Here is a 288,358-nt window from a genome sequence, read left to right as displayed (position 1 = left end):
CATTATACACTTTAAAGAGAAAAACTCTGGATGCATCTTTTAACAATGATAGAAATTTGTATATATAAGTATGCTATGGTTCAATCTAAGCAACTGGTATTTAATTAAATCAAGATTTCAATCACCCAGATCTATCTAAGAGGCATATTGATGAGCAAAATGTGTTGCTGTGATTGTCATGACAAAACCCATGCATGCAAACAAAGTCTGTGTGTGTGTTTGTGTATATAAACTATTAGGTAAAGCTTAATGCAATTGAAAACACGTAAAAAACAAAAGATATACAAATCAACTTGACACTAATGAATTACCATTAAGAGATAATATTACATAATTTCTTTAAAAACAGAAAAGAAAGTGTTTTTAACATATCAATTCCAAATGGGGGCATTATTATCCAAATTTTTTTTTTTTTTTATAAAAATCAACGAAATAAAAAGAGAGAGTTAATATAAATTTAGGTCGGGAAAAGAAGAATATATTGTAGTTATAACAGACAAGGCCCCATCCATTGTAATCAATATAATTCTGTTTTGGTCCATATAAACAGTTTGGCATGCATAATACATGTTTACAACACATAATGGTCATGTATAGACGGAATTTAAATAAACGTTAAAAAAAAATCAATTGCGTGAGATTCCTTGGTAAATATACAGGTACAAAATTACAAAAAAGCCAGGCTATACTCTCAATATTACGGATATTTGTCAGTGTTTTTACAGCAGGAAAGCTAAATAGACAGTGCCCCAAATTTTAACTGAAGATTTCTTTCTGGAGTGTTGTCACAATAAAGAACTTCATTCAATGAAATATTGATCAATTCAATATGTGTAGTTGCGGTCATCATAAAATGTGTACAGAGTGCATAAACTTTAAACTTTTTATAGAATAAAAACTTTTGAACTGCAAAACATATATAAATTACAGCACTCAGGCAATACCCTTGAAGGCATTTGTAGCCTTTAATAAACAAACAGCACAATGCAGATTCTACATTTTCATGTTCTGGTGGGAAAAGATGCTCTAAAAACTTCAAATGCTTTTTTGGTTTTTTTCAATCTGCATTTCATTTATATTCCTAATACATTGTACAGGTTTGTGTAACATACAGTACCTTTATCAGAAAAAGAGAAAACATCAATTTAAAAATCTCTAAGTGAAAAAATTGCACCATTCAAACATGAACTAAATTCGTAATCCTGATGGAAAGTTTCCTAATCACTCCAGTATAATTTCTAACACAAAATCACAATATAGTACACACTTTTGATTCTTTCTTCAACGTGGGTGGAGATTTAGCTCTGTCATAATTGGATACCAGATCAGGCCCTCGTAATTCAGTTTCCGAATCGCACAAACCTGATTTCTTTTTCTGCACACGGTGAAGAACAATCCTATATGTCCCTGTAATGCTGCTTCGCGAGTCCCTATGACCCGATTGGATGTGTTCATTTGTGATCCCCAAATCTTTTAAGATTCGACGTGCATCCTGTTCCTCCTCTGACAGACTAGAAGTATCCTGAGATGGATTGACATTGTATGGTTCTAACTCCGCTGGAAATTCCTGGCCCTCTAGCCACTCACTCTTTTGAATTTCAGTCAGCGTGAATCTATCTTGAGGCACAGGTCTAAGAATATTACGAATAAGAAATTGACCACTGTCCGATACATACGACGGAATTGTGTACTGGCCTTCCAGAATACATTTCTTCAGCCTTGCAACTGTGTCTGCTCTGAAAGGCATAACTCCAGTAACCATGAAATATAACATAATCCCTAATGCCCATATGTCAACATATGTCCCAAAATAGCTTTCATCTTTGAAGAGTTCAGGTGCCGCGTAGGGGGGAGAGCCACAGAAAGTGTTCAATGTCTGGTCGGGGCGACAGTGCGTGCTGAAACCGAAATCACCAATCTTGACCATACGAGAACCAGCGTAGAACACATTCTCTGCCTTGAGATCACGATGAATGATGTGGTGTTTATGCTGGAAAAAAAAATAATACACAGAAATTAGATATGGGTACATCAAGGTTCACTGTGGTATCAATGAGGTTGTTGGGATTATCATTGAGGTTCATTGGATTATATGAAGATTTTATTCATTGTATTCAAAAGCGTTTTTTTTTTTTTTAAATTCTTTTATTTGAGCTTGATAAATATTTTGGCCTCAGATCTTCCACCCATCTCATCTAGCTCTTATCTCTTTTTTTTTTTTTAATTAAGCTCAATATTTATATTCTAGCATTAGGTCTTTAACCCATCTTTTCTAACACTCTTCCCTCCTCCTTCTTTTTTAAAATAAACTACCAAGTTATTAATAAAACGACCCAAAGAACTGATCAGGATAGAAGAGATGGACTGACAGCATAGAGAGCAGAATCAACTTTGATCTTTATGGGACAAAAATTTGTCATGGATTATTCACCTACATCAGCAACCTTAAAAATTAATGACAAATTAATCATGAGCCTTAGATCATAATATCTGTAGACTAATCTTCTTCGAAAATTTCAATCAACAAGTTTATGTATCTTAAAAGTAGATGAATATCAAATCGGCTCTACACCAACCAAGGTTTACAAAACAAACAATAAAATCTGTTGAAATTTTGATCTAGATAGTGAAATGGCATTGGAACCGACAAAAATGCAAGCAATAAATGGTTGGATCTGTAAGAACTTCAGGCGATTAGCTTCCACTGATATGTATACCTGTAGGTAGCCTGAAGGTTCAAAACCAAGTTTATTACCAACTTTCATGTGGGTTAGTGTGTCAAAATTTTCGTGATGTCATTCAAAATTCAATGCCTTTCCATGGATCCAGTTACTTTGATACATTGTTATAAGCAATTAAAAAACATTATCAAATGTTTAGTTATTATATATTCATAAACATTCTCATCATGCATGACTCCCATAAAGTCACAAATATAATGGTACATGTATATTACATAATGTATTAAGTTCTGTTGTAGCTAGGCCCCTTGATCTAAACAATCAACAATGCATGGAAATGGACCAACTGATCAAATAATTCAAATGAGAATAATTAATTTGTACCCATACATATTTTTTTTTAAGTAAATTGTCAAAACTAACAGATGATAAACTTTTGAGTTCTGGATGACCTTTCAGTCAATAAATGGTACACTTTTCGATCCTATCAAGGCATGGTCATTTATATACATAAATGGAATTTATATTTGAATCCACAAAAAAAGAATTTCCATTTACTTAACAATTTGTGCAGTCAACAGTTTTTACAATAGTGGTAGATTGAAAGGCATAACAAATATTAATTTAGAGAAAGACCAGACCGCCGATGTGTGGATATCTCAACTCAAATTCTAATTTAAACATTGGCCATTATTTGAGAACACTTCTGATATTGATAAGGACTAAGGGTCAAACAATTGCTTTATTTGTTTAGTGATATTTGTGTATTCATGAAATTTGAAGGAGTGAAAATACTTTAAATTTTGTTCTATGACTGATCGATGTTGTTATATGTGAAACAATTCAGCGAGAATGCAGTCACTAGGGGGAAGCCAAAGCAAAAATATTGATTAATTTATCTTATTACAAAACAAGACGTTTAAAAACGTTACTGTTCTTTAAAGTAGATCAGATCTAAAGGGGAATCAAGGTGGAGGGGGGGGGGGTAGCATAAGACCTGCATTTATTTAGAATATTAGTTTCAATTGAAAACCTGAACATTTTGGACAGTTCATCTATCTAGAGCAGATATTTGACCTTGACCTGACCTGTTTAACTAAGTTTTTTGACCCCCCCCCCCCCAATTCCTTTAAAAATAATCTCTCTTACTTATTTAATTTGCTAACAACTCCCATCAATAGGATAAAACTGAAATCCTTAAATTGGTTCTGCTGAGAACAAAACATGTATTCTCAATTTGCTGAACTGTTGAGATTGGTCTTAGCATGCATAATTGGTAACGTTACCTTTTTTTGAAAAACCTATCTACATTCTGTCATATTTTACCTTTAACTCGATCATTCAGTAATTCAAAGAATATCACTGCTACAATAACTTCAATAATCCACATAATGGATTTGTAACCAGAGAATTCTAGTGCTCTAAATGTTAATACATGTATTATTATGCACGAAATACTCATGACCAATTGAAATATTGCATGTAACTTGTACTGGCTAATTTTGAATATAGATGAAATGCAAATAGAACGAGATGAGCACCACCAAGCAATTTAAGCTACCATACCCCACCCCCCCTCCTTTGCAACACGAAATGTTTTTCAAATGTGATGAGAACATAGTCAGCTCATTTCTTTATGGTCTTCTATTGTTAACTGGAGCATAAAATGTGAGCTATATATACTATATGATATCCAGTTTCTGAAGAATACTTTAAAATCTATAGGATTGGACTTATTTCTGTGCTTAAGAAGTACCCTTCTAATTGCTAATATTTTCTTTCAATCTTGCCCATAGGCTTTTGAGCACCAACACACTAACACCAAAAAAATTTCTAACAGACTCACAGACCCACAGTTTAAGATGCGCTACCCCTCCATTGAGAAGATTAGCACGATGATAATAAATGAACTAATGGGTAACCACTTTCTAACATGTTGGGAGTTCAACAAAGTTGGGGTGAGGGAATAAAGAATGAACTAATGGGTAACTACTCAGCAACATGTTGGATGAGGGGATAATAAATAGATTGATGGGTAACATCTCCACATCATGATGAATGCAACAAGTTGAGTGAAGGGATAATGAAGGAAATAATGGGTAAACCTATCTTCAACAAGATGAGTGCAACAAGTGGATTCATTGAATAAGATATGGAACCAATGGGTAAACCTACCATATGCTGAACACCTGCTACAGATTGAGCAAATATGTGTTTGGCCTCCGACTCTGGGAATTTACCCTCGTTAGAGATTTTTGTGAAGAGTTCTCCGCCCCCGGCGTATTCCATCACAATGTGGAGTTTGGCTAGCGTTTCCACCACCTCGTACAAACGGATGATGTTCGGATGGTGGAGTCTCTCCATGCTGGAGATCTCTCTCGACAGAAGTCGCTGGGTTTTCTGATCCAGCTTTGTTTTATCCAGAATCTTTATTGCTACTTTTTCTGCAATTTGGAATTAAAACATCACATCAATAATCATTATGCTATAACCCAACATACAATTCGTTCACAAGGTACAGTAACAAAATCTCAACAACATAATCACTAGGCACAATTAATTACACGAATGTAACATAAAACTGACTTTGGACAGCCTAAGTTTCTTGTATCATATTAAGTAAGCTCAATATCAATTCTATAACATCTAATTTGAATTGTCATTTCTGCTTGTTCATGGCTCAAATTATCAAGTATTCTGAGTCTTAATCTTTACTTCCTGCAGTCCCTTATCCAGTACCATTACCAAGTAAATGTAACATCAGAGGTGATAACAAGTACATGATTACATGATTACAAAACAGAGGGGGAGGAACCCGCTTGGCAATGGCCATGTAGGAGGATTGAGACACATCAATTAATCAATAAGAGCCTCTAATTCTCCCCATGAGGTACTTGAATCTGTATACATCATCTCTGCTGTCTAATCCCCATACGTATAACAATGATTACATAAGTGATTAGTACAGGTAATCATACTTGTGGGAGTGAGATGTGACATAAAACAGGCAATAGTTAAATTCATTTTAAAACAAACTGCACACCAACTTTTATTTGCGAGATAGAAAATTTCAAGAGGTTCATGAGAGCCTCATATCGCAAATATTTATAGATGCAAACCAGATGTCTCATCAAACGTCTCTTGTATTTTATTTGCCAGATAATCTACCTCTTGATCGCAAAATTAGTCACTTGATCCAGTTTAGTTCTCAAGTACGGTAAATCGCAAAATAAAGTTGTCTTGAATAAAAGATGGTTTACAGTATATTGTCATTCATTAACATTCATCTTTCCAAAGGCATATTCCTGCTTGAATTCCAATGGATTCATTCAATAAATGAGCTTCCCTTAATATGATACTAGCTGTCATTTTTAGTTATAATGCTACCTGTTTATGACAATGCCACTCTACATACATTACCTGTAACAAATTTAACTATGATGTTATGAATCGAACTCTGATCACCAACATGTTCATGCAATGTAGCTGTGTGGTCAAAGCAATATCAATTCGCCCAAGACATGTAGAACATTAACATTCATAAACAGGTTACGAGAAAAATTACAAGTCATTTCCCTATATCATTAGCACATCTCTCCCAGGAGGTCATTAGAACCTTATTATCTGTGCAGTTGTTCAAAAAGAAACATTTTATTGGTTAACCCTAAAGGATTCCCAAAGTATGAATTGGAAAAAATCATGGTGATACCTACATGGTCCAGTAATATGGTTAATATCTTTACCGTATCTTCACAAAAAATATGTAGCCATCACATTTATGAGAAAAAGAAAACACTTTCTCCTATTCAATTGTATTTTTTTTTCCATCAAAAGTAAAGAAAAATAGTTTTTATCAAAGAAGTTATCAGTAAATCTAAATAAAGGAATTAACTAGATGCAGTTATTATGACAGATTGCAATGCCAACAAATTTTCCACTGACAGAATGTCACTGCTTAATGGGCTTGCAATTTTGAATTGAGGTGAAAAAACATAATTCAACAGATATGAAGGGCTCTCATATCTGTTGATGTTCCAGGGTACTGAATATTTTTCTGCAACTCGATCTTCGTGTTTGCCTACGTCTCAAAATGATGAGTGGTCCATTCCCGTTAACACATACATTTCACAGCCTATTTCAGTAAAATTTATACCCTAGTGACATAAATGCTATAAGCAAGACTTTAGTGGTCATGCTCATTTGGTCATTAGCCAAAAGGATGCAGGTTCAAATACTGTTGTCAAACCCATATTCGTTGAAATCCAATTTTGTGGATTTTATTTGGAGTCCATACATGAAATCAAAGTGCTCATCAAAGCAGAATCTTATGACAACAGATGATATTTTTGGGACCATTGTCAACAAATTTTCATCTCTTCAAAAAATGTGGATTAAACTATAAGTTCAGAAAAATTGATGCCCACAAATATAAATGAAACCATAGTTCTTCTGAAGGTGCTTGATTCTTTAGTTCGCATTCTTGGGCAATCAAGCCTTCCATTTCCATGTACCTGAACCACCCAGGAAATGTCAAGCCCTTATGAGACTGGGTCAGATATACATCAGAGTATAACAAGCCCCCACAAACCTGTGAAAGGAATTAAGCTATGTCTGAGTAGCATAATCAACTTGAAATCAAATGTGGCTAAAGCCATAATTACCTAGAATCTGAACAGACTATAAGTGAATTAAATGCTATTTAATTCAATTATATCATGTATAATATACAAACATTCCTGATGTTAGAAAGGTTTATCTATAATACATGAACAGCTGTTTCTTTTTTCTTCTTCGACTTATTTGAATTTTTATGATTTTTAGGGCTGAAAGAAAATTAGGCCGGGGGCTTTATTCAGAGTGCTTGAAAGTTTAGCAAAAGTCTATATGATTTTTGCTCTCTGACACTATACATCTGAATGATGAATTAATAAGCACCATTGTGTGCCAAAATTAGTACATGTAGTAGACTGAAAAGACTACAGATCAGTTGAATATCACAGACAGGTATTAAAACTCGTTAATCAAAATAGTGTCCATTCATTATTAACAACTTTGTGGAAGGTCAGAATCATGATTAGAGCCCAGATGAGATTAAAACCATGGTAAATTTTACAAACTTTACAGTACCTGGCAATTTAAAATAATCACTGGCACTTTAACCTTACATTAATTTTAGAATAACGAAAACCTTACTCTTATATCTAAATCCGTTACATAAACTAAAGCCCCTTTCACAATTGGCCCACAATCAGAAGCGACAAAATATTCGTGCGACTAAAAATTAGATATGAATCGTAAAACGGTTGCCGTAATAATGTATTTAAAAAATGTTTGTAGGAAATTCGCACGATCTAAGCGAGTGTTGTGCGATGTAAACGCATTAAATCTTGTGATATATCTTGCGTCTATATGCGACTGTTGTACAATGAAAGCGACTGTTGAAAGATAATGTGATAGGATCGCGAGAGAGACCAGGTGATCGAACGATTGAACGTGCGCCAATGTGATTGGATGTGCGATCATGCGTTCCATGTTACGAATGCTCGTGCGAGTCAAAGGGGGTATATACTGCCCATTTAATATTATACCTCAATATGATTATTCTATTATATCTGATTGGTGTAGAAAGTCACGTGACAGGGCGATTTCATAGGAATGAAAAAACCGATATGAGCATACAATGTAGACAAACATTGATTTCATTAAATAAAAAATATTTACGGTAGTCATTATGATCCTCTTTATGTCATAAAACCAACTTAACAATCTATGATTCGAAATTATGAAAGAAAAGTGAGACAGTAACATAGGAAATTGATCAATCACGATTATTGCTATTGAAAAGTCAGACAATTTTTAGAAATCAATGTATTTTGTTTTATCATATGTTGTTCGATAAAATAAAACGTTTATTGCATTAATGTTCATATGGCGAAGCCCTCGGTAAATACAATTTTTCTTGGAGTAATAAATCTTCATATTTCCCTCACCATCATGCAATAAATGTATATTGTCAATTGTGGTCTTAAACAGAGATGCTTATACAGGGTATACATACTAGTGGCATATTGAGGCTGATAAGTCATGCAATGATAGTAAAACGTTGCAAGATTACATGAGACATGTTGAGCAACAGCCTCATGGTCGCAAAACACACGCATATACAGCACCAATGATTTGGATCGTATTCGGTCATGTCTGAATAGTGTGCATGTCCACTATTTTGAGGAGACTTGATGTGAGCACTGAAATGCATGCAACGTATGCGAGACCTCGTGCAACGTATGAGAGAGCACATGCAAATCTGAACAATTCCAATTGCAGAGTGTTGTAAAGTGCTCGTGTACCAATTGTGAAATTAAGGGGCTTAAGGTAGTTGAATTATCTCATCATGGATGCAGGAAAAGAAACACAGATTTCTTTACGATGCAGTGATATGCTCTGTGAATTGTCAATGTAGACAAAGGCCATCCTTAAATTTAAAAATGTTTGTTTGGAATTGCCGCCTGCTTGGGGGGTCCAGACCCAAGAGGGAGGGAGGGAATTTTTGAAAATTTTCAATCTGGAAGTTCATCTAATTAAAAATTGGTAAAAAATAAAAATGTGAATGAACTTGGAACTATGCAAACATTGTACGACAAAAAAAAAAATAAAAATAAAAGAATTTTTGATTGCAAAATTTCATCAGCAGGTGGGAGGAAATTCCAAACAAACAAATACAATTCTATTTTAGCCTTAGTACACATGTTCTTGGTTGACACAAGGAGCATGCACATATAGTCATAATGTGATATATTATACAATCAATAATAATACCAATACATTATATATCTTTTTAGAATCAGGACTACCGGAAAAGGTATGAAAAATATCCTGGTTTCTTTTTGTCAAAGCATAGTCAACCCAAGTATTAATAAATACTCCATAACATCACTCTAGTTATTAAGTTTCCTTTAATGCTGAGATCATCTGACAATGGACTTTAGATTACATTCAAACCCCATACAGTCGCACAATCCCAATATTCCTTTGACAAATTCTCCGAGGATAAGGAATCAATCATGTAAATTACGACACCCATATTTGTTATGCTAAGACAACTTTTGTAATCAATATTCCGTGCTTTTTCACTTGTAAATTTTTTTTCTTGATCATCTAGAAAATACCTTAAGTAATTTGTAAATACAGTATACCTGTATAAAAGATTGACATGCACTCATGTAGAAGCAATAGATACCTTTTGTCAATGCATGGATACCCATTTTGACTTGCGAGAAATTCCCACTTCCGAGTTCTCCTCGAATTCGATAAAACCCTATCCTCTTTCCCAGAGTTATTTCCTTCAGACATTTTTGATCGTTGCTTAAATCGTTCGACAATCGTTCGAAGGGAGTTAATCTTCGTTCCTTGGTTCGATTCTCGTCCTCCCGCCCTTCATAACCATATCCTCCGTCACCATTCAGCATCTCACTTTTATCTTTCATATTACCCTTACACTCTGAACACAGAACTGTCGATTAATGTTACATGCTCGACAGACATATTTCATATGATGATCAGTTGACGATTTCTCGTTATGTTTGGTACTTCACGTGGTAAAAAAAGACCCCAATCATCCACTCCAATCCAAAGCGTAGTGTTGAAAAATTAGCACTTCTTCTGCAGAGCCTACAAGAGATAAATATCCACCAATCAATAACTCTCGTAGCAGCATTCACTTAAAGGCCTGATGCTTTATCTTATTGATACATGTATACATACATAATTTCATTCATTGGTATTTTCTGTTTTCTGACCATTAGATTAGTCTGATAAAAAAAGGTTGACAATAGGAAACTAAACTGAAAATTATATATATTCATTTCTTTGTCACCACACCACTTAGTAAAATGATTCTGTAATGGTTGGGTACTGTTTTGTTTCAATCAATTCAAAATATGAATACATATATACATACACTGTAAAAACGTCCAGTTAATAAGTACACCATTAAATTAGATAACATAAAAATTTGAAAACTCATATGACAAAGATTTTACAATACATGTATTATTTGCATGATGACATAGGTTCCAATATCAATATTTTCTGTTCATACACCAACACTCGACATTAATTGGGAATAAAAAACAAAACGTATCTTATTCATGGATAATAAAAAATATAGCTATAATGACTCATTTAATCAAGGACAATCGGGTATTAATAACAAAAATTAATTGCCAAGTAGTCAAACTTCAAATGGGAAAGACATGCACAACAAGGTATTTGGGAAGATGAAATAAGGCTTCAAAGAAACAGACTTGCTTCTTAGGTTGAAATATAATGAGACATCAGCTAAGACATCAAAGAGAAGGATAGTGTCAATCAAAAGCATCTTAATAATTAAAATAAGGTAACATTACATATTACATCCCAACTACTAGAAGTGATAACAAATCAAAGGCGATATTTACATCACTCACAATCCGGCAGATACTGGTTCCGAATAGTTTGTATGAAAAGAACCCAAGCAAATCTGTGGTCCAGTTTAGAAAAATGATAATAAATGAGATCTATACACGAACACCTATAATAATTAAGCCCATGTTTTTCTTCTTGAGATGTGATGAGTGAAGAAAAAGCTCCGTTAATAGTTACTTGCATGATTATATATATCTACAGAATGAGCGATTACCAATAAAAAGAAGGACAGCTTCCATATAAAATAAAGGTTACCCAAACAATGGGGACACTAAGGTATCTATCTCCTGAGATATGAAAAACTCACTTTTGCAATTTGAGTAGAATCATTCAAACTTTGAGATTGTATATCTATATAGCCATTACTTCGATCATCTAAAATGGCATATAGTCTCAACTTAAGAATTGAAAATTCAAGTCAGATTAGAGAAAAGTTTAACCTACAAAAAAAAATTGAGATCAACTATCAAATCATACATGTACGTGATTACTATACCCAGTATATAAATATATATATCTGAATGAATCATAAAATTTTACCAAGATGCAGACTAGCAGGTAGAATCAACCATGATTCCAATGACTGCATGCAATGATTCAGTAAAATACATGTATAACCTGCAGTAACTTCAACATTCCATAAATAAAAAATGAACTCTGAACAAAACTAAAATAAGTATTGATAAGATGACTGCTACATCAGCTTACAAATGAATTCAATGTTTATCAAACTCCTTTAATTTGCATGCTGAGACTTGAGTTATTATAACACAACAAGGTACTAGTACATACCAGTTTACAGAATTGTAGACCCCTACTAACCTGCTCGAGATTGTATAGATTAACTAGCTCCCCCAGTTCACACGAGTTCTAGATTGTACCCTTCACTAACACAACTGCACTAGGAAACAGCCAAACAACTTCTAACGGAAACATGAATTTGTCTTTAAAGCAGTTATACGTACATTTAAATGACCACGCATTGTTGAAAATTTTTATCACTATTGATCACGACCCAAATCATCGAACAGTGCAGTGCTGTGTTAAAAAAAAATGGTCTTTTTATTGTACTCATGGAATATCATATTTCAACTTCACTGCAAGTGTCCAATAGACAAAAATTCCCAAAGGTTTATCTTATAAAAAAGGATAAGAAACCAAATTCTCTCCTTTTTTTGTCAAATAATTCAATCAGCCATTTAAATGCACTCTTAAATGTTATAACTTTAATCCATGAAAAGGTCGTTTACTGATTAAACACAGGGCATATACACATATCGTAATTAGCTACAAGCAACTTTTCCCAAATTTGTCTTATCCCCGACTGTGAAATTGAATAAGCACTTTTGGTTATTGTTGGAGTAGGATCGACTACACTCAATCTCTTAATCGAGATTAAGGTCTTATTTTCTCCATTTTACAATGCAAGATACAGACAACTGAGCCTTGGTTTGGACTCCTTTTAGTCCTTTTTAAAAAATTATTTTTGGAGAAAGGGAGGGGTAGTCCAAATTTTTGAAAAAATTTAAAGTTGGAACGAAATTATTTATTGCAAGCCTTAAATTTTATAAAAAATAATGAATGGATTTTCTCTAAACTTACATCAACAATAAAAAAAATAAGTGTAAAAATCATTGGAATAAGGAATTTTGGAAAACAAATTAATCTTATGGTAATTTCATTCTAAATTTCAATAACAAAACTTCAATGTGGCCTGTTGTGTTCATTAAAAGCCTATTTATGTTCACTAATTAATATTGACATTCACTTATATGTTGCCCCCTCCTTAACAACGTAATTAGTTATGAACTAATATGCACAGTCATGCATCTTTTCACTAAAGAAATAATGAACCTTCTGGCCCAGACAAAAATATTGACATCACTATGTGCAGTATGTAAAAATTAATATATCACAAATTCCAATTTACCGGTACTAGCTATTAGTGAAGGGCAACTGCAATAAAAATATATTTTTTTATATATCTGCTTCATTTGATTTACAAAATAGGATTAAAAGGGCCTTTCTGAGCTTCATAACTCCATATTTTGTGCATACACAGATCAATTTTCATGCATAATTTATTTTCTTACGGTTTTGTGCTGATCTTTGAAATATATACTGTTAAAAATCTCCTCTAAATTAATTTTTTATTGTGGTTACATTTAAAACATCAACTCAATCAGAAAAATCAAATCCAGGCTGAAACAAAATTTCATATATTTGATATACCGCATTAATAAACAAAATAAGGGATAACTTTTTCTTCCAGGCCATTACAGGTAGAAATATGTTTTCACAACCAGATTACTAACCATGTAAAACTTACCCAACAAGTCAATATAGGCCACAATATGAGATCAAAGCTAGAATCAAACCTTTTAAACTGTATCAAAAACTTCAATACAAGCCTTTTGCAGTAGTAAATTGTACCTGAATTCTCTATTCAAAAAAGGGCTGAGCCTTTAAATAAAATGTAAAGAAATTTGTTCAGAAAGAAAGAGATTTATTTATAGGGATGTTCATGACTTTGTAGATATAGCTATACCAGTTTCATGTCCATCAATATCTTAGTTACTAGTAACTTGACTATGCAGGGATACTGAAATTTAATTTGAACTTCTCCTTGCAAAAAAAAATACTACAACGTAGTAGGAAGTTATGACATAACAAATAGCCTACATTTACATGATTAAATATACCAATTAAAAGATCATACTTGTGAAGAAAACAATGTAATATGATGCATGTTCAATAATTATATTCCCACCCCAAGGAAATCAAGCAATAGATGGATATAATCGCAAATATTATATTAACTTCACCCATGTTGAATGACTAGAGTCTAATGTACAAGTACCTGCTATTATTATAAGGGGGCAGTTCAATGAACTTTATATTGAAATATGGTAGATAGGGACTTAATAGCTTAACCAGCTTGCATGTACAATCAGTTGCATGAAAAAATCGATTGCTTTCAAGGTTCTTAATTGCTAAGAATTGCTAAGAATGACATATCCCTGATTCCTTGGGTTTTAACAAGATGGACAAATTGCTTCGATCAGGAAACCAGTCACTCGGTAACACCTGAAAATACAGGTCAAGCTTCGTTGATGGACACAATGGTAAATGATCGAGAAAAACTGCAAAGATGTTTCTATGGCAATAAACCCATTGTAGTAGACATATTACCTAGAGGAAGCAAATGTCTTGTTTTACTTCTTCTCAAATTTAATTTTTACACATTTACTGAGTTATATCTGTTAGTAGTTCTTTATGAACATGAACTAGTTTGCTGATGGATATATATATGTGTGGCTCATTGCTAACAATGCAGGTGTTACATATTGTTATAGAGAAATAGGAGTTTCAGTAACTGTTATACTAGCTATTCGGCACCTAAAGGAAAGGAGGTACAATTTGCCCATTTAAACTAAAGCTATCAATTTCTAAAGGAAATATGACATTAATAAAACACCATGCATTTTGGTCTGCCTTACAACTATAAAAAAGGAACCCTTTTAAAGATATTTGCACCAAAGAATGTATCGGCTGTGTCAATTGAATTTGGCATGGCAATGAAAACCAAGACATATAAATCTGTGAAAGGTAAATTAGTCATCTTGAAAAGCAATTGATGGATGTATGTTGATCAGAAAAGCTCAACATGCAAGTGATCTGCCCGCCAAGGAACACAGATAAGGAAAATAATCTTAATGACTTCCTGGTACAAAGAAATTTAAATATTGGAATTCAGCCTAAGCAATAGATACAGGTATACTAGCTGTGGAAGAATATTGGGCTTGCTGAAAAACCATAACAGACACTTTAATATTTTGTAGATCAAGTCCTATTTTTGTTCATGTACAGTTGCTACCTAAATTTCTATTTCTGCAATAAAGTCACCCTGACATTATTCAAACAGTCAAAGACATCGAAGAGAAGTTCAGTTCCAGCTCTTGATTTATTGTTTCCTTGGAAAGCTGCTTGATGTTTTTAATGAACTCAGCTATACATTACAAGCAATTAAGTTCTGTTGACTTTTCAAGGTTAAAACAGACATCTAGAGACCATTTCAAACTCTGGATTGAATGATAATACAAATTACAAATATATTTTAAATGTTGACAAGAACTTTTAAAACTTACAAAAATCAATTAACAATTGAAATGAAATTTGTCAAATGTGAATCATGAAGTTGACTCTGTAAACTCAAGTAGTTTTTAATCAAACTTTGCAGACACATTGGAATTGACAGAAGCCAATATTAACCAATTGATTTCCCTCATTTCAAACTTTGTCTCTACCTTTTCTTATCGTATTGCTAAGAAACAATGCCCTGACAAGCTGACATAACGCGACCGGGAGAATCATACTAGCTACGCTGGCAGTGACCTATAGCCAATTCCTAGCTACTTATCAGCTGCCACCTGCATATTCCACCCTGCTTTTGTTTAGCTAGCAACAGAGGAAAACAGTATTGATTCACGTCATTAATGAAAGGAGACAGGCGATCAGCACCCAGCCGGTACCCCGTCTATTGAACGCAATACACAGAAATGTGTTTTGGATCTCAGAAACTTTCAAGGTTATGGGCTGTATATTTAAAAGCCTGGTACCGATACATGCAGCATCAATATCTTTTGTAACATTCAAGTCTATATATGTGTGTTACAATACATGTATAGAAGCATATACCGGTACTTGCTCCAAGTAAATATTGGTATGTAATAATTAAATATCATAAGATGCAAGAAGATTCTTGAAAACTTATTGATGCTCCCAAGATTTGACTTATCAAAAATTTAATGCAATTAAGTTTTTGATTGAAAATGTAATAAAATCAGTGTTCCATAAACTAATATTTACATTTACTTTCTTTCCCCCTATCAAATTGCATTGATTACGGTAATTTGAGTGATATTTATGCATAACACAGAAGTCCCAATCATCAAATCTGGTGCATATATGAATACATGACTGACTCTCCTCGCGACTTCAAGCCAGATCAAGACCTGATTTGTTTGCACACACCTTGCAGTTATGAGACCACATCCTTAAAAAAATAATGATTCAATGCTTAAATATCAACACACTTGACATGTCTGCTGCAATATGTGACATCTAGCTTTTAAACAATTAAATTATTCTTGAACTGCATGAACTTTACTAATTTTACAATGATTTATTAACAATCCTTTGTTGGTGCTGATGTGAGTGTGAGGGGGTCATTGATATAGGATGAAGCTGGAGTACCTGAAGAAAATCCATAAGTCCAAGCGGGTGACCTCCATACCCTTTTTCATAAAACCACATTTACCTCAGGTCGCATCAGTGAGAAGCAAATGTTTAAATTGTCCACTGCACTAATTTTAAAAATCCTTGTCTATTGTGACTTAAGGATCGATGATTCTCAACAACCCATGACTTCACAACATATGTCACAACATGCATAATTATGGTGATTTTAACGCATTGTGAAACAGTTTACAGTATATTGCCAAAACTTTTCTCAGGTGTGTGGACCCTTAAACAAGCAAAAACACAAACAATGCCATCTTACATTACTGCATCCTCCCACATTAAATAACTGGTAACCTAACAGTGGAACATGGAATAATTTTACAATGCAATAAATCCAGAGGCCCTGTCACAGATGACTTTAAAAATTAATCCTTTGATCTCAACTAATTAGTTTTCCTGCACGGTAAATCTTTAATTATTTATGTTCATCGTTACAACTGTTTCCTTTGATTTGATTTGACAAATTACCCTTTAAACCAGAGAGAAAGAGAGAGAGAGAGAGAGATTCTTGCCAAGTATGAATTTAAGACAAAATTCAACAGTAAAAGTGCATAAACTCAATATTTCCATTTATTACGTTTGGACTTGTTTTGTTACATGTAATAATAATTACAAATCAAAATGTTGTTATAAACAACTGAAAATATATCTAATTATTTCTAATCATTTCTTAACTCCTTTGCGATGTATGGTTATACAAACTCACACTGCTATCTGTTTCAGATCGAGGTGATCTTTACTTGTTTTTGATATTTCTCAGACGGATCTACAGTGAAATGTTCATCCCTTGTGTATACAACCCTGTCTTTGAGGGGGTCTTATTTTGATTTTGATAAATATAAATCTGCTTATCATGAAAAAAATAGCAATTAAGATGCAATATTAAAATCTATTAAAGGTATATTAAATATACTCCTGAACTATCATATGATTCATAAGCTGGATTATGCAATAGATTCTATTAATTGAATGATTTCAGTTAAAATATTATACTTATGACATGTAATACTTGATGCTTGAAAATCGCAAGCTATAATCTTAGTTCAACTTCCAACGGACAACTTTATGGCTATAATAAAAGTACAAGTAATTTTTATTGAAAATATGTGTTAATATAATTAACAATGATCAATCAGGGCCAGGATGAGAAAGTTTATGGGGCTGGTATACATACAGGCGGGCTCTGTCATGGACCCAAGGGTTTAACCATGTCTATAAACTGATACAGCTAGGTCATGTCTATAAACTGATACAGGTATTCACAGAAATTCCTAAACAGTTTACCAGTAGTCTAGCCTAGACACATACCAAACTAAGTTCTGGATAATGAATTGAATCATATATCTTAAAAATTTCAAATTGTATATAGAATTGTTGTGAAATATTAGATGTAGCTATTCCTGTCTGATAGTAGGGTTTATAAAATCAGTGGGGTTTATAAATTAGTTTTATACTTACAACATAAAAGTTCAGATTTGTAAATTTCTAATCCAAAAAATAAAAATTTGATATTCTGATTTTGATTTTATCAGGTGATGAACTACTGTATGATGCAAATAAGTCATTGTATCAAAAATTAATAAATATGGTTATAAATTCACTCAAATATCAAATATAATTAAGTCCAATGATTTTTTTAAAAAAATCAATAACTGCAAAATTAGTAGGATTTACTTTTATAATGTATATTTTTTTTTATATTAATGATATTATAAACTGAATTTAATCAACACATCTCTCTTTTACCTTAATATCTAACTTGCTGAGTCACAATTAATACACAGGCATGAGAAAAATAATCAGAGCCAAAGTTGGGTTATATACCGGGTAAAAGAAAAGAGAGTTTTATTTATTGAAACATCATATTTTGATGTCAAATCAATACCTACTGTAATTAAGTTTCACAATAATTAATTCTTTAGTTTTATCGATACTTTGTATCTGCATTATTCAGTGTGCACTAAATTTCAGCTCCCATTGGTTACGGTTACTAAAATATGCATATTAGAACGTACCTGGTAATTAAAATGTAATTTTGGAAACTCTTAGATTTCTTGGATGATTAATTATTACAAGCTGATGATAGAATACTGTGAGATTTGCAAGGACACAGTCTCGTAAAAGCATCTCTCAAAGGCCTAATGGCTTACAAAACTGCATAGATGCATGATCAAGGCATATAACCATAATCCTAAAATCTATATTGGCTGAAGCATGCAGTTCTGTTGTAAATATATATGACAGCAAATGCCTTTAAGTGTTATTAACTTTGGTAAGGGAAAAAATTTAAACAAATGCATACAGTCACATAAAAAAGATATCAAATAGATTAAATGAGACGATAAACTTCTCCATGCAGAGAATGATATCCACTGGTCATTCTCCAGTAAAGATAACATTAATATTATAACAAATGAAGTTTCATATATCTTAACCTGAATGATAGAAAATCTAAAGTTTAATCTGTATTTTTGATCATTATACATGAAATAATTATAATTAATATATATAAATAATATAAAGTCTTAAATGTGTTTACCTAAACCTTGAGTTTTCAGATCCCTCAGTTACCAAACTGAGTTTGAGATTTCAATGAGAGAACTTACAATTATAATTACAAACAAAAATATCAAAATTAAAAATAATATTTTCCCATGAATATGTACCAAATCGATGAGGTTAAATAATTATTTCTTACTGGTACATGTATAAAATTAAAAAAAAAACTATACTAAAAAAATAAGTATCCTTATTTTAGTACTCAAGTAATGAGCATTGGGAACTATGAGCAGTAAACTAATGTGTATTATTATGCCTTCTGTCAGTTTGTCACTATATATTCAATACTCATCTATTTTCGCATAGTATTAAAGGATTTATATAGCGTAAGCATACTATGCCGAAATAGAGCACGTACGGCAAATGTTTTTCAACGAAAATCTTTCAAGCGCCGACAGCGGGATTCGAACTCACGACGGTAAAATTTTTGAAGCTTGAAACCCAACGCGTTACCGCTACGCTAAATAAGCCGTTATTAATACTAATAGTATTTATATATATAAAACGTAGATATATACGACTGACATCAAGCAATTATATTATTCATTTTTCCAAAAACACTTCATTATTGACGGTAATTTTAAAGTTAAAGTTTCTTATAAACTTTTGAACAAATTGATTGAACATTTTTCAAAGAAATTCTACATGAGAATCACAAAAACGCTTTTTTAAATGAAGCTTGATAAAGAATGTACAAGAAAAAAATTCAATGAGATTTCGTCTGCTAAACATTTCGAGTTTTCTCGGTAAGGCCAAACGTCTCTCATTTCTTGAAAAGAACATAAACCTTTGTTGAATTTTTATTGTACAACAACTTGTTGATTAAATAGATAATCAAATCAATTGATTTATTTGAAAAAAACCCAAAAGCTTGCTTTTCCAGTGATAATTTATAGGGACTCGAACGTCACAGCTAACGTTACTTAAATATAGGAAAGCGCGTCAGTATATTCAACAGTCAGCATAATAATAACAATAGTGTTGTGTTGTGCATGTACTATGCCTAAATAGTAGTCAGGGTTTGATACATAGTGCACTCGCCTCCGGCTCGTGCACTATGTATCAAACCCTGACTACTATTTAGGCATAGTACATGCACAACACAACACTATTATATAATAAAAACATTAACTAAACTAGTGAGTTCTAAGTCACTCAGTCTTTTCTACTAGCTTCTAGAGGCATGCAAGTAAAGTACCAATATCAGTAGTAAATTCACTTAAGAATTTAATGGTACTAATTTTTTCCATAGTATTTGTGTGAAAATAAGGTTAATCAGTCCAAAACTAGCGCAATTTTTTGTGAAACATAAATTGCAGATTTTACTATGGGAGGCACTGTTGCTCCCAGGTCGTCCATCCAAATTTTTTCAGACCAGGGGCTACAGACCTGCAGCTAAGTCTCTTCTAAATGACTACTACATATAAGGGTACTATATGTTCAGCACACCCAGAAAAAGTAAGGATTCTTTCATGTTCAATTATGGGAATCAACCACTAACCTTATAAGTCCTACGGGTCCTTAAGTTAGAAGTAATACTAATTTTGCAAGGATGTCTAAGAAAAACATCCCCAACTAGACACGGAAAATTCAAACAATAAAATCTACTGTATTTACATTACAGATGTCTATTGTAAACCTTCCAAAAATAAATTCATAAACTGTAAAGTTCACCCAATTAATGTTTTAGAGTTCATCCTCATTCAATATACTTTCAGCAGGTCAATAATATTGGTACATGTATTATGTAATACATCAGAGACATAAATAACAGAGATGTTATTTATGTCTCTGAATACATGTAGTGCACGCAATACATTTTTTTAAATATTAGTTTTTAAAAATTAATATTTCATTTACTATAAATCACTACACAAATATCAAATTAAACTGACAGTTTCGCCTGTGTTATAACTGTAACCTCAGCTAGAAATTTTGAACCAACTTACTCTCTACGCTGAAATTATGGTAACCCTTTTTATCAAAACCAGCATGTGTTCTTTAGTTAAGAATGTAGGTTCATATTATGGTATTAACAAACATTTCATAAAATAGCTTTTACATTATTATATACATTGGTATATTGATTACACGTGTACAAATAACAACATGCTGGTTTGCACTCGTTTCTTAATACATATTGCGCTGGTCAGTACTGCGCTGAATAAATAGTCTTAAAATTTCATTTGCATCAAATGCTTCCTGGTGTAACAGTTTAATAACTCACAATCATGTGAAATTTATGCATCATTTGGCACATTTATCGCCATACAGCATGCGATTAAATGTCTATAATGGTGATGTATTGTTATCGTGGTTATGGTTGATACTTCGTTGTACACTATCAATTTAATCAAATAATTACGATTACACAATTTATTGATTTATAACAGAGTTGTCATTAAGTAAAAATTGAAGTGGAGAACATTAAAGTATATGTTAAAATAAAGTACTTACCAACAAACTGTTAATATAGAACACCTTCACTTCTATTTCCATAAGATCCATCCAGTGTGCAGGTAAGAAAATTCGGGACTGAGCTCGCGACGGATTATTGACGTCACCATTAGCAACTTCGCTCCGGAGCGGTGTAAAAGTAGTAAATAATCATATGGAAAATTATTTTTACCGGATTTACAATAGCAAATAAAACCACAAAAATATATGCAGCATGTCCTAAAGACATTACAAAGTAGGTATATTTAATGACTTTTATTTAAAATTTTATTTTCAGAGTTTATTAAAACTAATAAAAGGAATAAATTATCGTTTTTACCGAATTAAGCAAAATAATATTGCTTAAAAATTTTAGCGGCGTGCACATTTTGTTCATACTGATAGTATATAAGTCGTAAAAAATTTCACAGTCAAATAAAATAATTGTCCCCGAAACATTGTCTACATATTGTTTAAAATAATAAATTGTTACCGGTTTGGTCAGTTGTTTATGAAAAATCGCAAAATTGGACAAAATTCTTCTCCGACTGATCTCTTATATATAATATTTTCATTCATTTCTAAAGGCCTAATGAATTATTCAATTGGTTTAATTTATTATTATAATTTCTTTAATTATTCACACTCTACTTTCAAATAAAACTTTCTTTAATTTGTGCAATTCTTTACTTTGATGTAAAATTTGAATCAGCAATATACATAATTATATTTTCAGAGAGTGGACAAAGTACATTGTATATGTGTTACACTTAAAGTTTAAAAGTTATGTGGTTCACGAAGACAAAAATATGAAAATACGTTGGCGGGGATGTAAATACGTGGTTAGGGTGATCCACGAAATTCACGAACACAGGTCTTCCACGAATATTTATGATTCCACACTACTGTAAAGTTTTTTAATTAAAGATAACCGCATTAAATTCTTTTTCACCCCCCCCCCCCCCAGCAAAAACCACGAAGAAAACAGTAGTTCCATATATTTTAATATCTATCATTGTTATTTTTGTAATTTTACTGATTAAAGAAGTGATGTATTTATAAGTGTTTATGACTTTTCGAACTAAATTTAATATATACCACATATAACGGCAACTTAAAAATCTAACTATAGAAGCATACGCACAAAACGTGAATGCTTGTTGTATTGCATGTAATTTGAAGTTTTTAAAGAAAAGTGAAGAAGTAATTTGTAAAGTAAGGTGAAAATCCGACGAATTTTGTTTAATTTGTATACAATGTATTTTTCAATTCAGAAACGTTTGTGGATATCATATTAACTTTTATTAAAGTATTAAATATAATATCTGCCATGATAATAGTAGTGCAAATATAATGATCAGCTATAAAATGTACATAAATTATCACAGTGAAGTCGTAGTTATGCAACATAAATATATTGCAATCAAAACAAAATATGTTTGTACTCCGAGGTTTTTGCTACAAAGCTGACCTCATCGTCTGTCAAATCGTTTCTCAACTTAATTTAGTTTGCAAGGCAGGGGAGTTAAGACTTTGATTAAAATAAAAAGCCTGTTTCAAATTGACATTTACATCTATAGTAGCTAGGCCAATCAATGTAAATATCAAATGATACTCCAGATTGACATCAATTTTAAAATATGTCAATTTACGTCAAAGACGCAAGTTTTATATAATGGTTACCTACCGCGTTGTCTCGTATATTTATACTTTCCAATATATAGTCATTGAGTATGTGTAACTTCAATGTTGATACCGGTATTTTGAATGCTTATAAGATCTATATATCATGAATAGATCCACATGTATAAAATGCATTCTTTACCCCCCCCCCCCCCCCCAAAAAATCCTATTACATGCGAATGATACACAGAATATGGACGGGAGAAGGTGAAAACAGGCATGTTCTAAATACAGAAAGATGAATTTTGAACAAACTGTCCCCCCCCCTCCCACTTTTTTTGGTAGAGTTAATAAAAATATTGGGAAAAACATATGGAATAACTTTGAAACTTCCAAGACAGCCCCCCTCACTCCAACAATAAGGATTTAAAAATTGGTGTGTGTGCGTTTTCCTTTTCCTTCAACCCTACTCTTTTTTTTTCGGGGGGTGGGGGGGGGGGGGGTGGGGGGGGGTTGTTTAGTTTTTGTCTTCTTTTGCTTATTTAGATATTTGGGTGTCCTTCTTTCAAAACAAATTTTACATGACCGATACATATTGCATTCTCACTATACATTCCTTAAAACCCCGATTTATTGTTTATAGCTCCATAATTGCTATAGATATTGTTTACATCAATATTTTCAGAAAAATTAAAAGAAAATACAAACCAACTTTTTGCAAAGATTATAGGCATTATGAACTGCAAATACACAATGGCATATTTACAATGATGTCAACTTCTTAAATGAGTGCACGTGTAACCATTACAGATTATTATCTTTGTCTCTTATCTATTCATGACAAAATAACAACACAAAAACTGATAAAATCTTTCATAAAGATTTACTCCAAAATTTACAACCAAATACATTTAACAACATAGATATCGCCATTTTGACAGTTAGTGGAATTCAAATGGAAATTCCAAACTACAGTACTTGATTACATACAAAAAAATTACAATTACATTTATATGTACTCATATGAACAAATGGAAAGTTGTGTTCAGCCTAAACTAGTTCATTTATACAATAAACAATACCACTTTTTTTTTTACAAAATTCTCTTCCCCCGTCAAAAATCTAATGGTACTTGTTGGTAGTGCAAGTCAAGGAAACAATCACATATCCAAGTTGTTAAATCAAAGTATTTGCATTCATATTTTACAGCTCCGTTTTATTTTTAAAGTTGATTACTTCCCATGATGATAAGAAATGTTTTGCTACTTAAGGTCTGGTGGGATGGGACATCTGTCGATTTTAATGTGCATTAAAGTACACTACATTATAATTAAAATACTTTCACCAATTGAGAATTTTTAAATTTTACACATTTTTTTTTCATCAAAAAATTATGTTTTAAAAATTTTTGGAAAGGTAAAATTTAGGTAAATTTAAAAAAAAACCCCAGCGATATTCAAACTCACCACTTACAAATTCGTAGTGAAACCTCTAACCCCCTGCACTATGCTGCTAGGTGACAATTAAGGGAAAGAAGCAATTTATAAAATTAATCTTGATTTTATTGTTTATTTCGATAAATTGTATGTCAAAAAATGGAGGTGTCCCATACCACCTTAAATTGTACTAAAATCTAAAACTCCTTCAAAAGTCAGATTGAGTATTAGTTTTCATGAGGTAAGAAGAGCTATGTACACCTGATCTTCACTAAGAGAGGGTGACAATCTAATCATGTTTACATTTCATTGACTCCAAGAAAAGAATAAAGGTGTGGATCATCTAACTCCTTTGAAGATGATCAAATTGATAACATGAAGAAAAAAATTGTTCTTTATACCTAAGCACATTTGTTTAGCATTAGATGCCATATAATAAAATCACTCAATGCTTTGCATGTATGAAATTGAATGTTTTATCACATGCATATCAATAATACGCTGACTACATACCTGCATACATTAACACTCTTCATTGATAATAGACAGAAATTTATCAAAAATACAATTAACTTGACATAAATGTTAAAGATTCATAAAAACTAAAACAAGGTGTACATCCTCTATCTCTGAAAATTTCAGTCTGATTAAAATCAAACCTTCCACTAGCTCCTTTATTTTGATGGTCGACCATCAAAATAAAGGAGCTAGTGGAAGGTTTGATTTTAATCAGACTGTGAAAATTTTAGATTTACTAACATTTAACAACCAATAATTTTTTCAAGGAAATCAAAATTCTAGAGGATTACATATATTAAGCCATTATAAGTTTTTACTACAGTTTACCACTATTTTAGTGTTTGTCTTTTTTTCAATAAGATAAGAAAATGTTGGCATGAGATTCATCTATAAAAATAATTCTAGTGGTAATAATGAATTATTTTTTATATTTGATTCTAGCATATAGCCCTTTACTACCAATGCATGTTTTTTAAACATGTAACATGTTTGCACCACTTTTGAAATAATTCAGCACTTTTCTACAAAAACTTTTGACTATAAGCACATTTAATTCAATACACTGTAATGTAAAATTTCATAAACATATGAAAAAAACTAAAACTATAAAATTACTTCACACAAGTTACACTAGATGGCTTATCAGGTGAAACTCAGTATCAACTGATTTAAAATGCCATTTCCTTCTTACCGGGTAATTTTCTGACCATTAAATAGTGTTGAAGACAAAAAGGAATTTTCTGTAAACTGCAGCAGTAATGTAACAGGTTACTACATGAATCATGGTATAAAATATGTATTAAGGATGAATGTGAAAAACTACAATGTTTCACAACCTTCTAAAAATTAAGGTGAAATGATCCTCTTAAAAGAGTGATAACTCCTAATTGGAAAATAACTATCTATTTTACAAAGATTTCAAGATAAAAAAAATTATTTCTTTCAAATTAAACTTTGCATTTTAAATGCAATTTTATATTCCTTAAGAAAAAAGATGAACATTGTGGAATTATGGAGGATAATTGCACCTTAAGTTTTGAATTTTCACAAGTATGGAATTGACATGAGGTAAAAAAAACCCATAAGGTTTCAGGCTTTCTCTACACCAACAGGAAATGTTGCGGAGGTTTCAGGAGGTTCATTTACAACATCTGCAATGTCTTCTTCATCCAAATCCTCGTCTTCATCTGACTCAACTGGAATTGAAGGAAACAGACTTTTGTCTGATAAGTTTATACCCGGATGCAGCGTTTTCAAATGCCGCTTCAGACTGGAGCTTTGGTTGAAAGTTTTACCACAAATCATGCACTTGAATGGGAGATCTCCAGTGTGGATTCTCATATGTTGCCACATTCTAGTTTCCTCTGAAAAAGACTTGTCACAGGACTCACACTTGAATTTCAACTTGCTTGAATGAGTTTTCTGGTGGCTTTTGTAGTTTTTGGGGTCTGTAAAGGTTTTATCACAGATGTCACACCTGAATGGCCTTTCACCTGTGTGATGTCGTAGATGAATTTTCAAACTCTCATTGTGATTAAATGCCTTGTCACACAAGGAACATTTATATGGTTTCTCTCCAGTGTGAATCCGGATATGTCTTTTCAAACTTGACCTTTCATTGAAAGTCTTTTCACAAATGTCACACTTGTACGGCCGTATATCTGTGTGGATGCGGACATGAATTTTTAAGTGGTGTAGCTCTTTGAATGCTTTTTCACAAACTTCACACTTGTATGGTCTCTCATCTGTATGAATACGCATGTGATTTTTCAGAGTCTGCTGACGAATGAATGCTTTTTTACACACTCCACATGTGTAAGGTTTAACATCGGAATGAATTCTGAGATGGGTCCTTAGATTATGAGGTTCATTGAAAGTTTTTCCACAAACATCACAAATATAAATATAGGGCCTTTCTTTTGCATGGATTCGGGTATGTCTTTTAAGACTGGAACTTTCATTGAAGGCTCGGCCACAGACATCACATTTGTAAGGTCTGACATTGGTGTGGATTCTAGCATGAGTTTTCAGATGATGAGGTAGATTAAAAGTCTTTCCACAGACATCACACTTGTGAGGTCTTTCACCAGTATGTACACTGATGTGTCTCTTAAGTAACAAAGTACTACTGAAAGCTTTGTCACAATAGTCACATTGAAGTGGGTTTTCACTTTCACTTTTGACCATTTCTGATCCATCTTCCATGGCCGACTGATTTGAATAATCATCATTGTCTTGATTTACTGGAATGTTTTGATAAAATTCATCAGGTCCATCTTCATGAACAGATGATTTTTCCTTCATTTTGCTGTAGAAATAAGATTCTATAAAGCTCTGTTGGTCTGGAGTGGTCTCAAATGTCTTTCCATTGAAAATGTAATTATAACCCTCCTCATCCTTATGCAGCATATAGTGCTCTGCCAAGTCAATGTGTCTGCTAAATGATGCAAAACAAACCTCACAATTGAAATTATCATCCTTGTCAAAGAGTGAATCCTCTGCTATGTCTTGACTATCTTCACTATATGCTAGGTTGACAGGGTTCCTGGCCTTTCTTCTCTTCTTTGGTTGAGTCTCCCTCCTGGTATCTTCACTCCCTGATCCATCTTTGCTGTGTACGTCATCAGACTTTTCCTTGTCCACTGTTTCCTTACTTTTCAGGATGTCACTCACAATCATATTTATGGTCCTCTTTTTGCTACTTGTCTCTATTGCTGGCTCTCTGTCATTGTTTATAGTTTTTTGAAACTGAGTAGCAGAGGTATTTTCTGCTTCATCTTGACACTCTTTATCTTTTTCACTTCCCCACATATTGCTTTGGCGATCATCAATAGCATTGACTCGACTAACAGGAGTCTGCTGTTTTCCATGTTTTTCACTGTCATTTTCCTGTTCATTTGAGGTAGTGGTGTTGTCTGTAGGGGTTTGTCTGATTTCAAAAGCTGAGGAATCTCCAAACTCAACTTGCATAAAATGCTCAGACCGTTTCTTATTGTAAGAAGATTTTTCTCCCTTTTTTTGTCCAATGGAAAGATTAACATCTTGTCTGTCTTTGTGACCATATTTACTATCTAAACTACTGTTATTACAAACATGATCAAGTGTTAGGTTGCCATCTTTCCCCAAATCTTCTTTTGGTTCCTCTGTATTTTCCATGTCTCTTTTATGGCACAACTCTTTTCCCTCTTCCCTTTCAAATGACTATATTTTCAGCTGTTTGCCATCCTTTTCAAATCTACAACACAAAACACAATTGAAATTTTGCACAAGTATATTCTACTTTTGTTTTGTTTCACTTTTATACATTATAGTAAAATAAAATCATATAAAATATGACACAGCTGTTTTTGCTTAAATAATGCCATCCTTAAAAAAATTGTTTGTTTGGAATTGCCAACTTGGGGTTTTCAGACCCAGGAGGGAGGGAAATTCTTTTTTTTCAAATTAAAAGTTTGCTTCATTGCTTTGTTTTCATTTGAAACAAAACTTTGCAAAATCTTATTGAACTATAAAATTTTCCTCGCTAATGGTGGGGCCTATAATTCCAGACAAAAGCTGAACAAATTTATGTCAACCTACTCAACTAAGCACCATTTTTAGGACCCACAAGAATATTAGCGAGCGCAGCCAGCTCTACCAGCAAGGCATGTGTGAATAGAAAATTCGGACTGAATACACAATCATTCAATGGATTTTTTGGGCGTCAGTTACTTGGACCAGTAATGCCCTGTTTTTATCGGACCAGCAGTTCCCTGTAAATATGGTTTTCCATTTCATGCTCTTACGAGAACAAGCAAGATAAAAATAAATAAAGACTATGTATATGCATTATGACTACACTACTGACACAATGTAAAATTAACAGAGTTATCGCCATTTAACCTCTGTATTCCAACAGAATTGAGTGTCGTCACAATGGTTTTCTTGCACATTGATCAGTCTGATTTTTTTGGCGTCAGTAAATTTCGACCAATAATGCAATTCATGCATTGCAAATGGCGCTCTCACGTTGTCATGAGATTCAAAGTAAAACTTTTGAGAAGCATATACATTGTGTAATTTCAAGAACGTCATGCTTTTTAGGTAAATAAAACAGCATATAACGCGTATATTTAATTATCAGTGGCATTTTTAAAGGACTATACAACACTAAACAAACGTGAACTCTGACGTCACAATCACGAAAATAAGGGGAAATAACTCTAAATGTATTTACTGTAAATTGAATAACTGAAATATGAAATCTTCTCAAAATCTTGCAAAAGCTAAGGAATAAGGGCATTTCTTCAGAAATATGAAACTGTTTAACTTGCACTCATTAGAATGCTCACATTTAATAGATTTTAAGAAGGATCCGGTGATTTTCGCAAATTTCGGGTATTCTTGACCCTTGATTCTCGGGGATGGGGGGTTTTTGACATACAACACTTTAAAAACTAAAATGCCAAAGTGAACAGAAGGAAAAAAGTCTGCACATTACATGTACATTTAAATCTTAATTATTCAACGAAATTGTATCCTAGATTAATATTATAGATAATATAATACTGTGACGGTCAGACCGGTTCGAATACCGGCGCCAGATAGCTCAGTTGGTAGAGCACCTGACTAGAGATTCAGGGGGCCCGGGTTCTAAACCCGGTCTGGTCCGTCATTATTTCTCCCATCCCGTTACATTTGGTGCCGTGACCAACCCCTGGAACTGACAGGTGAACTCCTGCCAGGGGAAGAGACTGGGGTGATCTTCAGGGAAGAAGATCATTCAAGGGGGAGGAATGTGACGGTCAGACCGGTTTGAATACCGGCGCCAGATAGCTCAGTTGGTAGAGCACCTGACTAGAGATTCAGGGGGCCCGGGTTCGAAATCCGGTCTAGTCCGTCATTATTTCTCCCATCCCGTTACAATACATATTGTTATACTTTCATGTTAAATACTGAAATCTGATTGGTTAAGACGCAGTTCATAATCCTTTCTATTACCCTCAGCGTTAGCAACGCACTTAGCAACGGTTAACATTAAAAAATGTTACATGCGCGAAAATTATGCGCGTACGGTTCGCTGTAGAATTCACGTTATTCCTATATAAAAGCAGTAAAATTTTCTTAAAAATAAAGACATTCAGTATAACAAAATAAATAGTGCCTGTTTGGGAGGATAACAGTTGAAATTGACACCCCTCGAAAACCATTGTCAACCTCCGCTTCGCGTCGGTTGACAATGGTTTTCTCGGGGTGTCAATTTCAACTGTTACCCTCCCAAACAGGCACTATTTATATAATATCATACATAAATAAAAACTGGAAGTATTGCTTAGATATGCTGTAGCGTAAAAATCATGAATAATGAAAATTAGGAAAATATATTGTATTCAGATTCATTTACTTTTTTGGCATCATTTAGTAAAACCATACTAAAAAATAATTTATTGTTATGATACCTATACACATATTAAATCATAAGCTGCGCTCGCCCCAACAGTCGCACCGTAAAACATATTATATTGAATTCCCAGAAAACATTGCTTAGCCAGTGTTTTACTTTGGAAACGCTGAGCGGTCATTGTAGTCTTTTGTATAGCCATATGTTACAGTGTTCATCTCTCAGGGAATTTCAAACAAACACCTAAATATATGAACATTGGACCGATTTGACTAAAACTGTTAGAATGCATCGTGAACATAAACATTAAAGTATACCTATATACCCATGTCGAGCCGAGAGTAGATGCTTTTTGTCAGTTTCTCGCGTATGATTGATGTGCTTTGTCCACAGCAGCTCAAGTAGGAAATTACATAGAGCATGTAAAGTATGGAACGAAAACGACGGCGATCGTGTTTCCGAATTACCTGATTTGCAAAAAATGCTCTTTAGCATATAAGAATGGAATGATTCTACACATATCGTCCTTTGTGTGCACATATTGTCATTAGACTTAATAAAATTATTGTTCGCTGCTCCATTGAAGTTACTATAATAACCATGATAGCATATTACATAACTTAACATTACACTTTCTGATCAAAAGCACGAACTTTCGATCGGGTTTTTTTCTTCAAAAATTAATATTATATAACATGAAACATAAAATTTGCGGTAAATATTGTAAGTAAAAAGGTCAATAATTCAGAAGTTTTCAAAATTTAAGATTCTATCTTTTATCCGGACCCAAATAATATGGACGCTATTTTAGTGTGAACCAATTTTTTAAGATGACGTGAAATATTCTATCATTTGTGATTCATCAGTAATTCAGAATTACCTGAAAAATGGAGCATCGCTATATTTATTAGCTAATGCGTACAATCCACTTCATGCTTTCTGATATTTGTCAAACCTTAAAAACAAATAAAACCAAATATCTACACAATCTTGTTCAATTCTTTTGGATGGGGTGGGTGGGGGGTGGTTGGTTAACATGAAGCTGAAAAAAAAATATAGTTCAATACTTCATTGATTATTTTTTATTTGGATAATTTGTCAAAGGTGATATTGTTCAACGGCTCCTCTTCATTCACATTTAATTATTGACTTTACTTTCCCCTTTTTGCGACCAGATATTAATTAATACCCTTTAATTAACAATCGCGATGCTGTCATTGATTTCACACATCAACAAAAAAGTAAAATCGATGTAACGAATGATATATTAGTAAACGAATGTATCAGTTTATTGATTTTAATCAGATCACATAATTATCAGATTATCAATTTCAATACTACGCCACAAATCCCAGAACCAATTTACAGTGTCAAATACCCATAAATCCATGTGCACTACTAGACCCGGCCATTAGCACTATCAAGTTATTGCAATCGTGCTTTTATACATTTATATATTATTTGTGATTTAAATGCCATCCCTTTAGACCATTGGTGAATATATTCTGCGTTGTTGTATACGTATAGCGGCGTATGCGTGGTAAATTTTTTTTTATACCAGGTATGTAAACAATTCATCTATACAAGATCAATAAAATATCATCGTTCGGCGCAGATCAGTGATTAGATTGGTTTCATAAAGTGGAAAACAGGACCGAGTCAAGCAAGGAAAAAAGATGGGGAAACAGAACAGCAAATTACAACCAGGAACCATCGAAGAGCTAAGCAAGCAAACGGAGTTCTCCGAGGAAGAGATTCGGCAATGGTACAAGGACTTTGTTCATGATTTCCCGAAAGGCTACGTGAAGCTGGATGAATTTGAGCGGATGTACGAGGGATTTTTTCCCAATGGAGACGCTTCCAAGTTCGCCAGACACGTCTTCCATGCGTTTGATGTGGACGGGGACGGCCACATTGATTTTCGGGAGTTTGTTTGCGGTCTGAACGCAACCTTACGGGGAAGCATAGAGCAGAAGCTGCAGTGGGCATTCAGGGTGTACGATATTCACGAGGACGGCTATATTTCCAAGGAAGAAATGAAGGACATTATTTCTGTAAGTTCATTGCCCCATACCACAACAATAGCCACTTTTGTAAGGAACGTTTTGAGTATTTAAAGACCCGTGTTGAACCGTTGCTTGCATACACAGTAATCCTCTTATGTCTTAATTGTGTTTGTTAATTATTAGTTTTTTAATTTATGTTTTCAATGTTTTGAAATGAGAACAAAACTTTCTTTGTTTAATGAGCAAATCAATAATATGCTATAAATGATATATTTGCACCAGAACGTTCTTAGGTGAACAAATTTTGATGGTATCCATCTCGCGAGCAGAATACTGCAGACGAGATTTCTAATTTTTAAATTCTATTTAAGTTATTAAAACATCAAATGAAAATTGGTTTAGCTTCCGATTCAATATAAATAAAATAAGATAACTTATAATTATCAAGAAATGTTTACATTTCAGGCTATTCATAAAGTCACGGGCAGCAAGAGGGACACCGGAAGCGAGATGACACTACGGCAGGAAATCGAGGAAGTGTTTCAGAGAATGGACAAGAATGCCGACCAAAGAATCTCTCTCAGAGAATTCTTAGAGAGTGCAGCAAAAGACCCAGGCTTGGTCAAGCTGCTGGAACTTCACCAAACAACAGACACATGCCAGTCCACACAGTAGATATATGGGCAAAAGTCCATGTTTGCTGGCCTCATTAGCATCTACAACCCAGTACCATTACAAAACGATAGATGTTTGAGTAAAACCCGGAGGTGGAAAGCGGATTGGTACTATTTATTTGCTAACGAAGATCGAGGAATTTCAAACGGACATTACATGGTTCTAGTATACAATTTGTAATTTTGTGAAATACAAGACTTGATAGTGTCAGGGTGTCTTCAAATCCAGGCCATTAAAGACCCGCTATCCAGATTTCTATTTTTAAAAAAGTTGTTCTAGTCGCTTACTTTATTTGAAAAATCCAAAAGACACATCGTCATCAAATATGTGTTTTTTCTTGTCCTTTCAGAAATATACTTAATTAACAGATGTGTTCTCGTGGTTGTTGCAGACAGAATTATAAAAGCCGAGGCGTCTAATTGTAAAAGTTTAGTGTTCATCAAATCATCTATCGTATATTGTTCTTTGTACATGTCTTGGTAATTGTAGTCATTTACCGGTGTAATTTAAAACTGAAATGTATTGCATTTAATCAAGGTGTCAAATAAGTATCAATTCATAAAAAGACTGCGACTAATTTATGACCATTTATGAAAGTGGGCATATCAAAAGAAAGCCACACTGTACGCGCTAAAAACTCTACTTTCGCAAACTACACATTTAAATTGAAATTGATATATTTCTATTTTGAAAACACCTCTTTATGACAGAGGAGAGTTGATCCAAATGGGACAGCAACGTGAAACTGGGATGGATAGTCTTTTCCGAGGAAGGTGCGTACAACGTTAACACAATTCTCCTGTCTTATTACATGTATATGTATACCAGTCCAATATTTCGCTGACAATATGATTATTCAACAAACCTTCCTGTATTGAAACCTCACGTATTTATCTTTAATACAGTATATCAACTGATCTTATTTTCCAAATTCCTGTCATGTACAAACATACCAAACACCGATCTAAACTATGAAGAGAATATCCCCCCCAATAGTTGTTCAATCTCGATGTACAAATAAAATGTTTTAAGAACAGAAACACATGAAAACTAATTATTGTAGACAAATTATGACATCTATTTTATATCAAATTAACTTTCTGATGAACACCAATGAATTTATTGACCCTTGAAGTAATGTCCTAAATCAACTACAGCGTATGCTGATATTTTTTTCATCATCACATCTATACATAACTAAATCTACTATTAGTGGGTTTTTGTCATAAAAATATATGTGCTAGTCACAAACACTCTACAAAACTTGGTAAATACAACATTTTTCATTAAAGTCTATGACCAGAACTTTCTCCCCCGTAGGATGGAGGACGACATTGTACGCATCTCTAATACCGTCCAACTCTATGTCCCTGCTTTCGTTTCCTCCACATCTGATTTGTTTAAGCTTATTTGTTCTACAGCACATAAATACGTTATCATGCAAATCGAATGTCAGCCCGCGAAGACTGCCTTGAAATTCCTCACTATGGAAAATCTCTTTGTAATTTCGATCTACAACAACAACTCGCCCACCTCTAGTAAACGCATGAAAATCAGACTTCGATGACGAGGAAATAAACGGGACATCAGCACCTTTTTTCTCAAACAATGCACTGTGTTCTATAATAAAATCATGTGAACACACAAATGCGTTATCCCCATTTGCTGCGAATATAGTGGTCAGTCCACATGAAATTGCCTGCATGGGTTGTTTCAAAGAAATTGTTTGTAATTTTGTAAATGTAACCTTATCTCTAATATCAATCCAATAAAGGACGACAAAGTTTTTGAAAGACACGTAGACCTCATTCAAGCTCTCGTTTATCCTGGAGTGACACAGACCGTACGGTACGCTCGGACATTCTTCAGTGTGAATACATTTTCCGACAGGTTCGCTAATATCGAAAATTTTAAGTGAAGAGTTTTTTTGAAAGCTTAAAATGATGTTTGTGTCATGAACGAATAAACCATAATAAAACCTCTCTGGCGAACTGGTTATTTGGGATACTTGTTTGAAGGTAACTTTCATCCATTCCTTGTTGGACATTTCATGTTTCCTTCTCATCAAATCGCTGTAAGAGGCTTTTGAGACATAATGTTGAAGAGTCTCAACTGTTCCAGATGGGATTTTTGACAACTTTACGTCTTCAAACTTAATGTCGTTCAAAAGTACCTTAAGAAATCTAGTATCTATCTGTGTATACCCTTCAGAAAAATTCCATATATCTTGAGATTTTAAATAATTAATATGGTCCTCGATCCGTGCGAGCTGATTTTGTTTGGTGATAAACAGTTGTTTGAAAGAGCCATTCTTTAACACTGATTGCAAAAGAATTTTGGTTTCATGAACTGTGGTAAAAAACCGTTTCAATTCATCAGTTGCGACTTCTAAGTTTCCTACAGAATCTACATGGATCTGTTCAAATCGTTTGATCCATGCCGCGAATCCATCGTCAATCATTTTCTTTATCTCTTGAACTGCCTTTTCTGTGGTTGAACACATTTCTTGTTTCATTGAATTGAGGTCAGCAATTTTTGACTGATTTTTCAACTGCATGTTCTCATTACATTTCTGCAAGTCAGAGAATGATGAAATAATTTTGTGAACATCGTTTTGTTCTTTTTCCATTCTCATGTCCGCTATAACTTCTACTCCTTCACACAAAATATGGTGTTTAGCAAGACAAATACAACAACATAGCTTCTGGTGCAGATGACAAAACGCATCGATTGCCTTCCCTTTGTGTTCTGGACAGAGCTCTTCCACTTCGTACTCATTGTCAAAATCCTCATTATTCGCAATGTGTACAATTTTATGGTTTTGAAGAATAGGGACAAATTTATGCAAAGCCTTGCATTCGTCGCAGATGGTTGCCATGCATGGTTTACACCAATATTTGGCAGGAACGCTTTTTTCTTTTCCTTCGCAGAACTTGCACAATTGCTTGTCGGCATTCTTTGTATTCAGCCATATGCTTACAATGAGTTTGTTTTCTGGTAGGGAAGTTGCCCATTCTTCATCCGAAATGTCCTTCCTGGGAGCATCAATGCGTTTTCGACACACCGGACAGTTAATTGTCTTTGTATTCAATGTGTCATTACATGTTGCCGTACTCGATATATATGTTTGAATACACGATTCACAGAAAGTATGAAGACACGACAGGTACTTTGGATTCCTGACCTCTTCCAGACATATTGGACAGCGGAAGGTGTCACCTGCCGAACTGGTGGTAAGAGGAAGATTTCCAGTGGTAGCCATTTTAACTCAAATGTTATGTCATTCTACTTACTGCACTCGACTCGTGACCTGGTGATATCTAAAAGTATAGAATGCCATACCCGATATATTTGTGGGGCATAATGTGAGGCGCTGTTTTAGTATATTGTTGCCACCAGTTGCCCTTCCTGTTTTATCTCTTTAGTTTGTAAATACAGTATAAATTTACTCTTTAAAGAAAGGGGGAAATGATCAAAATAAGACACAGGTTTGGTCAAACCGCTCGCCATGAACACATATAGTAAATATTGTATAGGCTAGTGAAAATAAATTGCTAGTGAAAATACTACATAACCATCTGATACTACGTACCATTGCGAAACGAGAATTGTTTTGATACTTTTTTTAAGCTTGGAGCAATAAAACGGATTGTTACCATCTATTTTGCTTATAAATATCGAAAAATTCGAAATGGACATTACTTAGTTAGAACTAGTATTCAGTATACATATATCATTTAATATTTATTCGTTTGATGAGCTATTGGCGCTTCTGATTGGTCGAAAACCTGCATCAATAAAATTTTGCCGGATCTAACGTTACTTTTCTACACTGTTCTGATCTAACACTATTTATAGAACCGGAATTTCCAAAATAAACACCTGTCAACAAAATGTAAAGTTATGTCTGTTTTATTGTCAGCAGACAAAATACAATTTTATAAACATAAAAACTTGAAAGTTTAACCTTCAAAAATAAACAAAACACATTAGTTGATTCACGAAATAGAAAATTAAGCGTCTTCTCACGATTTCGTCTGCTTGAGATCAATCAACATTACTGCGAGGCTGGCTGTTCCTTTTCCAGAATAATTATATTGAACATATAGGCCTATACACTTTCACGTTTTTCACTGCTGTTCAAATTTGGTAACGATGATTTTTAAATTTACACACGTATATGATCGGTCATCAGAATAAGCATCGTAAAGCAAATCTATGAGCAATGCATCAACTTCTTGGAATGCGCCGGAGGGGTTGATGCATTACTCTTTTGACTGGCTAGCTAGTTACCAAAACGTTTACAAAAGTCGCTTATACATACTATTCTTTGTCGACATATCAACTATTTTCGACCACGATCGCCTCTCCTTGGATGGTTATATCCAGTTGCATATTCCAGCGATCACCCATGAAAACTAGTTTTATTACGAATTTTTCAGCAAAGTGAATAATATCACAAGCTATCGCATGTATTTTTCTTCTGTTTTCAGTTCAGCCGGTTCAGATTTGAACTCACTATTTGTGTTTAATCCATTAATTCAGCGCAGTGGCTCTGCATCAGCTGAAGGTGCATCCATTTTGAAGTTGCTGTTGTTGTTTTGTATTCATACACGCCGCTTCATTTACATTATTTACATTTATTATCAATTGTCATGTTGTAAATTTTGAATTTACCGGGTGGCAGTAAATACAAAATTTACAACATAGTTGTCATGTTGTAAATTTTGCATTTACTGCCACCCGGTAAATTCAAAATTTACAACATGACACAATGACACTTACATTTTTTGATTTGAAAATGTTTTATTAAATGATAAGAAATGAAGATAATAATTTTTCTATTGATCGACGTATCAAAGAAAAAATTGACCGGAAAACATTTTTATCAATGCGCATTGATGAAGTTTTCCTGTCAATTTTTTCTTTGATACGTCGATCAATAGAAAAATTATTATTTTCATTTCTTAATTTATCAATGCGCTTCGCGCATTGATCAAGTTTTCCGGTCAATTTTTTCTTTGATATGTCGATCAATAGAAAAATTATTATTTTCATTTCCTAAATACTAGAATTCAAAAGGGACATTACTCGGTTCGACTATTTAGTATTCTAGTAACACAAGACGTGATAGTGTCAGTGTTTTCAAATCCAGGCCAGTAAAAATACACTGCCCTCATTTCTATAAAAAAAAAATCCATTGCACGTATTGTTATCAACTATTCTTTTGTTGTCATTTTAAGAATAGGCCTATATTGATTTATAAAGTACGTGTTTTCTTTGGTATTGAAGGAAAATTTTCCAAGTCGAGAAAGTTTTGAAATGGAAAAGCTAAGCTTTGGCATGTTATGCAAGATTTTAAAGAAGATTGTGTTGTGTCATTAAACATTTTATATGTTTATTTTAACAAAACAATCTGATTGCTTTATTTTTTGTCTAAAAAAAAACCCAAGTACACTGTACCTACAAAACGAACTCGTTCATATGCACGCTTTTAATACTGTAGAAGTTCAATGACGATAGAATTTAATATATACATGTATATTCATATCTAAATTCAAGCTAATGCTTTCTTGCATTTGCTTAGTTTTGATTTCCTTTTGATTTTCTCGAGTTTTACCACTCATACGTATACATAATAGAATATGAATTTAACCACAGTAATAATACGATATATATATATATATATATATGGTTCCACATTGACAATGAAATTTTTCAGATTACACTCCTGGGTCAATGCACAATTGTATTTCGGTATTTCTTGTATCCAGCGGTTACAATTATGTTATTTTGGGGTATAAGGAAAATGCCCATTTTTTTGTCTGAAATGTCCTTCCTAGGAGCATCGATGCACCTTCGACAAACATGTACCGCACAATCACTCGTTTTAAGACCTCCACTCTCATGGCACTTTGCAGTACTCGAAATATTTTTGAATACACGATTCACAGTAAAATATGAAGACACGATAGATTTTCAAAATCCTGATTTCTTCTAGACATATTGATCAGCGGAAGATGTCATCTGACGACCTGGTGATAAGAGGTTTGTTCCAACAAGATAATGATAAAACCATTTTAGATAAAGACCGTGAAAAATCTTCTCTTACTTTTGTGTTGAAAATATGGAGCATCATACTAGTATAAGTATAAGAGAGGCATACATATTATATGACATGGAGAGATTAGAAAAAGTTCATCATTATTCCTCCTGTAACACAAAATGTTTCAATATATCACACAAGAAATAGCGGAAATTATATTGTTCCAATCAGCAGATTGGGACTTTATAAAAATCGTTTGTACCTGACACTATTTGGAAATGGAATTATCTCAAATTAGAAATTAAGGAAGCAACGCCTCTTAACACATTCAAGAAAAATATTACTGAAAGTATTCCTCAACCTCCGAAACATTTTTCCTTTGGTAAACACACTATTAATATTTTGCATACCAAATTGAGACACAGCTGTATTTTGAATTATGACTGTACAGAAGAAACATTATTGAATCACCTAATTGTATTTGTGATCAAAAGGAGGACGGCTATCACTTTTTCTTTGTATGCAAGAATTATGTAAATGCTAAAAACCATCTATTTGAATTACTTTTCAATTGGCTTGAAGAAACTTTTTTTAAATTAATATACAAACTGCTTTATTTTTTCAGCAGATCAAAACATTTTTAAAGAGTCTGGAAGATTTGATAGTTAATTTTTCTCTTGTTTTTGTTATTTTCATACGGTACATCAACACTATTTTATATATATTTTTTCCAAATACTTTGTATATGAATATTTATGAATATTACTATAATAAAGTCAAAAACTATAAGTAACATGTAATATCACTATGACAATTGTGTATATTATATGTAGTATCATTATGAGAGAAATATGTAAGTTGTAAGAACTTGTTACCAATCCTCTTGATTTATATTTAGTTTACATAATAAAATACGTTCAAATCAAATCAAGGCGATGTTTTAATGTTATGATCGGCTGTGACGGCATGTCTTTGTTCCTGTGGTCATAAACCATAACATTGACTGTCCAATATGAGTAATCATTGATCAGCACGATATTAACACATTAAAGCAGACTGTTTCAGCACTGATATCCTAAAAAAAATTATTATATAGAGTTTTAATATGATGTCCCTATTTAATATTTATGAAGCATGTTCTGAATTATTCGAATTCTTGATATAAACAAAAGGCCGTGGGCCATGTCGATATCGCTCATCTGAACAAAATTTTTTGAATCTCTTTTGAGTTTTATGAAGATCTCTTGCATTGACTGCAAAAGAATTTTGGTTTCAAGTACAGTGGTCGAAAACTGTTTTAATTCATCAGTTGCAATTTCTTATTATAACTTTCCGACAGAATCTGCATAAGTCTGTTCAAACCAGGTTTTGATAAATGCCAAAAATTCATCGTCAATCAATTTCTTTATCTCTTGAATTGCCTTTATCGTTGCTCACATAAATTTCTTGTTTCTTTAAATTAAAGTCGACAAGTGTTTCTCCGAATTTTAACGAGGCAGAGTCTAATTATTTCTACCTTAGATGAGATATCTTGATGAAATTTCTTGCACGTAGTTTTACTATTATATCAAAAATTAAAAAATAATTTATTTACTACCCCAATTTTCTAGGGGGTCGTCATAAGAACTGACCTCGATCTATTGCTGTTGCATAACATTAGCCAGGAAGACGGCTTGATTTGTAAACAAGGTTACGTTATAATGCGACCTCAATAGCAAGTTATGTTTTCAGTCGCATTAGGCTAAATTATTTTAATACATTTTTTTTTTGTATACGTGTTAATGCTCTTTGAAGAACCCTACTCAGTATTCTGAAGAAGAAGAAGAAGAAGAAGAAGAAGATACATTAACATTTAATAATTACGTTAAAAATATAAAACTAGACAAGGAGTTTACGAACGCCTTTCCCCAAATTTATTTCAAAATTAAATTTGTTGACGGTTTATAATGATCATTCTTTCTTTATTTCCTCCCTTAATTTTCAGTCTCCGGGCTGTGCACTTCCTGTCCTTTGTGATTGGTAGAAAATACATGATGTGAAAATTTACATTTACATAATTGGTTGAAATGCTGTTCGGCGCAAGGGAGATAATTTTCTGATGATCTTTTTCACGTACGACTTAACAAATTTTGTAGATTTCAAATCTTAAAAAGCGAGAAAACGAAAAAGCAATACAAATGTGATAGTGGGTTGTCCCAAAGAAACAAACAAGTCCACTTTAAGGGTTCTTCATTTTATTCGGATACATGGATAGGATTAAAGGATTTAAACCCTGTAATATAATTCATAGATATCAGCATAAAAAGGATCAATATTTTCAATAAGTTTCAGCATAAAAATATACAATCATATTCAAATACATATTCATGAAATACATTAATGCTCAGAGTTCACTAATCAAACTATTTGTAAAGAAGGATAACTCTGATTAAAATGCATCATAAATTCAGTGTCAAGAAGAGTTACTGCCCTTGAACACAATTTACAAAAATATAGAAATATAACTTTGCAACGATCACCTGTTTATGGAACAAGGTTTCATGCACAATCCTGCAGATTACTCTGACAATGGTAGCTAGTCTCTAACTACAAGTATTAAATATCATAATGGTAACAATAACTAACCTTTCACATATATTAGAAATGAGATACTATAGTTTAGATATCAAAACTATGAATTACTGGGATAATTTATAAAATACATTCTTTCATAAATAAGGTATTATAACCTCAAAAAGTAGAATTAGCCAAATGTACCAATTAACAGAAAATATCATTATTATCTATTAAATTATTTATTAAAGTTCAAGAATACCAAAAAATAGAACACTTACTATAACTGACTGCTTCAAATGTGTTGATGAAATAAATAAATAAGGTAAATCGTCTCTTAAAGAAATCAGGTCTTACTCATAAGAATACTAGCCTTGGTCTGTCACAAAGGCTACTCAGTTAGAGCGGGAAAAATCATAAAAACATACTATTGGCTAAGTAAACCACCTGATCCTGTCCACATGTATGTAAGTGACCATACAGGTGAAATGACTTAGGGCTATAAAATATCAGAAGCCACTAGAATATGTAATTAAGTAATGATTACTTGATAGATGCATAAAAGACAGGGAGTTATAGGGATATTAGTCTGTTTCTAAATATGTACATGTAAAATATGGAATATAGGATGATGATGATGAAATATGAATAATATGCATGAATGTAATTATCATAAAATGCACCCTATTACACTCTCCCCCCTGCTTGAAAATGATGTCCCATCATTTTGCTGGTTTAAAAGAATATAAAAGTCTATTTCACAATAACTTTTAAAAGTCCATCCAATAGTTTATCACGATGGTCTTTCAAAGCTGGTTCTTTAGTTACTTTCAGAAGGAATTCAGCTTTGTCTCTCCAACTTGTCTCTGTTACGTGTTGATTTACGAGAAATTGGCCTGTGTTCATCCATGTTGGTTTTCTTCTAACTCTTGATGATCTACGGACTTGAGGTTCTGGTGAATCTTCAAGTTCCTGGGATTCTGCATCTTCCTCCTCATCATTAGTATCCAAATGCTGGATAGCGTTTCGATCAGCCGGCTGTTGTTCTTCATCTTCTTCAGCATCTGCATCTGCATCTGCATCATGTAAGAAGTCCTCTTCTGCGATATGTGGTTCATGGACAGGTTCCAAAATATCACCTGCATCCATGTCACCAACATCTTCTCCCAAGATCTTCTCAGCAGCAGTGTGAGGAACATGTATGACGTCATGTGGGAAGTCCATGTCTTCATCACTGTCTGTGTCTGATTTAACAGGCTCAGTTGGAGTTGGCTCTTCTGATTTGTTTTTCAATTTCCTCTTTCTTGGTACTGGCTTTGGTAATATGTTGATTCTTTCTGGTGGTATGAAATTCAAAGGAAGTAATAAATTCCTATGCAAAGTTCGTACTTTTCCTGATTTGTCTTCTCGCTGGACTCTATAAACAGGAATATCAGGATTTGGTTGTGAAAGTACTAGGTACGGTTCACTCTCCCATTTGTCGGCAATTTTGTGTTTTCCAGTGAAAGACACTATCTTGACGAGAATTCTATCTCCTGCTTTGAGTGTTGCCCCTCTTACTTTTCTATCATAAAAATCTTTCTGTTTTTCCTGAGATTGTTTTACATTCTGTTGTGCCAAATTGTAGGATGTTTCAAGTCTTTCTTTAAGTTTCTCTATGTAATGAGTCATTGTCTGTTTATCTTCATATGGATTTGTTTTAAAAGCTAAGTCAATAGGTAGTCGGGGTTCTCTGCCGAACATAAGATAGAATGGGGTCTGTCCTGTTGAAGATTGTTTCATACAGTTATAACAGTGAACTATCGGACCAATATGTTTCTTCCAGTCTTTCTTCTGTTCTGGGTGTAGAGTTCCTAACATCTTGATTAAAGTACGATTGAATCTTTCACAGAGTCCATTTCCCATTGGGTGATAAGGTGTAGTTCTTGATTTCATCACACCAGTAATTTCACATAGTTCTTTGATAAGGTTACTTTCAAAATTTGCTCCTTGGTCGGTGTGGATTTTCTTTGGTATTCCATAGTGGATGATAAAGTTATTAAATAAAACATCAGCTGTTGTTTTTGCGGTTTGATTTCTTGTTGGAATGGCTTGTGCATATCTGGTAAAATGGTCGGTGATGACAAGTACATTTTCGTAACCTCCTTTTGATGTTTCTATGGTAAGAAAATCTAAGCACAAAAGTTCCAAAGGTTGACAAGTTTCGATGTTTACAAGAGGTGCTCTGTGGTTTTCAGGTGATTTTCTCAATATACATCTTTGACATTTTTTAATGTATTCCTCTATGTCAACTGTCATTCTATGCCAGAAGAATCGGTCTTGTATCAATGATGTTGTTTTATCTCTCCCAGGGTGACCCATATCATCATGTAGTGATTTCAGAATTGTTGGTATGTACGATGATGGTAATAGTAGCTGATACTTCTTCTTTTTCTGGACAAGAGATTCTCTGTATATGATTTCATTGATGATTTTCAGCTTCTCAAAATTTCTGTATATTGTCATATGTTCTGGAGATGTTGGCATCTCTTTTCTGAATGGTTTGACTTTACTCCTAATGTATGGAAACCAAAATTTCAAAACTGGATCATTGTATTGGGCGGTAGTGATGTCTATTTCTTCATCAATTTCTGGCTGAATCAAATCTTCTTTTATAGATTCACAATCTATGGCAAGACATTCTGCGTAAGGTGACACATTAATGGCATTGCAAATGGATTGGATTGCTTCTCTTGAGATGTTGCAAGTTTTTTCATGGTTTTGGTTTGTCAGTCCAGGTAAACGGCTTAAGCTATCTGCATCATTGTTAGATTTTCCTGGTCGATAAATAATATCAAAGTTAAATGATGCTAAATTTGCTATCCATCGTTGACTTGTTGCATCAAGATGTGCTGTTGATAGAACATAAGTTAGAGGATTATTGTCTGTATAAACTTTAAAGGTTTGTCCGTAGAGATAGTCTTTGAATTTTTCACAAATGCTCCATTTTAAGGCTAGAAATTCCAGTTTATGTACAGGGTAGCGTTTTTCAGATTTGCTTAAACCTCGACTTGCATAAGCTATTACTCTCTTTGTGTTGTCTTGTAGCTGATAGAGAACTGCGCCAAGTCCTAACAAAGAGGCGTCTGTATGAAGTTCAAATGGTTCATTGTAATTTGGAAATCCTAATATTGGTGGTGATGATAAATGTCTCTTGAGTTGTTGAAATGATTTCTCTTGATCTTCTCCCCATTCCCAAGATGGCGGTGCTTTGGAATTCTTTCGGCTCTTCTGTGAAGTGGGTGGCATCAACTGATTTAATGGTTTCGCAATCTTTGTGAAGTCTTTGATGAAACGTCGATAATAACCAACGAATCCAACAAACTGTCTTACTTCATCTGGTTTGGTTGGTCTAGGCCAGTTCACAACTTTTTCAATCTTGTCTGGATCTGGTTCAATTCCATTTTTAGAAACTACGTGACCTACATATTTCACTTTATCCATGAAAAATTGACATTTTTTAGGTGAAAGTTTTAAATTGTTCTCTCTGATACATTGGAATATGCTTTGCAGTCTTTTAACGTGTTCTTCAAAAGTTTTTGAAAATACTATAAGATCATCAAGGTAGATGAAACAAATGTTCAGATTTAGATCTCCTAGACAGTTTTCCATGAGTCGTTGATACGTTGCGGGGGCGTTAGCTAAACCAAATGGCATGCGATTATACTCGAAAAATCCCAAAGGTCCTACTGTGAATGCTGTTCTCTGTTTATGATCTTCAAACAATTCAACTTGATGATATCCGCTCTTCATATCGAGGACAGAAAAGTATGAGTTTCCACCAAGAGAGTCTAATATTTCTTCTATTCTAGGAAGTGCATATGCATCTTTAATTGTTCTTGCATTTAACTGTCTATAATCGACACACATGCGCAGATCACCGTTTTTTTTTCTACACAGTACAACGTTACTAGTCCATGGTGATTCTGATCTTCTTATGATTCCTGCTGTTAATAATTGCTGTAGATGGTCTCGAACTTCTTGGAACATTGATGGCGGAATTCTCCTGTGTCTTTGCTTGAAAGGAACTTCATCGCTTATGTTTATCTTGTGTTGTACTCTGTTACTGTGACCAATGTCTGTATCACTAGTCGAGAAAATGTCTTTGTTTTGTTCCAATATTCTGTATCCATATTGCTGTTGATTTTGTGTCAGATTGGTTGATGAAATTTTCACTAAATTCATTACATCTTGATTTTCTGAATCTGTAGAGGTAGTTTGTGGTTGAACATCTTCAATAAGTACAGGATGTAGCTCACACAACAACGCTTTAGGCGGTATCTTGACAGTTCTTGTAGTGATGTTGCTGATGTTGACTTCTACTTCATAGTTGTCTTTGTATTTGTACGACACTAAAGATGGAGAAATGTCAAGGTCATCTGGTATAACAGATCCACTAGTTTTCTGAAGTACTGCACAAACAGGTTGGTATGGTATCTGTCTATCTATGAATCCAGATATTGTCACTTCCTTGTTTGGTGGTATGATTATACTACAAGTCTCTGCTGATTTAACAATGCCTAGAATGTTTCTATTACGGTTAAGTTCTTTCTCTCGTAGAGCGACACATCTAAATGCTAAGTACCATGGTGTTTTCATTTGGGTATTTTGCAGAAATCTTTCGCCATTTTGTTGTTTCACACAGTTCATGATATTCTTAATAAAGTTTGTACCAATTATAGCTGGAACTTTCTTACTGTAATCAGTTGTCGGTACAACTAACATAAGACAGTCATTCGTATTTGGTGAACTAATATCTTCAGTGCTGACAGTTACTTTGATGTATCCTAAGTATGGCATGTTCTCTCCGTCTGCACATTTGATTTTAATAATATCGTCCAACGAATGGATTGGAACATCTTGTAGGTAAGAATTGTAAAAGTCAGTGTTGATGGTACACACTGTAGCTCCAGTGTCAAGTAAAGCTGCGGTATCTACACCATTGATGTTAACGTGTATAATATTCTGTTCTCCCATCAGTCCTGGTATTTGTTGTTGTAATTCAGTGAGGCTCTGTATTGGTTGACCGTGGCCTAGCGTCTGCCTCTCGATGCTAGTCCTCTGTAGTTTAACGGTCTGCTGACATGGTCTGTTCTCACTCGACATCCATACTGAACGTGTCCTTCCTGTCCACATCTATAACATATGGGTAGTCCATTAGGTCCCATTGAACTTCGTCCAGGTCTTTGGTGTCTTGCTTGGAAGTAATTTCCTTGTTGACCTCCGAATGAACTTTGTTGTTGTTGTCCAAACTGTTGTTGTTGTATGGGTACTTGTGGACGAGGTGCAACTGGATGCTGAAAGCGTGCTCCATTGTTTCTAGGGAAGATGTTTCTATTATATGGAGGCTGAGGTTGCTGTAGGCGATCATCTTTCAGTTGTTGCACATCAGCTGTTAATTTGAGTAGCATCCCTTTGATGTCATCCATACCGGAAGCTTCATCTTCTTCGTGAGTTACACTCATAACGGTTGGTCCAGTTTTCTTTCCTTTGTTTACTTTTCTTCTCTCATGGTCCTGTTCAATTGCTCTTAGTTCTGATCTAAGTTCATCAAATGACAGAATTTTATCATGGATGTATCCAGATATATCCTTCAAGTCAGATCGAAGTCCATCCCAGAATGCATGACGTAACATATTGTCAACTTGAGAATGTCGAACTTCACCATGCATCACAGCTTTATTTATGATCTGTTCAAGTCTACATCCCCAGTCAGAAACACTTTCATTTTCCTCTTGTTGTGCACTATAGAATTGTCCAAGTATTCTTTGACAACTGTCAATAGTATCGTAGATGGAGTTCATTTTCTGAATGATGCTATCTATTGTTGCTCCTGGTCCGAGTCTCATGAGGATGTTTGCTGCTTCTCCTTTCACTGATCTCCGGATGGCTTGTAGAATCTGATCATGTCTGTATACTTTCTCGTTGAGTAAACATTGGATTTCGTAGCGCCATAGTTCGTAACTTGTTTCTCCTCTCGGCGATCCAGAAAATGTTGAAATCCTAGGAAAGTTCATATACTGTTTGGTTGTCTCATCTGTTTGTTCAGTTTTTATTTTCGCTGTTGCTCCAAGTTGCGACTTCTCCTCCAGCCATTTCTTGAGATCGTCTGGTGTATCGCATTTTGGTTTTAATTTCAAAGCTTCAAATGCTTCAATGATTTTCTTTCCTTCCTCCTCAGAAATTTTGTCTCCCATGCTGAATTTTCAGTTGGTACACAATTCACAATATTTAAATGCAAATCACAAATATCTGCTTTTTCACTAAATTTCACAGTTATATCACTTGAATTTCAGCGTCTCCTTGAAAATCACAGCATAGTGTTCACAGTTCACTCAAATGAATGATTCAAGTAAATGTTAATAGTCATATAGTATTCATTTGAAGATTATCTGCCCTTGATGCATGTGCTTTACATGCATAACATGAGTGGATGAAAGGGAGAATGAATGGGTGAGTGTGTAAATGAAAAATGTTGACCTAATGATCAAAATGTTTGAAAAAATAATTAATCAGGTTTAAACCAAAGAAAAAAAATGATGTAGGACTCAAATGCAAAATGTATATCTAAATTCAAAATGCAACTGTCAAAAATGAATGCAGTCAGAGGCAGAAAAAAAAATTTTAAATGTCAAAAATAAATTGTCAATGCAAAAAAAATGGAAAAATTTATCAAATTAATGAAAAATGTCTTACTTTTAGATTGCTACATTAAGGCTAATTCAAAAAATTTAATCACAAATTGATTTCAAAAAAATTTTCAAAAATGAATAATGAATTGCTCTGTATAAAGGGCAATAACTCTACATAACAAAATAAATTGCAAGTATTTATAGCAATGAAAAATGAATGATGATTTTAAAACTGATGATGATTGGCAGAATTCAAATATTGAAAATAAATACTATCTACATAGAAACATGAAATACCAAAAGTCTATATTTGATAATAATCAAATAGATCTAGTCTAAGAGATCAATCAATGCTCAATGCAATGTCAATAAAGTTACTACAGACACCCAGACAGACAGTTAAACAGTCATCAAAGAATGAATCACTTTCTTAATGTTCTAGTCACTCACATGATCAGGAGGCTGCAATGTCTGCTGTCTGTTATCTCAAGGTGTTGAATGGCTCGATCCGGAGTCTGGAATCTGGAACAGGTCAGGATTCAAGAGTCACAAAACATGAGTCCAGTGTTCAATCTGTATAGACCTCGGCTTTCCACCATAAGAATCTGTAGACATCAGTCAGCTTCATGTGTGGTCCCCATCTCCTTGGTATCCGAATGCAACGTGGGCGCCAAATGTGATAGTGGGTTGTCCCAAAGAAACAAACAAGTCCACTTTAAGGGTTCTTCATTTTATTCGGATACATGGATAGGATTAAAGGATTTAAACCCTGTAATATAATTCATAGATATCAGCATAAAAAGGATCAATATTTTCAATAAGTTTCAGCATAAAAATATACAATCATATTCAAATACATATTCATGAAATACATTAATGCTCAGAGTTCACTAATCAAACTATTTGTAAAGAAGGATAACTCTGATTAAAATGCATCATAAATTCAGTGTCAAGAAGAGTTACTGCCCTTGAACACAATTTACAAAAATATAGAAATATAACTTTGCAACGATCACCTGTTTATGGAACAAGGTTTCATGCACAATCCTGCAGATTACTCTGACAATGGTAGCTAGTCTCTAACTACAAGTATTAAATATCATAATGGTAACAATAACTAACCTTTCACATATATTAGAAATGAGATACTATAGTTTAGATATCAAAACTATGAATTACTGGGATAATTTATAAAATACATTCTTTCATAAATAAGGTATTATAACCTCAAAAAGTAGAATTAGCCAAATGTACCAATTAACAGAAAATATCATTATTATCTATTAAATTATTTATTAAAGTTCAAGAATACCAAAAAATAGAACACTTACTATAACTGACTGCTTCAAATGTGTTGATGAAATAAATAAATAAGGTAAATCGTCTCTTAAAGAAATCAGGTCTTACTCATAAGAATACTAGCCTTGGTCTGTCACAAAGGCTACTCAGTTAGAGCGGGAAAAATCATAAAAACATACTATTGGCTAAGTAAACCACCTGATCCTGTCCACATGTATGTAAGTGACCATACAGGTGAAATGACTTAGGGCTATAAAATATCAGAAGCCACTAGAATATGTAATTAAGTAATGATTACTTGATAGATGCATAAAAGACAGGGAGTTATAGGGATATTAGTCTGTTTCTAAATATGTACATGTAAAATATGGAATATAGGATGATGATGATGAAATATGAATAATATGCATGAATGTAATTATCATAAAATGCACCCTATTACACAAATTGATATGAATGAAATTCAGTCTTTGATTTTCAGGTCTAGTTAAAAGTAATATTCTATAAAATCTATTGAAATCATTTTGTTTTTTTAGCATTGTTTGTTCATATATTCTTACAATAATAGACTAAAACCACAACTTTCTCCCCTCCCTTTCACTAATACCGGCCAACTCTACGTCTTTGATTTCATTTCCTCCCCATCTGATCTGCTTAAGCTTATTTGTTCTACAACATACTAATACGTTGTCATGCAAATCAAATGTCAATCCGCGAAGCTCGCCTTGAAATTCGTTACTTTGGAAAATCTGTTGGTAGTTTCTATCTACAACCACAACGCGTCCACCTTTAGTAAACGTATAGAAATCGAACTTTGACAACGAAGGAAGAAACGGAACATCAGCACCCTTTTTCTCAAATAATGTATTGTGTTCTATACCAAAATTTATGTGAAGAAACAAATGCGTTATCGTCATTTGCTGCGAATACGGTCGTCAGTCCACATGAAATTGCCTGCATGGGTTGTTTCAAAGAATTTTTTTTGGAGTTTTGTAAATGTAACTTTGTCTCCAATATCAATCAAATACAGGATGACAAAGTTTTAGAAAGACACGTAGACCTCATTCAAGCTCTCGTTCACCCTGGAGTGGCACATACCGTACGGTAAGCTCGGGCATTTTTTAGTGTGAATACATTTCCCGACAGGTTCGCTAATATCGAAAATCTTGAGTGAAGGGTGTTTCATAAAGCTCAAAATGATGCTTGTGTCATGAACGAACAAACCATAATAAGACCTCTCTGGCTAATTGGTTATCTGGGATACTAATTTGAAGGTGACTTCAATCCAGTCCTTCACAGACGTTTCATGTTTCCTTCTCAAGAAATTGCTGCAGGTAGCTTTCGAGACAGATTGTAGAAGAGTCTCAACCATTTCAGAGGGAGTTTTTGAAAACTTTACATCTTCAAACTTCTCCTGGTTCAAAAGTTGTTTCTGGAAATTAGTGTCTGGCTGTGTGTTCACATCAGGAAAATTCCAAATATCCTGATGTTTCAAACGAGAAATATGGTCAAAAATTCGCGCCAGTTGATTTTGTTTTGTGATAATTAGTTGTTTAGGGGATCCTTTCTCTAGCAATAATTGCAAAAGAAATTTGGTTTCAAGTACTGTGGTCGGAAGCTGTTATAATTCATTACATGCAACTTCTAAGTTTACGACAGAATCTACATGAGTCTGTTCAAATCGTTTGATCCATGCCGCAAATGCATTGACAATCAAATTACTTCATCTCTTGAATGGCATTTTCAGTGCTAACGCAAATTTCTTGTTTCTTTGAATTGAGAAGGGCAAATTTGGTCTGATTTTCCAGCTGCATATTCTCAATACATTTCTGCAAGTCAGAAAATTATGCTAAAATATTTTGAACATCGGTTTGTCCTGTTTCCACTGCCATGTCTGCTAAAATTTCTACCAGCTGACACGATCTGTGATGTTTAGCAAGGCAAATACAACAATATAATTTCTGATGTATTTGGCAAAATGCATCAATCGTCTTTCCTTCGCGTTCTGGACACAGCTCTTCAATCTTAACCTTTTTTCCACAATCTTCAATAGTATCATCTATGTTAACAATCTTATGGTTTTTAAGAATTGGTACAAATTCTTGCAAAGCCTTACATTCGTCGCAGATGATTGCCATGCATGGTTTACACCAATATTTAGCAGGAACATATTTTTCTTTTCGTTCGCAGAACTTGCACAATTGCTTGTCGGTGTCTTTTGTATTCAGCCACATGCTTACAATAAGATTATTTTCTGGCAAGGAAGTTGCCCATTCTTCATCTGAAATTTCCTTCCTAGGAGCATAAATGCGTTTTCGACATACCGGACAATTAATCGTCTTTGTATTCAATGTGTCATTACATGTTGCAGTACTCGATATATATGTTTGAATACACGATTCACAAAAAGTATGAAGACACGACAGGTACTTTGGATTCCTGACCTCTTCCAGACATACTGGACAGCGGAAGGTGTCACCTGGCGAATTGGTGGTAAGAGATTTGTTTCCAGCGGTAGCCATTTTAACTCAAATTGACAAATCAATATCAATTGAAAGTAGGGTGCATCATACTCGAACCATTTGAGTAGCATAATATGATGCACTTTTATAATATCATGGTATTTGCCTGCACGTTAAAATGTTATCTTTGGTAGTCCGCTTTTATTGAGCTAAGCATTTACAAAGAAGCTGATATGACCTGGCATTTCACAAAAACAGAGCTTAACATACAATGTTTATCGAGTTTACAAAGCAGTTTTAAACTATAGTTTTACGATTGATGATTTAGATTTATTTGTCTGTAATTAAATATCAACAATTTTGCTGATAAATACTATACTCTGTCCAGAGTTTTTGCTTCCACCACTTTTTGCTTGATATTTCGATAATCATGAATACCTTTGTGCTCTAACTACGTTCATCCACTAATATGAAAAATGTCCAGATCATCTGTTTTGAAACGCCCCCTCTACTGCTTCAGGTTTCAATACACATCCAAAAATAGAAAGATTTTGCATTGTATAAGCCATTAATAAGCCCGAATGATAACGTTAAAAAATTGCGCGAGGTATCCCGAGTACTTCCGAATGGAGAAAAGATGTAAACATTTCCCATTATAAATCTCCGCAAGAAACTTATTTTCGATCCTGTGAACTTTTATGAGTAAAAAATGATAATTGTTCAATGAGGATATCTTGGATATTTTCCCTTTCATCGATTTCAACTGTATTTCTTTCACAGGTATAAGTATTTTTATAAAAAAATCATAAAAAAGTGATGTAAGCATTAACTTGGGATAGACTATAGTGTAGATTCACATCTGTAAACTATACTTTATAATTCTTAATTAATTAACTTTAGTTAAGAATTGGTGGTCATAATCTCACAACTCGTGAAACAAAATTGATAAGATACCGGTAAGCTAATTATAGTTTACATCGAGTTATAGTGCAATCAGTGGTTACTTTACTGAGTACTGATGATTTACAAAGAATACAATAGAAACTACTGAAAGAAAAAGTAAACAGTTGAAGAAACCAAGACCTGTTCGTACTTAGCTTTTTCGCCACAATGTCTTTTCGCAAAATTAAGAATTTTTCCCAATCAATTCGTATTTACCCCATCCCCAACTTGCTATTCGAAGATTTTGATATATGATACACTGACTAAATTGGGTATTAACATAAAATATAATGACCTTGACTTTTAATCTGCATGGTCAAAGACATTTTAAATCTAGTATTTCCATATATTCATGTACATATGTGTAAAAAAGTATTTATTAATGTCTTGACTTGGGACTTGGCGCGCCTTGCCAATCGAGGGTGTATAAATGGTGAATGAGTGAATATGTTTAGTCACGTGACAATGTTGTTAACGGGTGTGTTGACTACGTGTTTACTGTTTCTTCCTATACTAAAGCCGACAAACAGACATTTACGACTGAATTCATTATTTAATATCCATGATTTACTAATTCACTATAAATAGCGAAAATCCCGCCAATTTCCGAACCCCACGACTTAATTTTACCTTCATGGTAAATACTACACATGTATGCATTTTACCTATACCACTTTACGTATTCAAAAATATACACTTATTTTGTTAACCAATATTTCTGGATACCTGGTAAGCTTCCGTTTACATTGTAATTGATCTCTATATATAGTTATAATTGTAAATCACTTTTAATTCATTTTATTCAGATGTTCTAAACTAACGTGAATTTTGCGTATGAATTGGGTAACTGTTTTTTGAGTTTGAGTGTGTTTAAACTTATAGGTTTTATTTGTTTTAAAATATCATCCTCAAAATAACAAAACAGACCAGTGTAACTGAAATCAATACCAGGTACCCAGTGTCATTTATTCACAAGACCCCGCGACACTTAGCAGCAAGAACTAACAATTTTAATCTATAAATGTTAACTTTACAAAGGTTACCAACACAGTTTTGAATGATTGATTTTGTGAATTTATCCATTAATGACCATTCTAGTCGCAACTTTAGGCTTTTTCGACGGAGCTCGATAAAAAAAAACGGCGCCCGAGAAGTTGGCATTGGTTTCGCCGCAGTGGCAACGACTTATCGTTGTATCATTCAATAAATTAACCAACCATTCATTCAATCTGTTCTGCAAATTTCTGATATAACGCGAACATTTAATTTCGCGATTTCGTTGTTTAGCACCAAATTGCAAGAAATAATTCACATCTGTCATAAAGATAAAAGCGATTTTTTTTATGTGTGGTTCTCGTGACTTAACGAAGATATTAATCCATCGCTGGAACTGTTCGTGTTAACATACACTAACAGTTCGACACCGTTCGTTTTTCGAGTTAGCAACGAGACTTAATTTTCGATCGCACAGTCGTAAACCATGGGACACGTGTCCGGTATAGCGGGATCTCGTGTTCGGTGTAGCGGGGTCACGGAAGAATCAATATTCGTTATATTCATGTACTACAGTACTTGTCAATCATAATCCCCGGATCAACCTTGTACTACAGTTAAACATATTTTCTACCACTTGAAGATGTAAATAAAATGTATATTTTTAGATACATATATACGTATGGTTTTATCCTTTTTAATTACGTGTTTTCGTCTTTTGAGCTTTCTAGTCACAGCCCTTTATACCTGGGATCAGAACAATATTTACATTCAAAAATTGTTGACGTATGAAAATTGAATGACCATTTTATTAGCAGTGGTCATTTTCTGAACATAGCACAAAGAACTTAATCCGAACACAAGTCAAGCATTAAGACATTTGTATGGACCACAGTGGAGTCATTAAATATGTACAAACAAATTTTGATTGAAATAAGTAAGCGTAAATAAAATTCGTTGAATGTAAAAAATAAATTATTTCAACTGCAACAGCGATTCAGAATGGGTTCTCAGAGCAGTGCGCTGAAACCAGAAACAATGGCGGATCTAAGAAAACAAACAGAGTTCACGGAGAAAGAAATACAGGATTGGTACAAAGACTTTATAGCAGACTGGCCCAAAGGCTACATGAATGTCGAAGAGTTCGAAAAAATGTACGCGGGATTCTTCCCGAAAGGAGACGCTTCGAAATTTGCCAGACACGTTTTTCGAGCTTTCGACTTGAATGACGATGGACATGTCGATTTTCGGGAATTTATTTGCGGATTCAGCGCCACCCTGCGTGGTACCACTGTACAGAAACTCAAGTGGGCTTTTAGCATCTATGACATTGATAAAAATGGATTTATCTCTAAAGGCGAGATGAAGGATATCATTTCGGTAAGTGACCTAGACAAACTTTTAGAGAAGATGTCATCACAACAAGCAAGCGCTAAAGTTACCTAGATGACAGTATATGACAAATGCTTGAAAAGATTGCAACTTTAAAAATATTGTGACCAGTTACTTTTAAATTCCAGAATAATTATCTTGTTCAGTACTCTATTTAAATGTTATAAAATAACTTTTAAATACTAGTCGTGTATAAATAATTGGTTTTTTTAACAGTCATAATTGCAAAATTCTTTCCACAAATACTATATCAAATAAAGTTCAATTTTTATAATCAGTAAATATTATACAATTTCCTTATTTTAAAGGCTATTCACAAAATTGCTGGAATTATGACGCAAAACGAAAGCGAACAAGCCGTGCAACAGAAAATACACGAGGTCTTCCGGGAGATGGATAAAAACCATGACGAAAAAATCTCCCTCCAAGAATTCATCGAGAGCGCCTCCCAGGACAGGAGCTTGATAAGCGTGCTGGAGTTAAATTACGACATTCAGTGACGTCATATATATTTCTGTGTCAAAAAATTCAGCAAGAGATTTATGGGTAATATTGCTGATCGTAGCAAAAACCTTAAGAAATAATTTCTTATTGTCAGGAGTTGTTCAAGAATTATGTTTAAAGTTAAAAGAAAAGATATGTTATAATGATTGTCAATTTCCTGAAACTGCCCAATAACAGACTCTTTAGTACAAAACCTTTCCCAGTCCACGAATACTCTTTATAATACAATGTATGTTAATAGATCTACTGATATATCTTCATTTAGCAACTCCTTATTATGCAAAACTGCATATATTGTATTGAATGAACAAAAAATCACTTGGATAAAATACTTGTATTAATTAAAAATGCAAAATATACCGTAATTCAATATGTACTGTACATATTTTTTTAATTTTTCATCATATAACATCATTTTGTGATATATTAATGAAATGACCTGTACAACATATGAAAAAATCAAATGGAGCATTTTCTATTTGGTTTAAACATATATTAATCTATGTGTACACAAAAATGAGCCTAAAATATTTAAACATTCCTTTATGTGCACAACCTGAGCAATAAATTTCAAAAATAAAATCTGAAAAATATAACAAAATATACAGTCATGTATATGATGTATCAAATATTGCATAGATTTATGAAACTAAACACCATTTTAAAAGTGTTTCAAAGCTAATGAATATAAATATATACACAATGTGTATATATATATATATATATATATATATATATATATATAGTAAATGTAATTTACTCACTCTTTGCATAATTGTATTTAAAATCAAGATGGCAGAAGTTTTGAACAAAAAAGTACCGGGCAATGTACATGCATAAGAAAAAGTCTAGTATATGACAAGCATTTGGTGTTTGTTCCGACACTAGCTGTACCCCCAGAACTGGGTGGGTTTATCTTGTACAAGTCTCTGTCTGGATACAAAAGATGTAAACGATGAAATGCAGTTGCCAATGAACAGCTCTGATTTCCCTAAAATGGCAAGGTCAATCTGTGGCAACCAAGGGTCAAGGTGATGAACTTTGACCTAAAATGACATAAATGGATCAATTAAGCAAGGCCTATGGATAATATACAATTTACTGTTTAGATGTTCATTTTTTAAAATTTACTGAGATGAGAGGAATATTACTTTATTACTGTAATTGCCGGTGACCATTTTCAGAATGGAGAATTGAATATCAATAAGTACATACCTTCAGGGATTTTAAATGGTTTTCTAAATCTTCCTTCATTGGATTCTTGTCTGTAGCTACATATATGTGTTTAGCTTTTGTTTTTAAAACTGCATTTTTTACTAATCTGAAATAAAAAGATCAATAATTAAATACTGCAATTTTTGTGTATTTTACTGACCAGTGGATTACAGCTGTTTATAAGAATAATGTATATACCTTAGGATTTCCTCCTTTGGAGGAAAGCACATCTTGTGAGTAACTTTTGTGCCTCTTCCATAACCAAGACATTGTGGGGAGGCCATATAATTCTCATTCCCTTCTACATGTTCACAGGCATTTTTCTGAAACAAGTTCCTGATTTGATCATAACATTCACATTGAGGAAAAACCATAAAAAAATTAACTAGACATGAATATCTCTATACAATAAAAAATAAAAGGCATATAAGAAGAACATATACGTTCAATTTTAGATGGTTCTAAGTTTGGGGCAAAATGGCACATATCATTCAGATTCAATTCTGTTTACTCTTCAATAATTTAAATTCTTGTGAATATATGATGATCCTATAAACTAATCTTCTGAAGGCATTTATTATCATGCATATTGATGCAGAATTTACCACTAAACTTACAATTACCAATAGTGGTTGAATGATTTTGATGTTCTTAATTTCATTGCACCAATGATAGTCCATTAGTATGATTTATGGCAATAAAATAATGTGTCAATAGCTAAAATTTCAACATTGCTTGTCAGGGATAATATTAACACTAATGAGGAATTGGCAATATATACCCAGTCTACTCCATTTCTGAGATGGATTCCTATGAATTTTTCATTCCCCATCAGTTTCTGTATGTGACTGCCAGCTTCCTCCTCAATGTTGTCCGACCACTGAAGGTATTTGGCTAGTGGGATATTTTCTTCAGCCATTGGAAAAGGGGCTGGGGCCCCACGAAGGGCAACTACTGGGTATTTATCCACTGGAAGTCTGTAGTAATTGAAACAATTGATGAATGCAACAATCTTTTAACATCTTTTTAAAATTTTAAAAATTCTGATTTTATTGCTAATAAGGTTTTAAATACAATGTAAGTTACCCATTGTATTGTATCAGTTAAATCAATTCAAAATACGGTTATATTAATTGAAACCTTGGCCTGATGCTCAATTCTCTGTATATAAAAAAAGTTAACCCTTGATTTGCTGTTACCAAACAGAGTCAAAATTGAGAAATTTTCAATGAAATATAAAGAAAATACAATAAAAAAATTGATTTATCTGTCAAAATGATAGAAAAAAATCAAAGTTTAACAGTTTCTTTAGTGTGTAAAGTACAGGGACATGTCTCTGTATTGTATGATGATAACTTACGCCTCCATCCATCCCTGTGGATTCCCATAGTAAGCCTCCACAGATATCGTCTTGTCAAAGTCCACTCCCAGCCCATCCCAAAACGGCCCAAAGGGGTTCCCCTCCTTCATCTGACACTCCCTCCCAGGCTTGCCGTAGCAGACCCCCGTGCGGTTCCCCGGGGGCCAGTGGGTGGGGGCAAGGTCCTTCATGAAATCCCTGGCTAGAATCACTCTATGGTACTCCTTCAGTGGCTCCAGCTTAAACCATTCATCAAACTCTATGTTTTTCTAAAAGATAAGAAAAGGTCAATGAAGTCCAACACCTTTACAATTCTTTAAACTGTAGGGCATTACAAGTATGGTTTAAATGAAAGATATTTTAATTGTGAATGAAATGTATTTCAATTACTCAATAATATTATCGTTGATATATATGGTACTCATCTCTTTTAAATTTGACTTTGCACAAAAACAGAAATACTGTCCTTTATACCAGTAACATTAACACAATATTTATATGCCCAATTAGCTGACTTCATTTGGCAATAAAACTCTCCCAACTTCCTCATTTAATTGCAAAACACAAAGATCAACAAATTATTTTCAAAACTCTCTGTGATGAGGATAAAAAGTAATGAAAAATATGAATGAGAAAAGTATATTAGTTAGCCAGTCAGCATAGAATGATTTTATGCATATTTCAGAATCATGCCCATTCAAATAAATCCAGTATAAGCTCATACACTATTAATTGATGTTGTCAATATTATCAATTTTTTTTCCTTAAAAAACATATTTCTTTATTTTCAGATCTCAAGATTTTTAAGTCATAGCTCTTTGAAAAAAGTCAACATACCAGCTGTGTGTGAATATATTTTTAAAAGAAATTAAATAATGCACAAAAATTCACACAGAATATTATGTGTCATTGAAATTTAAAGACATCATGCTGTTATTGAACAGAGAAAGGTTTGAAGTTACCAGTATATAACACCACTCAATGAATACATTTAATTGATGAATGAAATCAATAGAAGTTACAGGAGTTAAATGCTCTAATATTCTATTACTGTTACAGGTTCTGAGTCAATGTTTTGTTTGCTACCTACAAATTGATTCTGTCAAAATAAATGAAATCATTGCTCTTTCAAAAGGATCAAAGCATTCAAAATCAATTCTTTAAAATATTTGTGCAATTCAATCTACACTGCTGTTAAACTGTAAACCCACTTTTTTTGCAACAAATTTATTTCACAATTTACCAATGACAAGCTCGTGAATTATTACCACGTAAATGACAGACATATATATATATATCCAAGGACAACAGCTGCATGTTTATTCTTTTTAGAATTGCAGGTTGTTATAAAGAGGGTAAGAGATACACCATGGTATTCTAGAGTTCAGATTCCTCTAGAAACTGCCTATATTTAAGCATTGAATCATTATTTTTTGAAAGATATAGTCTCATAACTGCAGTGGTGTGTGCATACAAATTGAGTAATGTGCACTAGCGCGTTATGAAAATTTGTATGCAGACACCGCTGCAGTTATGAGACTATATCTTTCAAAAAATAATGATTTAATGCTTATATTTACATTTTTTTAACTTCTTACCTTGTCTGCAAATGTGATTTATAGGTCAAAATTTCTGTTTTATCCTAAGGGTAAGTTCAATTTAATGGAAGAGCCACTGTAACAGCCGCAAGCGTGAACTTTAATTCTCGCTTGTGACGTTGCTTCACAGCGTTCAACGTTTGTGACGTCATAATAAAACTCGTCTTTTTAACCTTTGAGTACCTTGTGTGTGTTATAGTCTTATAACTGCAGTACCTTTTCACACACTTTACATGCAAAAAATATTTTGAATGTAAATATAGTTCTTTGTTGATTGATTAAAGGTCACCGTTTATTTCTAGTAAGCATTAATTGGGGTAAATGAAATACAGCCTACTCCGGATATACTGAAACTCAGGGGACCATGCAAATTATTTCAATATATCCGTATTTCAATATAAGCGAAATTGACTGACGTGAAGCCGCCATTTTTGAAAGTTCAATCCTGATGTAAGCATAGAAAACCAAACCCGAACAAATTATTTGGTCATCATTTATCTATCACAGTGAACAGTTTACATGTAACATTAGTCCTTCAAAGTTTGATTAAAATTATATCCGTAAGTTTTGTAAGTTTTATTTTGTTTCTATCTTAAACCTTATCATAATCTCCGATCGCATTCTTTTACATTTAAGAGAAAAATCACCATGCAGACTCAAACCCTGAAAATACAGCTGAACGCTGCTTGTATATCATCGGTAGAGTACTCGCGATAATCTCAAAATCCTTAGCTATTTTGAATTTAGGCTTTGTCCTTTTATCAATAGCGATAACTAGTTCGTATTTAGTGTCCAAAGATAAGGTTTTTCTTTTCCGTGGGGTTTCCATATTACGTCTAGCCTCAATACATCCGTAACGTAAAATCAAAAAATTCAACAGTGAATAAATTTTACTTTTCAAAAGAAGTAAAAAAACACACATGGTGAGAACTTATCATTTCACACCGTTGTATATCAACCGGTCAGTCTGGCATAACTACTGTCACCAACCGTGACGACAGCCACCAGGGAGTACTTCAATATAACCGTTATAAAAACAACTAATTATCACCTATGGGGGTCGATCAGTGGCTTCAATATAAGCGATATTTCAAAATAGCCGATTTCATTACATCCGTTAAATCAATGCAAAGAAAATGAGAGGCAAAAACTGGGGATTTATTTCTTTTTCAAAATAAGCGGAATTTCAAAATAAGCGATTTCAATATAAGTGGAGTAAGCTGTATGTATACAATTTGTGTTTTAAACTCACATAAGTTCTAAATGGAGGAACAATGAGAGTTCTGTCAATCTTTTTGGCAAATGCTAGGCCTCCCAGGAAATGTTCTGCCTGGTTTCCAAACCGACCTAGACAAAAAGAAACAACACCAACATTGGTAAATAACAAAGTATAAACCAAAATTGAAAACGTTCATGAGAGCCTCGTCATTGTGAATATTTATCGCCACAAAACAGTCCTCAAATGTCTCTAAAGTATTATATTCTTGACTATATAATCTACATCTTGATCGTGAAAATTAGTCACTGCAAGCCAGTTTATGCCTGATAAACTGCAAAATAAATTCTTTGCGAATAAAAGTAAGTTTAATGTAAATTTCATTCTATGGCGGTCATTCTTCATATTTAGTATAGAACGTGTTAATTACCATTGGTTACACATAAGCATTTATGCCTACATATTCAGGTACTGCGGTAATAGAAGACTCATTTGGATTGTAAAAGAGATACATGAATTTCACTTTTGAAAAACAAACTTTTGAGGGCTTTAAAGATTCACATCTCTGATTTCGTTTGCTATATGCTTTCCATAGCATGGCATGCATAAAGTGAACTGAAGACATACCCATACATAGACAGAAGATGAGGTACCCCCTGTCATCCCACTGGTGTTCTGAGCTGTTAGTGCCCCTCCCTGGCAGAAAACACAACAGCAGTAGTACCGTCACCCCTAGCCAGCTCGCCATCATGGTGTAAAACTGCATCAGTGCATGTCACTCAGCCGATCTGTTTCAAACCATACAATACAAAACAGGAAAATCAATTTTTATTCACTTTTTGTGTTTCACAAGAAAATTTAAATCACAATCTCTTGTGCATCAATTTGAGAAATCAATTTTTCATCATTTATATCTTGATTGACATCTTGTACTTCACATGTTATGTATATTAAAATATTATTTACCTGGGTACACTTTCCAATCGAAGAAAACAAGAATTATCTTTCTGAGCTACTGATATATTTCAAGGCATTACAGTGGCATAAGACAATATTAATATATTGTATAGGAGACTGTTTGATTGATTGATGTTTAACATTGATCTTCAAAAGAAACATTTACCTATATATCTTATTGATCACTGCCACTGATGTGTACATGTGACCAGTTGCTGATAAGTCAGCCGTTAGTATAGAACATATTGTACCAAAGTGTCATTATGTTTGAAGTGAAATATTTTTGAGTGAGATTTAGTGCTCAATGGATGAAATCATTGATAAAAGAAAAAAAAAACCTATGAATTAATCATCAGGATTATGTTTTTTGGCATATACATGTACCTATGTGTTTATGGGGTGTGTCCGAAAACTACATGACATTTCATTAAGAGTTGAGACATTTTGCTAGGTAAAAACTTGTCATTTTTAAGTAAACAGAATAGCCTGAAGACATCAACATGAATTATACTGCAGCATGAAAAAATGTTGCATAATATTAAAGAAGGAAAATTCAGTCTGTAGTGTAAATTAAAGATGTTTATTCTCAATTACAGAAAATTAAATGTACAATAAAGTATCCTTCTTGATAGTCTCAGCTAAATTACCTAATTAAATCATTGTCCATGAAATTACAGCTTAACTGTAAACTGGGGTGTGATTCATACTGCATTCTTATATAAAATACCACCGCCCATTTTCCCCCCTAATTCAAGTACTTTTGTCTATTTAATCTCACATATTAAATCAAAATGTTTACTTTAATTCATTGGTTAAATATTTGAAAAAAAAACATCAAAAGTCCAAAACATTATAATCAAAGAAATCCACACTATTTCTCTTACTCGTACTCACCTCGTACTGTCATTTTGTTGTCACCAAAGCCATGCGTGTCTTACACAATCGGGTTTGATGTTCATCTTTACATCTTCGTCGTTGGTGATTGTGACCAAAAGTCACCTTCAAAAACTCACTAATTAAATAATAAATTTTTGAAAAATAATTGCATGATTGCTAAGAAATTTCAGTCGATTGACATTTCTCCAAAAGACAAAAAGGGATAATGAAACACGCAAGATCGGGATCGACATTCTCTGTTTTGGCATATGATTCTACTTTCGGATTCATTATCAGGTGATATTTTTGCAGATGACAGATGCATTCAGAGCAACAAGCAACCAAATCAGACAGGTTTGTTTCACAAAATTTTTGACCTTATTTATTTTTTTTGACACTTTTGCTATTTTTGCAATGCCGCTATAAAATATGTCCACGGTAATGTTACTAAGTTTACAACGGACTAAAATATTGAATTTGTGCAATGTGTTTGCACAAGGACAGTTAATAAGGTTTATATCTTAAATGAGGAAACAAGGTTTTTACCGATCAAATTAAGACTAAAGTTAACCGTGTAATCCACATCTTATGTTTTTATCTTTTACATGATGCATTTTAATTGTCAGAATAAGCAAATCAACTTTACAGTTGAAACATAAATGCATTTTTCAAGGCAAAGTTCAATATGATATATACTTATATGTAAGCCTACCATGATCATGAGTCATGTTTTTTAGTTGTTAAGCATGTTACATTCTGTTTTCCTGTTGTATTTTAAGTTAAAATTAAAGAAAGTGCCTATACATGTAGTACGTATTATGTGTTTGTTCTGGTTTATCTTCAACATTATTAATATCACTGCTAATATAATTAGCAGGAAAGTGAAGTATAATTATATGAGTTATGACTCAGCCAAAAAAAGAAGCACTGTATAAAACATGATGTTAAATCATAGCACATATGCGCCGGCTTCTAGATCTCTCCACTTCAGGGTCATCAAACTTCTAGTCATGCTATGTTGTATTCTTAAGTATTTTAAGCCCATCTCCTTCATGGTTTAATTTTTTCTGCCATTTCATTATCAGATTTTTTTATTCATGGGTTATATATCAGGTGATCTTTTTTCTGAGCCATTAAAATGCATCAGTATCTCCAATGTGTTAATTTTCAAATTTTTGTAATTAACATATCTGTATGAATTTTATATTACACAGGTGGTAATCCAAGTCAAAAATGGGGAGCAAAAATGTGGTTTTAACTAGCTTTGTTCTATTTTTAACCTTGGTGACCTTGGCTTTGATATACAGCCTGTATGCTGTACCAAGAGTGCAAATCATAATAATTCAATCTCAAGATGGAGCATTTAAAGAACAAAATGATGCAATCAGATACCAGCTGAATGAAAAGACTGACAAGCAAGAAGAATTGAAAGCTACCAAAGAGGAATATGAAAAGAAAAAGACTGTGCAGTCCAAAAGTCAGTGTGCAGTTGTAGATGATGACCATAAATTTGATTGCTATCCAGAGACGTCAATTGCAACTAAAGAAAAGTGTGAGGCAAGAGGATGTTGTTGGCAAGTTGCTCAAACACAGACACAGACCAAGGGCTTAAATGGCAAAGTTACAGGTGTCCCTTTCTGTTACTATCCAAGGGATTTTTCAGGATATAAAACAGGGCTTAAGGCAACCACTCCAACAGGATTTACTGTGGCTTTAAGCAGAAACACAACTGGGTTTTATCCAGATGATGTTATGAATTTGGTTATGGACATAAAATATGAGACAGAGTACAGATTAAGAATAAGAGTAAGTTTATAAGATGCCAGTTCTAGAAGTTTTAAAGGATTTTATTTGAACTCAAGTTTCTTTTCAGTTTAGACATATCAGAAGATTTATTTTCAAATATTAATTGAAAATTTCTTTTATAAAAATTTTATTTATCGGCTCTTCTTAAAACAATTTTGACAAAAGAATATTAAAAAAAAAGCAAAAATAATTCTTTTTCCTCAACATTTACAGATATATGATCCTAAGAACGCCAGATATGAAGTTCCTCTGGATACACCCAAAGTGACCAAGGCAGCCCCAATACAGAGATATTCAGTCATTGTCAGTAACACAGGAGATGCATTCAACTTTGCAGTGACAAGAAAAATGTTGGAACCAGGCCAACCAGTTGTTTTGTAATTTTTGTTTTAAATAAAAAGTTTTAAGATGTCGTCTCAAAACATATATCTCAGTTTTAAAGATATTATGATATATAATTAACTTTATATTATTGTGGAGTTTTTTATGCTTTAATAAGATAAAGCCTTTATATTTTGAAGGTTCAACACCTCAGGAGCGGCACCTCTGATATTCGCTGATCAATTCATTCAGTTATCTACCTTTCTGCCGACTAAGTGCCTGTATGGACTAGGGGAACACAGAGGCAGTCTTCTTCACTCCATGGACTGGAGAAGATTGACTACATGGAACCGGGATCAAGCCCCTTATGTAAGTATTAATTAAAAGGAAACTTAGGAATACCGTACATGTACATCAAGGGATCAAACCCTCACAATTATAGTAAATATCAAGGGATCAATCTCCTCACATAAGTACATGTATAAAGGGATCAATCCCCATACATAAATATACTCTTGTTTACAAAGAAATATGCCAATTGTCAGAGATACAATTTAATGTACTGCTTCATTTTTCAAGGATGCTGATACAGGCACTAATCTGTATGGGCATCATCCATTTTACCTAATGATGGAAGATGGTGGAAGAAGTCATGGATTTTTCCTCCTGAACAGCAATGCCAAAGGTAAGAATAGAAGATACAAATCGAGATAAAACACAAATGTTTTGCAAGGATTTTTATAAAATGCATGAAAGAAAACTGTTGTTTCACCAATATTGTAATCAATTTTCTTGGTTTTAGTAAAATTGATTGGGAGTGTGGAGGAAATATGTAAATTCATGGATGACAATCTGTTCAGTTAAATATGTTGTCAAATATCTTATGGATGATTCAATAATGAATTCCCCCCAAATTGGTGTTTAATAGATATTGATGATGTATGCACAATGTGTAGAGCATTGTAGAAAATGCTGATGATCTTGATTTTGTAGAGACTGCCCTTCAGCCAGCTCCAGCCTTGACCTGGAGAACAATTGGAGGTGTCCTTGACCTTTACATGTTTATGGGGCCCAGTCCATCAGAGGTCGTCCAGCAGTACACTGAGGTCATAGGTCGCAGCTTCATGCCTCCGTACTGGAGTCTCGGATTCCACCTGTGTAAATATGGCTACCACTCGGTTAATGAGACAATGGCGGTGGTGAAAAGAATGCAGGAGGCTAAAATACCCCAGGTTTGTCCATGTTGATCTCATACATACCAAGCAGTGAATGCAGTCAGATATTGGAGTATTTCTATTACCCGGTACATGTTTTTATGAACATAGCAAATTTCATATTAAGTTAACTGTTACTATATAAAAAAAGGCATTATTTATCCACCAATGGCTTTTTACTGTTTCTGTATTTTAAGAACTGTGATTATCATGTAATTATGGTTATCACAAAGCTTGATAATTGTGTAACAGCTCTCCTGCAACTTGCAGATGATTTGGATGACCGTCATAGAGAATTGAATATATATGACTACTGGAAGCATGAGATTTTATGACCAATTCACATCTGATATATAGATATGCATGATTATTATGAAAGCTTGTTATTAGGGATGTCAACGAGTACTCGAGTATCGCTCGGTCACGCCGATCATCGACTAAAATTTTCTTAGCTGATTACTCGTTATAAAGTGAAGAAAAAAATTTAAAACTTTTTTTTTGTTTTATAACGCGGCAGTTATGCGGCTTCGAATAAAAATAAGAGTTTTCTTTTCTCAGCATTTTTAATCATGTTACACGGGTGTCCCTAGTATATTTTTAAGCGGCTGCAAATTGATCTCTGTGGATTTGTATGTCAAATTTTTGTTTTGAATAGTACTTATGAAAACATGTACTTAAAGAGATCAATTTGTGGTTCTCCTAAACAGTTATTTATTTGATTAGATGTTTGTATTAATCAAAAATTAAATCATATCAACTCAAGATGATTGTTTTTATATAACCATTAACTTTAATTGTTGATTTGGCATGGGACAATGACATAACATGAAACAGGTCACATTTGATTTACCTAAGATGATATGGAGCTCAGCTATGTGTAAGCATCACAAGAACAGGGAAAAGCTAAGGCATTAGCTAACGGATATCTAGAGAAAATGGTTTTTTATTTATTTGAAATCAAATACTATAGTGCGTATTATCATATTAAGTTTTTACATGTTTATTATGGCTAAGATGCTGTGTATGTGACAGTAGAATAAGGACACACAGTTTCAAATAAATGAATGGGTACTCGACTATCGCTGGACTAAAGGCTCCAATTAATCAACTAAGCCAAGCGAGTAAAATTGACATCCCTACTTGTTATATTATATGTCAGGAAGTACTGAATACTGAAAACCAACTTTTATTCATGTGGGAGAATTTTTTGCAAGGTCCGCAAGAGCCTCATCTTCACAAATAAATTTTGCCACCAACCAATCGTCAAATGTCTGAGGTATTTTTTTTCCAGATAAACAGCATCTTGATCACCAAAATAAGTTGCAGTGAACCAGTTTGTATCTGGTACACTGCGAAATAAAGTTGTTACAAATAAAACTTGGTTTACAGAATGTTATTATGGCTGACTACATCTGTGGTTTTCTGACTTTTGTAGGATACACAGTGGAATGATATAGACTACATGGATCAATATAAAGACTTTACAATAGGAACATCAAAATTCGGAGACCAGGCGGGGATGGTGAACACTCTACACAGCATGGGGATGCATTACGTCATGATTGTGGTGCGTACTTATATTTAAAATATATTTTCAGATAGCTTTTGTTTTCTTTTTAAAAATTTCTTCATTAAAAAAGTAAACTTGGGCAAGTTGGTTTTGGAATATTTTATCAATTTCCATTCTATATATGGTATTAGGATCCTGGAATTAGTAATAAGAAGAGTTCTTCCCCTTACCCTCCCTATGATATAGGAACCAAGATGGACATCTGGATCAAAGACAGCAAAGGAGTTCCGCTGGTTGGCAAGGTGAAAAAATTCATAAATTACGTACAAAATAAGATGCTCTGTTGAATAAAATGATATATTAAATAAAATATATGATGAACAAAAAATTAGAGGAAATCTTTGAATCATACAAGAGTTATATAAAATGTTCAGGTCTGGCCAGGAGATGTAGTGTTCCCTGATTTCACCAACCCTAAGGCCTACGATTACTGGACACAAATGACCAAAGCTTTCCACGATCAAGTCCAGTTTGATGGAATGTGGATTGTAAGTTTTACTTATAGATGCTACAAGCAATGTATTTCAATCTTTCAGTGATTACATGTATTTGGAAAAAAAATTGAAAGGATACTACTTGAAATGTAAAGAGTCTCAATATTTTTTCACGCAGGATATGAATGAACTTTCCAACTTCTATGATGGTTCCTTGACTGGTTGCCCAGGAAACAAATATGACAATCCTCCATATGTCCCAGGTAAAGTTACATAGGATTTAGAGCATTGGTACATACATGTATATGTAATGATTTTTATACTTATTGATTTAAATTATGTTTTAAGACTATTACTGTAAAATCTAGTTTTATTTTAAGCTGTTCTTGGGGGTCAACTGAAGGCCAAGACTATATGTCCTTCAGCTCAGCAGAACTTCTCCTTGACCTATAATGTTCATGACCTGTATGGACTGACAGAAACCATGGCAACATACCAGTCAGTACATCTAACTGGATATAACATTTTAAATGGTTAAAATGATCCATGAAACAAATGAAAAATATTATATTGAGACAGTTAACTACACTGACTTTCCAGTTCTTAATTTTTAGCCATTTTATTAGCATATTTATGTATACCGTATAATGTTTAATTATTATATTTACATTTGCAAATATGCTGCCTTATATGAACCTAAAGAATAACGAAAACATTTAATTCTGTGTGAACTTTTTCATGATGTCACAATGATAACAGCACCCACTTATCGCTTAACAGTTGCAATATTGTAAACATGAAAACACCGTTATTTTAATGATTCTGAACAATTTGCCATTCTCAAACATAAATATAAGTAATAAACAGCAATGTTAAAAACTTCACCAGGATATGAACTTGGTTGGTATGTCATCAAATCTTCTGAGAAGCCCTTCGGCCTTCACAGAATTTGATCACGTGACCAACCAAGTTTATATCCTAGTGAAAATTTTAAATTGCTGTTTATTTCATCAAAAAACATATTGTATTTTGAAGGGCTTTGAAGACAGCTAGAGCCAAACGACCTTTCATTATTTCACGCTCCACTTTTGCTGGTCAAGGTCATTATGGAGGTCATTGGTCAGGTGATAACTTTGCTCGTTATGAGGATATGGCTGTATCTATACCAGGTAAGATTTTGTGTTATTTACTGATTAAAGCAAGGATTATCTTGAACAAAAAATCTTGAAAGTCATGACAATACTGCATTGATAATTAATGTTTTTGTATGCCTAATATGTTTTTGTAGGGGAGAGGCTGGCCTAAAAATATTTCCATGTTTAATTTAATTGTCACCTTTTATTTTATTTTTTTTAAGAAATGCTGAATATGAACATGTTTGGAATATCTATGATTGGTGCTGACATTTGTGGTTTCCATGACGACACTACAGAACAGCTGTGTCAAAGATGGCAGCAGCTTGGGGCTTTTTACCCTTTCTCCAGAAACCACAATGACCTGGGAAAAAAGGTAACATTTTTTTTATGCACATATCATTTGAAGTTTGAAAAGTCAAGGTACTATTGGGATTTAAAAAAAAAACTGTCCAGAATGAAAATGAAAAGTCTTTTGATGAACTTTATTCAATTCTACATTATTAAACATTTATCAACAAATAACATTGAATACCATATATTACAAATCAATACCCTCTCTTTTACAGCCCCAAGACCCGGCCGTGTTCAGTGATGCCATGAAGAACTCGACCAGAACAGCCCTCAGTGTCAGATACTCTCTGCTGCCCTACCTCTACACTCTGTTTCACAAGTCTAACGCCATGGGGGAGACGGTGGCTAGACCCCTATTCTTTGAGTGAGTGTTCCACAAGTTCCAATATAAACATGGGGGAGACAGTTGCTAGATCCCTATTTTTTGAGTAAGTGTTCCACAAGTTCCATTATTAACATGTTGGAGACACTGGCTAGACCCCTTTTCTTTAAGTAAGTGTTCTACAAGTTCCATTAAAGAAACAAAAAATATAGGTCTTAAATACTTGTATAAGAATTTCTGTAGCATGGTGTAGAGGAACTGGTAACTAGTTTTATTTTGTTCAACAATTTGATAGTTATTTACACTGACCAAATTAATTACTGTAAAGGTGTCTTTGAAGTATCAAGGTTTTTAAGAGGGAGAGATGTTTTTAAATAAATCTGAAAGATTAATTAAGTTTAAATAAATACTGGTAAAAGTTCTCACTTTTAAGTAAATTCTCCAAAGAAGTTTTACAAGTAAACTGTAAATTCCTTATTAAACGCAAGAAATTTATATCCGCGTAAAATTGTGAGAAGTACCCCTAGCAGATTTTAAAATCTCACCATTAATTCTGAGAGTTGGGAACTACATGTATATGAAATATGGATAAATGAACCGCACTTGCTATGTTTTTTCTCGCAATTTGATACAAAACAGCGGGATCGCGAAATTAAGTACTCAATAATATAAGGAATTTACAGTATATGGCAGTCATTATGCGATATTTGAACAGCAGTTGGATTTTCCCCCTCATAAATAGAACTCACAAAGCGAGGCTTTCAATTGTTCAGCTGTTAGTCAATGAAGTACAGCAAAATCTGGTAACTGAACATTGAATTTTTTGTTGTTGACAGGTTTCCTGAGGATACTAACACCTACATTATTGATGACCAGTTCTTATGGGGGTCAGCTCTAATGATCACGCCCGTACTGACTAAGGTGAGACTGAATCAATCCGCTGAACACAAACTGTACACTCATACGGAGAGTAGAAAAAATATCTTGTATATGAAATGCATGTCATTCTCTTACTACCACAAAATATTGAAAAAATTCATAGAAGTGTGGTAGGGTCTGATATATGGCATTCCTACTAGCTCTGGCTAGTGGGTTAACCATTTAGCTCAATCGATAGAGTGCAGGAAGAGCATGCCAGATGACTTGGGTTCAAACCCCAGCAGAGGCAATATATCTTGCATCAATAGTTTGTATTGAGGATCAGTATTTAGTGGGTTCAGAGTATTATTTCCCTTTTCTTGTTTTACCTAGTTATCATGGTGAACCATGGCGTTCTTATTTCTCCTGGATAATGACCTTTGCCTTTAATGGAAGCTTTCATTGATATGATTTTTTATATAATGACCATAATAAATCAGCCCCTGCTATTTTAATTATAAATTTAAAGGTTTAATTGCTGTTAATTATTGTCTTGAAAGGACACAACTGCTTTGAACACCTACTTCCCAGCCTGTGCTTGGTACGACTTTTACACTGGATTGAAAATAACGGGGAGTGGATCCAGGATAAAAGTGAATGCCCCGATGAATCAGATCAATCTGTATGTTAGAGGAGGAAACATTCTACCAATGGTGGAACCAGCAATGACCACAACGGAAAGGTGAATGAACTAATTAATTTTCTCAATCACCCCCTATCTTGTAACAAATTACGAAGAAAGATAACTCTTTGGGTCTTACAGTGACTAGACTAGTATGACATTAAAAGTTATAAAGGAATGTATTTATAAAAAGTATAATGAATAACTGGTACTTATCTTAGAATGTTAAAATCATTGGTAGCCTCATTGTCACAGAGTGATAACTTTTTCTGTTTCAGTCGCAAGAGTAACTTCCGACTTCTTGTAGCTCTGAATGAAACAGGGCAGGCCAATGGAGGCTTGTTTTGGGATGATGGGGAGACTATAGGTAATGACCACAAAAAACTCAGATACTGGTATATACTTATAGACGGCCTTCTGTCTGTATGGATGATGTACATCATGTTTATTTTACTATATACAAGTGTTTGTTCTGACAGGTACACATGACAGCGGGGTCTTCAACATGATCATGTTCTCTGCAGGCAAGGTAAAGTCTTTTTGGATTTTTATCTCCTGTAATTTAAACATTGAATTGTTCTTCTCCTTTATAGAAATATACTATACTAGAACTTAAGGTGAAGTGACTCTTTAATAAGTGAGATAACTCTCACTGACATCAAAGACAATAAGACTGTCAAATTGAAGTAAATTTCTGTCATATTTTGCCTTGCAATGTATGTTGAAAATGTGTACTTTATAATTATTTCTTGGATTTTTTTGGGGGGGGGGAAATAATGATCACAGAAGCAAATTTGTGCAAGTGCACAGCCGAATGATGGACCTTAAACATCTTTAAAATTTGATTTTTCTGAACTGTACATATAACAGTTATTTTCATTCAACAGAACTTTGTGTCATCTGAAGTGATGAAGGCAGGGTACACAAGAGAGAAGATGACTCTGGACAAGTTAACTGTGTATGGAATGGTAGTGACACCAAAATCTGTCACAGTCAATGGCAAAGGAGCTCAGTTCCAGTACAACTCGCCAGTCAAGGTACTACTTACTTTGATTTACACAGGTTCATTGGACAACAAGCCATTCTTCCACAGAAATGTTCACTTTGTTGAATTCTCTTTTTACTTGTAGACATTGACAGTTAGTATCCCACTGGTGGATCTACTGAAGCCATTTTCTGTCAAGTGGATGTAAATTCTGGTGGAGAATGTTGATGGATGGAAGGCAGTACATGGATGAACCTCCATCCTAGTTTGAATGTGTATATTTGAGGCCTGCTCAGCAGTATGGGTGCTTGCAAAAATTCCCTATATCTCCAAAACAATTCAAGCACTCTTGAGTGCCTGCTCTGTTGAACAGACCCCTGTAGTATACAGTAAAACATGGTTATAGAGAACACGCTTACAATGAATTGACGCTTACAGCAAAGTGATTTTCATTCCCTGAGACTTTATTACATGCTGTAAACTTGACGGATATAACGAATTACGCTTATAACGAAGTAAAATCCCTGTCCCCAGCACTTCGTTATAAGCGTGTTTTACTGTATATGTTTTAATTTGTATGCTTCATCAGATCTCCCATTCCATTTCTTTCATTCCTTCAAGGTTGTTTATAAACAGTCTTCCATTAAAAAAGAGACTATTGGCTTTTCAGATATGGGTAATTGATTGACCGTTTTCTTTCCAGATAACAAATTGTTGGTCTTTTGCTTGCATGCATAAATTGACACACAGATAACCCCATTTCATTTTTAAGTCATTGTCAATTCTTTTTCTGATAAACTTGTTTTAATGCCAAATTTTTTCAAATGTTTTAGTGCATAGTGTAAGCCTTCTTTTATTTGGTACAACAATTTATCAGTGATAGACTGGTTTACAACTAAAAGTACAGGTATTCTCTTATTTTTCCTGAACAAAGAAGAGAAACAATACAGGACAGGTCCAGAACAATATTTTTATCTGTATAACAGCTAAGTTGTCACAAACCTTGTGAAATTTTCAAGCAAAGAAAGTTAGTTTGCAGTATATTTTTGTTCATTTCTAATTCATCATTTTTTTTTTGAAGAAAGTAGTTCAAGTGTTAACAATATGTGACTGCTTGATCATGTGTTTATTAACTGGATTGTGATTTAATGATTGTATGGTGTTGATGCACAAACTGATTTAGATACAGTATATAATGATCAATCTTAACAATTGGTGCTAGTCAATGTTTAGTGTGTTCTTAAGCTTTAAGCTTCTATGTAGTATTATCTTGCCTCTTCAAGCCTGCTTTGCAGCCTCTAGGGGCAGTATGTCACAGTGTAGTGTTCAGAACAAAAATGGCTCTTTTCCTTAGCCCCCCCTTACTTTCCCTTGTTACCTCTGACTTATATAGTTTTTACTTCTATCACTTGTTATGCTTGATAAGCACAATGTATCTGTTTAAAATAATCGATTAAAGTATATTTCTACATTTTTGTCTTTCCTTTTGTAACTGTCCAATTTATATTCTGGGGAGGAAAGTTTGTACATGGATTTAGGATTGTTTCTCGAAGACCCGTTTTTTTGTTGTTAGCTAACAGTCCAAAGTCCATCTTGTGTCTCTGCTGAGCCTTCTTTTACACTGCACCCAAAGACATAATCGTCATAGTTCTTAGTTCTCTTATCATTATTTGTAGTAAAATAAGTTGGCCATAAAATTCTATGAGGGGCTAACTAAGAAAAATGTCCTAAATTTCGTAGAATTTCAGTTAAAGACACCACCCTTTCAGTCAATGCTGAATGCATAAAAGGTTAAAATCAATGAAGACTTAAAAAGTATATTTTTAATAATGTTGATTACTCTTCCTTGTTGGTTATATCCCAGACTTTGAGTTTTGGAATGAAATATCACGCGACATAATCGACAAGCTTTTCAGAAGCGGAACTTTTCTGGATTCTCTCATTCTATAGAAACCGTGCACAAAGCCCCGTGTTGGATTCTTTTATTATCCAGAAGAAGAGTAGATTCACGTCCGCGGCAAAATGAGTCGCAGAATTAAATTCAAGACAGAAAAATAATACAAAGTTGCTTTCTGAAAGACACAGCAGTCATATTTTTTTTTTTACATTTTGGAATTATCTTTAAGTATTCTAATACTGAGGTCACCATTGTTGGCATAGTCCATGACCAAATGATGCAATGATCGACATTCAAAACCAAATCGAATGAAAATGTATCCATGTTAATATACCTCTTGAACTTTCATTTGCCAAAGATTTTTTTTTATCAAATACCTAGGGAACTGTACGGAATGAATCAAGGTCAGCAATTTAAATTAAAAACAAGTTCATCGTATTTCATAACACAAGTTCTTTACAGTCTCCACATTATGAAAACGGTGTCAACTAATACATTCTTTACGGATTGAATTTATTAGAGTTGTTTTGTAGCTTGTAACCTTAGACGAGTCTTTAATAAATCAATTTACATAAGAAAGACCGGGGTCGTACCATTTCACTTGCCCTTATTTCTTACGCAACTGTGAATAGTGCAAGTAAAACATTACCAATGTCGTGTACATACACGATTAATGTTTCTTATGTTCAGACCATTTTGTAATAGAGTTGAATTGAACATATTTTATTGAATAAATCAAAAGGATAAGACACAAGTTCTAAAACTTAGATAGTCCTCTCCTAGTAATGAAATTTTATAAATATTGCCATACATTAAATATATTGAAATATTGAATACACATAAATATACATGGATAAACATAATATACATGAATAAACAATCTACTGCATATATAGTATCACCTTATAAATTCAAACATTTTTTGAAAAACGACCACATTCACTCAAAAAAATTTGTACTGTCTTGAAAATTTCAGTGTTTTGTATATTTGTCAACGAATCATCCCCCCATAATAATAAATGTGCATCTATAATGTGTACGTAACTTAATGTCAATAGCTTATTCATTAGAGAATTCCGAGCTCTTGTATACTTTTTACAGACAAAAAACAAATGGTATGCATCTTCTGATAAACCACACGAACAGTTTGGACTGGCTATTAAGTTACAGCGGAATAAGTCAGAATTTAAAATACAGTTGTGTCTCAAACGTGTATGTGTTATGTTTAAAAATCTTTTTCCAAATGAAAGATGTTTCTCTGGCTTTACCGTATCATTGTATAAACATTTTTTGAATATTTTAATAGAGGTTGCCTCCTTTGTATTAAGACTTAGGGCATTCCATCTTCTGACAGTATCAGGAATAAATGATTTATTAAATAGTTCTAATCTAAATTTTGGAACAGAATAATCAAGAGAGTTTCTAGTTGTGTACCTTGAAACACTGCCTCTTGTATATGGTACAATGTTTTGTATGTAAGTAGGTACTAAGTTATTGTGCATTTTGTACATAGTTATTAATTTAGCTCTATTTCTTCTGTGTTCCAAAGGTTCCCAACCTGTTTCAAAATAAATTGAGTTTCTTGAAGCAAAACTTGTGAGCCCAGTTACTATTCTTGCGGCATTTAATTGAACCTTTTCCAATTTTTCTATGTCCATCTGTGTGCAACCAGCCCAAACTTCGGCAGCATATTCCAATTGTGGTCTAATAAAAGATACATACATTTGTGATAGAATATCCCTTGAAACAGAAAATTTTAGCTTTTTAAGTAACCCCAGTTTTTTGTAAGCTTTTTTAACAATGTTATCAATATGTTCTGACCAACTTAAGTTTGAAGATAACTGTATACCAAGATGTTTGTGTTCAGTAACATATTCCAATTGACAATTTTCAAAAAATAAATTAGGAAAATGATGTACATTTTTCAAATGGAAAAATACAGCTTTGGTTTTCTGTGGATTGAATTTCAACAACCATTTTTTTGACCATTCATCTAATATTCTGAGGTCATGATTAAGATTTTGTTCAATAACATTAATATTATCTGAACATTGTTGTAAAGAGTTGTCATCAGCATATAATCTACATACAGATATCATATTTTCAGCTACATCATTTACATACAATAAAAATAATAATGGCCCAAGTACTGAGCCCTGAGGAACACCAGCTTTAACATGGCCTACGGAAGAAAAAATATTTCTATACATAACTTTTTGTGTTCTGTTGCTTAAATAACTCTCAAACCAATCCAGCATGTTTCCACTAATTCCATACAGATTTAATTTGTAAATTAGACCTTTGTGCCATACTCGATCAAACGCTTTTGAAAGATCACAAAACACCATACAACAAAATTTGCCTTCATCAATACTTTTAACAATCGAGTGGTATATTTCTAATAGTTGATACATTGTAGAATGACCTGGTAAAAAACCTGCTTGATATTTGTAAAAGAGATTCTGCGAATGTAAATGATTGTATACATGTTTGAAAATAATTCTTTCAAAAATTTTGCTTATACAAGACAAAAGAGAAACTGGCCTATAGTTTGAAGTGATAGAAGGGTCATCCTTCTTAAATAATGGAAGAACATGTGCTAATTTCCAACATTCTGGAAAAATTTTGAGTGATAATGATTTGTTAAATAATATGCAAAGTGGTTTTGAGATGGTATCTTTACATGATTTTAACATTTTGTGACTGATACAATCAGGACCAATTGCCTTGTTAACTGGAATGATAGATATGATATCTGTAATCTCTTGCTCTTGTATTCTTATTTCTGAAAAAGAGTTATTAAATCTACACCCCCTATAGTTGGAAGGTCATGATTGCTGTCATCTAAGAAAGTAATAGATGTAAAGTAATTGTTAAGTAATTCAATCTTATCAGTGTCTGAAAATGCATAACCCTCCTTGCCATTGTCCATGGTATACCTTATAGGTGGGATGTCGTGTGTTAGTTTAGTGTGGAAACAATCTTTCAATAATTTCCAGTATAATTTTTGATTGTTTAAGCTAGCATCCTTAAGATGAGAGTCTATATTGTCATAATAGTTTGCAATTGCATGTTTCTTCATGTTATTAACCTTGTTCCTTATTCTCCGAAAAATAACCCAATCAGATTCTCTTCTTGTTTTTTGTGCCTTTTTTCTTAACCTATTACGAACTCGCAAGGTTTTTCTAAGAAGAGAATCCATCCATGGTTTATCATTCGGCCTTATAGTTACAGTTTTTTCAGGTATGCAGTGATGAATAAAAGAAAGGAGTTTGTTAGTAAAATTTGTTGTGGCCTTATCTATGTTATCTGTGTCATCAATGATTTTACACCAATCACATTCAAGTATGAGTTTGTTTAAAAGTTCCATATCTGCATGCTTGTAATCCCAAATTTTGCGTTTATATGCAATGTTTGTATTTGTTTTCTGATGAATATAGATATAAGTTGCCCGATGATCACTGAGAGCATTACATACACTTAAAGTACCAGAATCATGTACACATATATTTTCACTAATTATAATGGGATCTATGAGGGTATTTGTGTTGTGTGTACTTCTTGTGGGTTCATGTATAATATTTGTCAGTCTATAGTTGTTCATTATTGTATGTATCTCATGTGAGTTGTTTACCTTTAAAAAATCAGTATTTAGATCACCAAGTATTACAATATTATTAGAAATATCAGTAGCCTTTTCAAAAGACCAAGACAATTTTTGCCAAAAAGCACTACTAGAGTGTGGTGGACGATAAATACAGCATACTAGAAGAATCCCTTTCACTTGTGGTATTTCTATCCAAATAATTTCAGTATCAGAAGGTTCTAAATCTTCTCTACGGTTCGCCTTCAAAAAGTTTGAAGCAAAAATCATTATTCCACCACCATAGCAGTTGCGATCTTTTCTAAACATATTATTAAAACCCTCAATGAACAGATTTTCATTTAAAACATTTGAGTCTAAATGAGTTTCTGTAAAACATAAAATATCAAAATCATGCACTAAATACATTAGAGAGTCAATCTTGTTCCTAATGCTTCGAATATTAAGATGTAATATATCAAGGGATTTTTCAACAGAAGGACCTGGGTTTGTCTCAATGTCACCAGATAGTAGAAGAATAAAAAACATGAACAGCTGTGCAAAAAAATTAATTCTAAGAGACCAAGAAGACAATATTTTGCATTGTTGTTTAAAGATATTACATATAAACAGCAGAAAGTCTAACATGTTGACAGATTTGGAAAATCTGAGAACAGACTTCGAGAGTATATTATGACACTGAGTATAAAAAAAACCCACAGCGGCACGGTATTGTTCAAGAGAGTTACCCATTGTCTAATATGTAAATTAAGTAGAGTCCATAGCTTAATTTACATCTGTACCGCCAGCGTAATAGAGTTCTAGATGGGATAAGAATTCTTTTCAGTATCATTCTATTTAAATAAGAATGACACTAATGACTGTGTGGACCAAAGCATGCATATGACTTTCGTAAAATTTCTGTTGCGATTTTTTTTCCGATAAGTAAAATATCATTAACCTGTGTGTATAGAGTATTAGAGATATGGATAGTGACTGATCCGCATTGTTTTTCTACTTGAAAATTTCCTTGCAAATATATTCTGTCCTTTAAAATTCCTTTTACATACATGTGCATTGACTCTTACTTAAAATTACTGCTTGAATGGTGCACCCTTGTGTAAATGGTGTCAAAATATAGGACCAAAAAGTTCCCTTCACATTGCAAAAAATCACAACACGTCCTTTAAGATATTCATAAAATGTTCTAAAACGTGACAATTCTCTGTCCCAAGATAACCTCAATTCACATTTTGCTTAATTACTTGATATCTATAAAAAAACCTCAGGGTTCAAATGATGTTTATTCAGAAGTGTGAAAAAAATTATAGATTTCTCATTTAACCCCCCCCCCCCTTTCTAGCTTGTCAATTCACAGCTAAAAAATAAAGAAGTCTACGGGAATTTTGCCTTGCAACTGACATAAAAGTACCAAGAAATTGTGCTGGGTCTTCGGAGTGACTATCGAATAAAAAAAATGTGTCAACATTTCCCATTATAAATTTCCGTACGAAATCTTTTTTCGTTTCTATAAATTTTTCCGAGTAAAAAATAATAGTGTTTCATTGAAGATATCTTTGATATTTTCCCTTTCATCGATTTCAATTGTACCTCTTTCACAGTTATGTATTTTTATGTGAAAATCGCCCAAATGAAAACAAACAATAATTTAGACAGACTATATACATGTATAGCTTTGTATCAAGACAACACCGCTGCATTAAACCCCCCTCCCACATGCTTTCATGCGCAATGCAACTTCACTTTTAACGTCGTAGCGCGCACAAAAACTTACACTACAATACACCGTCCCGCTAACCAACTTCATGCCACACGCCGTTGCGCTATTGCAAAGCGCAAGGACTATCGCTATTGCTATATTGTATGCGGTTGTGCGAACTCGTTATGCCAAGTTGTATTTATAAGCTACGTTCAGCGTAGAATGTGTTATCGCGAGTGCAAGGTCTAAGTGAAGTTGTATTGGCGCGATAGCGCGTTATGTGAATTAGTGCTAGCTGAACAGCGTGTTATGTGAAGTAGTGCTAGCTGAACAGCGTGTAATGTGAAGTAGTGCTAGCTGAACAGCGTGTTATGCGACGGAGCATTCGGCTCAATACCATTTTGGTCTTTTAAAAATTGCCTTATCCAGATACTACATCAATCATACAGTTATCGACCATGTATTTTGTCTTACTAGGTTCATTGATGTATGAACTAGCATATAATAGACGACAGAAACTCGTGTAACTAGTCAAATCGCTACATCTTTTGGTCGTGCAATTTGAGATTCCCCCTCTGTAAATTGTTTCAGCAATGTAAAGACGCCATATGTTTTATATCCAAAAACTGTTGTGCAGATAACACACAAGTAACAAAACCCAATAGGTTTCATTAAGCAGCTGAATACACGGAGAACTGGCCTCCATCAGCTCTAGTATTCTCCTGATCCCCTCCCAATTACAATATACTAGTATACACAAAAGACAAAAACGCAAACATTTTTAAAGTATCGGAGATGTATACAATCAGGGCCTGCCATTCAGATCTTTGTGTCTGGCGTGAACATCCTTACAAGATTAGCCCTCTGTGTAATCAAATCCTCAGCCAGAATTTCATGGATTAAAGCGAAATCCTAATATTTTGGTTGTCAGTAACCGTATCAAAAGAAAAATGCGAAAAAGAAAAGGTCACATGTAACTAAATTTATTTAATTTTTAAACAATAAATGACATTTTGTTTTAATTTTCATTGATAATGAAAGTACAAGGTATATATCATGCTAAAGCTAAAAGCAAAACATCCAAGAGTTTCGTAGATTAAACTCCGGGAAAACTTAAACCTAAAAATACGAGTTATAAAAGAATTAAATATTTATGAGTATAAGTAAAAACATAAAATGATTGATCAATATTAAAACCCGTACATAATATAAAATGCATTGATTATCATAACTTTTTATAAAATGAACAAACCGACAAACTATGTAATACGCCTTGATAACTCGCGCTAAAGTACACCGATTTTATCAGTGTTGAAATATATACACAACGCAGAAACAGAGACAACCAAGATTTTAAAAAATGACGCAACATTGCCAGTGATATTTAAAAAACAAATGATTCAAAAGGAAATGTTTACAGGTAAACAGACGCGTTGCTTTGAAGCACACCTGAACCACAAGGTTGGCCAACAACAACATATTAATCTTCAAATTGTTTGTTTGTGTTGTGAATTCAAACATTTTCAAAACTGCAGGCTTTAATATCCTAGACGGATTGTCTGTGTGAAAAAATTCCCCCCAAATTGTCCAATGTCTTTTAAGGTTTTTTAGACTCAGAATTTTGTCTGAATACATTTTTCAGAGTAAGGTTAAAAGTTGGCGAATGGGAGTTTTGCCGGGAAAAACTTTTGGGTGCCTGAGCTGGTTTTGTTGGCAGTTTGTACGTGCTAAGGAAAAACTTATCCCTAGTTTCATCCGACAGTGCACCCAGAATAGTTGCCCTTAAATCCGACATCCAGTACGGTACGTAACGATGCTTTGGATTGGCCGATGTAACGGCCTCTTCCATTTGTTTGACGACCTCCCCAACGTTGCTACGTGCGCGGCGCATGTGCAAGCTGATGCTCTTACAGAACGCATCGAAATACTCCTCTCCATAAACCTCCTTGACCTCTGAAGGAGTCTCTGCCCACGACCTCCGGTTGGCATTTATAAGATAATCCGATTCAACGATTGGAGTTCTACAAAAAGACGATTACTATTAGTTAGCATAAGACGACAGCGTTAGGGTCCCAGTTGTTCACTATATAACAGTCAAGAATGCTGGTCACATAGTTAACCTCTTTTGAACTTAATTTAAAAAAAGCTACCGGTGTTATCTACAAAGAGTTCCCAGAAAGGTCAATATCTTATGACTTTTACTTAGTAAAACTTTAAAAATATGAAAATATTGCAGTGCTCTTTAAGCGCAAGTGAAATTTTACCTATATAATCCGGGTTCTATGGTGATGACCTTGACCCCAAATTTGGCCATTTCTTGTCGGAGCCCGTCAGAAAATGCTATACAAGCTTTCTTTGACATCGAATAAGCAGCAAAGGCAGGAACTGTAAAACGACCTTCAAAGACACGAGAAAGATTAGGAAAGTAGTTCCAGAATTACGTAATGCATGCAGATACACAGGTTACCAACATTTGAAAGTACATTGTCCCAGTTTCACTTTCAAATGCCGTGCATAAATCATTACATATCTCAGTATAAATGCCTATGTCATTTTCCATTTATAGTACAATATTACTAAGAGTATGGTATATATTACAAGCAATAAAAGACACATATAGTACCAAGAGTTAAATCGATATAACAAATGTTTATTTTTATTGTGTGAGTGCGTCATGGTGGTTTCATCAGAGATTTGATTCCAGTTTCTATTTCTCACCTGCCAGACTAGCCACGTTAATCACACGCCCCTCTCCTCCGCGTAGAAGCGGCAAAAACGCTTTGGTAACCCTGACAACGCCAATGACGTTGACGTCCATTATCTGTTGGAATTGCGTGACGGAGCACCATTCTATTTCCTGGAACGTTGCTATGCCAGCGTTGTTCACCAGAGCCCACAGAACTGTACAGATTAAGACAGACAGAATAATTTAAGAAATTGGAGAAAAAGTAAAAAATCGGGAAAATGAGAACCATAACCTGATAAGTTTGTTATGGTTTTCTAAATAAAATAATTAAACAAATGTTTCGTGCAATTACATCATTATTACCCTTTGAGTCTGTATTTTTTTAATGATATTCTGTATTTAATAAAGATTTTTATGGGTCCATCATATTGATTTTTCCTGTGTTTCAGGGCCAAAGCAAATATTTTAAACTAATAAACCAATGCTCGGATAGAAAGTTAACGGAGGGAATTGGACAATTAAATGACTCGCTCATCTAATGGGATGTATATAACTCGGAATGTTAGCTTATTACTGAAACAAATTCCTTTTTAAAAAGCTTTTCCGATTAACTGCACCGGCGAACTTTTCCTCGCAGAGTAGGTATAATTTTACAAATCTTGATGCAAGAACCGCGCACAGTTCTGCTATCTTGAATCTTTCCAGAAAAAAAGTTTGCAAAACATCTCTTCGTGACGTTTCTCGAGCAAATAACAAAAAAGTTTGTTTCCATGGAATTTTTGGTATCTATTTCACGTTTTAAAACTGATGTATCGTTGGCAATGATAGATTGTCTATTTCGTATTCCCTATCCATACTTGCACAATGTAGGTACATATATGCGATTCACGTTCGTTTGTTTTGATGTTTGATAAATGAATAATTCATAGGCAAACCTTTCCCACACTTATTGGTGTTAAGACAGCATGGAACCAACTTTTGTTAAATGTGAAGATGTTTCGTAAGGATATATGATTGTGAACTTACTATTATATATATATATATATCGTCCCCACTCCATTGTTCATATTCAATGAATATATATACGGTAGATGGGTGCAAAATACGTTGTTTACACGTTTGAGTTTAAGGTTGAACAGCTCAACAAATTTCATAGCGTCAAACCCCCAAACGATAAGGGTATTTTATGTCTGCTATAAAGTACAGCCTTTTGAAATTCTCGTTTTTCAAATTACATTAACATTAAACCCCGAAAAAAAGAGATTAGATTTGTCTAATGTAGCAGCAAAATAGACGTCAGGTTTTAATTCGATTTCTAACAAACGACTATAAATGATATGTGAAAGGTTTTTTTTCATTGATTTGTAGATAATTATTTAGTTACTTTCTCCGGAACTCTCACCTTTTCCGTTCAGATTTTCTTTGACGGTCTGGACGGCCTTCCGGACCTGCCAATCATCAGTCACGTCCAGTTGTACCACTTGGATGTTTTTGGAATTTTCCTTCAAACTTCTTGCGCCCTCGCGGTCCGAAAACAGACAACCAGCGAAAACAGTAAAGCCCTGTCTGTCCAGATTCAGGGCCAAACTGTGCCCAAAGCCACTGTCACAACCTAAAATATATAATACAAAAGAAACTTTAATTTCAATTAAATATCATATTAAGTTTGTGAATGTTTTTATGCATATATTCAGTATCAATATTTGTTTATAGCACAAGGCAGTGAACCCAAATATGTCCTCAAGACTTGTAAATAATTTTTTTTTCAAGTAAAGTAATATATGGGCTGTTGATTAAAGAGATTTAAAGTCGTATTAATGGCACTTGGACGATTTACACAGGAAGAACGGAGATTTGGCAATTGCATGCCAGATTTTTCTTGTTTGGGGGTAATGGTTTTTATCTTGGGGATAGAGATATTCAATCTCCTAAAATTTACGACGTGCCTTGGTGAACCTGACATCAAGCGAAATAAACAGTGATAAATTTTGTCAGACTCGAGAATACCTGTGCGAATCTTCACAACCTAAAAAAGATTTTTAATCAGTCATAAACTATCAAGAGGTTCAATGTTTGCTCCTCAAGATGAATATTTACCCGTAATCAAAACAGCCTTGTCCTCTGGTGAGACCGTTCCCCTGGGCCAAGGTATGAGAATTAACGCCAGACCCAAACAAAGTGCAGTGACCAAACTCCAAGTAGATAAAGTCTCCTGAATGAACACAAGTAATGGAAAACAAGCCCTGATCAAGAAAATTAATAAAACCGAAAGTGTCGTATAATATCCAATTTTCCTTATGGTTGGCATTTTTCTGGTTGGCGATATTGCGTGTCGCCGAAGAGTCCAAAGGGTACTGCTTAAAGCTCCTCTAACATGCACAGAACATTGATTCAGTCTTCGTTATCTGGGTCAGTTCATTTATACATGTATACGTATGTAAAACTCTTTCACTTTGATCCTAGCGTATCACACCAGGCACTGTAAATAAGCATTGTCCCTTTTTTCGGTTTTTCATGCGCTGTATATCTTTTTTGTTCGCATGAGCTGAGTAAATCACTGCCTTACGCTCCCGCCGTTTTTAACGCTGTGGCATATAAGGAATTTCAACACCCACCGGGCGTCCATTAAGCAAGAGATACTTGTGTATTAATTGTCAGTCACTGGTCAATGGGATAAAGAAAGAGAGAGAGAGAGAGAGAGAGCGCGCGCACCGCGCACACGTAATATAACTCACACCTAAAGCAACTGTTTCTTATACTGCTCAAGCGATCCCGAAAGTAAACACGAGTCAATCAAAACACGGCAAGTTGTCTTTGGTTATCAGTGACCAAATCAGGAAGCTCGTCGTCGTCGACTGTGGACTACTATTCCCATTCTGTTAGACAATAATAAATCGAATCCGGTGTCATTTAAAGGGATTAGGCGCCGTAATTCCATGTTTTCAATTTAAATCAAACTGACCGTGAACAGGTAAATACATAGTTCACAGTTCTGAAATCGTATTAATTTGTAAATAAACAAGGGACTTATGTATAAGTCGGAGATTAATTTACATATGCATATTAATTAATGTTGCGTGCAATGCTTCTAACCAGTATCAGTATTCACGAGAGAACTAGGAGCTATAATCCAATATAAATTCATACATCGTCCATTTCAAACAGTAATGGTTTTATCGTGATTTGTCCAAATACACTACAAATCGTTTACTGTCATTCTTTGTTTTAGGTCCTCGTGAGCACCTGGGGTCCAAAGTTCCAAGTTTGGGTGCAGCGGGAAAAATGACAATATTGCCCCCCCCCCCCTAAAAAAAAAGAAGCCACCCCTCCCCTTCTAAGTTTGTAATGGTCATTTTGTTGACTGGGTCATTTGCATGTGTCTTCTTTTACATTTATTTTGATTTCATAAATTTAATATATAATAATGAATCAAGAAGACTAATCATTTCTATGAATTTCTACGTTGCTTATTGAGTATACAACACCATGAATACCCATTCAGCTAACAGAGAAAATGTTATACATTTTGGTTACTATAAATCAACGGCCTTAATTAAATGGGGAATATATATATATATAGCGTATAGTACTAATGATTTGCATTATGGTTAATATGAAAATACAGATTTGAATGTAAAGTTCTGCTGTAAATTTTACCCATGATGGAGTTTGAATGAAAGAGATAGGGAAGAGGTGTTGGTATTTTCAAACTGTCCCGTGCAATTGTGCAGATTTCTACATTACGAACAATTCCAGTACATGTACAAATTAATTTCAAGATAGTGTGATATACTTTTTCGACTTGAGGACCATTCATTCCTGAATACCCATTCACCCCTCAGGGATCGGTCCTGGTGATAGAATGTCCTAATTTCTGTATCGGGGTCTTGCTTTGACGAAATTTATGACCTAGATATGAAAGTATTCACCCTGCGTGTATCTAGTCGAAATGTTCTTGCGGTAAATTTGGGTGAAACGTGAAATTTCCATGGCGCACATAAGATGGGATGAACAAAGAATCAATTGTCCGAATCCCGAGAAACGAAATCAGAGTGTACTTGTAGGGGTCGGGGCGACTTGCTGGTGCAAACCAGGGTTTTCCAATTTAAAAAAAAAAACATGAATTATGACATTTTTTTCTTCTTCTTTACTACTCTTTTTTTTCTTTTCGAATACAGGCTTTCAAACATTTTCTATGTATGTTTTATTTTTGACGTATGAAATAAAATAAAAATATGATTTGTTTAATTGCTTGTTTTATTTTTTTAAGTATGTTTAAGAACTATTGGCAACTAAAAAGGTTTAGATAACAAACTTCACCTTTTTCACATACATAGAGAGAGAGAGAGAGAGAGAGAGAGAGAGAGAGAGAGAGAGAGAGAGAGAGAGAGAGAGAGAGATGGTTTTTATGATGATTTGTCCTTCACTTTTTGCACTGAAGTATGCACCTTAACTATTAATAAGAGTCATGTGAGCTGATACAATCTCGAAAACGTAAGAGATTGCTAAGTACACCACTTCAAAGTCTGAATGAATTGAAAGTACTGCAAGTTTCGCCTTACCGTACTTTACATGAATCGCTTGAAAATATTCCTCTGGAACTCGAAAAATTTTTACGGACGTAAACTTTGTTCCCTTAATCCGCACATTTTGATACAATTAGTCATTTTTTGTTAATTTCTTTTTCATTAATTTTATGTGCAATTTTGGAACTCAAGACTGAGGAAATATTGGGCAAAGTCGGACAACTCTTGTATATATGAATACGTCTGAGAGTTGCAAATTTTGTAAAATGCAGACTTCTCTAGCTGTTTCTTGCTCTAAATTTGAGATAGTTCTATGTCGATGTTATCTTCTTTAATGCAACATTTTTAGAAAAAGAATTCAAACTTTTTTATTTTGGCAAATTTACAAAATTAAAACAGCAACATTTGAACGTAACAGCATCTTTGTTATTTCCTTGATTTATAAGGTTTTTCACATTAAAGTTTTATCACGATTTATACTTGATTGTCATGAGATGAGTTGTATCCAAGTCAGTGCTTTAAAAATCATCGAATTATTATTTCAAAATGTATAATGGTATAAAAATACATTAATAAAAACTAAAATTCCTACGAGACAAAAGTACATGGATTATTTCTTAAAACCAAAATAATTATGAAATAGAAATATGTGTATGTACATAAAAAGTCATAAAAAAAGTTTCACATGAGTTTCGATTTGATATTCTGTGTATGCTCTCCTTTGCTGAACCCAACTTACTTCCTGGCACGTGTAAGAATACGAATGCGCGTGGGTGGGGGCTCCCTCTTCATCCACACAATCTCGGAGGAGGAACTCATGTTTTTAATGTTTCCTTTCTGTCAAATGAATAATATTCAGAATTCAGTAAGGAAAATAAGTTGATGAAAGATCAACGACATCGACCAATCAAAGGTAGTGTCCTTCATAAATTCAGATTCATAAATGTCGTATTTTTCGTTAAGGACAGGGGTAATTTCTAAATGTACATAATGTTGAGTTAAAACGATTGGATAATGCAGGCCATTACAAAAAAAATATAAGACTTAAAAAGGAAAATGAAGAGGCTGGTGTTGATACATAGAAAAATATTCAAAATTTCAAATTAATTTGATTTTTAGAGATAGAAAATGTTGATTTTTTGTTTCATTCAAAAAAAATATTTACCGCTGGATAAAAATGTTATATTCATAATTTCTAAGTAGATTAGAAAGGTAATAAGTCTGCCGCTTTGAGACTTGAGAAGCCCCCTACCATAGAACTGGTCAGTTTGGGTCGGCGTTTGAGGGAGGGCATCATTTCTGTCAGTCTCATCCAGTCAGGGATGTGGTCCGGCCACCGCTCGGGGATGTCTGGTTTACCCTGAAATATACGGACCAGGTAAAACAGAGAGAGAGAGAGAGAGAGAGAGAGAGAGAGAGAGAGAGAGAGAGAGAGAGATTTTATAACTATATATATATAACTAATTCTGGTTTTGAAGAATAAATCTTTAAAGTCTTGTGCAGAAACTTTGAAAGTCTTTTTTTTTCTTTGCAACTGAAATTAATCCAATATGTAATTACCCTTCGTTTTTCTTCCTTCTCTACCATGTCCGCCCAACTGTAGTTGAATTTGAAGATGGCCAGTCTGGTCTCCTGCAAAATGAAGTATACTATTAACCATTGCAGGTGTTATCTTTCTACATATGTATCGGTATTCGAATGATTTCTTTTTATAGGTAGATTTTTCTCATGAGTACATTAAGATGAGCCACCTTCCTAAGTATTTGGATTATATATAGTATTTTAACATCGAGTGCCAAAGTATTAGTATTTTGTTTAATTAAAATCGATTGGATTTTTGCTTGAAGTAAAGAAGCTAGTGAGCTATGGTGGTCCTCTGGGGCCATTTCAGCCATCGCTCAATCGCTTCCTATTCATTTGTACCATTATCTCTGAACAGAATTTTTGTGCAGTTGTAAGGGACCATAAGTGGACATATAATCGAAAAGAACAAGAATATGGGATGGAGAGTGGACCAAGGAGAGTAATTAAACATGAAGAATGAACATGCAAAACCAATATTATGACACACATTATGTCTCTGTCTGACTCTCGCTTCTTCGCCATTGCAATTTCGCATCTTCATTTTACATGCGATGGAAGGGAAGCCCCTTCGGGACACTGAACAACGCAAGTTATCCATGAATAGATCATAGCAATAATGAATAACAAATGAAAAGATAATATATTGCATTTCATTCTAACTGTCAACTCATAACAGACAACTTACCAAATCTTTTACAGGCTCATCCCCAAAATCCAAGACTTCGTTCTTCAAAATCAGAAATTAATGGAGAAAGGAAGTAGTAAAAACCATTATTTTATTACATAATATTTGTAGTTCTGTTTTATTTTAACTTGTAATGGCTTTACCAATATTTGTGGTCATCAATTTTCGTGGCTTTCATGGAAAGAAGGATATGTAAATGGCAAATGATGTTATCAATCAAATACAATATGTTATTAGAAATTGAACTTCAATAAACATTTGATTTCATGAATGAAATCAACGGAAAAAATCTATAAAAGAATTGGTGCTCAACGAATATTTATTAAATCACTATTTAACCTGCATGACAGAGCTAACAATACCATTTAGTTAACAATTTTCCCATGTACGTATTAACATTGTAAGTAAAGCATTAGTTTCTTGATATATCTTTAAGTGTTTGGAGAGAATAATATTGGAATGCATCAAAATTGAAGTGGGCAACGTTTGCAAGTAAACCAAATGCTTACAAACGTGTTGTCAGAGCAGTCTCAGAAAAGTTAGCAGATTTGGAAGGTACTCACCACCCACGACTCCTCCGCCATTTTTCTGTGATATGGTTATATTTTAGCAACGTCAACTTGATAGCAATCGTTGCTTACCACGAGGAATATCCCGACGTTCATGACGTCACAATTTAAGTAGGGTAACGTGGAAAAATAAACGTTGTTTGGTGGGTCGGATTTTATGAACGAACTTCATAGAATTTGGTCACGTGAACAACCAAGTTCATATCCATGAGATTATAAATATGTCATAAAAGGATCATGAGTAAAATCCTGGAGGTCTAGATATTTGGGATGGGGAATGGAGGAGGGGGGGGGGGGGGTCGGTGTGGTCCTCAAGCACCTGTAATTGCTCTAATCTTTAAATTTTTGCGAGCATATAATTACATTTAAAAATAGAAAAAGGTATTTTAAGGGAGAAAAAAGACATTTGAATATGTGTACATGAAAAACTAAGTGTCTGGCATATTGATTTTTGGATCACAATTTATTTCATCATAAACAATACTAATGATAAAATTCAAAATTAGTTCTCCATTTAGTATATTTGATATAAAAATCCAACTTTCTCCTATTTTTAACTTGCGCTTGCTCTACTTTCAAAGAATAGCAAAATTACATGTATATGTCTGATCAGATTGTGTATTAAATATCCCTACATTACATTGACAATGTACCAATATACAACATATTTCATCACATTAAAGTCTCTGTGATATTTCTTTTCTCAAAAATATTTTCAAATAATTCTTGAAATATTACTTGTGCTATCTACATGTAGTGTACTTACATTTTCATCTAAATAAAATACAAGCTGCTACTGATAGTGTATGTTCTACTGATAGTGTATGTTCTACTGATAGTGTATGTTCTACTGATAGTGTATGTTCGGGCTTTGGTTTTGTTTGTTTGTTTTTTTTTAGTTTTTTCATTTCGTTTGTTTTTGGTCATTAACTTCCCTGTATTAAGGTCAAAGGAAAAGTTGTCTTAAGCTGTAGAATTGAATTGAATGGATAAATTTGTTACATTAAAAGTTTAAATTTTATCAATTTAAACTTAACTATAAAAATATACGCGGTCACAAATTATCTAACACCAATGCCAAATTGGCGAGCAATCCACGGCATGCGGGCATATAGACAGATACGCCAAGTGTTATACGGGACCAGCATTATTCTCAAATATTCATGAAGAGCAGTTTAGATTTTAAAAAAATAATTGGTTGAAATCCTATCCTAGTGTCCATCAACAAAAGACATATCATAAGCATATAAACCTTCTCTGCAAAATTTATTACTCGATATAATTCTGTTGATTTCCCTCTCATTTGTCTTGTGTCTACCATGGGCACTGATGACGTCATAATTTCGATTCTTTAATAAATTTTAGAGAATGGCCAAGCTCAGGGGCCATACAACTTTGATGAGTTCACATTAGAACTTAATCTCACTTTTCTAAAAAGGAGATATCGCGGAAAAGCGACACTGGTTTCGAAAATAAGGGCCCCATCAAGTGCTCGGTTAGGAACTTCTTGCTGACCCCCTACGATGCGGACCAGACTCGAACACCGACCATCCACATACCAAGCAAGCGTTTTATCGTTGATAGAACCTAGCTTTAATTGATGTAATGTAGAGAAACCGAATACTATAAAGATTTCTTTCAATAGTGATGAGATTATCGACTGTTTTCCCCTGCTAATTTTGCATTCACGTTTTGATAATGGATGAAACTTTAAGCTACACTGTGTGTATCTTTTTGCCAAAGCAAGAAATCTTTTGAGACGTGAAATAAGAAAAATGTTAATGACCTGCCACTCTAATACAGACCCAGGTCAAAGAATATAAGGTTACTGTCAAAACCGATTGTCATTACAAAAGAGTCGAGATTTCATCTCCCTGTAACAGTGAGCTCTCTAAAAATAATTATGAATAACTTACACAATGCGAAGTGTAAAAATAGTGCGAAAGTACTAGAAATCTTAGCTGAGTATAACCTAACTTGATGTAAGGAGAGCTATTGCTTTTACCATCCCGATAATTTTTTTTACCACACACACGCACACTTTTGTATAATTTCAGCTTCAAGACAGATTATATGTACATGATATCGTCTTCCATAAACTTTAGTGTTAAAATCATAGCAACAGCTGCTACAAAATCATTGATTTGACAATCAACCCCCTAGGCCCGTACTAATATGCAGCTATATGTAAATTCTTTAAGTTCCATAATCAATAGAACAATGGATACCAATGTCTACAACAAAAACTGAAGAAGTTTTAATAAAAAATAAAACACATGCATTCCATATCATATATGCGTACATCAGTTCACTATAATTTACCACTCATAAAAATTAATACATTAATATGGCACATAAAATATAGAATTGACAAAACATTCTTGAACACAGAACAAATTACAATGTATAATGACGTCATAAGTCCGTTTCTAGGAGCACCATTTTCTTTCCGGATGGTCCTTCAATCTCTTCCACCGAGGTTGAACTATTTAGTGTCGTGGTGTCGCGGGAAGAGTTATCTGTCCTTGCCCCCTCCTCCACTACACTGGACTGCTTTAATGCCTTGTCGGCTGGTGTCTGATTTGCTGCCATCTTGGAATGCTGTTTAGACCCATCGGTCTTTGACTCTCCAACTTCCTGTATGACATCAGTAACACCGGAGTTCTTTTCACTAACCGTGCTATCCTCCCCTGTCCCTTTCAGTAAAGGACTCGTCTCGGGAACGTTCACGTAGGACGCTGTAGGGTCTGGACATTCCACTTTCAGCCTACACGTCATGAGATCAGTGTTCGAAAGCAGTACTTTCTCACTAGTGCTCACGCTTCTGGTTGCCACGAGGTGGTCCAGCGACTCCAGTTGCATTGGAACGTAAACATTGTCCGCACTCTGAGATTGTCCAGTTTCTGCAATCTCAACATTGGTGTAATCGACACTGTTGACGTAATCATGGTGTGTCACCTGACCCAGAGACCCGGATGTGTCATGGCCGTCTTCCTGAGTCGGGTGAGCGTGATTGTCCGTGTTACCATAGCTATCGTAGCCTTCGTCGTCCTTGTCTTTCTCGTCATCACTATCTGTGTTAGAATAGCACGGCAGGAGAACGCACTTGAAGCACAAGGTTTTGCAACCAGGAATATGGAGGATCCCCCGAAATGCCCTTCGACATCCTTCTCTGCAGGAGCTGGGAAGAGAAAAGGATATACATACATTTATAATGAAAGTTGATAACAGTAATGAGCTAGCCCATAAGACACATTCGCCATTTATCGATGTAATTAAAACTGCGTCATGCTTCTGTCGCTTGGTTTGTAGATAACAATATATTCCGTCTGGTGGTTTGACAGCAAGACTATATGAGTCAGGAATATCTGATGTAAATGTATCGACAATCTACAAGGTTTCCCTTGCATATGTCAGTCAAACGTCATTCAAACCGTCGCATAGAGGAAATGATATACGAAGTGTCGTATAAAGCATATTTTCAAGTAAAAAAATAGCTTCTATTGGTCAGCAATTTTTCAAATTAACTAAATCGCAATTTTAAATTTAACTATCAATCTGCCATGTTGAAGAAATGAAGAGAGATGCACGTAACAAAACGAAAGCATATATACATGAATAAACGCTATACAAAAGCATTTAAGTGGTATTTGATCAAATACTTGAAGAATCGAAATATGAATATCAGTTCATTAATAATCCCAAGAGACTGTTAATGTCAATTATCAAGATCAAAATTGTTGGACTCAGATTTCCCGGATTCATGAAATACTTGAGAGCCCGGATCAAATCTCAAAGTGACTAGCTTACCAGGCCTACATACATATTGATTAAAGAATAATACCAACAAAATGGAAGAGCAGAGTAAATCCAAAGATTTAGACATTCGTTTTTTTCATGCAAACATTTACTGCTTTCCTTGCATTTGTAATGACCATCAGTAAGGCATTTAACCATTTGTAAAATAAAGGTCAAGGAAAAAATATGGAGGCTGTCTTACCTCATTTGGGATCCGATGTCAGAGCAGTGATGTAGCTGTTAGCACAAGACGACCCTCATCCTGTAAAAAAAAAGTAATTGCAAGATGACTGGTTTGCAGTGTTATATAACGCATCGGGAAAGCCGCAGGGAGAAGGGGTCTCTTGCAATAAGCATCGCACGGCCAGTTGTATAATTCAAAAGTTGATCATTCTGTACGGGTCCTCATGAAAACAATACGGCACGGCGATCATACCTAAACAATCTAATGTAGAAATCGATCGGCTACGTCACGACCAACAGACTTGTTCCAACAGACATCGATTCCTGCAGAAGTGTAAACATACGCGTGAATTTTTTATTTTTTTTCCATTGGTACTGAATTTGATCGGTTAATGGTCTACGGCCATGCGAAACGGGAAGGTCGGGAGCAAAAGGTGTATAATGATATATCCAGGCTGTTAGATTCGTTTGGAAATTTAAAGCCATAGTTTCCCATCATAAATGTTCCTGTATTTGATCAGTTGCCCTGTTAATACATCTTTCCATTACAAATTCGGAAAGTAATGCAATGCGATTGTGCTGTATGTGAAAGCTAGTTCCACCTTTCTGTGGATTATGTAATTTTCGGAAATTTAAATATTTTATTGGATTTTGTTCTGAGTGTATTATTTAAAAAAACCATGCATTTATGTTGTATAGACAACACCAGGTAAGACGCCATTGTTCGCTTGAAACGGAAGCTTTTTATGACAGTTTCTTCAAAAGTATTCAACAGAGGTTTGAGGAAACACCAAACATAAAAGACGCTAAGAAATCAGATTTTTTAAAAGAATCTTTTATTCATCTCTTTTATAAAGATAAAATATTTTCTGTATTCAGTCAATATTGTGTTAAAGTAAAAACTCTTTTCAATGTAATGTCGTTGCTTAAGGATAAGGCACAGTGATAATGTGTCTCCTGTATTACTTTGATTAAACAAAGTCTTTGGCAGAGTATGAATTCTTAGGTATAGAAACTTTTGGTTTACATGCAGTACTGGCACTATTATTGAACAATAATACATCTATTTGGTATAATAATATAAAATTGAACATTTAAAAAAATTGAAACTTATTTTGCGTGAATTTTGAGAAAAAAAATGCATTTTAAAACACTAAAATCAGAAAATTGACACAAGTAAAATCTTAATATTAAGACATGAATACAAATATTTGAAAAGGTGTATGAATAATGATCCTATGATATAACATGGGACGCAAAAAAAATAGAATGGAATATTGCAACTATGAATTCTCTTATGGAAAATGAAAAATAAAATCTTTTCTGTAAATTATCCTTTCATTTTACATAAAACTTCTAATGGCTGTAAAAATAAAACACGAGTAATGCAAACTGAAATATACTCCAACTTCAAACTGTGTTCATTAGTTTTATACCTGCACAATCCCTCTGATAACGGGTTCACTTTGTTAAATGCATGTACAGAGCGTTCAGCTACTTCACTTAAAATTGTTCACTTGTATACAACAACTAAAGCTGCATTCTTTCTACAGTCATCTATTGAACCCTTGAAACTAAAATCTAGAGTGAAAGCAGCACTAAAAATACTCTCAAAATCTCATTTTGTAAGAAAACTGGTTAATCACTCTAAAACATCATCAAACTTTGTACAAAAGTTTTGATTTGAAAATTAAGACAGAATGTGTATGTCTGAAAGCAAAATGTGCATGTCTGAGTTTGTTCAGGTTCAATGAAAAAAAAAACCTTTGGATTTAAATATTACATGACAAGATAAAATTCTAAGTAAAAGTTTCCTGCTTCCATGTTAAAACCTCATTATTTATCAAAAAGGGAAAAACCCTTGCAAAATCACAAAACTTGACAATAAAAATACAGTGCTGAAACATTTCTTTTTAAAAAAAAAAACTTTGACCGTCCAGTAAAGCTTTGATCACTTGAACACATTTCCTCTAAAAATTTCAAGCAACACACATTCTACAGAGTCAAACTACCGTAAATATTTTGGCACCATTTATAAGCAATGTTTCATTTAAAAACTTGGAAGTTAAAAATATCTCAGACAACAGACACAATTTGAAGTTTGACTTCTTCCGACTTCTGTTTTTTAGACACTTTGTATGAGTTCCGAGTGCCCGGTTGTTTGGGTAGATTCAAACTTCCCGTAGATTTCACGATCGGACTCGAAAACACAGAAGCTGATTGAGATATGTGTACAGAGTGTCCTTTTTTGGGATTGGAGCGAACCACAGAAGTTTTGGGACTACCTGAAGATCTCAGAATTTGTGAAAAACTTGAAACCGACTGAACGTTTTCTGTTGATTTACTAGACCGTATACCCGATGTTGTTGTGGGCTGGTATACACTGCCAATACTGTTTGAGATAGAACTGGACTTGTTCAGATCAGAGGCAGACTTATTTTTCACAATACTGTCCGTCCTACCCAGCCAGATGGGCTGAGCAACTACAATGTCTTCTGGGGACAAGGGTTCCTCCTCCGGTGAGAATTCATTCAGCATGGTGGAATCTTCCTTGTTGACCATGCCGTAACCCCCGCTTGGGGCCTCGGGCTCACTCCACAGGAGTCTCCCACAACTCCCAAACAGTTTGGACAAAAACATACCTCCTCCTGACAGTCACCCTGTGGGAGACAAGAATACAAGTTATCAATGGGGAATCAGGGACACTCAAATACAACCAGCTACAACACAATCTACAGACAGTGCAGTGCAGTTCTTTGTCATAATGTGCAGAGTGGACCTCCCTCCCCCCCCCCCCCCCCAAAAAAAAAAACCTTCTTTCCAAATTTCCAGAATTTGGATAACTTGCTACAACACATATTCAACAGTGCAAAGTGCTTCTTTCTTATAATGTGAACCCCCCCCCCCCCAACCACCAACCAATTCTCAAAATGCCAGCATTTAGATAAATTTTCCTAAAAAAATTTCGTTGAGATGAAATTCAGTGAGATTATTCTGCCCATTTTACTCTTAGCTCCTTATTCCACACTTATGAAAGGATAGTACATGTACTGGTGCACAACAAAAATGAAGAAATAAGTGAGTTAGGACCAGTAAATAACAACAAGAGGTTCTGAAGTAGGTCATTAGGAGAATGACTTCAGTATAGGACACACAAGGGTCACATTCATGTTACACTCACAGCTAGAATAACACATGGCTAGGTGACTGTCAGGAGAGAAAGAAAAGGAGAGAGAGAAAGACTTGGCATGACCAATGATTCAAGTATACACAGATACAGACAATGATAAATGTAGACAATGACAGAGAGGAGAATGATATGACAAGTCGGTGCAGAAAGGTCAAAGGAAAGAGGTTAAAAGTCCGTGCTGCAAAATTAACATGATTAATCACAATTTGAAAATGAAACAAAGAGGAATTAGATTATAGTGAATGATTCATTCTTGATTGTTCACAATATGAGACACTTTTTAACAAAGAAAAGTACAATTCTATTTACAAGTACATTTTATCAATATAAGGAAGATCTAGCTATTGTAGATTAATGGAACCAGAATTAAAATACAATCTGATTAAAATCAGATTGCCGAAAATATAAATAGGTCATGCTTTTTATATAGAATAATTATGTGAATGGATGTACGATTTAAAAGCAACAAATCTGTTCATGCTTGCATGACCATGAATATCAACAGTACAGATGGTTATGTGTAGACATTATATGCACACATGCCTGATCATTATAGGAAGTGATGACAGTTGTTGATCACGACACATACAGTTAAACAATGGACTCCGACATATAAACACATTTAACTTATACATAACACACACAGGTTATCATTCAGAAATACATGTCTACACAATCTGTTATCAGGTTCATGCAGGCTCATCAACCAAATCCAAGTTGTCAGCAATTTTGATAACATTGTTGGGAGTTTTTACAAGCCAGCTGTTGAACTAAACAGTTATTATAAATCTGGGTCAAGCTTTCTTAATGATCGAGGGATCTTCTCCGTTGACTTACCTTCTATTTCCCCAGCTCAAAAGTCATAAAACAAGGAAATTTGAGGTTGAGTATTATTTCACTATAAACGTAGTTAGCCAAGGGCTCTCTCTGTCGGAGAGCGTGCACAGTGAACTAAACAACACAGGATAAAAGCCACTTCCTACACACTTTGTGAATCCAGAATGACTCATTTTTACCTGTTCATTGTTATCTAATACATAGAATTAACAACTCATTCTTTTAGATGAAATACATACATGTATTTGAATGTACATACCAAAATTAACAATCTTTATATTCTTGATTTAAATCAATATTTAAACCTACCTCCGACAAAAGTTAGTTTCTTTGAAGGGTTAAAAGTTTAAACTCCACACACCATCCACACAAAGCCTGTTTTTGTAAACAATTCGCAATTATAACCCACCGTATTCTATTTCCGGATTGGAAGAGTATACCTATCTAAATGTGTCAAAGTCCGCTACGTTCCGAGTGATAAATAAAGGACCTACAGTAACTATAAGTCGAAATACAACTTAATGAACTATATTTACCTCTCTGTTAAGTGTGTCGCTGTCTGCACGTGTGTAATGTCAGCCAGGTATTTACAGGTGCGCCAACCAAAACACTCCAACAAGGAGGTGGTTCTGGATTTTGTCAAATCACGTGATGTGTCACAAGGCATCGTTAAAAAAATTATAGCTCGCCTGCTCCAAGTACGCGGGATAACGCATATATAATACATGTACACGTAATTGTTTACAGGGTGGGTGTACAAAATTTACAATAGCATGTACTTTAACGTAAATTTGAACTGATAATCTACATGTGGTATACTTTAAATAATCAGTTCCTTTTATCTTCGTACAAGCTAGAATCAATGAAATAAAATCTGAGGGTACCCATTAAAAAAACACGGCCACGGGAATGATGATCGTATATATAAAATTGCATGTACTAATTCAATTCAAGAAGTTGGACATTATATAAATAGTGCCTGTTTGGGAGGGTAACAGTTGAAATTGACACCCCGAGAAAACCATTGTCAACCGACGCGAAGCGGAGGTTGACAATGGTTTTCGAGGGGTGTCAATTTCAACTGTTATCCTCCCAAACAGGCACTATTTATTTTGTTATACTGAATGTCTTTTTTAAAAATTTTAAGAAAATTTTACTGCTTTTATATAGGAATAACGTGAATTCTACAGCGAACCGTACGCACATAATTTTCGCGCATGTAACATTTTTTAATGTTACCCGTTGCCAAGTGCGTTGCTAACGCTGAGGGTAATAGTAAATATTATTAACTGCGTCTTAACCAATCAGATTTCAGTATTTAACATGAAAGTATAACAATAAAACATATCACCTTTACTAACACTAATTTACCCTTCCCCCACCCCCTCCGACACCTTCCAGTGGGGTACACACTGAGGTAAATTCTGCTATTGGCATTTTGAATAAAGATTTTGATATTGAATATATATATTTCGTCAAATACAAAATTTCCAACAGTATATATAGCACAATATATATAAAAGTATATTGATTTGCAGCTATCGATTCAAAGAGTAGGGTGTATTGATTATGCATTTATTTCAATTATTTATGCATTTATCATTAAATATTGATCATGCATGGATATCAAATTCTTAGAAAACAGTATCGGTCGCATGGTTGTTTACCTAAAATCGTCTGTTTATAAGAACATGCTGAAAAATTGAATATCTGTTATATACTTTTAGACCAATATTGGACATGCAGGGTGCGCCCATGGGCTAGATTGCTCAACCGCTTTAATGTCATGTACATGTCACTACGTACATTTTTGTATTTGGACATGTTTCCAAAGCCTAGAGAAAATGTATATAGCAGCTATAAAAAAGACTAAGCATTGTTTCAATACTATCCAAGTTCATTCTACGACAGAAAATTTAAAGAATGTTATAACAATGATCTAGAGAACTCACTGACAATAGTGGGAACCCCCAACCCCACCCCTTCTCATCACAACTACATACTTCAGACAGGATTAAGTTGAAGGTCCAGATGGTCATACATTTACTTATTCCAAAGATTGAAAAAAATATGCATTTGTTTTACTTGCAATGAAAAATCGTTAAAAGAAAAGAAACCGTCTGAGTTTCGCTCAAGAAGCCAGAGAGCCAGACGGGTCGATTTATTACACTGACCAATTCCACAAATAAGAAATAAATACATTAAAGAATCTAACCACAATGGACCAAAGATTGAATGTAATAAAAACTGGGGCAAGTTCACAGATCAGAGATTAAAGATCAGAGATACCCAAAGGATATAACAATCATGTAATCAGGATTATCGGAATTCTGGCTTCGCCCAGTAAAAATCCAATGTAAAGGTACTGACGTAGGCTAACTATTCTGAAATAAATTTAGCAGTTTTTTTTAAACAAAAAAGAAATTTTGTATCTTAAACATGTATCTCCAAAAACCTGCACATTTGTCGCTTCTATTTTTAGTTGGTCGGCGCGTGGTTACGTCTTTAGCAGGGCAAAAAAGCACACGCATGTTTTGGGTTCTCTGAGGAAAAACATGAATGGGATTTGGCGGAAGTTGTTAACAACTGGTGCCTATCAACATCTGCGGGAACCAGCATGCAGCGCCTGGAGGGACGATTAGCAGAACTCGGCGGGGGAGCGTGTAGTTCTCCCCGTTGGACACGTCCCTCTAACCTTTTTACATACTTCTTGCTAATCAAGATTATATTCGATCCGGGCCCATATTTTTGAGAGGAGAAAGGATCTATTAATACAGTCATACAGATTAATGTAAAGAGTCTACGGAAACGGGAACCATCTGTCAGAATTCAAAGACCATTATCTGGGGGGGGGGGGGGTTTTCCTGTAAGAATCTGAGAACTTTTTTACGTATCTGTTTTCACGTTTTTTCTACGCGTATGTAAATAAAAATGCCGTCTGTTTTAGATTATTCTCTTCGTTTTTTATTCAAACGGCAGAAACTTTTCTTTCGTAATGAATAAATATTCTAAAATGTTTTACCAATTAAAAACTCGTTTCATCTTTAACTTCAAAATTTAACATTCAGAAACATTTAAACAATTCAATCTAGAACCATATAAGATATACATATACCTATAAAACATATCCATTATGTAACTTACTTGTGAAACATGGTAAATGCGTACCCTCCCAACATTTCCGATTCCCTGTGATAAACTGATTGATAGCACGTGTGGCGGCCCGCCGACGCTCTTATTAAAATGTATACAATTTTTCGGATGCTAAGGTCAAGGTAAGAAGGAAATACAACTCATCGAAGGAATGCAAGTATCCGAAGTCACGTGGTATTTTTTTAAGATCCATCATCTTAAACAAGACGTTTGGAAAGTGTGGTAACAGGCCAACTACTTTAGAGGCATTTAACCCGGATACTAAGATTTAAATGTATTTGAAATGAAAAGTTTATACATACGTAGTTTATAAATTAAATAGACGACTATCTTACACTTTATAATGTATAAATATTATTAAACCTCAAAGAATGAACAAAAATATTTAAAATTCAGTCTATTAAACATGCATTAAAACTAAGTGGCATTTAAATTTATTGTTGTACACTAATTGAGAAAATTGTATCCATTTTGTGATTAGAGGAGTTTTGCAATTTTCACTCCATTTTTTCTGAAACCATAGAAAAAAGAAGACTGTATGCTAAGGGTATGGGTTGTTTCATAATACTTTCACATAAAACAATAAATAACCATGATGTAAAAAAAAAACAATAAAACATTTCATAATGCATGTATTGCGATAATGAAGTAATAAACAATAGATGCTGGAAGACAATGCATAGGCTAGTAAAATATTGTTTAAAATTCACAAAATGATCAACAGAAACAGTTATTATCACATCGAGTGCATCAGCTCTAATTATCAAACTCTTAAGTTGAAAAGAAAAGGCAAGGTAAATTAAGGGTGACGTTTACTCAGAATGAAAAAAAATCCACTGATGATATAAAAAAAACCATCTATTGTGTGTTATAGACCTTCTATTGTAGTGTCATTTTTCATTTTCAATGAAAAAATGGCCATTAACTCAAAAAGTAGGTCATTGACCTACTTTTTGAGTTAATGGCCATTGCATATATCTGGAAAATTAAAATTTTACACTATGATTGAGATTTTCTTAATTGTGAAATTAATACGAATTGCTCAACACTTTTAAACATGAAATACAATTTATGAATGGCAGTGACACTAAATACATACAAAGCATTAAGTTTTCGTTCACAATTTTTATAAATATTCCAGTCCGAATTTCCTCTATCACTTTTCATACCCCTACCTATTTTTTGATCCAATTTTACAAAAAATTGAATGATGATATACAAAAACATATATAGTATCAAACTACTTAAATGATCTTATTCTGTTGGCATATAATTTATATGAGGTCATTGATAAAAATTTCAAGATATGGTGTCTGTTCTCGTTTTTAAGCATTTTTCAATATTTTTTAAATCATGATAAATCATCATAAATGAATAACTGAGGTAAAACTAACAGAAAATATGCAAAATTATATAGACTGAAATATAAAATCTTAACTTTTAATATTAGAGTAATGCCAAAAATGTTTAAGCAGAAAACGAAATCTGCAAATTTAGTTCGAATGTCCTCTGTTTGGCTAAAAAATTATTTTTGTTTGGGCATAATTCCACAATAAAGTAGAAAAATCGAATGTTATGTCAATAATAATTCATTTCACAAATACCTTTTGTGTTTAGAACAAATGTTACTCATGACATTGAACTTTATAACAATCCGAATTTGAGAACTCAAACCCTGAGTAAACAACAGCCTTAATGAAGAATAAATAAAACAAAAAAAAACCAGAATGTCGAAAATTTAGTCTTTCGTTAAAATGTGTCGTTAAAAACAAGAATTGCGCTTGTTGACGACCCTCGCTGCATTTAATACACCACCGCTTGACACCATAGTAATGTCTGATGACGTTTACTGAAATGGATCGTGAAAAAATATAAATAAGTGGATGTAAATACTTTTACGCAAATGCATCGTATTGAAACTTTCCACACTGCCAGAAAATATGATTAACAAAACTTACAAGGCATTCACTGCAACCAATGTGTTTTACTTTATAAAATTCTTAATTTTCTCCGAAAAGAAAGGGACCAGTCAGGTTAAAACCATATTGTAAATATGAGAAGGGGAAGGTTTGATTGTTATCATGCAAACTAAAGGGACTGAACCCTCATCCGAAAACCCTCCCCCCGATAAAACTTTGTACCAAGCTTGGTTGGAGATCAGAAAAGTCCACTTGTCCAATTCACCCAGGAGTACATGAGTGATTGGATGATCGTGGAGTTTTTTTTAGACAAAGCCATATTGAAAATTTTGAATTTACCGGATGATAGTAAATACAAAATTTACATGATAACTATATAACTATCTTTGAGAAGAACTCTGTATAAAGTAATAACAAAGTATTCACTTTCTAACACTTAAATATTTGAATTTTTCTTTACTACATGTAAGGTAAAGATTATGACCAAAAATGGTAATTGTTTGACCACACGGCCTACTGTCCTTTACAAAAATTTTGATTTAATATTTGGAATCAAATTTGTACATGACAAATTTGATTCCCAATAATCTAAATTTTTGTAAAGGACACTTCTAAACAGAAACCCAGTGTATAAGCATTGTTAGATATAACCTGTACAGGTCACAAGTAAACTTTTCCAAGTTCTATTTTTCAAATGAATTCTTTAACCTCTCTTTATTTACATGATTATTTTATTTCATCTCATTTCATAACTCTTAAGTCTGAAGGAAACGAAGATTGCTGCATCAACATAATTCCAATTAACACATGTATTTAGCATACGAATCCCGTCCATTCCTTCAAAAGGTTTTCTGGAGATCCGATGGAAAACATTTGCACGTCATTCATGCTAGTATGTCAGCTTCACGGAAATTCATTACATACTGCTATAGTTTTGATTTAATATTGTGTTGCATCGGCAAAAATACATGTATCTATTTATTCTGTTAAAACCTCTCGATGAATTGAAGCATGATAGTCTCTTGTGGGGAAAAATAGCACCAAAGCATATACCATACATGTACATCCATATAACAATGCGAATTGTAATAACAACGCAAAATGTAATAAGACAATATAATTACATTTTTAGTGTTATTACATTTCGCGTCGGGATCAACGCAAAATGTAATAACAATATAGCGTATTTATATATTGATTATATCTTACAAATCAATGTAAGCTGTTCCAATAAAAATAAGTCTCATCAATGATACAATCAAAGTTCCCCTGAATTTCACAGCAAATTGTAGTAATGCAAAATGTAATTAAATTGAAACATGGATTCCAATAAAGCTCAATTTGTGATTATAATGACTCATAATAATGTTGACCATAGATACCAAGAAAATTTCGAAATAAGAGAGAAATAACATCAACGACAAGCAATGAATTATTGAATGTTTCAGATCTTATTGAAAACAATCTTAAACAATCTAACGTCTAAATTACGGTGACTGAATTCATCTTGACTTTGACCGGACACCGGTTTATTATGATATTTGTGAAAACGCAAAACATTTGGGGGATGCACGTGTTGCGTAGCGATATAGATTACTATATCATCAAAATAGCTCGGGCACTCCAATCTTTGCAATCAGCAGTTATTATTAAACTAGAGGTACTGTGAGCAAGCTCACAAAAGACATCCCCGCTAAGAAAAAATCATAACTCAGGTATTTTTTTATTATAGAAAATAAGAGATGCTATGTATTTTACAGTCCATGTTCTACAATGCTAATATGAGTACACAAACCAATTTGTACGCATTCCTTAAATTCCTTTTTATTTGAACTTAACTATCAATGAACGACGTTATTTGCATCCTTATGATAACAAACATGACTGGAATCAAACGATAATCCACATGTCAAGCAGCCATTAAATGTTTTGAAATTTTGGTATACCGGGCTCAATTTTTTTCCGAAAAATTTTTGAACATTTTTTTTTCCAAAAAAAAATATAAAAAAACAAAAAAACATTGGGCAGGCCATTTTCAGAGAGGCGGGCGAGGATGAGAATCTAAAAATTAATTTTATGTGGCCTGACACAAGCAAGCTTTGTGTAAAATTTTAGCTTCTAATCAAGACATGACACAGACAGGTATTAAGCATTTTTAAACGATGACCTTGAACTTGCCCAAATGACCTTATGGTCAAGGTCGTGACACACCTTCATGTCATAAGCGATCTTTGTGTGCAGTGAGAACTTCCAATGTCTCTCGATAAGAAATATATATATGGACCGGACATTTTGCACAGACAGACGGACGGACCGACAGACAGACGGACGGACGGACCGACAGACAGACGGACGGAGCAGGTGATTCCTATATACCCCCCCCCCCCCCAAAAAAAGGGCTTCGTTTGCGGGGGGGGGGGGTACTATAACGATGACTCTTATTTATATTTTCAGATCTTGCTTTACTGAGTTTTAAAATGTCGATTCTTTTTCACTATTCCCTCTAGGAAATATATTTAAAAATGCATTCATAATTACAGTGAACGTTTTTAATGACAAATTGGTACAATGTTACTTTTAATTTTCTTTCGCATAGAAAGGCACAATACATCCTGCATATTCAATATCACAAATATAGTTTATGAAAAAATTACCTTTTTTTCATATCGTGTTGTTACATTTGGCGAAGATACAGAATCACAATGTACATGTGATAATACAAAATGTATTAGTATATAAATAGTGCCTGTTTGCAATATTGGGAGGGTAACAGTTGAAATTGACACCCCGAGAAAACCATTGTCAACCGACGCGAATTGGAGGTTGACAATGGTATTCGAGGGGTTTCAATTTCAACTGTTACCCTCTAAACAGGCAAAATTTATTTTATTATACTAAATGTCTTAATTTCAAAGAAAACTTTACTGATTTTATATAGGAATGACGTGAATTCTACGACGAACCGTACACGCATAGTTTACGCGCAGGTAACAATTCGTTGGGTTACCCGTTACCAAGTGTGTTGCTAACGCTGAGGGTAATAGAACAATTATTAACTGCGTCTAAACCAATCAGATTTCAGTATTCAATATGAAAGTATAATAATTGGAATTTATTACATTTTGTATCAATTTTTAATATCATTTTGCGTTGCAGCACAGATCGCCATTTCCCCTTTCGGAAGAAAACAATCGCCATAGAAAAGAAGAGGGTTTGGGAAACCTTCTCATCCTTTTCTTGATCAGTATCTACCGGTTAGATATTGACGTGCATATCAAATAATGCATGAAATATCAACTAACCTTTATTTTGGAATCGATTCTTATTCTTTATGTATATCTACAAAGCTGAATTTTCAAAGAACTGCATGATGGCCACAGTGTTTTGTTGCCTCTATAATGTTAAGGCCCCACATTGCATCTCTCTATATTTTCTAAATGAGAAACTATCATTTCGTTTTCCACAAGTGGTTTGAATGTTCATAACACACGTTGTGTCACTGATCACCCCCAGTTTTCCAATACGCCAGTTTTATTTTCAAAACGAAAGTAATGAATTGTGTGGTGAAAGTGAGTGTGAAAATTTTCAAAGACGATGAAACTTAAAACATCCATATAGTTGGGCATTAAACTGATAATCCCCATATGTATAAAAGTAAAGCAAAACGTGACAATCTTTCACGACACAGTTAATTCATACAATGCTTCTAGTAAATTATATAAACGCACGTGACACGCTTAAATAAATATTTATCAAAGATAAAACCATTAACGTCTTTAATAATTAAGCCTGAAAAAACCCCCCAATAATTAACTTAAATTCAAAATAAACTTTAACGTAATATAAAAGAGACGAACGGAATTTAGTGAAAATTGACTTATGCGAATACATGCACTATTTTTTTATAGTAGATATATTATTAAGGACCAATGGACCCTTTACAGTTCACTAGACGCAGCGGCGATAACAAAATTGAAGATAACATTTAGAACACATTCACATTAGACAGGGCGTGTTGTTTCGCCGATTGAGCCAGAGCGAATTATTTTATAATGTATGTATAGTTATGACACCTATTGAATATATGAAAGTATCACAAATCATTTCTTTTTAAATGTTTATTAATAGCAGTTTTACCAGAAAAATTAAAAATAAAATGTTTACTTTCACTCTAATGCCCCGGTATGTATTTATTTATATACGTTAAGAATTGTGAATTCTCAATATAGAATTAAATTATTTTCAATATTTTGAAATATGCATGCAACAATCAAAATAACAATTTCAGATGGTGTTATCCGAACCATTAGCTCCAGCTGATAGTGTCGAAGGGTTACCAGTCATAGCGCAGCACTATTTGGAGTGTGGCAATGAAGACTGTGAAAGGAATGCCCAATTTTACTGCAATCCTTGTCACCAACCAATGTGTGAACAATGCAGGGACGAACATCAGAAGAGTCCAAAAACCAAGAACCATGAAGTTGTTCTTTACCGACAACGAAAACGACAACTTCCTAAGGAGATGTGCAGTGATCACCCTTATGTTCTAATTCGTTACACTCAACCGAACATAAATAATTTATAAAATAAATAAACACAGTGTGTAGGTACAGAAGCGCTCTCAAGAGTGCAGTTTATTCGAATAAAGTTATAGACAAATATCTTCAGTTCTCCTCAGTTCTCTACAATAATGAGAAAAATTGTTAATTACAATAAAATGATACACGAAAACAAGTAGGGTGGGTGGGTGGGGGCCACGTCTAACTGCACGAAGAGAGAGCCTTCGAATGGCGCTAAATTCTTTATTCACTTAACACGAGAAGTTGCGCCTCTCTAATTTAAATACCTGTATAACAGGTGAAATACTTATTATAGAAACCAATCAAATCTGGTTTCCGGTATAAATATAAATAAACAAAAACACGTGTTCGATAGACACACGTGTCATCATACCTTTAATAAATACATTTATGTTCTAATTCGTTACACTCAACCGAACATAAATAATTTATAAAATAAATAAACACAGTGTGTAGGTACAGAAGCGCTCTCAAGAGTGCAGTTTCGACAAATAAAGAAAGAGTTATATACCAAGATTTTTGGAAACAGAAAGTTTACTTTTTAAATTTTCGTGAACGTAGCCGTCTTTAGCATTATCACTTTTCCACCGCCCGTGCTTTTTAAAGAGTCTATCACTCACTCCTGAAGTTGCGGCAGCCGTGGCCCCACCCGACCGCAGACTATGCACACCAAACTTTTTTTAGTCTAAACCCAAAGTATTTAATGTAGACAAAACAATTTCTCTAACTCTGGTATATGACAGTGGTGCCTTACATTTCTTGAGTCTATAAATATTGAATTTCTTGCTATAAGACAGTTGTCTGAAAATATATTCATCTGAATTTTCTTCTATACCAGACAAATTCAAATACCTCTCTAGTAGGTTCACAGGACAGTTTTGAGAACTTGTGCGTGAAATATATACACAACTACCCTTGTTTTGAACATCAGTTTTGCTTTTGGGAACAAATAATTTCAAATGTGATTCATGAAAAGTTACATGAGATCTTTGAATATTGACAATTTCAGAAAAACGCAGAAACCCTGCATAACCCAACAAAAAAATGGAACAAGTACGTAAATCGAAAAGCGATGCTTGCTTTCCTCCCAATAAAGACACGATCGAAGACAGAATTTCTGGTGTTATAGGGTCCTTTTTTGTAACGGGTTGACTGGTATCACGTAAACAACCTTCCTTTGTGAACTTCACCAAAGTTGAGTCACATGGGTTTGAAAAACCTGCCAGTTTATGTGCCCAAGCTATAGCATGAACAGCCTCTTCTATTTTGGGAGCAGATTTAAAAGTTTTCGCAATGTAAATCAGATAGAGAGATACATTCACATCTGTTGTTGGTAGATTTTTGACATGAGGTTCAAAAGTCTTGCACCACTTAGAAAATCTGTTAAATGTGTACCTGTATTTTTTGGTTGTATTTTCGGCCCTTGCTTTAAGACAATACGATGGTAGGAGTTCGGCCAACTCTTGGAGCTTTGGGTCTTGTATTCTGGAAAATAGATTACTCCACCTCCCCACCGAAAATATATCTGCAAATCGTATAAAATGAATACATATACATGAATATGTATATCTAAAAACATCAAGTCTAAGTATGCAAAATCATTATATATACCAGGAACATCTTATCAGATGATTCTTACTTTCTGTAAAATAAAACAAATCGTTAATTAATATATTTAATTTTACCAAATCATCTGCAATACTTTCGTACCAGGACCTTTATCAATTTTAACCAATAATTTTATTTTAATATCGTCTGGAGTACCATCGTATCAGGTCCATTCAATAAATACGCCGTCACAAGGAATCTAACATACACATGTATAAAGTATATAAACACTATTGTCGTCTGAAGTACCATAGTACCAGGACCGTAACATTAAATAGCAGTTTTTAAAAAATTCGATCGTCTGCAGTACCTCCGTACCAGGACCTTATCAATAATATATCTAGTGTACCAGGACCTTTCACTGCAGTACACACCTCTGAAATATAAAACAATCAAATCAGTCACATTTTTGTAGCGTCCAGCCGAATAGCTAATACTGATGAATAAAATCTTTCAGAACCAAATATGGAATTTTTATTCATTCCTTGAATAAAAATCTTTGTACTGTCTTCAAACTCGAGTACATCTGATACGTAAACAAACGTTTTCAAGTTATCTTTGAACACATAGGGCCAATAAGGCGCTGAAACCCATTTTGGGACAATCAAAGTCCCTTTAGCATTGCAATTAATTACATATTTAATAGTTTTAATAACTAAAGAAACTGGTGGCACAAGCCAATTATTTTCATTTCTCCAATCTTGTGTGAAACAATTCACAGCCTCTGTGCCAGGATTCCAAAAAACAGAATTAAATCTTTGTAACTTTTTATTATTTGCATTTGCAAATCTGTCGACGGTATGTGGACCCCATTTTGAATCAATAAACTGAAAAAAATCTACAGACACACCCCAATCATCATAGTCTATCAATTTACTAAGATAATCAGCCTTTTCATTATCTTCCCTTGGAATCCATTGAATATTGACTGAGATGTTATGTCGTTTACAGAATTCAAAAATGCTTAATGCCAATTTTTGAAGTTCTAATTTCATGCTACCTGATTCGAATATTTTGACACAATTTTGATTATCTGTAAACCATTTGACAGACTTGCAGCTTAAATTATTTTTAAATGAAAACAAAGCCTGTTCAATTGCTCTCATTTCCCGCCAGGTGGAACTCTTTTGCGCTTCTTGTTCGTTCCACATCAGGTGAAATTTCGATTCGTCTACCCCAACCGTGCAGGCCGCCGCTGCAACGTTACTAGCATCTGAATAAACAATAATACATTCTGGACCAGTATCTGCAAGCTTTCTAATGTTATAATTACGTACGTTTTGTAACCAAAATCGCAATTCTCTAATTGTCTTTTCCTGAAATTTGAGATTAAGTCTTGAATCCCAAGATTTCCTTAAAACAATCTCCATGTAAGAAAATCTGGTCATTAATCTGCATATGTTTCCTAAAACAGAATGTAAAGACATGGTCTTTCCTGCAACCTTTGCCAGACATCTTGCTGAAACATGAGGTAACATATCGATAAATCTAGATAATGTCTCTTCCACATCTTTTATTCTTCTTTCTGGAATGGAAATATTAAATTCTATAGAATTCCAAATTATGCCAAGCCATTCAATTTCTTGCACTGGACTGAAAACAGATTTCTTATGGTTAATAAATAAACCGGCCTGTTCCAGGGATTTTTGTATGAAATCTGAAATACTTTGACATTCCTCAAACGTCTGAGCCATAACTAAACCATCGTCTAAATACAGAACAATTCTGATGTTACATGCTCTCCAGTATCTAACCATAGATCTAAGACACTTAGTAAATACAAATGGTGCGCTCGATAGACCAAAAGGTAGTACCGTAAAACAATAATATTTTTCTTTCCATTGAAAACCTAAAAATGTTTGGCATTCTTTGCTAATATCAATGTGATGATATCCGGATTTCAAATCGAACTTAACTAAAAAACAATTTTTATTGAAATATTGTAAAGCCGTTTTGTAATCTTCAAATTTAATCTTTTCTTTCTTTATATAGTTGTTTAAAACACTTGGATCTAAAATTAGACGCTTCTTTTCCCTGTTCTCAGCTACACTCAAAGGACTGACAACAAAAGGCTTGAACGGAACCTGTACAACGCAACCTGATTCCAGCAATTCACCAATGCTATCTGAAACAAAATCAGAATTAGATTCAGCGGACTTGTTATTCTTTAGAAATATCTTGGGGGGATTTTGTTCAAAATTGATATGATACCCGTGCTCAATAATACGCAAGATTTGATCATAAGTACCTATTCTTTTCCAGAAATTAAAATTCTTTGACAAGCTTTTCTTTATTCCTTGATTGGTTTCTGAACCACTAAAATTCATTTCATCAAAAAATTGAATATGTTCTTTCATTAAGATATCATTATCATTACATTGATCAAACATGTCAAAACTGAGTAAATACTTATCATCAACTTCATTTTGAGGAGGAGGGCGCAGTGCTGCCGAACTGAGAGGGGCATCTTGATTTCCAGTGTCCCGTTTGGAAACATTTGTAGCAGACGTCACTTGGTTGCGGTGTGCGCCTGCTAGCTGCACGAAAGGGCTGAAGGAATGGGTTTGCTGTCTGTAGGACGTTGTTCTGCTGTTGCAGACCATAAGAAGGCAGCTGAGCAGGAGAACCAGCCGCAGCTGTTTGTGCAGGTTTGAGATAAGGAGAGAACCGGGACTTCTTCCCGTTTCGTCTGTTTGAGCGCCCTGTTTTCTGCACTGCGGATTCGTTTCTCGTCGTCCGAGTTTTCAGCCACATCGTTGAGTTGGTACTCCTGTACCGTTTTCCACCCAGCTGGTGACCCATCTGCAATTCTTATATGCTTTTGTCTTGTGTTAATTTTCTCTCTCAAACGTTTAACAGTATCTTTATCGTTGGAAGACAAATCTTTTAACTTATCAAGTTCTTCAATACACTCTTCGTTGAATATGTATTGCACTCTGTTACCTTCGAACTTGAGCTTTCCGGCGATGTTATCTTTCAGCTTTTTCTTGAGCAACTGTGCAGAGTTTGTGCTGTCTTCCTGTAATTTTTCAGCTAACTGTTGAAATTGAGAATTTATTGTTGATGTCAGCAGTTTCACGGCATCAGTCAAAGCGAAAGAATTGTTTGTAGTTTCTCCTGGGGTTATGATAACTTCTTCGAGCATCTCTTCGTCGCTTTTATCTGCCATGAGGAAGCTAACCAAAACACGTCTAACTGCACGAAGAGAGAGCCTTCGAATGGCGCTAAATTCTTTATTCACTTAACACGAGAAGTCGCGCCTCTCTAATTTAAATACCTGTATAACAGGTGAAATACTTATTATAGAAACCAATCAAATTTGGTTTCCGGTATAAATATAAATAAACAAAAACACGTGTTCGATAGACACACGTGTCATCATACCTTTAATAAATACATGAATAAAGATATAGACGTTCTGTGCGAGGATTGTCAAGTTCCACCGTGTTCCAAATGCGCATTAAAAGACCATCGAAAACATTCACTGATTGATTTAGAGAATTTTTATTCAGAGAGATCTATTCTCTGCAATGATGAGATCTATAAAATCAATCAGCATTTTCTCCCAACTTCTCAAGATATACAAAGAGATGTATTAAAAGATATCAAAAGTATAAAAGCAACAATGGATAAAATACGAAAATCCATGAAGGCTGAAGCGGAAACTTTCAAAAGTGTGGTGGACACAGTGATGTCTGAAAATATAGAACAAGCCAACAGAATGGAAGAATTACTAATGGAAGAGCTTCAGAGCCAAGACAACACATACAAAGATTACATCTCTTATCTTGGACACCTTGTCAAAGGGTTCTATCGCTTCCTGGTCTTTTCTAAACTTCATAACAATCCAATCATTTTTTCCCCTCATGACAATTTAAAAGTACGACCCATTCCAGAGACCACGAAGCCAGTCCCTCCAGTAATTACTGCTGGTCAATACAGTAAGGAGGATGTTGCCAAACTACTGGGAAGAGCAATTGTTCCTGATGCTAAACCAGAGTACAGAAAAATAAAATCCATGAAGACTGACTCTACAGATTTGAAACAATAGAGAAAATGAAGAAACAAGAAAGAGAGAAATCTGATGCGAAACAACCACTGTCTCTGTCTTCTTCTGTCACCAAGGTCAGGGAGTACAGAGTGATGTGTGCTGGTAGTGTACGTCAAATAACACTAGGTAAACCAGACAGACTTTGGATTATTGATGATAGAGGTCTTCTTGAATCAATTTTTAATACTACGCAGGTGGTAATACTAGCCAAATTTGCATCGGAAGCGTCCATTACAGCCATACAAGACGGGGATATGATTTATACAGACGGAGACAACAAAGTCATCAATAGGATAACACCGGATTTTACAATCACTGAATTCATTAAAACAGGCGACTGGGTACCACTCAGTATACACTCCTCCCACATCAACGGGGACATACTGGTGGGGATGAGGCATGCAAATGAGGGTAAAGTAACCAGGTACAACAAGGCAGGGAAAGAAATACAGAACATACAGAGGAGATACAACGTTCGAAATAGTATGTACATTGATCCACACAACATCACAGAAAACATTAACGATGATATCTGTACATCAGACTGGACGAGAGGAGCCGTAGTGGTGGTAAATAAATCAGGCAAACACAGGTTTTCCTACACAAAGCGCAAGTCAAGGTTTAGTCCACATGCTATTTGCACTGATGTCCTTGGCCATATCCTGGTATGCGATCGTTACACTAGAACGGTTTTTGTTCTGAATGAGGGTGGCCAGTTCTTGTGTCAACTACTCACTAGACAATATGGAATAGAAGATGCTGTTGGTTTGTTTGTGGATGATGAGAACAGTCTTCATGTTACACAATATAATACTAACAATGTGAAAGTGTACAAGTATCTACAGTGACCATTCTTTCTTTCATCGGAAAAGTGCATACTCCTAACTTCATTGAAATCAAACTAAGATGTGAAATTGAATCATGCATGTATATATTTTTTTCAATTTCAGGATTAATATCAAATTGACTTAGACACACGTAAAACCTAGTACGTGGATAAATGCGTCCTTGTATTTTTAGTAGAGGTTAATTTTTTTGCCTTCACCAAGCAACCAACGTTTTAATAAGGGTATGAAAACACATCGCTGCCTTTCGAGTTTCTTGACATTCTCAGAACTTGCATGACAACAAACACCACACCTGGATCACGTCCGGCATGTTCTCTCGGGGACAACTGGACTGTGTTCAAGATCGTACCTGCTACCCTCGATGCTAGGTTAGACATGTATGTTCTATTGAACGCACCCTATGAACTAATTACTAAAGCTAAGCTAACAACTCGTTCAAGATCATAGCGGCTACGGAAAACTATATTAAAGTAGCTACTACGATCTTGACAAACGCAACCTTGTACTTGTGCGGCTACCCGTTTGGGGTTTTTCGTGCGTTGATTACTTGGCAATCACGCTTAAGCCGCTCTCATCTTCGAAAAACTTACTCAATGGCAACCAATGACATGGATTCGTTCAAAAACGGTCGAAGTCGTAATGAAATTATCACAGACTCGATGAATCTTCAGTTATCTTGACTTCAAAACTCTGAATGAAACTTCACATTTTTATTCCTTATTTGCAATCTAAACTAAATATTAATATTTTTTAAATTACATGCTCTGTAAATAAAACATTTGGTTACCTAAGTCATTATTGTTAATTGTCTTACAGGTATACAAATGTATATGCCGTTTATAATGGCATTTTTTGTGTTAAAAACCAGATCCACATTTTGTCAGTATGAGATGATTTTAATTGGCAACAATTTTGGGCAGAAACAAGCCAGTTAAAAAAAGAATTACATTCTTTTCCTCTAATGTACAAAATGGCCGCATGCCCCCCTTAAACATGATGTTTCTAACACGTGTCAATCGCTGAAAGTGGTCTCCAATATAGATAATTTTAAAACGTTCTCTTTCAAACTGTTTATTTTTTTTTTCCTCTCCGTTATTCCACTGCCAACGGACCGACCACGTTTTCGCGTCGACATCTTGTGTACGTTCTAAAATTAGCTTGTCACATCACGTGCTTATGAATATGTCAAATTTGGGCGTTGACTGACCGACCCGGTCAGTAAATAAATTAATTAGATTTGATATTTTATAAATTTTGCAGAGAGTTTATATTTTTTGTATGTAAATGGAAAAATGCAACAATTTCTTTCTTTTAAAATTTTCATTCATATTTCAAAACTATGATGTGATTTTAAAACTATAATGTATTTTAGATTTCCAGAATTCACCTCAGCGATCTAAAATTTAAAAAGTGCCTTAATACCATCTGAAGCATATTAGTATTACTGTCGCCGGGTATAAGGAAAACATCCTAGTTTTCCCTGTGACAGTTTGTCGTATTTTTAAAAACTACACATTCTTTAACCAACAAGTTGGGCGATTAACTTTATAACGAAAACTGGAATTCTTTGTCACTATCTTGGTGAATTTCTTGTGGAGCTCGACACATTAAGTGTCGCGGACCCAGTTGTTGCTATAGGTACATAAAATTTCACATTTCAGTATACAAATATGATATGGACGCAATAGAAACATTTTTTTATCATATTTGTAAAATGGATACAAAAACGAAGCAGTTTCTCATACTATATAATCACAAAATACATCGACAAACACAAATTAACATTAGGATCGAAGTCATGAATACTTTAATAAATTATTATTTTTTTTGCCCTAAATTATTTCAGAGCAAATTTTCTGTCTTTGTTACGTTTATGGTGCACAAAGCCCTATTTATGGACAAATGTTAAAACCAATAACAAAGACATGGTCCTTTAAAACTACAAATCCTTATGTTTTCATGTCTTTTGCTAAAAGCATGGCACATTGAGAGTGTCACAATCTAAATGTTTATTAATTTACTGTATTCAGCTAACACTGGAGCTTTGCTAAAACAGGATCAAAATTGAATTTCACTGTCAGCGAGCAAAAGCTCTGTGTTTGGTATTTGTTATTTCTACACGTAAAATAAAATACAAATCATAAATGTTGATGAGTTTAGTTCTCTCTTTTTTACTTTGATATCAATCTGTCAACAACATATGACAATGAAAAATATTTCTCAAAATGGCCAAGTTTGGATGTATTTTAGTCAGGTGCAATTTTGGCAAATTCATTTGCTCACTACTTTTAAAAATAAAAAATGTTGACTATGACTGACCATCTTCAATAGCCAAGTGTTTTCGGTCCACTCTGCTCCCCACGTTTGTGAGGATAGGTGTGGATTAGAAACCCTTGACTTGGGAAGATGATGACTGACAGTCCATTGACCTTGCAAAATAAGAATATAACTACCACTTTAATAAAATATAGTTTTATGTGATTACATCTAAATCAATAAAACTAAATGAAACATTGCACAATTTCTAACAAATGATGACACAAATGTTGCTACAAAACATTTTTGAAACACCCTAATTAAATACTGTTCTCTTTTTTAAGTTTGTTCACATATCATTCCTTAATTCATTATTTAAACTTCTAATAATATATGTGCTATATGGCATTTGTCCTCAGCCTTCAGGTGGGTCATAGTTCTGTAAAAACACAAGCTTCTGTGGCTGTAGTGTTTCTCTGCATATTGGACATTCCAGCTGAAGAGAAATTTTAAAGTTTTTTGTTACTGCTAATATCTTTCATCTCATTACATTACTTCTGATAACTTAGTGCATACATTACATTAATAAGCGTGAATTTCTTAACTGTTTAGTTGAAGGTTTACCATGTACATATATTATTTCTACATGTATATACTGTTTAGCCTTACAGCACTGAACACAATTTCCAAATGTTTGAAATTCATTTATTGCCAAATATAAGATATAACTTAATAAAACAATGCAAATTAGCCTAGATTTAACTTTTCTGATTTAAAACACAGCCATTGAGAGTGAAAAAAAATCATGTTTTTATTATATTATAACCTTTTACTTGGTAAAGTCTATTAAAATATATCTATTATGACTATCATTAAACTGCATTTAATTGGAAATGGATTAAACATTATAAATGGATTTCTTGTTCCCCTTCCGAAACAAATAACTTTTTTTTTTTTGAATTAACAATACAGTTAAGTACAGTTATAGTAAAGTCCCGGAATTGAGCAATGTTAGATAACTTCTGATTTTTTTTTTATACTCAATAAGATCATAATACTTTTTCAAGATTAAGGAAATGAAACTGATAGTTCAGTATTAATAGATGACGTATAGTTGATTCAAATGACACTGTAAGTGTATACTCATTATAATCATGTTTTACTGTATGATGTATACCTTGGTGGAGCACCATTCATAGATACACTGCCAGCAAAACAAATGGCCACAAGGTGTTGCTGTGGGTGATCTCCTTGCCTCCAGACACAGACAACACTTCCTGTCTACGGCATCCTGGGATGTGCGTGCACTGAGAAAAAATATCACCAAAATCAATTGCAAGCTACTGATACTTTTACTGGAATAATTTTTGTAACAGAAAAAAAATACCAGAAATGGTCTTTTTTTGACTAATTTGATTACCGGTAATTGGTACTGTCCATTTAAATAATTTTTCAGTCATTTCCTGATCTTTGAATTCCAACCATGCAGGTATGTACAAAAAACCAGTGCCAAGGGATAGGGAAGGGTTTTTATACAGACTTACATCTTAATGATGCACTTTTTTAAAGCTCTTATCCCAAAATGTCCAATATCTAATTTATGTCAACTGCTTGACAAGGAAACAAAATCTTTCTTTGAGGAATAACTTAATTTTAAATATTTTTTCTAGATAATTTGAGTTATTCCCCCTTTTCAAAATGAGAAATGTGTCTGAGACTCTATACATCAATTTTTGATAGTCTTACCATTACCTGATATCTTTCTGAGGTGATGAGGTCCCTGAGAACCTGTAGCTGTAATAAAGCGTCTGTAGAACACTGAAGCCAAGCTGAGCCAGCGACAGCCAGCCTAAGGCCCGAAAACTCTGCTGTACAGATGACCCCTCTGTGGGGGAGACACTGAATTTAATCTGTAATAAATACAGAAACCTTAAAGTTTATCAAAAAATATCAATACAGAGTATACTTTAAAAATGTTTTGATATTGATATGGTATGTGTCTTTCCTCCTGTAATCCTTTAATCTGTAATAAATACAGAAACCTTAAAGTTTAACAAAAAATATCAATACAGAGTATACTTTAAAAATGTTTTGATATTGATATAGTATGGGTCTTTCCTCCTCAAAGTATATTTTCTAAAGCTTTTTCAAAAATACAAATACATCAATAAATTTACGATGAATGTTCTAATTAAGTTGGTATATATGTGCTAAATGTGTAACAAATGGCCAATAAAGTTAGATAATTATTTGTGCATGCTTTATGAATAACAACGGGATAAAAGGGTTTGCTGTTTTATGCTTGCTGTATTACACCATTTTAAAGAATATTTATGGGATAAACATGTCACTTATATCAGAAAGAACAATCAGAAGTGTTGATCTATACGTACATAGCTGACATTGGTCAGTCGCTTGGCTATGTGATAGAATACACCTCTGAGATAAAACAAGGCAAGATGGAATCTCTGCAGGAGGGAAAGAGCCTGCTGAAGAACAGGAAGTGAGTTCAAGATAAACTCCCTTGTTTCCTGAGGCACACTGTCCCAGTCACCTGACTTGAATTTTTTCTCCACCCAGTCAAGAAAGCGGCCCACTGCATAGGGCCCAAAGACATGGAGAGAAACTAATATCAGTCTTTTCTAAAATTAAAAAAAAATTTGTTATGCCTGTTTGAGTTTACATCTAAGTACATGTAAATAAATAAAGAATCATGAAAAAATTCTACCTGCATACATGTTTTATATAATTGTTTTAGTACTGAAGAAGCACATATTTTTGTTGGGTGAAATTTCGTTGTTTTTAAACTAAATAATATTTCGTTGCAATTAATTTCGTCATATTGTAATCTCTTTGTATTAAATAAAACTTGGGTTAAAAATTCGTCATGGAATTAATTTCGTTGATTTATACTGCCAACGAAAATAAGGAAATTAAATATTCAACAAACATTTCTGCATCTACAGTATTTGCTTAATTGATATGCATTTAGATATGTCCTTGTAGCATTGTATTTGGTTAATGATAATGTATACAGTAAAGGTACTTAACATTGTACCTGTACTACACGTGTTGCTCAGGTAAGCAATGTGGCCCATAGACCTCAAGGAAATAATACATGATGTACTTGATAGTTCAGTATTAATAGAAGACGTATAGTTGATTCAAATGACACTTTAAAAGGTAGGACTTAATGATTCATTTAGAAAAATAAAGAAATAAATATTTATAAAGTGTTAGTTATCCTCTTTTATGAAACATATAATTTGAGTAGTACCAGTTTTGATGGAATGTTTCTACGATGAGTGTCAATCTGAATGATGTTGACATATTCTTCCCCAACAGTCTGGTATCCTAAAATAACAAAATAATATTTTACTGTGACACAGAGTAAAGTGTGTATAATATTCAAAATCAAATTCAATACATGTAGCTCTGTTTTAAAGACTTGCCTGCAACTGTTGTCAGAAAAAAATATGTAACCTCCGCCAAACGATCCACTTCATTTTTCCACCTTATCCACACACCAGGACCTGCAAAAGAGCAGACTCCTATGAATATGCCTATGTACAATGTAATACATGTACATGTTCTATAAGTATCATGAAAATTAATGCACAACATTGACGTTTCCATGAAATAATGAGTGTGATATAATGTTGAATATTGGTGTAAAATATATGTACATAATAAAAATATTTGATTTTTGCATATCCATTCGTTATTAAGCATAAGGATTAACATTTGATGCAAGATTGTATTGTACCTGTAATAGAATTTGGGGTATGTCCACCAATAGGCTCGAACCAAGGTTTAAAACCAATGGACTATTGACTGAGCTAACAGGTTAATACTCTAGATAGCGCTAGTAGGAGCGTGGCAGTACTGAGCCTATATACACACTATCACACTCTTTCCCGTTTCTTTTAAAATTTCTATCCCTTAGAAATCGCACGCGAAACTCTTCATTCCATTCCATGTCAGTAATTTTGTTGGCCACTAATGAAGTGGAATAGTGGATGTCCACAAGTAAGCTTGAACCAAAGGCCCATGGACAACACAGCTCACCTGAGCAACATTGCTCACCTGAGCAACATTAGCAAAAATGAAATCAGGTTTATGGAGCAACATATACAAAATATCTGGACAATGTAGTATAACAGATCCTATATATAAAGATTTTCTTCAGTTATTCTTATGTTAATCAATGAGCCACTTTTTGACAGGATGCTGTGAAAGTCACATCACATAATGAGTATTACAGCTAGTTCTCAAGAAGATTATAAAAAAATATCTGAACTTACATCATACTTTGAGCCTCAGGTTGGGCCCAAATATTATCCAGGGTCTAAGCAATTGAGAATCAACAATATTTCAAGATGCTTGCATCTTAGTAAAACCATGTATTATAACTTTAGTTTCTGAGAATAATTTTTTTCTACATAAAAATTGCCCCTTCCCTAAATCCACAATATACTCCCAGGAATCATGATTTGAACAAACTTGAATCTACCCTACCTGAGGAGGCTTCAGCACAAAAAACAGCTTTTCTGGCCCATTGTTGTTTTATTAAAAAGATTTTAAAATTTTTTCTCTATAAATTCTAATGCAAAAATTAAACCTCCCCATTATGGCCCGACCCTACCCACAGGGATCATGATTTGAACAAACTTGAATATATTATTAATACCTAAGGATGCTTCCATACAAGTTACTGATTTTCTGGCCTATTGGTATTTGAGAGGAGTATCTTTAAAGATTTTTCTCTAAATATTCCTATGTAAAAATTGACTACCCATTGTGGCCCAAACCTACCCCCTGGGGTCATGACTTTCACAACTTTGCATCTACACCTCTACTACCTGAAGATACTCCCACATAAGTTCAGTTTTCCAGGCAAAATGGTTCTTGAGAAGATTTTTTAAAAATTCTCAAAATATTTAAATAATTCCCAATGATCTCCCCTTGGAAAAGGGCATGATCCTTAATTAGAATCCTCTTTGCCTAAGGGTGCTTTGTAAAAAGTTTGGTTGAAATTGGCCAAGTGGTTCTGGAGAAGATGTTGAAAATGGGAAAAGTTTACAGACAGATGGACGGACAACAGAAAAAATGTGATCAGCTCAGCTCAGGTGAGTTAAAACCAATGCTCATGCTACCCTATAGTGCGATTGGTAGAGAGCTGGTTTTTAAACTGAAGGATCCTGACTCCTGAGCTCAAGCCTGCTTGAGGTCAATCCCCCGATTCTATTACATTGATCCACTTTAATCCTTATTCGAACTTTTTCATAATAGTTTATTTATACTCTGTCCCGAGTTTTTGCTTCCACCACTTTTTGCTCGATTTTTCGAAAATCATAATGTTTATAGAAGTATTAAATTAAATCTTGAAGCACATATTCCACACATATTAAGCTACGGTGTATAAGATATTGGAAATGAAATAGTTATTCACAAAAGCACAGGAGCTTGTGTAAAATAATTCATCGTCAAATAAGAGGGTACCGCAGAGTTATCCTCCGAGGTACCAACTTTTGTAATGATGCTAATTTTTAAACTCAAGCCTCTTTGACAATTGATTTGACAGCAAGTTGACAAAGTAAAAATATCATTTATCAGAGTTAATGGTTGAGGTAATATTACGAACCAAATATTTCTTGAAAAATTTCCGATACAGCAGTTTTTAAATATCCAGTGTAAATATCATCTTTTTGATGAGATCGCAGAATTTCTGCAACTCCGGCAGGTTGTCTCATGCTGATGGAGAAAATGAAAGTAATGGGTAAAAGTAGTGTACTATCTATTTATTGTCCACTATTTTAATAAAATGAAAAGTTTTATCAATGAAATAGTACATTTCAATATCATTATTGTTTTTAAAATACACGTAAGATGTATTTAAACGAATTAGTTCTACATAATTGATAAAAAATCTTGTTCAAATCATTATGCCTATTTTTACACAACCCCACCAGGTAAACATGGAGGAATTGAACAATCTAGCATCATACTTAGGTGTTTCCTCTGGAAAACTTGTATTAGACGCAAAAGAACAGGTAACCGGTTGTCATTTTGATTACGTGACATGGAGTTTAACATGGGAATTATTATAAAAATAAATATACAGTGCTTGAAACAGTTTTCTATTGGCAGCATGGTCAATATGTTAAAGCCTAGCTGATATCCAATAGTCGATATATGAGCTCGTTTCAACTCGAATATATCTATATATCTATGTTTTATGCAAGTTATTTCATTAACACAAGGTAAAATGAATTGTATTATAAAGAATTGGTTTCATTCATGAACAGCAAAGTATATGAAGTTTGGATTGGGTAAAACTAGTTTTAAAAATACACCTTATGTTTCAGATACCAGTATTAAAAGCAGGGAATGGTCTTACTGTCAGAGGTCTTGTATCAGTTGCTAAGCAGCTAGTTCGACAGTCTGAAACTCCGGAATTAAAGGGTATCTACATTTTTATCTTCCACAGTGACAAGTACGTGGGTCATTTGTCGCGTATATATTCCTTTCTTAAAGCTGAACACCGCTCGTAAATAGGCACTGTCCGCCATATTTCTCTTTCACCACTGCTGTCCCTACAACCCCTACATAAGGCACAGACCTCTAAACAGTTCAAAGTACCTTGCTGTAGAGGTCTCACCTGTGTGGACGTACATCCTGCCTCGCCGTGTTACTCGCTTGCGATGAAATTATCACATTTTACACACTTTTTTCAATGAGGGAGAATACTAACATCAAATAAATTGGTCAATGCATTATTTACAAACAGAGTATGCACATGAATAAGAAATAAATGCATAAAATCCAAAGACCACAAAAGGAATACTAAATACATGTCTGCCACAAGTTTCAGGTGTACATGCAAATGGGTGTAACAAAATCGAAGGGTTTATATATCAGGTACCGGTACTTGTGTGCCGGGGCCTATTTATGAGCGGTGTTCAGCTTTAAATTGAAGTGTTAGCTTAGAGTCTCGTTATTTCATTCAACTGCTGCAACATTTGTACACTTTAAATGATTCATAAACAATGATTCAATTAAGGATTAAATTATCCCAAGAATACTCCTTTTATAATTTTTATAAATAATTCCAGAGACATTGTTGTGAAGTGATGTTAGTAATTGGATTTATTTATTCGTTAGTATTAAACGTGACAAGTGGTGAGGGGTAACTTAAAGTTACTACCCACCTGAGTTGTGTCTTGAATAGCCTAGCCGACCGGGGGACGTCTTTACTATTCCAGGTTCTGTTCACAACTGAGGAATAATCAATCAGCTGATCGGAATGCCGAACCCGATCTTAATTACATATACTACAACATAAATAATGTTATTTATGTCTCTGATAATTCTGACTGATTATTAATTTTTGTCAAAGAATTCTGATACTGGTCAATGAACTTGCTTAATATAAAAATTCTCTTATATTATAGAATATTTGTATGAGAGGATTTATCCCAATCTAATTAAAAGATCCCCATCTAATTAAAAGTAGATCTTTGATACACTCCAACTAGATTGCTACTTTGTGTAGCGATCTTGTTTAAGCAGTTGAAAGATCGAGTTTTAATTAGAATGGGATATACAATTATCCTTAATAAGAATAGAAATTGATTTTTTTAATATAAGAAAATTTCCCCTTCAGGCACCACGGCAGAGGAGCGAGCTGCAATTGACCAGTGGCTGGAATACAGAGTAGTTCAGGTGGATAGAAGCCTTCAGGAAAAAGATGTGTCTTCAGTTCTCAGGGTGAGTTAATTTACTGCAGAAAATTACTGCAATGCTTGCAAAATTCATCTCCTTGCTTTTACATCACAATAAATGCACCAGAAGTTCTTTTAAATGATCATCATTCAAATCTGTTTGTTTTCTTACTTTTTCAGGACACCAATGCATATTTGTCACACCATGTATATTTCGTCGGATATCAGCCAACATTAGCAGACATCATCTTATACCTAGGACTATACAGAATCTTTGTAAGTACATGTATATTGTTAAATTGGAGTCCCATATCTATGTCTAGATATGAAAAAATTTGAATCGTTCACATTAAGAGGAAAGACATAGGAAATATTCTGTACGAGTTATCATGTAAGTCCTGTAAAAGTATTTTCTTGATTAATCAGAATAAAATTAAACCTTCCACAATCTCTTCATACTGTAGACGTATTTTTTTCCACGGGGTCATTATTCCGCGGAATCACAATATCAATTTAATCCGCGGGTAAAAATTTACGCGGATTCTTTGAATGAAAAAAAAAATCATTTGAATAATTATTATTATATTTGGTTCTGAGCGATTTTCATTACCTAGAATTCGTCCAACTTTGGACTTAAATTGTAGGAACTGTTCACTGTGAACAGTAATTATCGGTTGTGGACTGATCAGTAGTCATTAGTTAGCCGTCAAGATGTTACGACGCTGGCTAAAATCGTCTTGTGAAACGCCACATCTTTAATTAATAGTAACTGTCAATTCATGGTTTCACATGTAGTTTAAATTATGAGTTGATCAGTTTTATCACTTAAAAGTCAGAGCACAAAGGGATCTAAAAATTGCAGTAAAAACACGGGTCTTAGCGTATAGTTAATTGGGTCATTGAAAGACACACCCGCTTGGGGCTATTTGTCGTCTGACACGTGCCGTTATCTCAAGCGGGGAGAAGTTTAAATTTCATGCAAGTAAATTTTCAGAAAATTCAAATCTTTAGATTAAATTATTTATTAAGTGAATTCTCAATACAAATTTGACAGTTTGAATAGATAAAAACGATTTACACTGGGTACACGTATATATGCAAGTGTTACATGTATAGAATGTAGTAACTTCCAATTATCCTTATTCATGTAATGCAATTTTAAAATTTCATTCCAAAATGCACTTTAAGTACACTGGGAACAAATTCCGCGGAAAATTTGTGCCCGCGTTCATAGCGTAAATTAATACCACGCGGACAAAAGTACGTCTACAGTATTTTGTTGGTCACAACCATTAGAATTATAAGGAGCTAGTGGAAGGACATAGGAAAAAATGCAAATTATATGTACTTATACCAATGGGTAAAATGATTTTTTAAACTAGTAATGAAATACTTTTTTGACTATTGGTAGATACCAGTATGTTAAGATTGCTTGTTTTAACTACCAATACTTTGAGTATAAGTATGCCAGTACTAGTCTAATTGACTGTGCGGAGGCACCATCCTTACTTAATGTTATCCTATTGTCTTTTATATAAGGAGGATTTAACGTTTATGGAAAAACAAAAGTATGTTCATGTGTGCAGATGGTTCTCAAATGTAAGTACATGTATATGAACATTTCACATCATGTGTAATAAAAAGTTGAATTTTAAAAGTTTTTAAAAAATTTCCATATATTTTTTAGAACTGTAACAATGCATACATTAATTAAAATCAGACTGTCAGCTAGAGTTAAGAATATTAACTTAAAGGTCATTAGGTTGAAGCTTGAAAAAAAAACTTATTTCACTTAACAAAAATGCATTTATCATTTTTGATTTACTGATATATCTGTGTTACTGTGTTTACATTGAATATATAATTTACTGGTACATGTACTTTCTTTTACAGATGCAGTCACTTTTTGCCAACAAAATGTCAAAGAAACACATTGCTTTTCAAAGAAATAAAATTTTTAGTGGCACTGGCCATTAAAACATCGCCAAAATTTTTGTTTCCTCTTTTTACAAAGCTCTCTCAAGAAAAAATTATGGAAGGTTTTAAACTCAAATGGTTAAAATGATTATATATGAAATGATCTTTAGCTGGACTGCTTCTTCCCCTTTAAAATTCTGAATATAGGTTCTAACCAAAGTACTGTTTACCATTTAGTACTGACATGCACTTATACCATTTATAAACATTATTTTAACTGTTGTTAAACATTGTTTGTGATAGACTTATTCTAAAACAATCACTTTGAATGTTATGTATGCAACAATTATAGTAATAAAGAAATTTTTTCTTTGGTCCCTTTAAATTAAATGAGCAAGATTTACTGTAGAAGTTTTACCAATGAACAACTTTCCTAAAGAGCTCAATGCAAAATAGGGGACAATAAAATCAAGGTCATAGGAAATGTCAAGGCCACAAAATTAAGACATAGTTTATCATGAACAGATCACTATCCATTGGCGGATCCAGAGGGGGGGTTCCGGGGGTCGGAACCCCCCTTTCTCTGGGACATATAAATTTTTTTGAAAACTTGTAATGCCTATTTAAAGGCAATTGTCCCCATTCATAATATAAATACTGTAATCATTTCAAGTAAATGCTTTTAAAATTGCTAATTTAAAGAATTTTTTACAACGCACCGTAATTTACATGTACATGTATTTCTTATATGAAAAAACCCTAACGATTTTTTTTTTATCGAAAAAGGTACTCCCCATAAGCATCCAGTGCTCACATCTTTGAGTAAACATGTGGAAAATTTAAAAAAAATTAACTAAGCAGTGTCGCTAAAAACACAGATTTATAATAACATCTACAATGTATTGTCTACTCTATTTCTTTAAAAAATGGATTATAGTTAATTTTATGCAAGTTATGCTATTTTTCTGGATTGCTAGCTATACCGTACCTTCATACCCACATGAAATATAAAAGAAAGCCCTTTTTTGGTTTTTTTCCAAGAATCGGAAATTATGTTACAAAATACCGTGTAAGGGGTTTATATATAAACCATTATGAAAATGCACAACTTTTCAAATTTCCTGAATAAGATCGCATCTGTACAAGTGCCGGGTGATGTGGCGCACCCATTATACAGAGTAACAGAGGTCACATCAAGTGTCCTGGGACGACTATTGCTTGTACAATTGTATTTCACATGTTCCACCTATTCAGCAGATAAACTATCCCCATTTTTGTCATATCCTAACATTTAGACCTTTATTTAAGAAGGCAACCGATAGAAATCAGTCAATAAATAGTTCAGAATTTAACCATCAAAGACATATTTTTTTTTTACCAAAAAATTCATTTTTATAATAGCTTGTCGTAATAAGTCTGAGTTATTTTTGGTTTCTTACTGTTTCTTTCTATTAAGCATAGCATAGACGCACGTTCTCATTGCTGGAAACTTGGGTTTTTTTTAAAGGCTGGAAATTATGCAAATCTTCCTTACCTAAACCAAAACGCTCAATAATGCAGTGCACTCTGATATTAAAATAGATGTGAAATAGATATTGATGAGATAAATGTTCATTAAATTTACGCACGGAAAACGTTCAAAAGGCCTTGTTTACTGACAAATAATGTATTTTGCATGTATAGATTTTCATCAATTGGAACCCCCCAAAGATAGTATCTTTGAAATACATGTAGCACATATGATAAACAGACAGAGAATAGACACGATGAACATAACATGCCCTTTCCATGTGGCTCATAAAAAACCATAATGTGTAACTCAAAGATTACAGAGCTCAAGCAGACAAGGGATCTGTTTTCGAAGACTACCATTATCATATTATATGACAATCATAGTTAATAATCTATAATAAAATATTGTATTTTATGTTATGATACAATGTTGTATATCACATAATATGATATTAATATGATCAATTTCACATTATATCATATAATACATTTTTATCATACTGTACAATATTGTATCATAAGATATAATAAAATATTGTATCATATTGTATTATAAAATTATATTGAATAATACTATTCCATCATATGATATTGTATCATGTGAAGTGATATTGTATCATGAGAAACAACATCATGATGCAATATATTATACAATATTGTACCATGAACTTCAGAAGAAATAATTCAATTTTGTGCCATGATACATCATTTGATACAATATGATACTGTACATGATTTCGTATTATAGGAATCATAAGATAAATCGACAATCACATCCATCAAGCAAGTTTTAGTGAGGTAGGACCAGGTTTTTATTTAGCATCCTTGATAATGAAAATCAGGCTTTGTATCCACGGACTTTAACACAATTTTAGTTTTTCTGAAACTACAAGATAATCAAGATCACTCTCTGTATCTGGAGCTAGCTCTTGGATTCATCTACCTAGTTAAATCAACCAAGCAAGTTTAATACTTATTAGGTTTGTTACTGACTGTTTAAAGAAATTTGTGGGGTCGGTAAAGTCCATAGAAGGCGAGGCGGAGCCTCGCCTTCTATGGACTTTACCGACCCCACAAATTTCTTTAAACAGTCAGTAACAAACCTAATAAGTGTTTTGTTTTGTCGAGGACCTATAGTTTGATATGTAAACAAACGTTTGTGTAGAAAATCAGTTCAAATAACGTTACGTCCGCCATGTTGCGCTATAAATTTTGACGCTTGCCTTTTAAAGAAATTTGTAAGGCAGCCACGTGACGCGTTTCATCCAATGACGTCGCGACATTCTAGTCCGAGGGAAAACAATATTACCTATTAATTAACATATGACTTACTCCATCCAAAACCAAAACCATCCAAACCTTTGTTGAAGCCTGTCAGTTGCATCAGTATCACTACATGCATCATCCATCAAAGTTTAGAAAAGACAGAAAAACATACTATAGCAATCAAAGGGCACTTGCTTTAAAAACTGAACTTGCTCCAAAAACCAGCATCCGCAACCTATGGCCCAGAGCTAGCATCAAAGCCTATCAATTAAGTGCATAAGTATCAAACATGCATCCTCCATTCAAGTTTGGTAAAGATAAAACCAATAATAACTTAGATGGACATCAAAGGGCACCTGCTCCAAAAAAATTAACCTGCTTCAAAAAACCTTTATCTCCTCCAGCATCTGAAATTTATGGCACAATTTTATGATACAATGTCCATAATTCCAAAGTCAATAAATAGGTCCAGATGCACCATCCATGTAAGTTTGATGAAGATAGGACAAGTAGTAACTTAAATACAGGACCTGCTTCTAAAACTTTAACCAGTTCCAGATGCAAATGTCAATGCAAAGGGTATAGCATAATTATGCTCCCCCGAATTCACTTTTGTCACAATATCGTGACCAAAAAAAAGAAAAAAAAAACTAAAAAATAATATAAGCCATTTTTAATAATAAATCTTTTGATTACCAAAACACTTTTGAGTACCTAAGTAAATATATATTTTTATTTTGAAAAGCTAATTCTTTGAGCATGTTTATAGTATTGCATAATCTAATAGAAAGGAACATGCCATATGTTTAAATATACACATTATGATTAAAACATACACATGTTTATACAGTTTTGTTCATTAAAATAAGATTCAATACTTTGAACATATAAAAGGCATACAATAAGTCAACTAACTTCTTACTTTTGTTACCACAAATATCACAGTGGTTTGTGACAATGATTTATCGCCATTTAAGCATTTTTTCCCATAAACATGTATCTAATCAAGGCATGTAGCACACATTGAATGGTTATAGAAGACAAATACAGTTGAACTTCGATATCTTGAACACTGATATCTCAAATACAATGTATATGTCGAAGTGATTTGTCTACTTATTTTCTAAGTATTTTACCCTCAATATCTCGAATGCTTGGATATCTAGAAGTTTTTTAAAAGTCCCATCTAGTTCACGATAACTATAAGTTTGATGTACATGTATACTAGATCAGGTAACAATGGATGTTGCAACTCTATTTCTCCAATGCATATTTTAAATTGGCGAGGGACACTTTTCATCTTTGCAAGGTTCATGAGTGGGGGAAATGGAAATTTACATATCACAGTATTTTGATTTATAATGTTAACGGCAAAGAACCAAATTTATAAAAGGTTTCTTCCATTTAATACTTAACAATTAAGATACAAAATATACTTTGACTAGATAAAAAAAGGTTTTTAATTGTTCAAAAATTCAAAGTTGAAATTAAAACACACTATTTAATTGTAAATGTTACAAATAAGAAAACAATATAAATGTACTCAATGATAAAGTATAATCTTTAACAAATATGAGAAATATTTATTAAAGGAATAGATTACATAGAGATATATTCCAAAGAAAAGGTTCTATAGAACTATGCAAAATTTTCTCGTACTCAAACAAATCCTTTTTTTTTTCATTAACATCTGTGTCCATTGTCTTACAATTTTGACTTTTCCACTATCTGAACACATAGGTAACCATTCAAATAAAATGATTCTACATGTGACCTTATAAAGCCAGTATATGACCATGCATACAAAGTAAGCTTGTCCTAGATGGTCAATATGTATTGCATGTATTTAATCAGATAACAGCAATGATAAGGCATCAAAAAAAAAAATAACAACATGTACATAATATCCCACATGACTCACTGAATGGTACCCTTGTATACATGTATAAGCAAACTATTAAAAAAAAATGTGCTGTAAGCTCCATCCACTAAATACATTAATATTTTATCTGCACTTAAAGCAATATGAGCTGCAATTTTCATGCTGAAATTTTTTTTTATGAAAATGTTATTTTTTTTTTACTAAAATGACAAAAAGTATCATGATTTTTTTTATTTCTGTTCCTTAGTTATATGGGAAAAGCCCTTAGGAATTTTAAGCCTTCAATGAAACAAATTGAATTATTGTCGTCATGTACAAAAATTGAACTGGCACTATATATTCCTTAAAAGAGAAATCTTTCTTCTGTCAAAAATGAATGACTTTTTCAAATCTTATTTATAATAATAAAAGTTTAAGTTCCATGCATACTTAGCATACAAGCAGGTATTTGAAGCAAAACAAAATTTTAAAAAATACAGCTCATATTTTTTTAAGCTAATGTAGCGCTGATCAAAATCATATAATCATTTAGGAACAACACATAAATGCTGAGTAAAATACTTGTGCCAATGTTATCTTTTAAATGATAAAAGGATAAAATTTGAAATAAAATAAAATTTGAAAAATTGCAGATAAAAAAAATAGGTTACAATGAATACTTTTGACTAAACTTGCCACAAAAATGGTTTCAATAAATTATCCAATACAAGTACAAAATATATATCCCTTTTGTATTTTATATACTGTTTTGGCATTTGGTTAAATCTTTATGTACTAGCAATTATGTATGTGAAAATATGAATATAAAAACTACAATTAAAACACCAAGACTTTTTTTACCCTGCACATTATTCTAGTATGATTTTAACTGAATTCCAAGCATTTGGAAATATGTTACAATTACCAGTAAGTATATACATGTACATTGTACATGTAACATACATGTCAGAAATATACATAATGTAAATCTATAGAAACTCTGTAACAGAAAACTTTAAAATAGCTTTTGAATTATCAGAAAGTTCTGGTCAAACAAATAAAATTTCAATTAAAAACAAGTTACATATCCAAAACAATATAAATAAAATTGAGTATTCTTCAATTTTCATGAGTAATCTGGGTCAGTGTATATAAAATAAGTTGCTGCTGCTTATCTTTATTAATTTTTGAGAGACATGCAGCAGTTATTAACCAACTTGAAAACGAGACAGTCATTACATACATATTTGGGCTAACCCCAAAAATGTCAAGAATATGATAAACTAAACTCAAGTTTTTTGTCAATTCAAATTGCAAAAAAAAAAAATCATTGAGATATACAATAACCCGATCATAGAAATTATGCTTAATACAATCAACCTAATTCCTGTAAAAAAAATAGATAATTATACACATAAAATAATGTTCTACATAAAGTTTACCATAGATCTTGAAAAATATCCTACATTGTAGTTTTATAGACCATACAGTCATGTAAATGTGTATATCTACATCTAAAAAGTTTATTGCAAACAATGTACAGCACACATAAACTGCATGTTGATCCCTCTGAGATTCTCTGTGTATATACACAATGATTTCACATGCAAAACTATAAATGTTCATTTTTATCAAGTAAACTCCAACAGACATATAACATATGCAAACCAACAGACACATTATGATGATATTCCTTCATGTATATCATATATGTAATATGAATCACACTATGAACAGCCATTTCTGTTTAGTAAGAAACAATATTCACAAAATATGGTTAAGCTTGCAAACATGATTGCTTTTATAGCATTCATTAAAAAAAAAAAAACACTATGAATGAATACTAATTTAGTTCACCAAAATGGGCAATAGAACCCATTAAAAGGGGAAAAAAACCTTACATATTGTTGATATTGACAAAAGAAACTTCATGACAGGTTACCCTTTCAACATTTCCCTTTTTTGAGAAAAATTTACAAGTTGGATTTCTATGAGTCCAGAATATCCGAAATCCGATGTCATACAGATCCTTGAAGAGACTCAAGGCAAAGAAGTACTTGTCTCTGGGGGGTTCCTCTTTATATCGTCTGCTCCTATCCGCCTTCAATGTTACGTGGAACTCAATGGCCATTTGTCGGATGTCCTTTAGAATTCCAGTCTGTAGCATGTTTGGTACGGCCATGTATTCATACTCCTCAATATCTATCTTAAGAACATCAATTGGTCTCTGTGTAATAAAATAGATCAAAATCATTCAATAAAGTAATCTGACAAGTTTTATCATTATGATAAAACACTAAATCTAAAAGCCTGGGCCGCCCCTTTCTTCTAACATTCACTGCATTATCTTTCTTTCCATGCAGATAACGAGACCCAGGCCACAGCAGTATTTTTTTTTTTTAGATATATGTATACAAAGCAATCCACTCAAAAGTCATTCGTATACAATTTATCACCCTTCATTAGGTCAATATATGACTCCATGCATCGTCCACTAAGTGAACCAAAACATCATCAAGGTAGAAAGTATTTATCCATGTACATGTATACTTGTAAATATACAAGATCTTTCATGATTATTTTTATGGGCATCAGAATTTTATTCAACAAGTTCATGTTTTCTATAATTGAATCATTGTGAACATTTTGACAACCCTAAAATTTCCCTCAGTTTTGCATGTGTACCTTGAACTCGCTTATAAGGATCTTAGTTTTAAGGATATTATATATGCCCATTCCTAACAACTTTACACTTGTATGGATATAAAACAAACTTCTGCAGGAAGACACTACCGGTAACAATTATTGTCCCCAGACTTCAGCGCCATAAAATTTTACTTGTAAACAAGTTCACTGTAAAGAAAAAAATGTGAGACAAAGATCAAGTTTTATGGCCCGTTTTACCAATTGCAAGTTCCCTCCAATCATATGAAAATTGTGAAATTCATAAATTACTTTGAGATGAAAATCTTTATTAACACTACTTTTCATTTTTTCCCCCAAGTTTATCTTAATATGATTTAATGTTGTGAACACTAAAATTTAAAAAAACAACAAATTCAACACAATTTCAGAATAATATCTTCAGTTAATTGCTTTATTTTTATGTAAACCAACACCTATACAGAAATTAACTTCTTTAAAGCAAAAGTTGAAAAATATAAATGAGTGCATTTTGTTGAGATCTTGGTTGTTCCTAGCACATGTACTCAACACTATAAACTTAAAACAAACAACAAGTAAATAAAGAAGTACACATCAACAATGAGAAGAACGAATCGTCATATATTGAGGTATTCTCTTATAATGACCCTAAGAAAAGCCTTTTTAATAATCAGTCATAATTTTGATTTCACGATTGTTTTTTTATTTTCAATTCAATAATATTAATTGAAAATCACACCATTGATGGAAGCCCATGCCCAGTCTCGCATACACTTACCAGGGTACTGCCCATCTGACAACTCCCTCAACGTTTCTTGTTTTTATAAATTTATATAGGATCTCTCACAATTATCCATGGTATGATTTTTATCCAACTCGTGTGTTTTCTATCCGGAGCCTTGGCGAGGAGATAAAAAAAAAGGCTTGGGGATAGAAAGCATACGATTTGGATAAAAATCATATATTGCCATTGCAAATTATTAGAGCTTCTTTTCGTCAAGTTTTACTATGTCTTGTCATAAACCTCAAGTATTTTCTGTAAAAATTATAATTTTTTGTCGCACAACACATTTACTGCAAGATGTCAACAATATTACCCATAAAGAAGTACCTTGAAGATTAGTAAACAAACATTTCATTTTCAATCGTATTTTTATCAATTTATGAAAAAATATAAAACAGCTAAATGCTTCACACTTAGAACTCCACATATTTCAACTGACTTATTTTTTTACTTTTTCATTCTAAGTCAATCAACCGCCTAAACTATCGCAATGTTTAATTATGACCTCATGTTGGGTAAGAATAAACAGTACAATATCAAAAATTTCTTACACGAGTGTTATCCAGCGTTTACTGATCGAGCTAAACATGTGATAAATAAATGTATTTCATATTGTAATAAACGCATTCTCAATACACTAATGAAAAAGCAAAACTTTTTGGCAGAACGTGTTATGAAAACCATTTTGGCAGTTCATGTTATGAAAACATGCTGTTGTTTATATTTGATTTCAAATTTGATTGCTGAGATTACTTTGAAAATACAAAAACAAAATCAAAACAGGGCCTTATTACTCAAGTGAACGAGACAACTTGGCGAGTCCCTGATTGGTACAAGCATATGTAAGACTGACCATATAGGTTTCCAATGATGAAAGCACACGAAAGTGCAAAATATGTACAGTTTTCCTATAGTCATTGATAAGGTTTACTTAAAAGTTAAACTCAATGAAAAAAAGATAAATGTGGAGAAGGCTAGAAAACACATTATTTGGAATAATTACCAAAAAATCCATTCATTACATTTATCTTAGGCAAACAATGGATCCACAAAAAGTCATTATAAAAAGGTTTTCATAATTAACAAACAGGTTTGTAACTAGTAGTTACAGTTAAACCTTGTAATGCTGAAGTCAGTAATTTCGAGAAAAAATGTCTGGAATATCCAAGGATTTAAGATAAAAAGGTTAACAGCATTTTAACAGTTTTGAGGACTTCAAAATAACTTTGGCATAACATTCAATATATCCATGTTAGAAATAGATTCTATCAAGTTTCTACTGTATATATCTTCATTACAAACCATCATTTTGTACATGTGTTCTCATAAGCATTGTGATAGTGAGCTTGAGTTTGATATTAATGTATATATCTTTTTATGAGTACACTCACTGAACTGTTGTTTTACAATAGTGAGTGCTACAGCTAACATTTGATTATTATCTCGAGTCTAATAAATCATATAAACAAAACATATTCTATATGAAAACTAGTGGTACATTGAGCAAGCTCACAAATGCCCCCCCCCCGGCTAAGAAATATATAAACTGATGAAAAAAATTCCTCCAAAAGTAACAGAATATCAATTTCTATTAACATCACTGACGATGGAATTAAATTTTTATAAATAAATATCAAGACCCTACTCTACTACATGACTTTGTTATCAAAGTTCAGGTAATGCAAACAAATACTGTTCAGCTGAGTATTTCCTTTGAAAGTAAGCTATTAAAGCAACAAAGACATTTAATGAAAATTGTTTGGGCACTTTGAGACCCATGACCACACTCTGAATTTCAACACTAAATCATTTACAACTGCCTAGCTTGCAAGAAGAGAACAAAACTAGTAAGCACAATGAATGCATCTGCCAATGCCTCAGTTCATAAAAACAAACAAGCTAGCACTGGACAATGATTAAAAAAATACTGATAATATTAAGGCAAACTTACTATATTTACAAATATTAAAACTTGTATGTATTTTGTTTTTCGATCACATCTATATCAGTCTAAATTTTGATTACCCTATAATTTTTTGTATCATTGGTCTCAATTCCCTTATTCAGGGCAAAATCTTTTTTGTTCATCCATTGTAAAAAAAATATTGTTAACTCTGATTCAAATGTATAATAATATTCATCAAGTTGATTGCAATTCATCACAAGGTGGTATTCATTCAAAATTTCAAATAAGGTTATAACACATCTTCACAAAATCTCCACACAAAACTGGTAGACTTTTACATAATAATTTTTTTTAAAAATTGTTTGGTTCAAATACAAATACACATGTATGTTTATCAACTGCAAAAATTTGGCACAACCATTCTAAGATTAACAACCAGTGTTAATACTAAATCTCAATGCATACACCAGTGTTAATACTAAATCTCAATGCATACAGAGTATTTATTTTTTTTGGTTACAGTTTTTAACTCTGATATAACTGGCCCAAAAAATTAACTTTAGTTTCTCTGGCCAAAAAATTCTAAATGTTATGTGGCAGACAGGTAATCAATTTTTTATTGCATGATTTGCAAAAGGGAATAACTCAATTTTCATACCTCAACAAAAATTGAGTTATTTCCCTTTTCAAAATATGGCAAAAAATGAATTGATAAACAGCATTGATTATGAAGTGTCGAAGCCTAAGAAACATAACATTATACTTTTATGCCTAGAAAAATCATTGTATAAAATCTGTTTAATATAAAGAAATAAATTAATGCAAATTTAACTCAACTATAATAATGTATGTTCATTGGACATACATTCAAACAATGCCATATTACATAATAAAGCTTACTGGAAATACATAAAGAAACAGAGGTTGGGACTTCCAACTCACTTTGACATATCCATGGTATCCTATTCAAGATATCCAAGTTTAACTGTATATTAAACTCTAACATCTTCAATTAGGTCAAGTCCATATCTAGAGGCTTTATGTGACCTAGCTAATCAAAATAATCACCTCATGTGTTGAGGATTGAACAACATTAGAACACAAACTGGTAAAACATTTTGTCTCAATTTTTTTTTTAAAAAGGAGACACTGACTTTTAGAGCTGGATAAAAAAACCCTAGTTAAAGTTGTTGATGTTGACGAAAGAGACTTCATGACATCCAGATCTTTGTGGTGCTCCGTTCCGCGGGGAAAATTTACACCACAAGTTCCTATGAGTCCAGAAAATGCGGAATCCCTTGTCATACAGGTCCTTGAGTATACTCAGTCCCAGCAGGTACTTCCTGGCGTCTGGTTCAATGTTGAGGGTGATGTGGAGCTCGATGGCGAACTGTCGAACGTCATCCAAAGCCCCGCTACTGATCATTTGTGGGACGGCCACCCATTCCCACTCCTCGATGTCCACTTTGAGAACATCCATGGGCCTCTAAAAACAAGACAACAAAAAAAACCTATGATTGTAAAATATCTGGGGTAAGATTAATACTTAGTGATCATGCATGCTGACTTCAACGTATTAATATCTTAAAACATTGCAAGGTTATTCTCTTAGTCTCTGTTTTACATGTATGTAATCTAGACTAAAGGCAATGAAAGTGTTTCTACAATGAATCAGTTGCAAAACTTAGCTAAGTTCTTACACTATTTTTTGGACAATGTACCTCATCCTACATTGAAATTATAACTCATTGATTAGAATTTTGATTGCTTCAGCTAGTCATAAAAACTTAAAAATTTAAAAGTAATTAATGCAGAACAATATTACAGCTTTCAAATAAAGTTTCAAATAAATCTGTGGTATAACTAAGCTTTAAGTTAAAAAAAATTCAACAAACTGGTTTTTTTTTTTTTTTTTTAGCTTAGTACTAAATTCAAATCACATGTAGTTTTTTTCATAACAATGATTTATAATAAGTAGAACAACATAATTAACAATATTTGAATTCACTTTGTCAGGATAACATTATATATAGAGAATGGGGTCCATTACAAGTCTACAGGTATAATCTCATCTATAGTATACCACCCCGACTGTATGCAATTCTACAGCAAGTACCGGTACTACAATGTACTGATACAGATAAAATATTTCATAATGAAAGGAACATCAATGAAAAGTGAATACATTCAAGTTAAAACAGTGAACTCATCATGCAGATTATGAAGTGTTTAAAAGCATAAATCAAATTTTAACAAAATCAATGAAACATAAGACTGCAACTCATGCATGACATCCACCCCCATTTTTTTTCAAAAAATAAATTCTTATTTCAATGTTGACCCTCTTTATTGGTCAAATGTTTAATGAAAGTTCTCTTAAATGAACAGAAGATGCTTGTACATGATCATATGTATTTGAAGCTTCATGCCAACAAGCCTTGTCAATCTTTACAGTTTTCAGTTTATAATCTTATTTTGGATAAAAAAAATTGAAATGTAAATCATTACCAATATTCAGAGAAGTATCAAATATATATCATTAATAGAACTCTCTTTTTGAAAATACACGATCATAAACAATACTTACATGTAAAATGTGAGTGTTATTGCTGAATTCCAATTAATATCCTTGGCCTCATCAAAGGGAAAACTACGCGCCTTTCTTTTAAAAAGATTTCTATGATTTTTTTTTTTCATTAAGAAAACAGACACCCAAACTGAAATTTGGTACATTTAGGATTAAAATAAACAAATCTTTAATCAAAAGATAATCAGGACAAGAAAATCTTGTGTTTATGAATGTTACAACAAAATAAAACTGTTAGGAATATTCTCCAACGTTTTAAAGAAAGTATATAAATGATTTGAGAAAAGAGATCAGGAAAGATTCTTGAGAAAAAGTACTATAATAATTAGGATGCAGGGATATTTCATCAAACGCTTTATTTTACACCTAATATGTAAGGAAGAAAGGGGTTCAGTATTATGTACAAATAAACCCACGTACTGTCCACGATTTAAAAAAAATAAAAATCTTATACAAGTATCTATATTGCTCAAACTTGTCTTACTTAGCTTGCTACATTTCAACTTCAATGACAATCTGAGGGGGCGACCATGCATTTCTGTCCATTCATTACAATTACTTTTAATATTCCATTAATTTGTATTTACAAGTAAAATTCCAACTCAGAGTGATTTCCACTTCATTGAAGACAAATTACTTTTTCCATTCTTCTACACAGAGTACTTTTTTAAAATAAAATTATTGATGGAAAAAAATTTTGGAGCATATAATTGAAATAGAAAACATGATGCCTTTGGCCCAAACACATATTCTATTCTGTGACATGATGCAGCTACTAAAGCGGTTTTAATGAAACATTTCCTCTATGGCCTTTTGCAACTGCAGTCAAAGCAATTAAAGCCCTCTCCAATTCCATTTCATTATATCCTATCATCTATAATTTACACCAGTTAGCTGCCGACTGCAATTATATAGCCATTACAAAGACGTCATTCCACAGTCAACTACATGTTCCTTTAATATGATATTACAGAACACAATATGTGGGTCTTTTGATACAGAAAGGAAAATTGGGTTTAACTGAAAGATCTACCCTACAGAAAACGTCAAAATAATCTCTAACCCTGTCCACCTTATTCTCTTTCGAGAAGTGGATGTAGGCTATGCTTGTCCACTTCTTAAAAGAGAATATGTCCACCTTTACATTACCTAAATGAAACCTCCTACATGTTTGAAGGTTTTTGAATTTTCTTGCCTTTACGGTTATAATAAGGGTGTTTTCAACTTTGAAAGAAACTACCTATTTTTATGAGATGAAAATTAACATGTCATTTGCTTTAATATTCTAAATTTTGTAGAAGCTAGTACAAGGCCATTTGCACTTTTGATGAATGATGTTTCAAGACATGACGAGTCTCAAGTGCAACTTTGATGTAAACAAACTCACTTGCCTTTCTGACAGCTATGTGGTTTACGATTTAATTGTTTAATATTTGATTATTTTGTTTTAAACTGGAATCTTTGAAGAAGATTATAAATACGGTACATGTATGTACTTCAAAGCAACCTAAAGGCATACATACAATAACACAACCCTCTCCAAATTATGGTTATTGTTAGCCTATCTGATATTGTATTAAAGATGTTAAGTGATTAATAGAACTAAAATAAATTAGAAAATTGCATGTGCAGGTAATGGCTTCCTCATTAATAGAATAGTGTTTAAAAATTCATGACATGCTCTTCATCAGAGATGGCTTTGTACATACAATCTGAATAGAATGATATAAATTGACGAAACTATCAGAGATGTCGAAAACCAGCATGTAAAATGCCAGAGGGCATTAACCAATGCTGTAATTCATTGATCAATTCAACAGACAAGAGGCCATCGTATCTACATCATGCAGAAGTGTTAGATTATAGCATATGCTGAATTGAAAATTATATGTTCATGTTAAACAAGCCATATAGTGTAGAAAATGGGAAAAAAGAGGAAAAAAGTCAGCATTACTGTATAGTACGTTACAAATGAGTCTAAGCATTGCTTGGTAAGATCATCTCTCAAAACTTTCTCTCCCCAAATAATCATATGGTTACTACAGAAAAAGGCCAAAAACATCCAAACCCATTTCATGCAAGGAACAAGCTTTCAGTGGACCGCATACATATATACATACCTTGGAATGGCCCAGCTCCTCCCTCTGTTTCTGGAGGGTCCTCATTTTCCAGTTGGTCCCCCGTGATGGGTTATTGTCCCCAGACAGACCAGTGGCATGGAAGAAGACATTTTGGCCGTGTTTATGGTCTCCTACCTTCATACTACAGACAAAAACAGGCACTCGTAGACATTGAACATACATATATACGGTAAGTAAGAATAACTGACCACTCTAGATTTTATTGTGTTTCAATATGTAAGAATATACATACATTCTGTATATACTGGGGGTACGTACAAAAAGGAGAGAGAGAAAAGACAGAGATGGAGAGAGATTATGACAATATACTGCATTTGTACCGGAATTAATGAGAGCAAAATATGCAACAAGAGGCCCTGGGGTCACTTGTTCACCTAAGCAGCAATATCCAACAAACTTTAGACTGCTTTCCATATATGTATATAATAGAGTATCAATTACAAATATACTAAATATATATCTGTACTTTAGTAGGCTACTTGGACAATGTAGAGTATATATATAAGGAATAAGGAATTATTCTTTGAGTATTATGAGGTGATAATTTCAGTCGGGGCATGATCAAATCCGATAAAGCCCGAAGGGCTTTATGATAGATTTGATCATGCCCCGACTGAAATTATCACCTCATTATATTCAAAGAATGATTCCTTATTACTTGTATTTATATAATTTTAAGCCATCGTACGATTGAATATTTAAATATAAATAAGCAAACACCGCTGGCGCCTCAATTTGCCGTCATTTGTATTATGGGTTATATAGAACAAAATCGATACGTAGTGTTATCACAGGCAAAGGCATTGGAAAATGTAAATATAGCTTGATTTTCAAAGATTTTCATTTTTTTTCCCAACATATTCTTAAGTTAAACATTCTGTTTCTTTCATTGTTTCATTTTTTGCAAATAAGATTTTAAATTTTTTTCCTCTATATATTCCTAAATAAAAACCTGACCTCCATTGTGGCCCCACCTTGCCTCTTGGGATCATGATTTTAACTACATTGTAACTTGAAACTAATCTACCCAAGGATGCTTTCACCAAAGATATAGCTTTTTGGCCTATTGGTTTTTGAAAAGAAGATTTTTTAAAAGATTGTTCTGTACATATACATGTATATTCCTTATTAAAGTTTATGAAAATTTTATAAACCCCCCCCCCTCCCCCCCCCCCCAAAAAAAAAAATTTAGGCCCCTCCTTACCCCAAGGGATTATGATTTCAACAAACTTGAATCTACATTACTTGAGGATGCTTTTGAAAAATACAGTTTTTCTGGCTAACTGGTATTTGAGAAGAATAATTTTAAAGACTTTTTTTCTATATATATTTATGCCAATTTGAACAAACTTGTATTTATTCTACCTATTAAAGCTCCTTCCACACACGAAGCAACTTTTCTGGTTAAATGGTTTTTGAGATGAAGATTTTTAATGATTTTTCTCTACATATTCCTATATAAAAATTTGAACCCCCCCCCCCCCCCCCCCAAAATCTATCTACACTACCTAAGGATGCTTCCACATAAGTTTCAGCTTTTCTGGCCAACTGGATTTATAGAAGAAGATTTTTGAAAAATATGAACAAATTTTCAATAATTCAAACTATCTCCCTTATTAAGAGGGTGTGACCCTTAAATATGAACAAACTTGTATTCCCGTTGTCCCATTTATGATTGTGCTAAGTTTGGTAGAAATTGGCCCATTGGTTTTGGAGAGGATGATGAAAAAAGTTGATTTAAGACAACAACGACAATGATGACACCAATAGACAATGCACAAATTTTTATCAGAAAAGCTCACTTGAGCCTTTGGCTCAGGCGAGCTAAAAACAGATTGAGAAGTAAAAACCACCTAGAATACTGTACAGTTACACGTATGTCAGATTTTTGAAATGCTTTTTAATAATACAGATGAAACGTCTGGACTCCTTGAAGAAAATCGGTAATAAGGTCAAGGACAGTATGGCTTACTTAAATTGTTGGGTTTTTCTCCTTTTTTTTTGCTTTTTAAATTTAAGAGTTTCCACTTAGGCAGGCTATCTAATTACAATGTAAAACTGCTGAGTGTCATAATACTTAGATTTGATTTCAGTGTACCAGTATTACTGAGTAGTCCTTCCATTTCATTGATCAATTCATATCAACATCATACATGTATTTGCCAATTCACAGTCAAAAAATTTCAGAGGCTTGTCTTGTTACAGATTGCATGACAGAACACAATACACATAAACATGAAAAACTGCCTTTATACACACTAGCAAGACTTTCAGCAGCAATGTCTTATGTTTTTCATACAATTTTACAGCAGTTTTGTTAGCTGATAATGTGGTTTAGAACTCTCACTGGTCACACTAAAATTGTGCACTCATACAGAAATAGCATCATAACTAGAGCAAAGCTCGTTGCAAAGCAACGAGTGGGTCTTCCGTTAATGTCGGAAGTAAAGCCGGAAGTTCTTGTAAGAAGCAGAGCTCTTAAACCAACAACAAGAGTAACTAAAATTAAAAGATGAAAAAATCGAATTATTCCTGGTACGACTTAACAAAATATAAATGATTTTAAGTACGAATTAACAAAAACCTTTCTGATTTCAAGAACGACTTGACCAAAAAAATCCGAATGTGTTCAAGTACGACTTAACAATTATTTTTGGTACGAATTAATTTTACTTTGAACATTACGCTATTTTTTAAACCAAGGACGCGGAATCAAAATTTCCGGAAAAATCAATTTTTAAACCCTGATATCTCTGTGATGCATCGTCCGATTTTCAAACGGATTTCGGATTTGAATTCACCATGGTAAGTTTAATAAGACTGATGTATTGTCTTATTTTGTTCAAAAAAATGAAAATTTCCAAATATTGGAACTGCTTCTGGTTTTGAGCAAAATTGATGAACAAAATTTTAAACCCCCCAGTACATTATAGAATTGATACATCTATCATCGGTAAATATTTCAAAGCAATATCTTTAAAGTTTACGGAGATTTCTTCCGGACAAAATCACTTTTTTTAAATTTAAAAATGGCCGCCAAATTTGAACGGAAGTGACGTTAATGCTGAAACTTTAACATCTTTTAGGCACGGTAACTTTACAAAAGCTCTGAAAATTTCATTGAAATCGGATGAAAACTTTTTGAGATATATAGCCGAGAAGGAGTCAGAAAAAAAATAAAAAATAAAATAATAATAAAAAGAAACCGAAGAAAAACAAGAGGGTCTTCCGTTGGAAACGGAAGACCCTAATAAACTTTTCAATACCAGTGAAAAATGTATGTAGTTAAATTATACTGAAACTTTAACTTTGAATCTGCAGATTTCAGTGCAGTTTTGAATAACTCAAGACTGCTCTGGTCTAGAAAACTTGAGCTACTGTGTTTTCATCAATATTTGTTGCACACCAATTTTCATGGATTTCATTCTTCAGTTGATGTTCATCTCAGTATGATGCGAATGGTAGAAAAGCTGCATGTCCTTAAATTTACATATCCTCAAAACTAAGAATTTAATCAAATATGGTTTTCACAGAATCTGTTTATAGTTAATTCCCTCTATTTTAATATGGGACAAGTTTAATTTTTTGAATTGAGCAAGCACGGGCCAATAATTTTTTTTCATTTTGAAATTCAATTAAAGTTCACAATTTATACTCTCTACTTGAATTTATTACGGATATTTCCTGCTTTATATCTACATCAAAACCAGTGAATCAACTCATATTTAGTCATCAACTATAACATCTTATCCAAAAAGATGTACCGGTAGTCACCTAATGGTGAATGTTGGAAAACCCAAAAATATTTCATCGTTCTTGACTTCAAACTGAATCCGGGATCTAACTGATTTAGGGGCATTCTCTTCATACATGCAATGCATGTAGTACTATCATAAGAAGACATGCACCTTGAATATGCTTTGGTTATTTTTTGTCTAATTTCCTGAGCTAGTAAGGATTGTAATTAATCTTTTGCTTACAATTCTACACTCCCTCTGTATATCCATCATCAGTGCCTCAAAATGTTTTTGTTTTCTATATAATGACCATATTAAACAAAACAAAAATACGACTCAACTCTCTCAAGCGTAATACAGATGTTACGTGGATATTGGTGACACGACCATCCTAGGGCAAACAATCGACTATTCATTATTTAGTGGCTTCAGGATCACAGTGTCAATTTCATCATGGCTGGTTTTTTTTGTTGGTTATTAAAAGCTTACAGTAGACAATCCCAAAAGTTGATTGAGTGTAGCCATTTGTGCAACATATAAATTTGATTAATTCTACCAGAGGCAACAAAGGTCACAAAAACCTACTGCTAAATGACAAATCAGTTACTGCTTCAAAGTAATCATACTTTTAATTCCTTGTTTTTCCTTCAAAATTTGAAAAATTTGCCTACAGATGATGAATTCAAGACTCCATCCATGGTTGATTAGTTAGAAAACAAATTTTTGTTTATTTCCATATGCTGAACTATCCACTAACAAATTGTTAGAGTTGATCTACCTGGTCAATTTCCAACATTTCTAATGTACCGGTACTTTTTAACCATAATCACAAAACAGGGTTTTTGTACTTGATGCAAATTTTGAATGAATAATGTCCATGAAACGGTCTATGAATTTGCCCAGCCTGTTTGTAATTTGTATTGCTATGTACTTTCCTCTTTGTTCTGATCAGAGTTAGTAGAAAAATATGATGATCAAAACAGGTTTGATAGTCGTCAGTTTTGTAATGTTGGAGCAATCCCATCACATTATCATTTATTATATGAAAAAAGAAAAAAAACAAAATTTTACAGAAAGCTGTCTGCTGTGTAACACTACATAACAGTAAGCTAATCTTGCATATACATAAAATTTGATTTGTTAATAAAAATACTCAATAATATTGAATATCATGTAAAACTTAATAAATAGCAGTTTACAGAATATATGTTTAAAAAAAAAAGATTTTACCGCTAAGTTTGTGTACACTAACACCAACATACACATCCACAAATAGCAATGCTACATCCCCTCATGAGGGACAATAAAACTGACTTCACTGTAGGCATGAATTCATTATAAGTGAGTTTGCTAAAATTGTGTTATAATATACTATAGTGCCATTAGTGGGTTTTTGTAAAGCGTTTCAATACAGATCTTTGTACAGGTGCAGTATACAGTGTATATCCTTACCTGGGATCAAAGGAATGGACTTCACAATTGTACTTTTTCACTATAGCGTCATCAAAGCTGAAATCAAACTGGATTCTGGAAAGACATATAATAAAGAATCTGGTTTAAATTGCATTCCATTAAGCTGTGTTTGGAAGGACGTTTAGAATGAAACAAGACCTTTAATCCAAAGAATCTTCAAGCATTTAATTGGCATATAATTCATCTTAATCAAATTTCACATTACGTGCTAAGGATATGAATTTGTCAAATCCAGAACAAATTTTTCATGTGAAAAGAATAATCAATTTCACATAAATTTTTTATATCAAACTCTTGCGAATGCTCTTCTCTTCACATTAAGATTTATAACAGGCTGCATGTTTACAGAAATCCTTATGGTATATGTCTGTGGGTTAAGGCAGCTTCTTACTACCTTTAACATTACCTTATATAAACTATCCACCATAAACTTTTCATCAATCTTATCATTCATCCATACGTTTAATGGACAGTCTACTGGTAATTCAGTTATAAATTCTCAGTATTTATTTTACATAACCAAATCATAGTATACCACAATGACTTAAGTGTCTTAGAATTCTTACATAGTATCAATAAAATGGCTGCCAATGAAATTAATTAAATCATTCAAAAATCCCCCTGGCAAAAGAAGTAAAATGAAGCTGAAATTTGATTTAATCTAATTATCTTTGTTCTCTCTTGATGTAATGTACTTTCTCCGTTGAAATGACCTCCAGAGTCCAATGAAATAGAACCATTTAAAAAAAAAACCCTTGTAAAAGAAGTAAAATGTAGCTGAAATTTGATTTAATCCAATCATCTTTGTTCTCTCTAATTTCTCTGTTTTCTTCGAAGCTTTACTTACGTGTTGAGTGTGTGAATGTGTGAGTGTGTGAGTGGACATTTTGAAAGTTCTGATTTAACAACATTAAATATAAGTAAGGGCACTGTAGCTGCACACTACTTTTTATGACTTGTCAATAGTCAAAGAAACTTTTGTCAACTACTATGAGTATTTGCTACAATAAATATTTGATAACATAGATTATCCTTGAAAAAAATTGTTGCTCAACCTACTCAGTTTTGACTACACTAGCTGTTTTCTGGTGAATAGACTAAATTTCACTTTGTACAAAGAAAAATAGACTAAAGCAATACATAAAGCATCTATATATTTACCCATATGAGTAGACTAGACAGTTGTTTCTTGGACGGAATCTGTAATCATCACAAAAGTCCCATCCGCCATCATCCAGCTTTCCTAGGCGGATGACTTTCCGGCAGAAAATCTGTAGACTGTTAATATATCTAAAAAGAAAAATAGGTGCGATATGTAGGTTAGGTTTAACCTTATTAACATTTTATTTCATATTTTCCAGAGAAGTATATATGATTTAAGGTTTTTTTCAAATTCAATGAGCTCTGGAATTAGGTGGTCTCTCTCTCGATCTTTCTCTCTCTCTCTCTCTCTCTCTCTCTCTCTCTCTCTCTCTCTCTGTACATGTGACTTTTTGTTCAAAATCACAAAATTAAAAAAAATCAATAAGCAAACACATTTTGTTCAAACAAAGAGGCATGGAATAATGACTGTCCAGCACACTTTGATAATTGATTTCCCTTCAATAGTTTGTCAATGGTTGTGCTTGTTTAGGTGTATCAAGTATCCATAAATATCCTATGGTTTTCACTAGCTGTTTGCTAATCCTCAGTTACTAAAGTACATTTCAAAATTACAATACAACAGATTCCTTATACACACCTAGATGATTGAAAGATGTGTAACACATTGACAGAGTTTGAAAGCTGGTATATTGTATAGTAGATAGGAATTCAATACATGTACTCAGTTTTATAGTTCAATAGTGCACATATTGCACTGCCGTAGAACATTATTGACTTCATTACCATTAAGGCATTGTCTGGTACGTACTCAGAGACATTGGGGACGTACATACAAAAACCAAATGTCTGATTGGGCAGAGTGCAAAAGACAAATGGCACATGTACAACTTCTGATGTTTATTCTAACCAATGAAATTAAGTCACAACTTTTTAGTTTAAGTGTAGAGAATTCGTTTCAAATAGCTAAAATAGATGCATGGATCCTAGCTCTCTTCACTATTAAGAAAAAAGAACAATTTTTGTGAATGTTGCAGGTCTAGAAATGTTGTTTTGAAATGTAAAAGCTTCATCTCTTAAATTGCCTCAGATTTTAAATCTCAAAACAACGTTTGGAAGCCAAGAAGGTAAAAATGCTGCAACATCATGATAACAAGAACTTAATTCCAATTTTTTTTAATGTAATATTTTAGTACAATTCATTTATTCAAAGAATATTTTAATAATATATTCAATTTTTCTAGGGTAATAAAACTATAATTACTTAGATTAAACTTTAAGAAAAAGCAGCGTTACAAATGAGTTTGGGAGATCTTTGGAACAGCATACAGGAACTCTTAGAAACTTACATGTAACTGTAGCAATACTCAGTGTTATGACTGGTATTACCGTACATGTATCAATATGTGATGATATTGATATACCGGTACATGACATTTCATAATAAATATTATTATCCAAAATTATATATCTAAATAACAGTATAAAATTGGTAAATGTATTTTTTATATCTGATAATCTTCTCATGCCATTCATGATTTATTGGAGAATAACAGTCATATATTGTGGCATTTCTTGATCTTGGTTATGTACCTGTAGTGTAATGTATGATAATGTTAGAATAAATCATAACATAAATAACATAATCAATGAACCCCAAACGACTATCTGTGACTGACTGACTGCATTTCTTGACCTTGGCTATAACACTACATGATATAATGTATAAGAATAAATCATATCACAACATAATCAGTGACACCCTGAACCCGTCGAAACTGACCGATGATAGAGATCCCCCAGGGCTCCCTGGTCCATCTTCTGCATGGCCTCTTTGGACGGTAGAACCACCGTGTCATTGTGAGGGTCAGGGTATCCCTGGCGGTACTGGTCAAGTTTGGAAGGAGGCTTCGTTATCTGTTCATATGCAAGACAAATCAGAGGTATCATTATTTGTTTTTATAAATATAAAGTGAAATTTTTATACATGCATATACATGTATTCACTATAGAGGTTACATGATACCAGTATGTTCATATAATAAAACAAAATAAATGTTTCATTATCTGTTTATTACAAATAAAATAAAATAAAATACAGTTAGAAGTTTTACTATCTGTTTATATATATAAAACAATATTTACTAGCTATAACTTCAAAATGACAGAGAGAAATAATTCTGATTTTCTATATCGGACAGTTGTTTTTACCATGAAAGTCTGGACATATTATGCAGCATTATTTTACTCAGAAAATACACCCATGTAATTTCAAAATACATAAAACTGAGAAACAGTTAAAGTGAAACAGAGAGAGCTTTGTAGCAACCTCTAATGATACAACGTCCACTAATGATATAATGTTTCATTAGTGGTCAGGATGTTGACCACTAATGATATAATTTTATCATTAACGAACAACCTAACCGTCCGCTAATGATATAATTTCAGATTTGTATCATTAGCGGTCAAAAACCGTAACCTCTAATGATATGGAAAAAAACTGAGAAATAAGTACTACCTTGACCACTAATGATATACATTTGCACACATTTTCAATTGCATTAGTGGATGGATTTGAAACCTTTAATGATATAACATGATAAAAGATTAAATATATATATATATATATATATATATATATATATATATATATATATATATATATATATATATATATATATATATATATATATATATATAGGTTTGTTAATTATAGATTAGAACAACAAGGAATATCAATTAAAGTTGGTTGAATTAAAACTACTTAAACAATAGGGATCATGTCGTTGTAACAAAGAATATTAGCCCAAGTTAAAAATTGGCCCGCGTTTCATTTTTCAACATTGATTATTGATTCGGGGAGGGGGTGGGGGTGGGGGGCTTTTTTAACGTTGAAAACTGAGACCAAAAGTCGTGAAATGTATACCCGGATTTCATTTTTCAACATTGATTATTGATTTGGGATATTGAGGGGCGGGGGGGGGGGGAGGAGGGGCGGGGGCTTTTCTGACGTTCAAACTGCGACCAAACGTCATTTTTCAACAGCTCAAAAAAGTTTTTTTTTCTAATCTCTGATGACCTCACACGTTGAAAATTGACCAACTACAGGTTTTTGAACTGTCTCTGAAATGGAACTTGCTCTACCTAATTATTTTGTATCTGATAAAAAATTTCAGCTCCATGTTTTAATTCCTAATATTGTCCGATATTCATGCCGATATGGATTTTTGTTTTTGTTTGTTTTTGTTTGGGGCTTTTTTCTCGATAGCAACAGTTTGTTATTAAGACTAAGAACTCTGTCTCTTGTTGTTAAACTGTGTAGACAGAGCTAAAAGGAATATATGTCAAACAACATCGTCTCAAGCCATGGTCCGGTGTCCGTTTATATATATATCTCTCTCCACCATGATCGTTCATGTTGACCGTGGTTTGCTAAGATTGTCAAACCAATACCGGCCGTTTATGTTATATTTCCGGTAAATCGCTTCAACTTTAATTTATTTTGAGAAGTCATGATAATTAACTGACAGCACAATAATGGGCAGTTTTCATATTTTTATCAGACAAGTCGCGTCAGTGATTATTTAATTAATTCAACTTAACAATAACTTTTCTTAAACTTGCAAGATCAACAAAATTATGATTAATAAGCTACTTATCTTGATTTGACAGAAAAAATATTGTGTTCAATACAGATACAAACACTACACAGAAACTTTTTCGTGGGTGTGTTTAGGGAGTATTGGACATTTATGACGCATTCGCCGGCGTTACGAGGAATCTTGACCCGGGTTGAAATTTGACCCGGATATCATTTTTCAACGTTGAAAAATTGATACCAAAAGTCGTGAAATTATACCTGGGGTCAGTTTTCAACAGCTTGAAAAATATTTTGCAAACTTCTAAGGACATCGACACGTTGAAAACTGACCCTGTTGAAAATTGACTCCGACTTCAGAGTTTTGAACTGTCTTTGAACAGAAGTGTAACTTGCTCTTCACAGTTTAATTGTACATGTGTGTACTTAAAAGTTTCGGTTTCAAAACTTCAACTCTTTCATACTATCCGCTATATTTGCCGTCTTGGGTAATTTGACATTTCAAAGGTTGATTTTTCTGACTTCAATCATTTAATATTTCATTTGATTGAAAACGTGGTATGTAGCAACCTCTTTTATTATACTTTCATGTTAAATACTGAAATCTGATTGGTTTAGACGCAGTTGATAATTTGTTTTATTACCCTCAGCGTTAGCAACACACTTGGCAACGGGTAACACAACGAATTGTTACATGCGCGTAAATTATGCGCGTACAGTTCGCCGTAGAATTCACGTCATTTCTATACAAAAGCAGAAAAATTTCTTTAAAATTAAGACATTCAGTATAATAAAATAAATAGTGCCTATTTGGGAGGATAACAGTTGAAATTGACACCCCTCGAAAACCATTGTCAACCTCCGCTTCGCGTCGGTTGACAATGGTTCTCTCGGGGTGTCAATTTCAACTGTTACCCTCCCAAACAGGCACTATTTATATAGTGATACACTGTCCACTAACGATATAATGTTGCATTAGTGGACAGAATGTTGACCACTAATGATATAATTTTATCAAACCCGGGTCAATTTTCAACCCGGGTTAACATTTTTTGTTACACCGACATAATCACCATTGTTGAAGTAGTTTTAATTCAACCAACATTATTTCATATTCTTTATTGTTCTAAGGTATAATTAACAAACCCACATATTCAACTTAACAATAAATTAGTGATTCAATTGTGCTACAGACCATAATAGCAAATAGTCTTGTGTTGTCTATGGTTTAATTTTAAAATTCTTCAGAAATATTTTTTTTACAAGCTAACCACTTTGAGTTTAATATACCCGGTAATCATTTTTGGTACAAGTTAACTATATCTGGTCAATCACTCACTTCCTGTCAGCCTTACTGACCAGTCCGGTCTCACTTTGTCAATCGTCTTCAATCTTGTTAGATGCGTGCCTCGAACCACTAAGTAAGTCTTTTTTATTGAAGTAATTGCTCAAATTTGTTAGTATTAAATTGTATTTTTGAAGTATAGTTACAGATGGAAATTTATTTTACAGATAAAACATTCTTAAAAGTATGGCACACCATTATGGTCTTTAAAGTAATTTACAGTTAAAGGTATAAAGTTAAATTGTATATTTTCCTATTAAGTAATTTGTTATTTCTATTTGTTGTAGTTTTTTACCAATATTATTCATGACGGCAACGTTTCCACACAAAATAAAATATGAAACCCGTGTGACTTTTGTTTGCGTTGTGCAAGGTTAGCTATCTGCCTGCACCAGGCAGAATAAGTCTTATGAATTGGACCTTTTTCATGTTAATAAAATCCCGCTAAAAGTTTATCAATAATGTTTTAATATCGTAAAATTGTTTTTCTTCAAACTTTCTTCAACTAAAAATATTTAGCACAACTCCTTTTTGATTAATGATAATCAATTTGGATCTTCAAGTAAACAGACGAAGTCATAAATGGTATGTATTTTGTCTGTATGCGACTATTTCAGTTCAAGTAAAAAGGTAAAATGTCAGGGTAATGTCAGAATGGTGTATTTTAAAGGACAAAATACATGTATATGATCAAATAACGCCCCCCCCCCCCCCACCAAAAAAATAAAATAAAAAATTAACCAATTCTTATGCAGTATCGTATGAAAATCAAATCAAATATATATATATAATTTTATATTAAATTATATCATATTATATCATTAAAGGTTGCAAATCCATCCACTTATGCAATTTAAAATGTGTGCAAATGTGTATCATTAGTGGTCAAGGTAGTCCTTATTTCTCATTTTTTTTCCATATCATTAGAGGTTACGGTTTTTGACCGCTAATGATATAAATCTAAAATTATATCATTAGCGGACGGTTAGGTTGTTCGTTAATGATAAAATTATATCATTAGTGGTCAACATCCTGACCACTAATGCAACATTATATCATTAGTGGACGTTGTATCATTAGAGGTTGCTACAGAGCTTTATTTATATAAGAATCATTAACATGAAAGTTTATTTTTATGACAAATGTATGGCTAAATAGTCAAATGTAGTGTTTTCTTTTTATGTTCATATCACTGACAGGAAATTTCCATAGCAAAACTGCATGCCTTCATATTTATTTTGAATATAACCATTACCTACTTCTGTTGTTTAAACTTGAAACTGATGTACGCGTTTCTAATTTTACCTAGTTTAGTCATGACTTGACATGATCATCATTTTCGCTTTAGCATTTCATGTTACAAAATATTTTAAGTTTAGACAGTTATTTTCATTTCGCAATGCAACCATAAATGCTAGCTAAAACTTTATCTTAGCTAGGATGACTTTCAGACTTTACTCCTTATTCAATCATTCCAAGTTTTCTGTATCACAAAAACTATTACATGTACAATGATTTCAATCAGATTCTCTTGATACCAACTTCGACTTCTTTCACTTACACACATTGACTCAAACTTTGTCCTTATGTGAAGCTTATAATATTTGATTCCCCACACTCTACACATGTATATAAAAACCTCTACACTTCTAACACTCTACACATATATAACTGCATGACTTAAACTTGAGCATCACTTGATACATAATAATAATCCGGATATGATTAAAAAAAATCTCAAGGGCAACTATATAAAGTTGGTAAACAACCTCTTTTTAACCGAGATTTATAACCTTTTTCTCTATCTCATTTTATTTCGTCTTAACTCCACTATAAAGTATTCTTCCTTTAAAAGTAAGATTTGAAGAACAAACATGAGCCTGTCTACATTCTATTACCCCAGGGTCTTAATTCAGTTCCTCATGATCGACTACAGTGAGTTAATTGGTCTTGGTTGTAAATACACACCAAAGTATACTTATACATGAAGAAGAGGAAAATACTGGGTAAACACTTCAAAAGTTGAAAACTTGAGTGTTGTAATTCTGTAAAATCCACTCTGTATACACAAATACTTGTGGGATAACAAACCAAATTTATATACATGTAATACAGGAAAGAGAAAGAGAAGGTTGGGGGGGGGGGGTGTTAATGATTGCGTCCCACAAATTTATGCCATCCTACACTATTTTAGTTTACATTGAAACGTGCATTCTTTTTACATGAGTCTTTACATCATTGGAAATTGAAATGCCTCTTTGTATGATTTAACAAAGAAATATTGTATATTTGTTCCTGACCCAAATTTATACGGTCAAAAGAAAGAACAACACTCCCTGTCTTTTTGCTACATACAAACATTGAAGTGTACGTTGCTGAGATCTGGTTTTAATATTTTCTGTCATTATACATGGATAGCATTTAACCTGAAGTAAATCAAAATTTAGATGTAAATGGTACAGTTAATATGTCAAAAGTTACAATCCAAAAGTGAAAACCTAATCGAATAAAGCCAGAAGGGCTATATGATAGATTTGATCACGCCCTGACTGAAACTATCACCTCATAATATAAAAAAAATTATACCTTATTAATTATATTTATATAATTCTCAGCAATTGTACAATTAAATATTTAAATATAAATAAGCAAACCCCACTTGCGCCCCAATTATACGTCATTTGAATTTATTGGACTGCATAGTACAAAAATGATATGTACCCAGAAGTGTTATCAGAGGCAAAGACACTGAAAAATGTAAATATCTATACATGCATGTATATACCGGGTATTTATCTATATATTAAAGGTCTCAGCCAACATATTGCATGTTATTTCTTCAATACAATTAGTGACACTGACTCATTAGAATCATTTTAACAAGCGCATGGACTTTGTGTAGTTGCAAGTCTCAACAGCAATGTTACGTACTACGTAGGCTTGTCTATTTCATTGCTGGCCACTCAGCCATGGCTCTTTTGAAATCAACAACAAGATTTGTCTGGCTTTTAAGCCAAGACTACCTAATCTTTGCATATTTCACTTGAAACCAAATTTAATATTTTAACTTGTTATGATGCAAGAAATTAATAGTTATGCCCTACCCGAAGTCCAATTCCTTGTTAAGGTGGTTCTAAATATTTCTAGAAATAGAAGCTGCAAGATGCTTCCCGTAAAGTCAATGTCACCACCAATGTTAGACAGAAATTAGATTTATCTTAATTGGTACAATTATAATTAAATCTTAACTGATAAATTTCAGTGAAATCAGCTTTGCGAATGCAATTCATTTTGCATCATCAAACCATATGCTATATTATCAAGAAGTCTAGTTTAGTGATAGAAAATGCAGAGAATAAAGCAATTCGAGTGCAATACAGGAAAAGGATGTTCAGTAAAAAGTCAAAGTTATCGTATGCTGCTGCATGTACAGGTACATGTATAAATACAGAACACAGTGTGTACCGGTATTTTAGAGAGAAAAAAATCTAAGGATGAATGGGAAACTTCAATACTCCTTTTAATAAAAAGTTAAATAAAACCTTACTTTAAATTCTTTACCATAATTCTCAACTTTTGTTATATATAACAATAAGTGTATAGTTCGATTAGCTAAGTCTCAAATTCAATACCGGCTGGGCCGGGTTTTTATACTTTATAAATTTTAAAATTTATTTCATAAAGAAAGGTTTTATATTTTGAAAAAATGAATTCTGTGAGGATATCTCAATTTGCTGTACATTGTCATTCATCCATATATTAAATACATGTATCAAATATCTCAGTGTCCCATTCCACCTCACTTTAATCCCACGCAACTTACATGAACCTCATGTGCATGCACACTAAAGTCACGGTGATCCTATGGAATTGGAGAAAATAAACATGTGGATAAATATGGCATATACACATTCATACAATGGGAAAATATGTAAGCATTAGTGCCCCTGCTCCCAAAATCACGCTAAGATGGAAAGTTTCCTTGATCAAAAAATATTTTTTAGAGTTACCCTACATTAAACAATTTTTATCAAATAAAATAATAAATTGAAAAAGCACAAATACCATATATATATTTACAGTTCAAATTAACTATGTGCCAAAGACACGTATTGTATAAAAAAAATTAACATATAAAAAACCATATAAAACACCATTACTGTGAATTATGGTAATCAGGAATCGCTAATGAGACAAAATGCTGAATATCTACACAACTTTTCATTTTGATTCCAAACTGACAACTTTGCTTCAGAAAAGAAAGATTTATTTGCTTACACTTCCCTGAATAACCTAACAGAATATCATGACAATTAACACAGAATCATTATAAGACATTTTCTCATTATATTGTTGACTGATTTAATCTAATAACTGCAGGTAGACAATTGCCAAATTTCTGTTCACTTAGTACATTTTTTGTAATACATATAAACTTAAACTTGTTATGAAGTTCAGGTTTGATTAATTTATGAATAAACATAGAAATTGCAAATTCTCATCATATTTCATTTAAAACAAAATGCTTTTTATTTTGTATTTACCAAAACCTGTTGTGAGACATAAATACATGTGATCATAATACATATCACAAATTTAATTTGGTTGGGATACATGCAATGGTATATCAAACAAAAATTCAATTTCTTCTTTCTAACATGTTGTAAACCACAGCACTTTGTGTCAACAAGCACCTGCAAACCTAGTGAAGATTCAAAAGTTTCCTTTATACTTATATCGATAAATTGATCAAACTTATCATTCAGACTGCACTTTCAGCTAGTCTTTACCTCGATCTGTTTCTATTCACTTTATAACTGCAGTATGTGGGAGTGAAATTATCTCCTCTCCTAATATTTTTTCTCTCAATTTTTTATACATAATTGTTACAAGTGCATTTCAAATTATGATATATTGATTCTTCCACTTATCTTTATGTTTCTATTATTCATTTCTAATTTTCTATACATGTAAATTTGATACCTGCATGTCTAGTACACAGTAATGTTCAGACATACACTGCATTGATCAAAATCATCCACAGTTATACATGTACTCCTATTTCTCTTAATATTAAACTGCTTAACTTTTTGACATCCAATGCTATTTTTATTTTTTTTCCCTCGCTTTTTATCAGATATTTCGACTGGTTATTTTAATTTTAAAATTAACCATTGACCTGCTTCATCTGCTATATAGCTGCCAAACTGCAGCATGTAATATTGAGACAATTCAGCGACATCTTGCTTTCAGGTCAATTACATTGTATATGTGTATTTATTATTTGACTCTAACCTGGTACATTCAGTTTGCATGTACCATGTGTATCTTTGTGACAGTCCTGCAGAAGAAAAGAACAGTAGTTCAGTCGGGAAGTACCATTTCTTGCCATGTAATGAAATAAATCATAACTACACAGAAAAAACTTAATGGTGGCAAGGAAAGGGACTTGCCGACTTGGCCAGAATTGGTCTACAGTCAAATAGTCCTGCAAATTTCAGTAGAATTGCTTATCTACCAAACAACTATACAAAATATACTCATGCATATAACGTTAAACTGGATTAGATCATTTCTTCAAACTGCTTCATGGATGTAATTTAGTTCTTAAATTTGCATGTAAAGTGAAGGCATGAGGAAGGTTTTTTTTTCAAAAGATCAAATCTTGTAAATCCTTACATCTTTTAATCAGAAAAAAAGAAGAAGAAAATCTGTTATGATATCAAGTATCAAGTGAAAACAAGTAACCAGACTGAATGGGGGTTCGCTGGGAACCTACTAGCTATAGTTCAGCTTCAAATCTACCCGAATTTAATAAAATTTAATTTGTACATGTATATATAATTCCGATCAGGCAACATGGTTTTATTTCTTTAATAATATGTGATTTTATTCTGAAGTACTGTACACAACTTATAAGGTACAAAAGCAATGCAACGACGGGCAACAAGCAGATTCAAATGTAAAACATGTCAGTACAATACCTGTATCAATGATTCGCAATGAAAACACATCCCCCCCCCCCCCATTTTCTACCCTATGCATTATTTATATAAAGACCTGTAGATTATTTATTTCTTTTCAATGCTGGTTTCATGAGGGGCTTTTTTTCTATACAATGTCAATTTGTCAAGACAATTTTACACTTACAGATCAAACTTCCTAGTTTTGAGGCATGAAATCTACTTATGAATAATTCTTTTATCAACCGAGGTCGGAGGAGCATGTAGAATTTCTTTTTTACCACAAGTTCCCTTTGGTCAATGTTGTTATCAATTTCTGCTTTCATGTGGACAGTGCATACTTCACAAATCAATGAGATAATTAATCGGTGGCATTGTATACAAATACGTGTCAATTTAAACGGGGTCACTGGAAATGCTAGCCCATTCAAATTTGTAGAGGAGAAAATTTAAATACAAAATTCCAACAATACCTTCAATTAGAAACATGATCCTGCAAGTTTAAAATATGAGATTTCAGAATAACTATTCATGGACGTATTATATTGTGAAATTTTAATTCATAAAAAAAATCGACTTCAAATCGAGTTTCATCTAAAATTGAAAAAAATTATTAAAGGTAACAGTTCATATCGAATTATTTTAAAGGTACAGTCCATATGTCTACAAATAATTCAAACAATCTGCCATGCTAATCAATGACAATGAATGATTTATAAATAGACCATATTGTGCATTGTCAGTAAACATGCACAATGATGCAATGACCATACTGTTTCGTTTTTGTTTCATTTCGTGCAAACAATGTTTGTTTGGTCAGCCAACAATAAATTGTAGCAATTATAAAATATTTGTTCTTACCGCTTCAGGCTGGTTAAGTCGTTGTAAAACATTTGGCCCCGAGCGTAGAATATAGACAATTGTGAAACTTGCCAAAAATAGCAAGATCAACAAAACTGTATTTCTGCCTCTCATGGTTGCAATAATACGCTCTTCCTATATATATATATTTTTCAATGTGTGTGAAATCGACACCCTCCGACACACAACTCCATACACGCAGTTCTAAATCATGGGCTATGGACTTTAAATCTCCAGTTAATCCGAACTAAATACACCAAGACCTACATGTTTTTCTTGAGAATTTACACGTGTGCCCTCTTCCTCTAGCTTTCGTACAATGAGTGTGAAAGCCAAACCGGTGACGATGCAATTCGGGCTACTGGCAATTCGCTTCACAACAGCATGCATGCACACGTGTTCTTTTTATCACAACAATCTTAGATATGCAAGAAAATATCCATAGAATTAACCAAATGACAGAAATCTAAAAATATCTTAAGCAAATTTGATGAGGTGAATTTTGCATTATAAAGGAAAAATACTATAGGCTAACAAACATCCCAGCTGCAAACCATCAAATAAACAAGTTAATGTATTCCATCAAAAAGGAAGAAAGTTGTTTTTTTTAAATTCAAAAGTATCCATATAACGAAAATGCATTCTTAAAGGAATTGAGGTTAGGATAAACACTATATAAGAACTAGGTTCATGATCCAATCAGCTGTGAAGAGAAATAGCAATGGTGAAAGTAGCCAGCTTTGTGTTACCCCTTTGGCGTTTGGAAGGTGTCGTTAATGTATTATGCGGCTGTGCATTCCAGTGTTAGACAGTATTTTGTTGATATTGCCTAAAATATCAAAATGCTATATAAAATGCCACATAGATGAACTAATATGAAAGGCATAAAATGGTGACTTAGTTTCCTTGACTTTTCTAATATATATATATATATATATATATATATATATATATATATATATATATATATATATATATATATATATATATATATATATATATATATATATATATGGTCTGCTTTGTCTGGACCCTGTGTGCTTATTTCAAAGTTTGGAATCCACAGCTGCACTGAGTCAGTGAAATGACGCTGCTAAACACTTTTCATGGAACAGATAGGAGCATTACCTATCTATAACTGTCCAAATTCTAAGGTTTCCCTTTTTGGTTAGTTTAATTTTACAACATGTCTTCTTCCATTATGATGGTTCTTTCTCTTTCTCTCATATTTTACCAAAGATGTCAAGTTGCATATTGGCAACCGTGTCTCTGTCTGCTTTAAATGGATTCTGCAGGGATGTTGTCTAATCCTGGCCCCGAGGTTATAAAACTTTTTTCATACTCGTACTCATACTCATACTCCGTACTCCGAGTATGTGCTCCACTGAGTACGACTTTAAAAACCGAGGTTATAAAAGTTTTGGAGTACGTTCTCCGCTGAGTACTATTTGGAGTATGCTCCAAAAGCCGATCGATGAAATTTTACGTCTCTGAAGAAAGACAGAGAACGGTAATTCATGTAAATAGTCCTGGCATGTAGGCAAACTGTACATCTATTCTGATTAATTATTTATCAACAAAATGTAACACATTATTTACATGTACATATTACCTTCTCCATCTGCAAGCATGGAGATGTGTCTGCATCTATAACTTATAAATTTTTGAGCAACAGAGACGATAAATCCATGCAGTGTAATTGGTAAAATTATCAACAAATTGTGTTTATGTCAAATCTCTCCCCACCCCCCCCCTCTCTCTCTCTCTCTCTCTCTCTCTCTCTCTCTCTCTCTCTCTCTCTCTCATGAGACTCAGATAGTGATTGATGCATGTGATGATTAAGTATAATTATGTTGTAAGGAACGATATGAATATAAAAGAAAGAAGTAAGAATTTACACGGATATGAAGAGAGTATTTCAACATAGAATTTAGTTCGATATATCTAAAGTTTTCCTGGCTTTTATACGATTTTGATATTTTACATGCCAGGAAAAGGTCAGAAACGACGCCAATATAAAACTGGAAAGTCACTGCCCCCAAGTGGATATCTCTTAAGATATTTAGTGAGCAGTTCCTGTAATAGGGAAGACAGGGAAGAGTTTAATTCAAAAATAGAAACATATACTTGGGAAAATCACAAAAATACTGAGAAATCCGTTTATTTTTACACTCATATAGTATACACTAAGGAAATTATATGGGTATTCCAATTTAATTGCAACATACTTAGTACTATATTTGCCTTTTAAAATTCTTGTGAGAAAAAAACATCTAATATCTTGAAGGGGTGGGGTGGGGGTGGGTGTTGGAATTGCATCAATGAACATATGCCAAAAGCCAAGGACACACGTAAAGTTTCTCATTTTAATATTTTTGGGAATGTGCACGAGAGTTTAAGAAAATTCACTAATTGAAATATTTTTGAAATTTCCAATTTGAGGACCACGTTAAACCGAAAAAACGTGTTCAAGGAAACTGTGTACTAAAGTTGCTGTAACCCTTTTTGTGGGGTTTTATTTATGGTTCAAGTTTTTCTCACTTAGTCAAGGCTTGAAAATGTGTGTTTAGAATTTATATATACATACTGTGTCATTTTTAATCTTAAGTAACGTCCATTGATATTTTTGAGCAAGCCTTTTCCTATTCATCTTTAAAATTCGAAATACATGTGTTAATTTTGATGCATTTGACATAGATATTTGGTTACTTTAGATAAAAAAGGAATAGCTATATGAATTATCTAAATAGTTACTTGCTAATAAAATTAAACAATTTAAGAGATGAATATTCCCACAGCTAAGCTATATAGAGAAAAATCTCTCAAATGAAAATGCGAAGAAGCTATTTTAAGTAGTACATGTATTTTCAATCGATTGCATAGAATAACAATAATCCCCTTCAAATCTCTCTCTCTCTCTCTCTCTCTCTCTCTCTCTCTCTCTCTCTCTCTCTCTCTCATAAATTCTAGCTTTTATCTTGCGGGTTATGATTAATTTAAGTGTTATCTTTTTTTCTTTTTTTTTTACATAAACAAGCTTTTAATTAACTGTAAATTACCCGAATTCTCAAGCAGAATATATATAAGAATAAAATTTGATGTCATAACACCAAATTTTATTTGTAGAAAGATACTAATATAATACTTAAGACTATGGGGTCACCGGGACCCACCATCCTTATATTCGAGCGTTTATAATCAAATGTTAAACCAAACAATGCATTTCACCTTACGTATACTTAGACATGTCTATGCTCTCGATGTTTTACTTCGAAATAAATAATAAAGATCGTAAGGTAGGTGATGTTCCATGGTAAAATTTCTTTAATATTTGGAAAATAAAAATCAATTACTGGTAGATGGTTCGGAATGGATACTCTACCTTCCCGCAGTAAAATTAAAAAGAAGTTGCGGCCTATATTAGACAAAGAACACATCTAGATCTCTGCAGCTACATGTAGTATATGGTCACCTAGGAGGCCAAATATGTACGTCATAATTTTAAAAATATTGCCAATACAAAACTTAAAAATTCGAAATATTATCTTTATGTTTACATCTAACGCCCTTTAACCTGCGTTTTAATTACTTACTGCTGATTCTTGATTACTTTCTACATTTCCAAGTAAGATTGCTTTTTGATAACTTTCAAAATAGGTTTTTATTATCGATATTTCGAGATAAAAAGAAATGAACCTTGTTCAAAATTACTCTAAATTTCACAGCGTTTTTGACACTACAGAGGAAAGGCGATTTATAAGCCAATATTTTCCACATGCAGACTGTAACTGTTTTATGAAAATAAAAAAAAACCAACAACAATCGTATAGATAAACCACAGGAAGTAGGATTCGCCGCCCCCCCCCCCCCCACCCACACACACCAACACCAACTCCTCTTAAAAATATTTAGTTCCAGGGGTAGATCCAGAATGTGAAGTTAGAGGGGACGTCAGTATAAGACAGGGAGTCTGGAGAGGCCGCTTTGTGGCCTCCAGATGGTCCAGGGCAAAGTCCTGTTGGTGACCCAGGGGGCAAAGCCGGCCCCGGAAGCTCCAGGATTCTAGAGATTTTGTAGGGTAAAAAGGAAGTCTTTAAATAGACGTTTGAGATATTTCTTCTTGTGATTACCGGTATACTTAAAGTAATAAAATTATTTACAATTTTTAAAGGTTTGTAGATTTAAGACCTACAGTCATCAAATTCCTCTGTCTTGTAGAAATCCAAGAAACATATCCTTTTATTTTTTTCTTTCAAATGACTCATCGAATTCATATTGCACAATTGAAACAGTCTAATGTAGAGAAATCCCCCAAGTTAAAAAAAAAAGATAATTAAGACTCGCAAGTTGTACATTTTCTTTGCCAGAAGGAGTATGATTTAACTTTATTTGGACAATTTTTTTAGGGCTGTGGGGGGGGGGGGGGACGCCGGGTGCGACCTCCTTTACTCCGCCACTGATTTACCCCTTATTCTATAAAATGTTTCCCTTTCCAAGTTTTGTGGCATGCAACATAAATGATAATTGATTAATAAGTAAGTAATAGAAAGCGTTAGACTTTTATGCATCCCCCATCCTTTGTAATGTTTAGAACTAACCTACATTTTCACTATAATCAAAAAATGGACCCATCAAGTACATCTGATTGAAATTGATTAATAACGATACATGTACATTGATTTCTTTGTTTTAAATGATGGGGTGTATGGGTCGTATTTGACAAAAAACAGAATTCTTAAAAAGTCGAGCTATTCAACGGTAGTATATTGTACGTAGTTATACATGTATATGTACATTAATTAATGAAGCAAACTATCTAAAAGTTATTTTGATAATCTTGGTTGCAGTTCGCCCTTACTCTTAAATTCACCTCCTTTATATCTAGATATGTCATTAATAAAATGGTAAAAACTTTCCATTTTAATTCATATACATGTAAATATGATTAAATTAGAGCGTATAATACAGCAATGTTACAGTATGAACAATATTATATGTTTGCACTGCATTTTATTTAGATTAAATGTCTTGAGTACGACTTTGAGAAAGCTTCAAAGCTTACTCAGAAAATCGCATTTTTGTACTCAGCCGGAGTACGAGTAGGAGTATGAAAAAGTTTTATAACCTCGATATCTTGAGTAGGAGTACGATTTGGAGCACGGAGTACGATTTGGAGTACGAGATCGTACTCAAGAAAGTTTTATAACCTCGGGGCCTGGGGTCCGTGTTACAACGCAAAAAAATTTTGGGACCAAGTCAACGCACTTAAAAAATAATAAAATTCAAAGTGCGTTGATATCGACGATAATAACGCACTTTGAAAAAAAAATGTTCAGGGTTTAACCGAAAAAATATATAATTTTAGAGACAATAAATAAATTAAATTAAAAAAAAAATGACAATTTACGTAAAGAACAACTCGGAAGATTTGAATTATCCAAATATGACATAAACTGCATCGCTTAGGAACTGCATTTTCCTTTTCTTGTGTATGCACCAACATTACTAATTATTGGGTACATTGGGCGGTTCCGAAAACGAAATTAAATTATTTAATTTATTTATAGTTAATGGAGATAACGTATAACATTTTTCAAATGTCTTCAATTGCATGTGCTTATAAACAAACATGATGTGAAAAAAGGATACGTTAGTTATGGTTATCAAAAACAATATAATCTTTTAGAGGATCAGTGGAGAAAAAAACTCACACTCTAATGCTTATTTTTATTTTTATGATAATTTAATGTTTCACGGTCAATGTACATGTAACCTTTTTTTATAAAGAAGGGATTTATTTTATTAGAATTTGAAAAGAGGGTCTATGTTTAAATAGCATTGGAGAAATTATTGTTTGACCAGCTCGTTTTCACTTAATTTACAACAAAGCGTATTTCTTTTTCCGATTTTATACATTAACCCTAGCTAAGTTGCTATATATCATGTATGTTTTGGAAGGAAAAGAGAGGGGTATGGGGACCTTCTTCCTGTAATCAATGAAAGGAAGTATTCTGGTAATTGACCTGTATCTTTGGTTAGCCCCCACCCATATTCCCGATTTTAAAGACGGTAAATAAGATTCATAGTGTTAACAAATCATCATACTATCAACAAATTAGGAATTTAATTCCAGAATTTGTGATTTATACATATTTTTTTTCAAAGTGCGTTAAGTGTCTCGATACTAAAAAATGTTGATGTACCTTCTTAACGCACTTTGAAAAAAAAATTCAAAGTGGGTTAACTTGGTCCTAAATTGAACGCACTTTGAAAATATTTTTCAAAGTGCGTTCATTTTGTCTAAAATTAAACGCACTTAAAAAAAAATTTCAAAGTGCGTTGCCACAGGCCCGTTTCACTAAAAGGCGTAAGTTACAACGAAACTTAAATTAGATCTCAGGCCGTGCGCCAAAAAAAAAATAAAGATAAAATAACTAACGATGACACGGTATAGCATCGCATCATCGCTGTCGCAGCATCGCGTCATCGCTATCGCACCACCGCGTTATCGCTACCATATCATCGCGCTATCGCGTCATCGCGCTATCGCTTCGTCGGGCTATCGCACCATTGTCATCGCATTGTCGCGCCATCGCATCATTGTCATCAATATATATGACATAAATATCCCCTAAACTTCAATTGCGGTGATATAACTACGAATCTTAAGCCATGATATTAATTGTCGTTGGGCTTTTATAATGTTTACCTTCTCAAACATTTTTATAACATACATTTTGGTCAAATACGTATTTTAAAATTTTAAAAAACTAAACCTGTGAAAGTATTTTGATTAAAATGAGCTTTTATCCACAATAATATCGACAGGTGTCACATACCACTTTAAAACTGGTCTTTCTTACCCTTGAGGAGAGGAACTAATAAGTTGCAAGAACTTGTTTCCAATTTTTTTTTTTATTCAATAAAATATGTTCGAAACAATACGGTCAACGTGTATATATTCTTATAAAACATTTCTTCACGTTGAATCTAGAAATAACAAACTTGTTGAATTGTAAGGTTAAACGAGAGTGTCTCTTTTGAAAATTATGAAAATAATGAACAAATGGTCAGAGATTCTGATGTAAGGGTGAATATTTGCAGGGTGTTGTGAAGATGCGTTCTTTTAATACACATCCTGAATGTAAAAGCTTTAGTAAATATCAAACTTATAATACTCAATTCAACAGCTGACGCTTATACCTATTGCGCTACGCTGCAATTCATGTAAATCGTGATGAAAAAAAAATTCTTAAAGTTATTGTTAATTTCAATGTGTTTTTTTTTTTACAGTAAGCACGTCACAACATGAACGTGTACCACACCTCTATTAAACTTAATTTGATATTTTGTTTTCCTTTTTTCTTTTAAAAATTCATTCCTTGTTCGATAATTCTGTTATAATTTTGTCAAAAACATGTACATTGAATGAAAAGGGTTGCCATTTTTAAATTCTAAAAAAAACTATCAAGATCGATTGTATTAAATATTTAATTTCTTTTTAATCTCAAACCTTTATGAGATGAAGCTTAAAAAGTGCATTTCAAAGATATTAATCAAGTTTAAAACAAGTTTATAACATATATAGTTATTCCCTTATGTTATATGAAATAAAAGTACTGAAAGTACTGAAAAGCGATAGCAAGCTTGTTTTGAATGATTGTATAAAGATTTAATATTGAGTTTATTTACAAGAATAGAAAAATATCAACAATTCCTCAATGAAAATCTATTATCTTTCCGTTCCTTTATACCAACGTTTATTTGCTATCAACAATATTCTTATGTTATTTTGTGCAAGAAAGTTCATTTAAAATGAAATGTATTAAATTTAAACTCTCATGGTGCCGAGTTAAGCATTCCTTTCGTCTTTCGCGTTGTTCGTGAATTTTAAAATATTTTCAGAGCTATGATGTCAATCTAAACTTAAGTTGAGGCTAATAATTGTGTTTATGGTGTACACCACGGCCCTTAAACGAGTGAAAAAACCAAACATTTTTACCCGTTTATATCGTCCTCTCAATAAACTTTAAGCAAACTGAATGATCAACAATAAACCATTAGATTTTTGTGAAACGATAGATATGACATTTTTGGTCACAAACTATTATTTAGTAAAGGAAAAGTTACGATATTCTAGCCTGATAATTAAATCACTTTTCTTTATCTTTACACAGACATCTCCGTCTAAGGTAGGTGAAGATGGCAGCGATCATCAAGCCTTCTTTAATTGGTCTGGGCCATTTCACAATATGGATACATTTACTATGCATGAAATTGTTTTCAGCACTTTGAAACAGATTGTAAGGATACTACAATAGCGATTTTTCCACAAATTGTAATATGTGATAAATGATATCATTTTCTACCTTATGCAAAATAAACTACAATCTACCATCTGTTCTTTAATGTGGGTCTCTTCAAAGAATCAAAATGCAACAAACGTTGCTATATATTTGGAGTTTTACAAAATGGATTCATTTGAAAATTGAGAAAAATGACCGTAACGGTAACATAGATATGTGTGTAAGATTTTGGAGGCGCTCACTTTTTACATTTTCTTTTATGTTATTTCTAATAATGTACTCCTATAAAGCTTTATTTTAAAGCTTTATTTTACCACAACGTCATAAAAGCATAATGGCATCGGTCACGTACTAAACATAGGAAAACTCGTTTTAAAAAAAACACTTCAAAAATCGAAATACTTTATATGCATTTTGTTTATTGTGTTCAATTTCATAAATGATATCGAAAACAATTCTTACAAATATAAATGTATCATATATTACTAAATTACGAGGAAAAAATGAGCAATCAAAACTTAAGTCGGTCACCTTAAAATGAAAACAAGCTGATGCAGTCAAAGTTATGAAAATTCCTCGAATATGCCAATTTTAAGTATAATCAAAACCCGGAGTGCTTTATTTGGCTCCGACCTAACATGAAAGAGATGAAGATCTTGAAAAAAAAAAAGAATTTTTGCATTAAAATTAGTTTAAATCTTTTTTTTTTTTAAATGCTGCGAGCCAATTTCTGGTTTTGCAAAGATCAACACCATAATGCCATAATGACAAGATTATAAAAAATATCTTTTATATTTATGTATATATAATATGTAGGCCTACCTAAATTTTCAAATCCCCAATATATACTAGTGTCACAACGTGACTTTTGCGTAATTTTAATTTCAAAACTAATGTTGAAGTGTTGTATTTAGTTGAATGCCTAATTAAAAACAGAAGTAGTGAATATTTTCTCTCTTTCTTACAATAAACACTCGTACTGGTTACACTAGTTTTGTTACTTGGAACTGTCCAGAGTTAAAATACCGAGTAATTTCTTTGATGACGGAAAGTCCAGTACATCCGGGAATCTCCACGGCGGATCTCAAACTGACGCTTTAACACAACGCGCATCTTTAACTCAAACATACAAAGTATTTACATCACTCTCACACCGGTGATACTTTGATGACGGGAATGACACCAATCATAAGCAAAACAAACAACATCTACATGTATACTCTATAGCTCAGCACAGGACCCTCGGGGACTTTGAAGAAAATGTTTTCAATTAACAGTGAATAAGGGGAAAACATGAGATTTTTCATTTTATTTACAATGTGACAATTTTGTCATAGATGTACACATTTTGATTCTTAATCATCTAAATTTTGTAAGAACACAAGTACATGAAAAGTACTCTGAGTTTTATATTAAATGTGTCAATGTGTCCTTCTTTTACAATGAGCGCTCTGGGGACATATTATTCACACATGTTGTGAATTTAACTACTTATTTAGGCCTCTTCATGCCAGGTGGTACATAAGGCAGCCACACAGTCTCATCATCCAGTCGGATCCTTTGCTTTTGCCACCACTGTTTTCCATGTTTACTCTATCTTTTTCAGCTCACTCTCTGCTGTTCTTCGCCATGTTGTTTTTGGCCTACCCTTTTTCCTTTTACCATCGGCCGTCCAGAAGATGCATTCTCTGGTAATGTCGTACTGGTCTTTTCTGAGCACATGGCCGATCCATCTCCAATTCCTTCTAGCGATTTCCACAGCTATGTGTTCCTGTCCTGCCATCTCTCTGAGTGCGTTGTTAGATATTACTTTCGGCCTTCTAATCTTGAATATGGACGGTAAGCATCGGTTTACGAATACTCTCAGTTTCTTTGTGAGGTCTTTCCGGAGCTTCCAGCCTTCTGAGCCATATAGCAATACTGATTTTACATTGCTGTTGAAAATCCTGAGCTTTGTTCTTGTGGTTATAAAGGAGGATGTCCATACTGGTTTTAAGATGGCAAACACATGACGGGCTTTGTTGATTCTTGATGTAATATCCTCGTCCGTACCTCCTGATGTTGTTATAATGCTGCCCAGGTATGTAAAGGTGTCTACATCTTCCAAAGGCTCTCCATTTACTTGTACGGAGTTGTTGTTCCGTGCATTTATTCTCATTATTTTGGTCTTCTTTAAATTGACGTTAAGTCCCAAGCTTCTAGATGTTGTGTGGAGTTTGGTTGTTTTCTCCTGAATATGCTGATGAGTGGAAGAGATAAGGCATAGGTCATCGGCATAATCTAGGTCATCCAGTTTGTTTTCCATTTTCCATCTAATGCCGTTATTCTGGTCTCTGGTGGATTCCCTCATGACCCAGTCTATGGCCACTAAAAAGAGTAGAGGTGATAGCATACAGCCCTGTTTCAGCCCTGATGTTACTGGGAACCACTCAGTTTGGCCTTTGTCAACCATCACACTACACTGAATCCTTCATGTAGTACTCTGATGATGTTAATAATCTTCAGTGGTAGTCCATACAGTCTTAGGAGTTTCCATAAACTTTCCCGATGTACACTGTCGAAGGCCTTCTCGAAGTCAACAATGTTGAGATATAGAGAGGATTGCCACTCTATTGACTGCTCTATGATGTTTCGTAATACAAATTTTGGTCACAGCATGATCTACCTGGTCTGAATCCTGCCTGCTCCTTTCTAAGTTTTGCATCAACTTGGTGTTTTACTCTGTCCAAGAGAACTCTGGTAAAAACTTTACTTATTGTTGGTAAAAGTGTGATTCCCCTCCAGTTGTTGCATTCTGTTTTATCTCCCTTTTTTGGAAGTTTTATAATAATTCCACTTTTCCAATCTGATGGCATCATGTTGGTTCTCCAAATATCTTGGAAAAGGTCATGCATAACAATAGATGTTGCTTCAATGTCTGCTTTTAGTAATTCTGCTGGGATGTCATCTATTCCTGCAGCCTTGTTGTCTTTCATTTTCCTGATTGCTTTCTGTATTTCCACTAGACTTATTTCCTCCACACTGATGTCAAGTTCTGTTACATTTTCGTTGTCAATATCTGGTGGTTGGTATGGGTCTCCTCTATTCAAAACTGATTTAAAATGTTCTGCCCACCTTTTCATGATGTCGCTGTCCTTGGAAAGAATGTTGCAATGCTGGTCTTTCACAACACTTGAATTGTTGGTAAATTTTCCAGACATCATTTTTGTAATTTTATAGAGTTCTTGGATATTTCCAGTCCTTGCTGCTTCCTCGGCTCTACAGGCACTGTCTTCTATGAATTTTCGTTTGTCACGTCTTGCACTCCTCTTGACCTCTCTGTCCTTGTCTCTGTAAGACTTTGACAAGGATTCCATCTCTGTGTTGTCTTTACATTCTAACATTTTTGATCTGATCTTCTTTCTCTCTGATATTAGAATCCATGTATCTGATGTTATCCATTCTTCTTTCACACTTTTCCTATATCCCAGTGTGTCAGTTGCAGCGGAAGTAAAACAGTCCTTGATATTATCCCACTTTTTGTCCATGTTGTTTTAATCATTCATGGTCTCTAGTGCAGAGAATCTGTTCCTCAGTTCCAGTTTAAAGGCTTCCTTTACTTCAAGCTGTTTAAGTTTATTCACTGCAAACTTCCTTCGTCCTTGCACTTTCCTCATCGCCTTTAACTTAAGTTGTATCTTGGCACGCAAAAGTATGTGATCGCTGTTAATATCTGCACCTCTGTACGTCCGAGCATCTATAACTGATCTCCTCCACCTCTTATTGATCATGATGTAGTCTATTTGGTTCTTTGTTCTCTTATCTGGCGAAACCCAAGTGTACTTGTGAATGGCCTTGTGTGCAAAGATTGTGTTGCAGACCACTAGTCATTCATCTCGCAGAAGTCTAGTAGATGTTCTCCATTTTCATTTAATTGTCCAATGCCATGTGCTCCCATACATGCCTCCTTGCCGGTGTTATCCTGTCCCACTTTAGCATTAAGGTCTCCAATAACTATCACCATATCATGTTTCGGAGTTCGATGTAGCACACTCTGAAGTAGATTGTAAAAAGTGTCCTTTTCGTCATCACAAGCATCGTTGGTTGGCGAGTAACACTGAATCACACCGAGCTTGATGTGTTTGGAATTGAACCTAGCATACACTATTCTGTCGTTCACAGGGTACCATTCTATCAGTGTCTTTGATGTTTCCTTACTCATCATTATTGCTTCGCCTCTCTGGTGATCTTGATCCTTGCCTGAGTAGATGATGGTCTCACTACTATTACAAGTTATTTTTCCAGAGCCTGTCCAACGTGCTTCACTTATGCCAAGAATACTGATGTCATATTGCTTCATCTTATGGCGATCTGTGCTGATCTGCTAGTTTCAAACATAGTCCACATGTTCCATGCTGCTATGTTGATGTTGCTGTTTTGTCTCAGAAGGTAGCTTCTCAGTCTAGTAGTTCTCTGATGATTTTCCTGACTAGACGTCATGCTTTTATTTATGATGTTACCTACTGGTGAACCAGGTAATATTTTTCTCTGTGTGTCTGTTTCTGTAGTCAGTGTTCACCGCAGAAGGTGTGACTGGCCCCATGCTGCAGGCATAGCCCCGTTAGCCGGCATAACCCGTTTCCACCTCCTACGACAGGGACGTGGAGCATAGACTTTAGAAGGTGAATTTAACTAGTGGTATCTTAAATTTTGAATTACTTTCAATTCATAAACATCTTTAAGAATTTAACTAGTGGTATCTTAAAGATGTTTATAAATTGAAAGTAATTCAAACGTGTGCTTAACTTTGTATTGTATTTTGTCAGATAAACATGTATATTAAATTTCTACCAAAATAACCGCTTACTCTTTATTACAAAACACAGTTTTATCCATCACGATTTATCAACAGACTGGAAAAAAATATAGGCAACCAATCATAAAAACACTACAAAATGAACTAAATAATTCACTATTAGATAATAATTTCACGTAATCCTGACATAGCATTCTAATTTTTAAATTCTAATATAAACTTCTTTTCAAATTTGAAAATAAAAAGCATAAAGATCGTTGCTAAGCTGCTTATCTAATCAAGCTGTTGACAAACATAGATTTTTACAGACTATGCTATTAATTACCATTGATTAGATGTAAGAATTGAACATTCTCTGATGGAATTGATTTTAATATATTTTACTTCATATGAAAAAAAAGTAGATTGTATGTAAGTAATGTCTCTTTTCCATTAAAACTACGTTAAGGTTTTTAAAGAGATGAGTGCAGTGTACCAAATAAATTGTTGTTTTATTTAATAAATCTAAAAAAAAGTAAACACCGAAATCAAATAGATTTTATTTGAAGAGCTTAGTTCCTTGTTCTTAAATTAAAATTTAAAAATCGCCTCCTTTGCGACCATTCTACAAATAAGTTTTTAACGTCTTTAAAAAGTGTTTTACGACACCGGTATATCATATGTATATATTATACATTATATGTAGATATACTAGTATCTAAATCTTCAAGTCCCCAATCAATACAGTACTAGTACATAAGACGTATTCTAGTTGAATCTTATGCTAAATATAAATGGGTTTAAGTGTCCCTCATTTACAATGACGCTCTGGAGACATATTATTTACAAATTATTAATGTTGCAAATTTTACCAGTGATATTTTGAAGGTCATTTAAATGTGTGCTTAGCTTTGCATCGTATTTTGTCAGATACGCATGTATTTGATACATGAATACTAGTAAATGCTTACTCTTTTTTATGCATCACGATTTATGAACATATTGAAAGGAAATATAAAAAGCCAATTATAAAAACTACAATTAAATGAGCCAAATTATTCAATATTGGATATAATTTCACGAAATCGTGACTAAAAATCTCGTTTTTAAAATAAAAAACTAAATACTTTCCAAATTTTAACTAAAATGCGCAAAAATGGCTGCAGTAAAGCTTATCTAATCAAGCAGTAGACAAACATCGGTTTTTACAGACTATCCTATAAATTACCATCGACTACAGGTAAGAATTGAACAGGATTGTCAGGATGTCTGGACGTATTTTCTGCCTTGTCTTGGTACTATTTAGTTTGATAGCTCTCCAGGATGAAGTTAAAGGTAATGTTTCATTTCCTTTCACGTACTTTGATGGAATTTATATTAATATATTTTATCTTCAATGAAAAAGATATACAGTGTATATAAGTAATGCTTATTTTTCTCAATGTTAAGGTTTAAAAAGAGATGAACGGAATATACCAGGTAAGTTGTTGTTAGTGTTTTGTTTTCATTTAAAAAAAAAAATCTTTTTAAAATAAATGCCTAAACCAATCAATTATACCAGAAATTTGTTTTATTGGAAGAACTAGATTTCTCGTTCTTCTGTAAACATTTCAAAATCTTTTAATCGGGTTCAAATTAAAAATACAAAAATTGCATTCATCCTTCTTCCAATTTGATTTTTTTATTTGAGATACTTAGAAAGGATTATATCTGTGTTATCTTAATAATTTCCGAACAACCCTCGTAGTAGGTGGGGATTGGGTTTTTTCAGTGTGATCAAAATTTAAATTAGAATCATTAAATATTGATCTGAATAAAAAATGGATCAAATATCGATTGTAAAAAAAATACTTGAAGTGATAAAGTCAATTTTTCGAAAGGTAAATTTTCATCAGTTAATTAAGGAAGGGGGACTGTTGTTTATTGCAAGGCGAACCAATATTTTTCTGCTTTGTCTCGTCATTTATTTGCATATTAAGTGGCTGTATGAGGTTAAAGAACATGGGTGAATAAGGCGTGCAAACTGCCTATATAAGGATAGATAAGATAGTATAAAAGTAAAATATGAACAAATCTCATAATTTCTTTCTAAATTATTGAAAACAATGTATATTTACCACAATATAGATTTATAACCTTAAAATATGTTAAATATTTGGAATAGGTTGATTTAAACTGGCGTATGCGTGTCAAAACCTCCAAATAGTGCCAATTTTAGAACTTCAATGCCTTTTCTTTAATAGAATGGGTCTGAGCTCCATATTTTTGTCATAGTCTATAAAAGGTTTAAAGGAAATCAAACCGATTTGAATCAACAAAAACGTGGAGAGATGACCCACTATACTTTAGAAATGTCATTTTGTATCCCAAAAATTGATCGTTTTAGAGAAAATACTACAAGTCCGTAAAATCGTGGCTGAAGTTGCATTTAGCATTTAACAATGAACTGTGTTTTGACTGAAATGGCTCAGTGGTTACAGCACCAGACATTAGGTAAAATTATATAGCTAGGGTTTTTAGGTTGTGGTCTTCGATACCACCAAAACTTTAGAATTTACTTTTTTTTCTTATCTTTTTTTATATTTAAAACTGAATGTAGTTAGAAATTGTGCTTTTGTAAACTTGTAATATAACATCATTTAGTGTATTTAATTGGAAAAAAATTAATTTGAATTTTTTTTTACGACAAAACCAAATGGGCATTTGCACTATCTTGTTCCCCCATCTCCTTTGTTGGCTCATAATCAAATCTGCTTATTTTTTAGATGGTTTTAGATGTTTCTGCGTTGGGTTTTTGAATTGTGATTGAAACACTTAACACTTTAGTTCAGAAAAAATATTATTGCAGTTTTAAATGTTTTTTTTAGCATGATTGGATCTATAATCAATTGTTATACAAGTAGATGGTATTCTCAATACTTTAAAAAATCAATGAAAGTATTAACGAGAAAGAAAAAATGCAAGGAAATATACATACAAATGAACAATAACTTTTGTTATTATTATATTATTATAAATTGTTAGTTTGAATATTGTCGCTTTTTTGTAACTACTCGTAACTTTGTGACTATTTGTAGTTGGTTGGTTGTATTATTGTCAGATTTTCATTTACAGATCAGAAATCTTCCTCTGGAAAACCTGATACAAAAGAGACTCGGCGAGTGCCTGGTATCAGAGGTATCGCTGGATTGAAGAGACGCTATTATTCTATATAAACGAAAAAAATTGATGGCGATCAGAAATAAAAAGAGCTGAGAGATATAAGTTTTAGAATTTTGACAATTCAATCATCTATCTGTTTATCTGTACCGTTAGAACGACAAAAGGTGTCATCCATCTCTTTACCTATCTAAACTTATTTTCAATTCATCCATTTTATCATTTCAATCGAATGCTGGCATTGCATTGCTCATTCAAGAAATAGTTGTCTGTACCTTTATATAAAGTGTAGGACATTCTAAGTTTTTGGAACTTGTGTCCAATCCTTTTGGCATTAGTCAATAAAATATGTTCAACACATAAAGTGTAAAACATTTGTTTATTGTATCCAGTCGTCAAAATTATCTCTTTTTTCGGGGGGGGGGGGGGGGCGGAAATATTGAATAGAATCCGCTTTAAATAGCCACCTAAGTTGTACATTTTTTATTTCAACTTGTTAACTTGTTAGTTTTAAGCAATTGACTTCCATGTCAGTTGAACTGGTCATCTGTTAAAGGTACATGCATATGTGGCGTATTTTTTCATGCTAACAAATATTTGATTGATTGATTGATTTAAGTAAGTTATATAAAGATACAGTATTTATCTTTTATAGAGTTTATATCATTCGGGTTAAAAAGATATAGAAATAAATAATTTTTATAATTATTATGGAGTAGATAGTAAATCCAGCATTTGAACCCCGCCTTAAATCGGTCACGTGATACCACGCTCAGTTTATCACAACAACAATGGCGACGACAAGAAAGATAAATGTACCGTTAGGTTTGACAGATTTGGCAAAAATCAAAGAAAGAGACGGACCATGTTGAAAGATGGAATAGGAATTACAGCCGAATTAAACTTAAGTTTATCATGAAGTTGTAAGGGTTTTGCTAGTCAGTTTCGTACGTACTCCACATGTTCCATGTCTTAACGTTATAAGTTATAAACCATAAGTAGAGGAATTTTTTTAAATCAGTAAAAATAAACACTCTCAGTACATGCATCCCTCAGGGAGAGGAGGGGGGGGGGGGGGTAAATCACTCATTTTACCGTGTCGTTGATGATAAAATCGTATTTCATCTTTATTACAAATAATTAGCAATTTATATCGTTCTACATTAATGAAGAACGATATAATAATGCTTCAGGTATCATCTGATATAAGAATTATCTAATTCAAGACATGAAAAACGTGATTCTAATTTGTAAACAAACTGTTCAAATGCTAGGTTTTCCCGCACTCATGCGCAGTGGCGTTACAAATGGCGGATCACATTAATATTCATCAGACGTGTAGCAAAGTTTCCAGACAAATAACAAAAGAAAGAACATGTTTCATGGGCCTAGAGTTTGTGAAACGTCTTATAATAAGAAGCACGATGTATATTTTTACTCAAACACATGTCAAAATTTTTACTCCAAATACGCCACATATACCTTTAACAAATTAATAGCTCGACGGAAGTGGTTGGTATTGCATTACGAAATTCAAATGACACAGTATCTTGTGTATGTAGAAAGATATCCAGTAAAGAATGTAAATTTCAAATATTACAGTCTATCTCAGTCTACTTCTGACCATGCATATCTATCTTCCATTTTTGATGATTTTTAATAAAAATAAACATACCTGTAAAAGAAATACAATTGAAATCGATTAAAAGGGAATATATCCAAGATATCTTCATTGAACAATTATCCCTTTTCACTCATAAAATTTCACTGGAACAAAAACAATTTTCTTACGGAGATTTATAATGGGATATGTTTACATCTTTTCTCCATTCGGGAGTACTCGGGATACCTCGCGCAATTTTTTAACGTTATCATCCGGGCCTCTTAATGGCTGATGCAATGCCAAATCTCCGTAGTCTTTCAATTTTGGGATGTGTATTGAAACCTGAAGCGGTAGAGGGGGCGTTTCAAAACAGATAATCTGGACATTTTTCATATTAGTGGATGGACGTAGTTTGAGCACAAAAGTATTTACTAATATTGAAATATCAAGCAAAAAGTGGTGGAAGCAAAAACTCGGGACAGCGTATAGTGAAATTTTTGTTACATTGATATGATCAAGTGGATAAATTTTGATTCGAGATTCTAAAAATGTGAGTACCTTTTACCACTTTTTATCACATGCAAGAATTTTTGCGAGTTTTGCGAGAGGCTTGTTGACGCGAATATATCTCGCCCCGAACTAGTCTTAGCCAAACAGATGTAGATGACAAATCGGATGTGAATCTCGAAATCCAGTCTCAAACCATGTTTTCTGTGAAAAATCGCGAAATAAAGTTGTCGCAATTAAAAGGCGGTTTACATTAGATTGATATACATCAAATTGGATTACTTTCTAGTGTGTTAGTGTTTCTTTGCTGTATTTCGCTTTCTGTGTCATTCTTAAGGCGTTAAACATTTATAGTCTATCCCAAAATATTTATGCTGCAGATTTTGACGATTTTTAATAGAAATACACATATCTGTGAAAGAAGTGCAATTGAAATCGAAGAAAGGGAAAATTTCAAAGATATCTTCATTCACACATTATCGTTTTTTAGTCGAAAAAATTCACAGAAACGAAAACTTTGTTACGGAGATTTATAATGGGGAATGTTGACATCTTTACTCCATTTGGAAGTCACTCAAAATACCTCGCACAATTTTTCCACGTTATCATCCGGGCTAAATGGCTGATGCAATGCAAAATCCTCGTAGACATTCTATTTTTAGCCGTGTGTTGAAACCTGACAAGCTAGAGGGGCGTTTCAAAAGGGAAATCTTGGGATTTTTCACACTGTTGAATGGAAATCGTCTGAATCAAGAGGTATTTATAAATATCGAATAATTTAAGAAAAATGCAGCAAAATATCTTGGGACAGACTATAATACTACGTGTAGTATGTTTTTTGGGGTTTTTTTTTTGGGGGGGGGGGGTATCAGTGGCTATCCAAAAGGTTAACTGCTTTACCCCTTTCCGGCTATTATTGAGAATGGATATCTTTTCCATCCATCATTTTTTTTTAAATGGACACCTACAAGTAAATGTATTATATTGCTTTTCAATCTAGTATTTTATCCTGTATAAAAGCCGAAAAGAACAAAGAACTACAAATCAAAAATGTTTTCGCAACATCAATTCACAATGGGGAAGGCCCACTGCACTTTTTCATCTTTCTAGAAGTTTTATATCAGCGCAGTGAGGTGCCTCTTTCTCCTTTCCCATAGAGGAAGGTTTTGACAAGATACATTGACCAACTGAGTAAAAAAGTATTGAATGCGCTTGAGTATTTTTAAGGCTTTCAAATGCGGGGCTGAACTAAATGTGCATGGGTATTGAATATAAACAGTGCCCACTACTATTAATAATGATGTATATATCTCCCCTGTGATTGTTTCAACTTGGATGAAAAAAGGATTCTATAAGATTACATATATATTTAACAAAGAATAAGTACGACGCAAACTAAAGGAAAAAAATCCGATATTTATTTTTTCTTTTGCCAAATGACTAAGGGCCGTATTTCACATAAACCATGGCATGTTCCAAGGGTCAGAGATTCTGGTGTGAAGAAGCAGAGCTCTGTATGTCATCTTATAAAGATGTATTCTTTTGATGAACATTTTGCGATGTGAAAGCTTCAGCATATATCAAACTAATGACATACAGCTCAGTGGCTGACGATTTTTTATATCTTCTGCACTTTGCTGTTATATATGTAAATCGTGGTGAAAAGAATATATATACAGTTATTGTTAATTTTTATGTTTCTTTTGAAAGTTAGCACGTCCCAACATCAAGATGTACTACACCTTCTAATGAACTTGGTTTGATATTTAGTTTGCCGTTGGTCTTTTTAAGCAAATTCTTTCCTATTTAGATAATACTAATATGATTTTTTGTCAGAAACATGAATGAACAATTTTGCCATTGTTTAATTCTAAAAAAGCTAACAAGATTGATTTTATTAACTACTTAGTTGTTTTAACCTTAATAAGCTGAATTTTAAAAAAGTGCCTTTTAAAGAGATATATGAAGTTTAAAACAACATACTTGTATGAAATAAAAGTAATGAAAGTTCTAGAAAGCTGTTATCAAGCTTGTTTTTGGAATAGGTGCATGAAAATGGCATTCAGTTCCCGTCGGGTTCATTTACAAGATTAATAAATAAAAAAAAATCTCTATAATAAGCCAATATCTTTCGTCTATTTAATATCATCGTTTATGCACCAAATTTTGCTATATATCTGTAAGTATTACAAATGTAGATAAGTACAATAGATTTATTAAAACATTTAGAAAATTAACCATAAGGATAGCATCATTCTGTTTTGTTGAATCCGCGATCAAATTCTTTACAAATCTTGGCAAAATTTTACGGTTATAACGTATTCGGATATAACGAATTCACGGATATAGCGAACTGATTTTGAGTCCCATAGAGGTGAATAATTATAACAAAATTTAACACTTTTATAACGGATTTCTTTACAGTTAAAAATGTTTGCACTACCATTTAGCATAATACTTAGAATCAACTTATTTGTATATACATTTTTTCGACTCACAATCCGATAATTACAGGTTTTAAAGTAATGTTTTATTATTTTAAATTAAACCTTGATTAGCAAAAATTATAGTATGGTGAAAGAAAACATGTATACATGTATAGTGAATTCGATATACTTATTATTTAATATGAATTCGCTATACGTATATAACGAATTACGGATATAACAAAGTAAATCCCTTGTTCTCCAAGACTCTCTAATAACCGAGTTTTACTGTATTAACCAATTTTCACCAGATTTGCTTATTAGTTCTATCTTTATTTTCTATCGATGCAAACATAATTTGGATAAATCTATGCCATTATAATATAAATCACCCCCCTCTCTCTCTTTTTCTCTCTCTCTTCAATTCGATAGCTAAAATTTAAGGTCAAGACCTAGTAAATGATCCCAGACTGACCCGAGTGTATTTTTGGTGCTAGAACCATTATGACGTCATAGTTGATTTGAAGAGTCTTTTTCCCGTACTTTACGGCTTAAAAGGAATTATGTAGAAAAGTAAACAATTTCTTGACATTCTATATCAAATCATGGAAAAAGTAATCCCGATACCTATATTCAATTTGACACCATTTTAAAGAGGAGGTCAAGAGCTTATTTAATTCCGTTTTTGGAGTTAAATTTGGCCCCCATAATTCGCCATTTTTAGCTCACCTGAGCTGAAAGCTCAAGTGAGCTTTTCTGATCAAAATTTGTCCGTTGTCTGTCGTCGGCGTTGTCGGCGGCGTTGTCGTTGTAAACTTTTCACATTTTCTTCTTCTTCTCCAGAACCACTGGGCAGATTTCAACCAAATTTGGCACAAAGCATCACTAGGTAAAGGGGATTCAAGTTTCTTCAAATGAAGGGCCACGCCCTCTTAAAGGGGGAGATAATTGAGAATTATTGAAAATTTGTTGGTATTTTCCAAAAATCTTCTTCTCAAAAACTATTTGCCAAGAAAAGCTTATAATTGTGTGGAGGCATCCTCAGGTAGTGTAGATTCAAGTTTGTTCAAATCATGGTCCCCGGGGGTAGGGTGGGGCCACAATAGGGAGATCAAATTTTACATAGGACTATATAGAGAAAATCCTCAAGTAGTGTAGATTCAAGTTTGTTCAAATCATGGTCCCCGGGGTTAGGGTGGGGCCACAATTGGGGGATCAAGTTTTACATAGGAATATATAGAGGAAATCTTAAAAAATCTTCTTCTCAAAAACTATACATTGTGTAGGCCTGAAAAGCTCAAATTAAAATGGAAGCATCCTCGGGTAGTGTTGATTCAAGTTTGTTCAAATCATAGTCCCTGGGGGTATGGTAGGGCCACAAGAGGGGGGTTAAGTTTTACATAGGAATATATAGTGAAAAGCTTTAAAAATCTTCTTCTCAAAAACTATTAGGCCAGGAAAGCTCAAATTAAAATGGAAGCATCCTCAAGTAGTGTAGATTCAAGTTTGTTCAAATCATGGTCCCCGGGGGTAGGATGAGGTCACAAGAGGGGGATCAATTTTTACATAGGAATATATAAAGGAAATCTTTAAAAATCTTCTTCTTCTCAAAAAATATCTGGCCAGAAATGCTCAAATTAAAATGGAAGCATCCTCAGGTAGTGTAGATACAAGTTTGTTCAAATCATTGGTCTCGGGGGTAGGGTGGGGCCAAAATAGGGGGATAAAGTTTTACATAGGAATATATAGAGAAAATCTTTGAAAATCTTCTTCTAAAAAACTATCAGGCCAGAAAAGCTCAAATTAAAACGGAAGCATCCTCAAGTAGTGTAGATTCAAGTTTGTTCAAATCATGGTCCCCGGGGGTAGGGTGGGGCCACAATTGGGGGATCAAGTTTTACATAGGAATATATAGAGAAAATCTTTAAAAATCTTCTTCTCAAAACCTATCGGGTCGAAAAGCTCAAATTAAAATGGAAGCATCCTAAAGTAGTGTTGATTCAAGTTTGTTCAAATCATGGTCCCCGGGGGTAGGGTGGGGCCACAATTGGGGGATCAGGTTTTACATAGGAATATATAGAGGAAATCTTAAAAAATGTTCTTCTCAAAAACTATAGGCCAGAAAAGCTCAAATTAAAATGGAAGCATCCTCAGGTAGAGTAGATTCAAGTTTGTTCAAATCATAGTCACTGGGGGTATGGTGGAGCCACAAGAGTTGGGTGAAGTTTTACATAGGAATATATAGTGAAAATCTTTAAAAATCTTCTTCTCAAAAACTATAAGGCCAGGAAAGCTCAAATTAAAATGGAAGCATCCTCGAGTAGTGTAGATTCAAGTTTGTTCAAATCATGGTCCCCGGGGGTAGGGTGGGGTCACAAGAGGGGGGTCAAGTTTTACATAGGAATATATAGAGGAAATCTTAAAAAATCTTCTTCTCAAGAACTATTAGGTCAGGAAAGCCCAAATTTGAGTGGAAGCATCCCCAGATCGTATAGATTTAAGTTTGTTTAAATAATAGTCCAGGGGTAGAGTGAGGCCAAAATGGGGGATGAATTTTTACATACGAATATATATAGAAAATCTTTAAAAATCTTCTTTTTAAAGACTATTTGGCCAGAAAAGCTTAAACGTGTGTAGAGGCATCCTCGGGTAGTGTAAATTCAAGTTTGCAAAATCACAGTCCCTAGTGGTAGGGCGGGGCCGCGATGGCAGTTTGAATTTTTACATAGGAATATACAGAGGAAATCTTTAAAAATATTCTGGGAAAGTTTTCTGTCCAAAACTCAGTACTTAGTTTGAAAGGTTATGCAGATTTAAGTTTGATGAAACCATGATTCCCTAGAGAAAAGTGGGGCCATGAAATGGGGGGGGGGGGGTATATAGGAATAGAGAAAAAGGAGGTACAACAATAAAAGGGGCTTGGTATTTACCCCCAAAAAAAGATGTGGATAAAAATTGGCAGATTTTGAAATTTTTTTTAGCAAGATCTACTGTACTTAGTTGTTAAGATATTTTGATACTGTAATGCTAATTTGATCAGAGTTAAGGCAATTGTTGCTCAGGTGAGAAATGTGGACCCTGGGCCTCTTGTTTAAAGTGTTTTGGGTACAATAAAATGTTTTTTTATACTTTCATGTTAAATACTGAAATCTGATTGGTTTAGACGCAGTTGATAATCCGTTCTATTACCCTCAGCGATAGCAACACACTAAGCAACGGGTAACACAACTTATTGTTACATGCGCGTAAATTATGCGCGTACAGTTCGCCGTAGAATTCGCGTCATTTCTATATAAAAGCAGTAAAAATTTCTCTAAAATTAAGACATTCAGTATAATAAAATAAATAGTGCCTGTTTGGGAGGGTAACAGTTGAAATTGACACCCCTCGAAAACCATTGCCAACCTCCGCTTCGCGTTGGTTGACAATGGTTTCCCCGGTGTGTCAATTTCAACTGTTACCCTCCCAAACAGGCACTATTTATATAATGTTATTTTTTAGAAGAGTTGATATAATATAGCATTGAATCATGATTTTTTGAAGTATACAGTTTCATAACTGCAGCGGTGTGTGCATACAAATTGAGTAACGCGCGTTAGCGCGTTATAAAATTTGTATGCAAGCATTGCTGCAGTTATGAGACTGTATACTTTAAAAAAATCATGATTTAATGCTTACATTTTCATTATTTTAACTTCATGCCTTGTCTGAAAATGTGATTTATACCTTAAAATTCATATCTTATCATAAGGGTAAGTTCATATTAATGGAAGAGCCACAGTAACAGCTGCAAGCGTGAACGTTGATTTTCGCTTGTGACGTTGCAGTTAACAGCGTTCAACGTTTGTGACGTCATAAGGAAACTCGCCATTTTAACCTTTGAGTACCCTGTGTGCATTACAGTATTATATCTGCCGTAGCTTTCAACCCACTTTACAAGCAAAAAATATGTGGAATGTAAATATAATATATTTTTCACATATTTATTTGATTTATTTGCACTCACTTGCAGTATATGACGTCAGAAGTGACGCTATTTCTATAATTCAATCAAAATCAGTCAAAAATTGACGTTTTTGTCCCCCGCCGCAACGCGGAGCGGGGACATAGAAATGCCGGGCGTCCGTCCGTCCGTGTGTCCGTGGGTCCGTGTGTCCGTGGGTCCGTGTGTCCGTGGGTCCGTGTGTCTGTGGGTCCGTGCGTCCGTGGGTCCGTGCGTCCGTCCGTCACACTTTTTGTAAGCGCTCTCATGCCTACAAATTTTGACGGATTTTCATTAAATTTATACCAAATGTTTATACCACTATTACCTTGGTCAAGTTCGAAAATCAGCATTGGTCGATACTTTTTGTTGGAGTTATGGGACTTTGACTGCAATAATGACTCTGTTTTATCCAAAAATTGACCTTGTAAGCGCTCTCATGCCTACAAATTTTGACGGATTTTCATTAAATTTATACCAAATGTTTATACCACTACTACCTTGGTCAAGTTCGAAAATCAGCATTGGTTGATACTTTTTGTTGGCGTTATGGGACTTTGACTGCAATAATGACTCCGTTTTATCCAAAAATTGTTCTTGTAAGCGCTCTCATGCCTACAAATTTTGACAGATTTTCATTAAATTTATACCAAATGTTTATACCACTAATACTTTGGTCAAGTTCAAAAATCAGCATTGTTCGATACTTTTTGTTGGTGTTATGGGACTTGGCCACAATCATGACTCCGTTTTATCCAAAAATTGACCTTGTAAGCGCTCTCATGCCTACAAATTTTGACGGATTTTCATTAAATTTATACCAAATGTTTATACTACTATTACCTTGGTCAAGTTCGAAAATCAGCGTTAGTCGATACTTTTTGTTGGCGTTTTAGGACTTTGACCGCAATAATGACTCCGTTTTTCCAAAAATTGACCTTGTAAGCGCTCTCATGCCTACAAATTTTGACAGATTTTCATTAAATTTATACCAAATGTTTATACCACTAATACTTTGGTCAAGTTCAAAAATCAGCATTGTTCGATACTTTTTGTTGGTGTTATGGGACTTGGCCACAATCATGACTCCGTTTTTTTTCCAAAAATTGACCTTGTAAGCGCTCTCATGCCTACAAATTTTGACGGATTTTCATTAAATTTATACCAAATGTTTATACTACTATTACCTTGGTCAAGTTCGAAAATCAGCCTTGGTCGATAGACTCGATACTATTATACTGCTTGACCGGCGGGGGACTCTGGAATTCTATTCTTGTTCTCATATTTTTACGAATGGGAAATATAGAGCGCATGCTTGAACAAGGAAAATTTTTTTGTCACTTATTAGTCTTGGCTATATACATCTCTGATTAAAATATTTTGTTTGTTCAAGCATGCGCTCTATGTTTTCTGAAAGAAAAACTGCTTGAAAACAAGCTGTTATATGCTAAAAATGCAAAACTGGCGGGAAAAGGTTGTCTTTACAATGCCATATTTCTGAATTGTGGGCACCTGAATCAAAATGAACATAAGTAAAAAACATCACATATATATCTGTACAAAGAAAACAAAGAATTACTGTAAAATGATGATATTCTTTTGAAGGGGTCATTTTAGGCCCATACCATAAATAGTCCTTTGTTCTTTATTTCCTTCATATTTCATTGAAAATGACAGTTTAAAACATGATTTTTCATTGCACACGCTATCAAACAAAGCTGTTGTTATGAAGCATCATAGAAAGAATTTAAATCTTAAATCTTATAAACTTGTAGGCACTTTTCATTTACTAGATCTTGACCTTAATTTTATTTGTAATGGATTTTAAAAAAAACCTAATTTCCACTCACATAGAACATGAAGGAATCGCCCAAATGTTCTTATTTTGCAAATTATATTTTTAAATTTAACTAAAAGTGTAAACTGTTTCAAACCATTTTATATCATATAAAACTAATAAATATTGAATTCATTGCTTATAATTTAATTTTTTTTACTCTTCATTGTAGATAAAAACGGTCATTTGACCTTTAAAATAACGTAAAATTTTACAAAATTCAAACGTAACGTCAGGCGTATGGATACGTTTTTGACGTTAGTCTTACTATGACGTAGGCAACATTCTTTATACGATATAAAATAAATTTTTTAGCCAATCAGAAAGCGCGTTACAACCAGAATTAAATTATTGACGCTGCAATAAAAAATGCACGACGTTTATTTTCATCAATTGTTATGTCAAAGTCTCAACTAACGTCATCGTAAGGCATCGACACCGACGTGAATAACGTCGATTTTGAAGAAGCAGCGAAATGACTAAAATACTTCTGAACATTATTCTAACGATACATTTCATTAAAAACAGTTTTGTGTTAAGTATTTTTTTAAAAATAAAAACGTTACATGATAACCTGTAAAGAACATTTTATTTGGCATTTGCGTTTTTCGAAAGTAATGCGCGATACCCTGCGCAGAGGGCGCAACATTTTAAACCCGCAACCGGCCTTAAATGTTCAATCCATCCAAACTGTATTCTTTTTTATTGCAGCTCATTTTAAGCTATTGGCTTTTATGTAAGTTTTATCGTGTCTGTAAACTGGACGGGAGTCATAGATATTTCTACACAAAACTTAAATGACAAAGTATCTTCATGTGTATAGAAAGGTTTTCAGTCATGCAATATTCCGCACTTGCAGTTTTATGATGTCCAGTCTTTTTCATAGTTGCTATTACCAGCATACGTCATGTTTGGAATCGTATAGTGGGATGAGTCTCTATGACTGCAATCGTCCGAGTCGTCCAACGATTGTGTACTATTTTCGAGTTGATCAGGAATTTGCTGATAGTTCTCCAAAGGTATATATCGATTGTCTGAAAAGATCCCGGTATGATTGGATAAGATTATGTGACTAAAGAGCTAAACATAATAATTATATGAAAGTCGCACGCGTTTATGTTGTTAGTTTTAAGTTTCCATACGGGTTTGCATTATATAAAAGAAGTGCTTTTTATAAAACATGTGCTTACCGCTTTCCTTTTCGATCAATTGTTTTCCAGGAAGCTCATAACTCCTTCGTCTTGTTTTATTTTTGCTGAGAAAAGATAAACAATGATAATAATAATTCATGATAATGAAAGTAATGATGTCTTATATTTTAAAATAACGTTCGAGAAATATTTTTACACAGAAATTTACTTTTAATTGAACCAGTATGATCATGAAAATTCTCTCTGCTCGAAGTCCCCATTGAAATTTCAGAGGCGTCGGATGGTGATTGAAATATTTCATATTGAATACAATAAGGACATACCTCTGTATTTGTCTGTGTAATTCTACAGAAACCAACAGGAGCAGAACCAACGTCACAGCCAGAAAACCAGAGAGTAAAAGGGTGGACAGGGGGTAGGGTTTCAACTCCACGGCTACAACAGTCTGTACAGTCAACTCAAAGACTTAAACAATCTATACAATCAATTTAACAGCTTGAACAATCGGTTGCATCAATTCAATAACTTGAACAATCCATAAAATCAATTCAGCAACTTAAGGATTACGTTTACTCAGGGGCGAAAAAATATCCACTAATAGGAACGAAAAACTACTTATTCTACATTGTAGCCCCACTATTGTGGTGCTATTTTTCACTTTCAAATAAATAGGTCAATGACCTACTTTTTCTGCTAGTGACCTCTGGATGTTTTTTGAAAAAATTGTCAAAATTGTCCACCATTTTCAAGGTTTTCTTTATTTTGTAATTATTAGAAATAATGAAACAATTTGTAGGTTGGGAAATGATAAAATACGAATAGCTTTACTAATTCTATATTTGACTGAATCGTTTTAAGCTCATATTTTAAGTTTAATTTAGTCCGAATTTCCAAAACTGTACCCATTTTTGATCAAGTTTTACAAAAAACTGACCAATAGGAGCTCTAAACCATTGATTGTCTAAAACTGTTTTTGTTGTCTGTATTCTGTTGACATTAACATTATATAAGGTCAATGATCAACATTTCGAGATATTTTATCTTGAATCGATTTTATGTATTTGAAACGGTTGAAAGAGTTATCTTCCCTTGTTTGTATTTTTGTTATTAGTAATTATTGTAAATAGTGTAATTAAAATGTCAAATGATTAAAAGAGTTATTCAAGTTTTATTATTATATAAAAACAAAACAACAAAAACAGTTATTGAAGTTTCTTATTAGTCAAATAGACTTATAAATTGAGAAAGTATGTTTGGCTGTCGTTAAACACTTCTGTGAGATATAATACAATTGATTTAAGAGTCAGATGGTGTCACTACTATATTGTAGTTGATATTGTATAGTGGGTACAGAAGACTCATACGAGAAGTAATCCCTATATGCTAATTACTGTATAGGAGAAAATCACGTCGGTGAATTCTGTAACGTTGAAACTTTGGTTTACTAAAGTTGATTAGGTTGGGTTCTTTATCAAGTAACAAATTGATAGGCCAAGTGGCATAGCCAAACTGATTGACCAACTTGCATTACCAAGTGGCTGAGCGACAAGTTGCCTTGCCAGGTGGCAAGGGCGGTTGGCAAACATAGAAATAGCCACAAGGCAGTGGCTTATATATATCTGTATATATTGAGAATTACCACAAGGCAGTGGTTAACCTATATCTGTATATTTTGAATTAAAGCTTTTCCGTACATCATATAGGCACTTGGCAAGTGTCATTTTACTCTTCGTTTGCATTCCCTATAAAACGCGGGTGAACCGGGTACGGACCGAGACGCTTGGTCGAGGCCGCGACACGTTACATATTTTTAAGATTTTTCCAATCGCGTGCCAGCCAGTGATATAAATTTATAGAAGAGTAAATACAACCATAAAATATGTAAAATGATACGAAAAAACATATTGAAACTTAACTTTTGCAATTACATTGCAACAGAAAGTTTTTAAGAGAAAAAAAGAAAATGAAAAAATTAGTCCGAATTTCCTCTGTTTTAATATAAATCTACCTTTGTCGGAGCATATCTTCCTCAAATAAACAAATAATGGATATCAATATCGATATTTGTTAATAACGTTGTTATTTTGTTTTTTAAATACAACTTTGGACTTCAGATATTGAACTTTGTAAAAACATTTTTTTGGAAATCTCAAACCCCAAGTAAACGTAATCCTTAAACAATCTAGCCCCGCCGTCACCAAACTTTTTATATCTTTTAAATCAATCAACTCAGTCCTCAACTCAAATCCCTCATAAGAAAAAGTACATATATTTGAGGTCATAACTTAGACTTGAGACTGAGTATTGGCTTTGGGATGCTGATGACAGCAAGGCCTGTACAATTAACTCCACGGCTAAAACAAATCAACAACTAAACAATTTGTGCAATTACCGCAATGGCAAAAACAAATCAACAGTTCAAGGAAACAATCAGTACAGTTAAGTCAACAGCAAAAAAGAATCAACAACTTAAAAATCTTTACAATAAACTCAACGGCCAAAACAAAACAATGGCTAAACACTCTGTACATTTAATCCTACGGCTAAAACAAATAAACAGCTAAACAGTTTGTACAATTAACTCAACGGCTAAAACAAATCAACAACTAAACATCATGTACAGTTTAATCCACGGTGAAAACAAATCAATAGCTATAAACATCCTATACAGTTAACCCCACGGGTAAAACAAATTAACAACCCAACAATCTGTATAACAATTCACTCCATGGCGAAAACAAAACAATAGCTAACATCCTGTACAGTTAACTCATCAGCTAAAACAAATCAACAGCTAAAAAATCTGTACAATAAACTCCATGGCTAATACAAATTACCGGCTAAACAATCTGTACAATTTACTCCCCGGCTGTTACAAATCAACAAACATTCTGTACAATAAACTCCACGGCCAAAATAAATCACGAGTTAATCATCCAGTACAGTTAACTCCATTGCTAAAACAAATCAACAGCTAAACAATCTGTACAAAAACTCCACGGCAAAAACAAAACAATAGCTAAACATTATGTACAGTTAACTCAACGGCTAAAACAAATCAACAGCTAAACAATCTGTACAAAAACTCCACGGCAAAAACAAAACAATAGCTAAACATCATGTACAGTTAACTCCACGGCTAAAACAAATCAACAGCTAGACAGTCTGTACAATAAACTCCACGGCCAAATCAATGCAATAGCTAAACATCCTGTACAATAAACTCCAAGGCTAAAACAAATCAACAGCTAAACATCATGTACAGATAACTCCACGGCTAAAACAAATCAACAGCTAAACAGTCTGTACAATAAACTCCACGGCCAAAACAATGCAATAGCTAAACATCCTGTACAATAAACTCCACGGCTAAAACAATGCAATAGCTAAACATCCTGTACAATTAACTCGACGGCTACAACAATACTAGTATTATGAAACATCAATTCAAGTCCACAACCTAAAAGTATGTATGATCATCTCCAAAGCTGAGAAAATCCAAACATTCATTCAAAAGCTAAACAATATGTACAAGTATCTCCAAATATAAAGGAAACTAGACGATTATGCAAGTTATCTAAAAACAAAAAATATGAATCTTTTCATATTTTTGGGGGCAGTCGTTACAACCATATTTTTTCTTCCCTATATCGATTGATAAGATCTGCAGTAAAAATAATTATGTTCACTTTATTATAAGAAAAGAGAGTTTATGTTTGTTCACTGATAAGCATGTTGCAATACAAATTTCCTTTTAAAATGTATTCCTAGAATAAAAGTTCAAACTTCGAATCCTCCACCTTCTAAACATTTAGATCCCTTCCATCCCAACTGACACCCGGATGTACAAAGTCCCGTGGAGTCACATGTGATGTTGACTTTGCAGTTTCCACATTTCTGAGAACAATTTTGGCCGTACATCCAGAAACCACAAACTATAACAAATATTTTGTAAAAAAAAATACAAAAAATCATGAATCAAGATGAAAATTTGCTTTTCATAATTTTGCAGGATTTAATTAGGAAAAAATTTGCATGACCTCTTTGGTATCATGAAAGAACCTTAATCGCTCATCATGATTATCTATATCAATTTGTTAATACCACAATGGGATGTTATCAACAAATTCACGTCGTACGTTTTTTGAACCGTATATTTTCGTATTTGTCCTTTTTTTTTTTTTAGATCACCCGTAATTGTGAAAAACAAAAATTACTATTGAAAAATAAATGTTATATTAATAGAGTTCTCAAAAAATCATTTATCAGACAATCAAAGCATACAAATACAGTACCTTGCACTGCCATATCAAACAATCTTTAATCAAATGCCGGAATCACTTCCCAAAAATACACTAGGAAGGAAGTGAATAGTTGGGTCTTATTTGGATGATAAAGTGTGTATGTATTCTATTCTAACTTCTTCCGTTTTTGTTTAGTTTCCCCCAAAGCTGCATTCCTGTTTATACGGCAAAAAGTTCAAAAGCAATAACATTTAAGTATGTTAGTGTTACCAAAAAAAAATCCAAATGTAATGCAACACGTTTTTCCCCCATATTTGTCTTGTTTACAAAGGCTATTGAAAACTGAGACCCAAAGACACTTATACCCGGGGTAATTTTTCCACAGCTTGAAAAAGTTTGGGGTGGTTTTTTTTGGTAATCTCTGATGACCTCAACCCGTTTAAAATTGATCTTGATGAAAATTGACCCCAACCACAGAGTTTTGTTTTTTTAACTGTCTTTAAACCGGAACTTGCTATTAAGCCGACATGACTTATTTTTTTTATGATGATCTGTACGATTTATGATCATACATCATTAAGAGTAAGAACTCGGTATCCTGTTATTAAACTGTGTAACTCTAAACTGAGGGGTTGGGATGAAGTCTGACTAACACTTTTTTTCTGGAAATAGAATTCTTTTTTATTCCTTCTTGCATTTGGGCCAAAATTCTTATTTTAAGTTGACCATGAAATGACACTCGCAGAAAGTTTGATGTCTTTACGGTCAGATTTTCTAAAAATCTGTTATTTAAATGTACCAGAACGGAATACAAAAATAAAATGTATTTATTTTAAAACACTGACAGCCCAAACACTTCCTCGATCGAGATACACAGATTGTCATCTTCCCCAATGTAAACTTGACATTATGTAATATCTTAAAATTATTATTTATGTTCTCCTTCGTTTCACTCATCCGAACATAAAGTATTTTTATTCTAAGTATTTTATAAATAACAACAACACAGGTGTTAGAGTGAGTGAGTGTCAACCAGTTCGAAATCTGACAGCATAATAAATAATAAATGACCAGTTTTCATGTTTTCCTTTACATCTCTCCAGCATATGTAAAAACGTATTTCTGAACTACATGTTGCATATTGTGTAACGATGTATACCAATATTTTTATTAAAAATGGAATTTTTGAAATATAAATACATGTATCACACAAAACATAGCGATTGTACGTGAAAACTTCACTTTGAAAAAAAATAACCCTGTAGCTACATATTTTTAGGTTTAATTAATATAATAATTCTGGAAGACCTAATCATTAAAATATTTCATGTTTTCGGCAGATTGTTTTTAATTAAAATTGAAGCCGCTCGTGTAAACATGTAACTCTATAGAGAATATCTATGAATGAGCTGTAATCTTTTAAAGGAATAAATTAATATAAGATGGTCGGTGTAACGAACAATTTTGACCCGGGGGTCATTATTTCAACGTTGAATATTGAAACCAAAGGTATTGAATAAAGAGCCTAGTCTGTTGAAAATTGAAACCGGTTCTAAATTCAATTGTTGTTTGTTGTTAAATTTGGAACCGGTTTCATAATCAAAATTCTACGATGTGGGTCAATTTGTATCTTTTGACAACAGTTTTGGTCAGTCTTTCGCGTGGACGAGTCAATTCAAGAAATGTTTAAAAACAATTTTGGTCCACACATGTACAAGATGGTCGGACACTCCCCTTAAATTAATTTTAAGAAAACTGTACACGCACCCGGACTTTCTCACAGGCTTTGGCGTATTATATTGAGTATGACTTCGTACTAAACGGAGTACGTCTTCGTACTATACCGAGCATGTCTTCAACATACGGACATCGTGCTAGTTCATGATAAATCCTTGGAGATTGTCTGAACACCTTGGAATTGTATTGAGAGCTAAAGAAAATCTCGCGATAAATGTAAAAGAGTTGCTCTTGCGTTCCAACAATAAATACGATTAATTAGTATGATCGAACTTTTGCCCAAGTGTCTAAAACAAATGTGTATCGGGGGTTTGTTTGGGCTGATCGATCAGCGCATTTTCCTGCAATTCTCTCTCTCTCTCTCTCTCTCTCTCTCTCTCTCTCTCTCTCTCTCTCTCTCTAACTAGCCTTTACATAAATGTTTACCGATTTTGTTACGCTTACACATCCAACAACTGAAACGGTAATTGTTAACTGCAGACAAGAAAACTGTGTTCTTAGTTTGCTTTTTTCCTCAATATATTTATTAAAATGTGTAATAGTATAATTATGCGATTTTTCAGATCAAATTTTTTTCTACATGAACAATATACATATTCTCTAGTGTCTAAAAATGTGATCAACCAAAAAAACCAAAAACAATATAGATCCAGGCAAACTGTAACATTGCACAAACTTATGAGTTATGCAAAAATCTCTCTCACTCCAAAAGATAAGCAATAAATAGTAGAGTGAACAAAAGCCTATCTTATACAAGAGCTTTAAACAAAGATTTTTGGTGTGAAGGTTTAGTAGAAAAAATGTGCATTTTCTTTCAATAGGAAAATATAGGTTATATATTAATAGAAAACAAAAAAAGTACATGGAATGTTCCATTCGCACCCACAACACAATAAAATAACAAAGAATATCTGATATGATAGCGATGGACTTTGTGACGGCTCGAAAAAAAGTTGTGCATAAAAAATGGACTTATAAAGGACATTTTTAAAGAATGACAAAAAATTCCTGAATTGACAATAAAAAAATCAAAATGGATAACACAAATGTACATTACTTACATATCCCAGTATATCTCTACAGATGTACACGTACATTTCATCCAAGAACATCCAAATGCCTTGCATTGCCAGTTATAATTAATATCTCTATGTACAATCATTAATTTGTTGTACATACCTATAAAAATAAACAGTACCAAAATCCCAAAGATACACAAATAAATATAGCAGATTTCGATCACTCAAATTGCAAGTCTATACACATAATATTACGGCTATATAATCACAACTGGTGGTACATATCACAGGCTTGACACGAAACTCACTGCAAATTTTTTTTTACGTCTTTTATAAGACAAAAACACTTAATTTTATACAACAATGCAATTCCACTTTCAGCACTAAATGCCCCTTAGTTCCCCTGGACTAGAACATATATACAATGCCATAGAAGTCCCATCTGATCAGGTTATTGTGAAAATACTGTCCATGAAGAATGGAGATTAGCTAAGCTTGTGACCCTTGCATGCAGTTAGACACTTATTAGACTTTGCAGAACATGGCAAAAAAAAACAAATTTATATGCCCCTTAACTCAAAAACTTTACAGTTTTAAAAACTGTATAAAAATTTATTTTTTAAATACATATTTTTATAAATTGTGCAATTCCTAATGTTTGAAACAAACCATAGTAAGTTCAAAAATCAAAATTTACAATGCCTGAATTACATGCAATATGGTTCAAATACCACTACACATTGAATAAAGTTTCAACCCCATATTGAGCAAAACTTGCATCTAAAATATATATATGTAGCATATGTGTCATTCATAAACAGACTGTAAAAGACAGACATTTTGTTGATTCCAATAATGGGTATGCATGTCCCATTTAGATAATTATGCAGTTAAGGCACATTGCACAATAGAATGTATGGGCATGTATGTCTGATGATATTAATTTCATATGTAAAATATTGCAAAAATAAATAGTGTCACTTTTATTAACAAGTGAATTTGAATAACTGTATTTGTATGTTTTACATATATCAATGTTTGCAACAATGATCAAAATGTTTTATATTAAAGCTGATGAAAAACATATGTACCAGTAGTTCATATGATTTGCTATATTGAATTTTGTAACTGTGTCTGAAATAAAACCCAATGAATACAGGATTTAAAAAAATATACCTATATATGTATTCAGATATTTAAAAAATTTGAATGGCTTTCTATTCCTTAGTAATTTATATGTGAATAAATACACAAAAGATGTTTATTTTGAAAAAAAAAATTTGAAATGACCTTGTGTGAAACAAAATGATAAAAACCAATTTTCTTTGAAATGCACAGACCCTTAGCTAGTGCTGCATACGCTTATAACCTGCTGATTTTTTTTCTCTCATAAATAATTCGTGCCCCATCCAGATTGGCTCCTTCATTCTTATATAAAAGAAATCTCATCAAGTACATGAATGCAAACACATGTTCACATACAGTACCATACTGTAAATTCCTAATTAAACGTGAGGTTTTAATATTCGCGATAAATAGCCTGTCTCTCGAATTTTAAAATCTCGCTTTTAATTTTGGGACACATTTCTGCATTCGCGATTTTATGTTCTTGCGATTTGATGGTAAATCGTTGAATCGCGGAATTAAGTACTCGCATAAAAAAAGGAATCTACAGTATTTGTTTCACTCCAAAATAAAAAGAGTTTCACTTTCTCATTGGCAGACAGAAAATAATTAATATATTCTTGAAACATAAAAAAGTTCAATGAGTTTTTAGTCATTGAGTCTAGGGGAGAATGACAAATTAAAAGTATGATAATAGTAAACTTTAAAACTCTGTGTTTACACTTTACACTCGGACATACTATTGGCGTATACATACATTCCATAATACAGTTATACTGTTTCTAGAATACTAGAGATACCAGACTTTACTGATGGTTAGAAAATCATATCACTGTAAACTGCAAATCATTGTCAAAATGTACAATATCTCATATTATTCTTTGTTACCTTTAGAACCATTGTAATAATTCATACTGAATCAATATCTATACCATCCTTATAGATGTACACAAAATATGCAAACAAACACTTAACATGACACAAACACACCAGAAACCTCATATGTTTAGTTATAGAATAATACTTGAATTGTTTCGTTTTTCATTAAGTAAATTTTAGAAAGAAAAAAAATTGAAGCTGAAAAGCTATGTAACATCAATAAAATTGGCGCAAATATGAAAAATATTCATATCACAGACATAAATACAAAATTCTGGGACTTGAGTAACAGTGTTTCTATTCAAATAATGCACAGAAACTTAATTAAAATCAAAAGATTAATTGAAATCAACACAGCATTCATTTGAAATATCTTAAACCAGCAACAGTCAGGAACTTCTCTATAAATAGTTCTGAGTCGAGAACGGCAATGTGAGCTGCACGTCCAATGATTGTGTTGGCAGTGTTCGGTAGAGCATGAAATACGTCGTAGCGGACCAGTTTACACCTGGGGCTATTGACTACTGGGGTCAAGATGTTGGCCACCATTTCACTATATATTGCACCTAAATAAAGGTCAGAGTCATTTAGTTAATCCAATGGAAAGCAAAAGGATTCAAGAGTCTGACATTCTTCTTCCAATTACAATATTTTAATAAAAGTTGGTTTCAAAATTTTAATCTTAACATTTCAACTTTTTTGTTTTACAATTCTTACTGAATCAATTTCACATATTACTGATCTAATTCACATTTAGCTGATTAATAAAGAATAAAATAAGTCAATAAATAAAAATTGTTGATAAGGCAGTCAAAGCCAATCAAATTATTGCATTGAACCAGGGTTTGTTTAACAGACATAGTTGATTTCAAACATTTTTATTAAGAAAACATACCCATTACAGAACTATCTCGTTGAGCTGACTTGCACATCTCGATTCTTGACGAATGGTACGGAACATAACGGTCCTGAGATGATCCAACTAATAGGACATGGCGGAACAACTCTAAACCTGTGAAGATAGTATGCCATCAAATTTGTTATTGATATAATAACGGCCTCAGGGAGATTGAAAGACGAGTTCATCCAGGCACTGATTAATTATCAGAATGAATGCAACATCTTAAACCTACATGTATATAAATAGCTAGTGGTATTAACTCTATGAATTCAATCAATCATATGAAAACTACCGTTTTAAAAAGAATTAAATTCACAACATTAAGAAACATTATCAAACCATTTTGAACTTGAGTTGCTCTACTCTGCATTATGTATTCACAATGAAATGGTAACGTACAATTTGAACAATGCCAAAAATACAATTGCAGTTTATCATGCCATGATCTCTGAAAAATGCTGATTACTGCTCCAACAAATTCTACTCAATATTTGATTACTTACCCAAAACACACCGAAGAGACTAAGTATGCTGTGATATCACATGACCTATTTTAATGAATGGTCACATGACCTCATTTCAATGACCGATTTCACACGACCTGATTTAAGTGACCAATGTAACATGACCTCATTTCAATGACAAATGTCACATGACCTAGTTTCTTTGACCCTGACCTTGTTTTTGGCTGAGTTTGTACAGGAAGGTTTGGCGGGGATCTTGGTGATCTTTGAGTGACAGCTGCAGCAGAGACCCGGACTTTTTCCACTTCTGCATAAACCACATCCCTGAAAAAAAAATAACATCACTTGGTTAATTTATTTAGGTGAAAAGTTTTTAAATACTAGGACGATAATTTTGTTGCATCTATACTTAGGCCATCCAACACGCAAAAGTATTTTCCTTTTTCAAATCATTATCTAACCACTCCATTCATGCTTTAATTCGCCATATATACATTTTCATTGAAGTTAAGTTATCTGACAAACATCTGAACTGCAAAAAACTACTAAACAGTTGCCTTCTGACATATCTTGCATGATAGTTTTAGTTCGCTAAAAAGAATTAAATCAGCCATTAAAATTGATTGTTTTTGTAGCTCAAGTCTCTCATACATACTTTAGACCTCCAAATCAACAGACTACCTTCACTGCCCTCATTGAGTGAGACTCACCCATGTTAACCAGCCCGCTGTTGTTGTACAGAGTCCCCAGGTGAGGCCCAGAGAGGGACAGGAATGTATACAGTTTAGGAATCAGGTGACTAAGCTTGGGTAGAGTTATCACAGATCGTATAATCAGGTTTCCGAGAGAATGTCCGACAAAACTGGAACAAACAACACTTCAATCAGAATACATACATGTATACACTGAAGAATGATTTGTTTCTTTCTCTATTCTCCTTTTTTGAAATATATTATGTTTGCAGAAGTCAAAATTCGTTTCTGTATCATTTACCTTACTCGTGTTGGTGTAAACCCGTATAATTCGATAAAACTATTAATCTCATTGGCTAGTCGATCAGTCATCAAATCAAAGTCAGCAAAAGTATCCTACAAACATTAAAAGAATCAACAATGTACTGTATGGACACACTTGTATACAGAGCTTTCATTTGATTGGCTACGACCTGCACCCACCTGGTTACGCTCCGACATCAAGAATTCTATTCTATGACCTGGCAATGCCATTTCTATGTACGTCCTTACTAATCTTAAATCAGCACTATTTCCTAAAACAAATGAATATATATATGAATATGTATAAATACAATACAGCAAACTGGCCCTAATACTGTTACAAGTAGCCTAAATTGATAGTGATGGCACTGGCTTTGTCAGCCATTAATCTATCCTCTAGGAATGCATATCTATCAAACTCTCTCCAGGGCTCATCTTAAAATTTCTGGCTAACTTTTTGATAGCAATAAAGCTATTTGAAAACATTTTTTATCTGTTGCTAAAGATTGCCATTATTAAATACAAGATTGACATTACATAATCATCTATTCATGCAGTATCAATATTTTTAAAAGTCTTTAGAAGAAATTCAGCAAAGTATCTGCATTCATTTCATTTGGAAAAGAAATCAGTTCCATCAATAATTTACAGACATTTACAGACATTATAAATCAATGGAGATCCTATAGATTTCACAAATCTTGGAGTCTAATCCTAGCCATGTAATCTGTGAACACATATTATTGAATGTGCCCCATCCTTACCAACTAATCCATGAACACACACCACTAAATGTACCCCATCCAAGTTCTTACCATCTAATCCATGAACACACACCACTAAATGTACCCCATCCAAGTCCTTACCATCTAATCCATGAACACACACTACTAAATGTACCCCATTCTTAACCATCTTATCCATGAACACACACCACTAAATGTACCAAATCTTACCATCTAATCCATGAACACACACCACTAAATGTACCCAAATCTTACCATCTAATCCATGAACACACACCACTAAATGTACCCAAATCTTACCATCTAATCCATGAACACACACCACTAAATGTACCCCATCCCCATCGTCTCCACTCTCCTCATTGACATGAAAGTACGGGTGCACTGATGCCAGGGATGAAAACTCACTATAAGACATAGAAGACAGTTATAACAATTAACATCTGTTTACAGTTTATAACTGTGTGGATGTATAGTAAAACACTAATATAGAAAAGCAACAGGAACAAGCAATTTCTATTCATTTAAAATTGTATGATCCAAAATTTTAAAATACAATTTTTAAAGATGATGGAGACAAAAGTAATTTGGCTGCCAGCATACCTGTAGAGTTGTCCATGATACTGCATCTCTGTTTTCAGCTGTTCTCTTAACTTGACAAAACTGCAACACAATAGCTCCCATCATAAACATAATCCATGAAGGAACAAATCAAGTCATTTTCATAGATGGTAAGCATACCGTGCTGTAAAACCAAACTCAAGCAACTGCAAGGAAAACTTGCTGCAGTATAAATAAGTGCATTTTGCTGTACCAAGGAAAAAGACATAAATTTTCAGTAAAGAAATTATTTTTTTCCAAATTACAAGAAAGTGTATAAAATCTGACTTCTAAAGACACCACATTTTCAATGTATAAGAAAATTGTTTAATATTACATCAGCAAATAAAAAAGAGAAAGGCCTTTTTATTCTTCATGCTTTGATTTAAACCTTTAGGGATTACAACAATATTACCAAAAGGAAAAGATTCAGAGAAATAAGGATTTATAAATGCACACAAGTAGAGTTCACTTAGAGAGCCATGCTTGAATAGGAAACCTTTGAACCAGTTATTATCTCAAATAAATGTACCAATACAGGTACCAGTACTTATCATCTCACATATATCATGCCACTATATTATTCTCCTTGTAGAATCTATATTCATCTATATCCTCATTGACTTCATTCTATGAGAGCCAGGAGATGCTTGCACGGATTTAAAGATGGGAATGAAAAGTGGGGACCAGCCACCTGCAGTGCTCTTGGAATTACAAAGAAACTGCACAATGAGATGCAATGACGACATGAGGGGTGGGAAAACTGTAGGATCAGGTGAAGCAAATGGAAAAATAGGGAGAATTTGGAGAAGTTAGTACAGGCAAATGTTAAGCTTTTAAAAATGCTTGGATCACCAATATTTGTTTGCTGTATTTCTCTCAAAAATTCCATATACAATAATCAAATAGGTGCATATCTTTAACATAGTATACAGTGTTTATAACTATATTGTTAGGAAACATTAAGAACTATTCAATTTTTGTGCTACCTTCTGAATTCTAATTGTGAGTTAAAACTAAATTAATTAAACATTGCAAGAAAAAGTTCTTGCAGAAAGTATATGCATATATTGAAAAGCAAGCTTATTAAGAGAAATACTACAGATAACTCCATAGACATTAGAAAAGTTAGCATGCAGAAGTTTAAAAGAAGACAAAACCAAATATTGGTGATCACAGGCCATTGAGTTGTACCTTAGAGTACTGTGGCCGATCTGAGTGACCAGCTTGGGTCTATCGTGATCCGAGTATTTGGAAAGTTCAGGATATGAGAATGAGGATGACACTCGAGTTTTGTGGCTGCTATATGCCGACTCGGAATCATGGGATTGCATTGAATCTGGGGGTGATGAGACCCTATCAATGCTGGATATAAGATTGGTATCACTGGCTGCTCGATGTTGAAATAATGATTTCTCCTTCAATTTACCTTCAACAGACATCATCTTACCCAATGGCCTTTTAGACGGGCTACCACCATGTGGCCCTATTGAAGACTTGGGAATTCTGTCATATTCTTGCTTAAGAAATTCTATGACTGTTAACTTTTTGTCATACCCTGGTTCCTCATGATTCGATCCCTGAACGACGATGCCACTATCCCTTGAAAGACTTTGGGTATATCTGTTCGAACCGTTGACCGCTTTGTTGCCTGGTGGTGACACTTCCTTCTGCGGTGAATTAGGCTCCTCCCCATCCTTATGTGTATCTACCACAGCATCATGACCATTAGGCACATGTCTATCGTCATCACTCACATTATCATTGTTTTTCTCCTTTTTATTTACGTACCACTCTTCGTCTTCATGTGCCTCCACTGGTAAATGGTCATTAACAGTGCACTTAACATCGTTAAGTCCAAGTTTCTCCATCACCTGCTCCTCACTGAGGAGACTTGAGGTCTCTTCCCCTGAATTTAAATTAGAATCACTCTTTATTCCTGAATCCCTATCATCTGACTTCCCATCTCCTCCCAAACTCTCCGACGTGAGATCATTTTTGGAGTCTTTCCCATGAGGCCTGAGATCGTCCTGAATCTGTTGGAGTTCTTTAGCAAGCAGAGCAGACTTCACTTGTCTCCGTCTGCTGTAGGGAGATTCTACAAAGTCTGGTAGAGAGGTGATGCTAGTTCTACTCCAGGAATTCCTAACAAACAGGGATGGCATAGAAGAGGAGGATGAAAGGTGATCCATTTTGTGCGCTTCATCACACAGAGTCCCGAGCTCCACCGAGTGATCCACCACAGACCCCGGCGAGTCTGACCCAGTTTCCTTTTTCCTGTAGCCAATCAGAGCACAGTCTTTGTGGGCGTCTTTCTGCGTCAGGGCGTCGACCTCTGACATGGAGTATGAGGAGGGCCTCTTAAAGGCGTCGGGACGGATGCTCTTGATCAGTTTCTTCTTCTGCTTCTGTTTGGAGTCCCCTGGTTTGGCAAACTTTTCTCTCCCTTTCTGTCTCTCTGTAAACATGAAGTAAGAATACAATCAATGAAACAATGCAGCATTTGTTCTAGTACATTACATTTAATTTAAAAAAGAAAAACACGGATTCAATTTCTCTCTTTTTCTCTCTATTGGGTACTTGCATTTATATTAAACCAATATTTTCCACTCATCCTTAGAATTTGTAACATGTGTCTACTTCATTAAAATAAAAAGGTTACAACTCAATTCAATGTTTAAACAATGGTGGCAAAAGATGTCTAATATTTGCAAAAGGATTAAATGTGTACACCTAGTACATGTACACATAGGGAGCAAGTAAAACTTTACACACAGTAATAAACTTCTAACCTGAGCTACAGCTATCTAGCAGTGTATACAACAACAGGCCCATGGGCCTTCGTTGCCACATTCCTATGGGATTGTGGGATCACTGACCATAAATGGGATTATGGGATTGGTGACCATGAATGAGATTATGGGATCAGGTACCTTATAGAAACTACTGGCATGTAAGAGAAGAATTTTAAAGTCAATGTAGCATGTTTCATCCAAATCTTTACTAACATTTATTAATTAATTTTGTTATTTTAGTTTTAATTATGCATCCATTTTGATAAAAGATTACCAACTGGGAGAGAATTTTTTTTTTAAGTGCAATTTCATAATTCAGCTGGTAAAGGCCAAGCAGTGCTTGCTTGTTATGATTAAGTGCACAGTCTCAAAAATGTCCTAATGTAGATCTGGATAAGACAGTTATATACTTTGCTTTATACAGCCCTTTCCTGACACCCAAAGTTTTTCCCATGGGCATGAATTATACATATCTGAGTACTTTTCCAAGTATTATAGTTTGATTAACTTTGAACACTGCACTATTTCAAGCAGTTTTCTGCTCCTATCCCTGTGCAATATAGGGCAAAACAGAGATTTACAAAATATATTCTTCTAGTATTCCAAAGTGTTCCTATTTTACATGTAAAATTAATTTTGGTTGTAGATTTGTCTTGTAGCTTCCATATTGTTAATATTCTTAGACAGTTCACAATTGATGGATGATGGATGAATAGCAGACAAAGAAAGCAAGTCGGAGTCACAATCACACGACTTGGTAACTCAGGTGACCTAAAATTGCCTGCCTAAGTCTATGATTAAAAAGAAAATGAAATATATATGTACTCTATTGACTCATTTACACTGGCTTTAAAGCTTCTCTAGATCAGCGAGGTAATCTGACACTTGTCAAGCATTTGTTGCCAAGCATTGCTTCCACTAACCTGTTGTTGCAAAATTCTCCTCTGTTAATGGAAGGCAAAAATAGAAGGAAAATACAATTGTAATATCTCTTTTAACAATCAACTAAAGATATTGTTGCCCTTTCACTGCTTATTAATTATCACATAAATCCCCAAATTTTACAAATTCAATTCTATATTACATACACATGCTCCACGAAGTAAAGGTAAGAAAAAAAAACCCTCAGACAATCACAGCATGCACATTCAGGCATTCTCTCCATTATGCAAAGAGTGTGTGGTGATTGTGAACCCACAACTACACAGTGGACCACTACATCTTAATGGTGACCATTATCACAAGACTTATACTGAGAAAAAGCCCAATTTACTTAATAATTCTTAAGATTTGTATCAAAGTCGTCCTATGTTTCTTTGGGACAGCTACTTTTTTTTTTTAAACAGACTGACATTTTTAAAAAAATCAAAGAAAAAGCTCTTATACCCAATCCTCTCACATTGCTTGACAATGCTACAAATAATAAGTGGCAATGTATGCATTAAATACACAAAATAATTTAATTAAGGGCTTACTTGCAAAAAATCATCAGATCAAACTTCCAGCATAATTATATGGACATCTATTTCTTTATCTTTAAAGATAAAGATTTGCTAACAAATTGTTCAACACTATATTCAATTGCCCAAAACTTGAAGTTCAAAAGGGCCAAAATTCCCAGAAAAAAATTGGAATCAGTAGTTCTTGGTAAACTGCACATCTGCACATTGCGTCCTAAACACCTACAAAGTTTTTGATATTCTGATCGACAGTGTAAGAGTAGTTTCACTTACAAACTGTTCAATAACATATTCAATATAAGGTCAAAATTCCAAGTTCAAAAAGCAGAAATTCCAAATAATAAACTGGAATTGGAATACGCATATCTACACATTGTGTCCTAGATACCTATACATAGCTTTACACTATTCCATGCAACAGTGAAAGAGGAGTTGTCCTTATATAAAAAAATAAGAATGACAAACTGACTGACAGACAAACGGATGTGTCAAAACATTTTACCCCTTGAGCTTTATTTAAAATGGGGTAAAATAACAGTTTTCATAACCAAAAAAAGGCAAAAATACAATTTTTATTTCCATCAAGAAATGAAAAATTCTCAAATACCAATCCTGCATTATATTCTTCTATATTCTTTGCTTTACCAGAATTGCTTTTTCCTTTCCTAAACTTAAATTGCTGATAGATTTGTAAAATTCCTTTGACACAGCATTAATGCAAGTCTAAAGACCTGCCTTAATCTATAAACTTAATCACGACTGAGTGACAGTCAAGCATTCTAAAAATGTGAAAATAGTGTACCTGGTGCTTTCTTAATTAAAAATTACAGGTAAATTTTCTCCTTCTAAAAATGAACTATCACTATCAACATATAAATACATGGGTAAGATTTAGTCACACACATAAGGCAGTGAAACAGCACAAAACAAAACAACAGACAACAACACCAACAACAGAAGGAAAATAAAACTAGGATGCATGCATGTTATTCTTGGGAGAGGCAGTTACCATAGTAACCAAAGCAAACAATAGATCCACTTCCTGTTTACTCACCGACCAATCGCACTTCCCCTAAGTCGACAGCCATATTGGTGTCAACTGAGTCGTGCGATGGCGTAGGCACCTGAAAAAGTTCCACAATGGAACGCGCCGAGGGGGGATCTAAGGATTAACAGATAACATGTTATGGGCGTGGATGTAACAATATGAGTGGTGGCAATGCGGTTTACATAAAATGCAAAATAAAAACCAAAAAAAGCTGCAGATTTCTCTTCTTTTTTTTCTTTTTTTTTTTTTTACATATATATCCATTCAAAAATCTACAGAAATTCATACTGCTATAGTCGAAATAAAATTTTCATGATATAAACAAATAGAAAAGATTCTAAAACTATGCGTTGATGTTCATTATGAAAAGGATGATTCTCAAGTCAAAATAAAAAATTTCATGATGTGAATAAATTAAAAAGAACTTAGAGATATTGGTGTTTGTTGTGAAAAGGATGATAAAATTTAATCACTATTCAGTATTCTCTGACAGAATTAAATAAACAATAGCAGTCTTGTGTAGCTAATTCAGGATTTTAACAAAATTCATGAACAAGGAACAAAAAACAAATACGTTAGAAACATATAATGCAGTTAGTAGTAAATGTGAGCGTGTTATTGCTGCGCTGTGATACACACCTGATGTCGGGGGAGCATGGTCACAGTAAATGTCCTCAAAGATGATTGGTAGGGAGGTGTAGTCCCCGTCCAGCTCGACACACTCCACCCTCAGGGGTGGCAGACTCTGCATGCAGCCCGAACTCTTCACGATGTTGGCAAACTCTGCATGTCCATGAAAACTGATAAACACAGAAAACCATTTAAACTTAATGCACATGCATGAACTCACAATGTACAAATTTTAATTTAATTTTTGATACCCCCGAAAAAGAAAAGGGGGGGGGGGTGATGATCAAGATGTGCTTCTGACACATAAATGACCCAAAACTAAACATGTATCAACTTTTTTAAAAGAGGCACACATGTTCCTCAACCATGAAATACTACTTCCAACATGCAACATTTGATATCAACAATTCATTTGACCAGTTTTTGTCTCCAAACCTATGATTTCCAAACATAATACCTTGGTTCATAACAAGACAAGCACTCTGGTTTGGCGTACTCGTGGGTGAAAAAGGCCTCCGCCAATCTCTTCACCTACAATCAACAACAACAAATCCAGTATCAGTATTTAGTTGTTTTGACCGATATGGAAAAGAGATTTTTTTTTAAAATCCTTCAGGGACGACAGAGATTCCTATAAACATACTCTTCCAGTGTGATGTTCTTGAGCTAGCTGTACCAAGACATTCTTGTCAAGGGAGACAACTTCTATGAACTGGGTCCACAGGATGACGTTCTCGGCACACAGCTGTGTGATATCCGTGGTGGCGGTCTGTAGGAGATCCTCTTCATTCTCAAAGTTCTACAACACAGTTAAAATACTAAATCATACATTAGTTCTATTACTTTTGAACCTTATTTTCAATTTTGTTGAGAGGAAAAAGTTTAATTTGGGTTGGATGCGACCCTCTGCTTTTACTAACACATGAATTATGATATTCTCTTTTCTTCTTTTTTATACATAATTATAACAGTGTCTGAAATACAAATCTCTATTATATTTTTATGTTATATTGAATATATTTCCCTATACATGTATTCATTTTTTTAATTCCATCCTATCAAATCAAAGATAAACAGTGTAATGACACAAATGCCCGCCACCACACAAGCTTTCAGAGAAGTGCTTGTCTGAGGAAATAACACAGGAAACAACACTGTGAATCAATCAGGTCAGCTACATACTTGAAAATAAAAATCATCTGTTTCATGGATGAAGTAAACACACTGCTGAAACATTCCTTTACCTGTAAGTGGTTCACAACAGTCTCTAGTCGCTTGTGACAGTCTTTGGTATCTAATAAATATCAACCAATTAAAATTAAGAAGTTTCAATGATTAAAATACACTTGCATTTTACAGGTCAATAGGAACGGTGAGGTATCATAACATTTTCAAACACTAAATAGTCATTAACATTTAAGGTGGCCTATTCTCATAGATTGTCAATTTTCAAAAAGATCCTTTGGATGTAAATTCCTGAATGGAATAAAGAGAAATTCATGAAAATTAAGCCCTTGCAAAATCTAATGAATTGAAAGTTAATTTAACTAAATTTAAAACAATGAGGCAGATCATTGAAAAAGTTATAAAGTAAATACACAAATAAATACAAACCTAAAGAAAAATCTGTTCCTGGCATCTGTGTTAGGAAGTTGGTAAACATCGTTTGTAAACTCTCGTATGATGACAGCAAGATTTTACACAAGCGGCGATGAATGTTCATTGCATAGTGCAACTTCTTGTCAAAATTATTGATGGGCTCCTATAAAAAGAACAAGTTCTTAACATCAGTTACATAATTGTGGTTAACTGAGAGAGAGAGAGAGAGAGAGAGAGAGAGAGAGGAGACAGACACACACACACACACACATACAAAGGAGAGAGATATAGAGAGAGAGAGAGGCACACAAACAGACAGACAGACACAGAGATAGACAGACACAGAGATAGACAGACAGAGACAGACAGAGAGAGCAAGCACTGTCCCAGATACAGACACTGGCCGTACCCCTGACACTGTTCGCGTTCCGAAGTAGACGGACTCCAGGGTGGACTGCTGCTGATCAGGGCTCTGTTTGTTGGACCAGGCTGACTTGGGGGGCTTAGGGACACTGAAATCAGAACGGAGAAGGAAAGTTACACAACAGTTTACTCACCTGAGATCACTCAATTCAACAAAGATACAAGTTATCCTGGACACTGTAACAACCAATCAAAATCAAACAAGGTGATGGATAAAATATGAAACTTTTAATTTTAACCTTAAATATTTCAAAACAATCATTTTGTGAAATATGACAACCTTTTTAAAAATAAGTCTACTAAAATTAATCTTACAAAAATCTTATTAATATTCATACTGGTATACGTCACAACTACAGATATGATAAATGTACACTTTGTGCTTATAGATATTCATCTGCGGAAAAAATAAATAGTTGTTTCATATATCAAGAGTTACATGGGCCATAGTGCTTAACTAAATATAAGGCTGTTATTCTTTCTTATTATATTACTGTACATAATAAGTAAACATGGATATAATATATAATATATGGCAGCCAATATTTTTTAGTTAAATTGACAAATTTAAAAAAAAAAAAAAAAAAAATGCTTTTTAATATGATAAATCAGATATTTGAGAGGATGTAAACTTCTTAGGATTAGTTCAATATTTACATATCGAAAAAATTTATCACAGATTTTGAAATGATGGTCGTAGGACAGAGAGGCAGTGATAACAACTCAGGATCTCACTGTCAACCATAATCAATAACTGGGATCTTCAGAATATTAAGTGTATACATCTTGACTACTACCATAGTTTTAATGATGAATCACCTTTATAAAGGTTTTAATCACTATTATATAACATCTTATCTCTCAACAATATACAGTCATAGAAACAATATAAACCTTAATAATCTCAAACTACACCAAACATCTGCCTACCAGTATATATAGATTCCTTGATCTTGTTAATAAGTGACCCAAATCTGTCAATTGATACAGATTTTCATCTTTAATTCCTAATAACATGAGTTTGCACATTTTCATCTTAAGTCTTGAACAATAATCCCCATGTTTCTTGTGGTAGATGATCTGTAGTTACAGTAATCATCAAAGTCGCCACACCCACAGTTTCTGTCATTGCCCTTCTTAACTGACCCTCATCACAACATGCAACCTCTGTATCGCCAGGGACGTACATGCAAAAACACCGTCCAATGACGGGTCAACAACCTGATCCTTGTTAGCTTGTTTTAACTCCTCGTCATATCAGATTACACCACCCCCGAAACATCCACGTAATATTGATTCCTTGTATGTGAACCCTGCTTTTTGTTTATTAGTCCAAAGAAAATCATTTTCTCAACCACTTGGGTTTAATCATTTGAACCCTGCTTTTTGTTTATCAGTCCAAAGAAAACCATGTTTTCTCTGGGTTTATACATTTGATACCTTATTATGCATGAATTTCAGGTTTTTTTTTTTAAAATAGTTACTACTTATCACAGAGTTCACATACAATGGTTATACATTCACTTTGAAAATTATAAAAATTACTATAATATGCAGAATATTCCTGACTAGATATGGATATGAATTATCAGTAACAGTTGCTCCAATGTCTTACACAACTTTTGTTTTCTTCCCTCGTACACTCCATCTCCTTCGCAAGTATCTAGGTTGTACAGATCAAAAACACATACATTCAACAATTCTAAGTCTCTTTCATCAATATTCTGAACAAGAGTCATAGAAAAGTAAATTGCAGATTGAAAAAAATCTTAAGGTCAAGATCTAGAAAATGAAAGGTGCCTACAGCTTTATGAAATTCAAGATACAAAATCTTTTAATGGTGCTTCATACCAATAGCTTTGTTTGATAAGGTGTATCAGGGCTTACCCGGTAATTAAAATTTGGGTAAACACATGAAAAATCAAATTTTAGACTGTCATTTTCTATGTAATATGTAGGAAATAAGTAAATTATCAATCAGTTTTGTCCATATTTGAGTAATGAGATATATCTAGAATGCCTACAGTCTCTCCAAAAATGGCATTAAAGAAGCTCTAGACCTCTTCTTTAAAATGATGTCAAATTTAATATAGGGATCAGGATTACTTTTTCTTGACCTCAAACTGAAAACCCATCAAGATATATCAGAGGCTAATAATGATTTTTAAACTCCAAATACAGATTTTAAATAAACTGTGTTACCTCATTTTGAGAAAGAGGCTTTGCAGCAATGAGACATTAAATAAAAACCATCAAATCCTAATTCTGATAATTTTGACAATGTCCTTCTGATGATGCAATTTACAACAAAAAAATTTAAGTCCTCCCATCATGGCTACCAATTTTGATTGGGTGATGAGATAAATTAATGCCTATGCAACAGAAAACTGATCATACCACCATACTGATTTTGTAAAAAAAACCAAAAAACTGTCATTCAGTTTAAAATTTTGTCTCAGTTTCAATTCACTCTTATCGCTTATTGGACAGCATAAATAAATAAAATGTATCATGACAAATGAAAAAAGAAAAAGAAAGATCAAATCAATTAAAATTGAAACAAATATTAGACTATGTAGAAGATTTTGATGAATGGAATTATATTACTTTTTTCTTAAATAAAAACCCAATGAACACTAACATTTCAGAACTATTGGGGTTATGGTGCGGGTTGACAGAAAGTAAAAATTTCAATAAGTAGAATTCCAGTGAATGGGGTGACATGCAAGGAAAATTATTCTCAGAGTGCTCATAAAGTTACCAACATTTACACATCACATAAAAAATTCAATTTAATTAAAAAAAGGGGAATCATTTTTAATATGTGGGGTTTTTTTTAAAAACAATGACAGGTGAGCAAATAATAAAAAACAACACTTTGTCACCTGTTAGCAGGCTTCAAATCCCAAAATCTGAAAGTCAATGCACTCAATTGATTCTAATTTTTATCTTTCTTTTGTTGCTAAATCAGCATGAAAATTTCATACATTCAACTATAATTGCTACCGTTAAATTAGAATCTGCACAGCAAAGAGGTACCAATATCCTCATCATATACCGTAATGTTTATTAGATCCTCATCATATAATGTTTATTAGCTATATCAATCCTAGAAATAAAACGTGTTGTGACAAAAATTCCAATTATCATCTAAAAAATTCATTTTTAAGTTGTCCAACAAAACTAATTTGTTCATTTGACATTCTCTAGCTACTATATTTCAGCTACCTGGAAAACTAATTTGTTTGACTGACAAGTCCTTCTTCAAATACACCTGACTATCCATCAAATATCTTTACACCTAGAATTATTTCTGAAACAGTCCCTGACACCTACCTGATGTATGGCTGATGTATGGCTATCAGGCTTCCGTGGACCACCACCTCTACAGCACACAGGTGGAAGTAGTCAAACAGCACGGGGACGTAGTGGTGCAGCCCCTTGGTGGCGCTGAAGTGGAGCTGGAGAGTCCGCGAACTCACATTCTCCATCTTGTCCTGTAGTCCTTGAGGACTGGAGGAGAATAAAGAAAAAGATGAAAATCTTACCCACCCGCTCCCTCTACCCCTATCCGTAATAATTCTCTCTTTGTAAATATCATACAATTTAGAAATACATGTAAATGAACATTCTTCCATCAATAAAGAAAAGTAATTAATATACATGTAAAAAAAAAAAAAGATATCTATTGTCTAAATATGAGTAGGAAATACATTTGAAGACCTTTTTTTTAAATGATGCAACATTTTTTTAAATCATATCTTCAAACAAATATCCTTGCTCATCTTGATTAAATCACTACCAACCCTCCATCTTCCTCAGAAAACCAAAGCTCCAAGACAACTTGTATATCCGCTTTGTCCAGACAATCCTCTATCTACAGAGGAAATAACGACTTTAGGACAATGTCAAAAGAACATGAGCACACGAACGTAATATGAATGATGGGCAACGTTTGAATAAATGATTTTTAGACAGACAGGTAAATGTTTTCTTTACAATAAATTGTCTCATCAAATGTCAAATAAAATTTCTCGGACATCACTGCATAATATTAAACAATTATCTTATCGACATATTAAACACGACAAATACCGTTTTTCATTTTTAAGTAATTGGAATGAGAAAATCAATTTATTTTCACTTTAAAATCGATTTATTTTCCCTTTAAAATCTTGCATTATACTGTAGATTCCTTATTTTATGCAAGTACTTCATTCCACAATTCCATCAATTCACACCAAATCGTGAGAATATAAAATCGCAAACGTCAAATTGTTAGCATAGTTTCATTTACTTTACAAAGTTCCGAAAAAATAAAGTGAGATTTTAAAATCCACAAGATGCGTTTCTTGCAATTTTATGTGAATATTAGTTCCTTACGTTTAATTAGAATTCTACAGTATTTTAGAGAACCTATAAAGATTTATTTTTTTTCAGCTTTAACTCCTCTACCTTATTAGCATCCACCAAGGTATGGAGTCTGTACATGACAAGGTCATTGATGGCCACATCTTCATTTCTGTACAGAATCTGGAATGTTTTGCTTATAGCTGTGCCATTTACAACGCAGGAAGGTAGTACGTAGCTTTCATCTATTAACAAATGAAAAATTTAACAGAACTATAATACAAGCTCTTGCATCTTTGTATAACAGATGTAATATGAACATCATGCATTTTATTTAAATTGTTTATTGATGCATTTAAATTCATACTTCAATGGTTATGTGTACCGTACATATTTCCTTTACCATACAATCAATGCACATATAAACCCATTACCTGAAGCTTTTGGCAACGTAACTTCAATTTTAGCAGGCAATTTTGGGGAAGTCTTTAGTGTGGCTCGCACTTGATAATACCTGAGCAATAGGAAAAATTGAGAAGAAAAATTGATTATTTCATTTAACAAAGCACAATATAAGCAAATTTATGACCCAAAAGAGCACAATACATTGTATAAGCGCACAAAAAACAACTCACCCTCGCTGAAACAAGTCCACATTAAAAAACTTGTTGAATTCTATGGAGAACTCGAGTGTGGCTTGCAGCTCACACATTCTCTGTAAAATAAAACACTCCATGAACAACCCTCTCAATCTATTCACATTTCTCTCTATAAATTACAAATACTGTCTCTTGACAGAAAAAAAAGAAGGATTATCTCCAACTTGTTAAAACTGTCACTGTATAAGCTCAATCCATATCTAACATCTATGTAGACTTCCAAGTATCACCTTCATATGATGTGAAGCAGACTTCAGAAATTAAACAGGTCAATAAATATTCAGAGCACTGTAGGTTTGGTTAATACGTCAACATCAATCAAACAATAATTATTGCTGCAGAAATGACTGCAAGTCATTATGCAACTGTATTTTTTTTCTCTCTCTCACAAACTAGTATCATACTCTTGAAGTCAAAATGAAAATATGAGACCTTTTAAGAAATAGGGGAAGTTAAAATCAATATGGTTTCTGGTATTTAGAGCATCACTTTGATAAACTTGTAGCAATGGTTGACAATAATGTCTTTGAAGCCTGCAATTGAACTCAAATCCAAAATTACCAATTTATAGAGTAGAACTATTTTCATTCAATGTTCAAAGCCTCTAAACATTTTTAAAAGACTTTAATGATTGTACATTTCGTTTACATCAAATACATTTACTATCCTCCAGAGATTAAAAGTTAAAACAATCAAAAATGAACATATTTGCTAGCTATGCATATATACGCATTCATGTTACAGAAACTGAAAATTCTGGAGAGCAGTGGGAAAGTATAAATTGAAACTAATTGAAACATCATAACACACCGTGTACATACGTCACATACTAATATCGCAATGCTCTCCTTGCTAATGTGTCATTTACCACCATCCCTTACTTTGGAAAAAAAAAATTGTATATTGCAAGCAAATATAGGAAGCCTAAAGTATCAAAAATCAATCAACGTTTGTGACAATAACAATTCCTCATATGTCTAGCACCTCACTCTGACAGCTTTTCCTGGAACAAACGTGACTATTAAACTCATCAGATGATTGTGCTACCCTATAGGTATATAAAAGTTCTAATGAGAATCCTTCCTCTAAGGAACCTGTAACCTTTTTAGAAATAATTAAAGGACACTTTCACATACTAGTACCTTTAGTGGCACAGTTCTAGTCATTTTAAGTTAAGTTACAGTAACAAGGAAGCAATATGTGACTCTTTAATATTCCTTGGCTCACATTAAGCACCTATGCCTTCATATCACTCTTTGATATATTTAACACCTATTTCTCTGAACCAAAAGTGGGTTAAATCTGCAACATATCCTATGCTGGGGTTACTGTGACATTGGGTCTCTTTTTACATGTACCTTCAACTTTTTATCGATAAACCTTTCCTCCTCTAATTTCCTACTGAGTAAACGATATGGACATTGTGTGCAGCCTACCTCATCTACTAGTCTATAGTTAACTGTCTTTCATATCCAACTACTTCTCCAGTTATCTTAATACTTTTTTCAAAAGCCCACCCCCCTCCCCCCCACCACCATTTTACTTATGATTCCCATGCCCTTGCACTGAACAGTAGGGTCTACTTGTTAACAAAATTAAAATGAGAAATAAATCAAGCTTATGTTTCATCAGAAGTTCAAAAGTCAAGGCTATGCACGATAAAAACCAATACATTTATAAATACATATGTGTACCGTACATACATGTATTTGACTGTCAAAATTTGACAGTATGCAAAAGAAATTAAAAAACCTGATGAGCCTATGTACATGCCGTACTTTTTTTCCCCCAAAATCAAGAAGGTATTCTATTTCTATAATACACTTGATGTACATATGAAAAAATATAAAGTTTTACATTTAAGAGGCCCATGGGCTACATCACTCATATGAGCAACAATAGCCATGAAAAAATCAGCTTTATGGGGTCATATTCAAAATATCTGAACAATGTAGTAAATAAGATCCTGTATAAAGAGATATAAAAAAAATTTCTAAATATTTTCATGATGTCATGAGGTAGGGTGTGGCCACAATGGGTTCAACTTTTTACATAGGAATATATAGAGAAAAATCTTCTTTCAAAAAACCAATTGGCCACACAACCTGTAATTTGTGTGGAAGCATCCTCGGGTATTGAGGATTCATGTTTGTTTAAATCAGGACGCCCGAAATTTCGGTGGGGCCACAATGGCGGGTCAATTTTTTTACATAAAAATATATAGAGAAAAATCTTTAAAAATCTTCTCAAAAACTAAAACTTGTGTAGAAGCATCCTTAGGAAGTATAATTTCAAGTTTGTTCAAACAATGATCTCTGAGGGTATAATTAGGCCACAATGGGGTTGAAAATCATGTTACATTGGAAATCAATTTGGTTATTTCATTGGAAATCAATTGGATTATTCTCAAAAACTCAAATGTTATATAATAACATATAGTAATACTTACAAGCAAGCGTCTTAATTGACTTTTGTTATTTCTCAGTTGTTAGACTGTGGCCCCTGGGCAATTCTAGGTCCACAAAAGGGGTAACGAATATTTGCCAGTATTGAATCATTTTTAGAAAAATTATTGGTGAAAAACGAAGTTAAAGTTTTAAAAAATCCAAGCTAGGTAATTTTAATACAGAAATAAAAATTCTATCAGTGTGTGGAGTTGTTTGACATTTGCACGATTATTTACCGAATTATTTACAAATTAAAAAGGTGACCCAGATATGAACTGCCGGAATTGCAATTAAGGCAGAAAAAAACGAAAGTGTGAAAACAATTAAACCTAACTATGAAAATAAGTTTGTTATTGAACCCTTTTTAGTGGATAATTAGTAATTGTATTCCATTTAATGAGATTATGCATCATATCAAATAATAATTGAGCTTTGAATAAAATTACGACTTTAGATAGAACCACATGTAGTTTTCCTAGTGTCGGAAGTATTATTTGGCTAGATATATTGATAGATATACGGGCAAAACAATGGCAAATGGCAACTACTTATCATTAATTACTACAGTGTATTATAAAGTGTTTTCATGAAAATTCAATTTCATAAAGTAACGCAAAATGAAAAATGTGCAAGTTCAGTTTCAATTTGACAGGAAAATGGTACAATAAAAATAACGATCATATTATTTGTTGAAATAACATATTTCCACAATTATTTTTCCTTCTTCATTAATAAGTCTATTGACTTGTACCTCAAGTGCATTTTTTAAATTAATCCGCCCCAAAATATTCTGTCAGAAGTGATAGAGGGCACTTGATTCGATACTGGAAAACGTATTCAAAACTAGGAAAATGGAGGGGGTGTTGAAATTACTATCTCTGTAATTCATCCTTTATATTTTCGGAAGTTTGATACTACAGTTTAGAAGGACAAAGAAACGTGATTTAAACAAAAAATAAAAACATTTGGAATTCTGATAAAAATAGTCGCATGCACGACGAAACCGCATACTGGTTCGTTACTGGTAAAACGACTGTATATATATTGCTTAAGGCAAAGCTTGTGACAGTTTCAGAAGACAGGTGTCATTTCTTACATCTTTGATCCTAGATGCCATTACAGGGGAATAGGATGTAATGTGTTAAATTGAGAACCACAGTCTTAACATTCGTTCAAAGCAACTGTTCTAATAAGTATGAGTTTTATCACAAATACAACACCAATTCAGCAAGAAATGTTATGAACAGATGAACGAACGTGGATGATGGTTTTTGAAACACACAAATGTACTAGATTGACCGACTTAAAAAACGCAAGTTTAACAGCCAGCAGTTGCCTTATTTTCATATCAACAAGCAAACTAAACTAGGTATTAGTTTGACAGCACCTGAGGATACTTCAGCTGTAGCCTACTTGTTGACAAAGTGGTTACTATATTAGGTTTGACCCATTTCACCAGTATTAAGGGCGTCATTCAACAACTATAAACAATCTCATATCAACTTACTACTGTTTAAAGAAACTCTCTCAAAGTTTAACTCCTGATCTTGCATTTATGAAATGTCAACTATGTTTTTAATCACTTCGTAACAACATATCTGCACTTCCTCCATACGCATGCGTCATAAGGGTTGACATTCTGAATGTCGATCCCAATCTAAAATCGTACCAAAGGCCTTGAGGAGTACAAAGCTAACATACCACATACTTCGTTAAAACCAAGAGAAAACATAGTAAAAACAGGGACATATATAATATCTATATAGTATATACGTCCCTGGTAAAAAAAAAAAAAGCCAGAAGTGATGGCTTAAAAAATTATTCAGGTCCTTATGAACACTCGTGATGTTTTCTTCCAGTAATTTACATGAAATGATTGACTTGCCGCGGGTGTGTAACAGAACAACGTGTCGAGATAGCCTCGGATATCATATGTTCTCGAAGACAAAATTATAAAAACTAATGCATGTTTCAGTAAATTACAATAAGTTTCACATCTGGCACTACATAATAGTATGCTGTGTATAATACTTTTATTTTAATATTTATGTACGCAACATGCAATTTGAATTAGGAACACAGACTTGCTTAATTTACATAACCCATTTTATAAACCTGAAAGGGGGTAGGTTGGCTCCCTAGTGGTCACTTGGCAAAAATGTTCGTTTATCCATTCAATAAAATGTTACCTATCACAATAGCATTTGAGTTGCTCTTGCCAGCTTACCCACCTCCCCAAACTATGCCTTTATATATATGCAGACAACTGTATATGGGCATAATGAATAGTTTGAAAGTTACATGCACTTTGCTGCATTTTGTAGTACTTACATGTACTAGTACTTCATATTATCTCTACTTGAACCAAACACCTTTAAAAAATTCAACAAACTATCCAAAAGTTCCCAGTTATCTTAAAATAATTAAATTTGATGTACTGTCAGCATATATGCATGGTTCATTGTACGAAGATGCTGAGTAATCCCAGACCGGGGAAGACAAAACCAGCACATGGGGTAAACACACCGAAATATTCGAGAGACAAAAAGTGGCCATAATAATCCATTTTTTTTTTTTGGCAAATAGCTGGGATGTTTGATATTGAGCAAATACTAGTAAAGGAAAACCAAGCAGAATCTAGAGGAAAACAAAAATGGAAAAGAGTCCACTGAAATTGATGAACTTAAAATGAAATAAATTTATACACGGTGCTGTTATTAAAATAGTTAGAAGGTTATAATTAAAAGTTACAAACATTCTTTACTGTACCCCCCCCCCCAATGACCCCTACTGTATCTTGTAACTACGTCTATTCGAGACAAGTAGAATCCTTTTCTAAAACGTAAGGCTTTTTTAAACCGCTTTCCATTTTAAATGGCGTGATTTATTGAAACCATGAAACTGTTTTAAAAATACCCCGCATATTAAACATGATAAGGTGCCTCACTACACCTTGAAATAGTTTCTCTAATCGGCAGAAAATTACTTGATTATGATAGAAAGCATGATGGATAAGAAGTATATATGTCAAATAGGCGAACAAATGTGCAATTTTAAATAAAAAATGACATTTTCAAAAATTTCATTCAGTAAACATGAACAAAAGCCCCAGGTGGATTCGAACTCATGACATGCGGTTCACAAGCATGATACTTCAACCATTGAGCTATGACGATGCACATCTGAATCGATTGATGCAAACAGTTTAACAAAACATTTAAATCGTCAACTTGTGATGTAGTGTCTTAAAAAGTACCGGTATAAGTCTCGGTGTAGTGAAGTACCTTAAATTAAGCACGGGTACCAACTTTTTCAAATGTAAGGGTAAGCTCTGCATCATTACAAAAAACTCTACATTTCAGGATCTAATGAGCTAGAAATGAAGTTACAACATCCTCTTCAAATAACTACCAATATTTAAGGTGGATCTCTACACCAAATAAGTGTAGGAGATTTTTGTTGCATGCATTTATTACCAATACTAGGCACAGAATTCAATAATAATAGACCTCAAAATACAATACACTATTTTCTAGAGAATTTTTAAAATATCAGTCTGGTTCCAGATAACCCCATATTTATCAAATTATTAAACATTTCTGTTTTAAAAATCTTATGAAAGTGAAATGTTATTAAGTTTAGAAATGAAAAACAAAAAAAATCATGAATGAAGTTTGTATGATTTTTATTGGAATCCACATAAATATGAAACTAAAATATAAAAAAATTCTTTTAAGGCAAACTGCTGGACAAAATCCCACAAAAACCTGAAAATATAAACAATATTCGTTGGTTAGTAGGATGAAGAAAAGAAATTGAATGAAATTGAAAAATTAAAGGAAATACTTAATTATTGCAAAAATCTTGGTATAAAAGATCCTGTTTAAGAGTTGTCTTTCTTTATTTTACATGGTCTCAAATATCTTGGGATCAATTTTTTAATTGATAAAAATCACGAAGAAAAATTAAAAAAGGAACAAGTCTTACTAAATATGTAGATATAAGATTAGTAGTGCTCATGATAATGTTTGAAGCTGAAAAATTATATTTTTGATGAATGCATTATACCGAGCGCAGCGAGAGGCGGGCGAAGCCCGCCTCGCGAAGCGAGGATTAATGGTAACACGTATATATAAGAAAATCAGTGAAAAATGAAAGTTGAATCAGGGGTACTAAGGCCAAAAAAAATTTCTTCCAGCCCTGGGCGCCGCCATATTGGCAGCCATTTTGTTTTTAAAAAGTTAGTTCGATCATTGTTTGACTGGTACTTATCGATGTGTATTGCCCCTAAACTCGATTAAAATTTTCTAGTGTTTCAATAAAAGGTAATTTGAATTAAAAGAAATAAAAGAGGACACCAGATAAGCTTTAATAGTGCTTCAATCAAGAAACACGACTAGTTCTATGTATATCTTATCAAATTATCAGATGGAAAATAAAAAACATTAACATCAAGGAACTGATCTTTTAGATACTGAATAAAGTATTCAATTTTATTACCGCGTTATTTATATGAATTTAATTGATAAACAATGAAAGAAGAAATTTAAAAAAAAGTTCGGAATAACGTTACTCTCTTCGGCTATTTCCGAAGACAAAACGTGTACGTTTTACGTCTGAAACATGACGTCATAATGTAGACTGAGCACGCGACGTTTACTTAAACTTTAGCTAATGATTTGAGTAGGCAACCAGGCGGATCCTACTGAGTGCGTTTCAAATAAATTTTGTTCTACAAAAATCAAACTGCACTGTGTTAAATCTGCGCTCGGTCCAACGGTCACACCGTTTACATATTATATATTTAACTCTTTAAAACAAAATATTAGTAGTTAAATTGTCTTTTATTTTTTTTTTATATACAAAAGCAATTATAAACAACAACCATACGCATATTAATACATACATTAGATGTCCATAGTGATACACATGCATGTGTGGAAATGAAAAACATGCTCCTTTTCAGAATTCTGTCTTTTCCTCATTTGGCCTGCAAATCCGGGCCTCCACTGCTATTGCTACCTAGCTGTATTTATTTTAACCAAAATACATTAGTTTAATGTCAAAGTTTCAATGAAAGTCTTTTACTGCAAATGTTTTTTTTTAAATTTGGGAAGTTAGGATCAATTCAAGAGATCGTACTACGGTACTTTCGTTTTATATTCCTCATACATATATAGTTTAAATGAAAATTTGACATCTGCTTACCTATATCGATAATCCGCCACATATGTATGATCGTCTGTTGCAGATGACATGACAAAAATGTATTGCCAATAGCAGCAGAGCAGGGAAACTGTATATTATTTAGATTCCACGTTTTCCGTACAAAACAGCTGATAATCAATGTTAGTTAAAAGCTTTAAACAGGAAGAAAATTCGGTCATACTAAAACACGCCTGCCGAGGGTCATACTAAAACACGCCTGCCGACGCCTGCCGGGGAAAACACGCCTGCCGAGAGAAAACCGCACGCCTGCCGTTTACCTGATGGATTATTTTAATATTTTCTTTGATATTTTATTTAACTTAACTAAATTAAGTATCATAATAACAAAAAGTTGACTTTATATTGATTATTTAGCACAAAATTAGCAAAAATGATCAATGTTGGTAAAGATAGATAACTCTTACGTAGAATTCATACGCCTGCCGAGGAAATCTAGACGCCTGCCGTTTATTTGATGGATTATTTTACTTTTTTCTTTGATATTTTATTTCTTTCAACTAAATAGATGATAATAGAAATCAAAAGTTGATTTTATATTAATTAATTAACACAAAATAAGTAAAAATCGAGTAAGCTGATCGCTCTTACGAAGAAATCGTACGCCTGCCGAGGAAATCTAGACGCCTGCCGTTTATTTGATGGATTATTTTACTTTTTTCTTTGATATTTTATTTCTTTTAACTAAATAGATGATAATAGAAATCAAAAGTTGATTTTATATTAATTAATTAACACGAAATAAGTAAAAATCGAGTAAGCTGATCGCTCTTACGAAGAAATCATACGCCTGCCGAGATAATGTATACGCCTGCCGTTTATTTGATGGATTATTTTTATTATTTCTTTGATATTTTAGTTTACTTAGCTTAATAATTGATAACAGAAATAAAAAGTTGACTTTAAATTCGTTAATTAACACAAAATTGGTAAAAATCGGTAAAATAGATAACTCGTACGCAGAATGCATACGCCTGCCGAGAAAATCTTTACGACTGCCGTTTATCTGATAATTTTTTTTTCTTGGATATTTTATGTTTCCTAACTAAATACATGATCAAAGAAATAAAATGTTATTTTGTATTCGCTGTTTAATGAACAATATTATTAAAAATGTTCAAATTCTGTAAAGAAGACAAAGAGTTCTTACCCTGCTTACGCCTGCCGAGACACTGAGTTGTAAGCCTGCTGATTTAATCATTTATCCATGTCTTTTATTTTTATTTCTTGAAAAACTTCAGCTTTTTACATAGTTATCGTTATACTTTATTAGTGTTTTCATACCCTTATTCTTTTGTTGCAATTAATTAAAGATATATTACAAACTCGAATCAGGGACATATGTACTGTTATGATATACATGTACATGACTTTTGTATGTCTCTGCTCGAATTTTAAGATTAAAGATGGTCTCTAGTTTTTCGAAGAACCCTTAAATTATGCATGTATTTTACGTATAATCAAAATATTTTATGTTATATATTCATACGATCTAAAAGAGGTGTCTGAAATAAGAAGGAAAGTATACTGATGTGAATATGTAACATGGAGTCAAACTGTAAATACTGTGTTAGGTGAACATGTAAATACAAAATTCAAGACATGTACGTAATGGAAATTAATATTTACATCAACTCAATTAATTCAAAAGATGCAATTCGACAATTTCATTTCTTTAGAGAAGTGGACTGGCATAACCTTTATCCGTGTATGAAGGCTATATAATGTAATTCTTAAACAAACAGGATAGCGTACTTAAATTGTGTAAGCATTCCAGATTTTATAAATAGTTATGCTCCTAAATTATTAATTCTAGTAAATGTATATGGGGAAAGGTTAGACTTTTTAAGCAAAGTGCATTTACATTTTCGTACACAATTAGTTCTGTACAATGTTTATAACTGTTTACATCTTGAAAACTTTTTCATCTCAAGACATTCACTGCCTAGTTCACCAAACTATATCTAAATCTCTAGATTCTGATTCTGTTTCGCTGCGTTTTTAAAATCAAATATTTACATGTACAGGACATTCATAAGCCAGTAGCAAAATTTTACATTGCATGATATCAGTGTAGCGGATAATTATCCATTCAAGGGAAAGAGGGGTAGGGGGGTATCAGTTTGAATACTAGTATTTAAAAAAAACGGCTTTTTTAAAAAAGAAAATCTAACATAGACTCAATCATACCCCACTATAGACTTTTGAAACCCAATACACGCTTAACCTTCCAGTGATGACTTATTCTGTTCGTAGAAGAAAAAAAGCAGACTTATAGAGCATGCAATTACCAAATCAAAGCAGAACTCTGTATGTTGATTCAATATTCACAATCAATATACTGGTATAATTATTGCAGCTTCATGTTCAGTATATGCTTTATTTTGAGGTTATCATTCAGTATTAAGTTCGTTTCATTTTCCCAAGCTGATGAAAATGTGACCGGGTTAAAATTTTACGATTTATGGTCTCAGTTTTTAATGGAGAAAAAAAAAGAACCCTGGTTTAACGTTGTAAAGTGATTCGAATCATGTCAATATTCTTGGTTATTATATAAGCCTGGACTGTCTCGTAAATAATAATGAATGATAATTTCCCCTACAAAATAAGTTTTGTTTTTCTGTATATTTTATAAGCTTCTCGAGGATATACATCGTCGGATACCCACGGGTGATCGCGTCTTTTACTTACTGATAAGTAGGTATAAGTTCAAAGGCTATACATAGTATCCATACTTAGGAAGATCGACTCGTTCATAACTATTTTTCTCAGTCACCTAAAACACATGAGAGAGAGAGAGAGAGAGAGAGAGAGAGAGAGAGAGAGAGAGAGAGAGAGAAGGGGGCTTGTGTACAAGGTGTGTGCTTCACGGTCGTCTTCCAATATACAGGTAGGTAAGGTCTATTGTTTCTTAAGAGACAAAAACCCGTTCAATCCACACAGAATACACAAGAAACTAACACGTGTATGTATACACGTGTATCAGTAGAGCAACGATCATTAGTTATCTTTGGATATGTAGCCCCAACCCCGATTCGCCCAAAATATTATAGCAAAGAACATAATGAGTAAATTATTTTGTTATTCGTACATGATTTGTGATAAATTGAGATAAAAATACATTAATTTGTATGTGCATGTTCAGATTGTGGTCCCGTTTTTTTATTTACAAAACTGTGAGTGTAACCGTTTGAGGGATAGTGAAGTGAATGATATTGTAAGCCATATGGTATGATTATATATGTTACATTAAAGTTTTAAAATTCAGAGAATTTAAAACTATCTATAACTTGTTATAGATAGTTTTAAATTCTCTGAATTTTAAAACTTTAATGTAACATTATAGATAGTTTTAAATTCTCTGAATTTTAAAACTTTAATGTAACATACAGGCACGTAGCATCAGGGGGGGGGCCAGGGGGGGCCTGGCCCCCCCACTTTTTCTCGCAGCAGCACATTTTTTTAAATTTACATAAAAAAAAATGAATTATAATGGTGTTGGCCCCCCCACTTTTTTGGAAGTTAGTAAAAAATTGGTATGAAAATTAGGAAATGAGTCGTAAAATTGAAGTTACCGCCCCCCACCCCACCCCCCCCCCCCACGGATTAGGAATTTCATGATTTGGAGGGGAAAAAAATTTGGTAGGGAAGATTTTTTTTTTTGAGCTGAGTCTACCCCCCCCCCCCCCCCCCCCCCCCACGGATTAGGATTTTGAAGATTTTTGGAAAACTTTAAATTTCCCTTTTTTTGCTTGTCAAGATTTTTTGGATGGGTCTGGCCCCCCCACTTTCAAAAACGATGCTACGTGCCTGACATATACATTGAAGAATCAATAATTACGAATGCATGCATTATTCTTTCTTTTTCTTTTTTTTTTATCAAAACCTCCACGACCTACGATTAATTATAGTCAGTATGGTTGATTAATATAAAAATTGTCGGGAAGATATTTTACGTTCATTAAGTTCAAAGACAACCGATCTGCATAGAATATCGGGTTCATTTTTGACTCAGAAAATTTTTACTCATGAAATAAATTAAAACCGAAAAAAACCACCACGTTCAGATGTCGAACATTTGGAATGTGAATGTCTTACGCTTACCGACTCGCTGCAGTTTTCTCCATATTTTTATCGAATTTTTTTTATTGAAAAATACATGTACTAGAACAGTTGAACGCAGGTGCAACTACATTTATTATTATTTTTTTCTCTTGATATTTGAATTGTTTCCGTTAATGAAGAGAGAAAGAAAGAGAGGGCAGTGGATGGAAAAGACGGAGAGAGAGAGAGAGAGAGAGAGAGAGGGGAAGTGAAAGAAGGAGAGGAGACAAAGATAGAGGGAGAGAGATAGAGATGCAAGAAAACAGCTTAATTTCTTCCTTTAACACGCAAACAACTATATACACGTATGTACACGCCACATTTCTAAAGCCCTCTCCTTTCTCATAAGGGTTTCCATGTATAGGAAAACACAATTTCTGTTGGTTAACATTTTTAAAACACGATTTTTTATCCAGTATTTAGAAAAATTTTAAACAGGATTGTTCTATAGACCATACTTGATCGTGGAACAGTATCATAGATCGGTCCTTGTGATCAGTAAGCTGTCGTAGATTAGGATATTTCAATATCAATGTTCTTGCTAACAATAACAATGTTAGTATTACTCATTAACATCCATCAAATATTTATATCAGTCACCATTCATTAATTTTTGGGAGGTAGATCTAAGAATTTTTCTTTGGATTTGTAAATGATTTTCACTCATTCTTTTCATGCGTGGATCTACTCGGGGGGGGGGGGGTAGAGTTACCCCCCCCCCCCCGGTAAAACACAAATTTCTTACGGAAGTGGGGATGACGGAGTCCCCACCTCCCTAGGAAAATATTTTTTTTACATACTAGTAAAATCACCAAATATTTGCCTCGACACCACCACCCCCCCCCCCGGACAAACCTAAATGCTAATCCCCCTCCCCCGGAAAAAAATATACTTGATGCACACGTTTCGTGTTACGTTTTAATATCATTGAAATCTAATTGTTATGTCTTTATTCACTCACTTGGTAAAGTTTAATGAAATATTGTTTGAAAATACAAGATTATCAATTTTTTGCGTTAAGCGAAAAGTTATGATATTGATTAATAGTATCCTTCTTTACAACACACAAAGTTTCATTTCATTCTTATTCTATGATCATGTACACAGCTGACTGAAGAAAAAAAATAATGAAAAAAATCATTAAATGCAATAATATAGGTATTCGACAAGCGTAAAAGCGTACACATGTATATTCCTTGGGCGTTTTGTATCTATAGACGTGTTGATAAATTTACCCTGTATTTCTATCATAAAAAGCTTCTGTGACAGGCGCAATCAAAATATTAAATTATGATAGAAAACAAAACTTTGTCAAACTTAAAAGGGATGACATACATACATGTATTATATCATACTCGTATCACCCGACTTCATATAATATGATGAATCAATAGCAGCAATAAGTAAAGTTTTGAACATAATTATAAGGCAAAATGTTAAGTCTATATATAGCAATCTTAAGTAATTCATAAATTAATTTATACAAATAAAAATGACATAAATAAAATGGCAAGCGTGCATATTAGTCGTAAGATTTCTACATAAGAGTTTTCCCTTTATTTTTAAGCCCATCGCAATTTTTTTCCTTTTTATCTATGCTTGCTATTTAGTACAGTAAAATAAAATACTAACGTAAGAAAAATATTAAATCATCTTCAGGTAAACGGCAGGCGTATGGATTCCGCGTATATTTACCCATGTTTTTTTTCTCATGTTGTGTTAATTTAAAAATGTGGTTAATTTTTATTTAATCTGATCATTTATCAAGTTACAAAACATTAAATATAAATAAAAAAATTCAAAATCATCCACCAGCAGGTAAAGCGGCAGGCGTGTACTCTTCTCGGCGGGCGAATGCATTCTGCGTAAGAGTTATCTATTTTACCGATTTTTACCAATTTTGTGTTAATTAACGAATTTAAAGTCAACTTTTTATTTCTGTTATCAATTATTAAGCTAAGTAAACTAAAATATCAAAGAAATAATAAAAATAATCCATCAAATAAACGGCAGGCGTATACATTTTCTTGGCAGGCGTATGATTTCTTCGTAAGAGCGATCAGCTTACTCGATTTTTTCTTATTTCGTGTTAATTAATTAATATAAAATCAACTTTTGATTTCTATTATCATCTATTTAGTTAAAATAAATAAAATATCAAAGAAAAAAGTAAAATAATCCATCAAATAAACGGCAGGCGTCTAGATTTCCCCGGCAGGCGTATGATTTCTTCGTAAGAGCGATCAGCTTACTCGATCTTTACTTATTTTGTGTTAATTAATTAATATAAAATCAACTTTTGATTTCTATTATCATCTATTTAGTTGAAAGAAATAAAATATCAAAGAAAAAAGTAAAATAATCCATCAAATAAACGGCAGGCGTCTAGATTTCCTCGGCAGGCGTATGAATTCTACGTAAGAGTTATCTATCTTTACCAACATTGATCATTTTTGCTAATTTTGTGCTAAATAATCAATATAAAGTCAACTTTTTGTTATTATGATACTTAATTTAGTTAAGTTAAATAAAATATCAAAGAAAATATTAAAATAATCCATCAGGTAAACGGCAGGCGTGCGGTTTTCTCTCGGCAGGCGTGTTTTCCCCGGCAGGCGTCGGCAGGCGTGTTTTAGTATGACCCTCTACAGGCTCTGAGAACAAACCTCTTACCAACAGTTCGTCAGGTGACACTTTCCGCTGTCCAATATGTCTTGAAGAGGTCAGGAATCCAAAGTACCTGTCGTGTCTTCATACTTTCTGTGAATCGTGTATTCAAACATATATATCGAGTACTGCAACGTGCCATGACAGTTTGAATACAAAGACGATTGATTGTCCGGTATGTCGAAAGCGCATCGATGCTCCCAGGAACGACATTTCAGACGAAGAGTGGGCATCTTCCTTACCCCAAAATAAACTAATTGTAAGCATGTGGATGAATTCGAACCCCGACAAGGAATTATGTAAGTTTTGCGAGCGAAAGGAGAAAAAAGTGTCTGCTACACATTGGTGTAAAGCATGTATGGAAACCATCTGCGACGAATGTAAGGCTCTGCATGAAATTGTCCCAGTTCTTCAAAATCACAAAATTGTCAACATGACTGATACTCAGGTTTGTGAAAATGATGTTGAGGTTGAAGAATTATGTCTTGAACACAAAGGCAAGGTGATTGATGCATTTTGCCACCAACACCAGAAGTTATGCTGTTGTATTTGCCTTGCTAGTCACCATATATCGTGTCAGCGGGTGCAGGTTATAGCAGATATGGTCGTCGAAAAAGAAAGAAATCATGTCCAAAATATCATTTCAACATTATCTGATTTGGAGGAAAGTATTGAGAACATGCAACAAAAAGGTCGTGAGAAAATAGATCATATCAATTCAAAGAAACTAGAAATTTGTTTGAAAATAGACAAAGCCATCACAGAGCTTAAGACTTTAATTGAAGATGCCCATACAGCATTGATTAAACAGTTTGAACAGACACACTCAGACTCTATTGGAAACTTAGAAGTTGCTTTTGACGAATTGAAACGGTTTTCTACCACAGTACGTGAAACCAAAATACTTTTGCAGTCAATGCTAGAGAAGGGTTCTCCCAAACAACTGTTTGTCACTAAACAAAATCAGCTCGCTCGAATTGATGATCATATTTCTCGTTTAAAATCTTTGGATGTTTGGAATTTTCCTGAAGACTATACCCTGCCAGACTCTAATTTCTTGGATCAACTTTTTAATAAGAAGAAGCTGGAAGGTGTAAAAATGTCAAAAACTCCATCTGGAACGATTGAGACAATTCTACAGACTGTTCAAAAAGCTACTAGCAGCGATATCATGCGAAGAAAACATGGTGCCTCAAAAAAGGACTGGATGAAAGTTACCTTTAAATTAGTATCCCAAGTGACTGAGTTGTCAAAATGGACATTTTATGGTATATTCACCCATGACACAAAAATTCTTTTTCCATCGCAAAGGCCTCCTTCGCTAAACATTTTCGATATTAGTGAGCCTATTGGAAAATGTGTTCACACTGAAGAGTGCCAGTACACACCGTACGGTCTGTGTCACTCCAGGGAAAACGAGAGCTTGAATGAGGTCTACGTGTCTTTCCAAAACTTTGTCGTTCTTTATTGGATTGATATTAGAGACAAGGTTACATTTACAAAACTCCGAGCAATACAGTTAAATAAACCCATGCTAGCAATTTCATGTGGACTGACCACCATGTTCTCTGCAAATAACTCAAAAGCATTTATTTGTTCTCAGGATTTCACCATAGAACATGAATCACCGTATAGGAGGGGCATCACCGATGTCCCGCTTTTAGCTTCGTCGTCGGAGTCTGATTTTCATTGTTTCACGGCAGATGGACGCGTGGTCGTTTCGGATCGAAATGAAAGAAATGTTTTTCAGAGTGAAAATTTTCAAGGATAATGTTTCAGGAAAGCATTTGCTTACACGGCAGTGTATTATTCTGTATTGTTTCCAACCGTTATTCCCAGGCAATGCATAAAGAAAGCATTTCATTGTATAAAGAAAATTGGCATCTCCTATGTACATTTGGTTTTCCTTAGGTTTATGTAATAAACTTGAGGTATATGGGAAATTTAAATTTGATTTTAATTGAAAGTGGTAGGCAAGGGTCATATGAATCCGGGTTAGAGCAATATTCAATATATTGCTGATATAAAGAAATTTAATTTGAATGTTAAATGATATACTAGTAATCTGCCATTTGAGTAGTATCATTGACAGGTTGTATTACTTAAATTTTGCATTAACTTTAAGTTATGTACATGGAAACATAATGAACGAATGCAATTTATTTCATTTGGAAAAATATTAAAGAATATGGATGTACATTGTGCGCATGCATGTAAACAATGTACGTAGTCGCTGGAAACATTGTAATTCTTAGGAATACTTGGATAATCCATAGGTAGCCGATCAACATGCATACTTTCCAACAAATCAAAAGGGCGTATTTATTCCAATGCCCGATTTTTGCTGGCACCTAGTTTTCTGTTTGATGTATATTTAAAGAGTGTTTTATCTCGTTACATCTACTTGAAAGTCTTAAAATATATTGCTTAAAGATGCTTACATGTAATTTGTACAAATTTCTTTTTATTTTGATATGATATTTATAGATTCGCAAATGAACCCGAATTAGACATATTGAAACAACATATTATTACTTGCATGTATTAGGAGTTCGACGTCATGGTTTATGTGTCTGGTATGGTGAGGGGTCAAATACCAGGGCTCCCTCAGCGCCTTGTTCTGTTTGATCATCAGCTAAAATCCCACATATCCATCAAAACTCTGTCCTCAGAATACCCAGTTAATAACATTAAAGTACCTGTACTAAAGGTAAATATGAATTTTATTTACAGAACTTCCAAGCCAATCGTGTATAAAATGTTAACTAATTATTTTATATAAAATGCGTGTATTAATTTGAGCATTTAGATCAGATAGCCATTTTTATTCATGTACATGTAGATTAGTCTCGTTCAACCAGACGCTCGGTTGTCTCCGTAAATCCCCGACGAGCAGAGATTTACGGAGACAGCCGAGCGTCTGGTTGAACGAGATTAACATGTAGATTAGTTGGATTTTACCAGGTATTAAGTATTAAGCCAATCCCCCCTTTTGTTCCGAATTAGAAATTTTAATAGAGAAAGGAATTTTTAACAAACTGACCTCACCCCACCCCCACCCCTTCAAAAAAACAAGAGGCCCATGGGCCACATCGCTCACCTGAACAGCAGTTCCTTGTAACATTACATTTCGTAGCATATGCTTTTTCTATTTTAAACATTGAACCCCTTTCTGGGGACCCAGTTATGGTCCGAGGTTTATGGTTAGCTTGAACAACATAAACAGTAACATAGGAATGAACATCAAGAAAGATAACTCTTGGTTCCACTACATTAGAGTTTACACAATTTGAGGATCCTTGCATAATAATCTCACAAACTGTAGCATTATAGTTCTCAAAAAAACCTTTTTAAAAACATTTTCAATATATCTTTCTATGTTAAACTTTGAACCCCTCTTGGGGCTACAGTATTAGTCCAGGGCTAAAGTTTTAATTATTTGGAATCTACATTATTTAAGGATGCTTGCATAGTTATCTCACAAGCTGAAGCATTATAGTTCCCTAGAAAAAGATTTTTCAACATTTTCCCTCTATATTTCTATGCTAAACTTTGAACACCTCTTGGGGCCCCAGTATTAGATTGAGGTCACAGCTTTTATAATTTCGAATCTACACTATTTGAGGGTGCTTACGTAGTTATCTGACAAATTGATGCATTGTAGTTCTCGAAAAGAAGATTTTTAAACATTTTCCATATATACCGGTACTTCTACATTTAACTTTAAACCCATCTTGGGTCCCTAGTATTAGTCCAGGGGTCACTATTTTAAAACTGTCGAACCTTCATTATCCAAGGTTGTATGCATGATAGTAATCTCACAAATTGAGGCATTGTAGTTCTCGAGAAGAAGATATTTTAACGTTACCTTTATATTTCTATAATAAACTTTGACCCCATCTTGGGGCCCCAGTATTGGTCCGGGGGTCACGATTTTACCAATTAGGAATCTACATGAGCGAAGGCATAGAAATTCCACAAACTAAAACATTGTAGTTCTTGAGAAGAAAATTTTTAAACTTTTCCTTTATGTTTTTTAAAATGTGTAAATTTTGAACCCCTCTTGGTGCCCATCAATTGTCCGGGAGTTACAATTTTTTGAATCTACATTATTTAAGGATGTACATGTATGCATAGTAATATCCCAAACAGTCGCACTATAGTTCTTGAGAAGAAGATTTTAAAACATTTTCCTATATATGTTAAAATCTAAACCCCTACTGGGGCCCCACTTTTTGTTCAGGGGTCACGATTTTTACAATCTTCACTATATATACAACCGTTTGTGTATGTACTGGCATTTTTGGTGAAGTGGTTTTTGAGAAGAAAATTTTTAAACATTTTTCATATGTAGTTCTATGTTAAACTTTGAACCCCGCCTGGGGCTGCAGTTTTGATTTGAGGGTCACGATTTCTACAATTTAGCATCTTCATTATACATACAAGCTTTTGTGTAAATATTGGCATTTCTGGTGCAGTGGTTCTTGAGAAGAAGATTTTTTAAACATTTTCCTAAGGTATATCTATGTTAAACTTTGAACCCCGCCTGGGGCCCCAGTTTTGGTCCGAGGGTCACGATTGTTACAATTTAGAATCTTCACTATATATACAAGCTTTTGTGTAAATATTGGCATTTCTGGTGCAGTGGTTCTTGAGAAGAAGATTTTTTAAACATTTTCCTATGTATTTTAATGTTAAACTTTGAACCCCGCCTGGGGCCCCAGTTTTGGTCCGAGGGTCACGATTTTTACAATTTAGAATCTTCACTATATATACAAGTTTTTGTGTAAATATTGGCATTTCTGGTGCAGTGGTTCTTGAGAAGAAGATTTTTAAAACATTTTCCTATGTATTTCTATGTTAAACTTTGAACCCCGCCTGGGGCCCCAGTTTTGGTCCGAGAGTCACGATTTTTACAATTTAGAATCTTCACTATATATACAAGTTTTTGTGTAAATATTGGCATTTCTGGTGCAGTGGTTCTTGAGAAGAAGATTTTTAAAGACATGCACCCTATACTTACTGTTTCGCAATTATCTCCCTTTTGAAAAGGGCTGTGCACTTTAATTTTACAATTTATAACCCCCTTTCCATAAGGATGCTTTGTACCAAATTTGGTTAAATTTGGCCCAGTGGTTTTTGAGAAGAAGTTGAAAATGTGAAAAGTTTACAGACGGACGGACAGACAGACAGACGGACGGACGGACGGACGACGGACAACGGGTGATCAGAAAAGCTCACTTGAACCTTCGGTTCAGGTGAGCTAAAAAGGAAATTTAAAAAAAAATGTGACTTTTTTGGAGACTTTGTTAATAATCATCGAGAAAATTAACATATACAAATATTTAAGAGGAACTACAGCCCACCCGCCCCAGGATTAAGTGTTACATATATATATATATATATATATATATATATATATATATATATATATATATATATATATATATATATATATATATATATATATATATATATATGTACTTATCTTTTTCTTATTGTATTAATATTTACACCCACTTCGTATTATAAACGAACAGTGCCGACGATTTTTCATAAAAAATTTCGAAAAATCTTGTTTTAAAACTAACAATCTGTTATTTTTTAAGGAGTCTAAATAATGGAGGGCCTTTCGTTTTTTGCGTAAAAACTACAATAGAAAAACTCTTTATTTTTAATTGTAGCTTAAACTATTTTAGTTTTAAAATTTTAAGCGTAGTTTATTTCATACAATTCTCTTAATACTAAGCCCCTCTACGTCTTTATGTTGTTGTTTTTAAGATTATGCAACAGTTATGCAATTATCACTGTCCATTGGTCATAAGTTATAGGTCACGTGACCCCTTATCTTTCGATGGTCCCGGACAGCGTCAGTACTATTCCGAATCTTCATACTTTTGTTTTGTATTGTAAATAAATCATGTGTAATATACACCGACTTTAGTGCACCTGCGATTTTTTTTTAATCTACTGTCTGGTTATTTTTAGGGGCAATCACATAACACTTGTGTATGTAATAATTATAGTAATGTATAAGAAGTTTCAGTTTTCAGCACTTCGAAGCAAATTATAAAATACTACAATATACATTTTCCTCATTTTATCATATTAACGTCATAAATCACAATAACAGCACCAACCTAGCAAGCATTGGAAAATTTGTTAAAAAATAATGTTCACTTTCAAAACTCCTACTATTTTATCTTTATTTTGTTAACTGTGTTCAATTTCATAATGATGTCAAAAAATTTCTTAAAAGGTGTAAATTTACGGTATTGGCATGCATTAGCAAAAGCATGTGCAATAAAAATTAAATTGTTATATGGTACTTAGTACATGTGCTATTAGCTTTCCCTGATCAAGGATTGGTTTTACCGTATGAACTTGACTTCATATAAAAATTCAGGATGTTGAACTAAAATTAAATACACAAAATCTTTTAACTATCTAATTACAAGTAACTCCGTCATTTACTTACGTAACTATATATTTTATCGAACTTATGTATTTAACATTGCATATTTGAAAATAAATTTTCTACTCTAGATGTACATGTATAGTATATGTCTCAACCTTCAATATCCCTAATCACCAATGAAGTCATCCATTCAGTAAACAGTGCGCTATTTGTATCTTTTTTAAAAGATGGCTATGATAAGATGCTTATGCAAACAAATACTGAAATATCTTTTGCCAAGAATTCACAATGCTATAAGTTGTATTTTCTACAATTTGTTGAATGAAAACACAAGATTCTATGCTGCTAATTATTATTTTTACAAATTTTATATCTAAATTTTTAAGCAACAGATACATATACTAAGTATGTAATAAATGCACACGATTGTCTTCATAAAAATAATGAGAAAAACTCCACATACTTCTTTCACACTGCGCTGTGTTTGCATGAAGGCATAAAGAATGTCCATAAATAGATCTTTCTACTGATTCACATAAAGTATAAATTATGAATATGGTGCTTACGATGTATGATTTCAACCCCGCGTCACTTACACACTTGCAATTTTTGGTATTTATAGTGTTCCATACTTTTTTAAAACGAAAGTTGCTCTACATTTGAATGATTTGAACGAGATTTTCTTTCTAAAATGGCCACTTCTGGGAACAAACCTCTCACAACTTGTTCGTCAGGTGACACCTTCCGCTGTCCAATATGTCTGGAAGAGGTAAGAAATCCAAAGTATCTGCCATGTCTTCATACTTTCTGTGAATCGTGTATTCAAACGTATATATCGAGCACTGCAAAATGTCTAGACAGCATGGATTCAAAATCAATTGATTGTCCGGTATGTCGAAAGCGCATTGATGCTCCGAGAAAGGACATTACAGACGAAGAGTGGGCAACTTTTTTACCCCAAAATAAACTCATTGTAAGCATTTGGCCTAATACAAAAATTGCCACCAAGCAATTGTGCAAGTTTTGCGAGCAAAAGGAGAAAAGTGTTCCTGCTAAATATTGGTGTAAACCATGCATAGCAACCATCTGCGACGAATGTAAGGCTTTGCACGAATTCGTACCAATTCTTCAAAACCATAAAATCGTCAACATGACTGATACTAAAGTTTGTGAAAATGATGTTGAAGTTGAAGAGTTCTGTTCAGAACACCAAGGAAAGATAATTGATGCGTTTTGTCACCAACACCAAAAGCTTTGTTGTTGTATTTGCCTTGTCAAACATCACAGATTGTGTGCAAAGGTAGAAGCTTTAGCTGACATCGGAACAGAAACAGAACAGCATGATGTACATAAAATCATTGAATCATTCTCAGACTTGGAAAAATGTATTGAGAATATGAAGGAACAAAATAAGACCAAAATTGTCGACCTCACTTTAATGAAACAAGAAATTTCTACTAATACAGAAAGGGCAATCCAAGAGATAACGACGTTAATTAAAGATGCTCATGCAGGTTGGATTAAAGTATTTGATCAGACCCACGCAGATTCAGTCGGAAGCTTGGAAATTGCTTCGGATGAATTGAGCCGATTTTTAACCACGGTATATGAAACAAAAATTCTTTTGCAGTCAATGCTTAAAAGTGGTTCCCCAAAACAGCTGTTTATCACCAAACAGAATCAGATCGCACGAATCGTTGAACACATTAATCGTTTGAGATCCTTGGATATTTGGAATTTTCCTGAAAGTTACACTCAACCAGACTCTAATTTCCTGAAACAGCTTTCAAATCAAGGGAAACTTGAAGATGTGAAATTGTCAAAAAATCCCTCTGGAACGATTCGTGCTATTCTACAGCCAGTCCAAAAAGTCCTTGGCAACAATATCTTGCAAAGAAAGCATGAAAATTCACAAAAGGACTGGATGAAAATCGCCCTAAAATTAGAATCCAGTCTAACTTTGACGGAGTCTGTTCATTATGGTTTATTTATTCATGACACTAAAATCATTTTACCCTTTGCAGTCGCACGGTCACTTAAAATTTTCGACATTAGCAAACATGATGGAAAATGTGTTCACACTGAAGAATGTCTGAGACCACCGTACGGTCTGTGCCACTCAAGGGTAAACGAGAGCTTGAATGAAGTTTACGTGTCCTTCCAAGACTATGTCGTCCTGTATTCGATTGAAGTCGAAGACACTCCAAAATTGACAAAACTTCAAACAATACATTTAAATAAACCAATGCTATCAATTTCATGTGGACTGACCACTATATTCTCTGCAAATGAATCGGAAGCGTTTGTTTGTTCTCAAGATTTCAATATAGAACACTGTTCACCATTTAAGAAAGGAGGGTCTCTAGTCCCGTTCATTTCTTCGTCTTCGAAGTCCGATTACCACTGTTTTTCTAAAAATGGCCAAGTTGTGGTTGAGGATCGAAACAATACAACTATTTTCCGAAGTGATCTATTCGCAGACTCTCTTCGCGGACTGACATTTGATTTGCGCGACAATGTTATGATATGTAATAGAAAAAATAAGCTAAAACAGATTAAATATGGTGGAGGAGAGAGCAGAGATTTAAAACTGGACGGCATTAGTGACTCATACAATGTCGTTCTTCACCCAACAGGCGAGAAAATGCTGGTTTTTGGCTTTAACAGAACATGTTGTGTTTACCAAATTGTTTAAACATCTTTGTAACATGCCAAGGATGCGTATATTTACATGTACATAAATTTGTGTTTAACCTGTATACATACCTATCATAGTTGATGTTTTTTGGATTGGTCTATCAACGACCATTTAAATTCATTCTCATAGCTTGTTTAAATATTAATTACTTTATTCTTATTTTCTAAAAGTCAGTTTATTTATCTAACATAAATAATATCATCATATGCATTAAACTACTATTACGTATATTACCTAGCGCTGAACATCTTACTATATAAATCATCCGCGTCGTCGCAAGTAGAATTGACACAAATTTATTAAATATAATTTCAAAATAATTTTTTCCATGAAAAAATATAATTCACTGTCAAATTTTGCAGAAAAACAATTTTAAACTATAGCCACTGAATATTTTAACCAACAAGGGAAAAAACAAAATAATAATGGCCTTAGGTTTTCGAACTCTGTACCTAAAAAGACAATTTTAGATAGTTATCTAAAGTCTGGTGCGCTAAGTTAGCCACAGAGCCATTCAGTCACAACTAAGTATTCTTTTTAATTCTGTATTGGACCTCAGCAAACAATTATAACGGACTTCTAATATTTTCTATAAACGTTCAATCGTTGGGATACAAATGAGATTTTTAGCGTACAGTGGGTCATCACTGCAAGTTTTTGTTGATTGAACTCAGCTTGCTCCATTACACTTTGACAAATATATGAAGCACAGTCCCCACTCTATGAAATAAGGAGCGGTGAAGTTAATTTTTTTTAAAGATTTTGGTATATTCACTCATTTAAATCAATGTATTTATATATTCCAATTATTCAACCGATTCAAGGGGTACAAATCCCCCTTAATGTAAATATACATCGTTTAAACCGAATTTTTGAAGGAGCTTACCAGATATGTATAAATATTTTAATCTTTCAAATATCTTATCCATCGTAATAGAGGCATTTCCCTCGCCGTACTTGCCCATCTTCTTTGTTCTGGGTTTTTTAAATCAAAAAGCAGTTAGCAATTTGTATTATTATACTTTCATGTTAAATACTGAAATCTGATTGGTTTCGACGCAGTTGATAATCCGTTCTATTACCCTCAGCGTTAGCAACACACTTGGCAACAGGTAACACAACGAATTGTTACATGCGCGTCAATTATGCGCGTACCTTTCGCCGTAGAATTCACGTCATTTCTATATAAAAGCAGTAAAAGTATTCTCTAAAATTAAGACATTCAGTATAGTAAAATAAATAGTGCCTGTTTGCCAACGCGTCGGTTGACAATGGTTTTCGAGGTGTCAATTTCAACTGTTACCCTCCCAAACAGGCAGTATTTATATATTATGATTGCCCCAGGATTGTTTAACCAATGCATGGAAAGTAAACATGAATTCAACAGAACTGGGAATTCTTTAGGTTACCAAGGCAAAGAGGCAACACTCAATTAAGCAGAAATTAAAGATGACAACTTATCACAGACTTGGAAAAGCATATCCTTTATTATTCAGTGGAAAAAACTATCTTTAGATGCGTTAATGCATTTCATTTTTGAAATAATTAAAATGAAATGCAAATATAAAGGAATATAGAAAAGTGGTGAAAGAACTATAGCTCTTTGTAATAAACATCTTAAGTGTGTGACCGAATCTTCATCCAAAGCTCTAAATTCATTGCAGCCACAATCTATATCTTTTCAGTGATTCCATCGGCAAGTGGCATCCTTGTGCAATGTCCCAAATCCATCTCTTGACTTTTTTCTGGGGTTTTTTTCAGTTGGGTTAGGTGTAGAATGGCATGTAGTCTAACACTCAAGTTTATTGTACATAATATGCACAAAGCGCTTGTCACCTTTTGTTTATCGTGGAATTTCGAAATATTTTGTTTTTGATGCCAATGGATTTCCAAAGAAAGCGTTCGTCTTTCAGTAACCAACTCAATTCCTCGATATCAGGACGATAAAGGTTTTCTAACATTACTTTAGTTTTTGTCATCATTGGTTGTTTCCCCAGTTTGTGCTTTGTAACGTACTCTCGTTTTGATGTCGTTATTTTGAATTTTGTGAGTTCCATTTCTTTTAATGGCTCTGAAAAAAGTAAAAATACTTCATACATGTACTGTAATTGATCGTGAAATCAGTGTAACATAAGATAGCTGGCAAAAAATGAATTTTACTGACTCACTTGAAGAAAATCGAACACACGCTTCATCACTGATGTAGTGTTTGCGAAGTAATCCTCAGTGCGCATGATCAGAATCTGATCACGTGGGAACACCGAGAGCCAGTCTCGTAAAAACACTGCGTTAAAGCCAAGCTGAATTCTTGTCTAAAAATAAACAAAGAAAAAATAGCGAATACACGTAAACTCTAAAAATTATTCGACTTCGAGCAGTTATAAGTGAATTTCGATTGAAACTTTTAGGAGTTGCAATTGAAAACTGAAAATTACACTGCAAAATTTGATTCAAGTTTTAAGTAAACAAAGTTTTCTACTTTATGTTTCACGAGTTTTGCATTCAGGTGAAAGTCAAACAAACAGCTCCGGAGACTTCTGTGTTCCTGACATTTCTTCAGGACATCGATGGCCCTAACGACAGCCTGGTGGAACGTGGTCCGATTCTTGCTGCGTTCTCCATTATCAATGAAATAATAATCAGAGTACAGTCTGTGAAGATAAATCTGCAACGTTAGTTATAACAATACAATGCTTTGGTTAGGGGGAGCTGCGTGAAGAAATTGCATGCTTGTATCCCTCTTTCCTTACGGTATTTGCAGCATTCAAGTTCCCAGTCGAAAACTTTTCATTTTCTTTTCACGAACCTTTTAATACTATAATTTTCGTTACATCTAATTTTCGAATTCTAGCCTTTTTCAGAAGAGTATTCAAAATTTTGACGGGTATTTGTCATCTGCTTACGGAAAAATGTCCATTTGATCTGTATTTCATTATGGACAGATTATGACACGTATGTATTTTGATCATCATATATCGCTATTGTTTATCTCATATTTATGTTCAAATCGTATGAAAAATATCTGTTAAAAGATGTATGGGTGAATGATAAGATTTATGACAAGTTATGGTGAATAGTTTATATAGGGTAATAAGAATCAGTTGCCTACCATAAGAACTTCTGTAAATAGTTGTAAATCTTATGTGACAAAAAGAGCATTTGCAAGAGTTTGGTGTAAAAATTTTATGTGAAATTCTTTTCACATTAAAAAAGTTTTCTTGATTTGACTAAATCATATCCTAAGCACTTTATGTGAAATTCAATGAATTAAAGCGATTGTATATGTTATTTAATTTGATCGACTATACTGATGTCATATTACATACTAGTGCACGACTCTTTATATATATTGCTTACACGGAATTTACAAAGACAGCACCCGTATCGATTTCAAATTAGTAGATAACTTGATAAAAGTTAATAACAGAAATAAAATTAATTCGGATTTCGTCGGTAAACACATGAGCAAATAATCGTGAATTAGAGGCTGGGGCAAAATAAAACAACATTAAATCTTTTTATACAGAGAGAACAATTGGTCAAGATTAAAATAACTAGTTTAATTGTATTAGTTTTTACCTGTCAACGGGATTTCTGAGCAGTATGAGGAGTTTGACGTCAGGGTTTCTATATCTGATGAGGTGAGGGGTTAAATATTGAGGCTCCCTCAGCCCTTTATTCTGTGGGATCATCTTTCATCCCCGGAAATCCCATATATCCATAGGAGTTCCATCCCCCGATGGAAAAAAAAACACAGGCTGAACACAAGAAGAATAGAAACTTCGCGTGAATTGCATGAAATAAGCCAAGACTTGCCAACCACCTCGGTATGGAAGGGGAATACAGATCAAAATACTTGTTACAAGTAAATACATAGGTTTTACGGTGAACGTTACCATGGCACCTAAGAAATATGATGTTACCACGTCAAAGTGATGAAACTAACATTGAAGAATATTTTAAGGTTTTCTGTTAAGTTTAAAACAAAAATATACGTGTACATGTTTTGAGAGAGAGGGGTGGGGATGGAGGAGCCCCTCACTTTGGTGAATTTCTTTGAGGTTAGCTGAAAACAAATCTTCAGATATATCAATGTATAATTCAATATCCCTTACCAGTGACCAGTTAAGTTTTTCCTTTCTTTCGTGAAATGTTGTTCAACCGTAAAGCTAAGTTATCGAAATAATGAATATAATTGGATAGATATGTCCGCCTTGCATTTGAGGACCACAGCCAATAACCTTAAATATGAAAAAAAAAATATCCGTTCTGAATGAATGATGAGAGGCGCATTAAACTTTTGGTTTGTTTATTCAATTTTGTAGTTTTTTCACGTTAATCTTAATCTTTTTTCAAAAGGTTGGTTAAATGATAAAAACACAGAACACACTTGCAACACATCTAACCTGTAATACCAGTTAGCAATACAGTTTAACTACAAATAGAGAATAAAGCATGGCAAAATCTGTATCATGTCCCACATCAACCCTCGGACAATATCAACCCTCTGGCATTCGGCCCTCGCGCTGATGTGGAATAGCGGGTTGATATGGGATGTGATACAGATTTGGCCATATATTACTCTCTATTTATAAGTAGATTTCTAAATAAAATGTCCATCAAATATTGCAGAAGACTTTGTCAACAATAGGTTTAATTTTTACCTCTTTTCAATTACTAGTAATATAATTTTAATGGATAATTAATCGTTTTTTATTCTGATTCCTTAGTATCACTATGCATAGATAATTCAAATGACACAAAAATGATGTCTAATTTCTTCAGATAAACACAAAATTCATAGCATGAGTCATAAAACAATAAATTAGTTCAGATTTTTCACTTTAATTTGTATTAGGTACTGTATAAAAAATAAATTCATGTAAAGAATCTGAAAAACATCATCGTTAAATGACTTTGTGAAAATACCAGCTGAATGATTAATTCTAAATTCCGAACAAGAGCTACAAATGCAGATCTTTGTTTCATCCAATGTCACCCCTGCGAATGTGTTCGGAATGTTTTCTTTATCGTTGCTAAGTACGTAATAAATCCAGAGGTGCTCGAATGAAAGTTCACGAGACTTCACCGAGATTTGTTCAGTTCCTGTGAAATTTCGAGCGGAAGTATAAGTGTTCGGTTAATATTCTCAAAATACGTAAGTACTGGTCGTTTTCATATCAAATCCAAATTTGATTTGTATTAAAACGGGAAAAGCTTTCAAGATGTATGTCTTATTTCACCATCTAGCAGTTATTTATATTAAACGATAATATTCAGAATAGTTATCGTTCGTGTTCAACCACGTGTAGAGTGGTTATAAAAATATAAACATTGGGTTGCCTAATAAAATCATAGCCATGTTTGATGCTTGTGGTGTGCAATACCATGTTTTAAAAAATGTAATTGGTGTCTGTTTTGCATTAAAACGTAGTACGAGGGTCAATCAAAAAATACGAAGACTTTAGTCATAGCTATGTTACTTAACGTCATATCATTACTAAATTTGGAAGACATAATTTAGCAATAGTTTCAAACAATTTGCAAGAAAAAAAGTTAATAAATTCCTTTATTTCTAAGAATTATTTAGAATCAAATCCTGCAAAAATGAGGTCACGGCGCACGGTCAACATTTGTGTTATGTCAACAATAAACCATATAATGTTGAAAGTAATATCTCTATAAATTGGGCTTAAAACCAAATAATATTGAAACCTCACATAAAGTATAGTCATGGAATTCCATGTTCCAAATAATGACAGGGTATTTTGTTTTGTCGAACAGATATTTGTAACTAAAGACAGGTAGTCCTCTTTAGAATTGACCAAAAACATCGACGTCGCCGGACGTCACGGCGCAACGAAAAGTACAAACAAAATGGATTTAACCCAGGAAAAAGCCGATACAAGTTGTGAAAATGCTCAATGGTGCAAAAAATAAGTCAACAATTATTTGCAGGTTTGTGTTTAACTGTAATAAATTTTGTGGGGATGGTGGTAATTGTATTTTGAATATAAAACAGTCCGAGAGAGAGTAGAATATCTGTAAATATTTGGTCAAAAAATAAGTATCGTTAACCGACGTTCAGGGATATCCTTATTGTAAACTAAAAGATACACGGTTAGAAAATGAAAACTTCGAAGAACTAACTTATGATTCTCGAACAAATGTGTGAAAATAAGATGTTAAAGGGTTCAGTGCCATTTTAAATTGTAAGGAGAAAGGCACAAGAGACTAAACGTGATATAAAGATGGGGTATATCTATAAACTGTGCGTGTTTTATCTTGACGTCATGTTTTGAACGTTACCGTGCGCCGTGGTGACAAAACATGTTGTTTTTAAAAAGGAGTAACAAAAATACCATTTCATCAAATGGACTAAAACTTCGCATATCAATGACATAAGTGTTGATGCACAGATTAATCTGTTAAGTATGACTATCATGAAAAAAATATGATACACAGCCACATTGTCTTCGTATTTTTTGATTGACCCTCGTATATCGAGCCATTTTCAAGGAACATTCTGCATAAAATGGTATAGTCTGTTTCACAATTGATGTTATTACTAGGTCAGGCGCGGATCGTAAATTAATCCTCAGGAGAGATCTTTTTTAAGCATGTTAGTTGTTGCAACAGCAGACAATTCAAAAACTAATTTTTGTATAGTCACATTTAATTCTAGAACACATTCTATTCACCAATTAATGAAGATAAAGTTTAAAATCAATAAACCTCTAGATTTTATATTTGACTACAAGAACCTTGATCTACTGTGAAATAGACTTTATACACGAGGTACGAATTTTATTGCGAAACTGAAAGGGTCAAATAAAACCACGTGGTCTAAAATTTGAATGACAATAACATTCGCAGTGGTGAATGTGGAAAATTTGCTAACTATGTCATGATATCGGACTACTCTCAAAGTTTGGTCATCCATATATCGTAACAAAAGAAAACTTCTACTGTGTCCCCGCATCACAGAGAACTCACTATACCGCTCTCACGACCACCACATCGTCTCCTTGTTTTTGATAATGGGCATTACATCCGGGTGTCTAGAGACGCATGCAAACAGGTCAGTTGCTCCATTTATCCATCCCTATGACTTGAAAATACGGGAGACATTTTAATTTCCTGTTGACTGACGTCCAGCAGGGGTTTTTGTGTGATGAATTAAAAGTAAACGGTGCCTGAAAGATCGAATTTTGTGCTTATATTTTTTTTTTATTTTGTGGTTTATTTTTTGCTTATTGATGACACTAGCATTAAGGTGTAATATCCCTCTGCTATTAATTTTCCCATATCTTTTTTTAAAAATGTCATATTAATTTTCATGAAAGTGAATATCAATATATTCAGATGAAACAAAGTTGAAGTGATGAAGCGCTGCTAGATTTTTCAAAAATTGATAAAGTGTCTAATCATGTTATGAAGAAAACTAGACATAGTGAATAGAAAAAGCAAATTTTTACCATCGCAGCGTAAAATTAAAAATATTAAATGTATGGGAAAATAATATATAGTTATATACATTGCCAATTCATATTAGAAAACATAATGAAGCGGTGCTTTTTAGTTCAGAAAACCACTTTGTTGCATAGGTTTGTAACAAAAATTGCTTCTATTAGCAAGAGTTATCTTTCTTTATCATAGACTATTGAAGATTTTACATACATATTTCACATACAGTACTTGATAAATTGCCACAGTTTCTAATTAATCAGAGATGTTTTCTGTTTTTAAATTTAGATAAGATAACAGTTCATGCGAATGGATCCATATGTTTTAGAAATGTTTAAAGTGTAAACCAGTCGTGAGAGCATTCTTACATTTTATTTTTTGAGAAAGTTTTCTTTACTTTTTTCACTTGGTAAAAGTTTGGGTTTAGTTCGTTTGGTTCAAATTTCTGTCTTTTTTTATTGAATATTAAATAAATGTCGCCTTCCAACATAAATTGGGGCCCAGCACTGCTTCCCTTATTGCTACATTCCTTAACAATTGTGAGTTAACAGAAACAGAGTGAGATTATTTTCTACAGAAGTTATCTCTCTTATCAGAGGGATATTCCACCTTAAAATAGCAGTTAGTGCGTCAACTTTGTATTGGATTTCTTTTATTCGAATGGAATGAATATCATACAGAGGATGCCATCGCTAGTCGGCTTATTTCTGTCCTGTGGACACAGAGTGGTGTTGGGTTCTTTGACAGGGGTGGGGATAGGGTTCGGTACATAGGGCAGCAACTTTGTCTGGGATACCCTGGTTTGTTCTTTTACGTAGAGCTGTAGTGATGTCAGTAAAACTATACAAATCATGGAGGCGCAGAGCTGGATATATCTGGTGTCCATGATGTCGCTGGAGATATTGTAACCATGAAGATACATTGTATATTATGTTTTTATTTAAATTGAAAAGAAATATAAGTTAAAATTGAAAGTCATAATGACTGAGTAAAATTAAATCAATTATTAAAGACCAAGAAAAAGAGAAGGGGTTTCGCCAAGTTAAAAAAATGAGAATGTTTTGAAATAGCGCCTACCCAATATCAGTGTTAATGTTCTCGCTAATCGACCGAACTTCCTATGTTTCATTGAAAGGCATCCCACGTCATCAGATGACTGAAATAAAAGATTCAACATAATTTTCTTTAGTTACTTTTACTAACTCTTTACGATTAATTCATTTTATATAATATAAAAAATGAAATGCTTTTTGTAATGATTATTAAAAGTCACGATCACCCGGAGGTATCCGACGATGGCTTCCGCGGGTATATATTTTTTCTGTAATGTCGCTAACTTCATATCCCGCATGAATCACTGAACAGAGCGTTTTATTGTTTTAGTATCACTAACTTTGAAACAATATTGGAGATTTCCCCTTTTTTAAACAGTTCTCACTTCTTTTCTAGGAGGTAAATTTTAAAACTAATCCAAAATGCTTTGCTGATGAAAAAAAAAACGGTTTACAATAATATAATCAATATCACTTATTTTTGGTATAGCGCTATGAATTTCATCGCTTTCAAACTAACGAATTAACCAGATTATGTTAAATAAACGACCATAAACTTCATTTTTAATGAGTATAGAATGATTTTTTTTAAATTCTGATAATTGAAAAACATGGGATATGTCCTTTAAGGAGAGATCATAACGTTTGTACATTGATGATTCTTTAGTGTGTAAATTCTCCTAAACTGATACATGTATTCGTACATTCAATATATATGTAAAGAATGTTTCCAGGACAGACAGTTACATATTTTAATTACAATTGACCCCCCCCCCCCTCAATATAGATAAACCTCTTTATTACTTTGGTAACCAGGGTATTGTTTCGCGAGTCTTCATTTTAGGTTTCTTTAAAACGTTGACCAAAGTATTGTATAATTGCATGTTACTTGAGTCTCGGTTTAAGAGAGTCAATAAGCAAATAATTGTATTGATTAGGTTGTATTTGATTAAGTAAATAACCTTTAGATGAACATGCATATTTAAATAACATACAACAAATTATTTCATAGTAAAAATTATCAGAAAATAACTTAAGAGTCCTCTTGGTCCTTAATTTGAATGGCCAGCCCCTATTCTTGATGTCAAATGGAGTCTCTGGTAGTTATAAATACCAGTATATTTGTTCTATAAGTGTCTAAAACTTCGTTACTAATCTGGAGATATCTAGTAAAGTTCGTTTTAGGGGGTTAATCATATATTTCTTAGATAGTTATGACGTTCCATACTTTCTAAATCGAAAGTCGTGCGACAATCTTTTTCTACAATGGCCACCTCTGGGAGCGACCCTCTTACCACCATTTCGTCAGATGACACATTCCGCTGTCCAATATGTCTGGAAGAGGTCAGGAATCCAAAGTACCTGTCGTGTCTTCATACCTTTTGTGAATCGTGTATTCAAACATATATATCGAGTACTGCAACATGCCACGACAGTTTGAATACAAAGACGATTGATTGTCCGGTATGTCGAAAGCGCATCGATGCTCCCAGGAAAGACATTTCAGCCGAGGAATGGGCATCTTTCCTACCACAAAATAAACTAATTGTAAGAACGTTGCTGAGTACAAATGATACTGACAATCAATTGTGCAAGTTCTGCGAACGAAATGAAAAAAGTGTTCCTGCTAAATATTGGTGCAAAACATGCATGGAAACAATTTGCGACGAATGTAAGGCTCTTCATAAACTCGTTCCAATTCTTCAAAATCATTAAATTGACAACATGGTTGATTCTAAAATTCGTGAAAATGAAGTAGAGACCGACATGTTCTGTCCTGAACATGAAGGAAAGTTAATCGATGCGTTTTGTCACCAACACCGGAAGTTATGTTGTTGTATTTGCCTTGCTAAACATCACAGATCATGTCAGCTGGTAGAGGTTATAGCAGATATGGCAGTGGAAAAAGAACGAAATGATGTCAAGGGTATCGTTTCGACATTTTCTGACTTGGAAAAGTGTGTTGAAAACATGCAGCTGAAAAACCAAGGGATAAAAGATGATCTCAATCTAAGCAAACAAGAAATCTGTAGGAACACTGACAAGGCAATCCAGGAGATAAAGAAGGGGATTGACGATGCACACGCGACATGGATCAAACAATTTGAACAGAACCATACAAATTCTGTCGAAAACTTTGAAGTTGCATTTGACGAATTGAAACGATTTTTGACCACAGTACGTGAAACAAAAATTAATTTGCAGTTCATTCTAGAGAAGGGTTCACTCGAACAACTGTTTGTCACCAAGCAAAACCAGCTTGATCGAATTGTTAATCACATATCTCGTTTGAAATCTTTAGATATTTGGAATTTTCCTGATCATTACATCAGACAAGACTATAATATCCGACAGCAACTTTTAAATCAGAACCTTGCAGGTGTAAGGTTGGTAAAAGCTCCGTCTGGAACGATTGCAACCATTTTTCGTACTGTCCAGAAAGCGTTTGGCAACAATATCTTGCAAAGAAAACAAAAAATGGCCCAAAAGGACTGGATGAAGGTAACCCCTAAATTAGCATCAAAAATAACTGCATTGCCCGAGACTGTTTGTTATGGTTTATTTATCCATGACAACATAATTCTTCTACCTGTGAAAAACCCACCTTCTCTTAGACTGTACGATATTAGCAAACCTGTAGGAAAATGTGTTCACACTGAATTATGTCAGAACACGCCCTACGGCTTAAGCCATTCCAGGGTTAACGAAAGCATGAATGAAGTTTACGTGTCTTTCCTGAATTTTGTCGATCTCTATTGGATTGGTTTGGAGGGTGAGGCGAAATTTTCAAAATTTCGTTCAATTCAAATAAATAAACCAATGGATGCAATATCATGTGGACTGCCTACTATAATATCAGCAAATACAGGTAGCACATTTATTTGTTCCAAAGATTTAGTGATAACACGTACTCTATCGCTAGACGGATATAATGCACCCGTCCCGTTTCGTTCGTCCTCATCTAATTCTGATCGCCACTGCACAACTAAGAATCGGCGGATTGTGATTGCAGAGGGAAATATCGGAGTTGTTTCTCAAAGTGATGCAGCTCCACTTTCTCTTTACGGAATAGCATTTGATTTGCACGAAAACATATTGGTGTGCACTAATGAGTCGTATATAAGACAGCACAAATATGGAGAAAGCAAAGGTAGAGACATTAAGCTGGACGATATCAGTAGAGCGTACAATGTTGTCCTCCACCCTACGGGCGAGAAGATGCTGGTGTTAGACAAAGAAAGAAAATGCTGTGTTTACCAAATTACGTAGACATTTTTTAAACTAAATAAATATTCGAATAATAAACATAATTAATGAGGGAAGTTGCAGTTGTTACTTTTAAGAAATGTTACTGTAATTTGATATCATCTGAGAGAGTTAGAGTCTATTGAGTTGTGCTTCAGTTATGTGTGAAATATTTGAAAGAAAACTCCGTCCTTGATGTAAAACAAATAATTTATTACTTTTTATTTCTTTGAGCACTAGTCTTTTTGTAATTTTCAGTTTAATTGCGAACATATGTTAATGAAATAACTCCTATTTATCGTTTGTCATATTTACATGTATGATTTAACGTCGGAAATAGTTGCAATCATAAGTAGTCCCTTAAATAAAACGATGAAAGAGGAACAGACGGACGAAGAAGACGTTTATCTTATTTTAAAGTCCGAACTACAAACGGTTTCATCAAAAGCATACATTGAAAACTAATTGTTTAGCTTTTACAACGACGTCTGCAGATCGAAAGTTTCAATTATTACGTTTACATTAAAGGATATATTTACTTGACAACTTACTCTAAACGATAAAAAAATGCTCATACTAAATATTAATACCCATTCAATATAGTTCTATAAACCAAGGAGCGTGTTACAAATAACATAACATGTAATTTGGCATAAGCATTGGTTTTATTGAATGAAAAGTAGCAAGTACTAAGTCTAGTTGAGTATAACGTAATACTTTCAGCATTTTTATTAAATGTTAGGCAATAAATCTAAGAAAAATAATAATATTTTTGCCAAGAAATATTCAACCATTAATGCTCATATTTCGGGATTTTTTTGTTTTTTGTTTTGTTTTGGTGTAACAGATGACCACTGATTAAAAAAACGTGTCAATATTTATTTTAAAATACTAGTTAATTTTAATTTTGTGGTGTTTAATTACCTGACTTTGTATTTGTATATATGTAAATATTGTTCTGTACTTAATGTATATATGAAGCTGACATGAATTCATTGATACAGAAATAGTTGAAAATCTGTATTGGTTGCAAGTAACACGGTGGGATTTTAGAATTTGGTGTGAATGAATGCAGGATATTTATTTCAATAAAACATATTTTCCACTTTATTATAAAAAAAAATACCAAAACGAATTCGTAGAAAATAGTTAAGGGCATATATCCTTATTTGAACAACGAAATCATGTTTTAGAAAAGATGCTTTAACCATCCATTATATAAAATTTGGTGTAGCATTTCACTTTAATATGGTTTGAGAGAGGTACATGTTAAAAACGCTTTAAGTCTTTAAGTTATGCTGATTGATAACTATCTTCAAAACAATTTATACAAGTAAGATGATATGTTTATGATTTGAAACTTGTTTTGATGTATATTGTCACATTTACATGGACATTTACCTGATTTTTGTTCATTTATCTAAGTTGATCTAATTTTCGCAGTCCTTTTGTGGTTTCCACTGTGAATATTAAGCAATAATTATATTTATTCTTAATAATTTTATTTTGAAATAAATAATAAACAATAAAAATAATGAAAAAGAATAAATATATGATTTTTGTGAATAATGCATTGCCATTATATTACATCATTTCATGAACTGGTCTTGGTTAGCCCCGACCATGTGATTTCTGTATGATCAATTTAAAGTCAGTTGGTATGAGAATATGGAAGTAGACTTGAATTACATGTTTAATGTAAGTAATTACACTGATACTGTATACTTCGTTTATTTTTGGCCCTTACACATTTGTAAACGAGTTTGAATTTGCCCAGACACAGTCGTGTTGAAAGGGATAACTCTCTCTATTTATAATACAACCAATCTTAAATTCGCCTGCTGAAAAAAATAAGGGCGAAAATAAAATGCGGCAAATGTTTCTCTAACAATTAAACTCATTGCACGTAACAATTTTCTTCAAAACAAATTTGCTGAGAGTATTTTTCATATATTTTTATTATCAAACATTTTTTTTTCTGATATCAGAAATTCGATTTTTTGAGATCAGAAAATAATTTTTTGATGTCAAAAATTTAAACTAATTTTTGATATCAAGAATTATATTTTCTGATATCAGAAATTCAAATAAAATGGCGAAAAAATTACACATATTTAATGAATGCTCCGTTAACCCAAAATTAAACTGCTGAACCACAGAGCCTGATTTGTATTTAAATATTTGTTGTTTTGTGATATCAGAAAATTATTTTTTGATATCACGCATTCAAATTTGTGATATCCAAAACGATTTTTTGATATCACAAAATATATTTTTTTTAATCAAAAATTATCTTTTGATATCGAGAATTATTCTTTTCATTAATAATTCGAATTATTGATATAAAATATTTATTTTTTTAGATCAGAAAAATACCTCAAAAATTGGGGATCCAACGAGTACTCGAGTACTCGAATATCGCTCGGTCACGCCAATCATCGACTTAAATTTTCTTAGTCGATTACTTGTTATAAAGGGGAAAATGTGACAAACTTTTTTTTATTAACGCAGCAGTTTTTTTTTAGCTACAAATGAAAATAACAGTTTTCTTTTCTCGGCGTTTTTGATCATGTTCCCCTCTGTTCCATCGAACGGGTGGCCTTTGTAAATATTTTAATCGGCTAATAATTGATCTCTTTGATTTTGTAATTCAACTAATTGTTTTGAATATATGTACTTAAGCAAACATGTATTTAAAGAGATTAATCTTTGGTTCTTCTTATCAGTTGTTTATTGGAGTAGATGTTTGTAAAATGAAAAATTAATCATATCAGTAATCATCTCAAAGTGTTTGTTTTTATAATCATTAAACTAATTGTTTATTTGGCACGGGACAATGCCTTAAGATGACATGGAGCTCAATTATGTGCAAGCGTCATAAGAAAAAGGAAAAAGCTAAGACATTTGACATTGGGTATTAAGATAAAATAATTTTCTTCTTCCAGTATGGAGTTGACCTCATTAACTGAGTCATAATAACTCCGGTATGTGATTTCTTTGAAATTAGATGCATCTAGTGCGTTTTATCGTAAGTTTTTAAATGTTCTTGAGTTTAATTGACAGTAGCATTATTTAATTTGAAAATGACACAGTTTTAGATTAATCAACGAGTACTCGACTATCGCTCGACTAAAACCTCCGATTAATCGACTGAGCCATCCGAGCAAAATTGACATCCCTATCAAAAATATATTTAAACCACGCCTCAAACTGAACAACATATGATTATATAAAATATGTCAAGTTCTTATAGTTTTCGACTTCTCAAAGCAACAACGTCGTGAATAATTCGTATTGTATTTTCTCTCGCTTTTTTTTTCATTTACTCGAATCATAAATAGTTAAAATTGTTTTTTTGATGTAAAGAAAATCAAGGGATAAAATATTCAAGATTTAATCATATTTGTCTATATCGTATTGTAGTAGTTCGGGCTATATGGACCGTGGATATCGGCCTAGGTAGCTCAGTAGTAGAGCTCCTGACTAGAGTTGCAGGGGTCCCGGGTTCGATTCCCGGTCCAACCATATGTTTTCATTGTATCTATATACTTATTCCTGCTTTCCTACTACAGATGGTGCTGTGGCCTTCCTTGTTCAGGCATATATATATAATTAATAAGTCCTGACAAGGTGAACTTGTGTTGGGTCTTCGGGGTTGAAGACTATTTAAGGAGGGGGGAATGTAGTAGTTGGGGCTATATGGACAGTGGATATCGGCCTGGGTAGTTCAGTGGTAGAGATCCTGACTAGAGTTTCAGGGGTCCCGGGTTCGATTTCCGGTCTAGCCATATGTCTTCGTTGTATTTATATACTCACATATACCTCCTTTCTTACTACAGTATGCTCATATCGGCTTTTTCATACCATGTAACATTTGTTCGCCCTGTCACGTGACTTTTTAGCATATAATATAAAATTATTATATACCCTTCTCCATTAAAAAGTTTTAATTACAAAACAATCTACTTAAAATCAACTGTATGAAGTTAGATTATATAACAAAGCTACGAATGAATTTTAAAACGAACTCTTTTAAAACGCGCTAAAATACAGACGTTACTGTAAACCACCTTTTATTCGCGTAAGAGAAATTTTCGCAACGTTCGCGAGAGTCTCGTCGTCGCGAATATTTCTCGCCGCGAACCAGTCTTTATCGTATGGTTGTTATTGTTATAACTCATATTGTTTAGATAGCAAAACCTGTTTAAATTAGCTGACTGTGATAGATTTTTAAAAAATAATTCCCATAATAATGAATAGATATGTTGAAACTAACTGACTTCGAGAAAACCAAACACGTGTTTCGTGACTGATGTCGTGTTCGCGGAGTAAACCTCTGTACGCATGGTCAAAAGCTGCTCAATTAAAACATCGAGAGTCATTCTCGTGATATCACTGCATAAAAGCCAAATAAAAGTTAATGTTTGTCTAAAAAATAGAAAAAAGATCTTAAATTGGAGAATACACGTAGAGACGTAAAGTCAAAAACATATCTACAACTTCTTTGACTTTGAGCACTATGCATATTATATAGTGTACATGTACCACTCATATCTCAATGCGTCCTTGTTTATCTATCATTTTACACATTCCATTGCTTTTGAGAAACAAGTATATTGCACAAAAATATAGAAAGCCTAAGGTTGGTAAAGTCACAAAACAATCAATGTCTGTAATGATAACAATCATTCATAGTTCATACGTCTAACATCTCACCTTTTTTCTAGAGGAGAGTGACAACAACCCAGTTGATTATTCTCCTATATCGGTATATAATAGTCCTAGAAAATATCCTTCCGCAAAGAATCCTGTAACCCTTTTCTTAAGTTAAAGTGTCAACACGTTCAAATACTTTTAGTGGCACGGTTCATGTTATTTCAATGCAAGCACATTGTAACTATAACGAAGAAATGTGTTACTTTTTAAACATTCTTTGGTTCATTCTGTAAGCACTTATTTCTTTAACTCATATAATTTGATAGAAAAATCTCTTCTTTTTAGGATCTAAAGAGCTTGAAATTGAAGTTAAGACATCCCCTTAAAATTACTACTTAATTTCATTGACTTATCGACAGCTCCTTAAGATTTTCTTTTAATTGCTGTACTTATGACGTTCCATACTTTCTAAATCGAAAGTTTTCTAAAATGGCCACCTCTGGGAACAAACCTCTTAGCAACAGTTTGCCAGGTGACACATTCCGCTGTCCAATATGTCTGGAAGAGGTCAGGAATCCAAAGTACCTGTCGTGTCTTCATACTTTCTGTGAATCGTGTATTCAAACATATATATCGAGTACTGCAACGTGCCATGACAGCTTGAATACAAAGACGATTGATTGTCCGGTATGTCGAAAGCGCATCGACGCTCCCAGAAAGGACATTTCAGGTGATGAGTGGGCGACTTCCTTACCCCAAAATAAACTCGTTGTAAGCATGTGGCTGAATTCGAACCCCGACAAGGAACTCTGTAAGTTCTGCGAGCGAAAGGAGAAAAAAGTGTCTGCTACACATTGGTGTAAAGCATGTATGGAAACCATCTGTGACGAATGTAAGGCTTTTCATGAACTCGTACCAAGTCTTCAAACTCACAAAATCGCGAACTTGGACGATACAAAATTGTGCAAAGATGACGTTGAAGTTGAAGAACTCTGCCCGGAACACCAAGGGAAGGTAATCGATGCGTTTTGCCACCAACACCAAAAGCTTTGTTGTTGTATTTGCCTTGTCAAGCATCATAGATTGTGTTTCAAGGTAGAAGCCATAGCGGACATCGGAGTAGAAACACAACAACACGATGTCCACAATATCATTTCATCATTCTCTGAGTTGGAGAAATGTATTGAGAATATGCAGGAACAAAATATGACAATCAAAGGCCTGAAGGGCCATAATGGCTTACGGGTTTGATATGACTATATTTACATGGATCGAGTATGATTCCCGCTTTTTCTTACGGAAACTTTAGTTTATTTATAGCTCTATAGAAAGTAACTAGGTACATGTAATTCATAGATCTATAGAAACTAACAGGACCGATATCAACATGCCCCATTTGTTGATTGGTCGAACCTTAGTGACCGAAACAGACAGGATTGAAATCTAGACGCCTCTTTTATCAATTGGTTGAAACCACCATTGCTTTTAGGAAAATCATAGACTGCATGAAATAATTATGATGATGTCAGACTCAAACTCCAATATGAGACAATTTGCTTCTTTCTTTTATCCAATGACTGAAGTACATTAACTGTAAATTCATACAACGATATAGGACACAAAAAACATTTAAAACCAACATGCTCTCAAATATAAGTATACCTTGTATTCCTACGCACTATGAACTTGCGCGAGAGTTGGTGCACGGTGCGACGTAACAGCGCCACAGCCAGCGCGAAATCACTGCGCGTAAAAATAATAATAAAAACAAAATTTAATTAAAATTAATTACTGCACTATAACTTTGCAGTCAATCTCTCTTCACATGACATGTGTACACAGTCATTTTCAGAGGCATACTATACGATGTCTCTATGTTATAGTAATATGACATCGCTTCCGTATATGACTTGCAATCAAGCTTAACTGTATATTGTTTTCTTATTTGAGTACATTTGGTCTCAAGTTTCCAATGTTTTTACGACAAATAAACAGTTCAATCATAGCACAACCAAGGTAACTCCATCGAGGGAACATTGTGCTATTTTTAGATCTTGGAAAATCCCCAACATTCGATAATGGCGGAGGTGTCGAAGAAGGCACATTATATTAAACCAAGTAGTAATTTCCCCTCTATATATGCATTTATTACCGATTTATAATCCCAGTTTCAATATATCTCAATCATAAGTTCAGTCCTTTAACCGTTAAACACTTTCCCCCTTGCTGAGATCGATGTCGATCGAAGTTAGCGACGCTCCCTGTGGGTGCAAACGTTTATATGAAGATTGAACGAATTAACGACAAATTTACATTTACTTATCACTGTTAGGATCTGAAATAATTGGGAAAAGATTTTTTGCTTATAATACATGTATGCATAGCGGAAAGCATGGCGGCACTGTGTGATGCATGGCGGGGGCCTATACCTCTATGCAAAAACGGCCTAGGGAAAACACTGCATTTAATATTCATTCGCGTTAGATTTCGAGTTTATTTAAATAAAGTCAATTCATATTGGTTACAATAACATAAGTGATAATAACATATGGAAAATATAATTTTGCTAAAAGATATTTATTTTGAACAACAAACAGTTAACTTTGCAACATTCGAATAGAACTATTTTTTGTCGCGCATGTTCAGATAACTGAACTCTTTGCCGTAAAGATTATCCGGCAACTAGATGGCCGTAAGCCATAAAAACTGTAGACCTTTCTGTAATGAAACAAGAAATCTGTACGGACACAGAAAAAGCAATCAAAGAGATTACGACATTAATTAACGATGCTCATTCAGGTTGGATTAAAGTATTTGAACAGTCCCATGCAGATTCGGTCGGGATCTTGGAAACTGCATCTGATGAATTGAAACGATTTTCAACTACAGTACGTGAAACCAAACTTCTTTTGCAGTCAATGCTTGAAAGTGGTTCCCCAAAACAACTTTTTATTACCAAACACAATCAGATCGCAAGAATCGTTGACCACATTAATCGTTTAAAATCGTTGGATATTTGGAATTTTCCTGCACAGTACATCAAACCAGACTCTAATTTTCTGAAACAACTTTTAAATAAAAAGAAGTTTGAAGATGTGAAATTGTCAAAAATTCCCTCTGGAACGATTCAGGCTATAATACAGACAGTCCCAAAAGGCATTGTCAACGATATTTTACAAAGAAAGCATGAGCAATCACAAAAGGACTGGATGAAAATCAGACCTAAATTAGAATCCAGTATAACTTTGTCAGAATGTGTTTATTATGGTTTATTCATTAATGACACAAAGATTATTTTACCCTTTGAAAATCCACCGTCACTTAAAATTTTTGATGTCAGCAAACCTGATGGAAAATTTGTTCACACAGAAGAATGTCCGAGCGTACCTTACGGTCTGTGCCACTCCAGGATAAACGAGAGCTTGAATGAGGTCTACGTGTCTTTCCAAAACTTTGTCGTCCTTTATCACATTGATGTTGAGGACACTGCCAAATTTACGAAACTTAAAACAATACATTTAGTTGAAAATGAAACCATGGTAGCTATTTCAAAAGGACTGGCCAATGTGTTCTCTGCAAATAATTGGAAAGCGTTTATTTGTTCGCAAGACTTCAATGTGGAATACGATGTAACATTTAAAAATAAACTGTCTTTAGTTCCATTTATTTCTTCATCTTGGAAGTCCGATTACCACTGCTTTTGTAAAGATGGCCACGTTGTTGTTGTCAAGGATGGAAACAATAAAAATATTTGTCAGAGTAATCGATTTCCTGATGACCTTCGCGGACTGACATTTGATTTGCACGACAACATACTGGTATGTACTAGAACGAGTAAGCTAAAACAGATCAGATGTGGTGGAAAAGAAAGCAGAGACATAGTATTGGACGGCATTGGTGACTCATGCAATGTCGTTCTTCACCCAACAGGCGAGAAAATGCTGGTTTTGGACTACAGAAAGAAATGCTGTGTTTACCAAGTCTTGTAGAATCTTTGATATGCTTGTTACATGCATGCATATCTTTATTTTCTTTTTTGTCACGGGCAAAGGTATCAATACAAAAGGTTAATCTTAAGATTTGCATACTGTTACTAAACCTATTTGACAACGGTGCTGTAACAGAGTTTGAACATTTTTGCAACAAAATTGAAAGAACTTTATTGTTTAACAACATGTAACTTTTGATTGAAAAACGACATATATCTTTATGAAATGTAAGGTGTTAAGAAGATTGGATTTGTTATAGATTCGTTGTAGTTTTACCTTTACTTGGAGGACCGTAATCCTGTGTACGGTGTTATTTTCGCCTGTGTATTTTTTGTCCTTCTTCACTTGCAAAAGGTTTCGCCCCGTCTTAAATTCGCCCAGACAAAGTTGTTTTTAAAGATAGATAATTTGAGCCATTGCAATTTGCCCAGTCTTAAAGGGGCATGGTCACGATTTTAGACAATTTTTTTTTCAATTTTAATGTTTACAATGCTTCAGTAAGGCATTTTTAATAGGCAACCAAAATGTGAGTGTCATTTGTTGATTTATAAGCGAGTTACAGTGCTTACAATTCTTCGCTTTGTAAACAAAGCGTTTGTTTACATTTTGAATGTTGAAGTGAAAATTCCAGTTTTAGATCTCAAATAAATTTGTTAATCGTTAGGAACTGTTTATTTATGCTTAATATGAAAAAAAAATAGACAAATCAGCTTGAAAAAGAATTTTTACTGGTATATTGAACCAATGTAAACAAAAACAGGGCACGGGCCTCGTTCTCATGACGAAGAATTGTGAGCCCTGTATCTTGCTTAAAACTCATCGACTGGCACCCAAATTTCATTTGATCATTAGAAATGCATTCCTAAAGCAGTGTAAATAATTAGAGCAGAAAAATAAAATTTGACCAAAATCGTGACCATGTCCCTTTAAATACACCCGTTAACAACGGGCCGAATGTGGCAGGGAAAAACGGGGGCAAATATTCCCCTGAATACAGTACTACTATATACAAGTTAAGTAGCTTTATATGCTTTTAAAATATATGACTTGTCTACTTGTTAGAATCGCATACATGTTTTAATTTCAATCAGTATCTAGTTGCTTAATTAAGTTTGAATAACCACATTACCAATAATATTTTCTCACGTTTTGTTAAAAATTATATTGATTTTCAATTTTTTTAAGATTCTACAATCATACGATATTCTGGTATACTAGTATTTAGCGCGTAATTATCCTCATTTGCACAACACTCTTTTTACTTATATCCCACTTTTGCCCAACTTTTATATCCCATTTATAAGAAACGAACATGTGAGGAATTGATCGACACGGTTCGTAATTTTTTTTATTAAACGCTTCTTTTAATTACCCTAAGACATATTTTACAATAAATTTATAATTTTGAGAATTTGATTGCCCCAAGTTTGAATTACCTATGCATGCACTGAGAGAAAACATAAAATCAACATGATATAGACTCCCCTTAAAAAAGAGTTATTTTTCCTTGATTATATTTTCTTGCTCATCGATCTCAACGCAACAGACAATGTGATAACAATGTGATGAAGATGGAGGAGTTTATATATGGTGCTCTGTTCATCTGTACAATTTTTTTTTCAAATTTTGTTTATCGTGGAATTTTCAACCATTCCACTTTTGCTGTCCCTGGATATCCACAGAAAGCGTTTGTCTTTCAGTAACCGACTCAACCCCTCCGTGTCAGGGCGATAAATGTTTTCTAGCATTACCCTAGTTTTTGTCAACATCGGTTGTTTTCCTAATTTGTGTTTTGTAACATACTCTCGTTTTGAAGTCGTTATTTTGAATTTTGAAAGTTCTACTCCGTTTAACGACTCTGAAAAAAAATTGTAAAATTACTTTTTACTATAACTGATTGATAGAACAACATACAGTGATATTGATATTAAATCTAAAAATATTATAAAATAAAATAATTGAAATTAAATTAAATAAAGAAGCTAAATTTTACTGACTCAGTTCGAGAAAATCGAACACGCGTTTCATCACTGATTTGGTGTTCGCGGAGTAATCCTCAGTATGCATGATTAGAATCTGATCACGTGGAAACACCGAGAGCCATTCTCGTAAAAGCCAAGGTCACCCCTGCGAATGTTATTGTCATTTAAATTTTAGACCACGTGGTTATATTTGACCCTTTCAGCTTCGCAGTAAAATCGTGCCTCGTATTTATAGCCTATTTCATAGAATCTATGTACTTGTAATCAAATATAAAATCTAGAGGTTTATTGATTTTAAACTTTATCTTCATTAATTGGTAGATAAAATGTGTTCTAGAAATAAATGTGACAATACAAAAAAAGTTTTTGTCTGCTGTTGCAACAATTTTAAAAGATGCTAAGTAGAGATCCCCCCTGAAGAGTAATTTTCGATCCGCGCCTGACCTAGTAATAGTATCAATAGTGAAACAGACTATGCTATTTAATGCAGAATGTTCCTTGGAAAAGGCTTGATATACCAAGTTTTTATGCAAAACAGACACCCATTATTTTTTTAAAACATTGTATTGCACTCCACAAGTATCAAACATGGCTATGCTTTTACTAAGCAACCCAATGTTTATATTTTCAACCACTGTACACGTGGTTGAACACGAACGATAACATAACTCTATTCTGAATATTATCGTTTAACATAAATAACCGCTATATGGTGAAATAAGACATACATCTTAAAAAATTGTCATGTTTTAACATAAATCAGAGTAGGATATGATATGAAAAACGACCAGTACTTACGTATTTTGAGAATATTATCTGAACATTTATTCTTCCGCTCGAAATTTCACTGTAACTGAACAAATCTCGGTGAAGTCTAGTGAACTTTCATTCGAGCACCTCTGGATTTATTACATACTTAGCAACGATAAAGAAAACATTCCGAACACATTCGCAGGGATGAATTCTTGTCTAAAATGGAAAAGGGGGAAATAGAGAATACACGTTAATTAACTCAAATACATTTTTACAAATTATTTGACTTTGAGAACTGAGTTTTTAAATCCGCGTGAAACTTGTAGGATGTGCAATTAACTGAAATTTAGATGCAAAGTTTGAATCAATTCATCGAGTTAACAAAGTTATCTACTTTATGTTTCACGAGTTTTGAATTGAGGTTAAAGTGAAACAAACAGCTCCGGAGACTTCTGTGTTCCTGGCATTTATTCAGGACATCGATGGCCCTCACGACAGCCTGGTGGAACGTGGTTTGATTCTTGCTGCGTTCTCCATTATCAATGAAATAATCAGAGAACAGTCTGTGGAGATAAACCTACAACGTTAGTTATAACAGTACAATGCTTAGGTCAGGAGGAGTTGCATGAAGAAATTGCATGCTTGTATCTCTCTTTCCTTAAAGTATTTGCACTCATTCATATTCCCAGTCGAAAACGGAAATCATTTTCATTTTCTTTGAATTAATCTTTATTGTTATTAGGTTACATCTAAGTTTCGAATTCTAGCCTTTTTCAGACAGGTATTCCAAATGTTGACATGGATTTGTCATTTACTTATGGAAAGATGTCCATTTGATTTGTTTTTTATAATAGAGAAACTATGACACTTAAGTATTTTGATCATCATTTATTACTATTGTTTTTCTCATATTTATGTTAAAATTGCATGAAAAAATATTTGTTTATTAAAGCAATTTTATGTAATTAAATTTGATTGACTATATTGATGTTATATTACACCCCTGTGCAAGACTCTTTAGATATATTGCTTACCAGGAATTTACAAAGACAACAGCTGTAGCCTATCGATTAAGTAGAAAACTTGAAAAAAGTTAGTAACACAAAGAAATGAAATCAATTCGGATTTCGTCGGTAACCACTTCAACATGAGTGAAATAATCGTGAAATACAGACGTAATTAAACACCATAAAATCTTCTGAAAAAGGGAGAGGAATTGTCAAAACTAGAATAGTAAGGCTATAGGTGCTAATTTTTAATCAGCGGGTGCGTATACACGTAAAAGTACATGCCTGCAATTGTCTTTTTACAGTGATGAATAATAACCAACACAGATTTCTTTCTTATGTAATTCATGCAAAATCACTGTCTGCGCTATGTATGCATGACAGACAATGCAGAATGTCAACAGACAGAACTCCTTACTGTTCCAATTATAAATATGCCGCTTGCTTTCGATCAAACAATGTATAATTTCATTCCCTCGTCATGTTCTGTGTGTTATGATTAGTTTGTTGTAAATAAAACTTTAATTTTCTGCATTTAAAAGGGAAAAAAATGAAATTTACAAACATCTCTGGTTTTAAGGTAGTCCATCCATAACTATTATATTTCATATCTAAAAGATTGCAAGTTTAATCAATACAATTTCAGTGTGATTTTCAGGGGTTTATTAGATAATAAAGATTTACTTAAAAAAAATATTAACAAACTTATCATATACTGAAGTTATAATTGAAGTCTATGGATAAATGCATTTTAAATATATTTTTTTAGGACAAGTCATTTTCTCACATTTCTCTTGGTAAAAAGTTGCAAAAGCTTTCCCTTTTTCGAATATGCTAAAATAATTCATAGTTTATCATGCATATTTTCAGAAAATGTTTTTGGTAATTTTCTTAAAGGGCAGACAACTCTTTAAAAAAGTTTGAAGTGCAAAAAGTCCATTTAATTAACTACATACATACTACCGATTTAGGTTTATATCAGCCTTATAATAACTTAAAAATACGTATCTGATGTGGTATAGATCATCAAAACCGTTAAAATTCCCTTTGTTATGGATGGGCTACCTTAAAAGTTTACTACCAGAAATAAAATACATGTATATCAGTTTAAAAAATAAAGATTTATCTATCCATATTCTTAAACATTACCTTTCCTTTTTTATTACTCCATGCAGATATATAGTGTGCACCCGCTTCTTTCAACCACTATCTTGGTTGTCGGATCTGCGGCATTCCATGAAAAATAGACTTGTAGTTTTGGTATTTAAAATGTTCCATACTTTTCAAAACGAAAGTTACTGTACATTTATTTTTCTAAAATGGCCACCTCAGGAAACAGACCTCTTACCACAAGTTCGTCAGATGACACCTTCCGCTGTCCAATATGTCTGGAAGAGGTCAGGAATCCCAAGTACCTGTCGTGTCTTCATACTTTTTGTGAATCGTGTATTCAAACATATATATCGAGTACTGCAACATGCCATGACAGCTTGAATACAAAGACGATTAATTGTCCGGTATGTCGAAAGTGCATCGATGCACCCAGAAAGGACATTTCAGACGAAGAGTGGGCATCTTCCTTACCCCAAAATAAACTAATTGTAAGCATATGGCTGAATTCGAATCCCGGCAAGGAATTGTGTAAGTTCTGCGAGCGAAAACAGAAACGTGTGCCTGCTACACACTGGTGTAAAGCATGTATGGAAACCATCTGCAATGAATGCAAGGCTCTTCATGAACTCGTACCAAGTCTTCAGAATCACAAAATCGCGAACTTGGACGATACGAAAGTGTGCACAGATGGCGTTGAAGTTGAAGAATTCTGCCCAGAACACCAAGGGAAGATAATTGATGCATTTTGTCACCAACACCAAAAGCTTTGCTGTTGTTTTTGCCTTGTCAAACATCATAGATTGTGTTCGAAGGTGGAAACTATAACAGACATCGGAGTAGAAACAGCACAACATGATATTCCAAATATCATTTCAGTATTCTCTGACTTAGAGAAATGTATTGAGAATATGCAGGAACAAAATAAGACCAAAATTGTCGACCTTACTTTAATGAAACAAGAAATTTGTACTAAAACTGAAATAGCAATCAAAGAGATTACAACATTAATTAACGATGCTCATGCAGCTTGGAGTAAAGCATTTGAACACACCCATGCAGATTCAGTCGGAATCTTAGAAACTGCTTCGGATGAACTGAAACGATTTTCAACCACGGTACATGAAACAAAAATTCTTTTGCAGTCCGTGCTTAAAAGTGGTTCCCCAAAACAACTTTTTGTCACCAAACAAAATCAGCTCGCCCGAATCAATAACCACATCTCGCATTTGAAATCTTTAGATCTTTGGAATTTTCCTGAAAAGTACACCCAACCAGGCTCTGATTTCCTGAAACAACTTTCAAATCAAAAGAAGTTTGAAGATGTAAATATGTCAAAAGGTACATCCGGAACAATAGAGACTATTCTATACACTGTTCGAAAAGTTACTGGTAGTGATATATTTCGAAGGAAGCAGGAAATGTCCCGTAAGGATTGGATGAAAGTTAGCTTTAAATTAACATCCAAAATACGGAATTTGTCGGATTCTGTGTTTTATGGTTTGTTCGTCCATGATACAAAAATTATTTTGCCCTTTCGAAATCCCCCGTCACTTAAAATTTTCGACGTCAGCAAACCTGAGGGAAAATGTATTCACACTGAAAAATGTCCGAGCCCACCGTACGGTCTGTGCCACTCCAGGATAAATGAGAGCTTGAATGAGGTCTACGTGTCTTTCCTGAACTTTGTTGACCTCTATTGTATCGATGTAGAACCAATGGTCAAATTTACTAAACTACGAACAATACAACTCAGTAAACCCATGAAAGCAATTTCATGTGGACTGAACTCCATATTCTCTGCAAATGAAACCGGGTCATACACTTGTTCGGAGGATTTTAGTGTTCAGTGTAGTTCTTCATTCAGCAGTGAGGGGGCTGCAGTCCTGTTTCTCTCATCATCGCCAAAGTCTGATTTACATTGTTTTTCTAAAAATGGACGCGTTGTGGTTGCAGATCGAACCAACAAAACTATTTTTGAAAGTGAAAAGTTTCAAGGCGATCTTCGCGGAATGACATTTGATTTACATGACAACGTACTGGTTTGCAATCGGAAAAATAAGCTGAAACAGATCAGCCATGGAGGTTGCAAAAGTAGAGACATAGAATTGGCCGATGTAAGGGATTCATATAATGTCATTCTTCATCCAACTGGCGAAAAGATGATGATTTTAGACTACTCCGTGAATAATTTCTGTGTATACCAAATTTTGTAGACTTCTTATATCAAGACTGAAGTGACCAGTTCAATGCTATTTTTTGTTGCCAACGGAGATATGATCGTAAAAAATTGCATGTATTCTATAGAATAAAATTGATAACAATTTGCAATCAAATGTAGGCTCTATATATTCTATTATTTTTAAAATTCAGTATTATTATGTAAATGATACAAGCGAAGATCTATCCGTTCTGTGAGGGAATAAGCTACACGAGGCCCGTAGTACCCATATTAGTTGTTTTTTTTGGGATTTTTTTTACATACTGGACAGTTTGAGGCTTTTATCTGACTGATTAACTCTTTTGTTACAAGAAAAGACAGTATCAGGTAAACATGTAGATTATATATATATAGATATATAGATATATCATAATTTAATTCTAGTTGTAGCGCGCTTTCTGATTGGCTAAAAAATTATTTTATATCGTATAAAGAATAATGCCTACGTCATAGTAAAACTAACGTCAAAAACGTATCAATACATACGCCTGACGTTACGTTTAAATTTTGTACAGTTTTACGTCATTTTAAAGGTCAAATGACCGTTTTTACCTACACTGAAGAGTATAATAATTAAATTATAAGCAATGAATTCAATATTTATTAGTTTTATACGATATATAATGGTTTGAAACAGTTTACGCGTAAACTGCCCCAAACCATTTTATATCGTATAAAACAAATGACTTTTGACCTTTAAAATGAAACACTTTTATGAATATAGCCTGTCTTGCGTAGCACTTTTTCTTTTGCTTAATGGGCAGTTTTAACTGTGTGCAAGGGTTTAAAAACTGTGCTGGATAAAAAAAAATTCATATACAGAGCAACATAATAAATTCTCATTTTTGTTGGGGAGAACATTTTTGGACACTTGGCTAGCAAAGATGCCCTGCAAATAATTACACTGTTTTAGTGATAATCTGGATAAGAAGGATACGAATATTGTGCGAATTTTTGAAAATCAAAATATTTTGATAAACTATTAGTCTTCAAATACAAAGATTATATGAAAAAGCTTGGATGCAATCAATTTTCAAAGGATTCATAGTAGATTGAAAGTCAAGTTTAATTTTATGAACTTGCGGTCCATATAATGGAGATTTTAGTCCAGTTTACGGGCTATATATTTACGTTTTGAGGTTTTTGTTTTTGTTTCATAGTGTTTATTGTAGTATCAGACACCAGACAGACATTCTTTTACATATATTCATCTTTGACCTTTTATATATATATATATATATATATATATATATATATATATATATATATATATATATATATATATATATATATATCCTTTTTCTTGGTACCGGGGATGAATAAACAAAAAAAATAAGTCCAATGCTCAAACAACTTCTATCTATAGCGCTTTCGCCCTACCGGGCTCTTCAGTAGATTTAAAAACAAAGTTTTTGTTTTCATATATCTGGATAAGAAGGATACGAATATTGTGCGAATTTTTGAAAATCAAAATATTTTGATAAACTATTAGTCTTATATATATATATATATCTGTGTGTGTGTGAGGAATCGATCGACAGGGTTCGTATATATATTTTTTAAATCATAAGACATATTTTACAATAAATATATACTTTTGAGAATTTCATTACCCTAAGTTGGAATTACCCATGCATGCAATGAGAAAAAACATCATTTAAACATGATAGAGACCCTTCCCCTAAAAAAAAACTGTTTCATCCTTTTGATTTTTAGGTTGTCCCACAGAGACACTACTCAAAAGATTTCTGTAAATCGAGGACTAGTGGATGTAACAGACAAAATATTCAGTAATATACAGTAATATAAACAATAAAGAGATGGTGGAAGTACTGTATCCCTCCGGAATAAACATTTCGGAAAATTAACTGAATCTTCATCCAAATCGTTTGTTCTACGGCTACAATCCCATTGCATCTGACTCCTATGCCTACTTTTCAAAGAGGCCAAAATCCGTTTTCTTTTCCTCGTTCGATGCTCCATTTCATCGTGACTTATTGTGTCTGTCCGTTTGTGACAAGGGGGTAGCATCTCGTTACAACTTATTAAAGACGCTGGGTTGTGGACGTTTTGTTCACATTCATTGGGAATCTCTTGGGATGGGTAGTGACTGATATTCAGTCTAACATCCAAGTGTACGTTTTGATGGAGGAGTTGATATGTTGTGCTCTGTTCATCTGTACAATTTTTTTTTCAAATTTTGTTTATCGTGGAATTTTCAACCATTCCATTTTTGATGTCCCTGGATATCCACAGAAAGCGTTTGTCTTTCAGTAACCGACCCAACTCCTCCGTGTCAGGGCGATAAAGGTTTTCTAGCATTATTCTAGTTTTTGTCATCATGGGTTGTTTTCCTAATTTGTGTTTTGTAACATACTCTCGTTTTGATGTCGTTATTTTGTATTTTGTAAGTTCTATTTCTTTTAACGACTCTGAAAAAAATGTAAAAATACTTTTATACAGTCATTGATTGAAAAATCAGCTTTAGTGAATGGAAGATTGAACAAAAAAAGAGATAATGATATTATAAAAATATTATAAAATAAATAATTGATATGAAATGAAGAAGTAGAATTTTACTGACTCAGTTGGAGAAAATCGAACACGCGTTTCATCACTGATTTGGTGTTCACGGAGTAATCCTCAGTACGCATGATTAGAATCTGATCACGTGGAAACACCGAGAGCCATTCTCGTAAAAACACTGCGTAAAAGCCAAGGTGAATTCTTGTCTAAAAAGGAAAAGGGGAAATAACGAATACACGTTAACTCAAATACATTTTTACAAATTATTTGACTTCGAGAACTGAGTTTTTAATTCCGCGTGAAACTTGTAGGATTTGCAATTAACTGTTTAGATTCAAAGTTTGATTCAAGTCATCAAGTAAACAAAGTTTTCTACTTTATGTTTCACAAGTTTCGCATTGAGGTTAAAATCAAACAAACAGCTCCGGAGACTTCTGTGTTCCCGACATTTCTTCAGGACATCGATGGCCCTCATGACAGCCTGGTGGAAAGTGGTCCGATTCTTGCTGCGTTCTCCATTATCAATGAAATAATAATCAGAGTACAGTCTGTGAAGATAAACCTACAACGTTAGTTATAACAGTACAATGCTTAGGTTAGGAGGAGTTGCATGAAGAAATCGCATGCTTGTATTTCTCTTTCCTTACGGTATTTGCACTGATTCATATTCCCAGTCGAAAACGGAAATCATTTTCATTTTCTTTTAATTAATCTTTATTGTTATTTGGTTACATCTAAGTTTTGAATTCTAGCCTTTTACAGACATGCTTTCCAAATTTTGACATGGAATTCTCATCTACTTATGGAAAGATGTCCATTTGATCTGTGGGTTTTTTTATAATGGAGAAACCATCACACTTAAGCACTTAAGATCATCATTCATTACTATTGTTTTACTTATATTTATGTTAAAATCGTATGAAAAAATATCTGTTTATTAAAGCAATTTTATGTAATTGAATTTGATTTAATATATTGATATCATATTACACACCTGTGCAAGACTCTTTAGATGTATTGCTTACCAGAAATTTACAAAGACAACACCTGTAGCCTATCGATTTACTGGAAAACTTGAAAAAGTTAGTAACACAGAGAAATGAAATCAATTTTAATTTCGTCGGTAACCACTTCAACATGAGTGAAATAATCGTGAAATAGAGACGTGATAAAACAACATAAAATCTTCTGAAACAGGGAAAGGAGTTGGTCAAAACTAGAATAGTTAGGTTATAGGTAATAGTTCTTACCTGTCTACAGGATTTCTGAGCAGTATGAGGAGTTTGACGTCACGGTTTATGTGTCTGATGAGGTGAGGGGTCAAATACTGGGGCTCCTTTAGCCCTTTATTCTGTGGGATCATCTTCCATCCCCGAAAATCCCACATATCCATAGGAGTTCCATCCCCTGATGGGAAAAACACAAGTTGAACACAAGAAGAATAGAAACTTCGTGTGACTTGCATGTAATAAGCCAAGACTTGTCAACCACCTCGGTATGGGAAGGGAATACGGATCAAAAACTTGTGACAGGTAAATACATAATGTTTTTCGGTGAACGTTACTATGGCACCAAGTTCTTCTGTTTAGTTTAAAACAAAAATATACGTGTACATGTTGAGAGAGGGTGGGGAGGGGGAGGTGTGGAGGAGCGCCTGACTTTTGTGAATTTCTTTGAGAATAGTTGAAAACAACTCTTCAGGTATATCAATACCCCTTACCGGTAACCAGTTGAGTTTTTCCTTTCTTTCGTGAAATGTTGTATAACCGTAAAGCTAAGTTATCGAAATAATGAATATAATTGGATAAATATGTCCGCCTTGCGTTTGAGGACCACAGCCAATAACCTATAAGTATAAAAAAAAAAATATCCGTTTTAGAATGAATGATGAGAGGCGCTTTAAACTTTGGGTTTTTATTCCATTTTGTAGTTTTTTCACGTTTATCTTAATCTTTTTTTCAAAAGGTTGGTACAAATGAAAAAACACACAGAACACACTTGCAACACTTCTGTAATACCAGGTTAGCAATACAGTTTGACTGCATACAGAGGATAATACATGGCAAAATCTGTATCATATCCCATATCAACCCTCGACCAATATCATCGCTCTGGCCTTCGGTCCTCGCTCTGATGTGGAGTCTCTGGTTGATATGGGATGTGATACAAATTTGGCCATATATTATTCTCTATTTATGAGTAGATTTCTAGATAAAATGTCCATCAAATATTACAAAAGACTCTGTCCACAATAGACTTAACTTTACCTTTTTTCAATTAATAATTTTAATTGATGATTAATCGTTTTAAGTTTTAATTCCGGTTCCTTAGTATCACTGTGTTTAGACAATTCAAATGACACAAAAACGATGCCTATTTTCTTCAGAAAACACGAAATTCATAGCACGAGACATAAGACAATAGTACAGATTTTTCACTTGAATTTGTCTTGCGTACTGTTTAATAGATTTTAGTAAAGAATCTGAAAAAAACATCATTGTAGTATGAGTTTGTGAAAATACCAGCTGATTGATGAATTTCAAATTCCGAAAAAGAGCTACAAATGCAGATCTTTGTTTATTTTCTTTCATCCAAAGTGGAAATATTTGTCTACACGACTGTCTCAAAGTTTGGTCATCGATACATAGTAACAAAAGAAAACTTCTACTGTGTCACTGCATCACAGAGGACTTACCATACCGCTCCCATGACCACCACATCGTCTCCGTGTTTTTGATATTGGGCACTACATCCGGGTGTCTAGAGATGCGTGCAAAAATGTCAGTTGTTCCGCATTTATCCATCCCTATGACTTGAAAATAAGGGAGACATTTTAATTTCCCGTTGACTGACGTCCAGCAGGGGTTTTTGTGTGATGAATTAAAAGTAAACGGTGCCTGAAAGATCGAAATTGTGTTTTTAATTTCGTGGTTTATTTTTGCTTATTGAAGACACTAGCATTAAAATAGCAGTTAGTGCGTCAACTTTTTATTCGAATGGAATAAAAATAGAGAAATGAATACCATGCATACCATCATACCAAATATTTTGATAACCAGGGTGTGATTTCGCGAGTCTTCAATATTAGGTTTCTTTAAAACGTTGACCAAAGTATCTTATAAATGCATGTTACTTGAATCTCGCTTTAAGAGAGTCAATAAGCAAACAATTCTATTGATTAGATAAATAACCTTTAGATGAACATGCTTATTTCAATAACATACAACAAAATATTTCATAGTAAAAGTTATCAGAAAATAACTTAAGAGTCCTATAGGCCCTTAATTTGAATGGCCAGCCCCTATTCTTGATGTCATATGGAATCTCTGGTAGTTTTAAATACCGGTATATTTTGTTCTATAGGTGTCTAAAACTTCGTTACTAATCTGGAGTTCGTTTAGGGGATTTATCATCTATTTCATAGATAGTTATGACGTTCCATACTTTCTAAATCGAAAGTCGTGCGACAACTTTTTCTACAATGGCAGCCTCTGGGAACGACCCTCTTACCACCAGTTCGTCAGATGACACATTCCGCTGTCCAATATGTCTGGAAGAGGTCAGAAATCCAAAGTACCTGTCGTGTCTTCATACCTTTTGTGAATCGTGTATTCAAACATATATATCGAGTACTGCAACGTGCCACGACAGTTTGAATACAAAAACAATTAATTGTCCGGTATGTCGAAAGCGCATTGATGCTCCCAGGAAGGACATTACAGACGAAGAGTGGGCATCTTTCCTACCCCAAAATAAACTAATTGTAAGAACGTTGCTACGTACAAATGATACTGACAATCAATTGTGCAAGTTCTGCGAACGAAATGAAAAGAGTGTTCCTGCTAAATATTGGTGTAAAACATGCATGGAAACAATCTGCGACGAATGTAAGGCTCTTCATAAACTCGTTCCAATTCTTCAAAATCATAAAATTGACAACATGGTTGATTTAAAAGTTCGTGAAAATGAAGTAGAGACCGACGAAGTCTGTCCTGAACATGAAGGAAAGTTAATCGATGCGTTTTGTCACCAACACCGGAAGTTATGTTGTTGTATTTGCCTTGCTAAACATCACAGATCATGTCAGCTGGTAGAGGTTATAGCAGATATGTCAGTGGAAAAAGAACAAAATGATGTCAAGGGTATCGTTTCGACATTTTCTGACTTGGAAAAGTGTGTTGAAAACATGCAACTGAAAAGCCAAGGGATAAAAGATGATCTCAATCTAAGCAAACAAGAAATCTGTAGGAACACTGACAAGGCAATCCAGGAGATAAAGAAGGGGATTGACGATGCACACGCGACATGGATCAAACAATTTGAACAGAACCATACAAATTCTGTCGAAAACTTTGAAGTTGCATCTGACGAATTGAAACGATTTTTGACCACAGTACGTGAAACAAAAATTATTTTGCAGTTCATGCTAGAGAAGGGTTCACTCGAACAACTGTTTGTCACCAAGCAAAACCAGCTTGATCGAATTGTTAATCACATATCTCGCTTAAAATCTTTAGATATTTGGAATTTTCCTGATCATTACATCAGACCAGACTATAATATTCGACAGCAACTTCTAAATCAGAAGAAGCTTGCAGGTGTAAGGTTGGTAAAAGCTCCGTCTGGAACGATTGCAACCATTTTTCGTACTGTCCAAAAAGCGTTTGGCAACGATATCTTGCGAAGAAAACATAAGATGGCCCAAAAGGACTGGATGAAGGTTACCCCTAAATTAGCATCAAAAATAACTGCATTGCCCGAGACTGTTTGTTATGGTTTATTTATTCATGACAACATAATTCTTCTACCTGTGAAAAAACCACCCTCACTTAGACTGTACGATATTAGCAGACTTGTAGGAAAATGTGTTCACAATGAAATATGTCAGAACACTCCCTACGGCTTATGCCATTCGAGGGTTAACGAAAGCATGAATGAAGTTTACGTGTCTTTTCTGAACTTTGTCGATCTCTATTGGATTGATCTGGAGGGTGAGGCGAAATTTACAAAACTTCGTTCAATTCAAATAAATAAACCAATGGAAGCAATATCATGTGGACTGGCTACTATAATATCAGCAAATACAGGTAGCACATTTATTTGTTCCAAAGATTTCGTGATATTTCGTACTCTATCGCTAGACACATCTAGTGCAACTGTCCCGTTTCTTTCGTCCCAATCTAAATTTGATCGCCAATTTGAACGTACTCTATCCCTAGACACATTTGGTGCAACTGTCCCGTTTCTTTCGTCCTCATCTAAATTTGATCGCCACTGCACTACTAAGAATCGGCGGATTGTGATTGCAGAGGGAAATAACGCAGCTGTTTCTCAAAGTGAAGCAGTTCCACTTTCTCTTTACGGAATAACATTTGATTTGCACGAAAACTTATTGGTATGTACTAATGAACCATTTATAATTCAGAGCAGCTATGATGGAATAGAAAGTAGAGGCATAAAACTGGTCGATATCAATAAACCATACAATGTCGTCCTCCACCCTACGGGCGAGAAGATGCTGGTGTTAGACAACGAAAGAAAATGCTGTGTTTACCAAATTACGTAGACATTTTTAAACTAAATAAATATTTGAATAATGAACATAATTAATGAGGGAAGTTGCCATTGTTACTTATAAGGAATGTTACTGTATTTGATATCATCTGAGAAAGTTAGGGTCTATTGAGTTGTGCTTAAGTTATATGTGAAACCTTTGAATTAAAATTTCGTCCTTGATGTAAAACAAAAAATAAAACGATGAAAGATGAACAGACGGACGAAGACGTTTATCTCTTTTTTAAAGTCCGAAGTACAAACTGTTCCATCGAAAGCACGCATTTTATACTAATTGTATAGCTTTTCTGCAGATCGAAAGATTGACTTATTACGTTTACATTAATGAAAGTATTTACTTGACAGCTTATTCTATAAGATAAAAAAATGTTCATACTATATAATAATACAAATTCATTTTGGTTCTGTAAACCAAGGAGCATGTTACAAATAACAAACTAAAATGATATAATTTGGCATAATCATTGGTTTTATTGAAAAGTAGCAAGTACTTAGTCTAATTGAGTAATAAAAACGTTACTCTTTAAGCCTTTTTATCAAATGATTAGGCAATAAATCAAAGAAAAATGATATCTTTTTGCTAAGAAATATTAAACCATTAATTCTCATATATTCAGGATTTTTTTCTTTTTCTTTTCATGTGTAATGATTGACCACTGATTAAGAACTTGTTTATATTTGTTAAAAAGTACTAGTTAGTTTTAATTTTGGGGTGTTTAATTTCCTGATTTTGTATTTGTATATTTGTAAATATTGTTCTGTACTTCCTGTCCAATGAAGCTGACATGAATTCATTAATACGGAAATAGTTAAAAATCTGATTTGGTTGCAAGTAACACAATGGGATTTATGGAATTTGGTGTGAATGAATGAAGGATATTTATTTTTAATGAAAACAGGTCGTCTACTTTATTCTATGAAATACCAAAGAGAAATTGTAAAAAATAGTTAAGGGCATATATCCTTATTTAAACAACGAAATCATGTCTGAGAAATGATATTTTAACCATCCATTATATAAAATTTTGGTGTAGCATTTCACTTTAATATGGTTTGAATGAGATACATGTATAAAACGTTTTAAGTCTTTTAGTCATGCAGATTGATAACTATCTTCAAAACAATTTATACAAGTATGATGACATGTTCATGATTTAAACCGTGTTTTGCTGTATATTGTCACATTTACCTGTACATCTACCTTATTTTTGTTCGTTTATTTAAGTTGATCCAACTTTTTCGCAGTCCTTTTGTGGTTTCTTATGTAAATATTAAGCGATAATTATACCCGCACTTTCTAAAGAAAGTTCGGGTATATTGTTGTTACCCTGTTCCGTCCGTCCGTCCGTCTGTCCGTCCGTCTGTCACGTTTTACTTTCTCAAACAGCTCTTACATCTTATAAACCAGCAAACTAAACTCTTGGAGTTTGATTTGGGGTATCATGTTGTTTTGTAAAAAGGTTTCAAAAATTCTCTGTTAGTCCTGGGGGTCAAATAATTGGTAAAAAATGACGTTTTTTCACAAAAAACCTTCTTCCTCCAACTCCTCCTACATTTTCAAAAGTAGACAAATCATCTTTTGGAATATGTTTTAGGGTATCCTATAGATGCGCATTAAGGTTTCGGAATTTTCAATTTTGTCCTGGGGGTCATTTAATGGCTAAAAAATGACATTTTTTTTACAAAAAAACTGGTTTCAAAAACGTCTTTTTTTTTAAGCAGTAGCCAAATGATCTTCTAGAATATGATTGGGGGTGTCATATTGAGGCATGATCAGGTTCCAGAATTTTTTTTTTTATTAAGGGGATCAGTGGGCAACAAAAAATGACGTTTTTTGGCAAAAAAAATATGGTTCCCAGAACTCCTCTTACAACTTTTGGAGTAGCTACGTCATCTCTTGGGATATAATTGGGGCTGTCCTATAGATGTGCAATAAGGTTTTAAAAATTTAAATTTCATCCTGGGAGTCAAATAGTAGCAGAAAATTGATGTTTTTCACTAAAAAACAAACATTGATCCAAGAGCTCCTCTTATGATTTAATGGATAGACAATCATATCTTGGGATATGATAGGGACTGTTCTATAGATGTGCAGTTAGGTTTTCAAAATTTAAATTTCATCCAGAGAGTCAAAATGTAGCAGAAAATTGACGTTTATCACTTCAAAAAAAACATAGATCCTAGAACTCCTTTTATGATTTAATGGATAGACACATCATATCTTGGGATATGAAAGGAACTGTTCCATAGATGTGCATTACGGTTTTGAAAAATTAAATTTAACCCTGAGGCCCATTACCTACCGGTACATACCTTTTGATGCCCTTTAAGGATCAAGAATATATATGGTTAAGGGGTGGGGATCTCAACCGTTTTCGAGATATTCGTGCACTTCCTGTTCAAGGGGGGTCATGACCACCCCCGGGGCCCATGACCTACATACCGTTTGATGCCCCTTGACACAAGGAACAAGAATATATATGGTTTAAGGGTGGGGATCTCAACTGTTTTGAAGATATTAAGGGACTTGCTGTTTGAGGGCGTCAGGACCACCCACAGGGCCCATGACCTACATAACATTTGATGCCCCTTGACATCAGAAACATGAATATATATGGTTTAGGGGTCATGATTATAACAGTTTCTGAGATATATGGTAATTTCAAATTCCTGGGGGGTGGGGATGACCCCAGGGGTCAGATCTAATAAACCCTATATATTGCCAGTAACAGCCAATATATGATTATGAAAACCCTATATTATTATCTTTGTCCGTTTTCAAGTTACCATTTACAATAGAGTCTATGATTCTTCCTACAAGGTTCAATGTTAGACCCCACACCCTTTTGACACCCCCCCCCCCCCCTCCCCCGAAAAGTGGTTGTCTAACCCAAAATGAGAAAAATCAAACCAGGGTGCACAACTAGATTTGCAGGCCTATCATATCCTAGAGTTTTGTACAATTATGTTCAGCCATCTCTGAGAAACAAGTTCAGAGCGGGAAAGAAGAAAAAGATGAAGAATATATACATGTATTAAGAACCGTACAAAAACAATAAGTCTCCAAACTTCATTCAGGAGACTTAATAATTAATAAAGATTAAATAGAGATAGGATCATCAAACATCAATAATTTAAAGATAATTGACAATTTCTGATTCTAAGGGAGTCAGGATGACCCCTTAGGGTCATGACTTACATGCCATAATGATCTGATGCGCCTGCATGACCTAAGGAGGAATAATATCTTTGGATTAAGGTGGGGATCTCAATGGTTTTTATGATATTTGATAATTTCAGGAAGAGCACTTGGGATCATGACCTACATACCATCTTAAATGCCTTGAACAAAGAAACAATAATATAATATGTACATGATATATGATTCAATTTAAGAACCCAGATATAGATCAATCATCTGTTTTGTAATACTTCCTATGTATATATACATGTACATGTATTAGTTTTTGTTTTGTTCTATACTATTCATGTTCATGACTGTAGTATGGCTTAGTCTTATTTTAAATTACATTAAAAAATTGTCAAATATATGACTTGGAACCCCCACTCCCAAACAAACTCAAATATAAACTGTTCTCCCCCCCCCCCCCTTCCTTGTCGAATAATCTATTAAAATCAAAATATAATTTGGGTGTCTAAAAACTTTTATAAACTGGTAAAAAATGTTATTCTTAAAAAAAATTACATTACACCTTGCATAATTGACAAATGATCTATTGAGATACGATCAGAGGTCATATTTCTACCTTGGGATCAATAAGTAGTATTCATTGACAAGTTAAAATTAATTAATAACAATAAATGATTCAAATTATAAATGTTTATACTCCACATTCATCCCCCCCCCCCCCAATCTAACCTGCTTATAAAGATTCAGTCTTCTTAATACATTCTTACATGTGTACAGTAGCAAATTTTAAATCATTTCTTGATTGCTTTTTCTCTCGTGATTCACATTAACATTTTGGAAATTGCTTAATTCAGTTTTTAAGATTTACAAACAAAATGATATATGCATCACTGCCATGTGTATTGACCTTTTTGGGGCAATTGTAAAGTCTCCTAAACAAAGCAGTGACATCATTAGGCTAGGAATTACCCACATGGATCAAACACTACTGTATAACATATGAATAAGATAAAATACATTATTATTTCTAGTTCTAAAATGTCAGGGTGTCTCCAAGGGGGCATAATCTTACAATACAATTTTACGCGCAATGACACAAAGAGCAAAAATAAATTAAACGGTTTAGGGATGAGGATCTCAGATCTCAGAAGTTAACAAAATATACAGTGTATCATATCATTTCCTATTTCATAAAGGCGGGGGGATGGGGGGGGGGGTTTAAAGACAACACCTGGGGGTCATTAATGTACTTTACACCAGTTGATGCATCATAATGACTTTAGAAGATATTTTGTATTTTCCTGTTTCGTGGGGTCAGAACAGTCCCATAAGGTCATGACCTACATTGTATTTGATGCATTATAATACATTAAGAAAGAAATACTCCTTCCTTCCTATTATTACTCATATAAAAAATATTAGTGTCTACACTTACTTACATATGTAATACACAAATTTAATAAGAAATTGTTTATACAGGGTCAATATGGGGTCAACTCAACAGTGCATGCAGTCTGACAAATGAAAAAAATAACTTTTGCAACTAAAATGACAGAAACTTTACAAATGCGATAGGATAGATAACGATGATAAGCTTATTTAAATATTAAAAGATGATGATACAGTATGCTGTCAAAGGGAGATTACATTTAGAAAGTGAAAGTAGAACTTGTATACATGTGTATGTATACTGGCATTAATCCCATGCTGGCATCTTATTATATTGTGCTACTGCTACTACATGTACATGTATTATGCTTACCTAAATTGGTCAACATCATAATGATAATCCAATTAAAACACAATAATGAATTCCTTTAGCTGATCTTAACTACCGTAATCCTTTTCTGCATACGGAAAACACAGACATGTATGTATGGGTGTTGCTAAAACGCGGAACGGAAAACGGAACGGAATGGAAAATATCATCACGTTTATCGCTTAAAAAGGGTATAGACTGACCAGAAACGATTTACTTTGTATCTTTTATTTATATCTAATGAATGATTATCAACATGTTGCTATCTTATTAATATTCATATGAATGTCTATCAATTATAGCATTGTATTCATTCGGCTTTAGTTGAGTACGAAACGGAAAAATCAAATGTATACGAATTGTGAAACATTTAAACATGATTAAACGAGCAAATTAGCTATAACTTTTTACTTATTTCTCTTATATGGTATTGCTGGCATATTAGCGTAACGTACGCAGTTAGTGAAAGCGTTTTATGCGTGTTTTGAGTATTTTTATATTATTTTCAAATATGATGTACATGTATATACTTGCATCAAAATTGAATTTTCGGTGTTCTAGACGATCTTTTATCATACAGACGATACAGTATCATTGAGATGGAAGAAAAAAACTGTAGGACTGACGACATTAAAAAATTAAAATACAGTAAACATTAAAATACCCGGTAATTTGTGGAACTAGTAATTTGTGAAACTAGTATTTTTAGCAATGCAATTTTGTTTACGTTTGCATTACTAAGCAGTTGTTTTTTCCAGCAGCTATATACATATGATCCGAATAGAGAGCTCTAGACGTTGCCTGGTTTGATTTTCCGATTATATATTGGGACTATAGTCTGTCGATCCCAAAATATTCATGCAGCACACTTGGACGATTTATAATGGAAAATGTTGACATCTTTTCTCCATTTGGAAGTCACTCAGAAGACCTTGCACAATTTTTCAACACTATCATCCGGGTCTGTTAAAATGCAAAACCCCGTAGACTTCTTTATTTTAAGCCGTGTATTTATACCAGCTGATAAGCTAGAGAGGACGATTTAAAGAAAGAATAATGAGAATGTTTAATGCTTCAAAAAGAGAATCGCTTGAACCCTGAGGTATATATAAATATACAGCAAAAAGTGAATCGAGGATATTTTGGGACAGAATATAGTGGTCAATGCATGTACTGTTAATTTTGAGGAAATAAATATTCTTGAATAAATAATCTATTATTGCTAATCTTTCAAAAAAAATTAAAAAGGTACATAAAGTATATCATTTAGCATACTTAACAAATCTATGAGGTAAATAACATTAGATAAGATTTTCCGTTTTCCTTCCGTTCCGTTTTCCGTTCCGCGTTTTAGCAACACCCATGTAGGTATACACGGGAACCCATCTAATCGAAGAGCTGGGTAAAACTAATACCCGCTAATGAGACATGCAAACCTGTGTTGTGTACGTAACTTCAGACAAAGATCAGTCATTTGTAACATGCATGTATTTTTATGACCTATTCTTCAAATCCACTTGCACTATTTTATTAGGTAAATAACAGCTTTAAGGTGGTGCAGGACACCTGCATATTGTGATGTACATGTATACTTCCTATTGAGATAAACAATAAAGTATGTTGAATATTGATTAAATATTTACCCCCCAAATAATGTTACCTACATTGAAGCGCAATGGGTTAGAGCGTTTACATGTCTGTAAGAGCATTGGGGTCCAAGGTGTATTTTTGGTAATTTACGAATTTTCATGGGGAGGGGGGGGGGGGGGGGTCTGGACCCCTCACTCCCACCCCTTCTCTAAATCTGTGCACACGATGATGTTCATGTAGGCACACAGAAGCAAATCTAAAACCGGCAACCGCCACGGGGAGGGGGCATAATTTAATTTTTAATTTTGTTTGTAATAATTATATAGACCATTATACTTCCTATGACATAAAATGTTAAGATTATTTATTAACTGAAAATTCACTGCAAAGAGTTCTACCCCAAATTGCACATAAAGTGCTGCTCATGTCACGATGTGTATTATCATATGGGCAGGGATCTCATCCTTCAGTTATGAAAATTATAATTTTTAAATGTATTACCGGAGTTTGCATGTAGCCTTCATTTTTAATTAAACTGGTACAAAACAGTGTTATTTAGGGGCAAACACATGGTGCGGGTATTACTGTCTAATGACAGCATCTAGTTATATTTATTCTTAATAATTTAAATTTGAAAAAAGTAATAATGAATACAAATAATGAAAAAGAATGAATATATGATTTTTATGAATAACGCATTGTCATTATATTACATCATTTCATGTACCGGTCTTAGTCAGCCCGAACATGTGATTTCTGTAAGATCAATTTATAGTCAGTTGGTATGAGATTTTGGAAGTAGACTTGAATTACATGTTTAATGTAAGTAATCTCAGTAATACTGTATACTAAGGTTATTTTCGACCTGTGTTATTTTCGCCCTTCTACATTTGTAAACGGGTTTGAATTTGCCCAGACACAGTCGTGTTAAAAGGGACAACTCTGTCTAGTTACAATACAACCAATCTTAAATTCGCCCACTGACAATGACGGCGAAAAAAAAACGCGGGCATATATTTCTCTAACAATTAAATTCATTGCAAATAAAAGTTTTCTTCAAAACATTTGCTGAGAGTATTTTTCGGTTTTTGCGGTTTGGTTGGCATCAAGTCAAAATGCCACTCTGTCCATATTTTTTCTTTTCACTTTTTATTTACTGCAGAATTTCAGAATTGCATTCCACTTAAGTGACCCATGATTGCCACTGAAAGCGTTCGCCTTTCAGTAACCGACTCATCACCTCGATATTTGACAGATGAATTTGTTCGTACATTACTTTCGTTTCTGTTATTATAGAATTATTGCATGATGGTGAGATAAATATGAAGCTTTAATCCCCATCTTTTTCGGGTAGAATAAATCTTCATATTTCCCTTACCATCATGCAATAATTGTAAAATGACAGAAACTAATGTACGAAAAACTTTATCGGTCAAATATCGAGGTGATGATTTGAAGATTTACTTAATGTAAGAATTTGATAAGTGTTCTTGACAATTCTGGTCTTATACATTGAGAGCGCAAATTGTACGCCTGTATAATTCCTTTATTTTTTAAGACACTGTCATTTTTTGAGGATCGTCTCAATATTAAAAGCAAATCTCAAAGAAAGCATTGCTAATTATTGTACAAGTACATGTGGACGAACTTGCCAAAATAAAGTCAGGTTTAATATTAGTCATACTTCATTATTCTTAACAGACATCAACAGGTTTGAAACACAATTTCGAATTACAAAAGTTCCATCACAGGAAGCATTCATTATGTTGATAGTAATTATACTTCAGAAAAGTCATAAGATATAACATTGCAATAGCTTCCAATGATAGCTCAAAAAAATAAGAAAATCAGCTGTTCGTAGCCTGTAATCCCCTATAGAAAATTTAGACTCGTCCACTCTCAGGTAACACGCCTGAGTGACCAAATCGATTGCTTCCAATTTTAGCTCTCGAGGTGTGTAGTCGATGCGCGTTTGATGGCTCAATCACAGCTATCGTCGCCATACGCTGAGGAAAGGCAGACTCCTCGGGATCAATTACGAATTGTTGTTTCCGAATCTGAACAAATGGAGATGAAAAATGAAATTTCAGGGAACAAAAGTACTTACACGCCAAGAAAGGGCACTAGAACACGTTCGCCAGTTATGAGCACAAGTAAAAACACGGCATTTCGGGGCACGAAAAAATTAAATCGCCTAATCAGGGCACTAGAAACAATACAGACATTGGGGCAAGAAGCTCGTCTGAAAGTCCAGAACGTGAACGTTTGAGAACTAAACGCAAACGTAAGTACAAGAAATCCAGTGACGAAGTTCAGATACTTTATCATCATCAGAATCGAATAATTCTAGCGACTCCAATTCGGGTCTTGATTCGGACACTAATTTTGATCCCTCCAGCATTATACAAAAAGGTTCCAAGGTTCCCAAAAAAAATCACAAAATACATTCCTAAGTATGCAAATCAAGGTATCTAAAAAAGATCCGACAGGACGTTACTAAAAACTGTGGAATTCCAAATAATAAACAATTACAACCTAAGCAAACGGACAGATTTGTAAAGAAATTGTTTAGAAAAAAGTTTAATTAGCCTCTATCAGATAAGAAAAAGACAACTATTATCAATACTCAGTCACGTTTTGACGCAACAGGCCCATTGGCGATTTTGGAATGAAGCTGAAAATTTTAAGAAACGGGACAAAGGCGTTGATCCCGTTGATGCCATTAATATTGTTCAACGTGCCTTGGTTTTAATTGGGAATGCTCATTTTGTTTTCATGACAGATAGAAGAAAGGGTCTTTTGATTAGAATCTTACCAGAATGTGTAGATTTAGTTGACGACAGCATGGCTAAGAAAGCCTTATTAAAGTCAAAAAATTATCTGTATGGCAAAAAATTTCGTAAGATTTTGACAAATGATGGAAAAAATTATAAAGAACTGTACGAGATGTTTCCCCAACGCAAAATGTTTATTTCGGTCAAAAGTCTCATTACAGCTCAGAAAACAAGCAGCAACAACAGCAGTTTTTTCGTTACGGGCCCCCAAGCAACAATTTCCGGTTTTGGGGCCAGACCAGCAAGGGCCGATATCAGAGAAAGTCTTGGCCACGAGATCAGAACCAGACACGAACGACCAAGAACTAATACAGGTAAGAACAGCTTGTTTATTTCCCAAAAACCCAGAACAATCATCAGTGCCAATCGCAGGGAGAATAAAAAATTTCTATCCGAATTGGAAAGTTCTTACGAGAGACCAATGGGTATTGCATGTAGTTTAAGGCTTAACTTTGGACTTTGTTCAAACCCCATTTCAAAACCGTCCCCCATTTCAACCATCTTTCAATCAGATCAAAACGGATCTAGTCGACCAAGAAATAAAATCGATGTAAGAGAAAAGAGCAATAAAAGTAGTAAAAGATCAAAAGTGTTTCTTAAGCTATTTCTGGTACAGAAAAAAGGAGGGGGGGGGGGGCAATGCCCTATTGTGAATCTAAAGGCATTAAACGGGTTTCTGATATACCAACATTTCAAAATGGAAGGCATTCATTTAGTAAAGGATATACTTCAGGTGAGAGATTGGCTTGTGAAATTGGATCTCAAAGATGCATATTTCACAATACCAATTCACAAACATTTTCAGAAATTTCTGCAATTCAGATGGAAAGAAGAAATTTACGAACTCACATGCCTTCCATTTGGAATATCGGTAGCACCCCTTGTTTTCTCAAAAAATATGAAGGTTCCAATCAGTTGCTTGAGAAAAATGGGTGTTCGTCTGGTCGTTTATCTGGACGACTGCAGTAGTGTACGACGCTCTTCTCCATCCATGGAACAATATCATTGGTTATGCCTTTCCACCGTTTTGTCTTATAGCTCGTTGTCTCAAAAAGACGAGAATGGAAAAGACGACGATTCTATTAATCGCCCCTGCTTAGACAGCACAACCATGGTACGCAACTCTCCTTAAAATGTCTGTACAGGACCAAGTTCTCCTCCCGGTCCACCTGCAAACTTTAATAGCCCCTGACGGTCAGATTCACCCACTTCTTCAGAACGAATCCCTACAACTAGTAGGTTTGGTTGTTTCAGGAATAATCTTAGATCGTATTCGCTATCAGAAGACACTGAAAAACTACTTTTCAGTTCCTGGTCAAAAGGAACAAACAGTTCTTACGACTCAGCCTGGAATAAGTGGACACGATGGTGTCTGGAAAGGCAAACTGATCCCTTTTCGGTATCTATAAGTTCCGTGTTAAAAATTTTGAGCTTATTTAATGCGTACTATGTCATCAGTTTCAGAGAGTGGTTATACAGAATCAGAAAACCACAGTGTGGTGATCCGGACAATCGGATCACACTCTGTAAAATCGAATGTACCAAGAAGGGAAATTTGATGGGTATATAATAAATAGAATTATCATATTGATGTGTAATAACATCCATTGTTTTCCCAATCTAGCTTGAAACATACACTTATCGTAATTTGGAATTTTATAAGATCCACTTCTTTTAAAGGTCCTGAAAAAATGTAAAAAATAATTCATATTGTTTAGATAGCAAAACCTGCTTAAATTAGTTGACTGTTGTAGATTTAAAAAAAATAATTCCCGTAATAAGGAATAAATATGTTGTACTGACTTCGAGAAAACCAAACACGTATTTCGTGACTGATCGTGTTCGCGGAGAAAACCTCTGTACGCATGGTAAAAAGCTGTTCAATTAAAGCAGAGGGATCCATTCTTGTGATATCACTGCATAAAAGCCAAATGAAAGTCAATTTTTGTAAAAAAAAAAAAAAAAAAAAAGAGAGAAAAAAGAGATCTTAAATTGGAGAATACACGTAAAGACGTAAAGTCTAAAACATATCTACAACTTCTTTGACTTTGAGCACTAAGCATATTATATAGTGTACATGTATCACTAATATCTCAATGTGTCCTTGTTTATCTATCAATTACACCTTCCCTTGCTTTGAGAAACATGTATATTGCACAAAAATATAGAAAACCCAAGGCTAGTAAAGTCACAAAACAATCAATATTTGTTATGATAACAATCCTTCATAGTTCATACGTCTAACATCTCACCCTTTTTCTAGAGGAGAGTGGCAACAACCCAGCTGATTATTCTCCTATATCGGTATATAATAGTCCTAGAAAATATCCTTCCTCAAAGAAACCTGTGACCCTTTTTTAAGTAAAAGTGTCCACACTTTTACATACTTCAAGTGGCACGGTTCATGTTATTTCAATGCAAGCACATTGTAACTGTAACAAAGACATGTGTTACTTTTTAAATATTCTAAATGAAGTTAAGACATCCCCTTAAAATTACTACTTAATTTCATTGACTTTGACTTATCGACAGCTCCTTAAGATTTTCTTTTAATTGCTGTACTTATGACGTTCCATACTTTCTAAATCGAAAGTTTTCTAAAATGGCCACCTCTGGGAGCAAACCTCTTAGCAACAGTTTGCCAGGTGACACATTCCGCTGTCCAATATGTCTGGAAGAGGTCAGGAATCCAAAGTACCTGTCGTGTCTTTATACTTTCTGTGAATCGTGTACCCTCAAACATATATATCGAGTACTGCAACGTGCCACGACAGCTTGAATACAAAGACGATTGATTGTCCGGTATGTAGAAAGCGCATCGACGCTCCCAGAAAGGACATTTCAGGTGAAGAGTGGGCGACTTCCTTACCCCAAAATAAACTCGTTGTAAGCATGTGGCTGAATTCGAACCCCGACAAGGAACTGTGTAAGTTCGGCGAGCGAAAGGAGAAAAACGCGTCTGCTACACATTGGTGTAAAGCATGTATGGAAACCATCTGTGACGAATGTAAGGCTTTTCATGAACTCGTACCAAGTCTTCAAACTCACAAAATCGCGAACTTGGATGATACAAAATTGTGCAAAGATGACGTTGAAGTTGAAGAACTCTGCCCGGAACACCAAGGGAAGGTAATCGATGCGTTTTGCCACCAACACCAAAAGCTTTGTTGTTGTATTTGCCTTGTCAAGCATCATAGATTGTGTTCCAAGGTAGAAGCCATAGCGGACATCGGAGTAGAAACAGAACAACACGATGTCCACAATATCATTTCATCATTCTCTGAGTTGGAGAAATGTATTGAGAATATGCAGGAACAAAATATGACAAAAATTGTAGACCTTTCTGAAATGAAACAAGAAATCTGTACGGACACAGAAAAAGCAATCCAAGAGATTGCGACATTAATTAACGATGCTCATTCAGGTTGGATTAAAGTATTTGAACAGACCCATGCAGATTCGGTCGGGATATTGAAAACTGCTTCTGATGAATTGAAACGATTTTCAACCACAGTATGTGAAACCAAAATTCTTTTACAATCAATTCTTGAAAGTGGTTCCCCAAAACAACTGTTTATCACTAAACAGAATCAGATCACACGAATCGTGGACCACATTAATCGTTTAAAATCGTTGGATATTTGGAACTTTCCTGCACAGTACACTAAACAAGACTCTAACTTTCTGAAGCAACTTTTAAATAAAAAGAAGTTTGAAGATGTGAAATTGTCAAAAACTCCCTCTGGAACGATTCAGGCTATTCAACAAACAGTCCAAAAATTCGTCGGCAGAGATATTGTGCAAAAAAAGCATGAAAATTCACAAAAGGACTGGATGAAAATCAACCTTAAATTAGTATCCGATATAACTTTGTCAGCGTTTGTTTATTATGGTTTATTCATCCATGACACAATAATTATTTTACCGTTTAAAAATTCGTCGTCACTCAAACTTTTCGATATCCGCAACTGTAAGGGAAAATGTATTCACACTGAAGAATGTCCGAGCAAACCGTCCGGTCTGTGCCACTCTAGGGAAAACGAGAGCTTGAGTGAGATCTTCGTGTCTTTCGAAAACTTTGTCGTCCTTTATTGGATTGATATCGAGAACGAAATCGCCAATTTTCGAAACTGCAAACAATACATTTGAATGAACCCATGTCATCAATTACATGTGGACTGACCACTATTTTCTCTGCAAATAACGATAAAGTATTTATTTGTTCTCGGGATTTCAATGTTGAACACAGTGCAACGTTAGAACAAAATTCAGTTTTGTCGGTTCCGTTTATTTCTTCGTCTTCGAAGTCCGATTACCACTGCTTTTCTAACAATAACCATGTTGTGGTAGCAGATCGAAACAATATAACTATATTCCAGAGTAATCAATTACAAGGCAATATTCGCGGACTGACATTTGATTTGCACGACAACATACTTGTATGTACTAGAACAAGTAAGCTAAAACAGATCAGATGTGGAGAAAGACGAAGCAGAGACATAGAACTGGACGGCATTAGTGACTCATACAATGTCGTTCTTCACCCGACAGGCGAGAAAATAATGGTTTTTGACTATAATGACAAATGTTGTGTTTACCAAGTCTTATAGAATCTTTATTATGCTTGTAAGATGCTTGCATATATTTTTTTATAACTGACAAAGTTATCAATAAAAATGGCAAACCATATGATTTTTGAAAATTTTAATTTAATAAAATTAAAATGTTTTTAACAACTTTTTATTCTGTATAGTATACTACTATAAGGTGTATAACTCACCTTATATGCACAAAACTTCTTAAACTTATATCCAACTTGGACCGAACTTCTATGTTACAATGAAAAATAGAACACAGGTATGCGAGGAACTGGTCGGTACGATTCGTATTAAGTTTGTTTTTTGCTTATGCGCATCTTTCTATTATCCTAAGACATTTTTGCAATTAAGAAGATGATGGGATAAGATAGCGCAAATGCCCTTCGGTTCGGTCGTAAAAAAAATTTGATTTTTTTCCCCAAATGAAATCCATTCAAGTATATTATAATACAAGTTTGCAAATGCACAATTAACTATATTCATTTTTTAATATAATTTACAAACTATAAGAAAAAAATATTGCCTTAAATTATGGTGGTATTGAACCTATAACATAAAAACCCTAGCTATATAAGGTTAGTTTATGTCAGGTGCTCTAACCACAGCCATATCAGACACAAGAAAGAATGCTGTTTAAATACTATGTGTAACTTTGGTTACGAATTTACGGACGTATTATTTTTTCAAAACGTTCAATTGTTGGGATACAACATGATATTTTAAGTGTATACTGGGTCATCTCTCCACGTTTTTGTTGACCGAAATCAATTTGTTTTCCATTATACCTTACTTAGACTACTAAAAAGATATGGAGCACAGACCCTCTCTATGGAAAAAAAATGTCTTGAAGTTCTAAAAATGACACTATTTGCAGGTTTTGATACATATACGCCTGTTTGAGTCAACATATTCCAAGTATTGAAAATATTTATAGGTTACAAATCAATATGTTAAATATATATTGTTTTAAATGATTTTTTTTAAACAAAATATCAAATTTATTGATATTTTAATTTTTCAGTAGCTTGTCCGACCGCGTATGGGCATTTTACACGCCTTATCCACCCATCTTCTTTGTGAATTTGAGAATTTGATCGTCTAATGCATGCATTGATAGAAACATGCATTAAACATGATTGAGACCCCCTCCTGCCCTAAAAAAAAACCAGTGTTTCACCCTTTTGATCTGTGGATTTTCCTTCAGAGGAACGGCTCAAAAGATTTTTGCTTTAGGACTACTAGATATCACAAACGAAACATACATATATTCATCAATTCTATTTTTTTCCATGGAAAATAATGTTTAGAGACTTTAGACCAATCCATTTAAAATGAGAAATATTCAGTAATATACAGTGATATAAACTATAAAGAGATGGTGGCAGTACGGTATCCCTCTGGAATAAACATCTCGGAAGTTTAACTGAATATGCATCCAAATCGTTTGTTCTACAGCTACTATCCCCAAATGCCATTCTCTTTTCCTCCTTCGATGCTCCATTTCATTGTAGACATATCATGCCAGTCCAGTTGTGACCAGGGGTAACATCTCGTTACAACTTATTAACTACTATGGGTCGTGGACGTTGTAACGTTATTCAACATTCATTGGATTGCCTTTCCGGATTATTTTCTTTTGGGATGGGTAGTGACTGACATTCAGTCCAACATCCCAGTGTACGTGTAGATGGGGGAGTTTATATGTTGTGCTCTGTTCATCTGTACAATTCCTTTTTCAAACTTTGTTTATCGTGGAATTTTCAACCATTCCATTTTTGCTGTCCCTGGATATCCACAGAAAGCGTTTGTCTTTCAGTAACCGACTCAACTCCTCCGTGTCAGGGCGATAAAGGTTTTCTAGCATTATTCTAGTTTTTGTCATCATCGGTTGTTTTCCTAATTTGTGTTTTGTTATATACTCTCGTTTTGATGTCGTTATTTTGAATTTTGTAAGTTCTATTTCTTTTAACGACTCTGAAAAAAAAATGTAAAATTACTTTTTACTATAACTGATTGATAGAACAACAAACAGAGATATTGATATTAAATCTGAAAATGTCATAAAATAAAATAATTGACATGAAATTAAATAAAGAAGCTAAAATTTACTGACTCAGTTGGAGAAAATCGAACACGCGTTTCATCACTGATTTGGTGTTCGCGGAGTAATCCTCAGTACGCATGATTAGAATTTGATCACGTGGAAACACCGAGAGCCATTCTCGTAAAAACACTGCGTAAAAGCCAAGGTGAATTCTTGTCTAAAAAGGAAAAGGGGAAATAGAGAATACACGTTAATTAACTCAAATACATTTTTACAAATTATTTGACTTTGAGAACTGAGTTTTTAATTCCGCGTGAAACTTGTAGGATTTGCAATTAACTGAAAATTAGATGCAAAGTTTGATTCAAGTCATCAAGAAAACAAAGTTTTCTACTTTATGTTTCACTAGTTTCGCATTGAGGTTAAAATCAAACAAACAGCTCCGGAGACTTCTGTGTTCCTGACATTTCTTCAGGACATCAATGGCCCTAACGACAGCCTGGTGGAACGTGGTCCGATTCTTGCTGCGTTCTCCATTATCAATGAAATAATAATCAGAGTACAGTCTGTGAAGATAAACCTACAACGTTAGTTATAACAGTACAATGCTTAGGTTAGGAGGAGTTGCATGAAGAAATCGCATGCTTGTATCTCGCTTTCCTTACGGTATTTGAACTCATTCATATTCCCAGTCGAAAACGGATATCATTTTCATGAGCCTTTATCATTATTTTGGTTACATCTAAGTTTCGAGTTCTAGCCTTTATCAGACGGGTTTTCCAAATTTTGACATGCAATTGTCATCTACTTGTAAAAAGATGCCCATTTTCAGATCTGTTTTTTTTATAATGGAGAAACC

General features: G+C 33.6%; 20 protein-coding genes and 3 long non-coding RNA genes across 40 annotated transcripts in view; 6 read left to right on the top strand and 17 right to left on the bottom strand.

The window, feature by feature from the left end:
* Positions 1–21,589, bottom strand: part of LOC117684612 (serine/threonine-protein kinase NIM1) — a 22,863-nt gene extending 1,274 nt beyond the window's left edge. The window contains exons 1-4 of one of the 3 annotated variants that reach the window (XM_034457409.2): positions 21,465–21,589; positions 9,919–10,349; positions 4,857–5,125; positions 1–1,990 (exon numbers count right to left, since the gene is read on the bottom strand). The exon at positions 1–1,990 is cut by the window's left edge and continues 1,274 nt beyond it. In XM_034457409.2, coding sequence (XP_034313300.2) covers positions 1,250–1,990; positions 4,857–5,125; positions 9,919–10,165 — 1,257 coding nt within the window. In that variant the 5' untranslated portion in view covers positions 10,166–10,349; positions 21,465–21,589 and the 3' untranslated portion in view covers positions 1–1,249. Of the gene's footprint in view, positions 1,991–4,856; positions 5,126–9,918; positions 10,350–11,936; positions 12,094–21,464 lie in introns of those variants that run through there. The other 2 variants (XM_034457410.2, XM_066066029.1) reach the window with 2 other exon arrangements.
* A 4,121-nt stretch (positions 21,590–25,710) lies between these two features.
* LOC117684619 (zinc finger protein 678) lies at positions 25,711–30,819 on the bottom strand. 2 transcript variants are annotated; one of them, XM_034457422.2, is made up of 2 exons: positions 30,719–30,819; positions 25,711–28,256 (listed from the first exon to the last, which is right to left on the bottom strand). In XM_034457422.2, exon 2 carries the CDS (start codon positions 28,175–28,177, stop codon positions 26,111–26,113), a length of 2,067 nt encoding a protein of 688 aa, XP_034313313.2. In that variant the 5' UTR covers positions 28,178–28,256; positions 30,719–30,819; the 3' UTR covers positions 25,711–26,110. The 2 variants fall into 2 exon arrangements, with proteins under 2 accessions (XP_034313313.2, XP_065922661.1); XM_066066589.1 differs by having other exon boundaries at positions 30,727–30,819.
* Positions 30,820–31,876: 1,057 nt separating this feature from the next.
* Positions 31,877–33,451, top strand: LOC105328337 (neurocalcin homolog). The gene is made up of 2 exons (XM_011429148.4): positions 31,877–32,455; positions 32,873–33,451. Exons 1-2 carry the CDS (start codon positions 32,078–32,080, stop codon positions 33,080–33,082), a joined length of 588 nt encoding a protein of 195 aa, XP_011427450.3. The 5' UTR covers positions 31,877–32,077; the 3' UTR covers positions 33,083–33,451.
* A 14,943-nt stretch (positions 33,452–48,394) lies between these two features.
* On the bottom strand, positions 48,395–50,089 carry LOC117692871 (uncharacterized). The gene is made up of 3 exons (XR_010707785.1): positions 49,684–50,089; positions 49,369–49,435; positions 48,395–49,121 (listed from the first exon to the last, which is right to left on the bottom strand). It is a non-coding gene; the product is annotated as an uncharacterized lncRNA (long non-coding RNA).
* Positions 50,090–54,884: 4,795 nt separating this feature from the next.
* LOC105328334 (neurocalcin homolog) lies at positions 54,885–56,404 on the top strand. Its single transcript, XM_011429144.4, has 2 exons — positions 54,885–55,428; positions 55,749–56,404. The coding sequence occupies exons 1-2, from the start codon at positions 55,051–55,053 to the stop codon at positions 55,938–55,940; spliced, it is 570 nt and encodes a 189-aa protein (XP_011427446.3). The 5' UTR covers positions 54,885–55,050; the 3' UTR covers positions 55,941–56,404.
* A 285-nt stretch (positions 56,405–56,689) lies between these two features.
* On the bottom strand, positions 56,690–63,327 carry LOC105328335 (GDP-fucose protein O-fucosyltransferase 1). Its single transcript, XM_034457407.2, has 8 exons — positions 63,185–63,327; positions 61,961–62,121; positions 61,370–61,464; positions 58,520–58,788; positions 57,941–58,136; positions 57,358–57,482; positions 57,160–57,265; positions 56,690–56,990 (listed from the first exon to the last, which is right to left on the bottom strand). Exons 2-8 carry the CDS (start codon positions 62,097–62,099, stop codon positions 56,829–56,831), a joined length of 1,092 nt encoding a protein of 363 aa, XP_034313298.2. The 5' UTR covers positions 62,100–62,121; positions 63,185–63,327; the 3' UTR covers positions 56,690–56,828.
* A 68-nt stretch (positions 63,328–63,395) lies between these two features.
* LOC105328336 (lysosomal alpha-glucosidase) lies at positions 63,396–74,316 on the top strand. The gene is made up of 20 exons (XM_011429147.4): positions 63,396–63,520; positions 64,381–64,972; positions 65,186–65,349; positions 65,494–65,662; positions 65,873–65,978; positions 66,287–66,525; positions 67,943–68,074; positions 68,209–68,319; positions 68,452–68,565; positions 68,690–68,774; positions 68,892–69,009; positions 69,547–69,680; positions 69,869–70,020; positions 70,214–70,362; positions 71,157–71,241; positions 71,739–71,920; positions 72,139–72,227; positions 72,340–72,389; positions 72,748–72,897; positions 72,991–74,316. Exons 2-20 carry the CDS (start codon positions 64,400–64,402, stop codon positions 73,051–73,053), a joined length of 2,865 nt encoding a protein of 954 aa, XP_011427449.3. The 5' UTR covers positions 63,396–63,520; positions 64,381–64,399; the 3' UTR covers positions 73,054–74,316.
* A 6,696-nt stretch (positions 74,317–81,012) lies between these two features.
* On the bottom strand, positions 81,013–85,710 carry LOC105328333 (17-beta-hydroxysteroid dehydrogenase type 6). Its single transcript, XM_011429143.4, has 5 exons — positions 84,829–85,710; positions 84,134–84,343; positions 82,764–82,946; positions 82,310–82,442; positions 81,013–82,066 (listed from the first exon to the last, which is right to left on the bottom strand). The coding sequence occupies exons 1-5, from the start codon at positions 85,037–85,039 to the stop codon at positions 81,643–81,645; spliced, it is 1,161 nt and encodes a 386-aa protein (XP_011427445.2). The 5' UTR covers positions 85,040–85,710; the 3' UTR covers positions 81,013–81,642.
* A 1,899-nt stretch (positions 85,711–87,609) lies between these two features.
* On the bottom strand, positions 87,610–90,202 carry LOC105323594 (uncharacterized). Its single transcript, XM_011422652.4, has 5 exons — positions 90,090–90,202; positions 89,527–89,568; positions 88,818–88,889; positions 88,510–88,617; positions 87,610–88,094 (listed from the first exon to the last, which is right to left on the bottom strand). The coding sequence occupies exons 1-5, from the start codon at positions 90,108–90,110 to the stop codon at positions 87,993–87,995; spliced, it is 345 nt and encodes a 114-aa protein (XP_011420954.2). The 5' UTR covers positions 90,111–90,202; the 3' UTR covers positions 87,610–87,992.
* A 2,128-nt stretch (positions 90,203–92,330) lies between these two features.
* Positions 92,331–101,379, bottom strand: LOC105323596 (uncharacterized). Of its 5 annotated transcripts, none has more exons than XM_034457400.2 (3): positions 101,248–101,379; positions 94,096–94,155; positions 92,331–93,276 (listed from the first exon to the last, which is right to left on the bottom strand). In XM_034457400.2, the coding sequence occupies exons 2-3, from the start codon at positions 94,098–94,100 to the stop codon at positions 92,511–92,513; spliced, it is 771 nt and encodes a 256-aa protein (XP_034313291.1). In that variant the 5' UTR covers positions 94,101–94,155; positions 101,248–101,379; the 3' UTR covers positions 92,331–92,510. The 5 variants fall into 5 exon arrangements, with proteins under 5 accessions (XP_034313291.1, XP_034313290.1, XP_034313292.1 ...); XM_034457399.2 differs by lacking the exon at positions 101,248–101,379 and adding an exon at positions 98,640–98,778; XM_034457401.2 differs by lacking the exon at positions 101,248–101,379 and adding an exon at positions 98,413–98,484.
* A 6,398-nt stretch (positions 101,380–107,777) lies between these two features.
* On the bottom strand, positions 107,778–112,761 carry LOC136270176 (integrase/recombinase xerD homolog). The gene is made up of 2 exons (XM_066066903.1): positions 111,777–112,761; positions 107,778–109,289 (listed from the first exon to the last, which is right to left on the bottom strand). The coding sequence occupies exons 1-2, from the start codon at positions 111,964–111,966 to the stop codon at positions 108,436–108,438; spliced, it is 1,044 nt and encodes a 347-aa protein (XP_065922975.1). The 5' UTR covers positions 111,967–112,761; the 3' UTR covers positions 107,778–108,435.
* A 4,038-nt stretch (positions 112,762–116,799) lies between these two features.
* On the bottom strand, positions 116,800–122,289 carry LOC105334319 (peroxisome biogenesis factor 10). The gene is made up of 7 exons (XM_034457397.2): positions 122,163–122,289; positions 119,971–120,051; positions 119,796–119,872; positions 118,912–119,160; positions 118,271–118,428; positions 117,696–117,825; positions 116,800–117,014 (listed from the first exon to the last, which is right to left on the bottom strand). The coding sequence occupies exons 1-7, from the start codon at positions 122,269–122,271 to the stop codon at positions 116,934–116,936; spliced, it is 885 nt and encodes a 294-aa protein (XP_034313288.2). The 5' UTR covers positions 122,272–122,289; the 3' UTR covers positions 116,800–116,933.
* Positions 122,290–122,447: 158 nt separating this feature from the next.
* LOC105334318 (eukaryotic translation elongation factor 1 epsilon-1) lies at positions 122,448–126,222 on the top strand. The gene is made up of 6 exons (XM_066066769.1): positions 122,448–122,571; positions 122,887–122,983; positions 124,185–124,288; positions 124,423–124,518; positions 125,782–125,841; positions 126,136–126,222. The coding sequence occupies exons 1-6, from the start codon at positions 122,464–122,466 to the stop codon at positions 126,217–126,219; spliced, it is 549 nt and encodes a 182-aa protein (XP_065922841.1). The 5' UTR covers positions 122,448–122,463; the 3' UTR covers positions 126,220–126,222.
* A 3,373-nt stretch (positions 126,223–129,595) lies between these two features.
* On the bottom strand, positions 129,596–159,305 carry LOC105335100 (probable methyltransferase-like protein 24). Of its 4 annotated transcripts, XR_010707337.1 has the most exons (8): positions 158,962–159,305; positions 155,961–155,999; positions 148,975–149,108; positions 147,252–147,380; positions 146,070–146,144; positions 140,860–141,001; positions 136,219–137,638; positions 133,867–135,890 (listed from the first exon to the last, which is right to left on the bottom strand). XR_010707337.1 is itself a non-coding variant. In XM_011438809.4 (7 exons), the coding sequence occupies exons 1-7, from the start codon at positions 159,073–159,075 to the stop codon at positions 132,696–132,698; spliced, it is 963 nt and encodes a 320-aa protein (XP_011437111.2). In that variant the 5' UTR covers positions 159,076–159,305; the 3' UTR covers positions 129,596–132,695. The 4 variants fall into 4 exon arrangements, 3 of the variants coding, with proteins under 3 accessions (XP_011437111.2, XP_011437114.2, XP_011437113.3); XM_011438809.4 differs by lacking the exons at positions 133,867–135,890; positions 136,219–137,638 and adding an exon at positions 129,596–133,025; XM_011438811.4 differs by having other exon boundaries at positions 133,867–137,638.
* Positions 159,306–171,129: 11,824 nt separating this feature from the next.
* Positions 171,130–171,606, bottom strand: LOC105335130 (craniofacial development protein 2). The gene has a single exon (XM_011438885.3). The coding sequence runs from the start codon at positions 171,604–171,606 to the stop codon at positions 171,130–171,132; it is 477 nt and encodes a 158-aa protein (XP_011437187.3).
* Positions 171,607–173,055: 1,449 nt separating this feature from the next.
* Positions 173,056–175,492, top strand: LOC117684609 (uncharacterized). Its single transcript, XR_004598333.2, has 3 exons — positions 173,056–173,376; positions 173,491–173,520; positions 175,156–175,492. It is a non-coding gene; the product is annotated as an uncharacterized lncRNA (long non-coding RNA).
* Positions 175,493–183,974: 8,482 nt separating this feature from the next.
* LOC136270243 (uncharacterized) lies at positions 183,975–220,205 on the bottom strand. 2 transcript variants are annotated; one of them, XR_010707990.1, is made up of 4 exons: positions 220,036–220,205; positions 219,734–219,853; positions 184,219–184,333; positions 183,975–183,989 (listed from the first exon to the last, which is right to left on the bottom strand). It is a non-coding gene; the product is annotated as an uncharacterized lncRNA (long non-coding RNA). The 2 variants fall into 2 exon arrangements; XR_010707989.1 differs by lacking the exons at positions 183,975–183,989; positions 184,219–184,333 and adding an exon at positions 218,496–218,594 and having other exon boundaries at positions 220,036–220,198.
* LOC105335102 (uncharacterized) lies at positions 186,417–191,128 on the bottom strand. The gene is made up of 5 exons (XM_011438813.4): positions 191,002–191,128; positions 190,507–190,641; positions 187,030–187,141; positions 186,746–186,810; positions 186,417–186,589 (listed from the first exon to the last, which is right to left on the bottom strand). The coding sequence occupies exons 1-5, from the start codon at positions 191,012–191,014 to the stop codon at positions 186,417–186,419; spliced, it is 498 nt and encodes a 165-aa protein (XP_011437115.3). The 5' UTR covers positions 191,015–191,128.
* Positions 194,986–216,461, bottom strand: LOC105335103 (protein FAM135A). Of its 7 annotated transcripts, none has more exons than XM_034457390.2 (24): positions 216,335–216,461; positions 212,357–212,436; positions 212,156–212,235; positions 211,827–211,966; positions 211,178–211,248; positions 210,708–210,884; positions 210,257–210,283; positions 207,358–207,460; positions 206,964–207,111; positions 206,594–206,643; positions 205,993–206,148; positions 205,807–205,880; positions 205,359–205,519; positions 204,726–204,833; positions 203,135–203,155; positions 200,611–201,874; positions 199,420–199,479; positions 199,117–199,223; positions 198,251–198,342; positions 198,069–198,163; positions 197,786–197,937; positions 197,289–197,399; positions 196,606–196,722; positions 194,986–196,276 (listed from the first exon to the last, which is right to left on the bottom strand). In XM_034457390.2, the coding sequence occupies exons 2-24, from the start codon at positions 212,431–212,433 to the stop codon at positions 196,071–196,073; spliced, it is 3,597 nt and encodes a 1,198-aa protein (XP_034313281.2). In that variant the 5' UTR covers positions 212,434–212,436; positions 216,335–216,461; the 3' UTR covers positions 194,986–196,070. The 7 variants fall into 7 exon arrangements, with proteins under 7 accessions (XP_034313281.2, XP_065923341.1, XP_065923346.1 ...); XM_066067269.1 differs by lacking the exon at positions 210,257–210,283 and adding an exon at positions 208,987–209,034; XM_066067274.1 differs by lacking the exon at positions 210,257–210,283 and adding an exon at positions 208,987–209,034 and having other exon boundaries at positions 200,974–201,874.
* A 17,567-nt stretch (positions 220,206–237,772) lies between the features above and the next one.
* LOC136269797 (carbohydrate sulfotransferase 15-like) lies at positions 237,773–239,632 on the bottom strand. Its single transcript, XM_066065025.1, has 4 exons — positions 239,520–239,632; positions 238,420–238,591; positions 238,109–238,252; positions 237,773–238,009 (listed from the first exon to the last, which is right to left on the bottom strand). The coding sequence occupies exons 1-4, from the start codon at positions 239,630–239,632 to the stop codon at positions 237,773–237,775; spliced, it is 666 nt and encodes a 221-aa protein (XP_065921097.1).
* A 21,753-nt stretch (positions 239,633–261,385) lies between these two features.
* Positions 261,386–263,515, top strand: LOC136270242 (uncharacterized). The gene has a single exon (XM_066067267.1). It carries the CDS (start codon positions 261,412–261,414, stop codon positions 263,416–263,418), a length of 2,007 nt encoding a protein of 668 aa, XP_065923339.1. The 5' UTR covers positions 261,386–261,411; the 3' UTR covers positions 263,419–263,515.
* A 1,529-nt stretch (positions 263,516–265,044) lies between these two features.
* Positions 265,045–268,848, bottom strand: LOC105335131 (carbohydrate sulfotransferase 15). The gene is made up of 6 exons (XM_066067268.1): positions 268,645–268,848; positions 267,670–267,795; positions 267,200–267,356; positions 266,326–266,497; positions 266,008–266,155; positions 265,045–265,855 (listed from the first exon to the last, which is right to left on the bottom strand). The coding sequence occupies exons 1-6, from the start codon at positions 268,751–268,753 to the stop codon at positions 265,617–265,619; spliced, it is 951 nt and encodes a 316-aa protein (XP_065923340.1). The 5' UTR covers positions 268,754–268,848; the 3' UTR covers positions 265,045–265,616.
* Positions 268,849–286,871: 18,023 nt separating this feature from the next.
* LOC136270210 (carbohydrate sulfotransferase 15-like) overlaps positions 286,872–288,358 on the bottom strand; it is a 3,633-nt gene continuing 2,146 nt past the window's right edge. Inside the window, exons 4-6 of the mRNA XM_066067116.1 lie at positions 287,894–288,065; positions 287,569–287,716; positions 286,872–287,429 (exon numbers count right to left, since the gene is read on the bottom strand). Of these exons, the coding sequence (XP_065923188.1) occupies positions 287,191–287,429; positions 287,569–287,716; positions 287,894–288,065 (559 nt within the window). The 3' untranslated portion in view covers positions 286,872–287,190. The remainder of the gene's footprint in view (positions 287,430–287,568; positions 287,717–287,893; positions 288,066–288,358) is intronic.

Source organism: Magallana gigas, chromosome 7 (genome assembly GCF_963853765.1).
Source record: "Magallana gigas chromosome 7, xbMagGiga1.1, whole genome shotgun sequence".
In the NCBI taxonomy this organism is placed as follows: domain Eukaryota; kingdom Metazoa; phylum Mollusca; class Bivalvia; order Ostreida; family Ostreidae; genus Magallana; species Magallana gigas.
This window is presented reverse-complemented; position numbering and strand designations above follow the sequence as displayed.

What these genes read in the sequence shown, in the direction of transcription:
- LOC117684619 (XM_034457422.2), bottom strand. Translation starts at nt 28,177, where the DNA reads ATGGAAAATACAGAGGAACCAAAAGAAGATTTGGGGAAAGATGGCAAC.
- LOC105328337 (XM_011429148.4), top strand. Translation starts at nt 32,078, where the DNA reads ATGGGGAAACAGAACAGCAAATTACAACCAGGAACCATCGAAGAGCTA. An exon ending in AAATGAAGGACATTATTTCT is followed by an intron (nt 32,456 to 32,872) that starts GTAAGTTCATTG and finishes TTTACATTTCAG; the next exon opens with GCTATTCATAAAGTCACGGG.
- LOC105328334 (XM_011429144.4), top strand. Translation starts at nt 55,051, where the DNA reads ATGGGTTCTCAGAGCAGTGCGCTGAAACCAGAAACAATGGCGGATCTA. An exon ending in AGATGAAGGATATCATTTCG is followed by an intron (nt 55,429 to 55,748) that starts GTAAGTGACCTA and finishes CTTATTTTAAAG; the next exon opens with GCTATTCACAAAATTGCTGG.
- LOC105328335 (XM_034457407.2), bottom strand. Translation starts at nt 62,099, where the DNA reads ATGCAGTTTTACACCATGATGGCGAGCTGGCTAGGGGTGACGGTACTA. An exon ending in CCAAAGGAGGAAATCCTAAG is followed by an intron (nt 57,266 to 57,357) that starts GTATATACATTA and finishes TTTTTATTTCAG; the next exon opens with ATTAGTAAAAAATGCAGTTT. An exon ending in ACCATTTAAAATCCCTGAAG is followed by an intron (nt 56,991 to 57,159) that starts GTATGTACTTAT and finishes ATGTCATTTTAG; the next exon opens with GTCAAAGTTCATCACCTTGA.
- LOC105328336 (XM_011429147.4), top strand. Translation starts at nt 64,400, where the DNA reads ATGGGGAGCAAAAATGTGGTTTTAACTAGCTTTGTTCTATTTTTAACC. An exon ending in CCTGAACAGCAATGCCAAAG is followed by an intron (nt 65,979 to 66,286) that starts GTAAGAATAGAA and finishes TTGATTTTGTAG; the next exon opens with AGACTGCCCTTCAGCCAGCT. An exon ending in TGCATTACGTCATGATTGTG is followed by an intron (nt 68,075 to 68,208) that starts GTGCGTACTTAT and finishes ATATGGTATTAG; the next exon opens with GATCCTGGAATTAGTAATAA.
- LOC105328333 (XM_011429143.4), bottom strand. Translation starts at nt 85,039, where the DNA reads ATGCCAACCATAAGGAAAATTGGATATTATACGACACTTTCGGTTTTA. An exon ending in CAAGGCTGTTTTGATTACGG is followed by an intron (nt 84,344 to 84,828) that starts GTAAATATTCAT and finishes TATATATTTTAG; the next exon opens with GTTGTGACAGTGGCTTTGGG. An exon ending in TAACGTGGCTAGTCTGGCAG is followed by an intron (nt 82,443 to 82,763) that starts GTGAGAAATAGA and finishes GTGTCTTTGAAG; the next exon opens with GTCGTTTTACAGTTCCTGCC.
- LOC105323594 (XM_011422652.4), bottom strand. Translation starts at nt 90,110, where the DNA reads ATGGCGGAGGAGTCGTGGGTG. An exon ending in TGGCGGAGGAGTCGTGGGTG is followed by an intron (nt 89,569 to 90,089) that starts GTGAGTACCTTC and finishes CTGATTTTGAAG; the next exon opens with AACGAAGTCTTGGATTTTGG. An exon ending in ATGAGCCTGTAAAAGATTTG is followed by an intron (nt 88,890 to 89,526) that starts GTAAGTTGTCTG and finishes TTCATTTTGCAG; the next exon opens with GAGACCAGACTGGCCATCTT.
- LOC136270176 (XM_066066903.1), bottom strand. Translation starts at nt 111,966, where the DNA reads ATGGTCTGCAACAGCAGAACAACGTCCTACAGACAGCAAACCCATTCC. An exon ending in TCCTCAAAATGAAGTTGATG is followed by an intron (nt 109,290 to 111,776) that starts ATAAGTATTTAC and finishes TTCATTTTATAC; the next exon opens with GATTTGCAGATATATTTTCG.
- LOC105334319 (XM_034457397.2), bottom strand. Translation starts at nt 122,271, where the DNA reads ATGAGACAACCTGCCGGAGTTGCAGAAATTCTGCGATCTCATCAAAAA. An exon ending in AATTTTTCAAGAAATATTTG is followed by an intron (nt 120,052 to 122,162) that starts GTTCGTAATATT and finishes GCTCTTTTGCAG; the next exon opens with GTCCTGGTGTGTGGATAAGG. An exon ending in GAAACATTCCATCAAAACTG is followed by an intron (nt 119,161 to 119,795) that starts GTACTACTCAAA and finishes TTTTAATTTTAG; the next exon opens with AAAAGACTGATATTAGTTTC.
- LOC105334318 (XM_066066769.1), top strand. Translation starts at nt 122,464, where the DNA reads ATGCCTATTTTTACACAACCCCACCAGGTAAACATGGAGGAATTGAAC. An exon ending in TAGGACTATACAGAATCTTT is followed by an intron (nt 124,519 to 125,781) that starts GTAAGTACATGT and finishes CTTTTATATAAG; the next exon opens with GAGGATTTAACGTTTATGGA. An exon ending in TGTGCAGATGGTTCTCAAAT is followed by an intron (nt 125,842 to 126,135) that starts GTAAGTACATGT and finishes TTTCTTTTACAG; the next exon opens with ATGCAGTCACTTTTTGCCAA.
- LOC105335100 (XM_011438809.4), bottom strand. Translation starts at nt 159,075, where the DNA reads ATGAGAGGCAGAAATACAGTTTTGTTGATCTTGCTATTTTTGGCAAGT. An exon ending in TGCATGCACATGAGGTTCAT is followed by an intron (nt 149,109 to 155,960) that starts GTAAGTTGCGTG and finishes GCATATGAACAG; the next exon opens with ATAACGAAGCCTCCTTCCAA. An exon ending in AGGAGCTGGGCCATTCCAAG is followed by an intron (nt 133,026 to 140,859) that starts GTATGTATATAT and finishes TTTATTACACAG; the next exon opens with AGACCAATTGATGTTCTTAA.
- LOC105335130 (XM_011438885.3), bottom strand. Translation starts at nt 171,606, where the DNA reads ATGAAGCAATATGACATCAGTATTCTTGGCATAAGTGAAGCACGTTGG.
- LOC105335102 (XM_011438813.4), bottom strand. An exon ending in GGGATCTAAATGTTTAGAAG is followed by an intron (nt 187,142 to 190,506) that starts GTGGAGGATTCG and finishes AGACTGTTGTAG; the next exon opens with CCGTGGAGTTGAAACCCTAC. An exon ending in TTACACAGACAAATACAGAG is followed by an intron (nt 186,811 to 187,029) that starts GTATGTCCTTAT and finishes ATCTTTTCTCAG; the next exon opens with CAAAAATAAAACAAGACGAA.
- LOC105335103 (XM_066067269.1), bottom strand. Translation starts at nt 212,433, where the DNA reads ATGTGTGAGCTGCAAGCCACACTCGAGTTCTCCATAGAATTCAACAAG. An exon ending in CCTTGGTGGATGCTAATAAG is followed by an intron (nt 211,249 to 211,826) that starts GTAGAGGAGTTA and finishes TTTCCTCTGTAG; the next exon opens with ATAGAGGATTGTCTGGACAA. An exon ending in CTGTTGTGAACCACTTACAG is followed by an intron (nt 206,149 to 206,593) that starts GTAAAGGAATGT and finishes ACTGTGTTGTAG; the next exon opens with AACTTTGAGAATGAAGAGGA.
- LOC136269797 (XM_066065025.1), bottom strand. Translation starts at nt 239,632, where the DNA reads ATGATCCCACAGAATAAAGGGCTGAGGGAGCCTCAATATTTAACCCCT. An exon ending in CTCAGAAATCCCGTTGACAG is followed by an intron (nt 238,592 to 239,519) that starts GTAAAAACTAAT and finishes TTATCTTCACAG; the next exon opens with ACTGTACTCTGATTATTATT. An exon ending in GTGTGTTCGATTTTCTTCAA is followed by an intron (nt 238,010 to 238,108) that starts GTGAGTCAGTAA and finishes CTTTTTTCAGAG; the next exon opens with CCATTAAAAGAAATGGAACT.
- LOC136270242 (XM_066067267.1), top strand. Translation starts at nt 261,412, where the DNA reads ATGGCCACCTCAGGAAACAGACCTCTTACCACAAGTTCGTCAGATGAC.
- LOC105335131 (XM_066067268.1), bottom strand. Translation starts at nt 268,753, where the DNA reads ATGGATAAATGCGGAACAACTGACATTTTTGCACGCATCTCTAGACAC. An exon ending in AAAAACTCAACTGGTTACCG is followed by an intron (nt 267,357 to 267,669) that starts GTAAGGGGTATT and finishes TTTTCCCATCAG; the next exon opens with GGGATGGAACTCCTATGGAT. An exon ending in CGAAACTTGTGAAACATAAA is followed by an intron (nt 266,156 to 266,325) that starts GTAGAAAACTTT and finishes TTTCCTTTTTAG; the next exon opens with ACAAGAATTCACCTTGGCTT.